Genomic DNA, 240,825 nt, shown 5'->3' with positions numbered 1-240,825 from the left:
GGGTTGCCAGACTGGTCTGCAGTGTAGAGGAGCTAGACTTTAGCTTGGTAGGGCCTAAAAGAACAAACAAGATTTGCAGGGTATGTATAAGCTTTTGAGGGACAGTGCCTCCTAAGTCTCTAAGATGCTACATGACTCAAATCTAGCTATGGGTCCAGCTGGGGGGTCACATGGCACATCAAATGGAGACCTATGATCCAGTCTCCCGATGAAATTTTAAACCTTAAAAAGCACCCCTGGTGAGGGTAATTTGGATTGAGGCTTCTTGTACGAGGCAGATTTCTGGAATCCTTCCCCCCCCCCCCCCATCATCCTGGTAGCAATCAGCCTCCAGCTATTAGCTCTAGTAATGGGAAGAAAGACAGGCAGCCTTGTTGTACATAACCTGGATAGCCCAGGCAAGCCCAATCCTGTCAGATCTCAGAAGCTAAGCAGGGCTGACCCTGGCTAGTATTTGGAGGGGAGAACCCCAAGGATTTGGGGGGTAGTTCCCACAAGGAACACGTGGGGTCATGACGGCAAGGCAGGCAATGCCAATCCACCTCTGAACATCCCCTGCCTGGCCGCCAGACAATCCTCAGATCCCCTGGCTACACAACACACACGCCATACAATAAATAACAATACTCCTATTGCACCTGTTTTCGTCTCCCTTTCCCAATGAAGCTAATAGCATCTTCTAGCAAAATGGAAAGTGTTTTTTAAAGAAATTCTCTCTCTTTTACTCTGATCCACATCAGAAGGCCTTACTACTGCCCTTCTAAACCCTGAGGGTGTTCAGAATGAGAAATTAGATGTAGGCTAACCACTGAAAATCCTGAGAGTTCGTCTTCTACTGAGCACAAAATGAAGAACTGTCTTAGATAATCATTGTGCCTGAGAAATCCGCAGCAGCATCCACCGCCCTCAAGAGCCTGATAGCCACGGGTACAAAAGAAGGAATCCCTTTGCAGAATCAAACCTCCCTAGATTAAATATTGCTTGATTAGTTTACCCCCGATGGTTCGACAAGAGTATTTTAATAGGCCTTATTGTGACAGAAGCTGTCCCTGTGGCCTTGACACATTGTTTCATGTTCTGCTTGGATGCCGCATTTTTGAGGCTTTTGGGGATAATGATATTCACTTCCAAAAGGATGTGGACAGAATTGAGAGGGTGCAGAGGAGAGCGACGAGGACGATCCAGGTCCAGGGGACCAAGCCTATGAGGAAAGGCTGAAGAACATGGGGATGTTCAGGCTGGAAAAAAGGAGGTTGATAGGGGACATGATTCCTCCTCCTCCTCCTCCTCCTCCTCCTCCTCTTACTCCTCCTCCTCTCTCCTTTGGATTTTTATTTTCCGCCACTCCCAAAACCCAACAAAACCCCATTAAAATATCAAACGGGACATAAAAATACAACATTAAATAAGCAAACATGGCGGTATAATTCCCTATCCCCCCCATAACAACATCCGATCTAATAGGGGAAATGGTAAAAGGGGATCCATAATCCTCGCCATAGATGACCCTGGCGTACTGCTGCTTAGCACCAGAGGGAGCCTCAATTAGATCTTCTACTCAGACCCCGGCCTCAGGCCCTACAGAACGCAAAAACCTCCTGCAGGGCCTGCAATTCTTCCGGGAGCTCATTCCACCAGGCCCTGGTTGAGGCCAGACAAGCTTCTTTAGGGCTGGGAACAGCCAACAACTTGATACCCGCAGAGCACAAAGCTCTGCGGGGGGCATAGGGTGACAGACAGTCCCTCAGTTATGTGGGTCCCGAACCGCACAGGGTCTTGAAGATCAGAACCCAAACCTTGGACCAGATCCAGGCTGCAAGTGGCAACCAATGCAGCTGCCTCAGCACAGGCTGGATGTGGGCGCTCCAAGGTGTTCCTGTGAGGACCCTAGCAGCTGCATTCTGCATCAGCTGCAATTTCCGGGTCAAGGACAAGGGCAGGCCCACATAGAGCAAGTATCTGAAAGGTTGTCACTTGGAGGAGGGCAGGGAGCAGTTCCTGTTGACAGCTTAGGATAGGACTTGCTGTAATGGGTTTAAATTATGTGCAGAATGGTACTGCCTAGATATCAGAAAACGTTTCAGAGAGTAGTTCAGCAGTGGAATTCATTGCCTCCGAAGGTGAAGAGTCTCCACTCACTGGTGGTCTTAAATCAGCAGATGGGTAGATACTTATGGATGCTTTAGGCTGATCCTGCATTGAGCTGGGGGTTGGACTAGATGGCCTGTATGGCCCCTTCCAACTCTATGATTAAGCCACCTTTGAATCAGGCATGACCATATACTTTGGTCTCTCTGTTTCATCTGCTTAGAGACAATGATCCTACAGTTACTTTCATGGTAGCAAAATTAGTTTCAATTCTCTTCCCTTATGCCCATTGGAGGAAGTTTCCTGGAGGAAGGCTTCAAATTTTGTTCAGTGGATCTACAGATATGTTAATATAATAAGGAGATTAAAGGGGAGCAGGGTGTGAGGGTGGCAGCTGGCAAGAGAAACAAGGTCAAAGGATAGATTCAAACGAGTAGCCGCGTTGGTCTGAAGTAGCACAATAAAATCAGAGTCCGGTAGCACCTTTATGACCAACAAAGATTTATTCAAGGTGTGAGCTTTCGAGTGCAAGCACTCTTCGTCAGACTATGAACTGACCATCATGACAATGGGAATATATAAGCAAAATTTAATCCTGTTACATTAGTAAACTAGCGCACACCTTGAATAAATCTTTGTTGGTCTTAAGGGTGCTACTGGACTCTGATTTTAATAAGAAGAAGAGTTGGTTCTTATATGCCTCTTTTCTCTACCCGAAGGAGGCTCAAAGCGGCTTACAGTCGCCTTCCCTTTCCTCTCCCCTCAACAGACACCCCGTGAGGGAGGTGGGGCTGAGAGAGCCCTAATTTCACTGCTCGGTCAGAACAGTTTTATCAGCGCCATGGCGAGCTCAAAGTCACCCAGCTGGCTGTATGTGGGGGAGTGCAGAATCGAACCTGGCATGCCAGATTAGAAGTTTGCAATCCTAAACACTACACTAAACTGGCTTATTTAAGGTCAAAAAGGTGTCTTTATAAGGACCGGGATGATGAATGACGGGAAGGATTTGTTGGGGAGCAGATGAAGAGAACATCTACAAATCAGTTCACATGTGGAAAGGCGAGAACAGGAAGCACAGGTAAAGGATGGTCGTTTACGCCAGATACACATTTCCCTTGGAAGAAGACTGTAAAATCTTCGATAAGTGGTGCGGTTCTAATGTACCTGCAAGGAGATCTCTTCCAGACTAAGAAAGCTTCTTCCAACTCCAGCGACTCTTTTTCCAAAGCCTTAGGATGGTTTGAGGAATGTGCCAAAGGCAGGAAATTAAATGCGAGGTTTTATTGGAATCTATAAAGATGCTCTGGGGTGATGGAGAGAACGCCGGCGAGGAAGAAAGATGTGTATCCGTGGCTGTGAGAATGGTTTTCACGATCTCAGAATGAGAATTATCAGGAAGGATGCCTCGTTAGGTTCATCTTTATATCAAAGGCCCTCCTGACACCTGACAAACATAAAGGACTTCCGGCTGGGTCACCTGGTCCATTAGGCGATAACGAGGGGAATGCTGCTGAATCATTGTCCCCATCTCTTGATCCAACACAGCAAGCCAGATCGATAAGCAGCCAACAGACTCCCAGCAATGTTTGTTTTAAAGTTTAAAGCGCCTTATTCTAAATGATGATTTTCCTTGGTTTTTTTTTTCTTTCATTGAGAATAGAAAAAAATTTCAATGGAATATACAGCAGGGGTAGTCAACCTGTGGTCCTCCAGATGTCCATGGACTACAATTCCCATGAGCCCCTGCCAGCAAACGCTGGCAGGGGCTCATGGGAATTGTAGTCCATGGACATCTGGAGGACCACAGGTTGACTATACCTGATATAGAGCATTAATTAATTTATCATTGCATTTCTAACCCACCCTCCCCCAAAGGCTCAGGGTAGGCAACAATATGCCGTGGTTAAGAGTGGTAGCCTCTAATCTGGCCAGCAGGGTTTGATCCCCAACTCCTCCCCCCGCATTCAGCCAGCTGGGTGACATTGGGCCAGTCACAGTTCTCTCAGAGCCTCACCTCTCTCACTGGGTGACTGCTGTGGGGAGAAGAATAGTAAACGGCTTTGAGGCTCCTCCAGTTCACATTTTTACAAATCTAAAAAAGAGCTTTAACTTTAAAGCACTTAAAAACACAATTTTTTAAAAAGGCATTGCTGCTCACCTGGCATATATCTTTTTCTAAAGAGGAGGGAAACAGTATATAAAATATCACTTAAAGGTAAAGGTACCCGCTGTGCAAGCACCGGGTCATGTCTGACCCTCAGGGTGACGCCCTCCAGTGTTTTCATGGCAGACTCAATACGGGGTGGTTTGCCAGTGCCTTCCCCAGTCATTACCGTATTACCTCCCAGCAAGCTGGGTACTCATTTTACCGACCTCAGAAGGATGGAAGGCTGAGTCAATCTTGAGCCGGCTGCTGGGACTGAACCAGCCTCATGGTCAGAGCTTCAGACTGCATGACCGCTGCCTTAACATTCTGCACCACAAGAGGCTCTTGAAAATATTGCTTATCCGATGGAAATTTATTGGATGGGTTTGGGCAAAGAGACCAGCTGGCATTCTGATGCTCTTCCATGGCTTCAACCATAGGCCTGGGTGTTGAAGAGGTACAAATGCAAACATCTATGCAAGGAAAATGAATTTATTAAAAAAGCCACGTGGTTCAAGGCATCCTACAAATCCCATTTTAAAACAAACAAAATACAGTTCCCCAAATAACACCCTTCCTCTGAGAACTCAACAGACATGGGCAACCACCAGCAGTCTTTCATCAATGGCCCATGCAGACTTCCATTTCCAGTCATAAGTTGGTTGTGGACGTACGTTGAAGAACATAATCCCAGGCCTTCTACTAGAGCAGGGGTAGTCAACCTGTGGTCCTCCAGATGCCCATGGACTACAATTCCCATGAGACCCTGCCAGCAAATGCTCATGGGAATTGTAGTCCATGGACATCTGGTGGACCACAGGTTGACTACCCCTGTACTAGAGCACTCTAGTGCTGTATTAGAAGAATTTAGAAGATCTTGACTTTCCTTGACAATGCTCTTAAACCTAGGGCATAAGGTCTGCAAGTAATTCTAGAGAATCTAAGCTGTCAAGTGCAAGACTGGAGATTGGGTTGAGTTTGGGTGCTGAAAACCTGGGTTCAAATTCCTGCTTGCCTGAAGTTCACAAGCTGGCCTCTCTCGACAAAACATACCTCGCAAAATTGCAAGAATCCAATGTCACCCAAAACTCTCTGGAGAGGAGGAAGGACTACAAAGTCTGCCCGGGCCTTTTTATCCACTCCCAGTCCAAATAAATCCTTCCTGTCTAACAGTGAATTTGATTTCCATTTTGAGCGCTTTAAATTTTCCCTCTGCGATGTCCATGATTGATCCGCAGTGACCCTACCTTTGCCCTGTGATATTCAGGATTAATATAAGCCTCGATATTTGAAAAACCACCACCAGTATAACTGTAAAGGTAAAGGTATCCCCTGTGCAAGCACTGGGTCATGTCTGACCCTTGAGGTGACGCCCTCTAGCGTTTTCATGGCAGACTCAATATGGGGTGGTTTGCCAGTGCCTTCCCCAGTCATTACCGTTTACCCCCAAGAAAGCTGGGTACTCATTTTACCGACCTCGAAAGGATGGAAGGGGTGTTCCAACCTTGAGCCTGCTGCTGGGTCATCCTTGAGCCTGCTGCTGGGATCAAACTCCCAGCCTCATGGGCAGAGCTTTCAGACTGCATGTCTGCTGCCTTACCACTCTGCACAACAAGAGGCTCTAGTATAACTGTACATTTCTGCTTTTTGCAAATTGACTTATTGCTCCATGCCTGCAATACTGACGTAGCAAAGCAGCCTTCCCTGATTGGCCAGGGCATCAGTTCAGAGACTTCCTGGTTCCCGGTTGCAAGGCTTCCCTCCCTGTTTTAAAGTGATTGCATTCCATAAGCCCATACTTCTCTTAGCAGAGATTTGCCTCATTCTCTAAGAGGCTGCTGCTGGCTCGGGAGTCAAAAGAGAACTATTAAAGCGCTAGTGTCAGCTGGAGTCACTTGACTCCCCTCCCCGTCAGTTCAGGAAAGGTAGTTCAGCTTCGTGACCACCGCTCCCCTCCCCTCCTCCCTCTGAGCTTCCCCAATCAAGTGCAAAAGGCTTTCGGTTTCAATTTTGGCGGGAGGAAGGAGAAAGACCCGGGTTCAAATCGATCTGAATTCTGCAGGATCGACAGCGGGGAGAAAAAGTGCAGTATCAGCCCTGGTGAAGAGACCTTTTGCCTTCTAATACAGAACTGGTAATTTAAAAGTAACACCAATTCAATGCTCACAAGTTCTATTAAAGCCAGGAATGTGACTGTAAACATTCCAGAGCCCAAACCAAAACTGGTGTGAAGTGTCGTTGAATTAGATGGGCTACAGATTTGGCAGTAGGGCTTCCTAAAGAAGGGGAGCTGTCTGGTTTGTTGTTGCTGCTTTTAAATAAAAAAGCTTGTGCCCAACATTTCTCATGGCTCTTTGAACTGCTAAGGGTGCACTGCAGATTCAACAAAGTCTATTAAAGCACACAAACACCTTTCACACATTTCCACATTCCACTACCCCCGCATCCTTCTACTTGAAGAGGCTAATCTTCCTCGCACTGTCTGACAGCAGCTAAATCACCTTCCTCATACGCTTTAAAATTCCTCCGAGGAGGTCAGGAGGGCATATATAGGGCACCCTCCCTTCTCTTCTCAGGGAATATGGAAAGTAGTGCCCATACCAGAACTGAACAGTGAGCTTAATGGCTAAGCAGGGATTTGAACTCAGATCTTCTTCTGCAGCTTCTCCCTCTCCTCTTCGAAGCCTTAGATGCCCACCCACTGCCAAACCTTCCATCTGCCCCCTGGCACACTGAGGCTGCTTTTCCTTTTCTGGGATAAAAGAGAGCCTTCAAAAGAAATGGAGGAATGTAAACCAAAGATAAGAAGAGTTTGTTTTCACACCTTGCTTTTCACTGTCCAAAGGCGTCTCAAAGCAGCTTATAATCACCTTCCCTTCCTTTCCCCTTTAACCGATACCCTGAGAAGTGAGGATGAGAGAGCTCTGAGAGGAACTGTGACTGACCCAAAGTCATTAAGCATGCCTCATGAGGATCAAAGTGGTTTACAATTGTCTTCCCTTCCTTTCCCTGCAAGAGGCACCTTGTGAGGTAGGTGGGGCTGAGAGAGCTCTGAGAGAACTGTGACTGGCCCAAGGTCACCCCGCTGGTTTCACATGGAGGAGTGGGGAGATTAGAGTCTGCCGCTCTTGACCACTACACCAAACTGGCACCTGACTCTGGCCTGCCTTCAAGAATGGAAGCTCGATGGACTCAGAAAGGTTAAGTCTGGATCCATCCTCAGACATTCCCATCTCCCCCAAGAGGAGCCTTTGAGCAGCTGTGCAAAAGACTTACAGGATTCAACTGGCCTTGGACATTTGCTTATTTATAGTCATATCTTCGGTTGGCATGCAAATAAAGCTGGTCAGGAAGAAATCCAACTGGTCACTATACTGATGATGTCATAAAGGACATGGCAATGAATGGCCTGAAAAGGCGGCCCATTCAATCTCCGTGGAAACTCAGAACTAGAGCCAGTGTGGTATAGTGACTGTTAGAGCAAGCTTTTCCCACCAGGGTTTCATGAAATCCTGGGGTTTCTTGACAGTCCTGGAAAGGTTTCCTGAATGGTTGGGAGTTAATTTTTTACATATTTTTAAAATTGGTCAAACCTTTATCAGGTGATATGACCATATATGGTCATGTCAACTTGCTCTCCCTTCCAAAAATGGCCAGTGATGGTCCTGGAGGGGGTGGGAAGGGGAGGGACCTCAGATGAGCATGTTCACAGCTCTACTTCCCAACCATATTCTGCACAGATCGCGCCACTTCTGAGGTTTCTCAATGCCTGAAGAATGTTTCAGGGGTTTCTCAATGGTAAGAAAAGTTGAAAAAGGGTAGGTTAGAGTGTTAGATTAGGATCTTGGAGACCCAGATTCAATTCCCCACTCTGCCATGGGACCTCACTGGGCAATCTTGGGACAGCGGCTGTTAGGATAAAATGGAGAAGAGAATGAAGTAAGCCACTTCCCTGCTGAGGAGAAAGACGGGATACAAATGATGTAAAAATAAATATTCAAAAGACATAGAATCATAGAGTTGGAAGGAGCCATACAGGCCATCTAGTCCAACCCCCTGCTCAACGCAGGATTAGCCCTAAGCATCCTAAAGCATCCAAGAAAAGTGTGTATCCAACTTTTGCTTGATGACTGCCTGTGAGGTTACACCTTTTCAGGTGGAGCAGTTCATAACGGTTTCTATGTACTACCTTCAACTGAGTCAGGGGAAAGTATCCCTCCCCCAAATACCTCAAGGCAACTGTTCGCTTCATTCACGAATCATATACCAGAAAGCAATAGCGTATTTAACCCCTTTTTGTGCTAAGAGTCAGCCCACCCCTTGCTTGGGATTCTTTTCACTTTGCCAAGCTCAGCTTCTCCAGATTCCTCCATGTCCCCTGTGATGGACAGCACCTGGAAAATGAGGTTCTTAATAGTGGTGTGCACTTTGGCCTAGGTGGCCAGTGCCACAGAGAGGAGGGGCGGTGGTGTGCCAGCCAGTGGCTGCCCCTCCTCTCCGTGCCACTAGCCTCTTATGAGCTGCTTCGGGCTTCGGTGGCCGAACCGTGCCGAAGTCTACAACCCAGTGCTGTAACAATGGTCATGGTTGCTGAGGGGTTAAAAATCCTCGCTACAGGCTGCTCCCAGCCCTATGATTGACCCGCATCAGCTGAATGGGAATGGAGATTCCTGGCTGTTTGCTGAGAGAGAAGAAGGACAGGTGAGCTGAGCCTATGACTGTGTCAGAAAGACCATTTACGCACTGGAGGTTTCATGCTGGGCTGCAGACTGGAGTTTTAGTTGTGGCAGGTTGCCCCACCTCTTCCTGCACTCACATTGGGGAGCATTTTGCCCCGTGTGCCTCATCTGCCCCCGATTTGTGCTCCTGCACGGGAGCTGAAGCAGTGAAATTCCCAGTGCGTAAACGGTCAAAGAGAAGCCTGAGAGTTCCATTGCTGATAAACTCCTTCAAGGAGAAACCCTAGTGAGAAAGTACAATTTTTGACTGAGAGCTAATCCACACAGTGTCTGGTCAACTAGGGCAGTGACTTGGCAGAGAGAATTTGCATAGTCAGGTGTTGATGAGGAAAGGCTGAGGGACTTGGGAATGTTCAGCTTGGAGAAGAGGAGGTCAAGAAGGGAAATGATGGCTCTCTTGAAGTATCTGAAAAGTTGTCACTTGGAGGAGGGCAGGGAGCAGTTCCTATTGGCAGCAGTAATGGCTTTAAACTAAGTGTACCAGCTAGATGCGGGGGGGGGGGGGGAATTCAGCTGCCTAAGAAGGTAGTGAGCATTCCCTCACTGGCTGTCTTCAATCAGTGGCTGGACAGATACTTAGCATGGAACCTTTAGGCTGATCTTGCACTGAGTAGGGAGTTGAACTAGATGGCCTATATGCCCCTTCCAACTCTATGAGTCTAAATTAAGTCAGATTGGTAGGGGAATCCATCTAAGGAAGAGAGGGTGGACCCTGTCTATTTTTAAGGGGAAATCAGGTGTATATTTCCTAAGATCTATGTATGTGAGATAGAACTCTAGTAACCTCAGAAAGTAGTGGACTGCTGGTTCATCCAAGAAGGTTGCAAGTTGTGGCCCAAGCTGAGAGTGTCCATTTTCTAAGAACCATGGGGGAAACTAATCTGTTTTTGGACAAACACAAAAAACAGTGTAGAAGATTTTTTTTTACCAAGTTTTATTTCTGCAGGAGATGGACACTTCAAAAGGTTTTTTTTTTTTTAATGCAACAAAATCTGCTTATAGAGCAAGACAAAGGGTCTCCTCACGCTGGCACAGGGCTCTCAGCTCTCAATCCCAAGGCACTGCTTTATGATACAATTAAATTGTTAAAGTAATATGGTACATATCCCTTTTGTAAAAGCCTACTTTGCACGCAGAAGACTCTTGGCTGAATCTCCAGCACCTCCAGTGAAAAGGATCTCCATAAGACAAGGAAAGAAGGGATCTCCGCTTGTGACCTTGGAGAGGTCAGTCAGCCTGAGGAGAACACCTGACTTACCAGAATCCAACTTTACAAGCCCGCAGGTTGCAAGATCTGGCAAACGTTCTCTTCAGGGATCATTTTGGTGAACTGATGATCTGGTGGAATCCTTGTCCTTGTGTACGATATAAAGCTTCCTTCCTTATTAGAAAACACTGTCAATAGATGTCATGAAAAACCGGGGAAACTATGCTCAGAAATGGACCAGTGTCAAAGCCACATTCATTTGGTTACATTCTGTTTTACGAGAAACTGAAGGATGTCTTCTGAAAGTCCAGGGATTTTTTCCCCTTCCGCCAAATAAGCATTACTTTCTTTAGCAGCTGAAAAGCAGGTATCCTTGGAGTGCTGAGGAAAGACCTTATTACCATCTCGGTTCAAAACCATCTGGGCTACTTTGAGGCTCTGCAGCGCGTATTGCGTTCCTTCTCTGTTGGCCAGATCTGTGATTTTGGCAGATATACGCTGCGAAGCGGACTCCACTTCTGGGTTGCCCCCAAATGGCTTCTTTGGACAGCAGGTACTATAAAAAGTATCCAACGATTTTTTAATGGTGGGTTCTTCTTCGTCCTTTTGCTTAGATGTCCAACATGATGGGTGCTCATGAACTTGGAAAGACTCTGAAATCATACAACCATTGAACTTTGTCTTTTTGCAGGATTTGATGAGTGACTTCCCATTAGCTCCAGTGGGGTGTTCTTCAAAAATTGCACTGTCAGGATCTGCTAGGAACACATAAATTGAAAACTGTGTTACTGATGCAGAAATCAATAAATTCAAATATAGTTGGAGCATTGACTTCTAGCATGGCATCCACTGATGAATTTCCTGGTACCCAACCGCTTTTTTCCTCAATGAAATAAGACATTCCCCTCCCAGGAGAAGACATTCCTTGAAATACCAAACATCACGAAGCATTGCCTTTGTGTCTGGGAACATCCTTTCAGAAACCGGGTGCTTGGCTTGAAACATCCCAACATTTTGGGATTGGTTCTTTTCCCTATGACAGTTGTTTTAAAGTCCTGCCCATTCCGCCCACCCTCAAAATTCCAAAAGTGCCCATAAGCTGAATAAGATTGGGGATTCCGGGTGTAGGACAACAGAGTGACCATGAGAATGTCATTGTTTTCAAGATCCACCTGAACAGCCTTTTTCAACCTTTTAAACATAGAGGAGCTCCTGAATTAATTTTTCAGATTTTGAGAAGCCCTGGAAGTGATGTCAGCTGGCCACATCCCTGGAAGTGACACCACTATATGCACCGTTAGTCCTCCTTTCGCTCCCTCCCGCCTTTATTACTACTATGGTGGCTCTGCCTTATGTAAGCCGAAAAGAATAAGAGCTGAGAAGACAGCTTGGATTCCCCATACACCCCCTTAGAGCTCCCATGGATACCCTTCAAAGTTTCCATGGACCCCTATCTGGGAATACCTGCACCAAAGTATAACTGCAAATTTAACTTGAAATGAATGTTTTTTATCCTACCTTTTTTACTCAAGGCTTGGCATGCACAACATCCCATGTTTGGTCCCTTTCATCTCCACTTCAAAAGGCCCAGGTAGCTGACGTGAAAGACCTCTACCTGAGACCAGGAAAGCCACTGCCAGTCTGAGTAGACAAGATTGACTTTGATAGACCCCCATGGCCTGATTCAGTATAAGGCAGCTTCTTGGACCAATAATCCATACAAGGTTCATCAGTAATTGAATAAGACTTGTGGCACCAATAACTGACCTGGATACTCTCTCTCCCCTTCTCATTACAGTTGCTTGTCAAAGACTTGAAATCCCACAGCGCTACCAACAAAGCAGCTTCAAAACAAGATGTTGACGTGAATCTCCTAGGAGTCTTTGTACGGCCTGAATACTCTTCTTCTGAAAAGATGCCTGCTTCATTGTACAGATGAGACATGAACTCTGCAGTCCTGAGTTGAGTTAACAGCCTTCTAAACCTACTTGCTACAACAGACTCAGAAGGGTTTAAATCTGTTCAGGACCACACCATCCAATGTGTTTCTCTGCCTGTTGTTGTTTGAAACCATCATACAGTCAGTTTGATAAAACTTGATTTGGAGCTTCCTATTTTCGGTACAAAAACCATGCACATGTTTGCACTGCCTGCTGACGTACATCATCACCAAGCTTGCTCAATGGCTCAGTTTGTTCAGTGTGTACATAAAAACAGACTGCGTAAACAGGTATGGTACGCAAGCTACCTGAACCCAAAATGGATTTTCTGCTCCACTGAAGCTTTAACTGTAGACTCAAGGGAAAGGAAGGGCAACTCTAGCCTCTAGCCGGAGGGTCAAGGGCCAGTGGGAGTTGTAACACCCTTCTCCCTGTAAGAAAAACACTACAGCAAAGACTAGAGCATTCTCAACCAGGGGTTTCTTGACAGCCCTAGAAGGGCACCTCCCCTTCCCACCCCCTACAGGCCCATCATTAGCTATTTTGTGCATCCGCATGTGTGCGTGGGTCAACGTGACTACCTAACTTACAGGGTGTCTGTTGTGGAGAGAGGAAAGGAAAGGCAAATGTAAGCCGCTTTGAGACTCCTCTGGGTAGAGAAAAGCAGCATATAAGAACCAACTCTTCTTCTTCTTTAGTAATATCAGGGCTCCCTCAGTCTCACCTCCCTCACAGGGTGTCTGTTGTGGGGAGAGGAAGGGAAGGCGAATGTAAGCCGCTTTGAGACTCCTTTGGGTAGAGAAAAGCAGCATATAAGAACCAACTCCTCTTCTTCTACTTTGGAAGAGAAAATATAATACAGGAATAAAGCTGCATGCATTGTATTTGCATATATTTATATCATGCTTCACCCTTCCTCCAATTTCTCAAAATCCCTCCCCCCCATGCGACATAGATCCGGCTGCCACCCCAAGGTCAACCAGTGAGCATCCATGGTAGGAGTTGAGGTTGAAGCCTGCCTCTCTGATGATCCTAGTCCAACAGTTTACCCACTATCCCATGCCTGTTCTCAGGGTTTAGTTGAGTGCAACTGTTTCCTAACTTATTTTTTAAACATGGAAAGCAATTATAGGAGCCTATAGTCTCAAGCAGTGACCCTGGATACTCTCTGGATGGGAGACCTCCAAGTGTTTGGGTGGTGGTTCCTCCAAGGAAAACTAAGAGTCATAAGATAGACCCAGGAAATGGCAAACCACATCTGAACGGCCCTTGCCTGGCTTCCAGACAACCCTTGGGTCCCCTGGCTAAACCACACATGCTGTATAATTAATAATAATAAGTGTAACAGCAGGATAGAACTCTTTCCAGCCGTGGCTTAAGGATCTGTGGGGCCGTAGCTCCAGAACCAGTTTCAGGTCGACGTCAACCAAATGCCTGGCGGAGGAGCTCCCTTTTGCAGGCCCTGCAGAATTGTTCAGGGCCCTGATCTCCTCTGGAAGCTCATTCCACCAGGTGGGGACCAGGATGGAGAAAGCTCTGGCCCTGGTTGAGGCCAAGCGAGCTTACCTAGGGCCAGGGATCACCAGGAAGTTGGAAGTGCTAGAGCGTAAGGCTCTTTGGGGAGTGTAAGCAGAGAGGCGATCCCTCAGGTACACTGGGCCCAAACCGCGTATGGCCTTGAAGGTGATAACCAAAACCTTAAGTCTGATCTGGGATTCAACCGGAAGCCAGCACAACTGCTGGAGGATGGGCTGAATGTGAGACCTCCGAGGTGTTGCTGTAAGGACCCTGGCGGCTGCGTTCTGGACTAGTTACAGTTTCCGGATCAAAGTCAAGGGCAGGCCTGCATAGAGCGATTTGCAGAAGTCCAGCCTAGAGGTGACCGTCACGTGGATCACTGTGGCTAGGTGTTCCGAAGCCAAGTAGGGCGCTAGTCGTTTGTCTTGGCGAAGGTAGTAGAATGCCAGCCGTGCTACCATCGCAACCTGAGCCTCCATTGCGAGGGAGGCATCAAGAATCACGCCCAGGTTCCTGGCGGAATGGGCCACTGATAGCTGCACTGCATTTTGGAAAGTGTCTTTATTCTCAAGCAAAAGCATCCAATATCGGAAATAGGCAGAACTGGGGTTAGACGCAGGGAATCACATATATAAAACATAAGAACATCCCCTCCCCTCCTTCCCATGGGAAGGTGATGACTCGGGTTTTAGGATGAGACAAAATATTCAGCTAATCAGAGTGCCAGGTACAGAACAAGCAAACTAAGGGACTAAGGCAAAGGGAGTTCAGCCTCCCCACTGCATGTTGAGGGAAGCAGAGGCAATAACGACGTACATGGCCTTGAGGAGAGAGAGGAGCCAGCATAGCATAGACCAGACAAAATGGACAGCTTCATACATCAATCACTGAAACCAATTAGAATCATAGAATAAAATCCTGGGTCATCTGTCCAACCCCCTGCACTATGCAGGACACTCACATCCCAATCGCTCATCCACTGTAACCTGCCACCCCCTTGAACCTTCACAGAATCAGCCTCTCTGTCAGATGGCTATCCAGCTTCTGTTTAAAAATTTCCAAAGATGGAGAACCCAGAATACCTAGCATTCTGACACTTTCCCCTGGGCTTTTCCCTAACAATGGTGCCCTCAGTTGCTTTGGTCCCTGCAGCAGAAAGAGTATCTCATATTCACCACCCTTCCCACAGATGGAATGGCAGCTTTGGGAAGGGAGGGGGGGACTGACTGGTGGGAAGGGTCAGTTCCCTTCCCAATTGCACCCTCCAAGGCTGCTCTTTTGCTGGACGACATGGGCCGTTGACCGAATGCCTAAACTACAGCATGATCCTGCTGCCCGCTCTTTCCTTAAGAGAAGCAGCACCAAGAGCAATCTGCAGTTCCCTGTTACTTAATATAGGCATTCTCAAACAGCAACACTGTCATGAGTTTCTATATGCGTTTGTTAGCAACAAAAGCACACGTAGCGAGTAAGCCGGGTTGCTGGGCTTAGGTGTGACAGCGCTGAATTTTATTTTAAGACCAAGAATAGCCTTGTGTCTGGGTATGGGGGGAGGACAGAATCACAGAGATGTATTCTGTCTGTATTATCACCACCGCTGTTCAAATAAAGGGATTGGCGCTAGCCAGTCTAATCTTTGTGCAAGCCCATGATGTTGAAAGTTAACAGAACCAGAAAAAAAATCTACTGCTATAAATCTGTGGAAGGATCCTCCCTTCAGACATGAAGAAAGTCCTGATTTGCTCAACAATCTCTGGTTAGTCCAGCACAGCAGGGGTAGTCAACCTGTGGTCCTCCAGATGTCCATGGACTACAATTTCCATGAGCCCCTACCAGCGTTTGCTCATGGGAATTGTAGTCCATGGACATCTGGAGGACCACAGGTTGACTACCCCTGCAGCACAGCCATTCTCAAATCTTTTTGGGGCCATTGCTCTTTTAGGAGCTCTTCACAGATTTCAGGGCCCCCTGCAGTAGGCTGGCTACCTGTACAATGACCTAGGCTAAAAAAAAATCTAAGTTAAGAGTGAACTAACTATGACTGACTTACCTTGTCATATATATATATACACAAGTCAGATGTCTAGAACTTTTGAGCAAGAGAAGCATGTGCATTCTTTTCTTGAATGTATTAGTTTCTTGAATGTATTAACACGAATGGATTACGAGATTTTTCTGCCCCTTGATGCAGGTCAAACACCCTAGCAATTAATGGCATCATACATGACAAAAATGGCCTCTTGTGGTGCAGAGTGGTAAGTGGCAGAAATGCAGTCTGAAGCTCTGCCCATGAGGCTGGGAGTTCAATCCCAGCAGCCGGCTCAAGGTTGACTCAGCCTTCCATCCTTCCGAGGTTGGTAAAATGAGTACCCAGCTTGCTGGGGGGTAAAACGGTAATGACTGGGGAAGGCACTGGCAAACCACCCTGTATTGAGTCTGCCATGAAAATGCTGGAGGGCGTCACCCCAAGGGTCAGACAGGACCCGGTGCTTGCATGCTTTATCTTTACATGACAAAAAAGGATATTTCATTGGTTCAGTTAATTGGTTCAGTTACCAGGGCTCACCCATAAACCCTCTGGGCTCCCCGTCTCACATTTTTCAGTCTGTAGCCCCCTTCAAGTGTGCCAGGGGCCCTAGGGCCAGTGAGAATGGCTGATCTATCAGATATACGATTGTCCATTTTAATAGGGGTTTAATGGACTTGTGTAAACCGCCACGAGCCTCTGGGAGTGGCAGCCAATAAATCAAATAAATAAATAAACAAAGTATAAAGGTAAAGGTAAAGGTATCCCCTGTGCAAGCACCGAGTCATGTCTGACCCTTGGGGTGACGCCCTCTAGCGTTTTCATGGCAGACTCAATACGGGGTGGTTTGCCAGTGCCTTCCCCAGTCATGACCGTTTACCCCCCAGCAGCAAGCTGGGTACTCATTTTACCGACCTCGGAAGGATGGAAGGCTGAGTCAACCTTGAGCCGGCTGCTGGGATCGAACTCCCAACCTCATGAGCAAAGCTTTCAGGCGGCTGCCTTACCACTCTGCGCCACAAGAGGCTCTAAACAAAGTATATATAAATAATAAAACTGAATTTGCAGATAAACGCTGGTTTGCCTGGTTCTGGCCCCAATCCCCCCTCCCCAGAAGGGAGGACTGCTCATCGTAGCTAGGCAGCAGTCATGAGGGGAGGTACTACTCAACAGACTGTGACCTGTAAATTCAGACATCACAACAAACCATGATTAGTACAACTCATGGCCAATAAATCCTAATCTGAAACCCCACTGTGCTGTAAACCATTAGCTCTTCCTATGTGTTGGACCAGTTGCACTCAGATGTCACAATTTAGTTGAGCTTCAGCAGGTTTGAGTTTATCAAGATGTCAGAATGAGAACATTAATGAATTAAAATAAACAATTTTAAGCTTGAGCAAAAGCTGTCATGAAGATATGATTCTGACACCCAGCACACATATTTCCTAAGTAAAATGGGAGGTACTTTTCATGCTAGCAGCTGTACGTTTTCATTTTTAAAGAGCAGCAATGACTCCTCCATTGTGTCCCTGTGCGAGACACTATTCTGTGTGCCTTTAACTCTCAAGCAGAGATGCAACAGGAACCGTCCTCTGCATGAAGTACTTCTGTATCAGGAGTGACAGAATGCTCCAAATGCTTCCAATGAGGATAACCAGGTAGAATCATCTACCACCACCCCAGGGCAGTTGATGTGAAGATGACCAGCCCAAAAGGAAGGAATACATATATGCCAAATTTACCCTTATCCTTCTCCCCCCTCCCTCCCCAGTCCATCCCACTCAGTCTTCCAATTAATGCTTCACACACCTTCTCCCAGAGAAAGCCCATTCTTCACAGATAAGGGAGAACGCTGGACCAGAAAAAGAAGTGAAAAGCATTGGATGGATGGTAGAGATGACTGGCTGAGCTGCGACTGACAGACCATGAAAAAGGGAAGGAAAAGGAAAGCTTTGGTTTGTAGGTCCTGTTGCCAGGTGCTCTTGGCCTGCTGTCTATGCTCCTGGCCTTGGCACCAACGAGGTAATAACTGTGATTCATCCAATGGCACATGACTGTGACATCACAGGACTTCCTGACATAAGCTTTGCCATGGTGAGTAAAGTCAACCTGCATACTCTGAGGCAGTGAACCTCTGAATCCCAGGACTATGAGGAAATATCAGGGGAAGACCTGGGCTTTGGTCCTCCAGGTCAACTGGCTTGCCACAGTGTGACAAAGGTTTCTGGACTAGATGGAACACTGCTCTGTTCCAGCAAGGAAGCCTTTATGTTTCTGAATCTTTCTAGGTCCTAAGATGCCATTCGGGGTTTTCAAAGAAGATATGAGTCTAGACAGATTGAAGATCACTCAATTAAACTGCAAGAAGGGACATTTCCCCTTTCCTTCATAAAGGATTCTATAACTAGGGGGTTACAAGGTACTGCAGGTCAGCCATCAGAGGAACCAAAGCTCGGAGTGAACTGCGACTGGCCAGGAAGGTCCACTATAACAAGAAAAGCTTCTTCAGATATGTGAGGAGAAAGTGCAAGGTAAATGAGGCAACAGGCCTGCTGTTTGATGAAGATGGACTCTGACAGATAACAGAGAGAAAGCAGGAAGGCTCAGTACCTATTTTGCCTGTTTTTCCCCAGAAGAATATGGACTCATCTAGAGGTGGCAGTAGGCAAGATATAGCATTTGAGTGGTGGGTTGACATGGACAGAGATTGTCGAGAGGCACCTGGCTGCAATGGATGAGTTTGAACTCCCTGGGCTGGATGGCATGGCGTGTATCCAAGAGTGCTCCAAGAACATTCTGGAGAGCTTGCATAACCTTTGTTCATCATCTTTAGGACCTCTTGGAGTACTGGAGGGGTGCCAGGAGAGCGAATATTATCCCATTCTCCAAGAAAGGGAAGAGAGAAGACCCAGGAAATTACATGCCAGTGAGTTTCACCTCAGTTGCTGGGAAGATAATAGAGAAGATTTTAAAGGGGGCAATCTGTAAGCATCTAAAAGACTTGTTGATCTGAGGAAGTCAGTATGGATTTGTCTCCAACATGTCCTGCCAGACCAACCTGGTTTCCATCTCTGACCATCTGGCAGGCTTACTAGATCATGGAAACTCAGTTGATGATGTTTACCTGGATTTCAGGAAGGCTTTTCACAAGGTTCCCCATGATGTTCTGATGGGTAAACTGGAGGACTGCCGACTGAATTTTCAGATGGTTAGGTTGATAGGGAACTGGTTGGAAAATTGCACCCAAAGACTAGCTTGTCAATGGTATCTCATCACATTGGAGGAAGGTGAGCACTGGGGTGCCATAAGGCTCGATACTTGGTTCAGTAGTTTTCAACATTTTTATCAGTGATCTGGAGGGTGGAGGGACTACGCATTAGATTTGCAGATGATATCAAATTGGGAGAGTTAGCAAACACCTTAGCGAGTTAAATGAAATCTGAACATCTGGGTCACAAAAATGAGAAGCATGAATACTGGATGGGAGATACACTTCTGGGTAGCAGCGTGTATGAACAAAATCTTGGGGTACTTGTGGGCTAAAGATGAATGGGCTAAAGCTAAAGATGAATGGATAGCGTGATGCGGTGGTAAAGAAGGCAAATGCAGTTTTGGGCTGTATCAACAGAGGCATCACATCAAAATTGCAAATTGTCATAGTCCTGTTGCATACTGCATTGGTCAAATTGCACCTGGAATACTGCTTGCAGTTCTGAAGGCCACACTTCAAGGAGGACGTGGACAAAACTGAAAGGGTGCAGAGGAGAGAGGGAAGGATGATTTGAGGCCTGAGGACCAAGCCCTGTGAGGAAAGGCTGAGGGCCTTGGGAATGTTCAGTCTGGAGATGAGGTTGAGAGGGGACATGATAGCTCTCTTTAAGTATCTGAAAGGCTGTCATTTAGTGGAGGGCAGGAAGCAGTTCCTGTTAGCAGCAGAGGATTGGACCCACAGTAATGGCTTTAAACTACGCGTAGAATGGTATCGGCTAGATATCAGAAAGTTTTTCCACATAGTAGCTCAGCAGTGGACGATGCCTAAGGAGATAGTGAGTTCCGCCTCATTGATAGTCTTTAAGCGGTCCAGTCACTGCTTAAAGACTACCAGTGAGGGGGAGCTCACCATCTCCTTAGGCATTGTCCACTGCTGATAATCCTGGATGCTTAGGGCTGATCCTGCATTGAGCAAGGGGTCTGATTAAATGGCCTATTTGGCCCCTTCCAATTCTATGATTCTATGAATGGTCTAGGAGGATGCATGGCCTCAGGTTCACATTCTCAGAACCCAGCTGCATATCCATTAATACCTGGGGCTGAAGAGAAATAAATAGAACAGGCATTTGCTTCCCTTCAACCTACCAGCCATTCTCGGCTGGTTGAGCCCACCGACATACTGCATTTCAATAATTATTTGAGGGCTGCATGAAGTCAGCTTACACACAGCACACACTGTGGCCTGCGGTGATCTGAGAGATTTAAGGAAAGGTCAGGTGAAGAAGGACCTTTCAGAAAGACAATATTTTCCCACATAAGGGAGGCTCTCTGATTTTATGGACCTTCATTTTCCTCCAGCTTTTCTTTGTGCCAACTGTGTCCCAAAGTGAGTGACCCGCAGTATGGTTTTGTGGTTTTCACAAGGGATGCATGTGTGTGTGTGGAGCTGCTTATGACTTCTTTTCTTCAGAAAGTTCTGAGATTCTATGTTTTCCTTTAAGAAAAAAAAGAGAGCCGGGTCTTTTACAATTCACAGGATCATAAAGGCTGGAACAGCAAGCTGCATAAATTTGAAATCCTGTTAAAAGAGAACCACACGAGCCACAAAATGCAAACAAACTAAAGGCTCATCCGGCCTATAATGCGGCTTATTAAAGGGAATTCACAGCGTGAGTAGAGCGACACCATCACCCCCTCGCACACTGTGTTTGTTCTGAGGGGGAGTTTTCGTCTTTTATTTGTCCGCTTTCATCTTCCTTTACTAGGTCTTTTCAGCAGCAACAGTGAGCTTAAATAAATAAATAAAATCCTTTTTCCTGACCTACAAAATGGCATTTATACTGAAGGCATAAAAGAGCCGCCCTCTTAACAGTAAGGAACCAAAGCAAGCGAGGTTTTGTGTTGGAAAAAAAATTCTCTGTCAGGAAGCATTGTATAGAATGCTATTTTTTTATGTTTGTTTTATTATATTTCTATACTGCCCTCCCGTGAGGCTCAGGGCGGTTTACACAAAATGTGGAGGGTACACATTGAATCATGGTTCAGTAATAATAATCATAACAGTGGGTTCCAAGTTAACAGCAGGTTTACACCAGTTTATAACAGTGAAAACTTTCATAACCTCTAACCCAGGGGTAGTCAAACTGCGGCCCTCCAGATATCCATGGACTACAATTCCCAGGAGCCCCTGCCAGCGAACGCTGGCAGGGGATCCTGGGAATTGTAGTCCATGGACATCTGGAGGGCCGCAGTTTGACTACCCCTGCTCTAACCTAAACCCATAGGGTTTGGATTCGTTCTGGGGGTGTCTGGGGGGCTGGCGGGTATTGTTTGGTCAGTCTGCCTCAACCAAATGCCTGGTGGAGGAGCTCCCTTTTACAGGCCCTATGGAATTATGGAAGGGCCCTGATTTCTTCAGAGAGCTCGTTCCACCAGCTGGAAAGCTCTGGCCCTGGCTGAGGTCCAGCATGCTTCTTTGGGGCCAGGGATCCTCACCCAGTTGGTGGTGGCAGAGAGTAGGGCTCCTTTGGGGGTATAGGCAGGGAGAGGATCTCTCAGGTACACTGGGCCCAGACCGCATATGGTCTTGAAGGTGATTACCAAAACCTTAAGCCTGATCTGGAATTCAACTGGGAGCCAGCGGAGTTGTTGGTGTGCTGGCTGGATGTGTGCCCTCCATGATGTATTTGTGAAGATCCTGGCCGCAGCATTCTGGACCAGTTGCAGTTTCCAGATCAAGGTTAAAGGAAGGCCTGCGTAGAGTGGGTTGCAGAAGTCTAGTCCAGTGGTCCCCAACCCCCGGTCCGGGGACCGGTACCGGTCCGTAGATCAGTCAGTACCGGGCCGCGGCTCCTCCTCGTCCTCTTCCCTGGCTGCTGCCTCAGGGGCTGCCCTGCCACTCTGCACTTTGGTGCTCTCGTGCAGCCGCCATGGCTGGTGCTCCCCCTCGACGTGGCAATGTGCAGCAGCTGCTGGCAGTACTCCCTAGTGGGCGGCAGGAAGTCAGGGGCACCCGTGGGAAAGCAAGTGGAGCAGGGGCTCAGGCGGTGATGACATTCCTTGGCAAAAGACTACCCCCCCCCCGGGCCTCAGTAAAATTGTCAAGTGTTGACCGGTCCCTGGTGATAAAAAGGTTGGGGACCACTGGTCTAGTCTACAGGTGACCTTTGCATGGATCAGTGTGGCCAAGTAGGGTGTTAGTAGCTTGGCTTGGCGTAGATGGTAGGAAGTCTGCTGCACTACTCTCATGACCTGTGCCTCCATGGAAAGAAAAGCATCAAGGATCACACCCAGGTTTCTCGTGGAGTGAGCCACTGTTAGCTGCACCCCATCCAGTTGTGTAGGTGCGCTTCCTCATTCGGACCTTTCCTGCCCAGCCACAGGACCTCTGTCTTTGAAGGGTTGAGCTTCAGATGACTCTGCTTGAGCCACCTCATCAAGACTTCCAGGCACTTGGCCAAAGATTCAGGTGATGAATCAGGGCGGCCACCCATCAGGAGGAAGAGCTAGGACCCATCTGCGTATTGATGGCATCCCAGCTCAAACTTCCACATCAGCTGTGCAAGAGTGTGCATGAAGATGTTAAATAGGATAGGAGAGAGGACTGCTCCCTGTGGGTCTCCACATGTGAGCTAGTGGTGGTTACATATTCTCTCTCCTATAGCTACCCTATGTCTGTAATCCTGGAGAAAGAAGATCAGCCATTTGAGGGTTATCCCCTGCATCCTGGCGTTGGTGAGGTGGTGAGCTAAGAGCAATGATAATTGTAACTACATAGGTTAGTCAAGTCAGGATTGCCCTGATGGGCTTAATGGTCATGTCTCTACTGGAGGAGGGCTTCAGGGGGCCCAGTAGATGATATTAATTAAATTGACAAATGCTTGGCTGAAGAGCTCCATTTTGCAGGCCCTGCGGAACGGTGTAAGTTTGGTCACCCCAGGAACCCCCTGTACAACGCAGGCAATTCACAATTACTCACCGCCCACCCCCCAGTGATCCCTGCTTAGAGAAAGGCAAACAAGCAAAAAAAAAACTTTTCCAGGATCTAGCAAATCTGGCCCTGAAGAAAAAATTTCCCTGACCCCTAAGATGCAACTGACATGTCCTTGAAATGAAAACAGCTTGCCTATATTTGGTATTGCTGAGTAAGTAACCTTACAAATGAGTTAAACTGGTGCCATGAAGGCTAAAGAACAGCCTTGTGGGATAAGAACCAACGCCCATCTAGACCAGCTTCCCGCTTCCAGCAGGGACCTGCTAGATGCTTCTTGGAGACCCAACATGCAAACTGTGAAGGGACCAGCTCCCCCTCTCCCCCCAGCAACTTGGAACCAGAGGTTCACTACCTTTCTGAGCTACTCTGTGAAAAGTCTGGATTTTTGGTTTTCTCTCATAGATTTTTGAGCAAGGAATCTATTTGTGCCCCTGGGTACTTTCTGAACTCATACACTGAGGCGCCTGCAGTAGCATAAGGCAAACGCAAGCATTTTGAACACATGAAGCTAATTTCTGCTGCCGGCACCTACTCTGTTCTTTTTTAGGCACTGGCTAAAACATATATTTTTACCCAGACTTTCAATTAAGGTGTCTAATGTGGTTTTGAATGTGATGTTGCTAGCCAAAGAACTATTTTATGAGGCTCATTTTAATACTTCATTGTATTTATTTAATTCATTTACACCCTACCCTTCCCCACCCTCAAAACCGCTTGCATTATTTTCCACCCCTCCATTTTGTTAGGATACGTGACGGGCCCAAACTTCCATGACAGAGTGGAAATTGAAACCTGGCTCTCCCAAATCCTAATCGGACACCCCAACCCTTATATTTGGGTGCCCGAAGTGACACCACGGTGCCCATGAACCTTCCTGGTAGTCAACAAATAGTCTAGAAAGGGGACAAGATTTTTGCCCTGCAAGGCTTTTGATTGGCTGTGCAGATTTTTTAAAATATTCTTTGGGAAGGAACTGCCACCACAATACAAGGTTCTTTACTGCAGGGGTAGTCAACCTGTGGTCCTCTAGATGTTCATCAACTACAATTCCCATGAGCCCCTTCCAGCAAATGCTGGCAGGGGCTCATGGGAATTGTAGTCCATGGCCATCTGGAGGACCACCTGCTTTACTGTACCCCCTGCTTTACTGTATGACTAAAAGTAAGCTGTGGCAGCTCATTTACAGATGAGTCTGCCTCCAGCAGCAGCTATTGTGTGGCAGCCATTTTGTGTCAATTCCAAAGGTGCCTGCAGGCTCAGAAAGGTTAGAGTCCCCGGCACTAATCCATACTTTTATACTCTGACTGATTTTTACAGACTGGCGACTTTACTCATCCGCAGCCAGGCTGTGGTTACCTAGGAAATAGACTTCTGTCTTGCTTCTGAAGGCCCCCAGTGCTGTTATGGCTCATTATACATATATCTTTTACTCAGGTCTGTGAAAGAGAGAAAACCGATTTCGGGGAGCAACTGTGCACAAAATGTGCTTTAATGCGACATCTCAAGCATCAGCCCATAACAATGGAATTTTATGTGCACGACAGCTGCACATACACAAAGAGGGAGTTCCCTCCACTAGCACAGAAAAGTACAAAAAAAGGAGGGAGGGACAGATGGTTCTGTTTAGCATAATCGAAGAGCCTTAGATTTTTTTAAATTGACACACGCTAGAAAATAATTCCAGGGATAGAATCAAATATAATGTATCAAGCCACACAGAATGATTTCATCCTAAACAGAATTATACCCTTCTAAATTCACTTAAATTAATGGGCTTAGAGGGGTACTATTGTGATGGCATAATTAGTCAAGTCTGTTTCTTCAGGGAAGCCAATTGTTTAATATTTTAACATATGGGCATAAGTCTCCAAGGAATTGTTTTTTCCTGCACAAAACTTATTATCGGTTTTGGGAATTCTCCTTTCTTGTTGAAAGATACATGAAGTGGAACTTGAATCATAATGAAACTGCGAAACGGCAACATAGCGTTTTGTGTATTTGAATATTTCAATCACCTGCTCATGCACATGCTCTAGATAAGAAACAAAACGCTAATGTTTTCCTGCTGTATGATGAAAGGCAGTCCATACAAAGGAGATTCAGACTGGCATTCTCGGTGCTGAAAACACAAGGCATTTCTTATGGGTTTTTTTTTTATTTTTATGTCCTCTATTTATTGTTTTAATGGAGTTTTAGTATTGATGGACTACCATTGTAGCTCGCCACGAGCCTCTTCCCGGGAGGGGCAGGAAATAAATATCCAAATAATAATAATAATTTTAAAAAATTCAAGGATCAGTTACCGTATTGGCCGGCTTATAAGACGACTGGGCGTATAAGACGACCCCCCAACATTTCCACTCAAAATATAGAGTTTGTTACATTACATTACAGTACTATGGGCCACTATGGGCAGCTATGTCTATCCCAACTGAAGTGCACCCGGCGTATAGGACGACCCCCCCACTTGGAGGCATGTTTTTCAGGGGGGGAAAGTAGTCTTATACGCCAGCAAATACTGTAATTCCTGGAACAAAACAAAAGACTGATTTTCTGTATCTACACATAATTGTTGTACTGCATAAATATGAGGGTCAGTTTTATAATCTTCACATTAACTGTGCATTTTTCAGAGCTTTCCTGCAGTTGGTGCACTTATGGGTACAACCTGAAAAATCACGAGCACTGTTTTTCTACAGATTACGGGAGTCTGCTGGAGGAACGCAGGGAAGGAGCTGCTTCCACCAAAGGAACGTACACAGCCTCCATCCCAAGCCTACAAAGAAAGTGCAACAGTGATAGAACAGGACAAGGGACCCTTTTATGGTGTAATAACCGTCTACAAAACGGAAAGCAAAAGGTAAGAATACATGGATATCCTTTGCACATTTGAGCCATGTGAGGTAGTGTTTCGAGTATTGGACTAGAACCTGGGAGGCTACGGTTCAAATCCCCACTCATAAATAAAACTCACTGGATGATCCTGAGTTTGTCATTCTCAACCTAAACTACCACACAGAAACTGGAATGGAGGCCAAACGGAGGAAGGGGGAAGCCACATACACCACTCTAGTAGGTTCCTCAGAGGAAGAGTGGGATAAAAATGCGATGGATGAATAAACAAGTAAGCGCCGAGTTCTCCTCTCAGCGTGCATCGGAATTAGGACTACCTGATTTCAGCAAATCATTCCAAGTCAAGGGTATTGCTGATGGCTCTGTCTCATTCAGGACAATAAATGTCAAATGAAGTCTGAAGAGCACCAAAAGGAATGTTCCAAACCAGGTCAATGGGTAAGTGGAACAACAAACCCAATTCAGGGTCAGTAAGTGCACAGCAGTGCAAGCTGGGACAAAGAAAAATGCCAACCATATATCTACTGATGGAGCATATCTTGACTGTAACCAACTAGCTCTTGGGTTCATAAGAAAAAAGCACACTGAAAATGTCAGCACAGTAAGTGAGGGTGAAAAAAGGTAGTCAAATGCTAAGCATCATCAGGAAAGGGAGTGAAAATTTAACAATTAAGTTGACCTTCCACTATGTAAAGGCAATGGAATGTATTTAGGATGTACTTTGAGTTGTTGTTGACCCCTATCATAATCATAAACACAAGAAAGACACTTACTACCAACTCTGACATCTTTGGTGGTGACCAGTTATTACATCACCATCGCCTTTTAGGTGGGCGTACTACCATAGGACAGGGTTATTTTTACCGCCATGTTGCCATTATATTATTGTGCTTTTTAAATTGGGTTTTAATGGGGCTTTTATTGGGGGGCTTTGTATTGGAACCTGTTTTGGTAACCTGCCACGAGCTGGTTCACTGGGAGTGGCAGGCAATTCATTAATTAAACACAGATGAAGTATGTATTGAAAAGGACAGCTAAAACTGTCAGGAGTGAGGTTCTCCCCTTACAAAAGAAAAGCTGAGCAAGTTAGGATGATTAGCTTTGCAAATATGGTGACCTCAGTTTGGTTAAGCCTCTTCCCATCGAAAAGTTCTCAAGGCTGTGTACAAAATTACAATCAGTAACCGTGTACAAATGTGAACAAAACCCCCCAGAGTAACTTAAAGCTCTACACAATACATTTATTTATCATATTTTTATACTGCCCTCCCTTGCGGCTCAGGGTGGTTCATGAAATTCAATATGACAGGTGTACATGAACTCAGCAACTGCATCAATAACAACCACCACAACAGTATCAACAGCACTGAAACATTTAATTATTTACTATTTAACCACTAACTTTCTGACCACAACCCAGTAGAATGGTTCGATTGTAATTGTGACCCATGGACATATCTGAGTAAGAGGGGGTTCTGGAGGTCTCAATAGATGTTTTCAGTTGACTGACCTCAACCAAGTGCTTGGCGGAAGAGCTCCATTTTGCAGGTCCTGCAGAACTGTGCTAGCTCGGGTAAGGCTCCAATTTCCTCTGGGAGCTTATTACACCAGGTGGGGGCTAGGACAGAGAATGAACTGGCCCTGGTTGAGGCCAGTTGTGCGTCCTTGGGGCCAGGGATCACGGTTGGAATTGGCTGAGTGAAGAGCTCTTTGAGGGGCATAGGGAAAGAGGCGGTCCCTCAGTTATGCAGGTACAATACAACATAGGGTAAAAGCATGAAGTAGCAGTCCCTGATCATTTTGAGACCACAAGTCCCTTTGGAATTACTTTCTCTGTTGTAATGTGTCTGCTTGGATGTTGTATGGTGCGAGTAGATGTATGGAGTTTTGTTTTTTATAGATTACACAACTGCACAAGATTCTAACAGGAGTGCAACAGAACACAAAAAAGGCAGTATCATTTGTTCCTACATGAATGAGCAGGAAGGGATGTGTCCTTGGGTTTAACAAGTCTTTCCACCCTTTCTGTGACATCCTTGATTCTCGCACCACGTAGACAGCATACATCTCAAAACAACAAGCCCAGCTAACACACTTTGGCTTCTACTCCTCTCAATAGGAAATCCCCAATTACCAGCATGCTTCTCCAAGTCCTAATACCTTGAGGAGCAAAAGAGCTAGTCCTCTCATCTGTAAACCGATTGGGGAGCGGTATAAATATCGGTAAACCGCTCGGGGAGTGGTATAAATAATTGGCTAAGCCTAAGGGCCGAGTCCAGGATAGCGGAAGGCGCTGATTGGCCCCTTGCCCGGACTGACAAGAATTCCAGCCAGTCGGATGAGGGGCCAATTGGAAGGCACAAAGCGCCTTCCGGTTGGGCCCTTACCCGCCCACCCAGCCCAGCCAGGGGCAATCTGGAGACATCGCTGCCAGGCTGCTCCTGACCACCGCAGGGAGAGGAGGTCAGTACGGCTGCCGAGGGGGATGAGAACAGAGGCTGCGCCAGCCCTTTTCACCCCAAGGCTGACCTAACTGTCATGTCCAACTGCAAATTGCCTCAGAACCCTGACAGAGCTGGCAGAGGCTGGAGAGTGCTCCCCCTCCCCCTCCCTCCCTTCAGGCCTGCTGCGAAGGAGCCTCCGACAGGCCCTGACTGAAGGGAGGGAGGCATTTCCGAGAGTAACGCAGGGGAGCCTCAGGTCATGGGGGTGGGCCTTCCTTTTGAGGGGGGGGATTTCTCCTTCTGCCAAACGGCTGACAGGGAGGCCACAGAAAAGCCCCTTCTCACTTAAAATACTGCTCTGGCCAGGGGTTAGACACAGCCAAGCCATGTGTCTTTCTTCTTTGCAACTCTCTGCAGATTTGAGGCCACTGCACAGCGTTATTCTGCAGATGAAACTGGATGCTGTTGCAGAGGTTATTTTGTCTCCTGTTTCATCTTCACAACAACCCTGTGCAGTAGGCTTCAAGTCTTTCAATTCAGCAACAACCTGTATGGGAGGCCTTAAATTTTTCTTTTCTACCACAACCCTGTCCAAAGTAGCCCTTTCTGCCTGGGAGGCTGATCTTTATACTATGAAAATGAGCTGTAATTCCAGGAGCTCTCCAAGCCCCACCTGGACGTTGGCTACCCCTGGGTTGGAAATATTCCTGGAGCTTTGGAGGTGGGACTTCAAAATCAGAGTCCAGCCTTCGAGGAGGCCGTGGGTGTGCTTCTGGGCCCGGGGGGGGGGGAGCCTTCCTCCCAGCCCCCAAAACACACCTAGCGTCCATTGTATTAAAAGTACAACAGGCTTGGTCCCTAGTAGATATATAAACAGTGACTTAACAAGCCAGTAAACTGTCATGACGATGCGTTTGTTATTAGGTCATTTAGTCTTGTACAATTTGCACTTCCTTGTTCAGAAGATGTTTATGTTTACTGTTGTTTGTTATCCAGACATTAAATCTTGTGCAATCTATATATTCTTGCCTAGAAATTAGTTTACAGGGATTGTCTGCACAGTGTAAAAGATTTTTTTTGTAATCATGGTGATTTAATTTGTGGTTATGATACTGAGCCTTTTGTAAACAACTATGGTTACATTTATTGAGATAAAAATGTGTTTTTATACAATTGTTCTCTTTGGCAATTGTTCTTTTTTGTGTGTCATCTGGTGATTAGTGCCCTTTGTGTACTTAGTGCCCTTTGTGTTTTCTTACAATGGCATCTCTTTTCACTCTTTTGCCACAAAATGGCTGCCATGAGAGGCAAAGCCAGGCACAAAATGGCTGCCCCAGTTTATCTTCAGTCACAGAGTGAATACCCTAGTGGCAGTTGTGGCCAAAGTAACATTTTTAAAGATCTGCACTGCCAATTAAATTTCCTATGGCCAATAAGAAGCCTTCTTGGGTAAAAGCTCCACATGGCCCTGCCCACATTCTAGAAACATTTGATGGACAACAGAAAAAGTGTTGATGAGTGCCATAGCGCCCACTAACATCATATTGGGGACAATTGCCATAAAGCGACTAAGAAGCGACAGGTGCCATATTTATAAATCCATCTTGAAAATGTTGTTAATTCAGAAGGCCTGAAGAGGAGGCACCACTGTAAGAGTTCCCACCATCTGTGAGTGGCAGCCCAATAACCCTTCCCATGACTCCCAGCCAATGGGACCTCAGCCAATATCAGTTCCCACAGAAGAAAACCATGCACGTTGCTATGGATGGAGGTAGTCTTTCATATATTAACTTAAACATTTATTCTCCATATTATACCACATCTCAAAACTCAAAGCAGGTTCCAAAACAAATTCAAAAAATAAGAATTTAAACAATGTGACAAGCAGATTAGCAGAAGCATGTATAGTACGATGCTTCAACATTCCTGGGCTGGACCTGGCTTCATTAGCTTGGCTCACTGAGGGCCACAGTCTGAGACTTATGGGCTAATAGCTAAAAGCTCATTGGCTCTTGCCCTTTAGCTTGCTCCTCTGGCCCTGCTGAGACTGCAACAGATGCACCAGCAAAGCTCAGCTCAGATTGCATTTACCTGGCAAAGAGAAACAGCCAATCCTTTAAGGACGGCCTCAGCTCAGAAAGATAACGTGGAAACTTTTTAAAAATGGTTAATTGAGACTTGGGTTGTCAGCTCCAGGTTGGGGAAACCCTGGAGACTTTGGAGGTGGAGCCTGCAGAGGGCAGAGTTCGGGGAGGGGAGGGTCTTCAATGGGGTATAATGCTATGTAATCCATTTTCTAAACAGCCATTTTAATTAATTAATTAATATACCACCCTCCCCCAGAGGCTCAGGGCAGTTTACATAAAAAAAGAATACAATACACGTAACATATAGATAACCATAACATTGATACTATTAACAATGATATTTGTAACAAAGGTAATTATATCAGTGCAAACAGGTCCAGGGGCAGAACACATTGATGGATTTCTGGGAAGGAGCAGGGGCCCTGCAGATGTTGTTGGTTATACCTGGTCTCAACCAAATGCCTGGAGGAAGAGCTCCCTTTTGCAGGCTCTGCGGAACTGTTTTAGCTCCGTCAGGGCCCTGATCTCCTCTGGGAGCTCATTCCACCAGGTAGGGGACAGGGAATGCTCTGGCCCTGGTCAAGGCCAAGCGGGCTTCTTTAGGGCCTAGTTGTTGGTAGAGTGTAAAGCTCTTTTTGGGGCATAGGCAGGGAGGCAGTCCCTCAGGTACACTGGGCTGACCAAGTATGGCCTTAAAGGTAATTATGAGAACCTTTAGCCTGAACTAGAATTCAACTGGCAACCACTGTAGTTGGTGGAGAATGGGCCGGATTTGGGACCTCCATGGTGTTGTTGTGAGGACCCTGGCTGTTGCGTTTTGGACCAGCTGTAGTTTCTGCGTCAAGGCTAAGGGAAGGCCTGCATACAGGGAGTTACAGAAATCCAGTCTAGAGGTGACTGTCGCATGAATCATTGTGGCTAGGTCTTTCAGCCATGCTACCTTTGTGACTTGGGCTTCCATTGTGACCTGGGCTTCTATTGTGAGGGAAGCATTTAGAATCATGTCCCAGTTCTTGGCGGAGTGAGCCATAGAGAGCTGCATACCATCCAGGGTGGGCAGACACGCTTCCTCACATGGGCCCTTCCTACCCAGCCACAGGACCTCCTTTTTGAAGGATTGAACTTCATATGTGCTTCAGCCACCTCATCAGTGAGATGGGTCTAGGACCAAAGCTTCTTCTATGAATGCCATTAATTGGTTTGCCCCTGTGGATGAGAGAACTACATCTTCTGCTCTGCAATGTGCTAGGGCTAGTTGATGCGAGCTGGTAATTGGGGATTCCCCACTGAGAGGAATAGAAGCCAATGTATGTCGACTGGACTTGTCTCGAGAGGTATGGTGTCTACCTGAAATCAGTCATGTCACAGAAAGGGTGGAAAGACTTGTAAAGCCCAAGGGCACATAACCCTTCCTGCTCATTCAGGTGGGAACAAATGATACTCCCAATTGCAGTGTAGAGCGTATGAAGCAAAACTACATGGCCTTGGGGGGAAAAGTGAAGGACTTGGGAGCACAGGTTGTATTTTCATCAGTCTGTCCTGTTAATGGCTGAGGCAAAGAAAAAATGCAGATAAACGACTTGCTACGTCAATGGTGTCATCAGGAAAGGTTTGGGTTTTTGGACCATGGATCACATTACCGTGATGAGGCTCTTTTATCAGAAGATGGTTTGCACCTCACGAATAAGGGGAATATATCTTTGCAAAGAGTCTTGCAGACCTGGTAAGTAGGGCTTTAAATTAACTCCAATGAGGGATCGAGACATATATTCAAAGCCTAGTTTGATGACAACACTTGCTACAGAATAATCATTGTTTTTCTATACTCTACAGCAGCGGTCCGCAACCTTTTCCAGGCTGCGGACCAGCGGTGATGGGGTGGGGGGAGAGGGCGGCCCGAGGTACCACACATGCACGGCAGCCCCGCGCAAACACGCATACGCAGAGCTGCTGTGCATGCACGTTTGTGCCCCCCAGCGAAGCACAAACACGCACGCATGGCAGTTATGCGCATGTGCACGTGTGCGAAACTGCCACGCGGGCGTGCTGGCAGCCACACCTCCGTCTTCCCCCCCCCTCTTGCAGCGAGAAGCTCGCTGGGCCACTAGCTAATCGAGCTTCTCGCTGCGGGGGGGGGGCAGGGAGAGGGAGGCGCAGCCCTGCGGCCCACTTTGAGGTTTTCGCGGCTTGGCAGCGGGCTGCGGGCCGCGGGCTGGGTGTTGATGACCCCTGCTCTACAGCACTCAGTTCACTGCTTGAAAATATTTCTCAGTCTAATATTTTAAAAGTAAGGAGGTGAAAGGGATATATGCACTCTGCCTCACTGATGCGAAAACAGTTTAATGTTTTTAATAATCTCACTCCCAATGAAAACGAACTGATGTGTTCAAATGTAGACATATGGATGAAAGCCACTTTTAATATTCGGAGCCAATTATCCAGAAAACAATTAAGAGAGACAAATAACACAATTTGGTTCTATCTTTTCTTGTTAAACATTTGCATTACACTTAATTTCTCAGTTATTAATGAGTAAAACTCAAAATGCAGTATTTCGGTCATTTTATAATGCTACAGTCATAACTGGAAAACTTGTAAAATCAGGACCATGAGCAACAAGGGCAAAGTATGATTTTCAGAAGCCTACCCAGGCTAAAGAGAAAACTCACTTTCGGTCCTGACATGCACAAAACTAACTTTTCGGTCAAAACCTGCTTCTTGTGATAACAACCAAAGAAGCACAGATAATTGTGGAGGCATCAAAGGACACAGCTTTTGATTAACCAGTCCTGCCTTAGAGCAGAGGCTTCTGGGTCCTTTACAAATGATAATTTAGAACAGTGGTTCTCAACCTGGGGGTCGGGATTGATTTGGGGGTGGAACGGCCCTCTCACAGGGGTCCTAGCATGTCATACACAATCTGCAACACTCCTGCAACATTCCCACAAAAATCGCTTTGTTGTAATGTAACGCTTTTCCGGGAAACCACAAAATTGGATTCCCCCTAAAAAAACCGCTAGACTCTTGAGAACAACCTGCAACACATCCGAAAAAGACATGTGCGTTCTCAATATAGCGGTAGCAAGCATGTCTCTTCCTAAGCTCTTGCACCCGAGCTTCTGACGTCGCGATCGCCATTTCCCCCCCTTACCCCTCCCATTTTATTTTTGAACCAATATGTGGATGACACCCAGCTCTACCTCCTAATGAACGGTCAGCCGGACTCCCCCTCCCCCCCCGGATACATTTTGCCAGTTGTTTGGAAGCAGAGGCTGAAGGGCTGAGGCAGAGTGGTCTGATACTCAACCCCTCCAAGACGGAGGTCCTGTGGCTGGGTAGAAGGGGGCATGATCAGGAAGCATGCCTCCCATGCCTGGATGGGGTGCAATTAACACTGGCACTGGTCGCCAGGAATTTGGCCATGGACTTTGATGCCTCCCTTTCTATGGAGGCTCAGGTCACAAAAGTAGCCAGAATGGTGTTTTTTCATCTGTGCCAAGCATGGCTACTAGCGCCCTACCTGTCCTCAGAACACCTGGCTACAGTGATTCTCACAACGGTCACTTTCAGATTAGACTTCTATAAATCGCTCTACATGGGCTTGCCCTTGGCTTTGATCCAGAAATTTCAGCTGATGCAAAATGCGGCTGCAAGGTTCCTCACTGGGACATCTTGGAAGGCCCATATTCAGTGGGTGCTGCATCATCTGCACTGGTTACCAGTCTGCTTCTGGGTCAAGTTTAAAGTACTGATTTTAACCTTTTAAGGCTATACGTGGCCTGGGGGACCACTTATTTGCGGGACCACTTATCTGTTTATGCCACCTGCAGGGCTCTCCGCTCTGTGGATATGAATCTACTGGTTGTCCCAGGCACCTAGGACATCCACCTGGCCTCGACCCGGGCCAGGACTTTTTCATCCACCTGGCCCCAACCTGGTGGATTGAGCTCCTGGAAGAGCTAAGGGTTCTGTTGGAGTTGTCAGTTTTCTGTAGCACTTGCAAGACAGAGCTTTTCCGGCAGGTGTGTGGGTGAGGCCAGGTCGGGGTCTTGGTGTCACCATGAGAGGATCTCTTAATGAGACTAGCTTAGGATCCTCACTCCCAGTATTCAAGCTACTGACCCGCATGCTAAACGGGGGTAAAATAGGGGATTGGTATTTTATTGTTCACCATCTTGGTTATGTATTAATGGGTATTTTTAGGGGGTTTTATTATGTTTTTACTGACTTTTGTAAACTGCCATGAGACATTTGAGAGCGGCGTTATATAAATATATATAAATAAAAAATAAATACAGATCTCAGTAATACCAGGTCTACTTCACATTATACACTGAAGTAGCCCTTTTATTTAGGAAAGCCCTTAATTCTGTCAGCTGAAATCTTATAAAGAACTTTTATTTGCACTGTGGTCGTTGTGAGGATAGGATAAGAAAAATGTATACAGATGGACAAAGGAAAACCCACAAAAAAAGAGGCTTACCAGATCTCGCAAAGTTCTATTTACTCCAGCATCCCGTTTTTCACAGCAACCTATCAGAAGACCACTAGCAGCTCATGAAGACAACAGATGTCACTTAACAGTTGGTTCCCCAGCTACAGGTATTCAGAAGTACACTGCCTCAGGACATGGAAGGTATGTTTTGCTCTTATAATGAGGGGCTAAGAGACCAGCCCAAGATCAACCAGCTGGCTGCATGTGGAGAAGTAGATAATCAAAGACCTACACCATATGACCTCCTCCCACCACCTACCTTGTTCTGTTTCTCCACCTGACAGTCTCTGCCCCTCCCCCTTACTCCTTAATCTAGTATTTTCTGTTTCTCTTCCCATCCTTTGGAGCCTGTTTGATGTAGCTGTTGAGAGCAACAAGTTTTAATCTGGAGAACCAGGTTTGATTCCCCACTCCTTCTCCACATGAAGTCAGCTGGGTGACTTGAGCCAGTCCCAGTTTCTCTCAGAGTTCTCTCAGCCTCAGCTACCTCACAGGGTATCTGTTGTGGGGAGAGGAAGGGAAGGAGATAGCAAGCTGTGAGGTATAAAAACAACTCTTCTTCCTTGGTGTATATACATATACACACAAACCAAGTCTTCCTTCAGTCTTGTACAACAATACTCCCATCTTATCTGAGCCAACTATGTGGGTTCTTTTAATATACACTCTTGTGAAGAAGAAGAAGAAGTGTTGGTTCTTATATGCCGCTTTTCCCTACCCGAAGGAGGCTCAAAGCGGCTTACAGTCGCCTTCCCCTTCCTCTCCCCACAACAGACACCCTGTGGGGTGGGTGAGGCTGAGAGATCCCTGAAATCACTGCCCGGTCAGAACAGTTTTATCAGTGCCGTGGCGAGCCCAAGGTCACCCAGCTGGTTGCATGTGGGGAGTGCAGAATCGAACCCGGCATGCCAGATTAGAAGTCCGCACTCCTAACCACTACATCAAACTGGCTCTCAGATATCAGATATATAACATACATAAACACACACATATAATTATGAATTACCATGTATATGTCGTCATTGGCCTAGTGAGAACATACTACACAAATCTGAAGAAAGGGGCTCAAGTCCTCAAAAACTCATGTTAAATTAAAATTGCTAGCTTCTAAGATGCCACATGACTAAATTTCTACATAATAGAAGGGAGGGTCAGTGCTGGAGTATCTGTATTCATGAACCATGGAACAACTTTAGTATTAAAAGAGGCCTCATCTCTTTTCCAGGGCAGAAAACACCAAATGAAGACTCATCCCCCCCCTTCCCCCAACGTTTATCCCAATAATGAGAAAGGGCTTCTGTGTTTTCTAACATAAACAGCCAAGGGGTAGGAAAGAAGGTGATTGAGAGAAATTACATTCTAGAGACAAGTAAATTATATTAGAAAGAGCAAGCTGCCCAGGAAAGAACACTTTAGGGTATGATGAACATCAAGACATGTTAAATTATCCTTTAAAAATCAGGCCATGTATTTTTTTTTAAGTAAGGTTTTTTTTAACTGACTTTACCATGGATGCAAACTAAAACTGGCCTATCGGTGTGTTTATGAAAGGTGATTTGTTATCGGCGCATGTACCAGTGTACACAACACTGTGACATGGCCTGAAATTTAATCTGCCCTAATAAAAACCCATCTGCACAGTGGTATTCTTATCGAAAATTTCAGATCTTGAAACAAGTCCTGCTCAGACAGAATGCTGCATTTAATTAACTTTCCTATCAGTTTGGGGGGGGGGAGGGGATGACGATTGCTGCCACATACCATACAGAGTACATTGCTAGGTTTCTAATAATGCTTCTCTATCTGAAATCAATTTAATTTCCTCTTCCCCACAGTTTGCTTAAAAATATTAAAGAAAACAGATGAACAGATTGCTGCCCAAAATGAAAGAAATCAAATTAAGTTGGCATTTTTATGTTTGAGAAGCTCTCTCTAAGTTTGTGCAACACGTTCGCCATGGCTTCTAAGCTGGGGGAGGATAAATTTCCATGGCCATGTTTTTCATGTGCTTGGCACATTGCATGTAGCTGATCACTGCATGTGCCTTTTAGGAGTGATCAATCACAGAAGGACAAGAGCCAAAGCTTACTCCACAACTTGTTTCCAAAACCAAACGCATGGAGGAAGAAGGGGCAGAAGGAGGAGGAAGACGTATAATTGTGAGGAGCATCAGGAATTGATGAGAACAGCTGGTTTTTTTGTACCCAGCTTTCTACTACCTAGAGCAGCTTACAATCGTCTCCCCTTCCTCTCCCCACAACGGACACCCTGTGAGGCAAGCATGGCTGTGACCGGCCCACCGTCACCAATCTGGCTGCTTGTGGAATAGAGAATCAAACACAGTTCTCCAGATTAGAGGCCATCGCTCTTAATGACTCCAGGGGTGGCCAAACTGTGGCTCTCCAGATGTCCATGGGAATTGTGGTCCACGGACATCTGGAGAGCCACCGTTTGGCCACCCCTGCAAGTTTCCACAAGTACCACAGAACAATTCACGAGCCAGTATGCAATGGTGTGGTGGAAAGTGCTCTCAAATTGTAGCAAATGTATGGCGGCCCATAAGGTTTTCAAGTGAAAAAGTGTTCAGAGGTGGTTTGCCATTGCCTTCCTCTGCCTAGCGACCCTGCTGTTCCTCGATGGTCTCCTGTATGCAATGGTGCCAGGGAAAACCCCACATGGACAAGCTAGAGCTCCCTCCACTGGTGCTGTACGTTGGACTGCCCTTGGTCCTCAGGCCAAGACTCAAAGTTCACTCATGTAGCGGGTTGCACACCCTGTCCCTTCACCCCCACCCCTTTGGGCTGTTTCGTTTTGGTAATAGGAGAAGACTTCCGAGGCATATTGGCTTCAGTGAAGTTTATTCGTTACTCTTATACTTCAGCATACATCAGGAGTAGTCAAATTGCGGCCCTCCAGATGTCCATGGACTACAGTTCCCATGAACCCCTGCCAGCATTGGCAGGGGCTCATGGGAATTGTAGTCCACGGACATCTGGAGGGCCGCAATTTGACTACCCCTGCCGTACACCAACGTTTCTCCCTCCTGCACTTCCTCTCTTGCCTCTAACTGCCCTTTCCCTAAAATTCCGCCCCCTCTCTGGCAGTCGTCCCTCAGCTTCTCTCCAAGGACTCACGCTCTGCTCCTGCAACAGAGTGGGGAGGGGTGTGTATTTCTTCCCTTTCCCTCCCACTCTCCAGAGTGGCCCCCGGCATCTTTCCTAAGTCCGGGAACGTCCCTATTTCTTCTCTCCTATCTTCTATGTCATCTCCAGTCTCTAGTCTTGCATTCGAAGTTGCACCTGCCGTTTTAGAGATTGCTCCTCCGCGGTTTGCGCCAGCGTGGCTCTGTCCCTCGTTCTGTTTTCCCACCCTTTCTCCTGCAGGCACCCACCTCCCCGGACAACTCACAACGATTTCAAGATTCACTAACAACAATTTGCAAATGGAAAGTGGGGCGTCAGGAGCCAGGAGTGGATGTTGAGGTGAAGAAAGCAGACATGGGGGTGAAAGGCAGGAAGAGGTGAATTTACATTATGGGATAAGTTAACAGAAGGATGTCCTGAGCAAAAGTGGGCCATTTTAATGTAAAAATGGGTGTAGGAGAAGCAACCACATGCACTTTTGAGAAATCTGAAACCAGTTGCCACTCTTTTGAAGACACATATACACAGAGAGAAAAGCTGGACATACTGGTTACTGACATCGGGGAGGAAAAGTCCCAGACTCTATAGCCCCTTCCAGATGAGCGGAAGAAATTGGTTTTTATACCCTGCTTTTCACTACCTGAAGGAGTCTCAAAGTGGCTTACCATCACCTTCCCTTCCTCTTCCCAGAACAGGCACCCTGTGAGGTGGGTGAGGTTAAGAGAGCTCTGAGAGAAACTGCTCTGTGAGAACAGCGCTAACAGGACTGTGACTAGCACAAGGTCTCCCAGCTGGCTGCAAGTGGAGAAGGCTGGAATCAAATCCAGCTCTCCAGATACCAAGCTCGCTCTTGAGCAGGAGAAGAAGGTATGCCTGAGTCACTCCGGAACCTAAGCACATTCACAGCTCACGCTGACTGGCTGCCCCGGGGGCTCACCACAGGGGATATGAGCACACAGATCTACAGGTTACTGGTTTTGCCCAAGCAACCCCCAGAATGATCTGCATCAGCAGTCAGCCACTCTGCAGGAAAAGGAGGGAGAGATTGCAAACCACCTTCCAATTGGCCTGTTTTGACACACCTGTATTTTTTCTGTCATGTTTTAAGAAAAAGAAAGGCAGGATATAAAAGTATGAAATCAACCAGGACAAAGAATTCATGATGCTGGAGAGGAGAGGGTGGCATTGTCGTCATACAGTAGACCAGGGATTCCTAATCAGGGGTCTGTGGACCCCCAAGGGTCTGCAGGAGCTCCGGGCGGGGAGGGGGGAATTCATGGCTTTCCCTGTCCCTGTCCTGCCTTAATGCAGTGGTCCTCAACCTTTTTTCGGCTGGGGACCGGCAGGGCAACTGACCCGCACGCACATCGCGCATGTGCGGCACTTTCGCGCATGCGCACCTGGAGCCGCTGGATGGCCTCCTGCAGAGAAGGCCCCTTCCCGGCGCCCTTCCTGCCTGGGCCCGTCGCGAACAGCTTGCCCAGCAGCCCCGACATGGCCGGGCCGGGAGCCGAGCAGCTCTTGACAGCCCTCCCAGGGAGACGACAGACTGGCTGCCCAGGTCCGCGACCGCCCCCTCCCTCAAGGAGCCGCCGCAAAGGTGTCTGAAGGGGCGGGTTTCGGCCTCCTCTCCGCCACCAGCCTGGCCCCCGCGGGCTGCGCGGGAGGTGTCTCTCCCCGCCACCCGCCCCGGCAAGGTCAAGCGAGGGAAGCCCCTCCCGGGAGGGCCCAGCCGAAAAGGGCTCACAGCCCGCCGGGGCGGGGGACGCGGCAGCCCCGGGGCCTTCGGGCTGCGCGAGGGGCCTGCCCGGCGGAGGCAGCGGGAGGGGGCTGCGGGGGCCGCCCTTCCGTCCCTCCCTCTCTCTCGCTTCCCGGGTGTGCGGGCAGGCAGGCACGCCCGGGTGGGCGTGTCCGCGGGCGCTCTCGCTGGCTTGCCCTCGGCGGCGGCCCAGGCATGAGGGCAGCCTCCGCTCCGCCCGGCTCACCTCTCCGCTGCCCACCTCGGCGCCGCAGGCCGCCCGGAACCGGCGCAGGTTGATGCCGATGTCGGCCGAAACCCAGAGCGCCGCGTCGAAGCCCGGCGCCACCCCCGCAGCGGCGCTGGCAGTGGGGGGGCGGCGGCACTGGGAGCCGAGCATGGAGCAGCGGCAGGGGCGCGGCCGAGGCGAGAGGTGGAGGACGAAGGAGCCCGGAGGCAGGCAAGGCAGCGGCCCCCTCGGGCTGGGCTCCCGCCAAAGGCCCCGTTCCTCCGGCAACCCCTCCCGGACACCCCGATTCCCTCTCCCCCCCCCGCAGTAAGAAGCTTCCGGGGCCGCAAGCTTGCGGCCTGGGAGGTTTTTTACTGCGGGGGGGGGGGGCGGGGAGAGGGAACCGCGGCCCGGCGCCAAGGCCTTCGCGGCCCAGCACCGGGCCGCCGACCACAGGTTGGGGACCACTGCCTTAATGGACTCAGCCACAAGCTAGGGAGCTGTTTCCATAGCTTCCCCCACACACTCCGAACATGAGTGAGCTCTCACAGGATTTCTATTCCCGGGAGAGGGCTGGGCCTGCATGCCAAATCCCACCTTAAACCACCTCTTCTCTCCCCGCCCCCCAAGTCCTTCTTGAGCATGCTTATTAACAAAGGTGCAGATGTCACTTCTGGTGACCTATCACTTTTGTGGGCGTGGCAGGGAGACATGGCCAGCTGACATCACTTCTGGGGCTTCTTGAAGCCTGCAAAATTACTTCAAGGGCTCCTCCACAGTCACAAGGTTGAAAAAGGCTGCAGTAGACAGACACTTGCAATCTGCAGATTCACTTTCCAGTTACGTGATCGGGTCTCCAGCCTGCTCACACCACATCACCAGCACAATCATTGTACCCTTTTGTGGGAAATGGCACTGCTTTGCTACTGAGCTGTGAGAAGACAGGATCTCAGCTGTCATTCCTGTCCTTCCGTAACGGAGGCTTCTGCGATACTCTAATGCAGGGCTAGTCAAACTGCGGCCCTCCAGATGTCCATGGACTACAATTCCCAGAAGTCCCTGCCAGCAAATGCTCTAATGGCTTTAGCTGGATTTCCAAACCAGACACAGCCCTATCTTTTTGAATGCAGGTCTGCAATCCTTCCCCAAGGAAGCAAACCATGATCTTTTCTCACCCACAGCTTCTCTAAGGTCAAGTGACATGATACACCCAGCATGAGTGAGCAGAATATGATAGGACCTGCAGGTAGGTGTACATCAGGGGAACTCACCTCAGAAAGCATTTCTTCACTTGGTGCAGCAAAGAGGAAGAAAAGCTGGTTTCTTTATACCAGTGGTCCCCAACCTTTTTATCACCGGGGACCACTCAACGCCGGGGACCACTCACCGGGGACCACTCAACGCCTTTTACTGAGGCCCAGTGGGGGGGTAGTTTACTCCTCTACTCTCAACCACTGCCCTAACGCTCTCTGATCGCTATGGTAATGTTTAAACATCCCTTCAAAATAAGATACAGACACGCCACAACAATGAAGTGTGTTGTAGTGGGCTGGGGGGGATGAAGTAAAGGGCTGGGGGGGGGGGAGAAGGCGTCCTTCGGGGCCCACCACCAATTAGTCGAAGGACCGCATGTGGTCCGCGGCCCACAGGTTGGGGATCGCTGCTTTATACCCTTTTTTACTACCAGAAGGCTTAAAGGGGGTTACAATCGCCTAGCCTTCCTCTCCCCTCAACAGACACCCTGTGAGGTAGGTGGGGCTGAGAGACCTCAGAGAACTATAACTCTGAGAGAACTGTGACTGGAAGGAGTGCGCAGTTTCTCTCCCACCCAGCTTTCACAAGTGGAGGGAGGTTAGCCCCTTTTCTCTGGTTCTCTGTGCTCTATGAAGGACATGTGTGTCTATCAGTCAAGAAGAGGGCATGAGGAGAAACAGATGTTCCACTCAAAGAGATATTCAACAAACTGGCAACTTCAATTTTAATGTATCTGAAGAAGTCTGTGTGCACACAAAAGTTTATACCTTGATTAAAACTTTGTTGGTCTTCAACTTTGTCAGTCTTCACTGGGCGAACTTTGCTGCTTCAGACCAAGCATGGGACTGTTAAAATGTTGATGTTGTTAAACACTGTTCTCTCTGTTACTACTGTTAGTCATTTGACATGGTAACCGAGTTATAGTGTATTGTTCCTTGTTCCCCCATGTTCCATGCAAGCCGCCCTGAGCCACAAAGGAGAGTGGTATATAAATATAATAAATAAATCAATCAAATAAACAATTTTTTTCTTAGCCAGCCCTGTCACACAGAAAACAGATTACCAGATAAGTGAAATAACACTTTCACTATTTCAGGAAACACTATAAGACCAAACTATTCAAGGAAACATTAGGAAATATAGTGCTTGCACTTGAATGCTCACGCCTTAAATAAATCTTTGTTGGTCTTAAAGCTGCCACTGAACTCTGATTTTGTTATCTAACTAGATGTCATCTGTCGTTTGCTTATAGCAGCAAATGGGTTTTGTTCACCATTTTTGTATTTGTAATACTGCTTTTAGCGTTTCAAAAATTGTAAGCCATTTTCATCCTGCATAAAGTAGAAAAGTGGAGTAGAAATATTTTGCATACATATTTTAAAAAGATAGATGTCAGGATTTTCTTATCCAGCTCTCTCTAGCACACAGTAACACTCCGACTTAGCCTTTAAAAAATTGGTCTGCCTTAATTCTGTATGCTCTTTTCTGACAGCTGAATCATCTTTTAATTAAGGCTATAGGAGGGGGCTGGTTATTAATCCTAGGGATTACCCAGCCTAGCACTCTAAAAAACAGTGATTGTCATTTTGTGGGGATTGCAGCTATGAGAATTTAGGCTATAAATTCTCTTGGTCTTGCTCCAATTCAGCATTTCAGCATAAAGTAGCATTCTCATTTCATCAAAAAAATAACCCCCACCCCTCTGGGGGGGGGGAACCCTTTGCTCTGAAATTGCAGGCCAGTGTGCTCCCATTACTTGGAGCTGGCTCTGAATGATGAGAATATTTCTTTGCTTAATAAGAGATGCAGAAAATAAAGCTGCTATATAAGCCGCCAAATATCTGGTGGTGGTTATAGTGCAGCATATTTAAACAGCCACCTGCCCGGTTCATCTTACCTGATTGTATGTTCCTGTGCATGATAATGGTCAAAGGAAAAGCAATTGGACTGGACTGCTCACCTGCTAATGGTGCAAAGGAATCAATTGAGGAATGTTGAACAATACCCAATCCGCATCTCAGAGGATAAGGCAAAAAGAGGCAAAGTTTTCATGAGTAACTATGAAAATTAAATCACTGTACAGATGCACAGACACTCACTTTGGGATGAATGAATAAGAGAAAGGAGATAACAGGAGGCCACAGCAGCCAGACCCACCTCTATTTACTTGAGAGTAGCCTTTGGACAAAACTACCCTCAATCACTTCACATGGATGGGGAAAATGGAGGATCCTGTATTGTACATACAAGAAGCCTGCATGGACATTTGCACATTGATTCTGCATTAACTGTACCCGTGAACATGAGGCTATCAAGGGTGGCACCACGACCCCCATCACCTCCCTCCTAGATATTCACTTGTCCCCAAATGAACACCTGACACAGTTCTGGTCACATCTAAGAAAGATTGTTGGTGGGTGAATAAACTAGGTCCTTCGTAGGGCAGATGCTCTGCTAAGCCCGTTAAAGAAGGGTGGACCTCGTTTGAGTCCAACAAAAGGCTGTCTTCACCCAACACAAAAGGAAACAAAAATCAACATGATAACAGTGTGCCAGGCAGAATTGCTGTAGAAAATAACACTTTAAAAAGCCCAATGTGTTGAACTCATTGACAAGGGAAATCTTAAGCCTTGTTTTTTACAAGATGAAGTCTGCAAACCAGGCAAAAATAGTTTTTAATATAAAGTTGAAAGCTAAAATGTTACTAAATTATCCAGCCCTACGTACTTCCAAGTTTCTACCATACAAGCGAGAGGTAATGGCTCACGCAGTGGTCCCCAACCTTTTTATCACCGGGGACCGGTCGACGCTTGACAATTTTACTGAGGCCCGAGGGGGGGTAGTCTTTTGCCGAGGGATATCGCTCCACTGCCTAAACCCCTGCTCTGGTTGCTTTCCTGCTGGCACCCCTGACTTTCTGCCGCTCACTGGGGGCGCTGCCAGCAGCAGTTGCGCAGTGCCACGCCAAGGGGGAGCCCCAGCCATGGTGGCTGCTGGAGACCACCAAAGGTGAGCTGGCAGCAGAGTGGCAGAGCAGCCCCCAAGGCAGCAGCCGGGGAGGAGGAGGAGGAGGAGGAGCCGCGGCCTGGTACCCCCTGATCTTCGGACCGGTACTGGTCTCCGGACCAGGGGTTGGGGACCACTGGTCTAACAGACTGATGCCCAAAGTATAATGCACTGTAAAAACAGAAGGGGAAGAGGATGTGCTTAAGTACTATATATAAAGCAAAGCAAAAGCATGAACACACAAACACCAAGGAATCCAAGGAGACAGCAGTTCATGGTAGGGAATGGGTGAGAAATGCTAGCTGACTAACACTTGTCAAGGCTTCAACAGCCCCACAGCAATAATTAGAAAGAAAAAATAAAGATGAAGAGTTTGCAGCTCCCTTTTCTTTGCAGCTCATCAAATCTAGGGGTCACTGGAAATGTCCCCTTTTGAGGAAGGTAAACTGGGATGTCAGCAATGTTCTTCTGCGCTTTACCCTGAGAGTTAAATGTAGTGGGGCCGGGCATTACTATTCATTTAAAAGGAATACAGAGGGTAAGGACAGCTCGACAGCTCTGCTACCTGCTCTCATAAGAGCAATAACCTGCACAAAGCTTATGATTGCTTGTCTTAGCCTCCTCTCGCCTACTAGACCTTGGCTGGGTCCTTATGCAAATCAGGATTTTACAAGCACTAATTATGTCTGAACAGGAACATACAGGAGGAAGATGAATCGGGTTCCTGACAAAACTGGTCGTGATAACTGGACTGTGAGTAAGTGCAACGGCTCCCATTCTCACATAGGGTTGCCAACTTGCAGTTGGGGTCTACAGTTTCCCCAAAATTACAACTTTTCTCCAGGCTACAGAAATCAGTTCCCCTGCAGAAAATGGCTGTAGGGAGGGGAGGTTGTGTGACTTTATACCCTGCTGAGGACCTTCCCAAAAGCTGCCCTCTTCTAAAATCCCCAGGCATTTCCCTACCTGGAGTTGGAAGTCATACGTCCCACAACATTCAGCTTCTATGGTTCTCTAGGGCGGTTACTGTTGCAACATTAGCATAGTGTTGTGGAAACCCAGACCTGTGATAACCCATTTAACTACCATGTTGCTATTGGCAACACCACTACGGGCATCTGAAGCTGCACTTTGGGCAGGGCATAGGGATCTGTGTCGGTATCAAAAAAGATGGCCCTAGTCTGTGGTGGAATGGACTTGCCCGAAGTTTGGTTGGCCTGCCTCATACATAAGTAAGTGGCAGTCGACCAGAGGTGGAAATAAATTGGCTGCATGTGATTCAGAAATATAGTTGCCAGGGGCAACCAACATATTTTATTATCAACATTTACCATCACTGCCTGTAGCTACGTATAATGAGTCCAAGGTATGTTTAAGGCTGCATACAGAGATACCTTCCAACAAGACTAGGTGGATGTTTTCTTTCTGTGGGAGGAACATCTGTTTCTCCTCATGCCCTCTTCTCGACTGACACACAACTCCAAAGTAGCCATTTTCTCCAGATTGTGTAGTCTAGAGATCAATTATAATAGCGATCCCCAACCTGTGGGCCACGGACCACATATGGTCCTTCGACTAATTGGAGGTGGGTCCCGAAGGACACCTTCCCCGCCCCCGGCCTTTTACTTCATCCCCCCCAGCCCTTTACAACACACTTCATTGTTGTGGCGTGTCTGTATCTTATTTTGAAGGGATGTTTAAACATGACCATAGCGATCAGAGAGCGCTAGGGCAGTGGTTGAGAGTAGAGGAGTAAACTACCCCCCCCCCCCACTGGGCCTCAGTAAAAGGTGTTGAGTGGTCCCCGGCGTTGAATGGTCCCCGGTGATAAAAAGGTTGGGGACCACTGAATTATAAGACCAAGATACCTCCAGGCCCCACCTGATGGTCGCCAACCCTTATGTAGAGCAGACTTCAAACTACTTGCTGCTCTAGGTTCTGAATAGGATCCAGACTTGTAGATTTTTTGGGTAGTTGTCTCAGGCTTTGGGCATATTCCTCCAATGAAATCTTTGTTCTCTGTCTTTTTCTGGTTAAGCCAGGTTTGTTTTAGCCCAGGGGTGGCTAAACTGGCTCTCCAGATGTCCGTGGATTACAATTCCCATGAATCCTTGCCAGCATGCTGGTAAGGGCTCATGGGAATTGTAGCCCACAGATATCTGGAGAGCCATAGTTTGGCTACTCCTGTTGTAGCCTGTCAGTTGGATATATAGTAAAAGGACGTGATTGTCAGCAATATCGGCTAGGAAAAATATTGGGATATTGGGAACTTACAAGGATAATTTTGACAATTATAGGAGGAAACAACCACTTATGAAAATTCAACATTGAAAATGGCACAAATCTAGTGTCCGTTTTGGTTGCATCATTAATTATTGAAATAGAGATAAGACACATTTTGATGTTTGATACAATATCTTATTGATGTGTACCGTATAAATATACTGTATATGGATTTTGATAGCCTTGGACAGGTTCACTTTTTTTCTGTTGGTACTTAACAGTAGTGCAGCTGGTGTTTTCCCACCTTGGCCAAGCCAAGCTACCACCACCCTACTTGACCTCGGAACACCTAGCCACAGTCCTCCACGAGGCAATCACCTCTAGACTGGACTCCTGTAACATGCTGTATGTGGGCCTGCCAATATCCTTGATCCAGAAACTCCAGAATATGTTGGCCAGGGTTCTTATGAAAACACTGTGGAGAGCACATATTTGACTGGTGCTCCAACAGTTGCATCAGCTCCCAACTGAATTCCATGTAAAATTTTTGGTACTTACACACAAGGCCATACTTAGTCCGGGCCTACTGTATCTGAGAGACCACCTCTGTACCTACATGCACACACAGACACATCCCAAGGAGCACTGTGCTCTCTGCAAACACCAACCAATATGTGGTCCCTGGCCCCAAGGACCTCAACCAAGGCTACAACATTTTCAGTTCTGGCCCCCAGATGGTGGAATGAGCTCTCAGAATACATCCAGGCCTTGTTGGAGTTAACATAGTTTGGCAGGGCCTGTAAGATGGAGCTCTCCCAGCAGGCTTTTGGGTGAGGCTGATAATATCGTGGGCCCCACATCTTGCCCCACCTACTATAACTAGATCATAGTTGCCTTGGGCAGAAGGCAAAATGGTTCTACAAAATGTGCTGCTGAGATTTTAAATTGAATGTTGCCCTGAGCTGGTCCACTGGGAGGGCAGTATAGAAATTAAATAAATACAATACAATACATATAGGAAGAGATCCCACACAGATCATGAACAGGAATACAAGTAGGAACCAAATAAGATTATGAAGGAATTACCACCACGATCACTTCTTCCTCCTCCTCCATCATCATCATCATCCTGACAAAGTGTGGTTGCACACAAAAGCTTATACTTTGTTGACCTTATTTATTGGATTTCTATGCTGCCACTCCTGGACCATCTGGCTCGTAGTGGTTTACAAGTATAATAGTAAAACACTAAAACCCCGTGAGACGGAGAGCCACACCAGCTTGCTGACAAGATACAAAATACAGAAAAGGAAGGATAAAAATTAGCATAGATAGCGACAGTAACTACCTTTGTAGACCCTTACTCTTCACCTCATTTATTCCCAGTTGTGTATTTAAACCAGTGGTTCTCAACCTTCCTAATGCCGCGACCCTTTAATACAGTTCCTCATGTTGTGGTGACTCCCAGCCATAAAATTATTCATTTTATTCATTCATTTATTCAATTTATATGCCGCCTTCCCTGCAAGCTGGCTCAGGGCGGTGTACAATATGAAAACAGAGCAATTGTAGAAGTTAAAAATTAGTTACATTTTTAATTCTGCAAGTGTTCTTTCACAGAAATTAAACCGAAACTGACCAATGGCGTGAAGATCCATTGTTCATGATTGTATATAAATTGTGTTTTTTCCCCCTGGGTTTCTTAGTTCAGTTCTGCCAGTCTTGTCTCGCTCTTTTCCGCTGCTCCAGACAGACAAACGCTCTATCTCGATCTACCCCGCAGGGCTGTTGGGTTGATGGTGCTCGCCCTGGCCAAGCTGCTTACCCTGCCACGACCCCTGTGAAAAGGTCATTCAACCCCTAAAGGGATCCCCATCCCCAGGTTGAGAACTATTGATTTAAACAGATGTAAACCAGCAGGACCATGATTGGCCGAGGGGGTGGTGTCCAAATTTCACAAGGATGGGGGAGGACCTGCTCTTATTAACCAGGTATTCGGCCCAGCCTCAACCAAAAGCCTGACGGAAGAGCTCCATCTTGCAGGCCCTGTGGAAGCCAGAAAGTTCTGACAGGGTCTTCAGCTCACCTGGGAGCCCATTCCACCAGGTGGGGGCCAGGACCGAAAATGCCCTGGCCCTCATCGAGGCCAAGTGCACTTCCCTCAAAGATGCCACTGAACTTGAGCTAAACTACTTATGCAATTCAACTGCAATATCAGATTTAAAATAATACCATCTTAAAGCTGCAGCATAGGACCCTCTCTGTTTGGTTTTTAACAAGCTGAAACGGCTAAGCCATATTAGCACATCTACCTCATTTTTCTCTCCAGACTCTACCAAGGCAATCCATCCGTGTAAGACTACAATGGAAGGCCGCAGGGGGCAGCGTTGTTAGTCAGAAAACAAATCTGACATCTTTGCAGGAGTTGACAACTAAATCTAATACTAATTGAGCCACATCAGCAAAGTGGCAAAACCTCATGAATAACAATGTCGTAGTGTCTGTAGAACAGTGGAAAGAAGGATTTCAGTCATGGTTCAAAGATATTTGAGTGGCAAAAAAACAATGTTTGCTGCTTTTTTCAACAGGGCACCCCTGTTTAAGTTTTATTTAATGGAGAATAAGCCTAAAGAGAATAACCACCAAATCACCCTCTGGTAATAAAAGAGCCTCTTGTGGCGCAGGGTGGTAAGGCAGCAGACATGCTGTCTGAAGCTCTGCCCATGAGGCTGGGAGTTTGATCCCAGCAGCCGACTCAAGGTTGACTCAGCCTTCCATCCTTCCGAGGTCGGTAAAATGAGTACCCAGCTTGCTGGGGGGATAAACGGTAATGACTGGGGAAGGCACTGGGAAACCACCCCGTATTGAGTCTGCCATGAAAACGCTACAGGACGTCACCCAGTGCTTGCACAGGGGATACCTTTACCTTTTTAATAAAGACAAAACAAGCACAGCATAGAACAAACCAGTGCCGTGGGTCAGCCAAATCTTAGAAATGTCAAGGACTCCTCAGAGGAGGAAGGGGCCAGCATTGCCAGACCAGAGGCAGCAGAAGGCAACAAAGAAGAGGAGGTAAAAGCATGCCAAGAGCATGTACAGTCACCTTCACCCCACAACTCTGATCTAGCAGATGAAAGCCAGAAGCCTATTTCCAGCCCTCCAGGATCACCTGCACCACTAGAAAGGTGAAGCACAGGTTTAGAGCAGAGCTGCAAGTTAAAAGAAGTGCTTGCCTTATGGCAAGACATCAGCTATCTCCTGAAAGTGATGATGAGTTTTGCAGGATTAAGTCTGAGCAGCTGGCATTTAACTATAAAGCCTCTTGAGGGTTGCTGAGGATGCAATGTAAGACGTAGGCTGACATCTTACTTGAATCCTGAAAGCCTTGATTTTTTAGATTGGACCATCATGTTTGCCTAACCTCTGGAATCCTGAACCTTGGACTGAAATGACTTTGTATCTTGTCTCCTCCCTCAGCTTTGGTTACAGTGAGGTTGCTGCAATTGGATACTCACAACTGGCAAGACCATTTCACACAGCCTCTGCCACAACCTAGGGTAAATGAAATAGAATAGAATACTAGAATGAATAAGAATTAGAAAAGAGGTGGAAAGAAAGGAGAAAAGATAAGAAAGACATATCTCTACCTCTCAATGACCCATGCTTGGATAAAAAATTAAATAAGCTCAGCGTTTTCCACACAGGACAGAAAACCATGCCACTTAAGGAGTAGTATCTCCTCCCAGCTCAAATTCAAATCCACGCCCAGGAAAGTATTACACAAAAATCCTTGCATCAGATCCTAAAGCAGACTTCCAGACTGGAATGGGCTGGAACTGAACCATACAACCTCAGCAGAACACCTGAAAAACCCCTGCTTTGTGTTGAAGAACAGAGGAAGTACAGAAGCCAGGATCAAAGGATGCTCCTTGGTGGAGGCAATTTCCTGATCTACCACCGCTTCCCAACAATTAAGTGCAGAAAAGCCCAGGGCATAACTCTGATTTTGTAATGCTGCACTTGCTGTGGAAGGAAAGATGCTTTTTAAGAGAGGTCAATCCTCTCAGCCTCTCTGCCATCCCAAGCTTTACTCAACTTGCTTGGGGAATGACCCCAGTAAGTGGCTCCTAAAACAACAATTAAAACGCTTATTAAATCCTATCAATCATTATAAGCACATAGATGAAAAGAAGCACACAAGGAGGAGATGAGGAAGAAAGATAGGTCTTAACTTCAGCTGATGCAACCAATAACTCATGGGAGGTGAAGCACGGCAGTAAAAGGATTGTGTTTTGTTTCAATCATATCTCTGCCTTGAATTTGTCCGATGATTCTAACCCTCAGGATGTTGGATGAAGGACTTGCAGCCTGAACTGTCCTAATTAGAGATGCCACTTGTGCAGCGTTCTAAGACCTGGCAGCCAACAGGTGGCCTTATATAATTTCAGCTTTCAAGACCTGGTCAGACAGTCTACTTTCCACTCTTCCTGCCTCCAGAGCAGGGATCCCCAACCTGAGCCTGTGGAATTTTAAGACAGAGTAGTGCGCACCATCACAAAATGGCTGCTGGATGGGTGAAGCAAGCAACAAAATGGGTGCCAAGGAAGCAGACGCCAAGCACAAATCATTCAGAGGTTCCCTACCAACCTTCCTCCTGCTCCAGTGAGGTGGGGCAAATCCAGGAGGCTGGCTGCTTGCTTTGGAGGAGGAAATAACCACCGGGAAACATGCTGCCATGGAGACTGTGAATGCCATGTCCTGGATCATCATGGAATAAGAACCCAAAAGGAAAGCTATGCTAAGCCACTTTCATGCATCTGAGGACCTAGTAGATTAAAAACTTATTCTACATTAAATCTTTTAACCTTTGAAGTTGTCATAGGACTCTGTTGTGCTGGATGGACCCCGATATTTGCCTTTGCGCGAAGGCGGAAATCACTTCTGCCAAAGAGCTCACACCTAAGAATAAACAAGCTGTCAAGGGCCACAGGATAATGGCTCAGTCTGGGCCCAGATCCTGCTGTCAATTCGGCTACTGACTGCCAGTGAACCAGAGCACACTTCAAGACAGCATCAGGACAGCGTCACAATGCTTTCCTGTTGAGCACTCACTGCCACTACAAGCCCAGAGCAGCTTGGGGACAACACACAGGGATGTGCTCCAAGTTTTCATTGGTTCCCCTCATCCTGGCCCTTCACCACTCCCCCCCCCCCCCCCCCGCTGCCGGAGAGCTTAGTGCCAGCTTTTAAAATTCACTAACGATTATATTGCAATAGTGTTATGACGTTGTATAAGTGACTGATTAAAAAACCCTGTCAAAACACTCGATGGTGGTGGTGATGGGGAGGGGGAGAGAATGGAATGGATGGCTGTGAAGGAAAACTGAGGGGGAAATTGTGCTTATGTGGGTGGAGAAGTACAAAAATCCTCATGTTCTGGCCAAGCCGTTTCAATGACAGACTTTCCAGAAAGATTGTACCAAAATAGGGGAAAGACAACAATGAAGCAGGGGAAAACCCCAAAAGGTGGGTGATGTCATGAACCCCTGTTTCCTGACCCATAGTTTATGTCTCCTTTGATGTTCTCCTTATTTCTTTGTGCTCCCAGATCTCCAGTGGCACCTTCCTGGGCCCGCTCAAAAGTGCCCCTCCCATCCACCTCTTGCATTTCAAAGCATCCTCCCGCGTTCCCTCCCTCATCTTCTCTCGCAAGGATGGCCTTGCTGGGAGCTCAGACTAAATACCAGATGGCCGGATGGGCTGTTTTGGCACCTTGTAGATCAGAGAACACTGTATTGCCCTTTCTGTGTGAATCGGTGTTCCTGCCAAACGCAGCCCCTGGCCCCCTACCCCACGCCAAGGTTTGTTTGTTTGTTTGTTTATTTATTTAGCTTTTATGCCACCCTTCCTTACAGCTCTGGGCGGTTTACATGAAACATTTTGGAACATTTACATAGAACACTATCAATATCTATAATCAATATAACAACATAACAATAACATAATAATAACTAGAACAGTATTTCAACAACAATAACTTTGACACTCCCTTGGTAGGTTCAACCTCTCAGTCGGGGGAGGGGGAACAGAACCTGTAGATGTTATGGGTCATTCGGCCTCAAGCAAAGATAAGCTATGTAACCCCTTTCCCTAGCGTCTTTGTCAAGAATCCTATAAGCTTATGTGAAATGCTGATCTTTGTCCTGATTCTCCAAATAAAACTTCTACTTAAAGCTTCAGCCAGAAGCTTAAGAGTGATGTCTGTTGTGAGAATCTGCTGGGTCTCAACCGCTTGGTTCCTGACAGGTGATGGAATAACCACGTCCTGTGAATGTTCTACAAAGAACCACAATAAAATCAGAGTTCAGTAGCACCTTTAAGAGCAGCAAAGATTTATTCAAGGCGTGAGCTTTCGAGTGCAAGCGCTCTTCCTCAGACTAACCTTCTGCTTAGTCTGAGAAAGAGTGCTTGCACTCGAAAGCTCACGCCTTGAATAAATCTTTGTTGGTCTTAAAGGTGCTACTGGACTCTGATTTTATTGTGCTACTTCAGACCAACATGGCTACTCATTTGAATCTACAAAGAACCAAAAGCCAAAAACCTTCCGCTTGAGAGTTAAGACAGAAAAAAGGGGTCTGTGTGGAATGTTTCACAACCATGGCAGCCAAGACTCTTTGGCCAATTGTGAAGTCACTGTAGAACAGAGACGTAAACATCACTTTGTCAGGCTGGGCCTTATGTGCTGTAAAACGTAATGCCGGGTACCAGAGATGTAAACTTTATAAAGGACACAGTTAAGGATATTTTTTTAAACTGTTAGTACAAACAGACTTAAAACATTAATGCTCTTACGGTATTTTCCTCAACAGTCTTAGATAGCTGATACCTCGTGCTCTGAATTACTACATCAAAATCTGGAGTCAACAGCTGTGCTGCAGCAATCCTGAGCATGTTGTTTAGGTGTGTCTGTAAGCTGACAGTATACTTAAGATCTACTGATACTTATTACAGAGAAGAGCTGTTCACAGAAATATATTGTGCCGAACACAGACAGAAATGTAGAGGAAAGAGCCTTAAGTTCGGGGTAATTCAAACCCCCAAATTGGTAAAATTAATTAATACCAACTTGATCAAGCTTATCCTTTAGTACTGTACCACACTGCTTCCCCACTTACTTGCAATATGAGGCCTACTTTCATTGGTAGGTTGGGGGGTGATCTGAATGTCACATTTTGTTGAACGTCGCATTTTGTTGACTCACAACTTATTTTATTTATTTATTATATTTATATACTACCCTCCCCGGAGGCTCAGGGTGGTTTACATATATAAAACATATAAACCACTGGTCCCCAACCTTTTTATCACTGGGGACCGGTCAACGCTTGACAATTTTACTGAGGCCCGGGGGGGGGGGGTAGTCTTTTGCCAAGGGACGTTGCTGCCGCCTGAGCCCCTGTTCCACTTGCTTTCCCGCCGATGCCCCTGACTTCCTGCCGCCTGCTGGGGGGTGCTGCCAGCAGCAGCTACGCAGTGCCATGCAGAGGGGGAGCCCCAGCCATGGCGGCCGCCGGAGAGCACCAAAAGTGAGCTGGCGGTAGAGTGGCAGGGCAGCCCCCGAGGCAGCAGCCAGGGAGGAGGACGAGGAAGAGCTATAGTCCAGTACCGACTGATTCACGGACCAGTACCGGCCCCAGACCGGGGGTTGGGGACCACTGTCATAAAACACCTTGGCCTCTTCCGCTAGCCACGGTAATAAGTATATTACAGAGCAATAACTTTTTCCCAGGTAATTCACATTGGGGACCACTGATATAAACAATGCATGAAACAATACATAACATATAAATAACCAGAATAATAATACTAATAACTGAGAGTTGTAACAGTGCAAACAGTGTATACAATGCAAACAGTACAACTGTGCAAATAGGCCCAGAGCGCATTGATGGAGTTCTGGGAGGGAGGGAGCAGGGGCCCTGCAGATGCTGTTGGTTATGCCTGGTCTCAACCAAATGCCTGGCAGAAGAGCTCCTTTTTACAGGCCCTGCGGAACTGTTTTAGGTCTGTCAGGGCCCTGATCTCCTCTGGGAGCTCGTTCCACCAGGTGGGGGCCAGGACAGAGAATGCTCTGGCCCTGATCGAGGCCAGGCGGACATCTGTAGGGCCAGGGACCATTAGCTGGTTGGTGGTGGTGGAGGATAGAGCTTTTTGAGGGGCATAGGCAGGGAGGTGGTCCCTCAGGTACACTGGGCCCTGACCATGTATGGCCTTGAAGGTAATTACCAGAACCTTTAGCCTGATCCGGAATTCAACTGGCAACCACTGCAGTTGGAGGAGAATGGGCCGGATGTGGGACCTCCACGGTGTTGCTGTGAGGATCCTGGCCGCTGCATTTTGGACCAGCTGTAGCTTCCAGGTCAAGGCTAAGGGCAGGCCTGCGTAGAGCGAATTCCATAAATAGAGGTGACCATCGCATGGATCACTGTGGCTAGGTGTTCCGGGGCCAGGTAGGGCGCTAGTAGCTTAGCTTGGCAGAGATGGTAAAATGCCAGCCACACTACCTTTGTGATCTGGGCTTCCATTGTGACCTGAGCTTCCATTGTGAAGGAAAGCATCCAGAATCACACCCAGATGGTGCTGGCAGGGGCTCATGGGAACTGCAATTCATGGACATCTGGAGAGTCACAGTTTGGCCACCCCTGGGTGATTAGAGTGTCATGCTCAAGTCTGGGGGACCCATCTTCAAATCCCCACTCTGCCATCAAGGGATGCTGGGTGACCTTGGACCAGTCACATGCTCACAGCCTAACCTATCTTGAAGGGCTGTTGTGAGTCTAATATGGAGGAGAGGAGAATACTGGTAGCAGCCTTGGATACCTACTGGGGGAAACGGTGTGGTATAAATGAGGTTAAGAATTAAATTAATGGAAAAGAAGGAATCTTTTATTTCTCTTAGCCCTCAAGAAAGCCTCAACATGAGCCCAAAAAAGCAGGTGCTAACGGCTTAGAGTTTGCATGCATCCCCCGACATACACATTATCCACAAGACTCTGAACTGATTTTGCCTTGGAAATATTACAATGAACCATAAGGCTTCTTTGTATTTATACAGTATGATTCTCGGCACGGTTGAGCTTTAAGGATTAGAATTTAATTTCCTGTTTTGCTTCTGTTCTCAATATATTTCCACTCTGGCCTCCAGCGACATAGCAAGCTCGGTCTTGACAGAAAGATATCGCTCTTAAAAAAGGAACACACATCAGAATCAATGAGATTTCTGACAACAGCCCCCTGTAAGAACATCCGCTGCTGCAGATTCTAATCTTACAAACTATTTTCAGGACTTTGGGCTAATATTGAATGTAGTAGCTTGATTAATATTTTTTCTTTATATACTTACATTTACTTGGGGGACGGATGTTATAATTCTGTTGTGTTTTTTTAATCAATAGGTTCTGCAGCCAGACCACGGAAGGCCAGAAGCCAGTTCTTCAAATTTCCTTTGCAGTTTGGCTGTTGGGTTTTCTGGGAACTCAGATTTGTGATAACCCAACGAGGCATACTCAGAAAGGGTGGAAGTAATAAACACTGAGAGACCAGAAGGCAGCGGGGAAAGGGTGAAAAGGTTTTCCGACAAGAGATGTACATTTTCCTCTCCAGCCGAAAAGCGTGATATCATAGTCTGTTGCATCAGGACTACAGGAACCATATACTCATTTTACACCAGATGATTAAAGCCCAAAATGCCAAGACATTCCTTTATGTAGACAGAATCTAAAAAATCCCAGGCGATAACGCAGGGCTTTGCTTTCCAGAATCAAATGTACTTTCAAGAAGGTGATGGGAATTAAATGGAGGGATTGAAACCCAACCCTGTGATGCTCAACCACAACTGGAACATCTTCCTGCATAAAGGAATAAGAGCATACTAACCATCTGCAGGGACAGCTTGTAACAGCGTTCCATATCAGTAAGATTTGAACTTCCGGCCTTTTAAACTTTATTCCGTAGTACTGTTCATTTGGCTCTAGGTGAAACTCTGGAAATACAGTTCAGGGGCTATCAAATGACTTCTTTAGAATAGTGTTGGTCGTACGGTTGACCCACAATAAGATTCATAATAAGACTCTTTGTTCTGTGGATATGAATCTGCTGGTTGTCCCGGGCCCGAGACATCCGCCTGGCTTTTTCAGCTCTGGCCCCAGCCTGGTGGAATGAGCTCCCAGCAGAGCTAAGGGCCCTGACAGAACTCTCTGGGTTCTGCAAGGCCTGTAAAATGGAGCTCTTTTGCCAGACATTTGGTTGAGGCCAGGATGGGGAATTGGAGTTGCCACCTCCTGATCCCACCCCACTTTCTAAGACCAGGCTCCTGGCTCCCAGCATTTTTGGATACCAGCATAGGCCCAGGGGCTGACCAACATGGCTGAGTATTAAGGGGTTTTTGAGGAGGCCAGAGACTCAGATCATGGTGCCATCTGTCTGTTTGCTGTATGGGGGCTTTCATGTTGTAATTTTACTGTTTTACCACCACAAGACAGTGCTCCTGTGAGTGGCAGTATATACAATAAAATATAAATAAATAAGTTCCTGTGTTAACAACTCAAGTTTCTAATCCTCACTGTTAGAAAATGACTTCTCCACATAATTGAAATCTGAGATAACAGTTGCTTAAAATCTCTACTGGCAATGTCGCATACAGACGTAACCAAAAGCACATCACCACCTGTGAGAGAAGCTACAAGTGGGGTTGTTAATTAATATTTATAACCCATTTTTCTTCCCTACAGGGACCCAGAGCGGTTTGCAATGCTGTTCTAACCTCCTCTATTTCATCCCCACAACCATCCCGTGAAGTGGGTTAAGCTGAGAGGGGGAAACAGACTGGCCCAAGTCATCCTATGAGCTTCCCCAGCAGAGTGGGGATTTCAACCTGGGTCTCCTAGATCCTAGACTGACGTTCTGGCCACTGCATCCTGCTGGAAAAGGGGCCAAGCAACTACAGCACCAGGGTCTGAACACACAACTTCTCCATTTACTGTTAAGAATCAGACTGACAGAACTCTACACAGAGTAAGCAATACATCCTCTATAATAAACTATACCACACTGCTCTCACAATGCCTGGGTATCTTTCTTTCTTTCTTATTTATTTATTTATTTATTTATTTATTTATTTATTTATTTATTTATTTATTTATTTATTATATTTCTATACCGCCCTCCCCGGAGGCTCAGGGCGGTTTACATTAAACTTATAAACAATACATGGAACAGTCCTTTACAATCCTCAAATTAAAAAAAATACAAAATACAGCGCCCAATACAAGAAAATGTCTGCATGTTAGACCTCTTTTAAAACATTTGCAAATAAAATGACCTTAAAAATATCTTTAAAATGATGCCACTCTCATCCTCAGGGACCTCATTCCACGAGGTAGGAGCTGGAACATGCTCCAATAGTTGCTGTCCGCCTCCTGTGAATGTGACCAGTGAATCTGACATTTGGGAGAACCACCTTCTCCAAGTGGTAATGGAGCAAAGTTTAGAAGGATTAAAGGCCTCACATCCTTCTCAGGGTTCAGAGATGGTACCTGATCAAACCCTAGTGATCTTAGAGCTAAGGGCATGAAATTAATCTGCAACAGGGCCAATACTGGGGAGAAAAAGAAAGGAAAAAACACAGATACATAATCATGTAGGTATGTGGGGAATATAGTAACGGAAGGATTTAGGTAGAGAACAGGTCCACAGTACTGACCATGTCTGGGACAGAAAAGGATGCCTTCATTCAAGAATGTCTTAAACATAAAAATCAAAGTGATATCACAGTTAGAAAGCAGCTGCTTGAAAATCATGTCAGGTTGTTCTAGCATGAACCAAAAAGCATTGCAAGAAGAGGTGCAACTGGGATTTCCTGTACAAGAACTGGAGGAATATGTAATCCTTTCTCCGAGAGCCCTCTAGTGGAAGCAGTCTTTTATAATTGCCCATTTTAAAGCTGGTTGAGCCAGATCCCTATGTGAGAGCAGCTACTCTGATCAGATGAAACAAATAGATCAATGTTCAGGACTTTATTATATTTATTACTTCATTCATCATCTGCCTTCCTCAAGAAGACCCAAGGCAGATGACATCACCAAAACCAATGCAATCCGAGCAGACTACATACGAGATCAACAATGAAACAATGGGATTACAAATCTAGAGTGGTGCATTAAACAGTAGAGTATGAGGAGTAAAACAGTATAATCGATACAACAAACAATGAAACAAAAATAGATTACAAACATCGAGAGGGGTCAAGGAACCCAAAGTCTATTCTTGAGCATGTATGCCTAAGAAGGGAATGCCACTGAGTTGAACAAGGCATGTCCCCAACTAAGTGTATATAAGACTGCAGTCTTAATTTAGTTACACATATCTGGACTCTTAATTTTTGAGGTGAATGCTACCATTGATGTTTGCATAATTCCATGAAAATAACGAGCTATAAACTGAAAAACCAATGGCAGATCAACAGTTCTAAAAAATAGCAATAAGATATACCAACTTAAGTTCTGGAATATCATTTTGGGGGTGGCTGGCTGGTGCAGTCCCTTTGGCGCCCCTAGTGGTAGCCGTACTGTGTGGGGTTGAGTTGATGGTTTTACTGCCATGTTTAATTGTTATAATGGGGTTTGAACGGGATTTTATTGTCATGTGGAGTTTTATTATGCAACCCGCTACAAGACGGCTTGCTGGGAGTGGCAGGAAACAAATCCAATAAATAATAATAATCTGTTCCACTATATATTTCTGGTAAGGGATTGGAGGAGGAGCTGGTCTCATGGCTTAAGTGCCACTCAGTGCTTAACAACCACTCAGGGTGGCTGTCCTGCCCCTGAGTGCCTCCTCCTCCAACCGGCTTGCCTGTCTGTCCAGCAGCCAGCCAATCGTCTTCCGTCCTCCACCCTTGACTACCCCCTCTTCCTTCCACTTCCCTCTGAGGCTCAGAGGCTGCTGCGTGAGAGCTGCCCCTGCTAGTGAGTTCCCTAACAGCTGCCTACAGCCTTTCCAGGTCCTGAGGGGAGGGAGAGGCCATCCACAGAGCTCTTCCACACACACACACACACACCCAGTCTAGTGCCTGTTATATTCCTGAATGCAACAGGCTTTATACCTAGTTAATAATAACAACCCTACAATCCTAAACAGGGTTACATAATCTAAGTCAATGGATTTAGATGGGAGTAACTTTGTCAAGGACTAAACCATAAAACAGTTGCATAGAATAAGTGTTTGAGAAATTGCAACCACAGTGGGACAAAAACAGCTCAAAATAAAGCTGTAGCTGGATTCCTGAGCTGGGCAGTGAAACTAGGCAGGGCAGTGAAAGGCAATGGCAACCCACCTCTGTTTGTCTCTTGCCATCAAAGTCCTGCGGCATTGCTGTCTGGTGGGCGCAACTTGACAGCATTTTCTGCCACCAATGCCTGCCCAGCAAATTGATGGCCACACTGAAATATGAACCAAGGGTTTCAGGTGCCTATTGCATGCTCCCGATCACATGGACGCAGATAGATTATGTTTTTATCTCACCCTTCTTCCGAAAAACAGCAACCACGGCTCTCCCCGCCTCCATTTTATCCTTGCAATGACCCCGTGAGGTAAGCTGTGCTGAGAGAAAGCAACTTCTCCCCGTGATGAGGCAGAGTTCTATACATCTTGGTTACAGAGCGCCCAGCCAGCAACCACAGCTTCCCGCTACGTGTGCGCACTGCAACTGACACATGTGCACAATGATTGTGTAATAAAGCCTTTAGAGCCTCTTGTGGCGCAAAGTGGTAAGGCAGCAGGCATGCGGTCTGAAAGCTTTGCCCATGAGGCTGGGAGTTCAATCCCAGCAGCCGGCTCAAGGTTGACTCAGCCTTCCATCCTTCCGAGGTGGGTAAAATGAGTACCCAGCTTGCTGGGGGATAAACGGTCATGACTGGGGAAGGCACTGGCAAACCACCCCATATTGAGTCTGCCATGAAAACGCTGGAGGGCGTCACCCCAAGGGTCAGACATGACCCGGTGCTTGCACAGGGGATACCTTTACCTTTTAAAGCCTTTAAGCGCGTAGGAGTTTCATATTGTATGTAATAACCTTTAACTGTATGCTATGAGCAGAAAGTCATAAAAGCTGGAATATGAAATAACTACGAAGTCACAAAGCATCATGGTGAGAGGCTGCTGCAAAAGGGGCATTTAGTGTAAGGCCGGGCAATGTGCCCCCCCCACTGAATTCAGATCATATTGCAAGGAGGTGGGGGGAGCGTAACTACTGTAATGTAACAAGAAATCTCAAACCAGGGGAAATGCAAAGAGATTTTCCTTTTGAGAGGCAAGCACATCTCGCCTAGCCTACGATAACGAACGCACAAACAGAGCCTCCATTAGGAAAGACACAATTGCTGGCCATCCTGGTCTTTTATCAGCCCTGGGTCAATATGTTTCTGAGGGGAAAGGCAAAACGCCAGTCACTCTTGTGATCTCAGGCAGCATCACATGAGTCAGTGTTGCGTGATTCTACAAGCCACCCCTTCCAAAGTTCTTCCCCCTCCCCCTTCAAGTCACACCTGACTTATGGGGACCCCAAGGGGTTTGCGAGGCAAGAAACGTTCAGGGGTAGTTTGCCACTAATGCCTCTAAATTTGAAAGAATAATAAAACTGGATCTGAGCACCTTCTTCAGAGCTGAGCAAGAGCCAAGTATGAGGACCAGAACAGGCAGAGGGATAACAGGTTAATTAATCGGATCAGTTCTTCCTGGTTATCTAATTTTCCCCCCACAGCCAGCATGGCGTAGAGCAGTGGTTTTCAACCTTCCTAATGCCGCGACCCTTTAATACAGTTCTTCATGTTGTGGTGACCCCCCAGCCGTAAAATTATGCAAGTGTTCTTTCACAGACATTAAACCGAAACTGACCAATGGTGTGAAGATCCATGGTGCATGATTGTATATAAATTGGTTATTTTCTGGGATTTCTCAGTTCAGTTCTGCCTCTTGTCCCACCAAGATCTCACTCTTTTCCGCTGTATCCTGATCCACCCCGCAAGGCTATAGTGTGGACTGTGGCCCCTCCCCCCGGCCAAGCTTCTTGCCGTGCTGCAATCCCTGTGAAAGGGTCATTCGACCCCCAAAGGGGTCCCCACCCCCAGGTTAACCACTGGCGTAGAGGTTAAAAGAGGCAGCCTTGAATTTGGAGAGCCAGATTCAATTCCCTGCGCCTCCACATAACACCTGCTGAGTGACCTTGGGCTGGTCGCAGTTGTCTTGGGATTATCTCAGCCCCACCTGCCTCACAAGGTGCCCAGTGTGGGGAGAAGACGGGAAGGCAATTGGAAGCTGCTTTGAGAAAAGTGTATAAAAATCAGCTCTTCTTCTTTCCAGGGAGTTTTTAAATGAGGAAACATTAATAATGTTTAAGGGGAGTTTTTACATTGAAGAACATTACAAAAGCAACTCTCCCCACCCGCAGTCTGAAGTGGTAAGGCCCATTGTGCTACCATAGGGTTTTAACACTTTCAGCAAGAGAGTGACCGAGTGGCCATGCAGCTAGGAATAGCTGAAGATTACTTCCAGGGTTCCCAGGTTTATGCAATGTGATACCTGTAGGCATTGTAGTACCTGCAGGTACTTTCCCAGGTGACAGCCATGGACTTTGGGAGAGTAGGTATCACCATTGTGGAACTGTGATTGGCTGCCTTCAAACAAGTAAAGGGGCATTCCACCTGGATCTTCTCCACTGCTCGACAAGGAAGGAGTCCTGCAGATTAGTTGTGAAACAGTGGGGGCCAGGGAGCCCAAGAGAAGTAGAAGAAGAGTTGGTTTTTATACCCCCATTTTCACTATCTGAAGGAGCCACAAAGCAGCCAACAATCGCCTTCCCCTCCTCTCCCCACAATAGACACCCTGTGAAGTTGGTGAGATGGGAACGCTCTGTGACTGGTCCAAGGTCATCCATTTGGCTGCATGTGAAGGAATGGGGAATCAAACCCGGCTCTCCAGATTAGAGGCTGCCACTCTTAGTCACTACACCAAGCTGTCTCTCAGTGGAAGCAGTACCCAGATGAGGTAGGAAGGAAAGAGAGCAGTAGGAAATGGGACAAAACTAGGGTCAACTGTCCAGTGGGATGGGGGGGGGGGAGAGTACAGAGCAAGTGGCTCCATCTCCCAGATCACTATCTGGTGTGAGGGAGAGGAGAGAGCACAAAGCAACGACTGCAGCACCCTGATCAGCCACCTGATCTGAAGGAAGGAACTTCTTCTCAAACTTCTTCTCAAAGCTGGGGCAGGGAGTAAAGTGAAGAATTGCTTGACTTCCAGCTGATCTCTGGTGGTTGCCAAGAGGAGAGGGGGAGAGAGATGTTTTACACCCGGCCTCAGCTTCGTTCACATCCTGTCCTCAGCAGCCCCATCAGAGGCCACAAAACCAAGTCAAGCACTTCTCTCGTTTTCTCTTTCCCTGCCGACTGGAGGACTTTGCCCTCCTCATGCTGTGCCTAGAAAGCAGCCAGGGAAAGAAATACACTTTGATTTAACACTCTTCCTCCAAACTCCATGGGCTGCTTGTGGATGTGTCCTCCCCCCTCCTTGGACTTCTGTGTTTTATCCTTCCCCAGACCAGATTAGTATTGCCACCTTTGGTCTTTCTCTCTGCATCTGTTTTATCTGCCTCTACCCCCACTCCCACAACCTTCTCTCTGTGTAATTATCTATCCCTGGTCTTCTCTATGTGTGCTTTTACCCTCCCTTTCCCTCTCTTGCTCTACTTCTGTGTATATGCGTCTCCCCCATCCCCCTCAGGTCTTCTCCTTTGTTTTATCCCTCTTTTCCCTTCCTTGGACATCTTATGTGTTCACATCCGTGCATGTATGCTTGACCCTGCCTCCTGAGACCCAGAGTGGTATCATGGCTAGGAACAGTGGCCTCTAATCTGGAAAGCTGGGTTTGATTCCCCACTCCTCCCCATGAAGCCTCCTGGGTGACCTTGGGCCAGTCACCATTCCCTTTGAGCTCTGTCAGCCAACCCATACCTCACAAAGTGTCTGTTATGAGAAAAGGACATGAATGTGATTGTAAATCACTGAAGGTAGGGAAAAGCAGGGTATGAAACCCTGCTCTTCTTCTCCTGTGGCAGCCATATTTTGCTTAGTTTTGCATCCTGTGGCAGACCTATTTTTGTGGGGCCTGCCACCCTGCTTCAAAAATTCCAAAGGTGCCCACAGGCTATAAAGGTTTGGGGGACATCTGAGAGAGTCCATCTTCTTCTGGGCAATGACAGTGGTAGGAATGATCCCCACAAAGGTCATTGGTCTCTTTTCCTCACTCTATGCATTACCTCGTCCTACCCCTGATAGAGACAGTAGGGGTAGGCAACAGCTTCCCAAGCAGACAGTACTGGTGCTGCCACCTTACAAGGAAAGGAGTAAATGCATGAGAGGCAGCTACTCCTATTAGCACATCTACTGCATGCCTGTTCAGTCAACTGGTGGCCTCCAAATCTGGGAGGAGAAAAGGAAGAAGACAGAATCTGATCTGCAACACAGGTGAGGTTCCAGGCTGACAGCATCATGTCCACACCCCATCGACTCCCAATATGGCTGACAGCCAAGTTTGATGCTTCCTCCCTCGCATATCAGTCCAGACAATATTTTGGTTCATGGATCATAACCTGACTCAGGATTCACCAAAAGAACTACAGATACAATTAAAGTAATAACAATCATGGTACTTTACCCGTTTCCACCGTGGTAGATGGTGGTGAAACAAACACATTTCCTGAACTGGAAAAATCGCTGTTTCTCTCAGTAGTGAGATTCACTAGAAAATTTTTTTCAGTGATGGTACATGGTATGTCCAGCAAGCTGCTCTCTTCTGGCTGGTAACTCAATGATGTTTCACTTCCTTCCATAATACCTCTGTGGAAAAAGGAAACATCAATAAACGGCAAATATTTTTCAACACAGCTTGTATCTTCCTTGAAAGAAGAAGAAGAAGAAGAAGAAGAAGAAGAAGAGTTGGTTCTTATATGCCGCTTTTCCCTACCCGAAGGAGGCTCAAAGCGGCTTTCAGTCGCCTTCCCTTTCCTCTCCCCACAACAGACACCCTGTGGGGTGGGTGAGGCTGAGAGAGTCCTGATTATCACTGCCCGGTCAGAACAGTTTTATCAGTGCCGTGGGGAGCCCAAGGTCACCCAGCTGGTTGCATGTGGGGGAGCGCAGAATCGAACCTGGCATGCCAGATTAGAAGTCCGCACTCCTAACCACTACACCAAACTGGCTCTCCACCAATATGGCAGGGTGTAACACAACATGGATCAATTCTGTTTGGCCAGAGGGGTGATGGAATCCTGCAAACTTCTGATATTTTTACCCACGGCCTCCCACCCAAGCATGAACTGAAAACAGAACTATGAAGTAGACCAGAAGAGGCCTGATGTGAGCAGAAGATGTGGTTCCATTTGAACTGTACTGGATCTCAATATTCTCCCAACCTTCATTTAAGTATGCTTCACCAGTTTGGCTCATACCTTGTTCACCAGTCGCAAAACAGTGAACCGATTTTTCAGTGGACTATTTGTTCTGTTGGTTAACTGCTTTGTGGGAGTTTGGCAGATTGGTTTAACTATCCCTTCCTAACAGTACTGCAATTGGCTTTTCGACACATGCACATTCCTACACAGAATAACAAAGTTCTACAGTTCGACTCTCCCCCACATCCACGTTTGCCATTGTCATTGTTCTGCTCAGCAAGCAATTGTTGGAATATACAGTCAAATCAGTCTGAAACAGAGACGTGGTAGATAGGAGGTATGTACTTATCTCCCTTCAAGAAGGGCAATGGGAGAACATCAAAGCAGGCCAAGATAAAAGTTCTACAATATCATATACATCATCATCATCTGTTCCAAATAATATATTTCTGGTAAGGCCTTGGAGGAGGAGCATATCTCATGGCTTAAGTGCTGCTCAGCATTTAAACACCCACTCAAGGCGGTTGTCCCATCCCTGAGTGCCTCCTCCTCCAACTAGCTTGCCTGGCTGTCCAGCAGCCAGCCAATCGCTTTCCATCCCCCACCCCTGTCCCCCTCCTCCTTCCACTTCCCTTCGAGGCTCAGAGGCTGCAGATCCCTGCTATGTGAGAACTGCGGGGGGGGGGGAAGGGGGGAGGACCTCTGGCCTGCAGCCTTTCCAGGTTCTTGGGGGAGGGAGAGGCCATCCAAAGAGTTCTTCCACCCCACTCCACCCAATCTAGTGGCGTCAACGGGCTTGGCCCCTAGTTGTCAGTCATAAATAAAAGCGGTGCTTAAAAAAAAATCCTACAGCTGTGTTTGTTTATATACTTGTCAGCAATCAGCGAGGTTAATCATTACCTATCTGTTAGTATCCAGTGCTTTCAAAGCACAAACAAAACATAGTAATGCTACAAAGATATTAAGAAGCTGTAGGCATGCCACTGGAAATTCCAGATCCAAATAAGGTACTGGTAAATCCTGTGTTTCGCTTATGAATGCTTTCACAATGGACCGTAACAATTATAACATAAATTCAGAGCGACAATGAATGCAAAATTAAAACAATCACGTTTGCATAGGTGTTCAATGTTAAATATTAAACATATAAAGATGAAGCTTACCAAACAAAATCTTGTGTAGTGAATTGTTAGGATCCACCAAGGAAGCATTCACAAGCGAAACACAGGATTTACCAGTTCTTCATTGGGATTTGGAATTTCAATGGCATTCCTACAACTTTTAAAATATCCTTGTAGTATATGTTTTGTTTGTGCTTTTAAAGCATTGGATAAAGCTTGTCTCCATATTGTACAAATTCTCATTGTGTTGTCTGTATAACTGTTATACACTGTGCATCCCATTTTTTATTTTTTACCTGTTAGTACCAGCAGTGTTTTTGCACATGGGTGGTTGTGTAAAAACCCCAGTGGAAACCCAAATCAGTAGTGATTTTGTACATAAACTGTTCAGCAAAACTCCCAGTGTGAACCTGTTCAAGCATTCGAGTTATTTGGCACTGAACTGATCAGACCCACAGAATCACAGAGTTGGAAGGGACCTCATGGGACATCTAGTCCAACCCCCTGCACTATGCAGGACACTCACAACCCTATTGTTCATCCATTGTAACCTGCCATCCTCTTGAATCTTCACAGAATCAGCCTCCCCATCAGACGGCTCTCCATCCTCTGTTTAAAAATCTCCAAAGATGGAGAACCCACCACCTCCCGAGGAAGCCTGTTCCACTGAGAAACCGCTCTAACTGTCAGGAACTTCTTCCGGATGTTTAGACAACATTTCTTTTGAATTAATTTCATCCCATTGGTTTTGGTCCGTCCCTCCGGGGCAAGAGACAACAACTCTGCTCCATCCTCTATATCAGTGGTCCCCAACCTTTCTGAGGCTGGGGTCCGGCAGGGCATTGGGCGATGCGCGGCCCGGTCCTGCTTCCCTCTCCCCGCCCTCCCGCAGTAAGAAGCTTCCCGGGCTGCAAGCTTGCGGCCTGGGAAGTTTTTTACTGCGGGGGGGGGGCGGGGAGAGGGAGCCGCGGCCCGGCGCCATGGCCTTCGCGGCCCGGCACCAGGCCGCGGGCCGCAGGTTGGGGACCACTGCTCTATATGGCACCCTTTTAAATATTTGAAGATGGCTATCAGATCCCCTCTCAGTCATGATCAACTCATCTCTGTTCAAATACAGTCAAATGCAACAAGTTTAACTCTTGAACATCTTCACCGTAAAACCTGCATAACCTCTGCCTTCATAATCAGCTTTCTTGGGTGGAGCAGAGGACTTTAGAAAAGAGAGAGATGCGGGAATTACTCACTTTGCAAACAAACCTTTTGCTCACAGCTCTTCTTAATTCAACCACATGCTCATAGCTTTGCTTTGTAACTAACAACACAGCAAGAATATGCAAATCTAGACTTCAGAATGTGAGGCTTATTGGTCTACTGCGAGGTCACACTGCCCACTATAATATATGGGGGGATGCCCCACTATTGATGCTATCAGTCTTTTTTCCTGCTTCCTTCTACACCAGAGGTGGCCAAACTGTGGCTCTCCAGAAGTCCATTGACTACAATTACCATGAGCCTCTGCCAGCACTTGGCACGGGCTCATGGTAATTGTAGTCCATGGAATTCTGAAGAGCCACAGTTTGGCTACCCCTGCACCATCATGGTACTTCCGTACTCGTACATTTCCCTGTCTTTCTTTTGGTCTTTCCCAAACTTGATTTTTTTTTGCTACGTTTTGGGATAAAGGTAAAGGTAAAGGTATCCCCTGTGCAAGCACCGAGTCATGTCTGACCCTTGGGGTGACGCCCTCTAGCGTTTTCATGGCAGACTCAATGCAGGGTGGTTTGCCATTCCCTTCCCCAGTCATTACCGTTTACCCCCCAGCAAGCTGGGTACTCATTTTACCGACCTCGGAAGGATGGAAGGCTGAGTCAACCTTGAGCCGGCTGCTGGGATTGAACTCCCAGCCTCATGGGCAGAGCTTTCAGACTGAAGAAGAAGAAGAAGAAGAAGAAGAAGAAGAAGAGTTGGTTCTTATATGCCGCTTTTCCCTACCCAAAGGAGGCTCAAAGCAGCTTACATTTGCGTTCCCATTCCTCTCCCCACAACAGACACCCTGTGGGGTGGGTGAGGCTAAGAGAGCCCTGATATTACTGCTCGGTCAGAACAGCTTTATCAGTGCCGTGGCGAGCCCAAGGTCACCCAGCTGATTGCATGTGGGGGAGCGCAGAATTGAACCTGGCATGCCAGATTAGAAGTCCGCACTCCTAACCACTACACCAAACTGCATGTCTGCTGCCTTACCACTCTGCGCCACAAGAGGCTCTACATTTTGGGATAGATTGCAGCAAAACTGGGGTGAGAATCGTGTGGATGAGAAAATCCAGATCTTCCCAGGCCCGCTCACATTGGTGAAACCTGCTGCAGGGGTGTCTGGAAGCTACATTCCAAAGTGCACAGTTTACTAATGTAACAGGATTAACTTTTGCTTATATATTTCTACTGTTATGATGGTCAGTTCATAGTCTGAGGAAGAGTGCTTGCACTCGAAAGCTCACGCCTTGAATAAATCTTTGTTGGTCTTAAAGGTGCTACTGGACTCTGATTTTATTGTGCTGCTTCAGACCAACACAGCTACTCATTTGAATCTTAGCTTCCACCTGTAATTCAGTCAGTCCTGACGCCCTCTGTTCATATTTGGACTACAAGAACTCCCACCAGTACAATCTCCACGAACTCTGAGTGCTATTCCAGTGCAAAAGTTGTGCACGCATGCACACGCACACGCACACACACGGACAGAGAGAGAGAGAGAGAGAGAGAGAGAGAGAGAGAGAAAATGGCCAGACAATTAAGTACCGTTAAAGTTTTTTCATTGTCCCTGGATCATGTATCAGGGCTGACAAGAGAAGCCTCCTCAATAGACCCATTCATGCTAGGCAAAACAGAGAAGAACAAAAGACAAGCAGTCACTCAGGGAGGTGAAGTAATCAATTTCCATAGATCACCTCTTGGCATAATAACTACACATAAAGGGAAATTTCCTGTTCCCAGGAGTAAGTGATTGATTACCGTCTTGGGGAGACCTTTTCCCCCAAGGTATGGTGGTGGAGGAGGAAGAAGAGGAAAAAGAAGAGCTGTTTTTTTCTACCCTGCATTTTAATACCCAATCACTTATTCTTCCTTTCCCCACAATAGACAACTGGTTCGGAAGGTGGATCTGAGAGAGCGCTGAGAGGACTGTGACTGCCTCCAGGTCGCCCAGCTGGCTGCAATAAAGGAGTGGGGAATCAAACCCAATACTCCAGATTAGAGGTCGCCACTCCAGATTAGAGGTGGGCCACTATACCAAGCCAGTATAAAGGGTGCAAATCTTGTAAAATATAAAATGTCATGTGAGCATATTCTTCCGTGCAAGAAACAAATGTCAATACATATGTGCAATGTGCGGTTCAGTGGTAGAACACCTGCTTTGCATGCAAAAGGTCCCAGGTTCAATGAAAAGGGTCAGGCTAACTAATTAAACAACTTCTGAGTAATGAAATATATTCTGAGCCACTTAACTTTGCCCTGGAACATTACTAAGCTTTGTTCTGTCCTAGACATGTAGATCAGGACAAAGGCACCAGACAGGGTGTGACAGCACAGAGAAAAATCCTACAAAATAAAAAGCTTTTAAACAAAGAAAAGCTAGAGTAGATGTTCTTGTGTTCCTTTGCTGGCTTGTCAAAGGGCTGCAAAAATTACTCCGCAGCAGCCAACAAGCAAACCAGTCCCTCTGAAGCTGCTTGCTGGAAATCCCTGGTTTAGAGACTTGACATTTGCACACCTTTGTTGACACAGGAAGTAGGCTTGCACGCTCCGGTGTGGTTCAGCTGCTTCGGTGATCTCCAAAGTCTGAGGCGACCAGTGCCACGGTGTGGTCAGGAGGGGCAGCGTGCCACCTGGTGCCAGCAGTGCGCCACCCGGCGCTGGCACACAAGCACAGAGCTCTGCACCTGCGTGCGGGTGCCAAGTGGCATGCTGCTGCCAGCGCCGCCCCTTCCCTCCACAGCGCTGGTTGCCTCGGGCTTTGGTGTTCGCTGAAGCGGCCAAACCAAGCCGGAGCGCACAGTTCTAAGAAGTGACCTGAAACAGTGCACTACTGTGAGAAGTATTGGCATGCGCAAGATCTGCATTGAGCATGATTCAACAGCATAAAAAGAATATCCTGGCTAGTTAGAGAGCAGGAACTTCCTGAGAAACTTCAAATCATCTCCTCCAGTGTCCTGATTGGCTCATTTGGAGACTTCCTGATCCTTTGAGCACACTTCCTCCTTGCTTGCCTCCAGAGCAAAAGAGACCATAATGTGGAGACAGGCAATGGCAAACCACCTCCGAACGTCTCTTGCCTGGCTGGCCAGACAATCCTTGGAACTCCTGACTACATGACACACACCATACAATAAATACCCAACAGGATTGCCCTAAATCAGCTATGATTTGTCGGCACTTTACACAAACACACATGCACAGGAGGGCCCTGGCAGGTCCTATTTACACTGAGTGGTATAGAGGTTAAGAGTGGCGGACTCTAATCTGGAGAATCAGGTTTTATTTCCCATTCTTCCACATGCAGCCAGCTGGGTGACCTTGGGCTAGTCACAATTCTCTTAGAGCTGTTCTCACAGAGCAATTCTGTCAGCTCTCTCAACCTCACCTACCACCCAGTATCTGTTGTGGGGAGAGGAAGGGAAAACCATTGTAAGCCACGTTGAGACTCCGCTGAGTAGTGATAAGTGGACTATAAAAGCCTTGCTTGCTGGGGAGTAAACGGTAATGACTGGGGAAGGCACTGGCAAACCACCCCGTATTGAGTCTGCCATGAAAACGCTAGAGGGCGTCACCCCAAGGGTCAGACATGACTCGGTGCTCGCACAGGGGATACCTTTACCTTTACCTTTAAAAGCCAATTCTTTTTCTTCTATTGATAAGGGATTTGGTATCAAGGTTTGCCATGAACTGGCTGGGTTTGCAAATGATACCATAGTGTATGGTGTATGGTGAACTAAGGGGACATCCTGTGGAGCTGATGGGCAGTAGATTCAGGAGGGCAGAAAAACGGATATTCTTCAGATAATAGTTAATTTGTCAGACACAGGATGTAAACAATAGTCTACCTACAGCGAAATTAGAGGTGGTATATGTCTCAACGACAATTGCTGGGGTGGGATGGGGGGACCAGCAATGAGGGTGGAGCCTCAATGGCTATGTTCTGAAATTATCTGGATAGCCACCAAAAACCAGAGCTGGCCTAGGTGACGCTGCACTGTGACTTTTATGCTACTGTGTTTTACTTCCTAACTATTTCCGCAGTTGGCTTTTCTCCCCAGGTTTCCTTCGTATTGGTCTCTGTAATTTGACCTCGAGTCTGCGCCTCGCTATCCTCATATATTGTCTCCAAACAGCAATACTGTGGGCCTTTTCGCACAGGGATCTTTGTTGCAAATTGTTTGCGGAATGAAAAATCGCCATTTAAAATAGTGGAATTCGTCGTTATGCATACCTGCCTTTGTAGTGGAATCAGTTGCGTTTTTTAGCATTTCCCACAGGCTTCCGGTCTCGGCAGAAATCGCTAGAAAGGAAGCGCTATTGCCAAGCTCGTCCCGCCCCTGGCCGTCAAGCAGCCAATGGGCAGCCGTTAGCATGCTCCCAAACAGCCCCTTTCCCTTTAAGAAAGGTTTTTTTAAAAAAAAAAACGACCCATAGCAATGAATCTAGGTAGATTCGTTGCTACAGAGAGACCCATCCAGCTGCCTAATGTGAGCTGTCGTTTGATTGCATGATCATTTGCACGCTGCCTCGAGTGATAAAAAAAAAAATCCCCCCCCCTCTCACGGGCACGATTTTCGGCTGAATTTATTTGTAAAAAATAAAGGGACTTTATTTCAGCAAACGGGCTTTTCAGTTGTTTGTGCTTAGTGACTAAAGGTGAAGGACTGAAGCCAGGGAAGCCTCTAAACAGAAAGAGGCTCGCCGGTGCGTTTATCCCCGCTCGCTCGGAGAAAAAAAAATGGCGATCGCTTCGCCGGAAGTTTGGAGGAGAGAGCCAGGGGGAGGGACTTTGAAGAACCAGCAACAATGGTAACGCACAGATCTTTAGCGCTACTGTTGCAGATTGGTTGCAGGAGTGTATCGCTATCCGGAGGGTGAATCCACTTTTCTGGATTCCCCTGAAAGCGCCACAACGAAGCGCTTTTTGCTGATTGGTTTCAGGATTGTTGCAGATTGTCTACGACGTCGTGGGTTATGTCAAATTAGTAGCGTTTCCAAATAGCAACCATTCTGCTACTTTGAAGCCGTGCGAAATGGCCCTGAGGATTGATTTTCCATCATGCCTTTCACATTTCTTGTTGCAATGGGTTTCCTCTGGCTGCATTCTGTACTGTTCCACTGCCTTATGCTGCTGATGGATTTTGATAGATAGATATATATTTAGATCTTGCTGCAGGCAGTCTTCAGTGCCATCTCAGTGGCAGAAAGGCAAATCACAAATCGCCAAAATAACCAGTTCACCCAGCCCAACCGGAAGAGATCAGTTCTGTCTACTTTAACCCTGCTTCACCCCTTAAAAAGCTTTGCAGGAGCCGTATTCCTGTGTCCAATTAAATGAAATGGCGCTGTCTTTGCCGTATTTAAAGCACGCTTTTATGTTTAAATTCAGCAAACAAACCACTTCTAGCCAGCACAACAAAGTAGGAATGAGCAAAAGCAAGCCCGGACAGAAAGGGCTTAAAAACTGTTCACTGAGATTAGCAAAACTGCTAATTCAGGGGGGAAACTAACCAGGGACTGTTGTTTTGGAACGGCACATTTCGTCTGCCGAGAACATGCAAACAGAGTATGGGCATTTCAGCCATCTTTCTGGGCGGCTGCCAAAGGCAAACTTGCTCTGACGACACCTGTCATGCAACTGCCCCTTCTAAGAAATCCAGTTAAGCCCTCTGGAATGAAGTAAACAGATTGAGTCAACCTTATCCGTTATGACGCTAGAAACAGCGTGGCCTTTCCGAAGGGTGACAGGCTTCGGGACAATGGCAAGCCTTTTCCCTTTACCAAGTGGGAAGATCGTGATTTTCTGGGATATATGAGAACTGCAACACCCCAAAGCACTGGTGAGGAGCCACCAAAGTGGGCTTTCACAGTGCCGATCCGCAGCTGGAGCCGAGCTTGTCAAGTACAGGAAAAGCCAGGCCACCTGTTTATACTTCACTCTTGACACAGGCAGATTTTGACAGGAGAAGGCCAAGGCATCTGACAAATAACCCCGCAAAAAGAGATAACAGATAAATGGAGATATTATTATTATTATTATTATTATTATTATTATTATTATTATTATTATTATTATTATTATTAGATTTATAGCCCGCAATCTCTTGCGGCTCGTGGCGGGTAACAATATCACAAATCCCCATTAAAACCCCATAAAAACAATAATAACATTGCCAATATTGCCGGCATGGCAAGAACGGCAACTCCACTTCCCCCCCCCTCCCTCCCACTACTAGCGGGTGGAGAGGAGGTCCTGATGATGTTTTGCTTCGGGTCCAGAACCCGAGTCCCCGGGGGAGGCATAGATCTATTATCAGCCCCGGCCTCAACCATAAACCTAGCGGAAGAGCTCCGTCACCGGCTCTGTAAAATATTGTGATGAATGTCAGTCAAAAAACAACTGGAATTAGGACAGTGGAATAATTTCCTGCAATCTGCAGGGGGTTGGACTAGATGACCCTGAAGGTGCCTTGCAACTCAACAGAATATTTAAAGTGAGCATTCCTAGCACACAAAGATTGTAGCACTAGTCCCAGATAGCTTAGTCTACTGACCACTTCTATTTTATAGTTGTCTGGCTCCCAGATTTTTTATTTTGGCCGCTTACCAAAAACCATAACCTTCATCTTTTGCTAGTTCACTTGGAGTTGTTCTTCATTACAGTAACTGCTAAGCCTCTTTAACATTCTCTTGAGCCCTACTACAGTTCTGGAAAGCAAAACTACGTCATCAGCGTAGAGGGATGGGACGATAGGCTAAACTAGGAGGATGAAATCCCTTGTCCTGGAATGATTTAATTATACCATTTATATAAATACTAGTATCAAAGCCCGTTTTAAAAATGGGCTTTGAAAGGGGGGCAGGCAGGAGGGCATGAGAGGGTGGCCGTGGCTCCCTTTGGCCCGCAAAGTGGTCTAAAGGGAGCGGAAAGCCCCCCCCCCACTGGTGGCGACAGAGCTTTGCGGCCCTCAGGAAGGCTCCAAACTCCCCCCCACACTCCCTCCCAGAAGGAGGGTACCTGCGGGCCGCAAAGCCCTGTCGCTGCATCTCCTCGTGGGTGACAATAGAGGCAGCAGCCACAAGGCTTCTAGCAGGCAAGGAGGGAAGGTGGAAGCTGGAAGGGGAGGGCCAATCAGGGTGGACCTGGATGGACAGGGCTCTGGACAGTCTCCTCCCAGAAGGCTGTTTCCCAAATATATAAGGAAGGGAAATAGTGTTAAGGATTAAACAGGGTAGTAGCTAAAATGCAGCCTTGTCTAACTCCCTTAGCAGCAATAATAGGATTGGTAACACGGCCTTGGTTACTACATCTGACCCTTATTGTTGTGCCCTGATAAAATAATTTAATAAGGGCAAGAAGCCATCAATCAATAGAAGAGTTCGCTATTTTTTTCCAGAGGCGGTATCTAGAAATGGAATTGAAGGCTGCTTTAAAGTCAACAAATACAGTGTATAGAGCAGAAGATTTTGCAGAGGTGTATCTTTCCGCTAGATGTTGAATGGTCAAGCAATGATCAATGGTGAAGGCACCTTCTGTGAACCCAGCTTGTTCAGTCCCTATTAGCCCTTCCTGTTCCAGCCAACTCGAGAGCTTCTCTACTAGATGTTAACATATAATATGCTGGGGATACTCAGTAGGCTGATATGGCGATAGTTTGCTGGCTCATTTCGATTGCCAGATTTGTAAAAAGGTACAACCACCGTTGACTGTCAACCGCTGGGGATAAGGGATACAGCCACAAAATGTGCCCCAAAAATGGCTGCCAAAGAAGGCAGAACCAACCACAAAATGGCTGCCACAACTTACATTTCATTGTTGACTTTCTAAAAACGCTTGGCAGGCTACCAGGAAAGGTGTTGGCAGGTGCCATAAGGATCCCTGGCATAGCTAGTCTTCCAGTTTCCCAAAATAACTCATTACTCACTCCCCTATACTTACCCACCAAGGAATAATTCCTCATTTCAAAAAATGCCATCTTTAATGTTTTCCATCCGACAAGAGGGAAAAATCAGGGGGAAATAGCATTTCTAAATGTTCTAGGCTACATCACTATGTATCTATTTATGGTTTATACCGTGCTACAAAACAAAACAAAACAAAACAAAAAACAAGAGGCTCATAGCACGGTTTATACTGTGCTATGAGCCTCTTGTGGCACAGAGTGGTAAGGCAGCCGACTGAAAGCTTTGCCCATGAGGTTGGGAGTTCAATTCCAGCAGCCGGCTCAAGGTTGACTCAGCCTTCCATCCTTCTGAGGTCGGTAAAATGAGGACCCAGCTTGCTTGCTGGGGGGTAAACGGTAATGACTGGGGAAGGCACAGGCAAACCACCCCGTATTGAGTCTGCCATGAAAATGCTAGAGGGCGTCACCCCAAGGGTCAGACATGACTCGGTGCTTGCACAGGGGATACCTTACCGTCCTACAGCAATAATGTACACCTTGATTGTCCTGAGAGGAGAAGATAATCCATTTGCAAATGATATTTAGAAATGATTTCAAATGGTACTTATATTGTGTTGTTGCAATACGGTGCAACATGATTTCCTTGTGAGGACATGATCATCCATTTGCAGGCAATTGCACAAACGGTATTTATATTGCATGATGATCGCAATAACGTATGTGATTCTCCTCTCTGGAAAAAATAATCCATTTGTAAATGATATTTTTAAAACTCAGTAAAAGATATTAATATTGCACTAATGTGCAACTTGATTTTCCTGCACAGACAAGATGATCCATGTTTAAAGGATTACTCTAATATAGTGTCAAAAAACACCTCACAACCATAATCATGCATAGATTAAATCTTTCTGAAAGCCTAGAAGGAAAGCTACACTCATGAGATTCTTCTATTATTGATCAGGCAAGCTATGCCCCCAAATTGCTATTCTTGCTCTCTCTCTGAGAGAGAGAGAGAGAGAGAGAGAGAGAGAGAGAGAGAGAGAGAGAGAGAGAGAGAGAGAGAGAGAGAGATGTTGGACATGCTGATCTGTTTCTGTTAAGGTGAAAATTCATAGGGTTTTGATAGGAAGAGCAAATAGTAGAGTTGCCAAATCTAAGAGAGGAAAATTCTTGGAGATTTTGGGGGTAGAGATTGGGGAGGGACCTCATTGGAGTTTACTGCCATAGAGACCACACTCCAAAGCAGCCATCTTCTCCAGAGGAAATGATCTCTGTAGACTGGAGATGTTGTAATTCCAGGAGCTTTCTGGGGCCCACCTGGAGGATGGCAGCCCTATATGGAGATCTTGGGTGCTCTGCATGGGAAGATCTACTCGAAACTCAGCAATGCCGTACCCTCTTTCCCAACCCAAGTTCTTTCCTGTGTGTTGTAACTCTGGATGTGTTGCTGAAAATCCTCACTTTTTTTCCTGGGACATGCAGATTAAGCTGTGGTGATGGGCACTGCAAGCTTGGGACCCCCACCCCAGAGGCAGGAGCACGTGCTTGAGAGAAGTCCCCTCCTTGTTGTCTCAAATGGCCAAGAGATGATAACAATGCATATAAAGAATCCTTAGGACAGGTGGTTAGATTGTCAATTTCTTGACACTTTGTTCCCCGCCTGCCTGAGAGCGATCACTCCAATGGAGAGAACTTTGCTGAACTCTGAGTGCAGATTCCACCTGAAACCCTTGAGAACGAGGGGGGCAGGGGAGTTTATATCCCACTTTTCTCTACCTGAAGGAGTCTCAAAGGGGCTGACCATCGCCTTCCCTTCCTCTGAAGTATGTGGGGCTGAAAGAGCTCTGAGAAGACTGTAACTAGCCCAAGGTCACCCAGCAGGCCTCATGAGTCTCACAGCACCTTACAATCACCCACCCTTCCTCTCCCCACGACAGACACCCTGTGAGGTATATGAAGCTGAGCGAGCTTTGAGACAACTTGACTGGCCCAAGGTCACCCAGCAAGCCTCCTGGGTCTCAAAGCGGCTTACAATCGCCTTCCCTTCCTCTCCCCACAACCGACATCAAGTAGGCGGGGCTAAGAGAGTTCTGAGAGAACTGAGAGTGGCCCAGCTGGCTGCATGTGGAGGAGGACTGGGGAATCAAACCCAGTTTTCCAGATTAGAGGCTGCCACTCTGAACCGCTAAATCACACTGGCTCTAAGAGAAGGTTTGCTTAAGTCTGGGAAAGACCTGCAGTAGGTGTGAGCCACTTATGTCTCTGCCTTACTTATGCACTCTCAGTTATTTTTCTAGGACATCCCTAGGACTGTAGGGGGATCTAGCTTATCTCTACAACTTTCCTGGTACTCGGCTTCTCTTTGTCCAGTCTTCACATGCACGGAGTCAATGCAGGATACACTGCTTCAAAACCAAACGACCCAATAAACAAGGAATCAACATATAACATACGTAACTCCTCCACTTTACCTAAGTGATCCGACTGTCATTCCGTGCCTCTACTGGCCTGGAAGCAGTAGCCGAGGTTTGCTAGAATATACAAAGGTGTCCTTTGCTTGCAGATCGGATTTCCTGCTAATGTCTGATGCTTTGACATGGGGGGGGGGGGTTTGGGTAGTGAGTGCTGCTAGCAGGAAAGAACATAAAAATTGTTACAATGATCTGCCAGCATTATATCAAAGGAAAAAAGTCCCTGGGTTTCTTTTCAAAATCTGTGTGGGTGTGCACCGGTCCGAGGAAGATAGGAATGCTTTGCATTTTTTAAAAATTAGTTTTGCAAATGTGTCCTGTATGATGGGGGGGGGGGACCTCCCTCCCTGTCTCGTTGTCCTCTTAACCTCCCTCCCTCCTGCAGCCTCCGTTCTTGCTAGCTCAATTAACCTAGATGAAGCAAAGGAAATTATCACAGCCATTTTGGTTAAGGGCAAACCAAGAAGGCGAAGGAGGGAAAGAGACTGAAATAAAAATGGGTCTTGACAAATTTTATTTCACACTAAGTGTGATTTTAGCAAAACCTGGGATTCCCCACGCCTGGGTGTTAGCAGTATCCCCCAACTCCCGTTCTGCGAACCGGTACCGGTCCATGGTGGGAGGGAGGGAGGCATGGCCGTCGGCACGCTGGCGGGCGCAAATGTGCAGGTGCGACAGCCCCGCGGCTCCCTCTCCCCCCTTGGTCCCCGGCCCGAAAAAGGTTGGGGACCACTGAGCTAGTGTACAGTAGTTAATTTCTTGTGATTTGAATTTTATATCACTGCATGATCGACTGTGTTCTCCCCAAATTTCCCACCATACTCCTTCAGAAAATGACTGTCCTGGTGAAACAGCTGTTTTTTAGTATATGTATGAGTTTATCCATCTGTCATGTATGCAATACTATCTACCACTTCTCCCCCCCCCCCTTTAAGCAGCTGCAGTAAAGTCCCCGCTGGTTATCTGAGATGCCACATTTTCATTGCAGGCACTTAGAGTCATAGAACTATACAGCTGGAAGAGGCCACACAGGCTATCTTGTCCAACCATCTGCTCAATGCAGGATCAGCCTAAAGCATCCTTGACAAGTATTTGTTCAGCCGCTGCTTGAAGATTGCCAGTGAGAAGGAGCTCACCCCCTCCCTAGGCAGCCAATGGCACTGCTGAACTACTCTTCCAATAAATTTTTCCTAATATCCAGCCAGTATCTTTCCATCGTAGTGTAAATGAGTCATATCCTCTGCTGCCAACAGGAACAGCTTGCTCCTCTCTTCTAAAGGACAGCCTTTGAAATATTTAAAAGAAAGCAACCATGTTCCCCCTCAGCCTCTGATCTGGACTGAACATTCCCAAGTCCCTCATCTTTTCCTTATGGGACTTGGTTTCCAGGCCCCTGATTATCTTTGTTGCTTTAAGAAGAGCCCTGCTGGTTCAGACCAGTAGTACATCTCACACACTGGCCAGCCAATGTCTCTAAATGGCCAACAACAGGGCATGGATAGAGGCCGAGGGCCTTGCCCTGACGTGACCTCTTGGTTCTGGGATTCAGAGGATTAGTAGCTCTGAATGTTGAGGTTCCCTCCATCACCATGGTTACTTATCCTCCATTAATCTATCTAATCCCCCTTTAAAGCTGTTTATTCCTGTGGCCACCACTCCATCCTCCAACAGCAAATTCCACATTTCTTCTGCATTCGTTCCATTCTTTCGGAAGTGAGGCCTCCAGAACAACATGTAGTACTCCAGGCATGGCCTGATCATTGCAGGAGATAGGAGGATTATGCTACTGTGTGACTTGGGTGTTGATACACACCTCTGTCGATACACCCCAAGGCTACATTAGCCTTTTTTTGCCCCTATATCACACTAACTGCTCATATTTTTCACAGTCAGAGTAGTTCAGCAGTGGAATAGGCTACCTAAGGAGGTGGTGAGCTCCCCCTCACTGGCAGTCTTCAAGCAAAGGTTGGATACACACTTTTCTTGGGTGCTTTAGGATGCTTTGGGCTGATCCTGCGTTGAGCAGGGGGTTGGACTAGATGGCCTGTATGGCCCCTTCCAACTCTATGATTCTATGATTCTATGATTCTATTTAGCTTACAGTCCACGTGTCTCAAGACTGTTACCCAGAAGTGTGTCTCCCATCCAGCAAACGCATGTCTCGTTGTTTTCCAGTGGTAGAACTATGCACTGATCCTTGCTGAATTGCTTCTTATTCACTTTTCCAATGTGTTATTGAATCCTATATCTTCTGGGATGCTTGCTTTTCCTCCCAATTTGGAGTCATCTGCAAAGTTAATGAGTAGCCCCCTCCACCCATTCATCCAGATAATTTATAAAAACATTGAAAAATACCAGGCGCAGAACTATGTCTTGTGGCACCCCGGCCCCTTGACTGCTTCTCATTGCCGTGTCCTTCTTGCAGCTGTTGCTAAAGAATGAAAACCTTCCTGTGAAAGGAAGAATCTCTCCAAAGACCCAGGTGGCAAAGTGGTTAGTATACTAGGCTGGGATCTGGGAGACACCCCCCCCCCCTGGCAGTCTTCAAGCAGTGGCTGGACAGATACGTATTCTGGATGCTTTAGGCCAGTGATTCTCAACCTGGGGGGGCGGGACACCTTTGGGGATCAAACAACCCTTTCACAGGGGTCACGGCAGGGTGAGCAGCTTGGCTGGTGGGGGGCGCCATCTACACAACAGCCTTGCAGGGTAGATCGAGATAGAGCATTCATCTGTCTGGAGCAGTGAAAACTTGTGAGATCTCCATGGTGGGACAAGAGGCAGAATTGAATTGAGAAATCCCGGGGGGAAAAACCCAATTTATATACAATCATGAACAATGGATCTTCACGCCATTGGTCAGCTTCGGTTCAATTTCTGTGAAAGAACCTTTGCATAGTTTTATGGTTGGGGGTCAACACAACATGAGGAACTGTATTAAAGGGTCACGGCATTAGGAAGGTTGAGAACCACTGCTTTAGGTTGACCCTGTATTGAGCAGGGAGTTGGACTAGATGGCCTGTATGGAGGAGGAGGAGAAGAGTAATTCTGTGAGGGAGATGAGGCTGAGAGAACAGTTTATCAGTACTGCCCGGAGCCCAAGGTCTCCCAAGGCCGACTCTGCTTACCTTCTGAGATCTGATGAGATGAGGATTTCATTGGATATCCAGTTTTATATATTTATTTAAGCATTCTTAGACAGCTTTTCACACCCAGAGGGGCCCAAAATTGTGCCTCAGTTTCCCTTGAACACCCTTTTACACACTGAACCCTCATTAACTTGAAAGGACTAGGGATAGATGAATGTGGCAAAACTGACTGTTTGTTCTTAGCAGCAATTAGAACATTGTAATAGAAAAGGTGGCCTTTTTAATGTTTCCACAGCTGCGTATGTACGGGACAAATATTATCCTATGCACGACCGTGTTTATGATTACTCAATCCTTTATTTTACATTGTAGGTTTCACTTTTAAACTGAACACATAAGTCTGGTACATTTGGAAGAATGTCACTCCCAAGAGCAAAAGCTAGGGATGTTACGACTCAAACCAGACAGCAAAGCTGACAATAATCTTATTTGGACTTTTGATCCATGTTCTACAGACACTGATACGATAAAGTAAAAGCTGTTGACCTAAGAGAACCTCTTGATAACAGTTTTATCCATATACTCAGCTATATTTGAAGGTCTGTGTAATTCTGTATCTTGCAGACAGATAGGCGTTTATTCTAGAATTCCTCATGTCTATTAAAATAACGGAAACTATTTACAAGGCAGTCCTATACAGACTTATGCCCTTCTGAGTTCACTGATTCCAAAGGATTTAGAAGGTTGTCACTCTGCTTAGGACTGCACTGTGCTCACCAAGGACTGAAGCTGGGGCCTAGTCTGCACACAATAGATAATGCACTTTCAATGCACTTTAGAAGTAGATTTTCCTGTTCCGCACAGGAAAATCCAGCTGCCGAAGCACATTGAAAGTGCATTATCCTCTGTGTGTGGAATGGGCCCCAGGTAAAACGAGTCATTCGAACAGAAGCTCTTTGAATGCTCTTGGGTCGACAGTCAGCGCAGTGATCCTCCTCTTTGGGAATGCATGAGAAAGTGGTGGAGGACGAGAACCCAAAATCGCCAAGGCCAGCAATCAATGTATTCCAATGTTTCCAGCTGCAAACATGCACTGGGAATTGGAGTCATATCTCAAACTGCAAGATTTACCTTATTTCCTTGAAGCAGAACATACACTGCCCTGCAATGATTACAAGAAGCAGATTCGGGGAACACTTATTGTTCAAAGAAATGGCAAACCCACAGAAACTTAATGAAAAGAAGGACAGAATTTCCACCCCACCTCCTTACTTTCCAGTTCCATGCCCTGACCTGCATAGTTCAGGCTGGATTGACCTCGTCAGATCTCAGAGACCAACAAGGAATCTCAGAGACCACCAAGGGTTGTGATACAGCTATGGCAAACTGCCTCTGAACCGCTCTTGCCTTGAAAACCCTACAGCAGGGGTAGACAACCTGTGGCCCTCCAGATGTTCATGGACCACAATTCCCATGAGCCCCTGCCAGGGGCTCATGGGAATTGTAGTCCATGAACATCTGGAGGGCCACAGGTTGACTACCCCTGCCCTACAGGACCACTATGAATCAGCCGTGACTTGACAGCAAAGATAAAGTAAAAATCCAATCCCACAGTCATTCGTGCTTCCTGGCACCAGCTCTAGAGACAGCTAGTGCAGTCCCTCTACTCAAGTTCCACCCACCCAGAGCAGAGGACCTATAGCTAAGGACGGCAGCCCATGGCTAGAGCCCAACAAGGTTCAGTACAGAGCCAGAGGCAGGCAAGTGCCAACCACTTCTAAACATCTCTTGCTTTGAAAATCCTATGCGATCCTCTGCAACTTGATGGCATTTTCCACCCCCAATTATTGGGAAGAGCATTTGGTGTTAGCATTGAAGTGCTTTCTGCTCACTCAAGGACACCTTTGGACTCAACCTTTTAATGTTTTCAATGGGAATTTAGGGTGAAACAGAGCCGGAAGGATGACTGCGTATTATCTTATTTGAGGTCACCATTTAAATAGTGTTGGTAGAATGATACCCATTATTTTTAACTATGGGGGGCTTGAACTGATGGAAGGCACAAATGGGAGAAAAAAATTATCTCCACCGGCTGTACTTTACACTCGCTGTAATGGTGCTGAACATACCGTAAGCCAGATTGGTATAGCACAGCGTTCCCCAGCCTCTTTGGAATTCTGATAAAAGTGCGGTGGGCAGAGATACGGAATGGCTGCCACTAAAGGACTCCTACAGGAAATGAAACTAGCCTCAGAACAGTTCCCACTGCTTACGTTCAATCACATGATAAGGATCCCTGCACCGCATTGGCTGCTACTACCAAAGCATTGTTTTTAAAAACCTGCCAATCAAATCTACAACGGCCAATCAGAAGCCTTGCTGGGCAAAAGTCACACCTGGCCCCCACCTACTTTCTTAAAACTCTTGATGGGCACCAGGAAAGATGTCAGCAGCCAGTCACCATGATGCCCACAGGTACCATGCTAGAGAAATCTAGTAGTCAGCATTTCAAACCAGGCTCTGTGAGACCCAGGCTCAAATCCACACTCTGCCTCACAGGGGGCTTGACAGGATAAAATGTAGGAGGAACTGTCAATGTTGTAAACTGCTTTGGGTCCTGGGGTGGGGAGGATATAAATACCCAAATTTTAAAAAATCAGACCATCACCTGATCATTCTCTTGGTGTAGCATCCGTGATTCAGGCCAGAGCCAATTTTATTTAGCTAGATTAAGTGGGCAAGGAGGCATAACAGAACTCAAACTGTGTATTCATTAACATCTTTAGATTAAAATGATGGCTCAAATGGATTCTACGAGCAGCTGCAGCCGCATGCTGGGAAATTATTTCTTTTGCCAAGGAACACCAGATGGGAAAGTGAACATGCTGAAGTTGTCAGTGTTGGATTACAGATAGGCTCCCACCGTGGCATCTTTATTCCTGGAAGAAAAATGGTGCGTGTACATTTGTGTGTGAGTGTAAATTCTAGGCCAAAATTGAACATAAAGGAAAAGAAAAGGCTAAATGTTGAGTGATCTCTCAAATATATAATTCCAAATAATTTTTTTATTATTATGGTCACTTTGAGCAATCAAATTATTAAGGTCACTTAAGCAATCAAGTAACCTAAGTGGGGTCCCAGGTATTCAATTAACCCGTTTTTCTGAATCTTCTTCAGTGATTGCTTGCTATTCTATGGAGATTCTTTTTATCAGTTATAGTTATCACCTTGGCAATTGCTCCTGAATGATGGGGTTGTTCTTAAGAATAGCAATGGAATTATATGCTTGAGAGATCCCTCAACATTTAGCCCTTTCTTTTCCTTTATGTTCAGTTTTGGCTATCTATAAGGAAACGATGATTCTATTATCATAGCTTGTAAATTCTAGGCTACTTCTGGGCTTATGTAAACAGGGGGAGCTGTCCAGGATCCAGGGTTGTGTGTTCTGTGAAACACAAAATGCAGTGTAAGAAGAAATTGGCTTCTCAAGAAAGAGATCTGTCATGCAAAAAGGTTTCAAAATGCAGGAACAGTGCCTACTAAGAAAACCAAAACCCTGAAGCTGGAGAGAAGCTAAGTGTTTTGCTTGGTTTGGAACTGCAGGTTCTTTGTCAAGGTTATGGAAGCCTGCCTATCTTTTCCTGCTGCTTCCTTTCACTGTTAGTCTTCCAATACCAACAAAACCCCAGCTTCTGTCCATATCGCAACCATTCAAAGAGCTATGTATGGGAGCCCCCCCCCCACCCGCAAAGGTGAACAAAGGATGCAGTCTACTTTCCATTAGACTCCATGGCAAAACTCCCATTTATTAAGTAATTCAAAAAGGTTTTGTTTGAAGAATGATTACCTAAAGCCCCTTCCTATTCAGATATTTGTTATTTTATTTATATCCCGACACTCCCATATCATGGCTCGTGATGGGTTACATCCATAAATATACATTAGGTAAAGGTAAAGGTATCCCCTGTGCAAGCACCGAGTCATGTCTGACCCTTGGGGTGACGCCCTCTAGCGTTTTCATGGCAGACTCAATACAGGGTGGTTTTGCCATTTCCTTCCCCAGTCATTACCATTTTACCCCCCAGCAAGCTGGGTACTCATTTTACAGACCTCGGAAGGATGGAAGGCTGAGTCAACCTTGAGCCGAGTGCTGGGGTCGAACTCCCAGCCTCATGGTCAGAGCTTCAGATAGCATGTCGGCTGCTTTACCACCCTGCGCCACAAGAGGCTCACTAAATATACATTAAAAAACCCTAAATCAATAGAATCCCAATAAAAATCCACCCCACAGGCAGCGAACATTCCTACCCACCCCCGAAATAACAGACCCTGTGATGGCTCAGTGCCCTGAGGGCAATTCCAGGGGTGCTTGATGACCTGGCTAGCCAACGAGGGGCCCAAATCTAACCTGCCCTGGCCTCAACCAAAGACCTGGTGGAAGAGCTCCGTCTTGAAGGCTCTATGGAACTGAGAAAGCTCCATCAGGGCCCTCAGCTCTTCCAGGAGCTCATTCCACCAGGTAGGAGACAGGACTGAAAAGGCCCTGGCCCTGGTTGAGGCCAGGTGAACCTCCTTTGGGCCAGGGACCCCCAACTAGTTCATACACACAGAGCGAAGAGCCCTATGGGGGACATAAGGAGATAGGTGGTCCCACAGATATGAGGGGCCCAGACCGTAGATGGACAAAGGTTAACACCAAAAACTTGAACCTGATCCAGGCCACAACTGGCAATCATTGCAATATGCTCATTCAATGGGGTTGCTGTAATGTTACTGTAAACCAATCTATTGTTACCTATGTTATGTTATAATTATCGTTAGTGATGCTGCATTATTGGTGACAAAGCTTATACACCAGCTTGGTGTAGTGGTGAGGAATGTGGACTTCTAATCTTTTGAGCCGGATTTGATTCCTTGCTCCCCCACATGCAGCCAGCTGGGTGACCTTGGGCTCGCCACAGCACTGATAGAGCTGTTCTGACTGAGCAGTAATATCTAAATAAATAAATAAAAATAATAGTGTATTACTTAGCCTGATTAGCCCAGGCTGTAAAAGGCCATTTTAACAATTTTCTGCCTACAACAACAAAACCATGTCCTCTCATCTCTCCCTATGCCTGTGTTACCATATTGTATGAGTTTAACACATTTCTGCACTGAATAGCTGAAAAGGACACTTGCACTGCAAGTGTCTACAATAAACCATTTAATGTTGAAAGGAATATGAACTTCTGCATCATATTATTTGTGCAATCTGGGACCTATGAAGAGGAGATGGGGTATGATGTGTGTGTGTGGGGGGGGGGATGAGGCACAATTTCCCATCTCTTCAAATCAGCTCAGTCTGCTAGTGAAGTGGCAAGCCCTTCACCACTGAAAGGATCTTTTGGGCGGGTGCAATTAGCCTATGGGGACCCGTGTCATCCCAGTGCCCCCTCTCCTCATGCTATCCTTTCAACAGCAATGGGTGAAATAGAGGGGTCTAAAAGCTGGTTAAACTGAAATAGCTTATGCCAAAATAGCCCTGGTATTTTTCCTTTTTAAAATAGCCTTAGATCTTTACTACCTCCCATCCATACTTCTCGTGTGTGCAGGGAGATAGAGGAATAGGGAAAACTCTTGTGCTCTCCAGTTAGAGACCCAACTATTTCCTCATCATGTAGCAGGGGTCACTTTTACATCCTCTCTCCTCCCCATAGAGCAGAAGTCCCCCAACCTTTTTGAACCTGTGGGAAGCTTTGGAATGCTAACACAGGGAGGTGGGATCAGTTCCCCAGGAGAAAAAGGCTGCTTGGGAGGGTGGGCACTCCATCATTATACTTTACTGAGGTCTCTCCTCTCCCCAAGCCCTGCTCTCCCCAGGCTCCACCGCCAAATCTTCCGGATTTTCATAAGCTAGAGCCTCTTGTGACGCAGAGTGGTAAGGCATCAGACATGCTGTCTGAAAGCTCTGCCCATGAGGCTGGGAGTTCGATCCCAGCAGCCAGCTCAAGGTTGACTCAGCCTTCCATCCTTCCGAGGTTGGTAAAATGAGTACCCAGCTTGCTGGGGGGTAAATGGTAATGACTGGGGAAAGGGAATGGCAAACCACCCCGTATTGAGTCTGCCATGAAAACGCTAGAGGGTGTCACCCCAAGGGTCAGACATGACCCAGTGCTTGCACAGGGGATACCTTTACCTTTACATTTAGAGCTGGCAACCCTATCATTGTCTTATGTCTGAGCAACTTGGAAGAAGGATGTTTCTCAATAAGCTCTTAGATGCTCATATGGCAATAGATTCTGATGAAGAATTAATCTGAAAGCAGTTTTATACCAGACACAGGTCAATTTTATTGTGAAGATTTACTGTTCAGTATGAAGGCTTCAATTCTCTAATTTACATTCTGGAACAGGAATGATACTCCTGACTCCTGCTATGTTTGTTATTTATTTTTGACTCTGCTGTTCATTTTTCCGGGAAAACAGAGCATTGAATATTTTTCACTAATTTGCCTCTCAGTTTTTCATATTTTTCACCCATGTGGAATCTGGCAGCTGACACATTAGATCTGCCTCTTCTTCTATCATTACTGATTACTTATCTACTCCCCATCCTTGTGGAGCTCAAGGCAATGTACATAGGATCCCTAGGGATCTCCAATCCAGTTATTGGCTGCTCAGCTTCAGCAAGGATGAGGCATCAGATGCCCCTCAACTATGGATTCTCTTTTATTTAATTCATTTATACCCCACCTTTGTCCTCAAGGGGTGCTCAAAGCAATTTACATCATTCTCTCTTGCATTTTATCCTTACAACAACCCTGTGGTCAGGTAGGTAGAGAGCTTTTTTGGCACCGATGGGGAGACTGGAAGAAGAAGGCAAATTCTTGTGCTCCCTGGATAGGAATATAGAAGCCTGCCACTTAGGAAGAAAACATTCAGTACTGTCAAGTCCTGATTGCTAAATATGTGGGGAGTGGAGAAGAGGCTGAGGGCTGAGGGCATCATGAAAGAACAACAACTGTAGAGAGAGGACATTTTACACTATCCTCCATTCAATATCTGTTGATCACCACTGCCATAATAATTTAAGATGCATTGTCTTAATGTGGGGTGGTGCCATGATCGAGACCTATTGTCAGGCAAAAAGGTGGGACATCAATCTTTTCAGACCAAGGCATTCCCCCTCTTAATATGCAATAAGACACAGTTCAAGAATCCAGGACTTCTGAGTTAGTGCAGTCAAATTCCAAATTCCAAGGGTTTTCTCACGTTCTAGAGAAGGAAGGACTCCCTGGAGAAGAGTCTAATGCTGGGAGCAATTGAGGGCAAAAGAAGAAGGGGATGACAGAGAATGAGCTGGCTGGATGGAGTCACTGAAGCAGTTGGTGTGAACTTAAATGGACTCCAGGGAATGGTAGGGACAGGAAGACCTGGAGGTTCATTGTCCATGGGGTCGCGGTGGGTTGGACATGATTTCACACCTAACAACAACAACCAGGTAGGTTTCTAACTGCGATGGGACAAGATCCCAAGCAACAAAGTATGTGCCTGTGCACAAGGAACATCTACCTGTTTGGTGTAGTCATGCAATCCCCTGCCATTGTGTAGTTCCAAAATTACCTTAAAAGAATAGGTCCCGCCTTCAACAGATAGTGCTCTCCTCCAGCAAAGACACAACAGAAGACTTGTCATCTCAATCCCGCCTTCTGCTTTCCCTCCATTTAAGCTGTGCAAGCGGGACAAGCTAAGAAGCTCCTGTAGCCAAATTGGACCTGATTGGAGATAGGAACTCCAAAAGGCTTTATGTAACTAAGCATGGTTGTGTCTGAAAAGGAAACCTGAATCAGCAATGACAAATGTGGACCTTGTTGTTTTTCCTCTGCTCCGTTTCAGAAAGAGATTATAATTGAAGCAACAGGCATTACCCAGAATGTGTTACGCAACCCTTTCTCAGCAAGAAGTAGAAAAACAGCCCATTTACTCTTTAGTGCTCTGCCTGCAGGGATGAAGTCATCCAGTGACCACAAACATAAGGAAAGGTTATCCCATAATATGTTTACGTTGCAGTCTGTCTTGGAAGGCTCCCTTGACTAGGGTCTAAGAGCAGTCTAACAATTCCTTCATGATTATCATTGATAAGATGATCTCAATAGTGCGTTGAATGCTGATTTCCCACCAGTACATGATCACTGAGGTTTTTTGGCACCCATGCCCAGGCTAGCCTGATATTGCAAAATCTCAGAAGCTGAACAATATTGGATCTCCTAAACAAGCCTTTCTCAACTTTTCCTCCACTGAGAAACCCCTGAATCATTCTTGAGGCTTCAAGAAAACCCAGAAGTGGCGTGATCATGCAGAATATGGTTGGGTAGCATAGCTGTGTACATATCCACCTGGGGACTCTTCTCTTCCCACCCCCTCCAGATCTATCATTGGCAATTTAAGGGAGACTGTTACAACCACTGTTATTAATATTATTGTATGGTTATTAATGCAGATTGTTTCATGTATGGTTCATAAATTCAATGTAAACCGCCCTGAGCCTCCGGGGAGGGCGGTATATAAATATAATAAATAAATAAATATAATAAATGAATGAATGAATATGGTCATATTGCCCGATAAATATTTACAAATGACCTAGAACAAGGCAATACAATCAATACAATCAACAGGATGGGACGTCCAATGAACAATGCAATAGGATTTGGATTATAGCAATCTGGAACCAACCAGAAATTTGAAAACAGAACAAAAGTAGAAGAGAAGCTCTAGAAAATGGTCAGCTGTCATCTATCCATGACTAAGATCTGGGAGAGTCGGGTCTGATTCCCCATCCTGACGTGGAAGTTCTCTGCCTCACAGGAGAGATGGCTGTGAGGATAAAATGCAGGAGAGGCTGAACTGGGGCCTCCCTGGGGAGAACTGCAGGGTATAAACGCATAAATAAAAACATTGAATGACATTATCATATGATGAACACTCAGCTGTTTTGCAAGGTGGTTTTATAAGTCATTCTCTGCCCTGACCTTACTATGTCACTCTGTACTTCAGTGGAATTCAGAGTGGAGCTACCACAGCTAGAACAAACAGGGTGATAATTCATCATAGCAGAAAGCGGCTCTGATGAATATTTCAACACTTAGACAACGATGAATTATTCACCTGGATTGATTTCAATTTCAAATCTTAACTAACAGATTAACTAACATCCACATACCACGTCCGCAGAAAGGGGACGTATAATTGCCCAAGAGTGGAAACGTAGCCAGAAATAACTAATGCGGCTTGCTCTCTATCCCTTTTGTCATCTTTGCAAATAATAATATTGCTTCAGAGCAAGGGTTCACTAATGGCTGCTTTTCTTTGTTCTTAACAGAACCAACAAGCCAAATTAAAAATTCTCACCTTGGGGATGGAGAGGATAAAGCCTCTTTCTTCTCGCTGACAGCTCCAGCAACACAGGAAGAAAAATAATAATTGCATCATCAAGCCACAACTGACTCATGGCAACCCCAGACCGTGAGGCTTTCACAGCAAGAGCTGAGCAGAGATGGATTTTGCCATTGCCGTCCTCTGCATAGTAACACCCTTCTTCTTGGATGCCTCCCATCCAAGTACTAACAGTAAGCAACACTGCTTTGTTTCCACACTCTCATGATATCAGGCCAGTAGGGAACCAAGTAAAAACCTATTAGTGAGATGCTTCTGCAAACGATTAGCCACAGGCCAGGCTCATCTTTCTCTTTCTTCGAGAGCAGAACTCAGCCATCTGCTCAGGAGGTTTGAACTGAGCAAAACCTTCACTTTGCGTTTTCAAAAGTTTCTCTCTGGGCCGAGAACAGGTAGGAAGGGGAAAGACAATTCAATTGCTTTCTGTCTTATCTCAGCCACCTTCTTAGAAATGCTAGAAGGTCTAGCAAGAGACAATGGAATGGTCAAGCTCTCCACCCCCCCCCCAGCCAAGCAGGGGACAGAGATTTGGAGGTATTAAGCACTAGGACTTTAGGGAAAGCTTCTTTGACGGAGCCTGACCTGGTCAGTAGGTGGGAAAAAGAGAGATCATAAAAGCCCTGGGAGCAAGAAGGAAGGTCCGTTTTGTGTTGGTTCCATCAAAGCAGACAGAACTCTTAACTGAGGTCTGGAGTAGCCAGCCATTTTCACGCGCTGGCCTAAACACCCGAATCAGGCTTGAAAATAATGGAACACCTGCCTAGATCTGTAGCTTTCTAAACTAAGGAGCCTAACATATAGTTAACATCTGATAGGGCATGTATGGAGGGAGGGATAAAGGAATTTGCACTTTACTCTTTGGTTTTGAATCCCTTCCCCAATCTGAGGCTATGATAGATTTATTGTAATACGGCTCCAAGCCAGCTACAAAATCCACATAACTTACACTCTGGTACTGTGTTAAAAGCATGCTTGTGAACATCTTTTTAAAAAATGCTTTATAACTTGATTCTGTTAGTGATTCCCTGTGCCACATAGACTTCCGCCATCTTGGATACACTATGTTAAAGGGAGCACTGGGGGAAGGCAATCATTGGCAAGTGGCTACTCCCTCAGTGATAAACAAGGCAGTAAATTGTCCCTGTAGTAACCAAGTGCTGGGTAGTGGGAGACCCAGAAGCAAGAACACAGAAAGGGAAGCTGGGAGCCATGACCACTCCCCACTGGATAATCCCTATGAAGATCATGTGATGGAGGTGGTTAAACAGAGAAAGAGAAAAGCCCTCCATGTGTTGGGAAAACCCAGGAGGGCTGGCTGGAACAAGGCCTGCAGGTCAGAGTAGGCCTATTGTGCCACACACTCAATGAGGCTTACTCAGGAAAAGGCTGCATCCAAAGCACATCTTTCCTGTCTTTTGTCATTTCCAAGCAATACTAGATATACCTCCCTCAGTATTTTCAACATACTGAACAAGACACCATACTTTCATGGTACTGCCAGTATTTCGTTTGCCATTCTTGATTTTCAATAGTCTGATGTACACTCAAAGCCACAAATGTGTTAAGTGCCACCAAGTTGCTTCCAACCTATAGCAACTGTATAAATTAATGACCTCCCAAATTTCCCATTGTAACAGCCTTGCAAAATCTTACAAACTGAGCACTGTGGCTTCCTTGATTGAGTCAATCCATCTCTTTCCCTGCTACCTTCTAACTTTTCCTAGCATTGTTGTATTTCCAGCGTGTCTTTGCAAAGTGTGACCCAAGTACAATAGGCTACGTTCGGTCACTGCTTGCAGTTATGTGTCAATAATTTATTTTTATTTATAATTATTATATCTATTTTCCGCCCCATATCCTGAGACTTAGATTTAAGTTGTCTTTGTAGTGGCAGTAGTGCTCTTTTAATCAAAAAGGAAGAGAGTTGAAGCATTTTTGTTAAAAAATGGCATGGAACATTCTTGTTCAGCTGTGCATTAATCTCCTCCCCTAACAACAGCAGCAGCAGTTGGGTATAGTAGTGGGCTTTGAGCCCACCACCCACCACCCTAAGCCCACCACCACCCTAAGGGCCATTCCTAACAACCACCACCCAGCTTTAACTGTAGAATCCAGATCCTCATGCAATTGTAGCAATGCCTGCCGTTTGGGTCAGATTACTTAACTGAAGGCTAACTAAGGTCAGTTGCTGGTACAAGGCAGTTCATAATATGCAAGCAGTGCAAAGAATGCTATCCAGGCAGATGAAAATGTGGAAAGGGAGCCAAACATTGCTGACGCTTATATCGCATCAGATTAGCTGAGAGGAAGCTTCCCGGCCAGCAACGGCTCTTCATGCACCTTGTAAATAAAGATGTTCCAACTAATTTTGGCTTACTTATTCGATTAGGTCATCAGTAGTTTACCTTTCCCACTGAGATTTAAGGTGGATCGTGCATTGCGAGACAATGCACGTCAACAGGAAAGGGACATCCAACAACCAGCACAAAGAGGGTTAGACTGCAGAATCACAATCATCACTGAACGCCTCTGGGCTGGTGGACAATCATTTGAGTTACGCCCATGCAGAAACTGCCAGCTGCCCAGGACCACAGTGGCATCATTCAACTGTGCAGCTATGCCAGCCCAGCACATGGAGTGCAAACACATACACAAAATGGGAGGATGACTAGCCAGCTTAGCAAGTACTGTAGCCCAGAGGTCCCCAACCTTTTTATCACCAAGAACGGGTCAACACTTGACAGAGGCCCGGGGGGGGGTAGTTGCCGAGGGTTGCTGCTGCCTGAGCCCCTGCTCCACTTGCTTTCCCGCCGCCCACTGGGGGGCGCTGCCAGCAGCAGCTGCGCAGTGCCAGGCCGAGGGGGAGCCCCAGCCATGGCAGCCGCTGGAGAGCACCACAGGTGAGCCGGCGGCAGAGCAGCCCCCGAGGCAGCAGCCGGGGAGGAGGATGAGGAGGAGCAGCAGCCCGGTACCGACTGATCCATGGACCGGTCCCGGTCTCCGCACCAGGGGTTGGGGACCACTGCTGTAGCTGACATCTGAGAGTTAGGAATGGCCCTTAGGGTGGTGGAGAAAAACACAAGTGTAGCTCAAAGCCCACCACTATACCCCAATGCACAGCCCCAGAGGATACATGCATCTGCAACTTGGCAGCTTGAAGGGTAGTACTAGGGCTGATTAGCTGCTTGGTGTAGTAGTTAAGGGCAGTGGCCTCTAAGCTGGAGAACCAGATTTGATTCATCACTCCTCAACATGCAGCCAGCTGGGTGATCTTGGGCCAGTGTCAGTTCTCCCAGAGCTCTCTCAACTCCACCTACCTCACAGGGAGTCTATTTTGGGGAGAGGAAGGGTAGGCGATTGTAAGTTGCTTTGAGACTCCTTCAGGTAGTAAAAAGTGGGGTAAAAAAACAGCTCTTTTTGGGAGGTGGATATTGTTTTTAATTTTAAAGAGGGGGCCTAACCTCTCTTGTGCAAGGTGACCAGATTTTAACATTGGTAAAGCAGGACACCAAAGCGGGAGGGGGGGGGTGTTCTTGATTAAAATTTGGTCTATATGGAGCAACAAAAATTTTAATAGAATGCATAGAACACAAATATTGTAATATATATATTTGTAATATATATATTTATATATATTGTAATATATATATTTTAAATTTCAACTTAAGTACAATTTGCAAGGTGCCCCCAGATGTCCCTCCCAAAGTGGGACAATCTGGTCACCTTACTCTTATGGAGCATCCATACTTTAAAACGGTGGTCCCCAACCACCAGGCAACGGCCCAGTGCCAGGCCGCTATGGCCCTGGCACCGGGCCGCAGCTCCCTCTCCCCGCCCCCCCCCCCCGTAAGAAACTTCCCAGGCCACAAGCAAATTGGCCGCAAAAGCAGCCGGTTAGCTTGCGGCCCGGCAAGTTTCTTTTTGTGGGAGGGGGGGAGAGGGAAGCAGGGCCGCACATGCGCGGCCGGGCCGCACATGCACGTTTGCACCATGCGCAGCCGGTCCGCGCATGCGCAGCCAGGTGATCGCCCTCCCTGCTACTGCCGGTCTGCAGCCTCGAGAAGGTTGCGGACCACTGCTTTAAAACATACACACAACTTTGCTCTTGAAATCTAAGGCAGTGTCCCTGCATAAGTGAAGGCAAAAAAGACAGTCCTGAGAAGTCATAAGAAAGCTCAGGCTTTCTAAGAATACCCTGAGCAGAGATTCCTTTGGGGTTTGCATGCCCTCCCCCTAGTCTTATCTCCATCCCATCCTGCTCTTATGTCAGCTCTGGAGAAGAACTGGAACCTTGTTACAGGTTGCCTTGCTTCCCCTGAAGGTGAAGTGAAGGACCCACCAACTTGATCTCTGCCACTAGAGACAGGGGACAATGCTGGGCAGAGGAATGAGGCGAGAGATTAATTTGTTTATATCCCTGTTTTTCTGCCCAGTGAGGACCCAATGTAGATTAACCTATTATGCTCCCTTCCTACTTTTTGACCTCCTAACAACCCTGAGAGGTAGGACAGGCTGCAAGTGAGTGGCTCATAGATCACCCAATGAACTTAAACGGCAGAGTGGACATTTAAACCTGGGCCTCCCAGAACTTAGTCTGAAACTCCAAATACTATGCCACGCTGCAGTGCCAGCACCCTCACAATTCATTGCTAGGCAACAGCCTGGATACTTGTCAGCATGTTATTGGCCTGCTAGGCTTTCTGCTTTCTTTTGATTCCTCACTTCTCTTCTAGATGCAGCCAGCTGGTGACCTTGGGCCAGTCACAGTTCTCTGGCTCTTTCAGACCCATCTTCACAGGGTTTATGTTGCAGGGAGAGGAAGGGGCAGGGGACTGGAAGTCACTTTGAGACTCATGAGGCCTGGTCAGTCACAGTTCTCAGAGCTCTCTCAGCCTCACCTACCTCATAGGGTGTCTGTTGCAGAGAGATAAAGGGGGTAAAGTGGTTGAAAGGAACTTAGAGATTCCTTCCGGTAGTAAAAACCAGAGTAGAAGAAAAAGATCTTCATTCTGCAGGACCTGAACAAGGCTGTCAATGGTGAGATATCAGAGGTTGTTAGTGATGGGGTCATCATAAGCTAGAAGCTTTTATGACACGTAATACACACACAGAAAAGGCCTCAAAGAATGCTTGCAAGAATTGGTTTTCAACCACTGAACCCATTCGCTGAAGGCATTACCTTGCCCCTTCTGATCGGCTTCCTTCTGCTAGCACACTGCAGCGCACAGGAAGGATTTGAATTTGGGGTTAACTTCAGCGGGCATCTGACTCGTTTCCCAAGGAGCAATGCTATCATCCATCAATCCAGATTAAATATCCCTTTTAAAGCGGAGCAACCTTAAATTAATTTTCCATAGCACTCATAATTATAGGCTGTCATGCACTGGGTTTAATTAAAATCAGGGCTGAAATGACCTGTGGATTAGATTCCAGGGCCAGACAAAAGCTTCTAAGACTTAGGGGAGGGGAGGATAAATACAAAGCAGCCAGAACCTAAATGTTGCTACCTATTTATTTGATTTAGTTCTGTTCCTACGACAAAATACTTGTTTATTTCCCTAGATGAACGCCAACCATCCAAAAAGGAGCCGGGAATTTCTTGCAGGAGTCCAGAGCTGCCCCCTCCCCCAGGTAGCTATGACTCTGTCTAGATCAGTAGTTCTCAACCTTCCTAATGCCACGACCCTTTAATACAGTTCCTCATGTTGGGGTGACCCCCAACCATAAAATGACGCAAGAATTTCACAGAAATTAAACCGAAACTGACCAATGGCGTGAAGATCCGTTGTTCATGATTGTATATAAATTGTTCTTTTTCCAGGGTTTCTCAGTTCAGTTCTGCCTCTTGTCCCACCATGCCGATCTCACTATATTCCGCTGCTCCAGACAGACGAACGCTCTCTCAATCTACCCCACAAGGCTGTTGAGTAGATGGCCCCCCTGCCCAAACTGCTTGACCTGCCGCGACCCCTGTGAAAGGGTCATTCGACCCCCAAAGGGGTCCCGAACCCCAGGTTGAGAGTCACTGGTCTAGATTGATTAGAAGCAATTAAGAGGCAGGCAAAACAATTGACATTAAGACACTACAATCCTAAACAGAGTTACAGCCTTCTAAATCCATTTAAGCCAACATGTTTAAAAGGCATGACTCTTTCTAGGACTACACTATCAAACAGCTGATTCCAAAGCTTTGAGACTTTTCATACCTGAACTTCTGATCACTGTTTGTCAGCTATCATTTACTATCTGCTGGATGCCCCATAAAAAACTATGCAAATTACTCTTGGCACATGTGACTAATAGGTGAGCTTCTATGAGCTTCACTGTTAGTACAAGAGGGAGGAGGTGTTAGCTTGAAATCCAGCTGGGTGTAGTGGTTAAGAGCGGCGGCCTCTAATCTGGAGAATCGGGTTTGATTCTCCACTTCTCCATGTCTAGCCAGCTGGGTGATCTTGGGCCAGCCACAGTTCTCTCAGAGTTCTCTCCCTCTCATCTGTTTCACAGAATATTTGTTGTGGGGGAAGGAACAGAAGGCAACCAAAAGCCGCTTTGGGACTCCTTCAGGTAGTGAAAAGCAGGGTACGAAAAACTAGCTCGTCTTTTATTCTCTCTCTCCCCACCCCAGCATTTCAGAACCGAGGGGGAGGGAACATGACCAAAACTATGGCATGGACTGACACAGGTTCCTGTAGCTGGCTCATCCAGAACTACTGGTACAGCCAAAGGTAAGGTTGCCAGCTCTGAGTTGGGAAATACCAGGAGATTTGGGGGGGGGGGGTGAAGTCTGGGGAGGATGGAGTTTGAGGAGGGACATCAGCAGGGTATAATGTTATAGAATCTGCCCTCCAAAGCAGCCATTTCATCCAGGGGAGCTGACCTTGTTCTTCTGGAGATCAACTGGGATAGCAAGATGTCTCCAGGTACCGCCTGGAGGCTGGCAGGTTGAGCAAACAACCATTGGTCTTCTGTAGACTGCTCAGCCTTTATAGCATCCATGTTTTAAAAAACAATTGGAAACGTCATATACAGGGAGAAAAGAGAGCCTAGCGTCTAGAAGAACTAGATGCGGGAGATCTTCCTTCAAATCTTGCCTTGGCTATAAAGTCACTGGACAGTGCAGGACAAACTTTTCTCTCTCAGCCTCTTTCCCTTGCTCTATGGTGTGAGGATAATGACAATGGCCTACCTTACAAACCCATTGTAAAGATTACAAGACCATGAGCACAAAATACATTGGATACCATAAGTGTTAGCCAGATGGTTAGCATCACCAACAGGGTAGTTTTAGCAATGAAGCACATCCTATGGGCCCCGCAAGGTGCCTTCCCCACCATGGATTGGGGCTGTAGCCTCTCTCCTCCCCACTTTTCCCTCTGTGAGGATACTGGGAGGGACACCCTTTTCCACTGTGGAGAGCACTGCTGCCCCCAGTCTGGCTCTTCCTGTGACAAATGTATTCTTCTAGGGCCACGCAAATTCTTAAACTGGCTCTAGTGCAGGGGTAGTCAAACTGCGGCCCTCCAGATGTCCATGGACTACAATTCCCATGAGCCCCTGCCAGCATTCGCTGGCAGGGGCTCATGGGAATTGTAGTCCATGGACATCTGGAGGGCCGCAGTTTAACTACCCCTGCTCTAGTGCTTCGAGCCTCACAAAACCTTAAACTGCTCCTGATCACCAACTCCAGTTCGGGAAATCCCTGGAGATTTGAGAGGGACCTCAGCATAGCACTTCAGTCCATCTTCCAAATCAGCCATTCTCAATCATCTCTGTGTTATGAATTCTGGAGATAAGCTGTAATTCTAGGAGATCTCCAGGTTCTACCTGGAGGCTGGCAATACTAATAATTCTAATAATCCCTAATTCTAATAATCCTGGACCAAAAGGTGGTACAGTAAAGCAAACCCTTGTGCCTCAATTGTGACTGAGTTCTGGCAGTTAAAAACTGGAAAATTAAAGAGGAAAGAACAAGCGTTATGCAGAAATGTTTGCTAGGAAACATGCTGGTACAGCAGAGAACAAAGTTTGAATCCAGTGACACGTATAGCAACTACAACAAAAACAAGTGTTAATATTTAACCAAGAAAACGGGGAGATAAGTTGTCATAAAATCAGTTACCAAAATGAAGCTTCAGCAGTCTGATGTTTTCTGCTTATAAAGAACGTAGGAAGTGGGTGTCACAAATCAGGCCAACCAAGCTCTAAGAGAACAGTTTAAAGGTGGGCTTTTTTTTTTGTCTGCTGTTTACTGGCTAGCGATAGCAATGATCATAACAATGTATAAGCTGTATCAAGTGCCTGGCTTTTAAAAACATATTGCTATGCCTCTGTGCTAAAATAATTCAGCGTGAACACCAGATTTCTGGTACATACCCCAAGCTAGCCTGATCTCATCAGATCTCGAAAGCCCTGTAAAGATACATACTGGAATGAGGAAGAATATCAGGATTGCTACACAGAGGCAGGCAATTACAGCGCACCTCTGAAGGTCTCTTCCCTTGAGAACCTTATGGGGAGGGGTTGCCATAAGTCAGCCAGCTGTGACTTGAGAGCACTTTCCACACTTATAACCTATGGACAGAAGCAATGGGGCCATTACATCTCTATATCCTATCCCTTCTACTGTTACTATGAGCACTATTCTTCGTAGCAATTATGACTTATGGTGGTCATATTGACAGGTGGCTAGTGAATTCACTGAGACTGCATACGCTAAACACTTATGAACACTTGAAATGGGCCACATAAATGCTATGCCATTGACAATGAAGAGAAGAACTGATTATAAAGTTGTGCTGCAAATGCCAGCACAGAAACTGAGTGTTTCCCCCACCCAGCAATATTTGTTCCATATAATATATTTCTGGTAAGGCCTTGGAAGAGGAGCGTGTCTCATGGCCTAAGACACCCACTCAGGGTGGCTGTTCCGCCCCTGAGTACCTCCTCCTCCAACCGGCTTGCCTGTTTGTCCAGCAGCCAGCCAATCACCTTCCATTCCCCACCCCTGACCACCTCCTCCTCCTTCCATTACCCTCCAAGGCTCACAGATCCCTGATGCGTGAGAGCTGACCCTGCTGGTGAGTTTCCTGCTCAAGGGCCTCCAGCCTGCAGCCTTTCCAGGTCCTGGGGAGAGCCCATCCACAGAGTTCTTCTACCCCCACCTCTAATCTAGCTCCTGTGTACCCCTGAACAGGCTTGGCCCCTAGTGCAAACATAAATCCCATGTTTTGTTTGCATATAAATCACAAAGAATGAGTAGGCAGCTACTCTATAGAGATCGACAGGATAAACCACAGCATCTTTGGCAAATGTCAGCAAGATTGTTAGGGCGCAATCAACACTTCAGATCCTTTAGGTGTGGTACATTAATGGCTTAATAGTCTTGGCTCCATAGCCAGAATTTCACGTCAGGGCAGTGCCTCCTTTCAAGAAAGCCAACAGCCTGCCTCTTCCAGCAGGCCACGCCGGATACTGATGTAAAAAGTCTGGCAGGGGGAACCCCAGGACAGTTGTTCAAACAAGTCACACCCATTAATCTTCTTGTCTAACATCTTTTCAGAGGCCAGGTTCTCACTTCCCAAGCTAGTCAAGGCTGCACTCTTTTAAACCACTTCCCTTCACAGAGCACGGGCCATTCAGATCTGTAACTCTGTAGCCTAGGAACACAATCATCATCACAACAGCACACAGTTCTCAACCCTGCTCACATTACAGCGAATGCAGGTATGTGCATCACAGTTGCCAACCTCCAGATGAAGCCTGGGGAACTCCCAGGGCCATTCCGCACGAGTTCAAAGTAGCAGAAGGCTTACAACACTCCTGCCAACAACCTGCAACACTTGCGAAAAAGACCTGTGCGTTCTCAATGTAGCGGCTGCAACAAAGTCCCTCCCCCTGGCTCTCTCCTCCGAACTTCCGGTGAAGCGATTGCCATTTTTTCCCCAGCAGAGCGAGCGGGGAAAGCAACGAACCAGTGAGGCTTCTCTGGCTACAGTCCCTCCACAGAAGTGCTTTAAAGCTCCCCTAAGTCCCCAAGCACAACACAGCCACCTGTTTGCAAGTTCCCTTTATTTTCGGCCGAAAATCGTGTCCATGCGGGGGGGGGGGATTTTCTTTTCACTCGGGGAGCATGGTAACGATGACTCGCCAGCTAGATGGGTCTCTACGTTAGGAAGAATCAAGGCATATTCGTTGCAACGTGTTTTTTTTTTTAACCTGTGCTTAAAGGGAAAGGGGCTTTTCCGGAGCATGATAACAACCGCCCATTGGCTGTTCGTTTGATTGACGGCCAGGGGCGGGAACAAGCACAGAAAAAATTGCTTCCTTTCTGGCGATTTTCGCGAGACCGGAAACCTGTGGGGAACGATTGAAACGCGACTGGATTCCACTACAAATGCAGGTATGCGGAACGCCGAGACTCCACTATTTAAAATAGCGTCTCCGCTTTGTGAAAGCAATTGGCAACATTGGTCCTTGTGCGGAAAGGCCCCCAGTGTTACAACTGATCTCTAGACTACAGAGACCAGATCTAGAGGAAATGGCCATTCTGGAGGGTAGACTCTGTTTCGCATCCTTGTTGAGCTGCCTCCCTTATCCAAACTTCACCTTCCCAAGGCTCTGCCTTCAATCCTTTAGGAATTTCCTGAGCTAAAGCAGGCAAACTTTATGTGCATATGCCTGCTCATAAGGAGTCAATGTGTATTATAAAGGAAGACGGGGGTCAGTACCTGGGTCAATGTGGGGTTTAAATCACACACTGATCTGTACATGCATTGGAATTAACATGAGAATCACTCAAGACATGTATGAAGAAAAATTGAGCATACGCTTAACTACGTTTGAGTCCAGTGTCACCCTTGTCCAACAAAGGCTTATTCAAGGTGTAAGCTTTTGCACAGCACACTTTATTGGACAATAAAACAGGAGTTACAAGACCACATACGTTAGTAAAGCATGGGTCATGGATTAGTACACAGCGTAATGCACAGGACTTATTTCAAGTGACACTGAAAGTTAAAAACCCCTTCAGCTGTTAGTGTTTCTAAATTAATGTTTGTCCTGAGCAAGCCTGACAATTAATGGTTGTTCTCATTCATAATGATTGCTATACTGCAGTCCCTTGGACTGCAAGGTGAACAAACTGGTCAGTCCTGGAGGAGATCAGCCCGGACTGTTCCTTAGAAGGCCAGATCCTGAAGATGAAACTCAAATACTTTGGCCACCTCATGAGAAGGAAGGACTCCCTGGAGAAGAGCCTAATGCTGGGAGTGATTGAGGGCAAAAGAAGATGGGGACGACAGAGAATGAGGTGGCTGGATGGAGTCACTGAAGCAATAGGTACAAACTTAAATGGACTCCGGGGAATGGTAGAGGACAGGAAGGCCTGGAGGATCATTGTCCATGGGGTCGCGATGGGTCGGACACAACTTTGCACCTAACAACAACATACTGGTATGGCTGATCCAGACGGAGAGAGACCATGACATGGAGAACCTAATTAAACTTTTTGCACTGGTAAACAGAGCTTGTATGTAATGAAATAGAAAATCGCATTGATAAAGAGAAAGGGGCTATAACCTACACCATTGTCCTGCTGCATACTACTATAAGTATGCTCCAGACTATGTAGCTTCTGTATCTCTCAATGTATCATGTTTAAAAATGCATGCTTCTGATTCAGCTTTGTTTGCGATTTCTGCTTGTTTTTGGATTTCTGTAGTCCAAATCCCATTGAATTGATTATACTTGATTTACACAATGTAATCTGCTTGGAGTCTCAGAGAGAAAAGGCAGCCTATAAATAACCTACAACTACTACTAGCAGTTTTTTTAAAGTCTGCCTTTCTCTCTGAGACTCCAAGCAGATTACGTAGTAGTAGTAGTAGTAGTAGTAATGCCACTCTTATACCTATTGGAGGACTTTGTATATAGCTATGTTAAGAAATGTTGTGGGAAATGATATGATATGCAGAAAGCAACTCAACTATAATAAAGTGGTTTTCTTAGAGATAATCAGGATGATGTTCCTACCCTCCACAAAGACGCTGGCTGCAGTCAACAGCAATCACTCTATTTACCTTAAAAGATTATATCCACTGTTAGTTTAACTACTTTCAAGCAAGGTCAATAAATACTACTGTTCTGATCCTGACTCAATTTGGTTTTCCTCTAGCCCAAAGTTCCCTTGACTGTCACAAGGGCATCTTCTACCAATGGAACAGCGCCCTGTATCAGAGAAACCAGAGGTGACGGCACATTTTGTGAGTGAGGGTGAGAATGAACCTTCTCTCACAAACATAGTCTGCCCTCCCCTAACTTATAGCTATCAAGCAGTGAATTAAGACACTAAATCCGGCCTGAGGTCAAGCAAACCAATCAGGCCACAAGTCCATGGGAGGCAAGCAAGGATTACATCAAAGCAAAGTCAAAATAAAGGGAGGAACCAGAATCAGCAAGGCAGCCTAATTTTGGAAGTGACGGACTTCTCAGACTTCAGAAAGGGGACTATAGTCAGAGAGCTAGATAGGCCAAGACCCTGAACATCCTTCCTTTCTACTGCTCTGATGTGCAGTGCTGACAAAGACACCCAAAGGAGTCTCAACGTGGCTTGCCTTCACCTTCCCTTTCCTCTCCCCCAACAGACATCCTGTGAGGGAGGGGAGGCTGAGAGCACCCTAATATTACTGAAGAAGAAGGTTGCTATATGCTGCTTTTCTCTACCTGAAGGAGTCTCAACGTGGCTTACATTCGCCTTCCCTTTCCTCTCCCCACAACAGACACCCTGTGAGGGAGGGGAGGCTGAGAGAGCCCTGATATTACTGCTCAGTCAGAACAGCTTTATCAGTGCTGTGGCAAGCCCAAGGTCACCCAGCTGGCTGCATGTGGGGGAGCAGGGAATCAAAACCAGCTACCCATATTAGAAGTTGGCACTCCTAACCCTTATACTAATCTGACTCTAATTCTAAAATTCACTTAAGGGAATCTTCCTTCCAGCTTGACACCTTCTCTCCCCACTGTACTCTCTCTTGGCACCAAGATAGCAGGACATGCCTACAGCATCTCTATTGCATCCTAACTAGTTTTTAGAATCCTATCTCTACTCTATCCCAAGAATGGAGTTCTTTACAATAAGGGACTCAAGAGTAGTTTGCAAAGATAAAGGAGGCCTCTTTCTTTCTTATCAGCACACACAAACCAGATAGGCTCTGCTGCCTTATGTGCCCTGAGCACTCTGCTTACCCACAATGTATCTTCACTAATAATAAGCCAACAAAATATGAGGTTAACCACAAGACAGATTTTGCTACTGCATCTTCCACATTACCATCAAGTTGTTCAAACTGAAGAATGTAACCCCAAGGCAGTAGGTTTATGACCCCGGAATATAATTAATTGGGCCCTTAAGTCAGCTGACCTCAGAGGACAATGCTATTGGATACTTCTACAGAAAGTGTGGCTCCCCTGATTTCCATTTTGAGCTTAGTGTTGCTGCTGTGATATGGAAGCTTTTGTGAGCTTTTGTATGCAGGCACACTTCCTTAGACATTCCTGCTAGTTCCTCTCAAATGTGCCTCGCTGAGTTGCACCCAAAACAAAACCCCAGCGATCCTTTTTCCTCATTCCCAGCTTAACGCAAACACAACAAGGTGCCAGTTGCATCCAAAATTGGTCCTGCTGCTTCACGCCAACACGGCGACCCACTGTAATCTGCAAACACAGGATGCAATTTTTGTTTGCTGAACACATTTAGAGTCCAGTGGCACCTTTAAGACTATCAGAGTTTTATTCGAGCTACAAGCTTCCATGTGCATGCACACTTCCTCAGATACAATATCATGGAATGAAAGTAATCAGTTCAAACTTATAGGTGGAGTGTGAGAGTTAATTAGCATACAGCATAATGAAAATGGCTCAGGTTCCAGGGGTCAAATTTAGAACCCAGTGGAACCTTTAAGACCAACAAAGGTATTCAAGGTATATGAGCTTCTGTGTGCATTAACACTTCCTCAGAAACAATGTCATGGAATTTAAGTAATCAGTTCAAACTTATAGGTAGAGTAACAAAACCAGAGTCCAATGGCACCTTTAAGACCAACAAAGATTTATTCAAGTCATGAGCTTTTGAGTGCGTGCACCCTTCCTCAGAAAAAATACAATAAAATCAGAGTCCAGTAGCATCTTTTAGACCAACAAAATGTCATCCAGCACTCTGCTTGCACTCAAAAGCTCACACCTTGAATAAATCTTTCTTGGTCTTAAAGGTGCTACTGGACTCTATTTTTCTTGTGCCACTTCAGACCAAAACAGCTACCCCCTTGAATTTATAGGTGGAGAGTGAGAGTTAATTAACATACAGCATAATGAAAATGGCTCACAGATTCCAGTGCTCACATTCAGAGTCCAGGGGCACCCTTAAGACCATCGAAGTTTTATTCAAGGCATATGAGCTTGTATCTGAGGAAATGTGCATGCACCCAAAAGCTCATATACCTTGAATAAAACTTGGTTGGCCTTAAAGGTACCCCTGGGCTCTAATTCTGCTGCGCTACTTCAGACTAATGCCGCTACCCACTTGAATGGAGCCTATTTTGTTTGCGGAGTTCTCCATAAACCCTTCGTCCTCCTTTTGGGTGATCCAAAAAAGGCGGGGGGAGGGGAAGGGAGAAGTTCCTCTTCCCGCTTTTTTTTGTTGTTTTTAACCCAACATTTCGCCTCATAAGAGGTCGCGGCGACGCATTTCACAACCTTGCCGTCCTCCTTCCCTAAAAATTATGACGAAATGATTCACCTCCCCCCCCACGGCCCCCCCCCGCCCATACAGCTCGGCCCCGCCCCCCGCTCCTCAGGCCCCGCCTCCTCACCTCCCGCGCCAAAGCGCCGCTTTCGAGGAAAGCCGCCGCGCTGCTCGGCCGTCCGCTTGGCCCGCCGCCCTCGTCGCCTCCCTTCCCCTCCGCCCTGCGACGCCCTCGCCCCCTCCGCCCGACGCCGCCCTCCCATTGGCCGCGCCGGTCACGTGGGGCTTGGTACCCACTGAGCGGCTTTCCCTCCGCCCGGCGGCGGCGGCCGCCGCCTCAGCCTGGGCGGCTGTAACCGGTTTGGGGCAGGAAGCGGCTCAGTCAGTCCTCGCAGGCTCCGGCGCGAGCTGCGTGAGGGGGCAGGAGGGGGCCGCCGAGAGCCGCTGCAAAAAGCCGACCCCCCCCCCTCCTCCCACCTGCTCCGCTTCCAGGTTCGTCACAGAAACCCTCCAGCTGGCAAAGCCGGATCCCCCCCCCCTCCCCACCCCGCGTCCTTTGTGCGCCTCTTCAGCCGCTCTTGGGCTGCGGCGGGGAGGGATGCTCCGGGGAGACCCCCGCCGGGCCAGGGGCTTCGACGCCTCCCCCCTTGGCTGGGTCTAGGCGGGAGGTCGGGAACCCCTTGGCACGACCCCCCTTCCCAGCACCTGACGGGCTGCAGCCTGAAGGGGGGGGGAGGAAAGAGCAGCTTCCTGGGAGGAGTGAGTCAGGGTTTGAAACGTGGCCTTTTCTGCGCGGGCGCCTCCGGTTGGATGGGGGTACTGTGGAGATATATTTAGAACTGTTACTAGTGTTCAGTCATTTTTCTCCAGGGGTTCTGGCTGGGTGAATCAGTGTGGGAAAGTGAGCCTTTATGCGTTGGTCCTCACGTTGTATTGTGGTTCTGTATGTATATATGTATGTGTATGTCTGTATATATATATTTAAAAGTATTGCAAGTGTCCAGTCTTTTGACCCAGTCTGGCTAGTTGAATCAGTGTTGAAAAAGAGAGCTTTTGTGCATGATATTGTGGTTCTGTATATTTGTGTGTGTATATAAATATAGATAGACATATATATGTATATATATATATTAAAAGTATTGCTAGTTATTTAACTACTCCGACCTTGGGGGGGGAGAGAAAGTGAAATGTCATGCTGTCTTGTGGTATATTGTGCAAAGTATTGATTTGTTGTTGTTTCTGCTGTGATGCTGGTTGTCATGCAAGGCGTTCTAGCTGACGCATGAGCCTGCTGCTGGCTTTTCTTCATTTCCCCCTTCACCTGCACAATAGCCCTGTGAAGTGGATTCCAGTGAGAGATGGTAACTGACCTGGGGGTCCATGGTTGAACTGTGGGTTTGACCTGGGTTTTTTTTTCTCTCTGCTCAAACTTTCTCAGCATTATTTATTTATGTGCAGCATTTATTATAGTCTGCCTGTGGCTGTGTTTGTGTGTACCCATCTTTAATCCTACTCAGGGTATAACCTAGTTTAAATGATTTATGGTTGGTCTTTCTTACCACCTGGTGCAAATAAAGGCAGTAGGGCTTCTGCAGTTCTCATCAGCTGTGTAGAAGGAAGTTGGGCAGGTGCATGCGGAGGATGCTGACATCATCTGTGTTGGGAAGCAATGAAATGCACAAAGCCTGGAGGGGTAGCCATGTTAGTCTGCTGCAGCAAAAATAGGCGGGATTCTAGAGGCACTGCATAGAATAGCAAAGTTATGTTCCATACTAATAAGCTTTCATGAACTAGGCTTCTTCAAATGCTATGAGCGGTTCTTCTCTGTGCTTTCACTTTACGTAGGAAGTTTGGGGGAGTGGAATCAAGATGCAGGACCTGTGTCTTTCCGTCTAGCAATTATTCCACATACCTCTCCTTTTATTTGGGAAAACGCTAAGCTGGTTTAAAGAACAGTGGCAGTGATTCTAGTATGGCCTATTAGCATGCGGACCACTCAATTTCTGACTTCCCCGTGGGCTGCTGGTGTACTGCATCATGCTCCTTATCAGTTCAGGAGAGTGCAATCTTATCTCTGAGGTCAGAGCTGAAGGAGAAAAGTAGACTTTTGTATGGAAAGGGTCAGCCCTTCACTCCAGTCTTAACTGCTTCACACGTTGACATGAAACAGGATTTCCTTTTGAGTTATAGTCATAACACAGCTATGTTTTCTGGAATAATCACTTATTCTCTGTCACGCCGTCCCCCTCTTCTTATGGGAATGGAGTCTGAATCCTGTTGCTTCAGACCTCATGACCAGGGGGCTTTGGTGAACGTTCCTTTAACGGAAAACACATTCCTTGCATTCGGAGACAAGGCTAGGCTCTAGGACCCTTCTTCCTGATATCTCATGTTTCGATTTATGGAGGAAAATTCAGCATTGTGTACTTCTCTTATGTCTGAATTGGTTCAGCCCTGTCATGTCCTATCTCCCCTCCCTGCAGAATCCTGTAGGATCATTGCATTGATTCGTCTTGTTCCTGGTTACTCAATTTGGTGGCTTAATGTATTGTGGTAGGAGGGCAAATTAGAAAGAAGTCTTCAAATCAGTACCTTGTCCCCGTTTACCCCTGTGTTGCACAGTATCTAATGCAGGGTGCCAAATGCTTTCAGAAGCTGTCACGGAGCTGGGGGGAAGCCAACAAAAAAAGCAGAGGGCTCCAGTGAAGGAGTTTTATTTACTTCTGCTTGCTATGGTCACCGATATGAGTGCAGAAGAAATGTGTTAAAGGTCTTTCCACGTGATGTAATGTTGTATGTTGTGATAAAAAGTTCTGTGTTACTGTACCCAGCTGATAGTGGGACATCTATGCAGCTAGGGTAGAATATGACCACGTCAAAAGCTTCTTAAGTGGGAGGTTGTGCATCAGCCCTCTCCTGTCCTTGTCTTTTCATCATATATTGGGTTTTAATTTGGACAGAGGTGAACGCTTCTGAAGTCTGGAGCCAGAACAACAACATCAAAGAGCCAGTTTGGTGTAGTGGTTAGGAGTGCGGACTTCTAATCTGGCATGCCGGGTTCAATTCTGCATTCGCCCACATGCAGCCAGCTGGGTGACCTTGGCCTCGCCACAGCACTGATAAAGCTGTTCTGACCGAGCGGTAATATCAGGGCTCTCTCAGCCTCACCCACCTCACAGGGTGTCTGTTGTGGGGAGAAGAAAGAGAAGAGGACTGTAAGCCGCTTTGAAACTCCTTCAGGTAGAGAAAAGCAGCAAATAAGAACCAGCTCTTCTTCTTCTTCTTTACCAAAGACATAAAAGTGACGCGTTTTGTATGCATCCTCTGCTCTTTATAAAAAGCATATTACCTTCCATTCCCAAATTATCTTCTGAATCCCGTAATGCTGATGTAGACTGTCTAGGTGTGAACCTGTATTGATTATTTGAATGGCCTTGTAAGCAGGCACTGCTGCAAACCTGAGCTAGAAAATCTGTGGCCTCTGTTTTCTTAATTGTGTTCTTCAGTCATTCCATTGATTTTGTGGTGTTATATCATGTTGGCTTGTGGTGCTGGAGTTTGTGTTTAAACGAAATCTCCAGAATAGTTGGCGGGCACTCTTTTTGTATTAAGTTTTTTTCCTTCCCCTTGACATAAAATAGTCAAGTTGTAAACAAACAACCTTTAAGTTTTGCTGCTGGCACTGCAAGCTGACTGTCCATTTGGTAATGCTTTTGAGTGGATACTGCACTGCTGTTTTCTAGTAGCTGTTGGGACTCCTTTAATCTTGGAAGCATTTGAAACTGCTTTTTGAATGTTTAAGCTTAAAAGATGGATCTGAGGTCCATGTCTGTTAACCTCACTCTGAGAAAAGTCAACTAGGATTTTTATATATTAATAATATATTGACTGATATCACTTCAGGCTTGCTCATCTTTTCCCTACCTCTAAAGGAAGTGGAACGCTTGGTGTGCAATAGTGTTCTTAATAAATTGTAAACCATCGGCAGCTTTGAAGCAATTTGTAATGCAAATGAACAGCAGCTACCGATTACAGTAACAAACAGGGCCAGCCAACCGGATGTGAGTGACACTGGGACCTCTGGGAACTTCCCACTTGGCTCCCGGCAGCATTGCTGATCCTTGGGACTTTTTCACCGTGCATCTCAGCCACTCTTCCAAGTCGAGGCATGGACAAAGGGCAGTTTGATCATCTCTCCTGTGAACAGAAGGAAAGGCCCTTTCCCAAGCCCTTCCCTGATTAGGCATCTCGTCAGCTCACTCATGTGAACAAGCTGAGAATTTTGTGGACGGCTGCAGTGCCTAGAGGAAAGCGTCTGCCAAGGCCTCTGGTGCTACGCACGCCACAAAGGAAAGAAATGAAGAGGCCTTTGCTCCTGCCTTCTACTGTGAGACCAAAAGAGAGGGGCGTGCCTCTGGAGCCTTGTTGAAAATGGGTGACCTGGATAGTTAAATAATCACAGGAGAACTTTAAGCTTTCTTGTTCCCTCCCAAGCAAGAAGTTGAACCTGTGAGATTCTGGTATGCCCTCTTCTAGTGGATAACTGTGTTGGTCTGAAGAAGCATGACAAAATTGTGAGTCCAATGGCACCTTTAAGACCAACAAAGATTATTTTCAAGGCACGAGCTTTCGTATGCATCATACCCTTCCTCAGACAATGGAACAGGGAGCATAAGAGTACAGTTATAAGGAGAAAGTAAATTAGTAGCAAATTAGTAAAAACGACATATATTTAGGATGTTGTGATGCTGTTTACTAATTTGCTACTAATTTACCCTGTTCCATTGTCTGAGGAAGTGTGCATGCACACGCAAGCTCACGAATAAATCTTCGTTGGTCTTAAAGGTGCCATTGGACTTAGAATCTCATAGTAGGCATTCCTTAAAGCATCTTAAAAAAACCCCCACAAAATGTTTGGTGCAATCCAGAACTTTTAATAAATAATAATAAATCTTCAGTATCCTGTTCCTCCTGGTAGCTATTGGCAGGTAACAACACAGATTAAACTCAGAATTATATTTTAAAAGTGTGATCATTGAAACATTTATATATGTCATCAGTCCCATTCAGTAGAACTAGAGGGGGGAGGGGCTTTCAGAACTTTCTCGGGGAGACAGATTTTCCTTCTACCCCAGCCACGAAGCCGGCACTTTTTGTTCTGTTTGGTTTCAACCGTAGACCTGGTGGAACAGGTATGTCGTGCAGACATTGAAGAGCTGGTTGAAGTCTCATAGGGCCCTGATCACTTTCCAAGGAGCGTTCTAGCCTGGGGCCAAGGCTGAGAAGACCCTGGCCTTTGCCGAAGCCAATCTCACCTTTTGGGCCAGGGCTCCTAAGCTGGTTTTGCTTTAATGGCCTCAATGCGCGTTGAGGGACGTAGTGGACAAGATGGTCCCACAGATATGCTGCTTAGGTCTTTGAGGATTAGCTCCAAAATCTTGAACCTGACCTGATCTCTAATCTGGAACCCTGCTGGAGGTGGTGGTGGCAGCCTGGATCCTACAGTCCCCCAGAGTATTCGTTCTGGGGAACTTTAATGTCCATGCCAAGCTGTCTTCTAGAAATGGGTTGGACCTGGTATCAGCCATGGTGACGTTAGGGCAGTTGTTAGCCCTACCCACCAGGCAGGCCACACCCTGGATCTCATTTTTGGTGTGGGTTTAATCATGGCTCTGGTCACGGCAAATGCCGTGGCGTGGTCAAAGCCACTGCTCCCTGAAGGCTTGGCTAAGACTACCATTCCCTCAGTTGGGCGCCAAGTGGATTTTAGATTACCCGTGGAGACTTATGGATCCAACTGGATTCCCAAATGCTCTGTGGGACCCATTGCCTTGTGGCACTTCTCTAAATGATCTCATCAGCGACTGGAATGACAGAATGCTGGCTGCCATTGAGGAGATAGCTCCCCAACGTTCTCTCCCGTCTCAAGCGAGCCCCAAGGTATGTTGAGGAGCTTCACAGAAAGAAATGGGAACTCAGATGCCTAGAGCAAGTTTGGAGGAAGACTCGCAACGAAGCTTCGAGAACATCATATAGAATGCAGCTGAAAGCCTATGAGATGGTGGTGAAGTCAGTGAAATGCAATTTTTACTCTACTACCATCGAGTCTGCAAACTCATGCCCAGTATAGTTGCTTAGGATAGTTCAGTCTCTCACTGCCCTGGAAGAAAGGCGCCAAAATAACCTGCTGAGATCCATTTTTTTCCAAAGGTTATCTGTCAGGGCACCAGAGCCATCTCCATCCTGTGGCCAGGCTAGAAGTCAGGTTGGAATGGGTCAAGTGCTGTTGTTTCTTCCAGGTAACCCTGCAGCTGTCCTAATCGTTGTCTTTTAGAGGGGAGGAATCTTAAACAGGCTTTCAGTTTCTGTAATATCGGTGTCCTCGCCTGAGCATGAGTTGTTACGTTTCAGTGAGTTACCTCATGGTGATTTTTCTGCCAAAGTAAACTTCTACTGTTTTCCCTCCTGACTACGTTTGGGGGTGGAGAGGAATTTGATATCACAAATCCCACATTATGGATTGTTTGACATGAGATACTTGCCTGACTCCTATAAGAACAGCTCCTGGAAATTATGCAATTTCACTGACGTACGCCACTTGCTGTTTAGACATGGTTTTAATCAAAACAATTTCTGCTTATCACCTTTTAGGAGGCTTTGCATCCTCTCTCCCATACCATCCAGCCTCAGATCTTCAGTGTTAAATTTCTGTAAATAAATTTTCACAGCTTTTTTGCCTCAAGGAGCATTTATGGCATCCAAACCCGTGACACTAAACTTCTGTGGTACAGTGTAGTCACCAAAGCCTAAGGCAAAGGCTGGGGGACCCGTCCCCCCTTTCAATGTGGGCAGTAATGGTCCTAGAGAGGATGGGAAGGAGAGAAAACATAGCCATTCAAACCTTTACCGGTTGAAGCTCCTACCACTTTGTTGACCTTTTGTGTTGGTGTTTGCTGGAGTTGAGTGAGGTGAATTCTTCCTTGGGGTTGGAGGTATCTCTTTTGTTTTAACTTGGGGGGGGGATAGGGGTCTTCCATAAGCCCTGGGCCTTGGGTGGCAGGGAGAGTGGCCCTTTACATCTTTTCTACCAAATTTCCTTATTTTCCTTTGGAAATATTGTTGACAAGGACTTGGGGAAAATGGAAAAGAATTTCCTAAGGTCTCCAGTTGCCTGATTCTCTTTTTTTCATAATATCCAGTAAGGGCCATTGCTCCCTACCTGATGCCTGTCACAGAAAACCCCTGCTTCTTCTTTCATCCTCTGTCCAAGAGCCCTTGTAACTAACTCTCTTCTCCTTCAGGAGAAAGGTTGTTCTTCACTTTGTTCTTTCAATCTTTAATCTCTGGTGACCTTTGCATATGCAAATCTAGTATATACTTGCCTCAACTCTGTATTTAGCCATTCGTTTGATGAGGGACTGTTTGTGGTTCATGAGCCAAAAACTGGTCTGTCGTAAGCCCTTATGCTCCTTATTATGCAATGTTTATGTGAGTAGTTTGTGTGAGTAGTTTATCATATGTTCCCACAGAGGGATACGACTTTGTGCTCCGAAGGTAAGCTGAAAAGTGTGCAGCTTCCTTTTTTCACCTTCTAGTTTGGGAGAAGGATGGGAGCTTGTTTCCGACCGACATGGTTTTATGCTGCCTTTGAAATTCAAAATTCAACCTGTCATAGACAAGGTTCCTTGTCATATGTCATAGACAAGGTTCCTTTCCTCCTGCACCATTTGGGAGAAAGTCAACTCAGGTTTTGATTAACACCAGCCTAAAACTGGTGAGCCTTAGTCGCATAGAGAGAAAACAGGCAACTTACAAAACAGTTGTAAGTCATATGTTGAGTTTTTGTCTTAGATGCTGCCATGAGAGTGGAGTGATGACTTTTGTCGCCCCCAAGCCCTTTTCCTGGAGGAGCCATTTCCTTGTTTTTGCTGTTACACTTGGGAGTGCTCTGTGCATGTGGAATAACAAAAAGAGGGAAATTGCTCTCCCTAGTACTGTTTCTGCACAGAAAAATCACTTGGGGTAGGGTGATTTTCCTGTGCAGAAATAGCACTAGGGAGAGCAATTTCCCTCTTTTTGTTACTACATACTTGGCAGAGTTTGAATGTTCCTATTTTTTTTAATGAACTTTCTCACAGATGCTATGTGACTTCAGGGAACCTGATTGTGTCTGAATATCCTGGACCTAACTCATTAAAACCCAAGTATGTAGTTTGGTCCTGGGCCTACCACTTTTGTTTATTACTTGAGAAGGCAGTGTTCCCCTCAAAGTCCATTTGCATAACTATTTGAAATGCCTGCATTAACTAATGTTAAAAGGTTTACACAAGAAAGCTTGTGTTACTGAAATATAATCCTTTTTTCCCCTTTCTCAGTAGACTTGATACAGCAGCCATTAAGCATCGTTCACAAGGATGGCTCGTTGTCAGGTTACCTTTGAAGTAAGAGGAGAATCTCCACCAGGTAAAAAAGAAAAAGCACCTGTTCTGCATTTCTGTCTTGTAACAAAACTGGATAAAAATCTTCTGCTTTGCATGTACCATCAGCTGGAAAGTGGATGTACGGAGAACTAGATTCCCATTGCTTTTCACAGACCCATTCTTGTGTTGAGAAGATTTCCATAAATGTGGTCTGGTGCTGTTGATTGTAAGGATTTGTTTTGAATGAGCGAGACAGGTTTTCTGAGTTCCGTTACGCTCCCAAACATTTGCTGACCTGGTAAAGGTATCCCCTGTGCAAGCACCGAGTCATGTCTGACCCTTAGGGTGACGCCTTTTAGTTGAGGTGAAGCTGCTTGGCTTAATTTTGATTGCAAACAGACTACAAAACAGCAAACGACGTATCAAAGGACTGAGGCAGGGACCTGTTGCTCCAGCTGTTCACTCAGAGCCATCCCAGTCCTCCCAGCTGTAGATCTAGAATGTTTGGTACAGAACTGCAGCCACACAACAGGAGTGTAGCTTGTCTCTGTATTTGCTATGTAAAAAGATAGGCCAACTTGCCCCACCATATGGTGAAATGGGCAGAAATTGTTCTTAGTCAAGGCAAGAGTTAATTTAAAAATTCCTCTTTGTTCCCTTTGTATTGTGGCTCAAGAGAGTGAGGCTAAGTAGTACCTATAGCTCTTGGCCTCTTAGTTTCCCGGTTTCAAGCTTTTCTTGATAGGTTGACTGACCTTAAATAGTAAGTAAGTTCCTGCAGCATTCTTCCAGTGATCTTGCCCCCTCGGATGGTGGTTTCTTCTGCTGCATTGCATCATGGTCAGTCAGCAGTATGCAAGGTAGTGCCATGTCAGATAATGGAGAATCTGTTCTTCTTAGCGTCATACTAGCAACCCATATCGGTGAATGTAGGGTTACGGATGTCGAAATTTGTTGCACATGTCTCTCGAAGGCACCACTTCAGCACCACTTTGGGATACCTGTGATGCATCTTTTGCTCCCCCGTCTGGGTTGTTGCAGTGCTGTATGCATATCAAGCGGTTCATGTTTACAGCCAGCGTTTTTTCCCTAATGTCACTCATAGGGGCCATAACAGATCTACTATTTAGGCAGAGACTAGACACAGATTTTCTTCGCTTCAGCAAAGTGATCACACAGCATGTCTCCCAACGAGTTCCTGAGATGTTTCACTTAATAAATCAGGTGCTTTTGATGCCGAGTACAAATAACCAGTGTCCGTTGAATGTGTTGTGGGGGATTAGGAAGTGTTACCAAATTCACTGTCCCCTTTAATTGATGTGAGAGAACTGTGCTAATAGAAAGTTACACAATCCATACCTGCTTATACATTTAGGTGCCTCTGTTAAAGAGAGAAGAGCCTGAGATGTAAGCGGGGAAGGAGGCAAGACGGGGAAATTTGCCTTACCTTAGAACAGGCTTTCTCAGCTAGGGTTTCATGAAACCCTGGGGTTTTTTGATTGCTCTGGAAGGGTTTCCAAACTGGGTGGGAATATTACTTTTTAATATATTTAAGTTCGTTAAACATTTATCAGATAATTTGAACATAAATGGTCATGTCGACCTCCCCCCCCCCGCCCCCAACGATGGGCCTGAAGCGGGTGGAAAGGGGAGGGGCCCCGGGTGGGCGTGTCCACATCTCTGCTTCCCAACCATATTCTGCACAATTGCACCACTGTTGGAGTTCCTCAAAGCCTGAAGAATGTTTCAGGGGTTTCTCAATGGTAAAAATCTTGAGAAAGGCTTAAAATGTATGGGAATGGGCAGGGCACATATACCTCATTGGTCTGCCATATGCATAATTGTGTCTAATATTTTGTCCACTACTTGGATTGTTTTAATAGTACTTTAATAGCAGAGTGTAAGTTTACAAATTTAGGTTCTGCAGTTAGCATTAATGCGGGCTTATAAGGTTGGAAAACTTTTTTGTGTCTTTTAAAACCTGTGTTATTCTTCCTAGGAGTGGTTATTGCCGTATGTGGAAGCTGCAAAGCTCTGGGGAACTGGGATCCCCAATGTGCAGTAATCCTTCAAACTGAGGATGAGGCTGGTGATATGTAAGTTTCTTTCAGCAGTAAATAGGAAAAGTATTTCCTGGTCTTCAAGAATGGCTGTAGTCATTACTTATTCTTTGCTTGCCTCTTCTGGCTGGTTGTTTCTTGCTGGTTTGGTCCCTATGCTTGTAATGATGGGTTTTTGTTTGTTTGGTTGGTTTTTTTGGCTTTGTGTTTCTGTGAAAGAAAAAAGAAAAATCTGCCTGTTTAACAAAGATGTGCAGTGTGTGGATGATATCAAATTGTCACAGGCTCTGCCCTAATCTTTACATCCTCTGTAGTCCCCTATAAAGAATTCTTTGCAAGGATAAAGTGTGTGCCTGCAGATTGCTCCCACTATATTTGCAAGAATTTCTATGGATGGAGATTGATGTAGAAATACTCCCCTCTGGCTGTTCATGTTGTTTTATGCAGCTCTGGCTTTGATTCAGTTACTTGAATGAAGCAATTAAACATCTATTGCTGCATATTCGTTTTTTCCCTGCCACCCTGATTTTTTTTGTGTTCTCAGGTTGGAGTGGGAGAGGAAGTAGAAGTTAATGAGTACTACTGTGCTCCCGGGTCTTCTGATAGAGCCAGTAACAATGTCCAATTTTTGTTAAAGCCAGAACAAAAGGGTATCAACAGAGGTGTTTATGTTTTTTGCATCATTGAGCTGCCAGCTGATAAGATAGTAACATGATTTGGTGTGAGCTCAGTACGTTCTGTAGGAACGTAGGCTGCCTAAGGAGGTGGTGAGCTCCCCCTCACTGGTAGTCTTCAAGCAAAGGTTGGATACACACTTTTCTTGGATGCTTTAGGATGCTTTGGGCTGATCCTGCGTTGAGCAGGGGGTTGGACTAGATGGCCTGTGTGGCCCCTTCCAACTCTGTGATTCTATGACTTTTGCTTACCTTCTCCCCCATCCTTCTCATGCTAGTTCACAAGCTGTTTTGGAGCCAGAGCTGATAAGCTTTCAGACTTGAAGGATAACCTTTGAAAGAAAAAAAAAAGCAATCATGTACATGGTTGTTCCTGAAAGAGTAAAATGGGAACTACAGACTTTGCCTAGATATATTTGTGAATGAGAACCTGTGCTAGAAAATCCCATGTTATCGATCTTATGTTTGCCTGCAGAGGCACTTGCATGATGGTTTTCCCGTTGTGTCCCAGCAATAGTCTTCTGAAGCCTCATGTAGAGGTGAATGTCCTCCTGTGCTGGCTTTTGCACATCTAAAAATGAACTTCAGGACTGCAGCAGGGCCTCTTTAAATGTCACTGTTGGACTGTAACAGTTTATGTTACTAACCCCTTTTCCAAAATACTTGTTCTGCAGCCCCCTCTGGAAAGCTACAGTTGACCTTCCTAAAGGGGATGACATTGAGTATCGGTACTTTCAGGGGACCTTTTTACAACCTCAGGTATGTCTCCAGAAACACTAATACAATTCATTGACTAACTCTAGGATGAGTTCTCAGTGGAACACAACTTGAAAATAGTTTATACCAAAGCTGTCCTAGTTGCTAGTTTTCCTACTTGCTTCCGAAACAAGTGGACATCTTAGAGCTTGTGCCTGTAATGGGGAACTGTAATTGGTCACTTCCTCCTAGCGTATGCACATGTATCAGAATGCACAGTGATCTACACACACTTTGCCTGTGAAAGTTCTTTCTTATGTGTGACCTTGAAGGCCCTTTGACTACTCAGCTTAAGAAAGGCTGGATCTGAAACAGGTCACTGGGCGCAATCTCCTTTCCCATCAGCTGTAATCTTTGTGCTCACCTGCTTTCTGGGAACTGGAGGAGATGATCCTCCTACCTCCTAATTTCCTCAGACCTCTTTAAAAGCAGCAGCACACCCAGCCGTACATATCACTTCCCAAACTCTTAAAATTCATTCTTACGGGAGTCCAGCCCCTATTTCTTGCTTGCCATGAAAATTAAAGCTCTCAGGCAGGTGGTTGTGCTGTTTTTGTTTTAAAAGGGAGCAAGAGAACCAAAGAGGTAAGACACTTCTGGGAGGTGATGGCGTCAGGGTGAGGATGGTGGGGGCAACAGGAAAGCATGAATACCAGAGTGTAGGTGGTGACAGTTCCTGCCATGGCCGCAGGTGCCAAAACACACCGAACCACCACTAGCTTAAATATTCTGTTATTTTGTTGCTCTTAATAGTAAAATGGGGTACAGTTATCTAATGCAGTGGTCCCCAACGTTTTTATCACCAGGGACCGGTCAACGCTTGACAATTTTACTGAGGCCCGGGGGGGGGGGGGGCTAGTCTTTTGCCAAGGGACGTCAACACCGCCTGAGCCCCTGCTCCACTTGCTTTCACACTGGTGCCCCTTCCTGCTCCCCTCTGGGGGGTGCTGCCAGCAGCAGCCGCGCAGTGCTACACCGAGGGGAAGCCCCAGCCATGGCGGAGAGCACCAAATGTGAGCCAGTGGCAGAGTGGCAGGGCAGCCCCCAAGGCAGCAGGCTGGGATGAGGATGAGGAGGAGCCGCGGCCCGGTACCGACTGATCCATGGACCGGTACTGGTCCCCGGACCGGGAGTTGGGGACCACTGATCTAATGGGCTGGTGGAGTAAATCCTCAGCAGCAGAAAAGAGCTAGAGGCATGGACATTCATCTGGATGATTTTGCTTATCGTCTGGCCTCAATGTGCTAAATACCTGTACTAAATAATTTAGACGGAAAGGAGGGTATCTGGATTGGAAAGACAAGAACCCATGAGGTCAGACTCCTTCCAGAGTTAGTCTGCTTTTAGTGAGCGCTCTTTTAATTTTGCTAAAAGACCTAAAGCAGTGGTTCTCAACCTTCCTAATGCCGCGACCCTTTAATACAGTTCCTCTTGTTGTGGTGACCCCCAACCATAAAAATAAGCAAATGTTCTTTCAAAGAAATTAAACCGAAACTGACGAATGGCATGATGATCCAATTTTCATGATCGTGTATAAATTGCTTTTTTCCCGGGGTTTCTTAGTTCAGTTCTGCCTCTTGTCCCACCATGCCGATCTCACTCTTTTCCGCTGTTGAAGACAGCTCTATCTTGATGTACCCCACAAGGCTGTTGTGTGGATGGCGCCCCCCCCCCGGCCAAGCTGCTTGCCCGGCCACGACCCCTGCTCAACCCCCAAAGGGGTCCCGACCCCCAAGTTGAGAACCCCCTGACCTAAAGGATACATGAGAGAGAGGGATAGGCATAAAGTAATCTGCTGTAGTAAGACAAGTTCCTTTAATACATGCAAACTTTACAGTCTGTATTAGTGAGTGTATTTCTTTGAGTAGGTGCTCTGTATCGTGTACACTGTAGGTACCATGTGATGCAGAGACTTCAGTGGTAAGTATGAATTTTATGGACTGGTAGAGTAATGACATGTATAAAAATCTCATGTGAGCCTGTTTACCTGAAGAAGTTTAAATTTGTCTAGGGAAGGGATTGTATGAGTTAATGGAGGTCAACGCTCTCAGCAGACTGTAGTTACATCTTTGTGGTGTCTATGCATTACACTGATGGGCTTTGTACCTGCACAGGACAAATTGTGGTGTAAAAATAGTGGATGTTTGAATAGGACATGTCTAGAGGGCAGAGTTATTCCTTTACTGTTTAGTTCTTTTGTTTTTTTGTCTGCTGCAGTGGGGACGATTATTTATTTATCTATCTATTTATTTTTGAATTTGTTCCCCACCACTCTTGGCAAGACAGCTCGTGGTGGGTTGCAGAATAAAAAAACCCATAATACAATAAAATTCCCATTAAAAAACCCCAGTTAAAATTACAAGCTACATCAATGCAATCACAAGCATGACGGCAAAAGAACAAGCCCTCCCCCCTCCCCCTCCGGGGCAGCAGGGTAGCATCTGCTGGCTACCACTGATGGAACAAGAAATGTGGTGGCACATCTTCCTTTGGGGGAAACCCATGAGGTTTTTATCTCAGTTCCCACAAAGCCCATCAGTGTGAATGCACAAATGGTCACTCCGAAGAACAGCAGTCACAGGTAAGCAATCTCCCCCCCCCCATTGTGTATTTCCAGCAGGTTTGCTTAATGTGTTTGCTTATCCTGATGGGAATGCTTGTGGATCTGAAACATGGTTCCATAGTACAGTAGCCTACTGTTTGTCTTCAGGTGTGCTTTAAGGCAGAAGGTAAACGGAGGCGTTTCAGTGGTCATAAGTAATGCGGAAATATATAGACTTGTACATCAAAACGAAACGATGAAGCAGCTGATTTTTGTAACTCCTCTTGCAGCATATGGTCCTATGTGGAAGTAAATTAATGTGGAAGCATTAATGTAGTAGTGCTTAGAGCATATCGTCATGTTTGCTTTTTTTGAAACTTCAGATCAGGAGCATTAACAGTTGCCTGGGTTTTCCGTGGTTCTTTTAAATGTATCTTCGCATGGTCAAAAAAGGGCTGTTGATAGGAGTTAACTTAGAAGAACACCGAAGAAACACCACAAATTTCCTAACTTGGTTATTCGAAATACCCGTAGAATTGTAATGTGTAAGTCCAGTAGTAGACTTGATTCATAATTTACTTGATTGGTGTGAGTGCTATTGCTGTATTAGCTTCTGCCCAAAGCTTTGGTAGGTACTGAGATTGTTGATAAACATTTTGAAGAGAGCCATCTGTCTTGTGTTTGTGCAGCTAACTTGTGTCCTGAGCGAAGCAGAGTGGCACAAAGTATTGGTTTATGTCACCGTGGATGACTACTATATTTCACCAGCTCCCACACAACAAAAATAGTTCATATTGTTTGAGTTCTGGTGGAAGCTTGTTAAGGGAGAAATCATTAGGGTGGGCGTACAGAACCATGACTAAAGGAGGCAGTGGTTTAACATCTGCCCTTGCCTCATTGTGTTAAATATAAAACAGCATTAAGAGGTTACACAGGTTCAGTTTGAATAACTAGCAGGATACAGACAAGTCAGAAATCTTTGCCTTATGGTTAAAAACAAGCCCAATTTTTTTCCCTTTTAGAAATATGAAGCCAGCCTTTTCCCACACTATGCCCCAAAGTACTACTGTAGAACATCATCTTTCTATGATTTGGAGCATTTCTGTATTATGCTTCTATATTATGGTCTTGCTAGCTTAAAAGCAAAAATAAAAAAGTTAATTTCTGTCTTCCATTTCAAGAAACGGCTTACTTACAAGTCCCTTTCTGAAAAGCTGGAGGCACATACCTCCCTGTTGGTGGCCAAGGTGAGAATTAGGAAGTACATTGGACTTAGTTCAAAAATTCCCTTCTGCTAGATGAGCAGCCATTCTCTGACACAGAGAAAGCCTCTGTAATAGGAAGAAGGGAATTCTTAGTCTAAATTCATGGATTTGTGTTTCCAGTTGGAAAACCTTATGTGCATCTGTTCCAACTGAGTTGCAGGTGAGAAATGTATCCATCTAAAATAGCACTATATGCACCAAATTAAACATTACTTATTTAGAATGAATAGTGTGATTATAAATGCACAATATTGCATATATGGAATGTTCAAGGGCTCAGGGATACATACCTGCATGTCTTGAGCTTTTAAAAAATTGAGGCATTACACAGTACAAAATCATCACCTATTCTGAATGATTGGAATGAGTTATAAATGCCCATCAATCTTCAGGATTTCTCTAGAATATTTATGCGCTCTGTTTTTTAAAAATATTCTGCATTGATTTCCAATATTAAAAATGCAGATGTTACTTTGTGGTGAACTAAGGCAGTAACAACCGACCAAGTTCCACAAGATTTTTTCTAATATAGATTCTTGAAGGGCTTTTCAGCTTCTCTCTCTCTCCCTCTCTCAAACTGGGCATCTGCATAGATGGCTTGCAACCCATCCATCAATCTCCTCAGTTCCCATTTTAAAATTAAAAGATTCAGGGTGCATCTTGGGTCGCTCCTCTAGAAATGAACACAGTGTGATTGGCTTTTGATGCTGTTCCATCCTTGAAGTTTTTTGTGATTTTAGAGGTCTCTGAGGAAACAAATAGAGCTAAGGAAGAACGATCTATATGGGATGCAGGACGTTGAGTTTGAAAATCCTAACCATGAGTGGAGAACTTTCAAAAGGGCAGATCTCTATATTCCCATCCATTAGGAGCTCAAGCCCTGTATAGAAGCTGTGGCAGAGACTTCATGGTCATTGTTTACACAAAATGTTGCTGGCCAGCTGCTTTCCACCTTTTTCAGTGTTTTCCTATGAATTCTCTGTCCCTTCAACCAAGAACTGAATGTGCAAACCATCTAATTGTATTCCGTATCAGTGTTACTTTCAGTGTTCTTTGGGCCCTCTTTATTTCTGCTGTGCCTTTAAAGCAGTGGGTTGTGTCCAAAGGATCACAAGTGGAAAGAAAATAGCAGCCAGCATGATTCTGCCGACATTGGCATAGGAGTCCTCCACACAGTCTTACAGATAAGCTATGTAGTGGTATATTATTATACACTTCTTATTCTTGTATGTAACTCTGCCATATGAAAAATAAATAAATCTGTAAAGGTAAAGGTATCCCCTGTGCAAGCACTGGGTCATGTCTGACCCTTGGGGTGACGCCCTCTAGCGTTTTCATGGCAGACTCAATACGGGGTGGTTTGCCAGGGCCTTCCCCAGTCATTACCGTTTACCCCCTAGCAAGCTGGGTACTCATTTTACCGACCTCGGAAGGATGGAAGGCTGAGTCAACCTTTACCCGGCTGCTGGGATTGAACTCCCAACCTCATGGGCAGAGCTTTCAGACTGCATGTCTACTGCCTTACCACTCTGTGCCACAAGAGGTTCTTAATAAATCTGTAGTGCAATCTTTCAAAATTTTGTCCGTGGAGGAACCCCTGAAATAGTAGTCAGGCTTCGAGGAACTCTAGAAGAGATGTCAGTCAGCCACGCCTACCTGTCATACCCACCCCTTCCCCAGAAGTGACATCACCCATATACTCCCATTGGATGTGACCAGTGTTAGGAAGGGCCAGTGGGCTAAACAAATGTGAATGCTTTAGGTCTGCTTAGTGTAGGGTATGCAGAGCAACAGGGGAAGTGGACTCCAATGACATCAGCGACCATACAGATTTCTGGGAAAACCTGCAGGAACCCCTAGGGAACTTTTAGGAGCCCCCAGGGTACCAGGGAATCCCTGCTGCAGTAGTACAATTGCATCTTTATACCAGTGTTCTGGTATTAAGGAAGCTCTTCCATGAACAGAAAGTTTCCTCTGCATATGGAACGGTTCCTTTGAATCCATGCCTATGTTTTCAGTTTGGGAGGGGTGTGTGACTAGTAACTCCAGAAGATTGTCATGCATTACATTACCAATCAGTTAGAACTGATATTCCTTTTTGCAGGAATTTTGATGGCTGATTTGCTTTAAAAAAATAACACCTATTCTATGATCAATGCTTATAAATGTTGTAGATCACTTAACTTGAATTTTGGGTTAGTTTCTCAAGAGTTAGTTTTAGGAGGGGCAAAAGCACTCAGGGGCATTCACAGTTAATGGTCCAGATGGTACGGTTCCAACCCAGTCTGTGGCTTTCAAAAGGTGTACAAGGAAAGCATTGAAATGGCATCACGGGTTTAAGAAGAAGAAAAAAATCTGAAAGTAAAATTACTGCAGACATTTAACTTTTAAATTACAGAGTACCGATGGTCCTTGCCAAGTCATAATTCACAAGTGGGAGACTCATCTACAACCACGATCAATAACCCCTTTAGGTATGGGAACCAACGGCTTCTGTTTGAGACATACGCATAAGACTACTAATATGTAACCCAATGATTTAGTGGGGGCTGATGATATTTTGTAGCATTAAAGGATATGCAACCGGACCACTAATGTACCTGTCTTTTGGCATAATGTGGGCATTAGACTCAAAATTGTCTAGACCAGGGGTAGTCAACCTGTGGTCCTCCAGATGTTCATGGACTACAATTCCCATAAGCCCCTGCCAGCAAATGCTGGCAGGAGCTCATGGAAATTATAGTCCATGAACATCTGGAGGACTACAAGTTGACTACCCCTGGTCTAGACCGTTTAGCTAAAATAGTGAAAAACTTTCTAAACCTTATGTATTGAATGGTTACGGCTTTTGCGGCTTCATCATACTGTACTTGATGAACAGGGTTTTCTAGTTTTAATTAGCTCCCAGTGATCGAGTGGCATTTGCAGTGTTAACAGCAGTCATTGTCCTTTGGAGACTTAATCCAAGATTAATTTTGTAGACCGTTCTTCTGTTCTGGTAACTATAATTGCACATGAGCAGTTGTTAATTTAAAGTGCCACCTTTTTTCTGGAAGGGAAAATATTTTAACTTGACGACTTGATACTTTATTTCCCCTGAAACTTATGCTAAACGTGTAAATATTAAAGGTTTAGAAATGTACATTATCTGCTGGTTTCTGAGAAGTGCATGCTGAAACACTGGAATGTATAAATTAATGTTCTTCCTCTCCCCCTGGTTATGGAGTGATTGAAATTTCTGTTTTCTACGAAACAGCTGAGCTAAAAAGATAGTTAATGGCCATTCTACTACAGCTAAATGCCCTTTTTATTATGCATTATTTATTTCTGTCTGAGCATGCTGTTTGGAAATTAATTTCACCTACTTGGTAAAATGGACTTCAAGTGCAGACCTTTAGGGTGGAGGCCTAAAGTTTGCTCTCAAATATTTACATGGGAAAAATTATGCATGTCTTGCTAGTTATCTTTTAATAGGAATGTTCTGTCCCTCAGTATTCAGGCTCAGTAATCCAACACGTTCTCCTTGACCAGGCGCCATAACTTTTAAATGTATCTGATGCTAATGCAGTTTAAATTCCGGTAGAGGCTCACTATGAAGTAATATATTAAATCAGCGGTCCCCAACCTTTTTATGGTTGAGGACCGCCTCTGGGGGTGGGGAAGAGCCGGCGGCCCGGGGCACTGCGAATGTGCGCTAGCGCCCCCTGGTGGTGAAAATGCACATGCGCGGAGCTGCTTTGGTGGCCCGTTACCAAGGCCTTCAGGCCGCAGAACGGGTGTTGACGACCCCCGTATTAAATGACTCTTTATTGCCTTTATATAGATATAAAATCTGGTAATGTCACTATCAGAAATGTTTCTGGTTCCCGTGAATTTAGGGACCACTGACTTTGAAGAGGGCATGTGCCCTGCCTTGTCTAGAATTAATAAACTAAATAAATGGAAATGTACATTGCCTTGGAAGCATTTTCCTAGTCATTGTACTGCAAGCATTTTGCTTCGTTTTGTTTTTAAACTAGTTTTATAATCTGGCTCTTTCCAGTAGTTCCTCTGATCTTGGAAAGATCAGTGATACCAATGTTGACAGGATTGAGGTCCTCAAGATTACTCCCAGCTGAACTTTTACACAGTTCTAGACCCAATTCTACATGTTGGGGGTCAGACCTAATAATCGAAAAATAACTCTTGAAATTAACCGACCAACTAAAATTTTAGTATTAGATATTGAAATGCTTTGTTTCAAATATACATTGTTCTCTTTATTGAGTATGCTTCATGCTTAAAGCTTATGATTCTTTTTTATACTTTTATAGCATGAGATAGTGAGTTTCTTTCCAAGAAAGAGGAGATAAGTATGTTTAATTGTCAATAACCCCAGATCTTTGTCTAAACTTGGAACTGTGTATGAAAACAGATTTCTTGTTAACGGGCAGACTAAAATACATTGGTCACCTAGCATTATTCTTGTAGCGCAACTTCTGAGCATAATAGACTGTCAAAATGTCATATGTTTCCAGTTTACTTAGTTCAACTTGAAGAAGCATATTATATCCTGCTAAGCATTTCTTAGAATAATACTTAGAGAACAAAGCTTAGGTTCATACATTGTAATAAACATGCTTATCTTTTCGTTCTCATGTAGTTAGCCACTAGCGTAAAGATGCCGCTGTTAAACCATTATTCGACTGTGTAATGCATTAGTATGAACTACTCTCACAGTTTGTCTGTTCAATTTTAGAGGACAGATCTCTGGATGATGGATACTTTGGCATCTATGGTAAGTAGCATTTGTCCATGTGTATGTGTGTGTTAATATCTTGTGCATTGTAGCAAGAGATAATTCTGAAGAATTTAGAATGCCTGTATAGGATTGTATTGCAGCTATCCAGAGCAAAGACTGATAGGCTAAAAGTGGTGTCTCATGACATTATCGTAATGGCCTGATCAAAATTATTGGGATTGTACCTAAACCAAAATGTGTACAGTGCTTAACTGATGTAGGACTTGAATCAATCCCAGTGCTGGCAATGCTGCCAAGAAAAGAAAAGTTAAAGATTTGTTAAGTATGCTCGTATGCTCATTTTGGTTTCCCTTTCAATGTGACTAAGGATAAAGATGAAATACAGCTTGTGATTTACTTACCAAGAAGCCCTAACAAGCCAAGAAACAAACTAGTAGATGGGATGCATGGAACACATCACAGGGCAGAGTTACTTTGTTTAACTTCTCGGGGTTAATTTTACTTCATTGAGACGCGCCATCTAACAACAGCACAACGGTGATTTTGGAAGGGAGTGGGCTCGGGTTTTTTTTTTTTGTTGTTTCTTTGTTTTGCATTTCTGTCTTACAGGCTGAGCACACGCTATAACTTGCTGCAACTGAGAGCTTGCCACATGGTGCTGGCCTCCTCCACGCCGCCTCAGAGTTTACCGAGGTGGGGCAGAGGAGGCCAGCGTCACAGGAGCGGCGGAGGAGGCTGAAGTGGCAGTGGTGGCAGCATGGCGCTAGCCTCCATACCAGCTTACTGAGGCAGCACAGAGCATGCCAGTGTCACGAGCGGCAGCAGCCAGATTGGCGGCGGCAGCATGGCGCCAGCCTCCTCTGCCCCACCTTGGTGAGCTCCAAGGTGGCATGGAGGAGGCCTGCACCATGCCGCCGCCACGATCCCCCTGAAAGGCCGAACAACCCCTCGAGGTTGAGAACCACTGACCCCTCGAGGTTGAGAACCACTGGACTACACAGTTCAAGGTGGCACTATAAACAGCCATGTTCTCTCCAAACATTCCCATATGCATGAAACAGCCACTCTATCCCCCATCCTGCAGAGAACATAAGAATACAATCAGTAAAAAACATGGCAGGATGCTGATGCCAACCCCAATTCTGACTGGCTGTTTCTCTTTCCTTTGCCAGATGATGTGGAAAATGTTGATTCTGGGTGGCTGACATGTCAGACCGAAATCCGACTGCGCCTGCATTTTTCTGAAAAACAGCCTGTATCTATAACTAAGAAAAAATTTAAGAAGTCTAGGTTTAGGTATGGTCTTTCCATTTGTTATTTAGACTCCTTTTTTTCTGCATGTATTTGATTGTGATATTGATTTAATTTTGGAAAAATCAAGGTTTTCTGAATATTCAGGATCTGATTCAAGGTTCAAGGATCTTTGCGATTTGGGTTACCTCAATGAATGCCATTTTAAACAGAAGTTGGCAAAATAGGTAATGTGCATCATATTTGCGGCTGGGGCTATGGCTCAGAGGTAGTGTTTCCTTTGCATGAAGAAGGTCCCAGGTTCAATCCCGGGCATCTCTAGTTTAAAAGGATTGAGTAGTAGATCATGTGAAAGATTTCTACCAGAAACCCTGGAGAGATGAAGAAAGGGTAACCAAAAAGTCTCTTTATTGTGTCTCCTTTAAACAGTGATGAGAGTTGATGCTGAAAGCTGAACAGATATATTTCTTCAGCAGCAAAGCTAAAAAATGGGAAATAAGATAAGCCATACAAAATAGGTGATGTGCATCGTATTTGTGGGAGGGGCTTTGGCTCAGAGGTAGTGTTTCCTTTGCATGAAGAAGGTCTCAGGTTCAATCCCCGACATCTCCAGTTAAAAGGATTGAGTAGCAGTAAATCTGCGAGACCCACGTATCTGCGAGACCGTCTGTCACCCTATGCCCCCCGCAGGGCCTTGTGCTCTGCTAGTTCCATTTTACTAGTCAGGAGACTTGCCTGGCTTCAACTAGGGCCAGGGCCTTTTCAGTCCTGGCACCTACCTGGTGGAATGAGCTCCCAGAGGAGCTGCAGGCCCTGCGGGAGCTTCCGGCTTTTCACAGAGCCTGCAAAACAGAGCTCTTCTACCAGGTCTGTGGTTGAGGCCAGGGCAAAGAGAAGATCTATGACTTCACCACGTTCTATCTGTGGTGGTCCGCTGGTCCCCGGTCCCCAGCGGGGTAGGTGTGGGGTTGGTTGCTGCCATGTCTTTTTGGTGGATTGTATTTTCAACTACTGATTTTAGGGGATTTTTAGGGGATTCTGTTTACCTTTTTTATCTGTAACCCGCCACGAGCTGGCTCAGATGATGATGATGATGATGATGATGATGATGATGATGATGATGGGACAATGAATAAATGAGACGTACCCTATAAAGCCTAGAAAACAGCTCTAAGAAGGCTGTTTTAGCTTTTCTTGTTCTAATCAAAAAACGGAGGAAAATAGTATGAGTGGAGATTGATGAAAATGGCATAATTGTATAGGTTGCCAATACTTATTAAGCAATCAGTTTGAGGTATTGCAGCCTGTAGTGCATCTATCCTTTGGGTTGTTAGCGCTTCATCAGAGAGACGAAACTAAATAGCGTATAATGATCATGATACCCCATTTAAAGACATTTAGATTTGCTGTTTGATAGACTGATTTGTTTTATGGATTTTATTTTAAACTGCCCCAAGCCAGCAGGATCCGGGAGTGGTGGTTAATAAATACAAGTATAAATAAAATTCTTACGTCAAATCATTCCCAACTCAACTGGTAATCATATGAATCCTCAGAGCCAAGAAATAAATTTATATAAAGGCATTCCATTCCCATAAATAGTTAAGGCCACGCGGATATAGAGTACAAGATCTAAAAGTGGAACTACTCCTTTCCTGGAGGAGCAAACACTGAAAGCCCCAATGGTCATTGCGCTCCAAAGACACCTATTCGGCCACACGGACCTCCTATAGAGCATCTGTTATTTAAGGCAGAGTCACGTGTGATCTGAAGATCTGGAAGGCGTAGGAGAGCACTATATTTGTTACTCTGTCATCCAAAGCCTGGCACCCCAGTTGACCTCTGATGCCACAGTTTCTGTTCTGCAGCCATTATTGCTGTCACTGAATCCATCTGGCTTTGCCCCCCTGTGATATAGGGTGAAACTCACTCTGGAAGGTTTGGAGGAAGAGGGGGAAGATGACGACGACGGTGACGATGATGATGTCGATGACCGGCTGTCTCCTACAATTCAGCAGAAAATGGCCAACACGCTAGAGATCTCCGTAATCAGTGACACTGAATTCCAGTCGCGGCATTCTCAGCCGGAATGCGGCTACGCTTTACGGCCTGAACGGTGGACTGAATACAGCATCCTTACCATGGAGCCAGACAATCTGGAATTGATCTTTGATTTTTTTGAGGTGAGGGCTTGACCTGTTCTCTTTTTTGGCTCTTTGCGTGCTAGCTGGGTCCTCTTATATCATTCTTTTTTTTAAGTAAAATTTTATATAGAGAAAAAGTACAAAAAAATAATATTAGTAGTTACAATATCACCCCTCCCTCTACCCCCCAGAGTACCCATTTGCTTGAAGTTTCATTTTGCCAAATGCTCCAGAGAAGAATTCCACTATTCTTCAAATTATTCAGTTGATTTTCTGTTGATCTCAATTTTACCTTTTTAATAGCTCCGCAATTTTAATTAATACTTCACCACATATGAAAAGCAAAACAAGAAAGCAGTTTAAACTTTAGCCCAGTATCTATAAAAAGAAAGGAAAAAAGGAAACACTTACTTTGACACATTTCCAATACTTACAATCAAATCACTTTGAAATCTTTGCAGTTACTTTGGGTATTATATACCATCTATGAAAAAGAATAGAAGAAAATTCAAACACTGTAATTCCCCCTTCCGCCCCTCCTTACCTCTCCCCTGAGTATATCATTCTTGGCCACATTAAACATTCCTATCAGGGTCCCAGCTGTGCTAAAAACTGAACAGAAAACATAGTCAAAGTGAGAGAAGAAAGGGAAGGGGAAGAAAACGTCATCAAAATAAGCTTTACTCTCTGTGATGAGAGATGGAAAATTTACCGGAAGACCTGGGAGTAGATAGCACCAATACTGGGAAATAGATTCCTTTGAGGCACTTCTGTTATCCTGGTTATGGAACGCTAGTTCTTTCGTGCATTTGCTGGCAGGGGCTCATGGGAATTGTAGTCCATGAACATCTTGAGGACCACAGGTTGACTACCCCTGCTCTAGTGATCCTGCGTTCTGACTGCTGACATCCATACCGCGATCACACCTTGTTTCTATAGCCATTTCCTTTTAAAAACTTCCTTTTGACGGAACTATTCTTGCAAACGTATAAAAGCTGAGACTTAGAATTCAGATAGGTAAAGTGCCAGAACCAGGGAACTAATTCACTCCCATAATATTATAACCAGTCTCTAGTCTTCTTCTCCTCTCCTTGTATGCTTCTATGCAAGATTGAGGGGAGGGGGGGCAAAAGGAAGAGATTTAATGTTGTATTTCAGTGTCACTTTTCCCTACCCGAAGGAGGCTCAAAGCAGCTTACAGTCGCCTTCCTATTCCTCTCCCCACAACAGACACCCTGTGAGGTGGGTGAGGCTGAGAGAGCGCTGATATCACTGCCCGGTCAGAACAGCTTTATCAGTGCCGTGGCGAGCCCAAGGTCACCCAGCTGGTTGCATGTGGGGGAGTGCAGAATTGAACCTGGCATGCCAGATTAGAAGTCCGCATTCCTAACCACTACACCAAACTGGCTCTAGAGGATAAAATCTTTAACTTGAAAATGGACCTAGGGTTTTTACAGTTCTGCATAGTTCTGCCATTTTTCTGCTAATGAAAGAGCCGGGCTGAGGTACAGAGAGGCGCTGGGTTCACTTGCTGCGAATGGACCACTCATCCCAATATCTTGGCACTGCATTTTTCAGGAAGATCTTAGTGAAGCAGTGATACAAGGAGATGTACTTCCGGGCCATGTGGGCTCTGCGTGTTTGTTGTCCTCCACAATTGCAGAACTGGGAAAGAGCGGTGGCGTCCTCACGATTCCTATCATGAACAGAATTTCCCGAAAAACCATCGGAAAAGTTAGAGGTATGCTCAACGCAGAAACTATTAATGTCATGGGGAACGATACGCCGGACAGAGAACTGCATGGGGAAATGGTATATTCAGTTAGAATTAATGCTTTATGAAAGGTACCTTCAGTGCAACGCTGTGCAATAGGTACTTGGAAGTTCCAATGAATTCAGTGGCTTGCTCCCAAGTAAGTGACTATGATTGTAACCTGTGGGACCACAAATGGCACGAACTTAGGCAGATTGTGAGTGGGAGGGCAGGATGGGGTGTGTCAGTGTTTGTCTCTTGTGGCCTTCGTTGCATACCTGGGGAATTGCTGACCACTTCTGTGGGATGGTAGGTGAATTTCCTCCAGGCCAGGCTGGATTCTGGAGATTTTTGGTGGGGAGAGGATTACTTGGGCATGGAATTGGGGTCACTGTGGGTGAGCAGGTAGTTGTGAGCTCCCGCGTTGTGTAGGGGTCTGGACTAGATAATCCTGGAGATCCCTTCCAACTCTATGATTCTGTTTCAAAACATGCCTGGTTTTTTCTTTGCTTCTTGTGTAGCATTTCAGTAGATGGTGTTGCTCTGAATCGAGTGAAAAGCTAAAGTACTGTTTAAAAAAAACCAGAAGAACTTGATGACCAGGTCGCATTTGCTTTTCTTTGTAGTTGACTATATAATTATTAGGCCAATTCAGGGCTACTCATGTGATATGCAAGCCTCGTTTTGCAAGTACTGGAACCCAAGAGGAGGGCTAGATGTTGGACATCGAGGTGCAGGAAACTCTACAACGACTGCCAAGTAAGTCTGAATGCTTAAACCTTAAATCGTTTTTTAAAGAGAGAAATTCAGTAGCTACCTTGCGTATACCACAGCAGCTCAAGCGTAACTATTCTATACCCAGTCAACTCTCTAAATGTTACAGGAGTAGCTGTGCACAGACGCATGTATGAGTGTGTCTGCATGCATGAACATCTGCACATAGGCTGCCTTGGAATAGGCTGGATCATTGATCCGTCTCAACCTATATTGTCTACCTTGCCTCGCAGCAGTCCTTCAGAGAATCATGCATAGTTCTTTCCCAGCACTTGATACCTGAAGTCCTTTAAGTCAGGAGTAGTCAACCTGTGGTCCTCCAGATGTTCATGGACTACAATTCCCATGAGCCCCTGCCAGCATTTGCTGGCAGGGGCTCATGGGAATTGTGGTCCATGAACATCTGGAGGACCACAGGTTGACTACCCCTGCTTTAAGTGGAGATTCTGGTTATGGAGCTGGGAACATCTTTGCATGCAAAACATGGGTTTGAGTCGCTATGATCCTATTTGCCTCTTGAACATGGGACTGCTGCATCCCATGTTCACCTGCACTTCTTTGTCAGTTTTCCATCTGCAGTATTTCAACTTCGCCTTGATTTGTGACTGTTGCTTGATGACTTTGATACAGTAGGTTAGGGCAACCCCCTTCCCCCCCCCGGATCTTTAATGATGAAGGTGGCTTCTAAACTGCTGTAGCAGCCCAAATGGTAAAAGCAGACTTTTGGTAGACTTGATTCAGTGTCAGTTGAACGAACACAGAACCTTTTGGGGATTAATGCCATGAAAGATCAACTCCCGAATACCTGTGCTGCTTTACAGCAACAAGCTATTACTAGTAGGAATTGAAAGTGCTGTCAAATAATACTTGCTGGTTTTTTGGAATTTGTGGTTATAGAATTATTCACGGGGGAGATCTTCAACTGATGTCGAGTCAGGTACGCAAAGGACAGGTAACTTGCAGGTTCCTGGTATGTGGCAGTTGTCCAGATGCCTTGGAAATAAGCAATCTTGGATGTGAAAATTCTCCTGCATTATTAAGGTGCAGTCATGAATCCTGTCCGCTGTAGATATTTAAACTCCGTTAGTTATAAGAGTCACCTTCCACTAGGCATATGAAGGTTTCAGATTGGTTTAAGGGTTTGTTAACATTTGAGTTAGAGCCTCTTGTGGCCCAGAGTGGTAAGGCAGCCGTCTGAAAGCTTTGCCCATGAGGCTGGGAGTTCGATCCCAGCAGCCGGCTCAAGGTTGACTCAGCCTTCCATCCTTCCGAGGTCGGTAAAATGAGTACCCAGCTTGCTGGGGGGTAAAACGGTAATGACTGGGGAAGGCACTGGCAAACCACCCCGTATTGAGTCTGCCATGAAAACGCTGGAGGGCGTCACCCCAAGGGTCAGACATGACTCGGTGCTTGCACAGGGGATACCTTTACCTTTTAACATTTGAGCTGCAAGGATGGTTCATGTCTGGTTGTCCCAATTGTTAGCTGTTTCAGTGATAAATGAACTTGTGGCTTTATGACTTTAAAAAAAAAATCTCTCTTTTGTTCCCAGGCTTGCTAAACTCCGAGAGAATACGGTTGCTTCTTTAAAGAATGCAGCTAGACACGTATGTGTGTGATTTGTAGCTTGGTTTGCTTTTCCATGTTAATACCTTTGAGTATCTTATGGAGAAAACCATGTAGAAAAGGTATTCTCCGTTCATATTGTAGAACTGAGGATTTTTATCATCAGAAAGATTAATGTTAGTTTTACATTTATTATACTTGCATTGAAATTGGTGTGTCCCCCCCATTTGCCTTTTTTATAATTGTAAAAAACTGTTCTACATTTCAAGGTTTACAGGTATGAATAAATTCAGTGGAGAAATTTTTACTTTAATCCTGTACGCCTCTGGGCACAGAGCAGGGGTCACGGAGAGAGCGTGGGTGGGGGGAGTAGCTGTAAATTTCCTGCATTGTGCAGGGGTTTGGACTAGATGACTCTTCCAGCTCTATGTTTCTGTGTTTATTTGTATATTATTTGAACAGGACATGCCAGCAGACCAGAGCCAGTTTGGTGTAGTGGTTAGTAGTGTGGACTTCTAATCTGGTGAGCTGGGTTTGATTCCATGCTCCTCCACATGCAGCCAGCTGGGTGACCTTGGGCTCCCCACAGCACCGATAAAGCTGTTCTGACTTAGCAGGAAGAGCAGGGTTCTCTCAGCCTCACCTGTTGTGGGGAGAGGAAGGGGAAGGTGACTGTAAGCCACTTTGAGACTCCTTCGGGTTGAGAAAAGCGGCATATAAGAACCAACTCTTCCTCCTCCTCTTCTTCCTCTTCATTGAAATCATTCAGTAATATCTCGCCCGATGAGTGGGTGACCATCCAACAATACCCCCCGTGGGGGTAGGCTGGGGTCCCAGATGGATTGTTGTGGTGCTGCCTGACCTCAACCAAATACCTGGTGGAAGAGCGCCATTTTGCTAGCCCTTCAGTAGCTCCGTAAGGGCCCGCATTTCTATCGGCAGCTTATTCCACCAGGCTGGAGTCAGGGTCAGGCACACCTCTTTAGGGCCGCCAAGCAAATTGGAATTTGCTGATTTCAGAGCTCTTTAGGGGGCATATACAGAGAGGCAGTTCCTCAAATACGCATCTGTTTCTTCAAAGTACAAACCCCAGGTTGCATATTAACCCAGAAATTCTGTTGTGGCAGCATGCAAAGTCCTTTTTTGCAGCTTGATCCTACCTGGGAATATGCAAGAGTACTTAGGTGTGCGGATTTAAGGAGAAAGGCCTGCCTTTTTCTCGGAATACTCTTATCTAAGACAGGTAACAACAGCGAAAAGAGTACAAGAAACATAATTCTCAAAGCAAAATTAAAATAGAAAAAAGGGTTAAAATTCCATATATGAATCCCAAAACAATCCTCTGAAGCAGACAGAGAAAGTCTTCTAAACTAAGATTTCTGTTTTACAAACCTTCCAGAACTCTTGAGAAGAAACCTTCTAATTTGAAACAGCCACTGAAAAAGCCCCCACATGGGAGCAGTGGAATGTACCCTTTCAGCCTTCAGAATGATCTGCAGGCACGTGCTGAGCAAAGATGATAATGTGTTCCAGTAGACCTCACACACAAACCATGGTTAGTGCGATGGTCTGAACATGTGCCACTCTGCCAGCTGTACTTCAAGCTCGGTTTTGAAACCATGGTTGAGGCTGATTGATTAACCACAGTTAGTTTCAACTGTATCTTTTTTTTGGTGTCCTGTGAATGCTTACATCCCAGCCTGTGCATGGCATTGCCCCGCTTGCTTATGGAACAAAAGGCAATGAAAAACTTAACAAGGCAGTATTTCAGTAATTGTCAACACACTGAACCCTGGTTTCGCAAACTAATCATAATTATGAATGAACAATTTTTCTGTCTACATGCTCTTTCATTTGTGGAATCATAGAATCATGGAGTTGGAAGGGGACCTCCAGGGTCATCTAGTCCAACATCCCCTGCAGAACGCAGGAAATTCTCAACTGCCTGCCCACACACAGTGACCTGAATTCCATGCACGATGCCTCCCCCCCCCCACCCCAAACCAGAATCCCTGGCCAGTGTGGCCTGGAAGGAATTTGCCTTCTGATCCCAAAGTATCAATTGGCAATTACCTGTGCCTGCAAGAAAGGGCCATAGGAGCCAAGCACCTGCATGATCCCTTCTGCCTCCCCCCACTTACAATCTACTTAAATTCCTAAAAAATCCTATTTCATGTAGGTGGGAAAAGAGTGATTTGAGGGTAGGGGACTTTTGACTTTGACATATAGGGTTAAACTACAGAACCAATAGCAAGGTTATTTTAAAAGTTGGAAATAAGTGGTCTATAAGTAGTCAGCATGTGGGTCTGAAACCAAAATAGCCTAGAGTTCCCTTGTTCGTGCACTTAAAGACAGAGTAATAAGTTCAGGAAGTACTAATGTAGGTTTGGCTGGGGGCGAAACAAAGTTATTCATAAGCTTTGGAATTGGTCATTAGGTTAGGAAAGCTATTTGGCATTGAATGCTTAAATATGTTCCAAGAAATATAGAATCATAGAGTTGGAAGGGACCTCCTGGGTCATGTAGTCCAATCCCCTGCACTATGCAGGACACTCTCAACCCTATCGCTCATCCACTGTAACCTGCCACCCCCTTGAAACTTTTTGCAGAGTATAAATACAAATTGAGTGTAAAGTAGGCATATTTTCACGTAACATTTTAAAAAATGTCTTCATGCAATCTTCTTAGGGAGCAGCCTTTGTGGAGTTCGATGTACATCTTTCTAAGGATCAAGTTCCCATAATATATCATGATCTTACTTGCTGTATTGCCATGAAAAAGGTATGTGATTTGTAACTTCTCTGTGCAAACATCCATGCAGCTTCCTTGCCTAAATGTTCTTCGGGTGGCCCGTAAAATTGTTTGGTGGCGTTAATGTCATGAAAATAAATGCAGTTATTTCTACTACAGTAAAGCCACCAATGCCAAGAGAGAGATAAATGTATCACATTGGCTTCCTTGGTGTAAATTCTCAACGGAATGCTGCAAAAACATCTTCCCCTCCATGCAAAAACTTGGCATCCTGTTTGTGTATTACTACTGTGTAGGACTGAATTTTGATAGAAGTATAGAATTTCATTTGGGACAGCTTTTTCCTCTTATCGGTGGGACAAGAAAAGAAATTTTCCTTGATATTTTTTTAGGGACGGTGGCTTTCAAATAGTGAGCCTTCAGGAAATCAGACAGATAGAGCAGAGGTAGGCAACCTGTTTGATCCAGTGCCCAACCCCATCCCCCCATTATAGTACCTGTCAAGATATTGGTGAGTTGGCAAACTAAAGAGAGCAATGGGGAAGACCCAGAAAGAGGTTGTACCTGGACAGAAACCACACCAAGCTGTGACCCAGTACATGGGGGGTGGGGGAGCTTGCCTTAGTCCCTTGGGTGGAAAATCAGCCCTTCTTGGTAAGCAAAATGGTCTGGCATGCCACTGGTCGGCATCCGTGCTACACCTGTAAACACTTGGGGAAACAAAGATGCTTCCAATTTGGAATGGGAAGTCAGGAAATTTGTGTGACTGACTAGTTAGAAGAATTTTGTCACCTACAACAGGGGTAGTACACCTGTGGTCCTCCAGATGTCCATGGACTACAATTCCCATGAGCTCATGGGAATTGTAGTCCATGGACATCTGGAGGACCACAGGTTGACTACTCTTGACCTACAAGATTGCAGGCCTTATTGTATATGGTCAAGGCAGCCTTTCTCAACTTGTTTGCTGTTGAGAGACACCTCAAACATTCTTCGGTCTTTGAGAAACCCCAGAAGTGGTGCAATTGTGTAGAATATGATTGGGAAGCATAGCTGTGTATACACACCCACCCAGGGTCTCTCCCTTCCCACCCCCTCCAGGCTCAACATTGCTCATTTTGGGCGGCGGGGTGGGTCGACATGACTATATACGGCCATTTCACTAAATAAATGTTCTAAACAATGAAAGACTATACAAAAAACATTGACTCCCACCCATTCAGGAAACCCTTCCAGGGCTGTCAAGAAACCTGGTATAAGATACACTTAGGGTCCTTCTCTGCAAGTTTGCTTAATCTTAAAAACAGATGCTTCCCTTCAGATGGATGGGTTGTATCAGTGATACCTAACTGCTTTCACAAGAAACGGAAGTACAGCCAGCGATTGCTTACCTAGTGCTATGGTCAGTGCAAGGGGGAGGAGGAACCTTTCACAGGCAGAGGGACAGCAGAGTGAGTCAGCTTTGCCCTGCACATGAACTGTGTACTGGTACCGTCAAAGGCTTGGTCACTCAACTCCTCTCAGCCAACAAGGGTTGAGCTAAGGGAAAGGAATATATACTGCAAGCTCCTAGGTGGTTGTGCTGGCCAAAGGGGGTGGAAGCAGAATTTGAGGTCCTGTTGTACGCCCCTGTGGCAGATTCCTGCACAGAGACCTGGGGTTTTTAAGGAATGGGGAATAGGTGAGCTTGGATTTGCCTTCAGGCGCTGCTTCTAACCTAACCTTTCTCTCCACTTGTTCAAAAGAAAGATGAATTGGAGCCACTGGAGCTGTTTGAGATTGCGGTGAAGGAGCTGACATTTGCCCAGCTGCAGTTATTACAGGTAGTGTACTAGACTGATCTGAGATGTACTTCGACGAAGCTTAATCCTACATGTGTGTGTGCTCAAAAAGTCTCTCCTGCCCCTTTGGTCCTCACACAGGTTCTCAAGGCAGCTGGTGATAGAAGCATGAAACATCAAGGTTAAACTTCCTAAAACTAGATCAATAGAAGCAATTAGTAGACTTGGATTGAAGTCCAGAAGCGACTTAGAAACTAAGGAGCTTTTTGGGGTCGAAGCTTTTGAAAGTCAATGCTCCCTGGAACTTTTCAGCTGTGCCCATGTAAAACATTACCAGGCTCGGAAATTACCACGGCACATATGCTGATTAACTTACCTGGAGCAGGGGTAGTCAACCTGTGGTCCTCCAGATGTTCATGGACTACAATCCCCATGAGCCCCTGCCAGCGTTTGCTGGCAGGGGCTCATGGGAATTGTAGTCCATGAACATCTGGAGGACCACAGGTTGACTACCCCTGACCTGGGGTATTGAGGAGGATGCAGCTGGTAGAACACTCAGGGAAATCACCGTGACATTCACAACAGTCAGAATTGCTTTCTGCAAAGTCTGACCCGGTTCGGTTCAGCTAGCTCAGTGTGCACAGTTCTTGCACTAGCTTGCTTGCTTAATTTTTACTCTACCGTCCTCTCCGGTGGGGACAGGAAGTGTTTTTCATTGTTCTCATCACTTCACAGTAGCAGTACTGAGGGGTGTGTGCCTTGCCTAAGATCTCCTAGGAAGCTTCCATGGCGGAGTAGGGGGTTCAGACTGTCTCCCAGATTCTTAGTCCAGCACTTAATTACAGCACCATGCCGGTGCTCAGTGTCTTGGGTACGTTTCATTTCCATCCCTGGTCCTTTGAATCCATTCAGGGGTGGCCAAACTGTGTCTCTCCAGAGGTCCACAGGCTATAGTTCTCATTATGCTTGCAAGGGCTTATGGGAATTGTAGTCCATGGACATCTGGAGAGCCACAGTTTGGCCACCCTGGAAGTGAACCTCATATGGAAGGCAAACATTGCTTTGGAGGGGAAGAATTCTCAGCATACTTGACATTTCCTTATTTCACCTGTTTCCAAGCTTGAACAAACCCACACTGGATGTAAATTCTGTTTGCAGCCTCTTTGTTGTAATCTAGATGACAGTAATTGTTGCTGATATTTCCTTCTGTTAGTTCTTTTTTTTAATAAAAAAACATCTAGTTTCTCCATATCGCCAGTCACAAACCAGGATTGACAGTTAGTTGTTCGAAGCTGGGAGAATGAGGAAAAGACTTTTCATTTGGTAGATAAAAGCTACTCCAGAAGAGTAGAAGGATAACATAAAGTTCTAGCAACAGAGTTCCATTTGTACTCAGATCGTATGCCTTGCATTTCTCTCTTTATCTGAAATACATGGGTAACAATGAAGTTAATCTGGCATGGGACAGGCAGCTATCTGCAGTAGTATATTACTTCGGTCTGCAGTATTAGTAATGGAACGGTAGCTTTCTTGCTGCAACCTGTATGTTGTCCATTTGACTGCTGACAGGGTAAAACGTGAAAGTACTAAGAACTGAAAATACTTACTGAGACGTTGAGAAATCACACAGAACCGCTTGATGCTTCTTGACAAGTTACGCTCAAACATCCCTTTGGTGAAGACACAAACGCTGAGGTTCACTGGCACTGTGGGAACTCTTGAAACAAATACATCTTGACGTTTGCAGTACCAAAAGAGTTGGGACGATTAAGAACAGCAAGCGGGTGAGGAGCAGCTGCAGTTCCGGCACAGCTGCATTTTGCTCAGCTGTCCCCTTCTCTGCCAGCTGCGAAGCAGAACAAGCTTTTTGCTTCCCGCAGTAGAAGTGAGGCTGGCAAGATTCCCAACTTCCCTTTTCTTCACCCGTTACTGTGGAGCTTCTGCTTTCATGGAACACTACAGTGGCTCTCCCAGCAAAAATTCAGTATCTTGCTGCATTAACCTTTTCAAAAATTATTTACTTATTTATTTTTGCCCACTGCCCTAGATTTCTCTCGTGGCTGGAGGCAAAAAGATAATTTTGAATCGGCATTGGTAGAGACCTAGCAGCTTGCCTTTTTTATGTTCCCTGAGCTGTGGATTTCTGCCTGTGTCTGTGTTCTAGGCAGGATACTACTTTTATTTATTTATTTATTTAGATTTATATACCGCCCTCCCCCGAAGGCTCAGGGCGGTTTACATTAAAACTAGTCAACGATACATGAAACTTGTCAGAATAGCGACTGCCCCTGACACAGGCAGGACTTGTTAGTTTGTTTTTCGAACAGAGCCTTGTGACTAGGGGCAAGCCTTCTTTCACCACCAGTAAAAGCGCCCCATGGCTTCGTTTAGAGTCCCGCGTGTGACCTCTGTTCATACAACATCTGGGCCGCTCTTTAAAGAACTTACCACTTGCTGGCATGCACACTTTAAAAAGCTGATCTGCCTTTTATTTGTAGCTGGCGCATGTGACTGCCTTGAAATCTCAAGACAGCCAAGGTATGTAAAAGTCAGGAAAATCTTTCCTAACCACTGTGCATTTGGTTCTGAGCAACCCAAGGGAAGCTTCTAGTTAGTGTTTCAAGAGGGGTGAGGTTGGGAGTGTCTTATTTGCCACTGCAGAGATCCTGAGAGAGCCAGCTTGGTGTAGTTGTTAAGAGTGTGGACTTCTAATCTGACGAGCCGGGTTTGATTCCGCGCTCCCCCACATGCAACCAGCTGGGTGACCTTGGGCTCGCCATGGCACTGACAAAACTGCTTTTCTTCACCAAGCAGTGATATCAGGGCTCTCTCAGCCTCACCCACCTCACAGGGTGTCTGTTGTGGGAAGAGGAAAGGGAAGGTGAATATAAGCCGCTTTGATACTCCTTCGGGTAGAGAAATGCGGTATATAAGAACCAACTCTTATTTTTCTTCTCTTCTTTGGAATTTGGAAGAGGTGGCACAAAGAAAAATGTTGATTTCAGAACAGGCTACAATGCACTTTAGTCTGTGACGCTATATGTCCTGTTGTACTGGTAGATATGCTGTGGAGTAAATGCTTGCAGATCTTTGTAAGCAGACACCACATGACAGCTTCCACATGATCACGATCTCCAGTAACAAGTCGGTAATTAAACTCCTGGAGCAGCTGGGTAGCTCTCTCTACAGTTTTCATTGTACATCTCCTAGGTCAGCAAATCCGAAGTCATTTGGAATGCAGCTGGGGAGGGGAACTGGGCCTCAGCACAGGGACCCTGGGGCTTGGTGGCGAAAATAACCGCTCACATTATTAATGGTTCCTTCTCCTCTCCATGTTTCCCCCCTCCCCTTGGGACATACTTTATTATTGTAATGGCCAAATTGTGCATTGTGACGGTTTGTGGGAGGTGGAGCACTGTCAGAATTCTATTGTGTTTTATTATGCTTTTATTACAGTGTTCCACTGTGTTTTAATATTATCTGTTTTAGCTACCGATCTAAACTTCCCTGAGCCCCCACTCTGTTGGAATGGGCAACATATAAATTAAGTTATAAATAAATGAAAAGGCCTCTTGGAGAACAGAAACAGATCAATAAGATCCTAGTGAAGTGAATGTGTCTCTTGCGTAAGTTAGTAGCATGCAGATCTCTCTTGCAGTCTTTTCCCCAACCTATTGAGGGGGAAGCATCAGCCACAACTTGCCAGCAGACCCCAAAGCTATTTAGTGCTAGGGCAGGGGCATGCTTTGGGGTGCAGCAGGGTCAGAACTATGCATGCGCACAAAAATGCATACCATTTTGGATTAGACTGAACTGATTTGAGCTGAATCTCAGTTGCATGGAAGATGCTTCACTTCTTCAGATTCCGCCAAATCTGAAGAGATTCGTGTTTTTTTCTGTGTACATGCTCCCCCACCCCCCAGCAACAGAAAGAGCTTCCATTGTCTGAGAAGAGAGGAAGAGCCTCCTAAACAACTGATAAAGAAAGACAGGCATGCTGAGGCCTTTAAATGCCTCCCCAAGCCTCTCGGACACCTGTTATTATCAGCTGTTTCGCAGCTTCCCCCTCCAGGCACGGAGGTCTGGGGGAAAGCAGTGAGGGAGGCATTTAAACTGACCGAGTCACTGATTCAGCCTGTTTAAATGTTGTGATCAACAATTTGGCTTGGATAGGTCCGAAAAGTACCCGAATTGATCCGGGTACTTTTCGACGCATCCAAAGCGAATTGCCCGTCCCTAGTCAGAACTCTGTTTAGAAATCCAATAACTTTGACTTCAGCATGTAGGTGTTTTTTTTCACTCAAGGTTTTTGCTTCAAGGCAACTTTTACATTTCTTTCTAGAGTCATTTAAAGAAGATGAAAATGCTCCTTCTGATATGCAACCATTCCCCTCTCTCCAAACGGTAAGTATCTTCTGCATGAGGTATAATGTAACCTGACAGAGTTACTCTGGATATGAGCGTCCTGTTAAACCAGTGGTTCCCAAATTTATCTGGCCTACCGCCCCCTTTCCAGAAAAAATATTACTCAGCGCCCCCTGGAAATTAATTTTTTTTAGTTTTAATAATTATTCATCCCCCAAATGCACCTGTGGCCCATCACCGCCCCCTGGATCGCTGCAGCCCCCACCAGGGGGCGGTAGCGCCAACTTTGGGAATCACTGTATTAAACTATCAGGTATCTGATACCACCGTGTTCCAAAGATCAAAATTATGTGTATTCAGCGCAGTGTTTTTTCCCCTTGACCAGTAGTGATTAATAATACTTTGGTGATGGTTCTCCATTCAGGTGCTAGAAGCTATTCCTGAAGATGTTGGGTTTAATATAGAAATAAAATGGATATGTCAGCAAAGGGTAAGTAACAATATCCTGAATATACTTCTTAGCTGAGTGCCTATGTCTCCTTCCTTTATTCCAGTATCTAAATAAACCTTTTTCAACCTGCTGACCATGGATGAGCGCCTGAAATAATTGTTCAGGCTTTGAGAAATCCTGGAAGTGATGTTAGCTGGCCACGCCTCCCTGCATTAACAGGCAGGCTCGAGGACTGAGGCGGGGAGAGACAGGACGCGGTTTAAGGCAGGAGTAGACGTGCCGTCTCCACACCCTCCCAGGCACAGAAACCACGAGAGAACTCCCTCACACTTGGGAGGGGGAGCAATGGAAGCAGCCAGCTTCCTACCTTGTGACCGAGCCCCATTAAGGCAGGAGGGGAAAGGGCATGCACCCCGAGGGGGGGGGTCTGCAGACCCCGGGTTGAGGATGCCACATCTAAATTATAGATTCTGACTGACTAGACCAACTACTTTGCTTCTGTCCCTTGTCTTTCATTTATCTTATCGTCAGTACAGGTAAACTAAATTTAACATTCCTTTCCCAATGAGTTTTGCCTTACATTATGCAGTTTGCATATCTAATGCTAAGGTACTAGTCCTGAAAACATGGGCATGCTGACCGTTTCATAGAATGGAGTTTGAAGGGATTGAAAGGCAGCCAGACCAGGTGTTAACAATAGATTAATTTATCTTTTACACTTCTAAATCCATTTTTTCCCCTGCTGAAACGGGTAGCTTACCACCAAAGGTTGCATGCTGTGGCATGACGGTGAGACCGTAAAGCATCAATAACCCAACTTGCGAGGGACACCGCAGCAGCTTTTCAGCTTTCCCAGTTTATTCTCCTCCAAACAATTCTGTTTGCAAAGCTTTCTGAAAATCATGAGGTTGGGGGCATTGTTGACAGGCCTCTTAAATGGCTCTGTAGAACCAGGGCAGCAATAGAATCATAGAATCATAGAGTTGGAAGGGGCCATACAGGCCATCTAGTCCAACCCCCTGCTCAACGCAGGATCAGCCCTAAGCATCCTAAAGTAGCGATCCCCAACCTGTGGGCTGCGGACCACATGTGGTCCTTCGACTAATTGGAGGTGGGCCACGAAGGACGCCTTCTCCCCCCCCCCGGCCCTTTACTTCATCCCCCCCGGCCCTTTACAACACACTTCGGGTGTCATTGTCTCCCATCACTCCCAGATGGGACTATCCCGTTGTAGAGAAACGAGCTCAGGGTTCCCATTGATTTGTCATTGTCATGAGTTAAAATTTCCATGAAAATAAAATGTTCCTTATGTTCATTGTTGTGGCATGTCTGTATCTTATTTTGAAGGGGTGTTTAAACATTACCATAGCGATCAGAGAGCGTTAGGGCAGTGGTTGAGAGTAGAGGAGTAAACTACTCCCCCCCCCCCACCGGGCCTCAGTAAAAGGCGTTGAGTGGTCCCTGGTGATAAAAAGGTTGGGGACCACTGTCCTAAAGCATCCAAGAAAAGTGTGTCTCCAACCTTTGCTTGAAGACTGCCAGTGAGGGGGAGTTCACCACCTCCTTAGGCAGCCTATTCCACTGCTGAACTACTCTGACTGTGAACAATTTTTTCCGGATATCTAGCCTATATCGTTGTACTTGTAGTTTAAACCCATTACTGCCAATAGGGAAAGCCCAAGAGCAGGATGTGGTAGTTCTCACACCTGCAGGCATGATGAGATGAATAGAGGATGACTAGAAATGCCACACAAGTTCCTGTCAGGAGGGCAGCTCACCTGTCCCTTCAGACTGCTGTAGTCAAATCTGTTCTACTTAGTATTTCTGTTAAGGCCAAGGAGGAGGAGCTGGTCTCATGGCTTAAGTGCCACTCAGCACAACACCTACTCAGGGCAGCTGTCCCGCCCCTGAGTGTCTCTTCCTCTAACCAGCTTGCCTGTCTGTCCAGGGGCCAGCCAATCGCCTTCTGTCCCCCATCCCTGATAACCACCTCCTCCTTCCACTTCCCTCTGAGGCTCAGAGGCTGCAGATCTCTGCCACGTGAAAGCTGCCCCTGCCAGTGAGTTCCCTGCCTGGGGGCCTCCAACCTGTGGCCATTCCAGGTCTCGGGGGGAGGGAGAGGCCATCTGCAGAGTTCTCTTACCCTGATCTAGTGCCTGTTGTATTCCTGAATGCAACGGGCTTTGTCCCTAGTAAGGCCATAAAGCACTGCCAGCAGAGAAAGATGAGTTTTAGACAAGTGGCTGCAGAGCAAATGGATCTGGATGACTCCAGCAAAAGAGCCAAGCCACTTGCTGCTGGGGAGGGTAATTAAAAGGGAAAATAATCTGTAAACAAGTTGACCTGGGGAAATATTCCTGTATAATCAGAAATATTACAGTCCACGTTTGTGTGTTTACCTTAAGCTTACTTTGGATGTTTTATTTGCTGCACCTTCTAACATCCTAGTGCCCCAGAGTAAGAGGGAGAAATCCTTCAGGCATCACCTCTGGTGAACAAAGTATCTATAATGATCCTGTGAAATAGCATAACAGTGGCCTGCGTGAGTCTGCTTGTGCCAAAGTTGCTGGGTGGCAGGGTTTTAGGCTATATTGGAAGCAGAGACAATAGAGACCTTGGGTATAAGGAACTGTGAGTAACTTTGGCATATAAAACATACAGTTTAAACTTGAAGTGCCCTTGATTAGCCACTGATTTACACTAAGTAACTAAAATTTTGTTTTTCAGGATGGGGTATGGGATGGCAATCTTTCGAGCTACTTTGACATGAACGTCTTTCTAGATATAATTTTGAAAACTGTTCTAATAAAGGCCGGAAGCAGGAGGGTTATATTTTCTTCATTTGATGCAGACATATGTACCATGTGAGTTAAAAACCCTTCTAGAATGGGTCACAGATATATTTTTGATGTGGAGCATTATGCTTGGTGTTTTGAATGTTTGGAATAATCTGATTCCTCACTAGGAATGGGCACGAACTGGAAAAGTCCAGTTCAGGGTGTTCTCAAAGCAAACCCCCCAAATCCAAATGACTCAGAAGCCCTGAAACAAACCAGCTGGGTTTGGGACAATCTGTTTCACTTTTCTCCATTTAGAAACTAGGGGAAAGAAAAAGGAGCGCTTAAATGGCTGCCATTTGGAAGGGGGTGGGGAGCAAAACAGGCTTTAAATGGCCTTTGGCAAAGTTTGTCGTTTTTCATCTACACAGCCATTAGCTATAAGAAAGGTGTCAGAAACACTAAGAAGTTTCTTTACAAAGTAGAAGGGATGCAGATTCCCCAAGGGGGTTCCTTTAGCTACGCTAGATGTGGAGACACTTCTTGTTGGATCTACTTGATCATCATTTTTGAAAAGATGCATTGCAAGCATCTAGGATTGAAATCTCTACCTGCATCTATTGCATTAGGCCAGCCTTTCTCAATTTTTTTACAGTCGAGAAACCCCTAAAACATTCTCCAGGCTTCGAGAATCCACAGAAGTGGCCTAATGTGGTTTGGAAACATAGTTTTGTACATGCTCACCTAGGGCCATTCCCACCCCCTCCAGACCCATTATTGGCCTTTTGAGGAGGGGTGGGGTGGGTTGACATGACCATATGTGGTCATATCACCTAATAAATGTTTAACAAATTTAAAAAATATATTTAAAAATAATTAACTCCCACCTATTCAGGAACTCCTTCCAGGGTTGTCAAGAAACCCCAGGGTTTTAGAAAACCCTGGTTGAGAAAGCCTGCAGTACTCGGTCTGTCATCAGATGGTAGTACAAGCAAAACAGTACTGTGCAACAATCAGTTGGGTGTCTCTGGTAAAGTTCAAATGATCATTTTTGCATGCATGAGACTTGCTGCTGTCTTTAGGATGCTGCAAACTCATAGACTTGGATCCTACTGAAAATCTCAACTTCTCACTATGCCCCAAAATGCTCCCCATAAATGTTACTTTGGTGGGGCAGGAACACTGTACGGGGGTGAGTTAGCAAAAATTATCTTTTGTCATTGGAAATAGTTGGTGCTAGAAGTGCCATGCTTCTGCCATAAATTTTAGCAATTGTTAGAAATGTAGATGTTAGGAATTCTTGCCTTGGTTTATTGCTTGCTCTGGTTTTCCTCTCCCCTCACACCAGCCCCTCACCCTGTTCCGTAGTAGAGAGAAGTGGCTATCCCTTTGATGACTGATATTTTTTGGTTTTGAAGATCTCCCACTGTTTTTTTTTCCCCACGGGAGGGGTTCGAATGTGGGGATAAATGCTGAACCTGTATTGCTTTGAACCAGTTCTGACAAGGAATTGTTTTGGTCAACTTGCATGCTTTCAATAAGCTCGATAATTTGCACCAAGTCAAAGGTGCAAAAGATCAAGTTTATTGAAAGCAAGCAAGTTGACCAAAACAATTCCTTGGGCAATCGGCAGAATCCTCACAAGTGGCAGGCTTCCATCTCACTGGATATGAATTTTATGAAAGGAGGAAAGGTTAAAGATTAAAGTTCATAATTCTTTCCCCCCCCCCCCCAAAAAAAGCTATATAAGTGTAATATGTGTCCATGTTAAGGATTATATTTTAGACACTTAGGTGTCTGAGGTTATAACTTAGTTCAAATGTTCCTACAGGGTCAGGCAGAAGCAAAACAAATACCCCATATTGTTTCTAACTCAAGGAAAATGTGACACTTATCCAGAATTGATGGATCTTAGATGTCGTACAACGTCTATCGCTATGAGCTTTGCACAATTTGAAAATATCCTGGTAAGTAATAAAGCATTTTGACCTGTGAATTGATTCTAAAATAAGATGGGGCTTAACCTAATCTATTTTCTTTGCTACAACAAAAAATGCCTAGGAATTCATTGCTGTCTTTCAGTCAATAAGAGTATGTTTAAGTGTTGATGTACTGTTAAAACTCATTTAACAGCGGGTGTGGCTAAAGATGTCGTCCTGAGAGGGTGGCAGGGCATCTGCTCTGCTATCTCTGAAGCCTGACAGGGGTCAATTGTGCAAGCAATTGGCAGAAAAGAGGAGGGGTACGCAAACCCCACCTCACCTTTCTACCCAGGAAGTTCTTGGGGCCGTCTCCAATCCTTTAGGGAGTGTATCTCCCCGGATTATAGGCTGTCAGCGTTCCAGGTCCAGAGGACGACTGCCATTTTCTACCTCGGACTTTCTTTTCTTTCTTTAATCTTAAAGTATCTGCTTCAACCCTACATGATGATTTACTACAAATGAACGCTTTGAACTGAGGGGAGGACATCGGCTGAGTTCCAAAACATCATTTACTGCAAGTATCTCTCGTTTTTTTTTTCTTCGTCTTTCTTCCTGCATCAAAGCCCTTTGTTTCCCCCCTCCTCTTACTCTGCTCTGCCTGAAGCCACCTCGTTAAGAGGCAGGCTAATTCTCCTAACTAAGCAGAAGAAGGACTCAAATCAACTCGAATTAATTGGCAAAAGCTCTTATTGTAATTGTTTTGGTTTTCGAAGATAAGAAGATAAGAGCTGTGAATGGGAAAATCTCACGAGAACTCTGTGCCTTAACTGACTTTAATACGTCACATGCCTGTGCCGGAACATTAGAGGATAAAACAGAGGACCTCTACTGGCCACTTGTAAAATTGTTTGAGGCCGGGTTTTTTAAAAGTCAAAATCATGTCTATGTTAAAAAGATTGGCTCATCTAATAGAGATACAAACCCAAGATTACAAAGTATTCTTAGATGGATTGATCAAAAATATCTCCAAGGAGATTCAAGATGGCAAGGAAGAAGTCTTCAATAGGAATGATGGATTAATAACAGTGACTGATGACAGCTTTAAACAAGGTGGAAAACCAACAGCAGAAGAGAAATCTGAAATTCATATCTTCAAGGAGATCCAAGATGCCAAGGAAGACGTCTTTAACAGGAATAATGGATCAATAACAGTGGCTGATGACAGCTCTAAACAAGGTGGAAAACCAACAGTAGAAGAGAAATCTGAAATTCTGGAGACGGAAAATGGGATGCCGGAGTTCTGCAGCCCAGATAAGGACACCCTTTTTAAAAAGACATACAGCCATCTCAAAGCAACAGTGTACAAAAATCAATCAAAAGAAATATGGATCTGCAGTGAAAGAAACCGATTTAAAGGATCTCTCTGGGGAAAAAATTGTATTGATACTGGAGTCCAGGAGGTGCAACGGCCTCAAGATTTATCGATGCATACTCTGCGGGAAAGAGTACAACTGCACTTTCTACGCCAAAGGCCTATGGGACAGAATATAATTTTACGGGAACGACAAGATGTAGCAAGCCTCGAGATGAGACCCCCTTAAGAAGACCGAAAGCTCATATTGTTTTATGTTTAATGTTATACTGTATTCTATATTTCCATTTTTATGAAAAAGGGGAAGCAGTGTCTCTTTCTCTCTTGTTTTTCTTGTCTCTTTTCTTTTGTAGGCATATAGGTAATATAATCATTAGTGCTGAAAATGTAAAATGGGGTTCTCCCCCCTTATTTTTTCTTTCTTCTATTAGTGTATTGTCCTAGGACTAAAGCCTACACTGACTTGTAGAAAATGTTTAATGTTAAGCTTTCAACTTAAATCTGAAAATATATCTGTTAGGATGGTTCTTAGAATGGGTCAAGCATAAATTGTTTTGTAGATGTATCAGAACCAAGGATAAGGAGAAGCTATAGAAGACTGAAAGCTTATATTGTTTTATGTTTAATGTTAAGCATTTAATCTAAACCTGGAAATCTTATTATTCTCTGTATTAACAACATATACTGTATTCTACATTGCTACTTTTATGAAAAAGGGGAAGCAGTGCAAAAAAAAAAAAAAAAAAAAAAAAAAAAAAAAAAAAAAAAAAAAAAAACTCATTTAACAGCTAGAACGATTGAACTTTGTGCAGCTAGTATCTTAAGCAGATGTTTTAAGAGTTTTATATTTTCATTTTCAGGGAATCAATGCACATACAGAAGAGTTGCTACAGAATCCATCAATGATCGATGAGGCGATTTCTAAAGGCTTGGTTGTCTTCTGCTGGGGGGACGAGGCAAATGACCCAGAGAACAGGAAAAAGCTGAGGGAATATGGTGTTCATGGCCTGGTATATGACAGGTATTGCATTTTTTTTTACTATTGTACTCTGTCTTCAGTGGACACTTAGCTGCCATCTAAGGTCCAGGGTGGCTTGGAATAGGACAGTAGTGAAACACTGGGTTTTGTTGGGTCTGGTGTGTTTTTTTGTTGGGTTTTTCCACCCTCTGCCAAACTCTTGGCTTTATCTGCCTGTTCAGTGTACACTGGCCCTTTACTAAATGAATCAGCGAGCAAAGAATTGCACTTGCATATGATGATGTTCCTCATGATGGTTTCAGAGGGTTGAAGACACTTCTGGAGTGTTTTTAGCACTGCTCCCTTTTTCCATAGATACGCTGTTCCTGTAGGTCCCCTGAACACATGGCAGTGTTTCAGGAAATGTAGGGGTGTGTGGGGGGCGGTCAGGGATGTTGCATTCTATAAGTATGTCCTCTCACAGTACCTTGGCTGAAACCCATAAACTTTGTTTTAAGAATTTTGGGGGTGGGGAGGGTATTGTGACTCGCAAAACTTGTTTCACTTTTTTCTTTAGTTTTCAGTCCATTTAATTGGCTAACCTAAATTGGTATTTCTTCATGATTAGTTATGTCTCTTATGAATTTCTTCTCGAGTCAGATTCTGCCTCTTTAGGTTGGTGTTCTGCAGTCAACAACGTCAGGTACATAGATGAATTTTCCCATAGATGAATTTGAGGATACTGTCGAAATTAAAATTTAGTCCACTTGCTGAGGCACTAAACATTGCTAATCGTGGTCAAGCGTGGTCTTACGCATGAGCATCCCCCTTAATGTTTTTTTCATTAAAACCCCCCAATAGTTAGCATTAACAGCCTCTTGTGGCGCAGTGGTAAGGCAGCAGACATGCAGTCTGAAGCTCTGCCCATGAGGCTGGGAGTTCGATCCCAGCAGCCAGCTCAAGGGTGATTCAGCCTTCCATCCTTCCGAGGTTGGTAAAATGAGTACCCAGCTTGCTGCTGGGGGGTAAACGGTAATGACTGGGGAAGGCACTGGCAAACCACCCCGTATTAGTCTGCCATGAAAACGCTAGAGGGCATCACCCCAAGTGTCAGACATGACCCGATGCTTGCACAGGGGGATACCTTTAATAGTTAGCATTACACTAGAACCAATCTGCTTCCAACCACACATGAATTGTCATTTGGTGTTGCTGATAATAAGTGCTCACTGTATTGCCACCTTAATACTAATCATGGTTTCAAAAGTGCAGGGCAACAGGGAAGAGAAGGGAAAGAACACAGCCTTGGTCTGAATTATCACCAAGCATGCAGGTTTCCTCTCGGTCAGGTCAATTTCCTTTAAAGCAGTGGTTAACCACCATAACATCACAACCCCAGTGGGGATGGTGCGTGCAGTCGCTCAACAATCTGGAGGCAGCGTGAAGGCAGCCAGTGCCAGGGCACTGCCACTGCCAACCTGTCCTGGCGACCCTGCGGAAGGGGCCAGGCGACCTCACTTGGGGTTGGGACCCCAAGGTTGAGAACCACTGCTTTAAAGGAACAGTTGTGGTGTCTTGTACTGACAGATAGTTGGGCTGTTTCTCACTGGTCCTCTTGGGGTGAGAAATCTCAGTCTAGGCATTAGTATTTTCTTGTTTCCTTTGAACTAATGTATTTTGCTTGCTGTCCGATTTTTCTTTTGTGGTTTAGGTGAGGTGATGCCAATTGTTTCTCCGAATAATTGATCTGTTGTTGCTTACAGAAGATGCCTGGGATTTGTCCGGTGTCTGTTCAGTTGGGAGTAGAGTAGCTTCACCATACACTTCACCATACACTTCACCATATGCCCTTTGAGAGCCAGCGTGCTGGAGTGGTTAAAGAGCGGTGGTCTCTAATCTGGAGAAATGGGTTTGACTTCCTGCTCCTCCACATGTGGTCAGCTGAGTGACGGTGGGCTAGTTGCAGTTCTCTTAGAGTTGATCTCACAGCAGTTCTCTTAAGGCACTCTCAGCCCCACCTACCTCACAGGGTGTCTGTTGTGGGCTAAAGAAAGGAAAGGTGTTTGTAAGCCACTTTGGGATTCCTTCAAGTAGTGAAAAGTGGGGCATAAAGAAACGCAGCTCTTATTATTATTCAAGGTTGCTCATGGAAGCTAAAATTTGTGGAAAGAAGAACCATTGCAATTGGGCTAACAGCAGACTTTGGCTACTGAGTAAACTAGGTAACACTGAATAGTGTAGTATCATTTGCATTATAGCATTAATTGTGGAACAAAATTAGTTGTATTTCAGTGAACACCTTTGAAAATAAACTGTATGTGTCTAGTTATACACAGAAGTTATTATTCTCTTAACAGTTTAGATTGCCTTGTGTAAAAATCTATTCTGATCGCACACACAAGATGATCATCATCACTATTATTATTATTATTATTATTATTATTATTATTATTATATTTCTAATGTGCCGCTCCCCTGAGGCTCGCGCCGGTTAACAACATGTAAAAACCCATTAAACCCCTAATACATAAAACACCTAAAAACAATCCCCAACCCACTCCACCTATTGGCGGTGGAACTATCCGGGAAACCAGGGGTCACTGCCGATGTAGGGGGGGGCATCTAAAAAGGGGAGGCGCCGGCCTCAACCATAAGCAGGATAAACTATGATATTCATTAGCAGGATAAACTATCAGGTATTCCAGGATCGGCGCTCCTTTCACCTTCTGTAGCTGCTAGATGCCTGTTTTGACAAGGAGGATATAGGATGGGAACTAGCTGTGAAATTAGCCTTCCGTCCCAGACCCAGAATTGAAACTCTTAATAGACATGTGCTACAAAATGTAGATTGGGTAGGCAGAAACCTGTCTTAAGTCAGCACAATTACCTCTAGGATGGAGACAGGCCATGCATACTGAGACAGTTAACCCCCAGAACAGTTTCCTTAAATGACACTTGGCAGTGACACCCCAGCTGTTGTCAAGAAACACATAAAAATCAGCCTTAGCCAATCATCTCTGCATCTCTAGTCCTTCCCTCCGCCTGTTTTCAGCACCCTCCATTGATGATGCTGTGACTGCCACTGCAGTGATGGGAGTAGGCGTCCAGGTGTCACTGTTTCAGTAATCAAGGCTAGTTTACTGTTCTGCAGTTATGCCAGACTACCTACAGAGCAGAAACGAAGGTTGGTGGACAGATCACCAGAGTTCTGCATTGGAGAGGACTCCTTGCACCTCCCAAAGGGAATGTGGTGTGGCAGATTTCCTCAAGCTGAGCTCTTGGAAGGCTATATTCTGACCCTGACAAACATCTTTCCAACACCTTGGCTGACAGATACAGCCGTGTAAAATATGGGCTGTATTGAGGCTAGTTGGCCAGAAATACCTGTGATTATGTTTTTCGTGACAAAATGGGGCTAAGTTGAGCTTTGTGCATCCCCCTACAACAGTAAATCTAGATGTTCTGTTTGAAAACAACACCATGGAGGTCCCACATTCAGCCCATTCTCCATCAGCTACAGTGGTTGCCAGTTGAATTCCAGATCAGGCTAAAGGTTCTGGCCCAGTGTACCTGAGAGACCGTCTCTCCGCCTATACCCCCAAACGAGCATTACGCTCCGCCACTGCCAACTGGCTGATGATCCCTGGCCCCAAACAAGCACGTCGGTCTTCAACGAGGGCCAGAGCTTTTTCCATCCTGGCCCCCACCTGGTGGAACGAGGTCCGTGAAGAGATCAGGGCCCTGCCCGAACTCCCACAGTTCCGCAGGGCCTGAAAAAGGGAGCTCCTCCACCAGGCATTTGCCTGAGACTGACCACAGGTTCCCCTCTCCTCTGACAATCCCCTCCATGGCCTGAAGCAGCCTGACCTCTCTAAGGGGGTTTAGCTTACGTTGTTATTGTTGGGATCCCTGAAGTCGTTGTTTAGGACCACTGTTGGGTTGTTATTGTTGTATATTGACTATGTTGTATGTTGACTCGTTCCATGTATCCCCCTATGATGTTGTATGTAAACCGCCTTGAGCCATATGGAAGGGCGGTATAGAAATAAAATAAAATAAATACTTACCTTTAAGGCCATACGCGGTCAGAGCCCAGTGTACCCGAGGGACCGCCTCTCTCCCTATGCCACTCAAAGAGATTTATGCTGACGGAGCTAAAACAGTTCCGCAGGGCCTGCACAAGGGAGCTCTTCCACCAGGCATTTTGTTGAGACTGAGCGAAACCAAAAACATCCACAGGGCCCCTGCTCCCTCCCTCTCTCCCAGAAATCCAATCATGTGTTCTGCCCCTGGACCTCTTTGCACTATTACAGTCCGTTACCTCTGTTATAGTTATTAATGTCAATTATTATTATTGGTGTTGTAGTTATTTACATGTTCTAAAGAAACCAAGTCCCATGTATCGACTTTTACGTTCCATGTAACCCGCCCTGAGCCTTAGGGGAGGGCGGTATATAAATATATAATAAATAAATCTGAGAGAGGTTATTCAACAGCAGGACTAACTCCAGTCTTTGACGTTTGCAAGTAGCCTGGTTGATGCAATAGAATGGGAAAGGTCAAGAAAGGATAATAGCACTATGAAGGTCTAATTCAGGGGTAGTCAAGCTATGGCCCACCAGATGTCCATGGACTACAATTCCCATGAGCCCCTGCCAGCATTTGCGTTTGCTGGCAGGGTCTCATGGGAATTGTAGCCCATGGACGTCTGGAGGGCCGCAATTTGACTACCCCTGGACTCTTAATTCACCGACGCTTGTTTGGCAGAGGGATTTTGAAGTCTTACAGCTAGAACAGTATAAAGATTTTGAGTTGCCAGAGTTTTAGAGTTCAAAATATGTTAGGAACAGAAAGGGAATTTGGTGTGAAAAAAAACTTTTTTTGAGCTGCTCCCCGCCCCCCAGCAGACAAAGAAGCTACTCTGTAGTCCACCTGCCAACTCTCTAGTTCTAGTGAGTTGATTTCTGTTTCACCGTCTTTTATTTCTTTAGGGTTCAGGAGGTCCAGGTGCTTGCCGTTAATCAGCTGCCATCTAGTGGTCCCATGGATGGATTGCTTCCAATAACACCTTTGGATATCTTCAGGGCTTCCAATTTATCTTTTTAACATGGTGATCTGAAAACTTGCCAAAAGAGCTTATTAGTTTGTAGTAGATACAGATCTGGGATTGGGATTAATGAAATGATTATCCTTACAGAGACTTCTTTTTCTCTGTATTTGTCTAGTTTTAAATCCCTTGAACATCTTTGCTTAGTATTGTTCATGGCTCTGATAATAGTCAAATAACCGTAGAGGGACTGGATATTCCTTCCTTCCTATTTATTGCGGTGTGGGAAGTGCAACAGAATGTGAAGATAGAGGCCTAAAAGACTCTCTCTGAAATATATACCTGTGCTGGTGGGGGGCATGACAACCCCCCCCACACACACACACACAACTTCCATTTGCTACATCTTAAAACTTTTGTTTAGGCGGGATGAGACTGGCTAGTGCTCCATTCCATATGGCTCAAGCAGAATCATCTGAAGCTCAATCATTCAAAGACTGAGGTCCTGTGGCTGGGTAGGAAGGGGCCATGTGAGGAAGCGTGTCTGCCGGCCCTGGATGGTGTGCAGCTCTCTACGGCTCACTCCACCAGGAATCTGGGTGTGATTCTGGATGCTTCCCTCACAATTGGAAGCCCAATTCGCAAAGGCCTGGCATTTACCATTTCAGCCAAGCCAAGCTACTAGTGCCCTATCTGGCCACAAAACACCTAGCTACACTGATCCACACAATGGTCACCTCTAGACTAGACTTCTGTAACTCGCTCTACACAGGCCTGCCTTAGCCTAGAGCCGGAAACTCCAGCTGGTCCAAAATGCAGCGGCCAGGATCCTCACAGCAACACCGTGGAGGTCCCACATCCAGCCCATTCTCCATCAACTGCAATGGTTGCCAGTTGAATTCCGGATCAGGCTAAAGGTTCTGGTAATTACCTCCATACGCGGTCTGGGCCCAGTGTATCTGAGGGACCACCTCCCTGCCTATGCCCCCAAAAGAGCTCTATGCTCCACCGCTACCAACCGGCTAATGGTCCCTGGCCCTAAAGATGCCCGCCTGGCCTCAACCAGGGCCAGGGCCTTTGCGATCCTGGCCCACACCTGATGGAATGAGCTCCTGGAGATCAGGGCCCTGACGGAGCTAAAACAGTTCCACGAGGCCTGCAAAAAGGAGCTCTTCCTCCAGGCATTTGGTTGAGACCAGGCATAACAAACAGCGTCTGAAGGGCCCCTGCTCCCTCCCTCCCAGAACTCCATCAATGCGCTCTGGGCCAATTTGCACTGTTCATTGTTTGCACTGTGCTTGCACTGTTGCAATTATCAGTTATTGGTAATATTGTTGCAGTTATTTATGTTATGGACTGTTTCATGTATTGTTTGTATGTTTTTATGTAAACCGCCCTGAGCCTCTGGGGAGGGCGGTATATAAATTCAATAAATAAATATTTCAGATTCTTTTGTTTAAAACCTTAAATTCAGGGACTGGTTTGCTAAATCCGGTCTTACACTTAGAAGCGGAATAAAATTTCTCAGGAATTCTGCTATGCATAGTACTGAAGGACTTCCTTGAAAATCCTGATAAAATCTAACCAGGAAGCTCTCAGGCCAGGACGCCCGTTCTTATTTGTTTGCCTGCTTGTTTAATTGTTTTTAAATTTATATACCGCCACTCCCGACAGGTCTTGCAGCGGTTCACATGATAAAACATTAAAATACAATAAAACCCCCATAATTTACTCTATCTTTCTCTATTAATAAATCAGTAAGAGGGGTTGGGGTGGGCCGAGTCCGTGATCAAAACTCATGGATTCGGCCCTTCCCACGGACTGACACGCGGAGAGACCAATTGGGAGGCTTCGCGCCCCCCAGTTGGCTTCCTCGCCCCTCACAGCACTATCACGCTGCCTGACCCCCCTGCACTCGCTGATGGCACGCAGCGGCAACTCCCCCAGCCATCGCCCTGAGTGTATGGACGCCCGTGCGTTCGCCCCATGCCCTGGCTCCCCGTGCAACGACAGGACCCCACCTTCCTTTGGGCCTCGCCCTAGGATCGACGCTGCTGCTGTCTCCGGCCGCGTACACGCCCTCCTGCTCCTGACCTTGCATCGTCACCATGGAGCCCTGACACCCCCAGCCCCAGTGCGGCGCCGCACGCACACCCACCTCCCCGCCCGCAGCGAACAACCCACCTTCGCCCGGGGATTGCCCCAGGATTGCCGTCGCGCCGATTGTGCCTCCCTCTAACTGCGTCCCCGCCCTCCTCGCAACCCCAACATGCGGCCACGCCTAGCCCCGACTTTGCTGCCGCTGCCACGACTCAGTTACGTGCCCGAGCCACCCATCCGTCCCTGCCCTCCCCAACAGCTTCCCTGTCACCTCCGGCCCAGGCCCGCCTCCGTGCCCATGGCCACTCCAGCCCCTCGCCGGAGGAGGGGGGCCTGCCTGCCCCAGCCCCTTTCCACCCTCGCTAGCGCCTATTGCATTACAAAGTGCAATGGGGTATATTTCTAGTTAATAAAACAACAAGACAGCAATGGACACATCCTCTATATTCAACCTAACCCACCTTGTTCAGCCAGGGCTGCACTCTCTTCCAGTGGGAGTGGGAGCTGGTCTGATGGAACTTGGGGGTCCAAGTTGGAATCCCAGAACTCTGCCCTGGCCTCAACCATATGCCTGGCGGAAGAGCTCCGTCTTGCTGGCCCTGCGGAAAGCTGGTAACTCCGGCAAGGCCCTCAGCTCTTCCGAGAGCTCATTCCACCAGGTTGGGGCCTGGACCGAAAAGGCCCTGGCCTGGGTTGAGGCCAAGCGAACATCCTGGGGGCCCGGGACAACCAGTAAATTCATATCCGCAGAGTGAAGAGCTTCTGAGAAGACTAGGTAGCATTTATTTGCTTATGAGAAGACTAGGTAGCATTTAGCACTCCACATAGATTATCTTGTTTGTAATCTTTACAACAAGGCTCCTAAGTAGGTTAGTATTTTCATTCTGCAGTGCTTTGGAGCTATTAGAGTGGCTGCCTGAGGCGACAGTGAATCTGCAGCATGCAGTCCTTCCTGATTTGCGGCTCTAGTCTCTTAGCCACTGGGGCTGTGTGACTCATGCACTTTTCCTTTTGAGTGAGAGCAAAGGAGGATGACTTGTATTAAACACGTGCTTCAGAATTGTGTGAGTCATTGCTGCAGAGAGAGAGAGAGAGAGAGAGAGAGAGAGAGAGAGAGAGAGAGACCGAAGTCCCAGTTCCTCTTTGCTGCTCTCCTTGTTGCCGGTGCTTTCTGCATCTCGCGAAAGAAGAAATATTTAACTCGCGTCATAACTTGGCTAACTGGGACATTCTCAGGAAAAGTAAATCTTGCAGTCGGCAATGTCGATTCTCAGAGTGTTGCCTTGGTTCAAGTTGGGGTCCTTCAGTTCAGCCGAGATACATCTGTCATGTGTGACAGAGTTGAGTTCTTCTTTTGCCGCCCTTTTTAAACATATGTTTATATGGGATGCTATTTATAAAATGGGTGTAAACTTGATTTTTGTTTAACATAAAGTAACATATGGCTAAAACAGTGTACAGTTGCAGAGATTTGGACCAGTTTGTCTTCACTGAACGGAACACACTGAAGGGAATTCTTACGTAACTGAGCACACTTCAGAAATATAAAAAGATTTGTCTGTTAGAATGAACTGGTAGCATATTCCTTCTGTAGAATCTCAAACTACTTTCTTGGAAAGCTAAAAACTGTGTTCTAGGAAGAAACCGGCCCATCCTGTTTTGAATTTTCAGAACCACATGCCCCATTGCTCTGAGATTACCTGTAAATTGTCCAATGACGGCTGGGATTAGCGGAGGAGCTCCCTAATCTGAGACCCCAAAAATATGCAGAACACTCCACAGGATCTTAAGCAGAAAGTTTTTAAAATCCTCTTTTGACAAAGAGTTTTAATTCCATTTCTTTGATCGGGCCAGAAAGCCTACCTCACTGTTTTGCCATGCCCAGGGTGTGCTGTGGCAAAGGTGATCCATTTCCAGTTGGAAGGTATCTTACATGTTTCGTGTTGTGAGCTTTTCACTTTTTTCAGATTCCCTATTAGCTTATTTGTGTATGTGTAGAATAAAAGTTCTTTGCAATTTTTTATTTTGGGTGACATTCTGCATTATTTTCCCATCATGAGCTTGACCGCCTTATTCAGCTAGAGAGATCTTGAGAAAGGGAAGGTGGGAAGCTTTGCTTTGCCCGAAGCATGCCCTCTAAAGTAACCAGCAAACAATACTGGCATTTGTAGGTGCTGGTAGATATTTGGCACATAAGCGTGCACAGTAATTTGGAAAAAAATCGGGAGTCTTGCCATATTGTGATACAGATGAGGGAAGCACATGGCATATGTATGATTGACTGGGCCACCTTGATATATGTACCTAGCTTGGGATCAGTCCCTAAAAGCCAGCATGGGCTCATAGGTATTGTAGTCCATGGACTACATCTGGAGAGCCACAGTTTGGCCTAAAGTTTAAACTTCAGGTTTCTTTCACGTTTCCACAAAGTTGCTAAAATGCGTACATCGTCAATACAGCACCAGTTCTAGCTTAATTGGTTCCTATAGTACAGTGGTCCCCAACCTTTTTATCACCGGGGACCACTCAACGCTTGACAATTTTACTGAGGCCCGGTGTGTGTGTGGGGGGGTAGTTTACTCTCAACCACTGCCCTAACACTCTGATCACTTTGGTAATGTTTAAACATCTCTTCAAACTAAGATACAGACATGCCACAACAATGAACATAAGGAACATTTTATTTTCATGGAAATTTTAACTCATGACAATGACAAATCAATGGGATCCCTGAGCTTGTTTCTCTGCAACGAGATAGTCCCATCTGGGAGTGATGGGAGACAATGACACCCAAAGTGTGTTGTAAAGGGCCGGGGGGGATGAAGTAAAGGGCCGGGGGGGGGGGGGGAGAAGGCGTCCTTCGCGGCCCACCTCCAATTAGTTGACAGACCACATGTGGTCCGGAGCCCACAGGTTGGGGATCACTACCGTAGTATACATGAATGAAAAGTTGCTGTTTTGAAGTGACCGGAAGTTCAGCCTAAAGTTGTGGACAAATCCATCCAAGGCTTACCACATTTGCCACTACAGCAAAAGCTCCCAGTTCAATAGCAGTTGCATACATTCAGAAACCACAGGATACTCTGGGGCCAAATGGGACCTGCCGCTCCATTAAGCTTCCTGCTTTGTGAGGAAAGGGGATGTGATGTCCAGTTATTGTCTACCCAGGCTGCAGCAGCTAGAATAGGCTGTTGCCTGAGGAGCTCTTATCTTTCTGTGGTTGCGGCTGGAAGTATAGAGGTCAGGCTCAGAGCGATGCAGTGCTTTCTGAAACTCTCTCTCTCTACTGATGACTTGGTTTGGGGAAGCAGGAGAAAGCCGTTAATAAAATGTTATATCTCTTTGACAATGACCTTGGAGGGAATAAAGCAGTTGTCAGCTCTGGAATAGGTCCCAGGCAAGCGTAGTCCCTGACGCATGGATTCCTTTTCCTCTAGACATCCGCCAGATCTTCCACTTCCAAATGATGGAACAGGTTTGTACTTGCTCCCCGTAATACCTTTTTAAAGTACTCTAATCCATCTGAAGTGAGGCCCCAGCGTTTCCTTGTCCCTCCTGCTTTGTTTTACCTCTTGCAATGCTTTGATTTAGTTGCCAAGGCTTGGATCCCCCCCCCCAGTAAACTTCAAACTCCCCCTTACCCTAAGCAATCCTGGAGGGGGCAAAGTATAGTACAGCCAAAGTAGAGTTTGCTTTATTTGTGGGATTTTCCTAGACAAAGGGATGGCAATTGCTTTATAGCTTGGCATACACATGATAAATACTAGTATCTTATGTTAATGCATGCATCCTGATGTTTGTAATTTACCAACTTTACTGCCCTGTGGCCCAGGATCTATACAGAACAGTTCCAGTAGTTCATAATACGTTGACACAGCTGCCTCAAGCCCTGACTTGATGTCATGCCGAATGCCACATCTTTAGAAGCGCCATTGGCCAACGTGCTTAAGGATATTCTAATAATGTGGGGGTTTTTCTTCACGTTAATGCTTGTGTATGCCCCTTGCATTCATCTAAGTCAAGATGAGATTGCGTTGGCGTTATTCTTAAGACTTTCATTAAAAGTCACCCTGTACTATACATCAGTGGTCCCCAACCCCCGGTCCGGGGACCGGTACCAATCCGGAAATCAGTTGATACCGGGATGTGGCTCCTCCTCGTCCTTCCCCCCCCAGCTGCTGCCTCGGGGGCTGCCCTGCCACTCTGCCGCCGGCACACCTTTGGTGCTCTCCAGCGGCCGCCATGGCTGGGGCTCCCCTCGGGCAGTGCCCCCCAGTGGGTGGCGGGAAGTCAGGGTCGCTGGCGGGAAAGCAAGCGGAGCAGGGGCACAGGCAGTGGCGGTGACAGCCCTCAGCAAAAGACTACCCCCCCCCCCCGGGCCTCAGTAAAATTGTCAAGCGTTGACCGGTCCCGGTGATAGAAAGGTTGGGGAACATTGCTATACATTACCCCAGGCAGCATTTTGCTGTAGGAGTCTCGGCGTCTAAAGATCTTTTATCTGTGTGTCGTCTGTTTTAGGATTTATGACTGGATGCCTGAACAGCCAAATATATTCCAGACCGAGCAGCTAGAGCGGCTTAAGAAGGAGGTACCGGAGCTGAAAAGCTGCATTTGTCCCACTGTTAGCCACTTCAGTTCTGTAGGCCTGTGTCGATGTCGCACCACCTCTATAAAACCGAGAATGGCAGAAAGCACGGAAAGTTTCTAGCTGTCTCCCTGCCGGAGAAGAGCCCTGCTTGAGGCACGCATTTGCAGTTCTTTCCACAAAACCAAGCTACTAACACCTTGCCTGTCCTTGTCTCCCGATGAAGCAATAATACGCGATCCACAGTAGGACATTAAAAGAATCGTTGCTGGATGGTCGAATCGCGCTAATATGCTTGGCCAGTTGCAATGATGGGGTTTGTCTTCTTGTACAGTCGGAACTGATCAATTCTTACGATGAAGTCTGTGTACTGTAACGCACCAATCTGATTTCTGAGCAATCCAAAGTGCAATAGCTGCATGTTGCTAGGATCTGAGCTGCCATAGGCCCTTGTGTAAATGCATTGACTCCAAGGCAAGTCTGACTTAAATTACCAGTGAAAACTGTACTGTATAAAACTTGGCTTGCAGAAAGACGACCTCCAACGCATGCATTTGCACGGATGCATGCGTCTATGCATATGCGTGCCATCACATTGCACAACTGCAGTTAAGTCTCTCTTTTTTCTATTGCCTTCAGGTTACTGCTATCTGTGTGTGTGTCGGTTGGTTGCTTGTGGGTTTTGTGCTGTTTGTTTTTATTTTCCCCCTCAGTGTACATTGCAATGAATGATGCCATGGCTGTTTTATCAGCCTGCAAGTGAAAAGTTCCTTTTCTCCCCTGTGTTTTTGTATCCAGATTTGCTAAAGCTTTGAAGATTGTAAAATCACTCTATACCAAATTGCCAGCATCAGGGTTATTTAAAAAAAAAAAGGAGGTATCATTGTACTTAATGGAGCAGATGTGCCAGATATGAGCCAGTAAGTACTAAGCATGAAGCGCACTCTGCAGCAGTCCTTGTGCACTTGTGGTGCTAATAAGGTGCAAGGGCAGTAAGGGCTGAATACAAATGCTGAGGCTTTACTGCTGGAAAACCATAAACTTCTGTGCGCAGATGGTCAAAATGAGGCTTCGCCGTCTTCTATGTCGGGCCACTAATAAGTGTGTGTTGAAAACTAGATTTGATTCTTAAATAGGTAATAGGCGCTCGAACTTTAACCACTGGCTCCTGTACACGATGTATAACTTATTCAGAAATTATAGTACAGAATGTTTTGCCACATATGTGTCCGCCTGTCTTTAAAAACCCACATTCCCTCCCTCCCCCTCCAGTAGTAGACAATGGAAGCCTGATAATCTGTAACTTTTTACAAAGTGTTAATTGCGTAACTGTTTATGGCCAATCAGCCAGTTGAAACAATACACCTGTATGATACGAATGTTGTCACTGCAGGACAAAGCTGATTATATGAGAGTTCAATAAATACGAGTCTGTACCTGTGTGCTTTGCCTGTACTGCTGAATTGTTGTTGTTGGGGGGCGGGGGGGTGGAGACGGTAGGAATGTTTCCAATCACTTTATACTGTCCCCCCCCCCTCCCCGTCCCATCCATAAGTGGCACACTCTTAAGGTCTCTGGGAACTATCTTTAATTTAAAAATGAAGTGCATTTTATTCAGTCTTAGCGCGCTGCCTTTTGCTTTCTCTCTAACGGTTTGAAGCCACACTGTTTGCGCATGCTTGTGAGATCTTAAGCCCAAGTGGCTGAGCTTGTGCTTTGCAAGCATCCCGGGATACTTTCACAATTGAGGATCCGATCCTTTTAACATGAATTTGTTTAGCTATTAGTGACGTCTACCTCTCCTTCAAGTGCACGCGCTGTTTCGGACGCAGCGGTCTTCAGGAAGAGCATGGACCACCATGACCCAAAGCTTACCATTGTGCACCTGTAACCACTTGCTGAACTGGTTGAGCCCATCAAGTTGTTAATGTACCCTACTGTGTTGGGTGGGAAAGATGGCATGCAGATGTTTTAAATAAATAATGCTGAAAGTATGGTATCCTGTAATCCTTAAGCAACTTTGTAAGGGGAGTGCCTGGGTTGGATCTCCTGAGCACCTTGTGCTGCAGAAAAAAGAATGTTTCTGTGTGGAATCTGCAAGTCGGGATCTTGCGAAATGCATCCCCTATGAAGTCCACTTCCATCGCATCATTTCCCTTGGACAGCTGTATTAACCAAAGTGGAAGAGAGTTCCATGTTCCATGGGGTTCCATGTTCCATGGGGAGAGGAATGGGAAGGCGACCGTAGGCCGCTTTGAGCCTCCTTTGAGTAGGGAAAAGCGGCATATAAGAACCAACTCTTCTTCTTCTTCAAGTTTCACTTGCAGAAAATAAAGTCTGAGCAAGTTCCTCGGCTGTATTACAACAGGGCGGCTCTTCTTGGGCTTTGTATCAGATGCCTCTTGGAAGAGGTTGCTTGATTTCTGATCTACCAGATGACTATAGGAAGAACTTTAAAAAAAACTGCTTGTTTGAAGGTGTTGGAATTTGCAGAGATGGCAAAAACTTCTTCGTTAAGAGAAAACAAATGTTTTGCTAACTGGAAACCCCTTATTGTCCTTTGCATGTAAGGGGGGGGGGACAAATAGATTTGTGGGTTTGATGATTAAGAAAGTATGTCATAGAGAACAGGAAAAATGGATGAAGATGTTTATTGATTTAGTAATAAATTTAGAGCAAATCTATAACTTGGGTAACTATTTGTTTTGGTTGCTGTGAAACTCGAAAGTCAAACTGATACTTTAATTTTTTTCTGTACCTCCCTCTTTATTTTAGTTATTTTTTATCCTTCTTGGACTTTATCAACTTGTATAAAATTTTTAATAAAAATTTAAAAGAAAAGACCTCAAATAGGGCTACATTTCTGTCTGCTGACTCCCCCGCCCAGCAACTGGGATTCAGCGGTACATTCCCTGAATGTGGAGGTTGCTTTTTCCCTTACTTAGGGGGATGATTTCTAAATGCTTTTTTAAACCCATGTGACCCAATAGCTATTACTTTATCCTCTGTCAGAAAATGCCAAGTCAGTGATGGTGCTGCTTCCTTATATTATTTTGCCTAGTGTAAATCTGCGTTGTCGGTACCACTGGGTAACCTCATTGTGATGAGGGGAGAGAGTTGCAAGGAGCTATAGAGGCCATCTAGTCCAGCCCCCTGCTCAATGCAGGATCAGCCTAAAGCATCCAGGATAAGTATCTGTCCACTGCTGCTTGAGGATGGGCAGTGAAGAGGAGCTCACCACCTCAGGCAGTAAGTTCTACTCCTGGAAAAAAAAAATGTCCCTGATATCTAGCCAATATCATTCCAATGATTATTGCGGGTTCTATCCTCTGCTGCTAACAGGAACCTTTCCTCGCCCACCTCTAAGTGACAGTCTTACAGATACTTAAAGAGAGTAATCATGTCCACCTTCAATCTCCTCCAGGCTGAATATTCCCAAGTCCCTCAGCCTTTCCAATGATTCCCCACTCCTCCACTTGAAGCCAGCTTGGGTGACCTTGGGCCAGTCACGGTTCTTGCCTTCTTCACAAGGTGCTGGTTGTGGGGAGAGGAAGAGTAGGTGATTATAGGCCGTTTTGAGACCCCTTTGGGTAGAAAAATGCAGGATACAAAAAAAAAACAGCCCTTTTATACTCCATAACCTAGAATTTTCCATAACTCCTCTGGTAGAGAAGCGGCATATAAGAACCAACTCTTCTTCCGTAATATCAGGGCTCTCTCATCTTCGCCTCCCTCACAGGGTGTCTCTTGTGGGGAGAGGAAAGGGAAGGTGACTGTAAGCAGCTTTGAGACTCCTTCAGAAAGAGAAAAGCAGCATATAAGAGCCAACTCTTCTTCCTCTTCTTCAATTCATCCAGCCTTTGGTCATAGAGTTGAGCCAGGGCAGAGGACAGTGCGACATAAAGAGCAAGGGAGAAAAGAAAGGGCCATAATTATAGTAATCAGAATTCTTTTTTCCCTATCATGCTATTTTTGAGTATCCATTATGCTTGCATGGCTGTTGCTGTGCCATCACCACTAAGCCATTATCTGCTTTTCTGTTGCACTTTACATTCAGAATTATTCTCCATGCTGGTTTGGTCCTCTTGCTGCACTTGCTTCGCACCCAATAAAAAGTTTCCATTCTCTTCTTGGAGGTACGTCATTGCTATGATAGCAAGGGAGTTGTACTGCACAACTATGCCACCATCTTCTGATAAAAAGCAAGACAGTTTCGATGCTCCACATCTGGAAGTTCCCCATCTCTGACAGCCAGGTCAGCCACCTTTCTCCTGAAAATGCAGAGAAGCTAGGTAGGTCTGCTGCACAGTTTTCTGTCAGCCAAGTTCAACTGCTATTCACAGCGGAGTGGTTTGCAACAGGTTTCTGTAGACCTAACAATGAAGCTGTGTTATACTGAATTAGATCACTGGTCTGTCAAGGCCAATATTTTTTCACTCAGTCTGGCAGTGGATCTCCAGGCCCTCTGGTAGAAGGCTTTCATATCACCTACTACCTGATTCTTTTAACAGGATTTGTCAATTAGAGCCTGACTCAGTGCCACTTATTTTACTTTATTGCCCATCGCATTTTATGCTCAGACAACAACTTATTGTTCCTGTTATGGTGGCCCTTTCTGGCCCTATGGACAGAATCATTAGACATTTGCTAGCTGAAAGGTCCCCAGAAACAACGGTACTGGTGGCTGAATTCTTGGCCACTGTGATACAAAGGGACAACTGGTTAGGCAAGAAATAGTTCTAGGACAGGGGCCTCTACAGTTGGTGGAAATTGCTGATTGCTGGGCACTCTGGAGGAATGTATTATTGGTTGCTGCTTATTTTATTTCACTTATTTGTTTTTAGACTATGTAATTATTATCAATTAATTATGAATTATCCCTGTTTTGACAATGTTTTTATATGCCATTAAAGGTTTTTTGAATTTGAATTTGAACAGGATTTGCCTGGGATTGAACCCGGGACTTTTCGCATATCCAGTGGATGCTCTACCACTGAGCCATGGCTCCCTCCCAGTCCCAACCATATGTCATCCTACTTGCACTAGATCAATTTTTCAGACAATACCTTGAAGTGAAAGGTTGAATCCACACAGCAGTCACACAATCCCATCTTCCACGGAAAAACGGTGTCCATGTTCAAGGAGTCCCAAACCAGCCATGCATAAACCAGCAGCATATTTCTCCCCATATATACATGTCTGCAGAAAGTATTCTGGTTGGCCCCCCTAGAAACAAAAAGACGTATTGAACTTTAGGATTTTGTGGGCCACGATCCACTGCTCAAAAGCGTGGAATGGATCTATACTCAGCAAAATATGTAGACAGGCAGTAGAAAGAATGAGGTGCATGTAGTGCATAGTGTGACAATATCAGGCAAAACACAAAACTACACCTGAGATCATCCACATTGGCTATAACTCGTGATTAAAACTCTCACTTTATCCAAGATGGAGTCAAGAGAGTGCACAACATTAAAAATATATAGATAATAAAAATTCATAATCAAAATGCAGGTATAAAATCGCAGTCCATCCATAAGTCCCCCCACCCCCCAATCTTGAACTAACAGTTCAATCCTAGATTCAAGTGGGTAGCCATGTTGGTCTAAAGTAGCACAACAAAATTTTGAGTCCAATGGCACCTTTAAGACCAAAAAAAGATTTATTCAAGGCGTGAACTTTTGTGTGCATACGCACTTCCTCAGACATTGGAAGAGTGATTATAAGCAAATCATTTTCTAGCAAATAATTACCATACTGCATATTGAAGATGTTGTGATGCTAATTACTAATTTGCTACTAATTTACTTTCTCCTTATATCTGTAATCTTATAATCCCTGTTCCATTGTCTGAGTAAGTATGCGGGCACACAAAAGCCTATGCCTTGAATAAATCTTTGTTAGTCTTAAAGGTGCCACTGGATTCACAATTTTGTAGTGCAGTCCTACTCAAAAGTGAAGTCAACAGACCTACACTCTGCATGAAATTACACTGGTAACCACGTTCACTGGCTAAGGCAGATGTCAACTTGGTTGAACCAACTGTTGATTCGGTCAAATCTATGGATGAATTCCAATTCAGCAACAGAAAAAAATGCTAGTGTATTTTTTAGTGCTTGAATAAGGATGATGAAGAAGAGTTGGTTCTTGTATTCCACTTTTCTCTACCAGAAGGATTCTCAAAGCCGCTTACAATCGCCCGCTCCCCACAACAGACACCCTATGAGGTAAGTGAGGCTGAGAGAGCCCTGACATTGCTCCTTGGTCAGAACAGCTTGATCAATGCTGGGACAATCCCAAGGATGTGAAATGACAGAGCATAGCTCAATCCTGTCAATGCTCAGCTCAACATGACTGGGAGACCATCAAGAGAAGGTAATGGCAAACCACATCTGCTTGATCACTTGCCTTGAGAAACCAATTGCCTTGAGAAACCAGTCAGCTGCAACTTATCAGCATTCCATACCCAGTGCTTGAATTATTCTTTTGTGAATCTTGAGTGTGTGTGTGTGTGTGTGTGTGTGGTTGCCCTACATTCTCTATTCCCCATCATTCATCAAACCATCCTTTCCCTTCAGATTCCAACCATACCTTTTAGGTCTTTCCAAATAGTTGAAACAGTTTCCTCACGTGAGATTCGGCTTTACTATCCAGATGTTTTGTCCTCAGGAGCCTGTTGTAGTGGCCCTCACTTCCTTACAGTTTACTCATAGTATGCAAATACAATGGCTACTAGCCGCCTTTTAATCCTCTACCTTGACTTTGTGACATCATCGCCAAGGCCAGATCAAAGCAGCATGCTGATGGCATTGTGACCTACGAGCTCTCTTGCCCAATCATTTTCATTTCCCAGGCTCCTTCAGTGCCCCAGTAGCAGAACACATACCTTATGTATAAGCTTTCCCAGGAACTTCTGCTAAACAGATCTCTGAGAAAGGTACTGTCAATTATCATTTCCACACAGCAATGATACTCTAGTTTTTTTATCCATAAAAAGTAAAAGAGGTCCTCCATCTTTGATTTATTTCATTTCCCTGTCCTCCCCCCCAGTGCCCCCCCCACCAAGGAATGTTGGGTTCTTTAAACAAAACCAGCAATATCATAATAGTAATACAACGATCTATTAGATCCTCTGAACTCCCGACCTTTTTAAAATGTGGAATTTTCTACATTTTCGAGAGCCAGTTTGGTGTAGTGGTTAGGAGTGCAGACTTTTAATGTGGCATGCCAAGTTTGAGTCTGCAGTCCCCCACATGCAGCCAGCTGGGTGACCTTGGGCTCCCCACGGCACTGATAAAGCTGTTCTGACCAGGCAGTGAGATCAGGGCTCTCTCAGCATCACCCACCTCACAGGGTGTCTGTTGTGGGGAGAGGAAAGGGAAGGCGACTGTAAGCAGCTTTGAGCCTCCCTTGGGTAGAGAAAAGTGGCATGTAAGAACCAACCTTCTTCTTCATTCTTCTTCTTCTTCCTTCTTTTTTTTTTACTGGCCTGTAGTTAATTGCAAAGTGGGCTAGACAATAGGGTAGAGTTAATGGAAAAATAACCTTTCGTTCTTCTTCTTCTGGGGTGACTGTCACTTGTGCTGGCAACTGTCAGTTGTGCTGGCAACTATCCTGTCCTGAGACCAGAGAATTAAATTCAGAATTACATTACATATTACTAACATCACATTACAGTGAGTGAGTGGGTGGGTGAGTGACCGACCCTCTTCTCTGAAGGGGCATGTCACCACTTCTGGGGTTCCTCAAAACCTGAAAAATATTTCAGGGGTTCCTCCACAGTCAAAAGTGGAAAAGGCCAGGCTGAGATCATCTTCTTACTAGGAAACAAAAAATCTCTAGTAATGGAATCAGTTCCCAAGTTTCTACAGCTGGCTATGAGGTCTCGTGACTGAAGATCCATCAATGCTTTATAATGTATTTTTTCTGTTTTTGTATGCCAATAAAGGCCTTCTGAACTGAAGAGTTGGCTGATAGGCACAGGTCTCCCACTGAATTAGAGTTGTCAGTTTGGGGTTGGAAGATTCATGGAGGTTTAGGAGGGGGTGGGAGACTGAGAAAGGCAGGTTTGGGAAGGGTAGTGATCTCCGAGAGGAATAATGTCATAGAACTCACCATCCAGAGCTGCCATTTTCTCCAGAGAAACTCTGTCTCATTCACAGGGTTGTTTCGCCCTAAGGCCATGCCTGAACTATGTCCCTTCAGACCATTTGCATGATAAACCCACCACTGGGTAATCCCCTCATGTGAGGAACATCCCCCTCATGTGAATCTCTTCCTGCACCTAGCAGTAAATCTCTAGCTCTTTTCATTGCAAAAATAATGTATTCCCTTTATACCTCTGTAAAGAAAGCATCTAGAAATTTCCACATTTTTAAATGAAGGCTGGGAGTTCAGAGGATCTAACAGATCATTGTATTGCTATTATGATATTGCTGGTTTTGTTTAAAGAACCCAACATTCCTTGGTAGGGGAGATGGCCACTGTGGGCGTGGGGAGGACAGGGAAATGAAAAAGATATCAAAGATGGAGGACCAATTTTACTTTTTATGGATAAAAAAACTAAAGTATCATTGCTGTGTGGAAATCACACCCTTTCCCAGAGATCTGTTCAGCAGAAGTACCAGAGAGTGAACACAGTAAGCTTATACATAAGGTATGTGTTCTGCTACTGGGGCACTGAAGGAGCCTGGGAAATGAAAATGATTGGGCAAGAGAACTCTTAAGTCACAATGCTGTCAGCATGCTGCTTTGATCAGGCCTTGGCGATGATGTCACAAAGTCAAGGTAGAGGATTAAAAGGTGGCTACTAGCCATTGTAGTTGACTTAACTGTAAGCAAAGTGAGGGTCACTACAACAGGCGTCTGAGGACAAAACATCTGGATAGTAAAGCCGAATCTCACGTGAGGGAACTGTTTCAATTACATGGAAAGACCTAAAAGGTATGTTTGGAATCTGAAGGGAAAGGAGTGTGTAGGGCAATCACACACACATTCAAGATTCACAAAGGGATCATTTAAGCACTGAGTACGAAATGCTGTCAGGTTGCAGCTGACTTATAGTGCTTCAACTGGTTTCTCAAGGTAAGTGATCAAGCAGATATGGCTTGCTATTATCTTCTCTTGATGGTCTCCCAGTCATGCTGAGCTTCTGAACATTGACAAGATTGAGCTATGCTCTGTCATTTCACATCCTTGGCCTCGCCACAGCTTTGATCGAGTAGTTCTGATCAAGCAGTGATGTCAGGGCTCTCTCAGCCTCACCCACCTCACAGGGTGTCTGTTGTGGGGAGAGGAAAGGGAAGGCAAATGTAAGCTGCTTTGAGACTCCTTCGGGTAGATAAAAGCGGCATATAAGAACCAACTCTTCTTCTTCTTCAGTAATATCAGGGCTCTCTCAGCCTCGCCTCCCTCACAGGGTGTCTGTTGTGGGGAGAGGAAAGGGAAGGTGACTGTAAGCCGCTTTGAGCCTCCTTCAGGTAGGGAAAAGCGGCATATAAGAACCAACTCTTCTTCTTCTTCAGTAATATCAGGGCTCTCTCAGCCTCACCTCCCTCACAGGGTGTCTGTTGTGGGGAGAGGAAAGGGAAGGCGAACGTAAGCCGCTTTGAGACTCCTTCTGGTAGAGAAAAGCGGAATACAGGAACCAACTCTTCATCATCCTTATTTAAGTACTACTGCAGTAAAACAAAAAAACTAGCATTTATCTTTCTGTTGCTGAATCGGAATTCATCCACAGATTTGACTGAATCAACAGTGGGTTCAACCAAGCTGACATCTTCCTTAGCCAGTTAACGTGGCTCCCAGTGTCATTCCTTTTAGTGGAGAAAAGCGGAAGAACCAACTCTTCTTCTTCATCATCCTTTATCCAAGCACTACTGCAGTAAAAAAAACTGCGCACACACTTCCTCAGACACAATATCGATGCTCGTCCCCACGAAAGCTCATACCTTGAATAAAACATTCGTGGGGTTTAAAGGTGCCCCTGGGCCCTAAATTTGTCCAGCGTCTTCAGACCATCACCACTTAAGTAATAATAACAATAATGACGATGATGTGCCGCCTGCCACGTGTGTAAAAGGAAATCTGAGGGGCCGAGGAGCAGAGCAGAGCACAACCCCCCCCCCCCCCCCGTGCTGCCAGCCCTTGCCAGGCGGGAGAAGGGGCTGCCCAAAATCCCCTCAGACGGCTCCTCACTGTCCCCCTTAACATCTGCCGCCTCCCCCTCATGACACACGGGCCTAATTTCGCGCCTCGACCATCTTCCCGGGAAGAGGCGGCGGCGGAGGAGGCGGGGCTGTGGCGGGCCGCCTCCCTCCCTCCCTCCCTTCCTCCAGCCTCCTCGCCGCCAGCCGCGCACGGCCCGCCGGTGCCTCCGTCGCGATGGATGCCGCCACTGCGGGCAACAAGGAGCGGGAGGCCGTGCAGCTCCTGGCCGAGGCCGAGAAGAGGGTGAAATCCTCCCATTCGTTCCTCAGAGGGCTCTTCGGGTGAGCGGGCGGGAGACGGACTGCAGAGTAGCCTGACCTTGATGGAGCCAGGCGGGCTGACGGGGATGGGGAGGCTGCAGGCGGCCCCTTGGGGGTCTGAGGGAGGAGGCTGGGGGGGGGAGGGGGGGCAAGGCGGCTCTCCCCGTGGCCTTTGGGGGCTGGCGTGGGCCACCCCACCCGGTCGAGGGGCGAGCTCTGCAGCGCCGCTAGTCTGCTGCAGAACGGATTGAGCAGGACTTCTTTCAAGGCTGGCTGCATTTTATTCCCCATGAGTAAAATTATTCTTTGGAGAGCCCCCAGGGCCTTTCTTTATTTATAGGTTTTTTTTTTAAAGAAAAGGTTAGAGGAGAAAACGAGGTGGGCCGTTCTTGGAGGAAAGGGATTTTTGCTTGACTGGCACATGATGGGCATGCTTTATGTAATGGAGGGACATCCCATTTTAATCCGTGTTCTCGCATCTTCCTGGGCTGTGACTTGAAGGTTGGAGCAGAAGGGAAAGGAGTGAAAAGTGTTTTTTTTTTGGGGGGGGGGGAGACTTCCCTTTGATGGAGAGGTGAAGTGGGGTTGGGCAACGTGGCGTAGTGGTTAAGAGCGGTGGTGTCTGATCCCCCCCACTCCTCCGCATGCCACCTTGGGGTAGTCACAGTCCTGATAGAGCTGTTCTCACGGAGCAGTCCTGTCAGACTTCTGTCAGCTCCACCTACCTCACAGGGATGTATGTTGTGAGGAGAGGAAGGGAAAGGAGTTTGTAAGCTGCTCTGGGACTCCTTCCGGTAGTGAAAAGGGGGTATAAAAAAACAGCTCTTCTTTCTTTTAAGTGTCCACTGACAGACTCCTCAGAGACAGAAGAGGAGGGCTGTACCACTTTAAACGGTATATGGCGGCCCCTGTGATCAAATATTCCTCCCTCTTGAAAAGTGGAATACTGCTATTATTTTAATAAAACCCAAATTTTAAACAAAATCCTGCTCATGGACTGGCAGATGTCTGGGCGATAAGTTATAGCCTAGAATTTTAATATGGAAAACATTCACTTGTAACCACCCATTGTTAGAATAATTTAAATTGACAGTTTACTTATTTCTATTTGTGAAAATTAGTCCAAAACGATGAGAATTTTTTAGCTTTCTATAAAATCTCTCTGGTCTGATTTACACACGCAACAAAATGAAATGGCAGAATTCTGAGGTGTTAGAATGGCTGTTCATTTTAGACTGTAGGTGGAGAGATCACAGTTATGTTTCCCCTTCCTCTGGTAATAATTCCTTGCAAATAAAAGGAGCATTTGGGAGAAAGATTCTATCATTCACCAATTTTCCATTTACAGGGAATTATTGACAGAATATGTTTAACATGTAATCCTTCCTTGTGCAGTTTAAAGTAGTGCATTCAGTTCTGTCATTTCCACAGTCTTCCACCTGGTTAACCCTTCATTGTGATGCGTATCAAACTCAGGATTCTGTCAGTGGAATGTGCAGTGAACATGAGACACTGTGCTTGTTAGTTGGAAATGAACTGAGATGTTAATCTGATTATGAGTTAATGGCCTTTCCTGGATATAATTCCACAAATCTGTTAATTCCAGTGAGTATCTGGTATTGATTATAAAGAGATGAATGCTAGCGCTAAGGTTTTTTTAATGTCATTCCGTTTTTGAGTGCAAACGCATATGGAAGCAGGTGTCAGATGCTAAATTCTCCAGCATTCGTTAAGTTGCGCTTTAAAATTTGCATCCGGAAGATGGGTTTGTGCTTGAATTGTAGTACTTAAAATAGGAGGGTCCCTGTAGAGTCTGTATTAAAACAAATATCTTAAGATCAATGAGGTGTCACAACTAAAATCAATATGAACCACAATATACTTGTGCAGTTGAACCTGAGCATAGTCATTGGAAAAGTCCTAGGAGCCTTTTTGTCCATATTAAATTAAATATATTCCACAGTCTAAGGCACTTCATAGAATCAAATGACTCCTTAAGGTCAATAAAGCCCTCATATAATCACCTCCCCTTAAAAGATTAAAATTTCTCGACCAAATGGTAGAGACCTAGACAATAGTTGAAATAGTTGGGAAATAGTTGAGAAATAGACAATTTCTCGACCTAGACAATAGTTATATGTTGAAGATGTCCATCTAAAGCCTATCTGTTCATGCCCCAGTATGGCTTCTGATTCCATCCAATCCCAAAGTTTCGTGAGTAGACAAGCAGAATATAATTTCCTCAAAGAGGGAAGGAGGCTAACAGGACAATAGGAGGATGGGTTTATTCTAGACCCCTTTTAAAATATGGGAACAGTAATTGAATGCCTCCACGAATCAGGGATTTGCTTACTGGAATGACTAAAAGTTGGGGCCAAGACCGTTGTGGATCAGCCTTAAATAACACTAAGAATTCGATCAAAGCCAGGGATTTTTTTTCTAATTTTAATCCCTTAATAAGGCATATAACTTCCTTGACTGACACCTCAGGTCAAGGGGCTGTTAAATCAAGAGAAATAATAGCTGGAGATGAACTAAGCACATAAGCTATGGATTCCTAACCAGGGGTCCATGGACCCCCGGGGATCTGCAGGAGCTCCAAAGGGAGTCCGCAGCCTTTCCCCTCCTGCCTTAATGGGCCTAGCCACAAGCTAGGGAATTGGCCACTTCCATTGCTCCCTCTCCCAAAGGTCCCTTGAAATGGTTTTCTCACAAGAAGGGAGCAATACAGCAAGGCATTTTAAAATTGGGATTGAAGCAATGTTAAGAATGGACCAGAAGGGCCTTATTATCATTGTTGTTAATAGCTGAAATGAGACATTCCCACTCCTTACTCAAGGCGGTCTGTCTCCTCATTTTAATAATCTCTCTGTACATTTTCTTTAGTTCCAGTAGCTTTCAAAGAACTGAGATTGTACAGGTACTTTTAAACTCACAATGCTTTTGTTGGAGATTCCTTTTTGTTATTCTCCAGTCGCTGTTACGTCAGCTCTTCTGCTTGGCTTCAGAAGGTGTCCTGTCAAGGTTCTTTTTCATAGAGAGAGAACAAATCTCATGCAAGTTGTACAAGCAGCTGGAAACGGAGTCTGACTATGGAACCCTATTAATGCGACAAATGGAACCCATTATAGTTCTAGCCTTATTAATATAGAGCTCCATTGTAATTGGTGAACATTATTTTGATTTGGGGGGAGAGAAAAACTTTGTGTTAGAGCAGAATAGTGTCCCAAAGAAAAATCTGTTGGAAAAAAAGACTGGGAGATTATAACTTCCCATGAAACCTTTGGCTTTTAAGTGTTTAAAGTGAGAAAGATATTCAAGTGGAACCGAAATATAATCTATTACACTGGCTCTTCTGGGGCTGACATAAGTAAAATAAGTTTCTGTCCACCTCTAAATAACCATTCAATTGTATAAAATCTCTCTGGATTTCAAACTGGATGAAATTAAACAAGTCAGACTCCCATGTGTCTTACTCCTCCATGGACCAAAGAATCATCTCTGAGAAAAAGTGAAGTTACCAGGAAAAATTAGGTTTGTCCATTAACCAAGTCTTCTGAAGATGTAAAACATTTTAGGAGGCCATAACCTATTGTATCCTTGCAATAAACTCTCATGAACCAGCTATATTCCAGTTTAAGATATGGAGTCTGCTGCTAGGGGTAGGGAGTCTTATATGGACAATTTGGGGGGATTTCTTGGGTTAATTATAATTCTTGGCTCAAGAGTAATAGGAATTTACTCTCTTGTTGGGCTTGGTTCACGTGGTTTCTTGCTGGCCAAGGGGACGGTGATTCCATCTAAATATCTAGATAAAGACTGATTCTTATTCTTGTGAGGAGACTTGTATGGGACAGCTAAAGATAACTCTTTTTGTCTGATTGGCTGGTTTTGATCCTGATTAATTTGTACCAGTGTATGCTGTAATTTCCAAAATTGGGCAATTATATTGCCTTGTTCCTCAAAGGGTAAAGAACGAAATGATTGAAGGAAGTTCACATCTGCCAAGTCCTGCTGAACGTTCTTTGAGAGGAACGGCAAAGGAGAGGCAGTTATAACTTTATCCGTTAGATTAAAGCTCTCACAAGTCATCTTGTCTAGTAAATCTGGTTAATCGGTTTTGGCTTTCTTAGTTGGCATAAATTTGATCAGAGATCTGTGACTAGTAGAAAATTGTATTCTCTTTGAACATGTAATTTTCCTTAAGGGGACTAGACTTGATGAGTGGTTTAAAAAGAAATAAATACAGCTTGCTCAATTCTCCCTATTTATGTCAATGTAACATCTTTAACAGTGAGTTGCTGTTAAATATAAAAGGCTAAGGCCTAAGTGGGCGGGCAGGATGGTCCAGGACAGTCCAGAAAGCGACGGGGAAGCGGTGCCATGGCATGAGTACAGAAGGAGGCCTCGAAGAGGCCCCAGGTGTGCTTCTAGGCCTGGCGGGAAGGCCGTGCCACTGATGAGGGGGAGGAGAGGGAATGAGGCCTTCCCAACGGGCACAGCAGGAGCGTCTGGGCCCGGGGGGAAGGTCGCGCTGTGGCTGGGGGGAAGAGAAGGGAAGCAGGCCTTCCCCCCGGGCCCAAACGTTTCTTCTCCCCCTCCCCCCTTTCTAGCACCCATTGTATTTAAAAGTACAACGGGCTTTAAATCTAGTAACAAATAACTAGGAAAAGAAATGAACGATTCTCTCTGTTGGAATATGCAAGATCTACTGTGTGTATATCAAAATAATTGACTGTAAAATCCTGCAGAGGCAGTAAAGGGGACAGCTTGCTAAAGCAGCAAGATTAGGGACCTCCCCATATTTCAGATAGTTCCCTTTCTTGCCTCTGATTGGTTCATTCAAGTTTCCCTCTGTAGTTCTGGGAACAGTTAGTTAGTTCTCTCCCTCTCTCCCAGCTAGAGCAGCTATCTGATAAGGCCTCTCTCTCTGTCCTCTTTCCCAAACAGTTTGTACTCTTATCCAATAAATCTATTTTTTTCTTGATCAGCTTGTGCTCAGCTTCTATGTATATTTAGACTCTGCCAACACTCTCACCCACCCAGCCCCCACCAGAATCCAATCATTTTTTCACCTATATATATAGCTACAGGCACTGCCCAAGATAAAGCTTTTGCTCCTACTTATTTAAACTCTCCCACTTCCCCTCAATGTGGAGCAGGGAAGAATTAAAACAGAATACAGATAGAATTATTTAAAACGAAGACTAAAATCAACTAAAATCAAACAGCCTGTAAATGCCTAGTCATGCTCAACTGAAATCAGTTTTAAAAATATAACTTTGGGACAAATGTCGTTGAGACAGCGCCTTCTAAAAATCCTTTCACTTTAGCGCCATGAATCAATATTGCTTGACTTCATAGTTCAGTGGTGGTAACAACATTCAGACCGTCCCAAAAATCATCAGGATCAACAATGTACTCCCATCTTATTACATAAACATAAAAGATTTTCTAAACCATAATGATTCTTGCACTTATTTTAATCAGATATAAATAAATAATTTGTATAGTAAACGTAAAGCCAACCCCAGATCTGCCAAATATGATATGTAGTTTTCTGATCGTCCTTGGCAACTTCAGTACTTAGAAGGAATTGTGTGTCATCAAAGCAAACTCCAGAGCTTAGGGCTGGTTCAAAAAAGAAAGATTGGGTCAAATTGCTTGATCACCTATTGGTTGGCATATCAAAATTAATTAGAACAAAAGAATGGTAATCATCTACAAGTTTGTTTCATATGCTAGTTACAATTGCAGTCCATTTGTTTTTGTGAAATAGTGAAATTGAGTTTAAACTATATGTAGTGAGTTATTATAACGATGTTAAATAAATCTGCAGTTAAATATAAAGGAATCCTAAAACAGTTCTCTCAGGCTGTTATCTTGGGACAGCAGGATCAGCTGATTGTTTTGGTTTAAAAAGTGGAAATAAAGCAAAATAGCAACAACATACATACATCAAGTTTAAACAGGTTTAAACATCAGTTACTAAACAAACAGGATTGCTCAGTCAGGCGTACTTCACAGAGTTTGTAAAACAGGGAAAGAAGAGAACAATGGTCACCAACTTGTGCTCATTAGAGGAACAGTATAATAAAAAAGTACATATAATCATGAACAAGGGACTTGGCTCCCTCTAATCCCCTTTGCTTTCGTTCTGTTTTTCTAGGGGAAATACGAAGTTGGAAGAAGCATGTGAAATGTACACTAGAGCTGCAAATATGTTTAAGATAGCCAAAAACTGGAGTGGTATGTATGCAAATGTCTGTTTTTCTTTGTAGCAGGAGGGGCACAGGTCTTTAGACTGATTCATTTGATTACTTATATCCTGCTTTTCTATCCAGTGGGGTCCCAAAGCAGTTTACAATACCCAAAAATATAAAAATAAAAATCCAGAAACAAACAGCAAGGTTTCTCTGCTTTTTGTTTTCTGCCAGATATTTCCTCTTATACTCTAGTCTTACAACCCTTTGGCTCATGCAGCTGGGTCTGCCCAACTCTTAATTATTTCTGAACAGAAGTGAAACAGCCCGATCTCATTTAGCTGCCACTAGCCAACTAGGATGTTCTACCTTCTCTTCTGCTGCTTGAAATGCCTCTGAGCATACCCGGATCTTAACTACTTATGAGCGGAAGAGAAACAAACTGAGTTGGATCTCACTCAGCCGTTGCTAGTCATCCAGCAGGCTGTTCCCTGCTTCATTCCTTCCCAGTTCCCACAGAGCTTTTCCGACACCATCTTAGATGTCTGAGGTTATTAATTCAAGGCCATTATCTTGAATCAACAGTCCTAAATTGCACGCGCAACAAGATGAACAGTGTGTAGCAGCCACTCTCATTTGTCCCAGAGGCCAAGTCATGATTTGCATTGAATTTTAAAATCCACTCATCTCTGCAGACTCTCGATAATGACTCTGCCAGCAGATGATATAGACTCTTCTCCCAGGAGCAATTACCGGAGAATCGTTTCTGCCATTTCAGCTCTCCCCTTGGATTTCTGGGCAGTGGGGTGACAATTTCAGCACCACCTAAAAACATTTGACCGGACTCTTAGAGGGAGGTAATTTGCTGATGGATAACATTGCACGGCTGAGAGTGAGAGGGGATGGCTCGGAAACTGCAGTGGAGCCCATGACCAGCACAAACACAGGAAGTGTTACTTACCCATCCCCAGCCAGCAAGCACAGTGACAGGATTTAGCAGTCATCATCATCATTCTCATCCTCGCAGTTCCCAGTTATGCCCCTAAGTAGACTTTAGTCATTTGACCATAATGCTCTTGGGGAGATGTAGTAGGAGAGGCCATCCCATAGATGTGATGGTCCCAGACCATTTAAGGCCGAGGTAGTCAACCTATGGTCCTCCAGATGTTCATGGACTACAATTCCCATGAGCCCCTGCCAGCATTTGCTGGAGGTCAATGGGCCAGTGATCTGACTTGCTTTAAATCAGCTCCACACACTTATGGGTATTCATAACTCTGGATTTTTTAATGCAAGCATGAAAACCATGCAGCAAAACATTTTTATTGCGAGAACATGCAGCACTTTTGTCATTCTGTTTGCTTCTTTTAATATTGCACTGACAATAATGAAATGTTGGGTGTTTTTCTCCCCCAGCTGCAGGAAATGCATTTTGCCAGGCAGCCAAGCTCCACATGCAGTTGCAGAGTAAACACGATTCAGCGACCTGCTTTGTGGATGCAGGAAATGCTTACAAAAAGGCAGATCCGCAAGGTGAGAGGCATTGCTGATTATTCTTGTTAGGCAAGGCACTTGGGTGAGTATCTTTCCGCATGGCTTAAGTTTTGTATAAGAGCGGAAGGCTCCTGTAATTCTACTAGCACACTACCTGCCTCTGGACTGTTTGGCCACAGTGATCCACACAATGGTTACCTCTAGATTGGACTTCTGTAACTCGCTCTACACTGGCCTTCCCTTGTCCTTGACCCAGAAACTCCAGCTGGTGCAGAATACAGCCGCTAGGGTCCTCAATGGTTCATCTTGGAGGACCCACATCCAGCCTGTGCTGAGGTAGCTGCATTGGTTACCAGTTATGACTCGGATCAAGTTCATGGTATTGGTTCTGACCTTTAAGGTCATCTGCGGCTTGGGCCCTGCCTATGTGAGGGGCTGCTTGTCTGCTTATGCTCCCTGCAGGGCTCTTCACTCTGTGGGGACTAATCTGTTAATAGTTCCTGGCCTCAGAGAGACATGCCTGGCCCCGACCTGGTGGAATGAGCTCCCGGGAGAGCTGAGGGCCCTGATGGAGCTGACAAAGTTCCACAGGGCCTGTAAAACAGAACTCTTCCGCCAGATCTTCAGTTAAGGTCAGGTCTGTTAAGGTCAATGGGCCCCTTCAGGCTATGCTATTCCAACTGGCAAACCCTTTCCTGGAAAGTTGTGAGGAGGCTGGAGGATTTTTCTTTCTTCCATCTTATGATTGTGGTTTTTTGTTAGAGCATGATTTGGATCGATTAAACCCAGCTTGAATTTGCAGGATATACATTACCGCACCTTTTTGGAGCCAGCTTGTTGCTCGCATGTGATTTCTACTGGCTTGTCATATTTTTATCCTGCTGTTTCTTCAATGAATTCAAGATGGTATATCTGTTTCTCTCCCCACCCCCCATTTTTACCCTAGCGACAACGACAACCTTGCAAGGGAGGTTAGGCTGAGAGAAAGTGACTGGCGACAGCCACCTGATCAGTTCCATCATTAGATCTTGGGTAATTCCATTTCTGGTTTGATACTAAACCAGGCTGGTTCTGCCAGCATGTGTTGAAGCGGATGATGGTACAGGAGTAGGATCTGCTCACAGGAGGGCCGGTTTATCCATGTAGCACATGTAGTACATGTCACGGGCCCCACACTTCCAGGGGCCCCACACGGTGCCTTCTCCCCATGGATCAAGGCCATAGCCTCTCTCCTTCCCCCTTTATCCTCTTTGAGGACACAGAGTGACATCCCTTTCCACTGTCGGAGCCCCCTCTGCCTCCAGTCTGGCTGCTCTTGCCACAGCTGTACTCTGCTGGGGCTCTGTGAATCCTCCTGCACAGGACCGGTCTGTCCCTTATTCTCAACGGATGGATCATGTGATCAGGGCCTACTTGTGGATGTGTCCGTGTGCTGATATGCGAAATGTTCCGTGTGTGACGGAAGAGGATGCATGAACCTGAGACTTTTTCCACACTGTGTCTAATGTACACCTTCCACATCAGGGTTGTGTGTCCCCAAGCCCTATGCCTCTACAATGCATGCGCTGCAGATGGGCAACCGCTGCATGTGTCCCCGTTCCCTTTGGTTGAAATGGCAGCTCTGTGTGCACATGGCTTTGTGTGTACCAAGCACTCCCCTCCAGTAAAGTATGCTGAGAAACGTCTTTCAAGTAGGGGGCCCCATTCACTCATTTGTTTGCTGTGTTTGTAAAGGACTGTCACTCGGCCGCCTTAGCTCACAGGGCCGTTTACACTCACATCAGTTTTCATTTAAAACAATACTGTATTTCATTTTGTGTGTCTATTGGAGCGTTTGTTGGATAAGGCAAATGGTATTTTGTGTGCATTTGTGTTGAGGGGCTAAAAGGTTTCGTCTCGAATTAAGAGTTCAATAGCCAAGAAGGCTGGCTGTTTAATCTGGAATCATTAGAAACTCCGTCCTTTTTGCTAGAGAGAAAGAATTCAAACGGGGAAAAATAACCATGTTTGCATGACCGAGCTGATTTTATTCATTATTTCCTCTCCCAAATGCATACGATACAGAGGCTATCAACTGCTTAAATGCTGCCATCGATATTTACACAGACATGGTAAGAAACCCTTGGTGCAAGGGTCGGGATCCTGGCGTGTGGCCTTGCTGGTGGGTGTGTCAGCTGTTTGATGACATTGCCTTTGGACTCAAATATCTGGACTGCATTGTCGGGAAAAGAGTACTCAAGTCTAGTTCTTCTCTTCCCAGGGCCGATTCACTATTGCCGCCAAGCATCATATCACCATTGCAGAGGTCTATGAGTCTGAACTGGTAGATATTGAAAAGGTAAGCTGATTTAGTGACTGGAGACTTTTCATCCTTCTTGTATGAGAGCCAGTTTGGTGTAGTGGTTAGGAGTGCGGACTTCTAATCTGGCATGCCAGGTTCGATTCTGCGCTCCCCCACATGCAGCCAGCTGGGTGACCTTGGCCTCGCCACGGCACTGATAAAGCTGTTCTGACCGAGCAGTGATATCAGGGCTCTCTCAGCCTCACCCACCCCACAGGGTGTCTGTTGTGGGGAGAGGAATGGGAAGGCGACTGTAAGCCGCTTTGAGCCTCCTTCGGGTAGAGAAAAGCGGCATATAAGAACCAACTCTTCTTCTTCTTCTTCTTCTTCTTCTTCTTCTAGACATAGGTGTTAATATTAGGGTTATGCACACACACACACACATACAAATCGCCTTAATTCAGGTTTAGGTCTCTGAGCTGGATTGGCTTGGTGGTGGTGGTAGTGGTGGTGGTGGTTCAAACCTCTGTGAGGTGGTGTGAGGGCTTCCCGGCCCAAGGGGGAAGGGGAACCCTCCCCCCTTCCCATAGGCTCCCGCAGGTTTGTATCATCATAGCTAGAATCAACTGTCCATAGAGTTTTCATGGCAAAGATACTGGAGTGGTTTGCCATTTCCTTCTCCAGTGGATCACCTTTTGTCAGAGCTCTCAGCTATGACCTGTCCGTCTTGGGTGGCCCTGCACGGTATAGCTCATAGCTTCACTGAACTACGCAAGCCCCCTTGCCACAACAAGGCAGCGATCCTTGAAGGGGGCTTTTGAACTCTGGTGCTGGAGAAGACTCTTGCGAGTCCCTTGGACTGCAAGGCGAACAAACCGGTCAGTCCTAGAGGAGATCAGCCCTGACTGCTCTTTAGAAGGCCAGATCCTGAAGATGAAACTCAAATACTTTGGCCACCTCATGAGAAGGAAGGACTCCCTGGAGAAGAGCCTAATGCTGGGAGCGATCGAGGGCAAAAGAAGAAGGGGACGACAGAGAATGAGGTGGCTGGATGGAGTCCCTGAAGCAGTAGGTGCAAACTTAAATGGACTCCGGGGAATGGTAGAGGACAGGAAGGCCTGGAGGATCATTGTCCATGGGGTCGCGATGGGTCAGACACGACTTCGCACATAACAACAACAAGCTAGAATCAACGGTTCAACTTCATAATATAAAGACAGAAAGCAGTCTATTTTTGGACCAAGTGTGAGGTTCTTGTTTTACTGAGTATGGAATCAAACTCCTAAAATGTTCAGTCTCAATGGGTTTGTTGTTTGACTGTGAATTTATGGGAACCAAGCTATTTCTTCATCTTTTTACGGTGCCATCATCAGCAAAATTACACCCTTCTAAGCCCACGAATTTCTATGGCCTTAGAAGGATGTAGCTCTCTTCTTACAGGGCCGCTGTTAGACAATCTGTAGTTCTTGCTATACTTTCAGCATAACTCTTGAACACAGAGGAAAAATAGGTTCCTTGGATTTTAAGAATGTTTGTCTTCACTATGGTAAATGGATCATAAAGCTCAGACATGCCACTGGTAGCCCATTAATTTTGAAAATATCAAATTGCAACGGCAGAACAGATGTTGTGTTACTTGAGATGTCACCTGCTTTGTTAGCCAGCGTGGTGTAATAATCTGGTGAGCCGGGTTTGATTCCCCGCTCCTCCACATATAGCCAAGCTGAGTGACCTTAGGCTCATCACGGTCCTGATAGTGCTGCTTTCACAGAGGAGACCTGTCAGAGCTCTCAGCCCCACCTCCCTCACAGGGTGTCTGTGGTGGGGAGAGGAAGGGAAGGCAACCGTAAACCGCTTTAAGGCTCCTTCAGGTAGTGAAAAGCAGGATATAAAAAACAACTTCTTCTTCTTGTATAGTGACTCTGTCAGTAAATTTGTTGGACAGGTTTTTCCTCCTCAGACTGCTGGTATATCTTTATTTATTTTCGTATTTATATACCACTGCTCTCCAATAGAAATTGCAGCAGTTTACAATAAAACAATAAAACCCAGTATAACTCCATAAAAGCCTATTAAAACATTAAACTTTAAACAGTAAACATTAAAACATGGTGATGCAGAGTTCTATCCCCCCTACTCTCTCCCTCTGTCCAACTAGGGGCCAAGAGCTCTATAACTCATGGTTTCTCTCCCCCTCCATGATTCCTTGTTTTTCCTTTTTGGCCCGGCAAATAACACTGGGCCAGAACTCAAAGTTAAGCATGAACCGAATATGGAAGAGTAAGGATATCAGCCTTAATACAAAGTGCTGGCTCGTCAACGCCGTTGTCTTCCCCATAACAAGCTATGGGTGCGAAAGCTCGACCCTGAAGAAGGAAGACAGGAGGAGAATAGATGCTTTTGAATTATGGTGTTGGAGACAAATGCTGCGAATACCATGGACAGCCAAAGTTACCAACAAGATAGTTTTAGAGAGGAGCAAACTAACCATGTTATCAGAAGGCAAGATATTGCGGCTGAAGCTCGCTTACTTTGGACACATCATGCGGTCAAACTGGTTAGAAAAATCACTGATGCTCGGCATAGTCAGTGGCAAAAGGAAACGTGGTCGCCAAAGGATCCGCTGGCTTGACATGATCAAAGCTGATACAGGGATGACCATGAACCAAGGAAAGAAGCAGTCATTGACAGAAACGTATGGCGAAAGCTTTCCTATAGAATGGACGAGGGTCAGACACGACTGAACAGATAACATCTCTGTTGCTCCAGTCTCCACTTCCCTTTGGCTTATGACTTTGCAAACAAACAAACACAACTCAGGCAGCCCTGGTATTGTGTGAGCTGGTTGACTCATAGTGCCTTCCTTTTTGATGCATGATCCATAAAGTATCATAATTGCAAACGGCAAGTAGTGCTTGGGGGACAGCTTTGATTTGACAGGCATTCTTTAATTGCTTGCTAAAAGCACTGGAGGGCTGGAGCCATTTTTTGTCGATATCCCATCCTTGCCGCTCAAGTCAGACTGCATCTTCATTATAACGTTCTCCGTGAGATGCCCTCACTGTGTGGCCTTAAGAATTGGGTGGTTTCTGTTTGTTTGTTTTGGTCATAGTTGAATTAGGTACTTTGTTCCTGAAAATTACATCTTCATCCGTGGGGAAGTTTGAGAGAACCTTTTGCTCAGCCTGCCACTTTTGAGGTGGGGGTTGCCTTCATTGTTTCTTTACTGGTAGGGGCTCATGGGAATTGTAGTCCATGGACATCTGGAGGGCCGCAGTTTGACTACCCCTGACTTACAAGATTTACTTGCCTCTTTTCTGCACACAAAGGCCACCAGGACGATCAACAATTTAAAACAGATGTGATAAGACCACATTTTAAAGCCATTAAAATCACCTCTTCGTTATATACCCTGTAGTTGTGTGTTCCACATATCCTTATCCATGGTTCCGGGGGTGGAACGTGTCTGGCTGTCCAAGTTGGAATAGGGCCAATCAGGGTGCAGCCAGGCTGCATCCTGATTGGCCCTGCCCCTACATCTTCCGCCCTCCCTTCTGGATGCCAGCCACGTTCCTCTCAGATGCACCAGAGACAGAGAGAGACACAGTGCCCTGCCGGACTGAACACGAGCCTTCATTCCCTCCTATCGCTCCTGCTGCGAGGGAGGCAGAGAGAGACACAGAGAGAGCTGCCCCAAGCTGCTGACAGAGACACAGAGAGAGCCGGAGGGAGAGAGAGACAGAGAGAGCTCTATTTACCTGCTATGCCTCCTGCTGTGAAGTACACAAGAGACATGCAGCAAGAGGGAGAGACAGACAGACATAGAGAGAGACCTGCACCTCCCAGTGTCCCCTGGTTCTTAGCGCCCATTTCATTCCTGCTTGCAATGGGTTTTCTTGCTAGTTATATATATTTTTAATGAGGATCCTCTTTTCTCCCTGTTGTTTCTATACATCATTATCAGAAGAGAAAAGCTGATTTTTTAAATACCCTGCTGTTTAACTACCTGAAGGAGCCCAAAGCATCTTACAAACACCTTCCCCTTCCTTTCCCTACAACTGACACCCTGTGAGGTAGGTGGGGCTGAGAGAACTCTCTGTGAGAACTGCTCTGTGAGAACAGCTGTGAGAGATCTGTGACTGGCCCAAAGTCACCCAGCTGGCTGCATGTGGAAGAGTGGGCAGTTTTCCGGATTACAAGCTCTTAACCACTACACTGTGCTAGCTCTCCGTTTTGCAGTACTGTACTGTGCTACTTTCTTGTCCCAGATCTGTCGTAAAACCTAATCAAGCATTTTGCATGATGTCATGAACTCATCTTCCCTTTGGAAGAGATGGGGGGAGGCTAAGTTTTGTGTGTGGCTCTTAGCTGAACCAAATTTCCATGTTCGAAGATGTAAAAGTCACAGTGTAACGGCTCTGTCTAGGAATTTTCTATTCTTAGTCCCATTTCTTCTTGTTATCCCATAGAAATTAAATGCATTCATTCGGATTGTCTTTTCAAAAACTGCTTTTTATACCTCTGGACCGTTTGTTGATATGTCAGCATTCCTTTTCTTTTACTGTTTTCAGTGGGTGTAGTTGTGCTGCGATTGTATGTGCTTCCAAGTTTTTAACTGGTTATAGGCTGCTTCTTGTGGCATGGAAGTATTCTTAGATAAAATATTTGTCAGTTGTTTCTCACTGGCATGAGTTTTATTATCTGTTTGTTTATTGATTTAATAAATATGCTGTCCTCCCTAGCGGCTCAGGCCGTGATCAACAGGAGTTCATTAACAGCAATAAAACAAAACATTAATAAAACATATAAAATTAAAACTACAAACATCTCAGTGCAGCCATGCAATTTCTTTCCGGCGTAGATTGTCAGAAGTAGTTCTCCTTGGGGGAATTATCCAGGGGAGGCCCAGTTGATGTTACAGGATCACTGGCCCCATCTGAAGCTTGGCGGAAGAGGTTGCAGGCCCTGTGGAACTGAGTCAGCTCCGACAGGGCCCTGATCTCCTCCGGGAGCTCCTTCCACCAAGTGGGGGCCAGGATTGAGAACATCCTGGCCCTGGTTGAGGCCAGATGTACTTCCTTGGGGACAGGGACTACCAACCGGTTGGAATTCTCAAGGCCCAATGCTCTTCAGAGAACATAGGCAGTTTTGGTGTCTTCAGCATTGTTTAGTCCAGTGTTGGAGGGCTGTGACATCCCCTACCGCTTCTAAAAAGGCAATTTAGGGCCAAACTAGATGTTGGATTTTTTTAAAGAGCTGGTTCCAGGCAAGCAATAAAAACAGTGACCATTTGGGCTTGGGAAGGCCTTTCACAAGCATGACACGACAAAAGCATATCATGATTTTGACCCAAAGCATTTTTGGGTGAATCATATCCGTGCCCAGTACAATGAAATTTATGAAAATGGTTGTTAACGTGTGTCAGACGGTTTTGGTGCCTGCCATAATTTGCGGAAGTGAGCCTGTTGTCTTTCACCTCATTTTTAATGGAGGGCGTTTCTAAACCGTGATCTTAATCTGCATCGTCTTTCCCCCGGAATGTCAAATCTGAAAATATCATGTTGAAAACAAAACGTATTTAATTCTTTTCTTAGGCTATTGCACATTACGAACAAGCGGCAGATTATTATAAAGGCGAAGAATCCAACAGGCAAGTATTTTAGCGTTGAGAGTATAAATCTGCACGTTATGCTGGTTTTCACTTTTCCCTTCATCAATATAGAATGAAATTCTTTCACTTCTCTCCCTTCTTGTAGAACCATCCAAATCCCAAATTAGTTTTCTTGGATCAGCATTCCCCTGGCCTAGGTGTCCATTTTAGCATCACTGATTCAATAATTCTGGGTCTGCTTTCTGGCTGCCAATTCTGATTTTGAGAGTGGAGTGGGGGTGGGGTTTGGGGTGGGGAGGAGAGGGCCCTTTAGCAGCGTATAATACCACTAGGGGCCAAGCCCATTGCACGCAGGAATACAACAGGCGCTAGATTAGGGAGGTGTACTGGAAGAACTTTGTGGACGGCCTCCCGCTCCCCCCAGGACCTGGAAAGGCTGCAGGCAGCTGTTGGGGAACTCACCGGCAGGGGCAGCTCTCATGCAGCAGGGATCTGCAGCCTCCGAGCCTCAGAGGGAAGTGGATGGAGGAGGGGTGTTCAGGGGTGGGGGACGGAAGTCGGTTGGAGGAGAAGCTGGTTGGAGGAGGAGGCACTCAGGGGCGGGACAGCCACTCTGAGTGGGTATTAAGCGCTGAGTGGCACTTAAGCCATGAGACCAGCTCCTCCTCCAAGCCCTTACCAGAAATATTAAGTGGAACAGATTGTGTCCATCCTTCAAAGTGGCCATTTTCTCCAGGGAAAGTCATATCTGTCATCTGGGGATCAGTTGTGGTTGGCAATTGTAGCCTTTACTAGAAAGGAGACGAATGCCAATCCTTTTCAGTCCCAATGGGGCACAAAATTCACTGCCTGACATTGGAACAAATGTTTTCTCCATCAAACCTATCATGTTCACATAGTTTGTAGCATGTCTTTTTACCAGGGGCTGCATCTGGGCATGCAAACGTTTTTGTATTTATTTTTCTTTCTGTACCCTTCACAAAAATGCAAAATTATGCTTTTTTCCTCCTAGTTCTGCAAACAAATGTCTGCTGAAAGTAGCTGGATATGCGGCTCAGCTAGAGCAATATCAGAAGGCTATTGAAATTTTTGAACAGGTTGGTACCCAACCTTCTGTTTTTTTTTTTTTAATTTTAGCAGAAATTACAGGGGGGAAATAAAGAAGACATAGCACTTGGGGGTGCATCAGACTGTAATCTTTCCTGCAAGCCTGACTGTGGTGCCACACATCCTTTGAGGATAGGGACCTTTGTCCCTTTTTCAGGAATTAGCCATTCAAACCAAGGTTATTCCCTTTTAGATGCATGTTGTGAAGATAGAACCTGGCTGTTACTTCCCAGTTATCTCATCAGATTAAAGTGCAGCCAATGAAGTGCGACCAGTTCAGGTTATCTATTTCATGAAACTCCAAGTCTGCCTTTCAGATCTCCTGATACAGACATCTGTTATAAATGTTTTACCATCTGGTTTCCAAGCAATCAGTGCCTGCAGTATGGCTGTGATTTCCTGTTTTCTCTCTGTAACCATCAAGAGAGAGAGAGTATGCCGTTCTGTGCTAGAGCACCTGCTTCTTCTGCATTTCTAGTTAAAGGGTCACAGGAAGCAGGAAAGAGCTGGCAGGTAGAGGACAGAATGCAGAGAATCATAGTCATAGAATCATAGAGTTGGGACCTCCTGGGTCATCCAGTCCAACCCCCTGCACTATGCAGGACACTCACATCCCTATCGCTCATCCACTGTAACCTGGCACCCCATTGAGCCTTCGTAGAATCAGCCTCTCCGTCAGATGGCTATCCAGCCTCTGTTTAAAAATTTACAAAGATGGAGAAGCCACCACCTCCCGAGGAAGCCTGCTCCACTTTGAAACCGCTCTAACTGTCAAGAACTTATTCCGGATGTTTCGACGGAATTTTTTTTGAATTAATTTACCGTATTTGCCGGCGTATAAGACGACTAGGCGTATAAGACAACCCCCCAATATTTCCACTCAAAATATAGAGTTTGTGACATTACATTATGGGCCACTATGGGCAGCTATGTCTATCCCAACTGAAGTGTACCCAGTGTATAGGACGACCCCCCCACTTGGAGGCATGTTTTTCAGGGGGGAAAGTAGTCTTATACACCAGCAAATACTGTAATTCTATTGGTTCTGGTCTGTCCCTCTGGGGCAAGAGTGAACAACTCTGCTCCATCCTCCACATTGCAGCCTTTTAAATACTTGAAGATGGTTATTAGATCCCCTCTCAGTCGTCTCCTCTCCAGGCTAAAAAGACCAAGCTCCCCCAACCTTTCTTCATACGTCTTGGTCTCCAAACCCTTGAGATGGCAGTTTTTTGTGTTAGGTTATGTTTTGTTACAAATCTGAAAGCTGACACTGTTACAGCTTTTATCAAGAACTGGCCAATGACAAGTATGTCTGAACCAAACTTGAGTGATGGCCAATTCAAATAAAGAAATTCTTGTGCTCTCCAGGTGCCTGGTGAGAGGCACTGAGAGCGAATTCTAACCTTTCTTCTTGGCTTAGAAAGCTGGCTTCGTTGGATGCCTGTAGAGGCAGCACTCTGGGCCCCATAACCTGTTGGAAATAGTGTGTTCATTTCCTGCAATTAGCCAACTGCACAGGGGTGTAAAGCAGCAGGAGAAGCGTCTCAACCTCTGGGGGAGAGAGTAGGCAGTCAGATAGTAAATTAGTAATTCATTGCCTAGTAGAGAGGGATATTATAGTGATATGAAATTTTTAATGAATGTATATGAAATAAATGAAGTATGTATGTATTCTAATAGGTTTTAAACCACCTCAAGCCTCAATTGGGGAGAGGCAGTTAAAATATAATAATAATAATAATAATAATAATAATAATAATAATAATAATAATAATAATAATGGTCTGTGGGTGGGAAGATGACAGAGACTCCTTTTTCTTTTCAAATTAATTACAATTCTGTTGTAAGTTATCCATTTCTAGATAGGATAGTGGAGAGATAGAGCACTAATCTATTCTAGCTAACTAGGGCGGAGAGAGATGTAGGAATCATGTCATGTGTACAGGAGAGAGGGAGGGAGAGGGAGAGGTATTGAAGCCAGAAGGAAGGAAGTTGCTTCCTAAGAATAGTGTTCTCTACACATCAAAGAGATAGTGATAAAGACAGGAAGGATCTTCTGTGTCCTAGCCTATCTTTCTCTGATAGCCCCCCTCTGGAGTCTGAGGCTAAAGAGACATTGCAAAAGTCCTTCACTTCCAATGCATTCTGCCTGAAAGACATTGTATTTTTGATTAAAGGAGAGGAAATCTCAAGGAACCAGATGAAAAAACAGTGACATGAGAATGCAAAAAAAAAAAAATCTAGCTTTGACTTTAACTTGTTTTTGTCCCTTTAGGTTGGAACAAGTACTATGGATAATCCTTTGCTCAAGCATAGTGCAAAAGATTATTTCTTTAAAGCTGCCCTGTGTCACTTTTTGGTTGATGAACTGAATGCTAAGGTGAGCGCACCTTAATGTTTCATGTATTGTATATTGGATGGCATTAAAAATTGGGCAGCATCTATTGATCAAGACAGCAGTGATCTACTCTTTGCAGTTCTTTCTGCGCAGGACATGCTAATTATATCAAACCTCCTATTCAGGCTTGATTTTCACTTCCTTGCAGTTGGAAGGGGAACTGTGTTTTAACCCTGTCTTTGTCCATGGAGTTTAGGGTGCAATCCACAGTTCTCCTAGGGTTGCCAACTCCAACTTGGGAAATGCCTGGAGGTTTGGAGGGCAGTGCCTCAGGAGGGCAGAGTTTGGGGGAAGGGAGGGAGCTCAGAGGACATGTGAGGCCATAGAGTCCACCTCTGAGGAAGCTGTTTTTTATACCCTGCTTTTCACTCCCTGAAGGCGTCCCAAAGTGGCTTATGAACACCCTTTCCCTCCTCTCCCCACAACACACACCCTGTGAGGAAGGTGGGGCTGAGAGAGCTCCGACAGAACGGTTCTGCGAGAATAACTCTAAGAGAACTAGGACTAGCTCAAGGTCACCAGCTTGCTGCACGTGGAGCCAGTGGGGGATCCAACCCAGATTAGAGTCTGCTGCTGTGTAACCTATACAACTACACCGAAGCTACCATTTCCTTCCGCAAAGCAGATCTCTTCAATTCTGGAGGTCATTTGCAATTCTGTGAAAACTCCAGACCCCATGGTCACTATATACCTTCCCCCCTTTCATTTTCATGACATTTCTGCATGCTAAGTTGAGAGAGTAACCCCTGGGTGATGAACCCTCCCACGGCACAATTTGGTCTGAAAACCCTTTAATACTCTCTTCCTATTTGATCAGTTCTATACCCTGGAAATACTGAGTTTTGTTTTCAGTTTGGCTATAAAAACAGCCTTGGGTTTGGAGCACTGAAAAATCACATCGGCACATTGCACAGCTCTCCTGCCTGTTTCAATCAATCCGACACCAAATCTTATAATTTTACATTTTGTGTCTCCAAACGAGCTGTGCATCTCTGATTTTGTGACTTGGATCGTGGTTCTGTTTTTGAGGAAAAAAGCTTGTGATAGGCCGAGGGATGAACGAGAGATTATGTGGGAGAAGTGTGAACAGTTTCCTGCAGATGGTTTGTTTTTACTTGGAGGCTATAATAAGGGATAGAAGGATGTTAAGGGGGAGCGGTTGCTTACAGTTTTTCAGCCAGAATTCACTTTGCCCCTTTCATAGACTGCTTCCTTTCTTGTGAGTGGGGCAAAAGATACAGGGCTCCTTTGTCTTCTCCTCTGCGGTGAAAAACGCAGCTACAACTGTTGCAATGATGAAATGAATAAGTGGTGGGAACAGCAACTCCTGTTCTCCAAACCATTATTCTGCTGCTGGAACTAGTAGACACCAGTAGCTGTTTTTCAGAGGAAAACAAAACCAACCTTAAATTCCTATTGCTAAGTAGGCATGCCAGCCTCCAGGTGGAACCTGGAGATCCCTTGGAGGTCCCAGGGTCCTTTTGTTCCTGGCTCCAACCTAGTTGAATGAGCTCCTGGCTGAGTTGCGGGCCCTATGGGAGCTTTCAGCATTCTGCAGGGCCTGTATAACTATGGTTGAGGCTGGGGGTAGCGAGGAAGAACTGTGGGGCCCCCTGGTGTACCCAGCAGTCAATTGTCACCGTGACCCTCTTTATTTCCCCCTAGAGTTTTTTTTTTTTTTTGTGGGGGGAGGGAGGTTGGGGAAGTTTTACTGTCAAGTTCTGTTTTTATTGTAATTTTTGCTGTCCGTTTTAATAGGGTTTTATTGGGGTTTTACTAGCCACAAGCCAATAATAATAATAATAATAATAATATAATCTCCAGACTGAAGAGATCAGTTCCCCTGGAGAAAATGGCTGCTTTGGAGGGTGGACTTCCTAGCATTCTGCTCCACTGAGGTCCCTTCCTGCCCCAAACCCCACCCACTCCTGGCGCCATCCCCAAAGTCTCCAGGTCTTTCCCAACCCAGAGCTGGCCAGCCCTACTGCTAACTCATCTTTTGTATACTGTCTAGTTTGGCTCTGTGGAGTGGGACGTCCCAATTTGCAATACAGCCCACCCCAGCCGCCAGTTATGCAGCTGTTTTAAAGAATAGTCAGTTAAGAATTTAAATAATTGCTTTTCAGGCTTTAGTAACGGGAAGGCAGCAGTTCATGCTACAGATTTGTTGTCCCGCCATGTCCTTTGTCCAGAAGATTTCCCCTCAAAAATTAAGTTTTAAGAAACTCTTCTCTAGCATTTCCTTGTTATCACCTCCGTCTGAGATGACAAAATGTTCCCATGATTACGTGACGGTTTATAGCCAGTGGGAAGTCTGAAATTTCCAGATACAAACCTATTCACAAAGGGGAGTCACTGAAGAATGCAGAGAACTAATGTAAGGAGTTCTGCTAGGCATAGTATGATCTCCCAACTGGAGGTCCCCCAAATTGAAACAGAAAGCGTTCTGCACTTGATTGGGGAAGCTCAGAGCGGGGAGGGGAGCAGTGGACGTGAAGCTGCTTGCTTATTTTTCTTTTCCTGAACAGGTGGGGTGGGAAGAGACAACAGCAGAATCACAGAGAAAAATAAATCTCTGCTGAGAGAAGTGCAGGCTTCTGGAGCGTAGTCATTTTAAAACAGAGCCCAAAATGAGGGCAAAAAAAAAAAGTCTTGGGAGGGAAGTCTTGCAACTGGGAACCAGGAAGTCTTTGAATTGATGCCCTGACTAATCAGGGACAGACTGCTTTGCAACATCAGTGTTGGAGGCATGGGCAGGAAGTTAATCTGGCAACATGCAGAACATCTGCACTTATACTGGGGACTTTGAAAGCCAGTTCTTCAAATATAGCAACTTATATCCACTCCTGGATATCACAGGAGAAAGGTAGGGTCACCGCAGATCGATCATGGATGTTGCAGAGGGAAAATCTAAAGTGCCCAAAATCAAAATGGAAATCGAAATACAGTGCAGACGGAAGGGGTTTATTCAGGCTGGGAGAGGATAAAAAGCCAACTGCAGACTCGACCCTTGTTACCATGGTGAGAGTGTCCCAGTGAAACGTTCATAATGACATCAAATATACTCCATGGGATTGAATGGTGAACTTCAGAAGCGGCTTCTCTCTTCCAGCTTGCTCTTGAGAAGTACGAGGAGATGTTCCCGGCATTCTCGGATTCAAGGGAGTGTAAACTATTGAAAGTAAGTGACTTTGCCTGCCGGCCAAAGAGCTAGGATTAGAAATAGCACACGAAGTTTCATGTGCAGACTGAGAAATACAGGAGGTTCGAGATTGAAGATGGTAATCCCAGAGTACATTTTAAAACTATAATCTTTATTATCTGGATTTGAGGAATTACAGGACAACTGAATAAGATTTTAGGAAACGCCTTGTCTCGGGCGAGTGTGGGAGACCCTCGTGATCACTGATTATGAGACACCTCTATGCCTAAGATGAGATGAGCGTTGGAATACAGGCCTGCAGAGTGTGTTCTCCCTTTTACCTAGCAGGCTGCGCAAGCCCCACCACTCCACAGACGAACCCTTTTTGGGGACGGAGTGACACCCGTGATCAATCTCACCCCAACCGCTAGGCCTGCTGGGCTCCATGGGAGGGTGGTATCAGTGGGAGCCCCACGGATGTTAGCCTCTATTAGGGATGCCAACATCACCCGCACAGCGGGGCAGCTCCTCCCCCTTTGAGGAGCCGCTGCTCAGCGGGCACCCAGCCTCTTAAGGAGGCCCTTCGATACCGTCCGAGCCCGGCATGCAGGCGTGGTCTCTCCCATAACTAGGATCCGCCCCTTACCGACACCGCCAGCTCTGACAAAGAACATGAGTAATAACAAAACGCTGTCCAACAAAATAATTGCATCATTCCCAGTAGGTCAGAGGGAGGGAGGGTGGGAAACAGTCATGCGCTGGGAGCTGCGGGACAAAGCGGGTCTCCCGCGATGGCTCCCAGCTAAATAGTCTGGCTTCGCCCCTCTCCCACCACGGCCAGGTGAGCCCACACCTTCCTGCTTGTGCCATGGGTGGGTGCGGGGAGGGGGGAGAGACTGCCATATTCTGAATCTTATCCAGCCTCCCTAGATTGCTTGACAGTTCTTAAGTATAGAAGTGTCTTTATGTCGGCTTGCTGAATCTCTGCTTCAACAGCAGAACTTCAGGGACATTATGGAAGGGTCCTGTTGGCTGAAAGACTTTGTAGCTGTGATTCAAAGTGACTAGACTCCTTGCTCCATTGTTTATTGGACTGCCTGAAATGCTTACAAAATCATTTCTCCCTCCCCTGTTAAAGGATATGTTTTGTCTCCCATTTCACCAAAAGTTGTAAATTCTTCTGGAAAGAAGGGATTGTAAAATTACGGTGGCCACTGCAATTTTTTTCTTGCATATAATTAGACTCCCCTCCAAAACTAACCAGGGTTGGCCCTACTTAGCTTCCATGTTCTGATGAGATCAGACTTGTCCGGGATATCCAGGTCAGGTTGCTAGACTGCTGGTTATAATAATAATAAACCTTTATTGGCCTAAAACAATAAGAGGCAAATACAGCCAAGCAGGGTAATAGGGTAAAACAGGCTAATATTATAAACTAAAACAAAATAAAATAGGCTGATTTAAAACATCTTAGTTCTGGCACGATAAATAACTGCTGGTTTTATTGGTACAGTATATATGCAATCTTGCATCAATAATGTCTCTAGAGCAGTGGTCCCCAACCTTTTTATCACCAGGGACCGATCAATGCTTGACAATTTTATTGAGGCCTGGGGGGGGGGGTAGTCTTTTGCTAAGGGACGTCGCTGCCGCCTGAGCCCCTGCTCCGCTTGCTTTCCTGCCGGCGCCCCTGACTTCCCGCCGCTTGCTGGGGGGCACTGCCAGCAGCAGCTGTGCAGTGCCATGCCGAGGAGAAGCCCCAGCCATGGCGGCCACTGGAGAGAACCAAAGGTGAGCCGGTGGCAGAGTGGCAGGGCAGCCCCCGAGGCAGCAGCCGGGGAGGAGGACAAGGAGGAGCCACAGCCCGGTACCAAATGATCCACAGACCGGTCCCAGTCCCCGGCCTGGGGGCTGGGGACAGCTGCTCTAGAGCATTATATATTACTGAAAAGTAAATCTATTCTAAATTAATGGAGAATTTTGAACAAAAAAAGTCTGTCTAAATATTGAAAGCCCCGGTTCAGCTACAACAGTCCACCTTCCATGAGAGCCGGGGTCAAATGTTAAATTCTGCAATCTAATCTCTAAACGTTTTTCTGAAGAAGCGTTCGTATACATGAAAGCTCATACCATGAATAAGACTTCATTGGCCATAAGGGTGCCACTGGACTCAAACTTTGTTCTGTTTTTCTGCCAGAAATTGCTGGAAGCTCACGAAGAACAAAACTGTGAGGCGTACACTGAAGCAGTAAGTAGACCTCTTACTTATTACACAGGTCAGGTCTTAATAGATACATATAGTCTTCTGGCAATGGCTGTGAACTAGGATTGCAAATCTGCTGGATTGTGTCTGTGGAGTTCTCCCAGAACTACGCATGATCGCCAGACTACTGGAGCTCGGCTTTAGCTTCCTGCCCTCCATCTTCCTTGGTCTGCTGACAACTGTCCTGCTTTAAAACCTGTGTAGTCATAACTCTCTTTCTGGACATGCCAGTGCCTCACACTTGCCATTCACTGCACACTATCAGGAATTAAACCTCATGTCCTTCGTCCAAGATGCTCGTACATCTCCTACAGGGTGGATGGGGTCAGGGTGGGGGGGGAGGGGAAATGGAACAGTACTTTTATTTTAGAGGATGCAGGGACTGCATGGACTGAAGGTGCATGATGCAGGTATGCTTCCTGTTCCCCTGATTCCGGGAATATACATAGACACTCAAGGCTGCCTTCTTGGTCCACCAAAATCAGTATTGTCTGCATAGACTGGCAGGGCCTCTCCAAGGTCTCAGGATCTTGCTTAAGTGGAGATCCTGAGGACTGAACCTGGGACCTTCTGCGTGCCAAGCAGATGCTCTACTGCTTAACCACTGCCCCAGCCTTTTCCAAAGCCACTTGGGCCGGAAGAAGAAGAGCCGTTTTTTTATACTCCACTTTTTCACAACCTGAAGGAATCATAAAGCGGCTTACAAACACACAGCAGACACCCCGTGGGGCTGAGAGAGCTCTGAGAGAAGTACTCTGCAAGAACTGGCTCTAGGTCACCCAACTGGCTGCCTGTGGAGTAGGGACCAAACCTGGCTCTCCAGATTAGAGTCCGCCCCTTTTAATCATTACGCCACATTGGAAGAAGAAGAAGCTGAGAAATGTCTGTTTTTCTATAGCGTATTAGAAAGAGTTGGTTCCTCCAGCTTCATGCCCTGCCCGCTTACGTTTTCACTGCTCTTTAAGTTTGATAGTCATGTCAGTTCGAATAAAATAAGCAATATGCCGAATATGAAGTGTAAGAATTAAGCTTGCCCTTTGTTTTCTAACACTCGGTGCTTATCCCTCTGCCTAGGTCAAAGAATTTGATTCAATATCCCGCTTGGATCAGTGGCTCACCACCATGTTGCTGCGCATTAAAAAATCGATTCAAGGAGAGAGCGAGGGGGATTTAAAGTGACCCGTCCCGTGTGCCTTGTGCCGTGTCTGTTGAAGTTACTCTGTGTTGTGGCCCGGGACCGTTATGGGATACTCGATAAATGCTTCTCGCTTCACTGACTGGTGTCTTGTTCAGTGCTCTGTAGTGGCTCGTGCTGTGGCATCTAAGAACATGAATTCTGCATTTGTAAGTCAGATTCTTTTTTAAACATCTAACTATAAAGATGCAGAGCCTGATCTTTCTTGCCGGTTTACCTGGAAGCGAATCCCACCGATTCCAGTGGAACTCGCTTTTATGTAATCGCGTGTAAGATTGTAAACTCACCGGAGGTGAAACGCTGACCATCTTGAAATGATGCTCTCGTAATATGAGTGGCCATGTCTCCCCACTCTCCCTGCCTCTGCCAGATGTGTTGTGGTTTTGAATAAATGTTGATCTGTAACAAGGGGGGCCTAACAGTGGCTCTCCAGATGTCCACGGACTACAATTCCAATGAGCCTCTGCCAGCATGCTGGCAGTCCATGGACACCTGGAGAGCCACAGTTCGGCCACCCCTGATCTATTGTTCATTTGGATCCTTTGGGATAATAACAACAACCTATAGGGGAGCTTTGTTTTCTTTGTGTTGTTGAAATGTGTGTCCTTTTTTTGTGCGGGTTCGCATTTGTGCAACTTGATATGGTTGAGTCACAGCACCACACTGAATTGAGTCACATAAAACACGCAATCCCCTTTCAGGTAAACAGTGAGCTTCCTCAGGCACAAGCATAACACGATTTCTGAGTGCATCTGGTCCCGTGGCATCTGTCCCAATGTAATAGAACTTAGGGATGGAATGACTTGTTGGTTCTGATCAAGTGGACAATTGAAAAATGTTAAATGTGGAAGTCAGAAATGTTAATTTCGAGACTCCTGTTATGAAAAGGGACCATATATCTGAAGCATTCTCTCTATGACGACATTCATTCCAGGTCAAAATCTACAGGGCAAGAGGCAGGATTTCCAAAGTTCTCCAGCTAGGGCTGCCAGCTCTGGGTTGGGAAATATCTGGAGACTTTTGGGGGTGGAGCTGGGAGTGGGTGGGATTTGGGGTGAGGAGGGACCTCAGTGGGGTATAATGCTATGGAGTCCAGCCTCCGAAGCAGGTGATTTCTCCAGGGGAACTGATCTCTGTCGCCTGGAGGTAAGCTTTAATCCTGGGGGGTCTCCAGTTTCCACCTGGAAGCTGGCACTCCAGTCTCCACCTGTTTTAGTAGCAGGTTCAGAAATGTGAACAATGCCCGTTTCTTTCAAAGAAACAAAACATGTTCTCATTTGGGTAGATTTCCCGGTTCTGCCATCAAGGGATGTCAGTGAGCGCAGCTGGAACTGAAGAAGCTGCTGATTTTTTTATACTCCGCTTTTCACTGCCCGAAGCGGCTTACAAACACCTTTCCCATCCACCATCCTCTCCCCACAACAGACTCCCTGTGAGGTAGGTGGGGCTGAGAGAACTGTGACTAGCCCAAGGTCACCCAGCTGGATACAGAAGGAGGGGTAATTAAATTCGGTTCTTCAGATTGGAATTCACTGCTGTTTAACCACATACTAAGTTGACTCTCAATTGAGGGGTTTAAGAGTTGGCAGGTAGTGAGAGAAACACCGATGATCACGAAAATGGTTTTTAAGGGTCTCTCTTTATGAAGTTTCTACTTGGTGTTAGGAGTGGTGGTCTCTAATCTGGAAAACTGGATTTGATTCCCTGCTCTTCCACATGCAGCCAGCTGGGTGACCTTGAGCCAGTGACGGATCTCTCAGAGCTCTCAGCCCCACCTCCCTCACAAGGTGTCTGTTGTGGGGAGAGGAAGGGAAGTCAATTGGAAGCAACTTTGAGACTCCTTCAAGCAGGGTATAAACCAACTCTTCTTAGTTTTCTTTTTATTTGTTTAGAAGATAATTATGCCTCGCTCAAAGTGGCTTGCATTACTTTTCCTTCTGCTGTGCTCTAACTACTCCACCAGGCTGGCTCTCTTATTCATCCTTTAGTCTGTGGCCCAGCCTTTTCTTTAGGTCCCTGAAACATTTCATGGTATTGTTTCTTTCTGACCATTCTCCTCTGCTGGGGGCCTTTTATGCACATCCCATGTCCAGTCTTTTGACTGGTCCTCGCTGTGATGCTTGGTAGAGCCCTTCCACTCATTGATGTTCTTTAATAAGATTGCTTCCTTTAGCCCCCTTGCAAAAAATTCCTTTTGATATGGGTGGGTTTTCTTTTGAGCACGGGGTTCTCGTTGAATGAGAGATGTGCATGACTGCAGAGATAGGCTCTTCTTGGGGCAGGCTGAAGTGGTAAGACTCCTGAGGGTGTATCCACTTAAATACACCATTCATTCATTCACTCACTCACTCACTCACTCACTCACTCACTCACTCACTCACTCACCGCTGCTCTTTGCCAGCCAATTTGCTGTGGCTAACAACAAATGTAAAATACAGGATTAAAATGATTAACCTAAGCACAATATATTAAAACGTAAGAAATTCCCCCACCCCTTGTACATTCCTCCCCTCCAGTCCCCCCTCCAGCTGCCATTCCTAGGTAGATGATGTCTATCAATACTTCCCTGCATTAAAATTTCATCCCAGTGCAAAACGAGCACAGCATGGGAAAGACTGTCCGAGGCCCTTTCAGATAGCTTGTCCCAGTTCTTTACTCACAAGAAGTCCTGACCTGGATAGCCCAGGCCAGTCTAAAGGATTCTGTCATATCTCAGAAGCAAAACAAGGTCAGCCCTGACTAGTATTTGAATGGGGGGCCTCCGAGGGACATCATGGGTCACGAGATGGAGGCAGGCAACGGGAAACCACCTCCAAATGTCTCTTGTCCGGATGCCAGAGAATCCTACGATCTCCAGGCTAAGGTATGCACGATGTACGATAAATAATAATTGCAAGGAGTTTGTTTTTAATATGGGGAAGAAGGAGGACTTGAAATCGGCATGCCCGGCTGTACTGCAAAATAGGTAGCCGTGTTAGTCTGTCTTAGCAAAAGAAAACCAAAGTTCTACAGCACCACAATGATATACATGTATGCCGATAGGAACTTTTGTGAGTCCCAGCTTACTTCTGCAGATAGGTGAAAGGGAGGTTGTTCTGGGAAATTCGTCTTACGGGAAAGTCCTCTGGACGAGCACAGCCCATTCCACCCTTGTGAGAACCCGCCACCTTATTCTCTTGCACAAGTAGACCAGGCCCTGCTCTTTGGAGTGGATCCAGTGCGAGCGAAAGGAAGCCGAGTGTGGTGTGCAATGCCCCCACCAAACACCTGCAGCCTTCCCCGTCCTACCTGCAGAGTGAAATCTGATTCCAGTGGCACCTTTAAGACTCACAAAGTTTCATTCTGGACACCTGCTGCTTCTATCTGCCGTGCCCCATGCTTCGCCCCAACAGTGCATTTGGTGACCAAACAGATCCTTGGGAAAGTGAGATACACACTATCCCAGTCACTTGTTTGTGGGTAAGAAGAGTGCAGAAACCGCCCCTTCCTTCCCCATCGGTGGCTGCCCTCATTAAAACTCCCTACACCAGGGCCCATTCTGCACGCGTTGGATAATGCACTTTCAGTGTGCTTTTGCAGCTGGACTTACCTATGCAGAACAGGAAAATCTACTTCTAAAGTACTTTGAAAGTGCATTATACAACATGTGCATAATTGACCCAGTTATCTGTTGAAAGGCACACGGGGACAGCCTGCTTCTGCTCACGCGGGTCTTGCAGATCAAATTCGGTGTCGAGAATCCCAGCTTTGGGCAGGCATTTTGCAGATGCACTCTATTCCTGAATCGCTTACAACACACCTGCCTGTGGAAGTGTCCCGTATCTGTAACCTCGGCGCACCTGCAACCCTTGTCTAATAAACTGTGCTGGTATTGTGGCTCAGGAGTCTGTGAAATGATAGCGACCATGAAGTACGGACTCAGTCCTCGCTGGCATTACATCCGAGGGCAACACAGGGACGGTGGTTTCGAAACGTTCTGCGGAGGGAGGCAGCAAACCTCTTGTCGGCTCTCCCGGGTCTGTAGGACAATTCGGTGCTAGGCATGAAGGATACGGCCACCAGCGCTGCTCTGGGTACGATCCTTCAACAGAGCCGTGCTGTGGCTGGAGGTGGGAAAGGGCTTTTATAGAATTCCTTGTGTTCTGCGCGTTGCCGGTTTGTCATGAGATTTGCCATTAAAGACTGCGCTGCCCATTATGGAGGTAACTTTGTTTCAGTTAACCCCGCAGAATGTGTTGGCTTTTGCCGACCATTGTCGTGGCAATACCAGAACGAGAAAAGGATAAATATATCGGCTCACCTTCTGCCTGCATAGGAGGCATGCAGTGAAAGCACTGGCGTGTCACAAATATTTGGCAGGTAGCTTTTTTTTTTTTGCAGTATTTATTTATTTATTGTATTTATATACCGCCCTCCCCTGAGACTCAGGGCGGTTAAAGACAGTGGGTTAGATCCCACAGGTGGAATGAAATTTTCTTACCTTCCCCTGCCTCACTGCTGCCCACCGAGTCTCCCAAAATGCTGCTCTTTGGGGACAGGGGACCCTCACAAACGGCAATGATGGGTGAGTTGGGGGTCTGGGGTGAGAAGGATGAATTGCAAAAAGCATTGCCCTTACTTGGGGGTGGGAAGGGGGTAGACCTTTGGATCCAATCCTGTGCTTTGCAACTGTCTTCTATGTTAAGTTGTGCTAGAAATGGACCTTGGCACTTAAGACATTTTAGTGTGTTTTTTTCCAAATTCATCCTGCATAAGGGCCCTTTGAAATGGAATCAGGGTCAAGGAAGCCCACATTCCCATCTCTATTAGATACACAGTTTGGGGAGAAAATTTCCCCTTTTTGCATCCTGTAGCGCTCCTGTGTGCCTCTGTTTACTATTAAGTAGACAAAAAAAATTTCAAGCTGGCGATGGCAAAAACTTTATTCGAACAATAGAGCGAGTTCCTAGGTATAAAATCTCGTTTTCATTTTTACTTCATCAGTGAACTGTAACAAAATGTTCCTTAATAATTTGCTTTTTTGATGTAAGTTTTAATATAAAATGTATATATTTGTTTCCATATTTAGGTGGTGTGTTGAAGACTTTGTTAGTATCCTTGAAAAAATCAATTAAGAAATAAGGTAGAAAACTATTTTAGTTATATAACATCCTTATCCATTGTTGTTCCTCTGTATATTTATGAAACAGCCTAGGTCCAGCTGTCCAAGTTAGAATAGGGCCAATCAGGGTGCAGCCACCTTTGTCCTGATTGGTCCTGCCCCTGCAGCTCCCGCCCTCCGTCCCTGGACTCTTAACCTCTTTGCTCTCAGACGCCTCAGTGCCTGGAGCCAGCAGCAGGTAAGGGGAGAGGGCTCTGGGCAAAGGGTTGTGGTGGAGGCCTTGTTAATGAGGGCCTCTTGGCCTGCTAGGCTGGCCTTGCTAACAAGGGCCTTCCGGCCTGCTAGGCTGGGCCTGCTGACTGCCTGCTAAGGAGCTCTGTTCCGGCCCTGCTAACAAGCTGCCCAGCCCCCACCCACCCCACTTGATCTGGCTGCGAGCTGCGGCCCAAAGCCACCTTAAGCTGCCTGGCCGGGGGCCGGGACCTTTTAAAGGCCTGTTATTTGGAACGGGCTTTGAAGCTAGTTCATATATATAATGTTATATAAGGTCTGCACGAGGACACGATTTACTTTGATTTTGTTCTATTGTTTGAATAAAGGTTTTGCCATTGCCAGATTGAAAAAAAAATTTTTTTTTTGTCTACTCATCTTCTGACCGGTTGTCTGCTTCTGTTTGCTATTAAAGCTGTGTGTTGGCAGGAATCATTCACTGGGGTTGCGATTATAACTTTGCAAGTAAGATTTGGTAGAAAAATATAGTTTCTATTGTCATGGGAATATAAACGGCTGGTTTTTTATACCCCATTTTTTACTACCCAAAGGAGTCTCAGAGTGCCTTACAATCGCCTATCCTTCCTCTTCCCACAACAGACAATTATAAGTGAGGTAGAGAGAGTTCTGTGACTAGCCCAAGGTCACCCAGCTGGCTGCATGAGAAGGAGTGGGGAATCAAATCTTGTTGTCCGGATTAGAGGCCACCATTCTTAAGCACCATACTGTGCAGGCTGGACCCTGCCAAGATGGAGGCATCTACCATCAGCACTTCAGGGAAAAATGACAAACAAATCTAGCCTTCATCAACCATTTCCGACTATCATGGAAATGAATAGAACTAGTGTGTTGTAGTGGCCTGGGCTTCAAATCTCCACTCTGCCACAAGAACAGAAGTACCCCAAAATTTTTTGAGTGCTTCCAGGACAAAGATTGCCCTTTCAGGAAGGCAGCTGCTTTATAAAGTTTAATAAAAATAAATAATAAATAAATGGATTTTCCAAACGCGATGGGTTTTAGGGTCATCTAAAACAGGGGTAGTCCAGATGTCCATGGACTACAATTCTCATGAGCCCCTGCCAGCAAATGCTGGCAGGGGCTCATGGGAATTGTGGCCCATGAACATCTGGAGGACCACAGGTTGACTACCCCTGGTCTATAAGAATTCCTGCCCCACTTCTCAGAGGGAAAAACAGGACTGGCCTTTCATGGAAGAAACACATGAGCACCAGGAAATGCACTGAGACTGGGGGGATCACCGTGCTAAGAATATCTTCACAGAAAGCCATTTTCACGTACCAACAACGTCTCCAAGCAAGTCCCCTGACGACAAGAATGACACCGTTTAAATTCTTTTAATAGGGTTCATCAGTTCATACAAGTCAACGCACTTCCACGCCTTCATGGATTACAAAAAAAAATGTCCCTATCTCAAAGAACTAGCAATAATAGATTTAAATATTCACTACAAATCCTTTACAATTAGTCATTAAAACTCCATCATCAAAAAAGGAGCACTTGGCTTAAAAAATAAATATTTTAAATATACCCTCTTGGATGTCCACCCCCCCCTTAAAAGGTCCCTTTTAATCAATTGAACAAAAAACCCTACAAGGAATAAAGGGGCTTACCAAAAGCCAAACGAAAACCCTCCTCCTGTCGATCTTTTATTGCTTTGCCTTTCAGAAAATAAAGAGCAGCATCCTCAATTATTGTGCTCCTTGGGGCTAGCCAGGGGTTTAGAGGGGATCCCAGATCCAAGAGGTAGAGGCAACAAACTAGGGAAAACTAAGCCAGGTTCAAGGAATCCGAAACATAACTTTGCCAAAAGAGAAAACATGGAATCAAGGCCCGGATCTCTTGAGGGCTAACTGAACTGGGAATTAACTGATCCCAAGCATGCCGTACTGAACAAAAGAGAACCCTCGGCAGCCTTGAGAAATGATTTGCTCTTCTATACTTGGGCCGCCCCCTGAAAAGAACGCCTCCAGAAACAGCATTACCGTATCAATAGTAAAACTCAAGATTAACCGTTCAAATCACCCCGGACGAGGGAACCCAAGGCCCCATGGTGACTTTCACAGGGACACTGTTTAATTCAGCGTGAGATTATCAGTAAAAACATGTCTAAAACACAATGCTGCACCAAAAGAGACAGCACCCTTTAAAAAAAATGAAAAACAAAGGGAAATTGCAGCATTACAAGAAAAATCAAAGACAGCCTAGGTCTTCGGTGTCGTAGCAAAGGCAGAAACAATGCTTCGAAGGGGCTACTTGACATTCTCTTTGTTTTGATGTTTCTCTCTTCCGTTATAACACTGTCCCAGCCAAAATACGGAGCTCTGATCACATGGTCTATGAGCAAATATTATGGGTAACTAGTGGAAAGGCAGACCCCATGAGCTCTCACGAGAAATACTTATGCGGTGTATACATATCATAAGGAAGGGATTGCTCTTAATTATATTAGCAAGTTGAAGTCCAGTTGGAATTCACTGGGAAGTCAAAATTTACCATGTTTCTGATTTGGCACCTCAACTTTTTTTCTTCTGAATTTAAAAAGGCACAGGATTGTTACGTTGGTAGCAAATACAAATTAAAGCTTCCCTCTCGTAATTGCTATGATGAAGGAAAACAGTCTTTCACAAGAGACCGTGAGATTGGCTTACATTGTGGAGGCTGGTTTGCCCTAGTTATATTACATGGCCTTGTTTTTCCCAGCTCAGCTACAGGGCAACAAACTTTTTAATTGCCATGTTGTGAAATTCAGCTGGAGGCAACGGTCGCTCTACATTCTGGATAACGGTCATCAACCCGTAGTCCTCCAGATGTTCATGGACTACAATCCCCATGAGCCCCTGCCAGCGTTTGCTGGCAGGGGCTCATGGGAATTGTAGTCCATGAACATCTGGAGGACTACAGGTTGACTACCCCTCATTTGGAACGCTGCTGCAAATGTGAATTCTCCAACAGGTTTTGTAGCCTTTGGCACGAACATTAGCAAAGGTAAAAGAGCACCCAGGAAAATTTAAGTCACTGTGAGAAATCTGAATCTAGAATATTTGTCCCAATTTTAGAAAATAGCATTGACATCTTTTTGTTGGACGTGGAAACTGACGTTGCCAAACTGTGGCCCTCCAGATGTCTCTGGACTACAATCCCCATACGGGCAGGGGCTCATGGGAATTGTAGTCCACGGACATCTGGAGAGCCACAGGTTGCCCATCCCTGTTCTAAGATGTGCTGGTCTCTCAACTGAGTCCGATTAGTTTGGTCCAAACTCTACAAATAGCCTCTCAACAAAATCACACCGAATGGTCTATCTCAGGGGTAGTCAACCTGTGGTCCATGGACTACAATTCCCATGAGCCCCTGCCAGAATTTTCTGGCAGGGGCTCATGGGAATTGTAGTCCATGAGCATCTAGAGGACCACAGGTTGTCTACCCCTGGTCTATCTCATGGTCATGCGCCTGAGCCACAGGAGTGGAGGTTCAGAATGACACACATGGAACAAAGAACAGTTCACAAGCACACTGGGTTGGATGAGCAATTCCCATCTACTCCCCATCCCATCCCTTCAGCAGAATCTTACCCTCACTCCCCATCCCAACAGCATTTTGTGTCAATCAGTGGGCTGCAGTGGGACGGGAGGCAGGAAAGGTCTGCTCTGCTGATGGAAAATTTAACATGGTTCCAAACTATTGCCTGCAAATGTCCTTTTTGTTCAGGCACATCACCTGACAGCATTACCTGGACAAAGATGAGAAAGACAGGGCTGCTAACAGATCACGATGGTGCCCGAAGAACGCACAGGAGAGAAGCAATGTTTGCAGTGAGCCAGGTACTTTGGAGGAATGCTCAATGAAGCAATGAGATGCTCGGAGAATTCCCCCAGTGGCACTGAACGGAACTAAAGCAACATGACTCTGAAATCCTCACTGAACTATTGGAATAATCAAACCTGACAGCAGAGTGTCCGTATGAACCTGGCTGCAGTGATACAGTGCCATCTCCTTGGCAAAAAACCCGCTCCAACTGTTCTTCAGAACATTTCCCAGAAGCAGCCCAGTTCAGAAAAACAACTTTAAACATTCCACCCACCCTATAATCGAGTGGGCCAGTTTCTTCCTTAATGCAAAAATGCCCATTCAAATTGCACTGGATTCTGGGGGGCAGAGAAAGACCAATATAGCATTTCACGTTTTATTTGCACTCAAAGGCAGAACCAAACTTAACCAGACAAGCAGAATTATTTTCCTTTCAGGGGATCGCTGGGGGGGGGGGGGGGAACCACATACCCTTTTTTATATCCATGTCCGAGTAACCACTGTGCCAAGGATAAGACATGAAGAACTATGAATTGGCACAATGGATAACCTCCTTTTCTCACAGCTTTGAGGGTGCCTGATTTTGAGACCTCCTTTAACTTATACAGACAAGACAGACAGAATAATTGTCTCCCGAAGCACTAGAAGGAGTAGAACTCTTCAGTTAAGAGACAATTCCAGAAGTTTGGTTTGATTCCAGAATTTTTAGAGCACCCATTGTTAGCCTTTGGCAGACCGCGGGTGGTAAGCAGAGTCTACAAGGTCAGACAGGCTTGTCCTTGGATGGGATTTTCTGCTGAGAAGACGGTGCTATTCCATGTTCACCAAAGTGTGAAGAGGAGGCTGAAGAGAGTCCGTCTGGGTGTGCAATACTGTGAGATCATGCAAAGTGGTGCCTAGCGGGGCTTCTTGGGGCCCTGCTGATTTGCAGTCTGTGACTGCGGGGGATCCGTTCTCGTGCAGAGCTGTCACGTTCCCTTGCATCGCGGCCAGGGTCTGATAGTGGCCGTTTTCGGGAAAAGGCAGCACCTCCGATATTTTCGAACGAGCCCCGTTGTATTCTTCATCGGGAAGCTCCGTCTTCTGATCCTCGTCATTCTTGGAGGCGCCGACCACGACGAGGAAAGACTTCCAGGGTGTGTTTTTATCGTGAATCTGAACAACAGAACCGATCGAGAGAAGACATTGCTGGCACGGGTCGTTTTCAACAACACTTTCAAACTGCTGAGAAACTTTTGATCCCGAACAGTTGCCTAAGGCAGGGGAAGTCAACCTGTGGTCCTCTAGATGTCCATGGACTACAATTGTAGTCCATGGACATCTGGAGGACCACAGGTTGACTACCCCTGGCCTAAGGCACTGGGTACAATGAGCTAAATGCTGCCCATCTTCGCTATAGGTTTAGTTGTTCTCAATGCAGCTGCCCCCCTCCCCTAAGGTGAGACGACAAGGGGGTGTATCCTAGAGTGGTTACAGCCCTTCTAAATTTGTTTGTTTAAAACGCAGTCATTGTATTTTTATTGGCTCCAACAAACTAGGCTCTCTTGGGCCGATTCCAGCTCACAAATAAGAATTTCCCGCAACTGTAGCCTGCCTCGCCCATGTGCGGCCAAATGGCCCACTTGGAGATTGCTGCCAAAAAAAAGAAAAGGCAGCCAAAAAGATGGTGGGGAAAGGAAGGATCTGGCCCAAATTACAGGCAAAGGTGAAAGCCTACAGACTCAAAAATCCAAGAAAGCCAAAGGATGCTAATACTGGATAATTGCCTGATTTGAAGCCATTCATTTGAACTTAAATGTTTTAGGGCATCCTGGAAAACAAAACTTATCGCACACAATTGTGTCCTCGTGGGATAATGATGATCGAAAACTACCTTACCGAAGTGTGTCGCCGGAGAGTAGATTTGTCCGTAAATGTCCGACCGCAAGCGTTGCACATGAACGGCTTTTCCCCCGTGTGAATCCGATGATGGCGCTGCAGGGCGTTGAGCTGGGTGAACTGTTTGCCACACTGATCGCAACAGTAAGGGCGCTCACCTGCAAGCCAGAGAGCATGGTTACTTTGGGCTGTTCTTGCCGAAGCCTCCACTTACAATTACGGTTATGGCGGCAACTGAGTACAGGAAAGCACCACTGCAAGGTCCTTCCCTCTGCAATCACAACAAGCTCGTCTTATGGTCAAGCAATAAAACTGCATTGTGTATCATCTGACACATTCTTAACACAGCTGCTGTTGCATTCGAGATGGTGCTAACTCATATGGGCCTCCCTCTGTCCATCTCAGGCCTTTCTTTCCATGCCAATGATGGAGGTTATCTGCCTTGTATAATGGAGGATCAGTAGGCACCAGAAAAATACTTCCCGCAATTGCTCAGTTTAAAGGTAAGACACAAGCCCATTGTGAGCCAGGTGCCATTGAAAGCTTATGTCCTGACATCTGGTTCATGCTGCTGAAGAAAGTAATGAAACAGGATTTATATACCGGATTCCTGTTCAGCATGCATTATAGAGCATTTCTCCATTGTCTTCCAAGGACTGGACAATAAACAGAGAATTTTTGATGTATTGTGTATAAACACACAAACTATTTTTTTGCTGTTCTAGACAATGGGCAGGCATGTTGTACACTGCCTTGAGTCCATTATGAAAGAGAGGCAGTATAACAATCCAATAATAAACAAACAAACAAACCAACTGTCGAAGAACGTCCAAGATGAACTGGCTGCTGCAGGAGACTATTCTCTTGGAAGACAGGAGCCAACTGGAAGCTGGTCCCAGGATGGCCACAGGAGATGTATAGCTCAGGGATTCCCAAGGAAGGGTCTGTGGACCTCTGGGGATCTGTGGGAATTCTGAAGTGGTGTGGTGTGTGTGTGTGACTGAGATCTGGGCTGTCTTCTTAGCTCCTACTATTCTTTCTGGCCATCATGAGGCAGAAGCACCATAGTAGTAGTATAGGTGGAGGGAGGGAACAAAAGGAGAGCTAAGGGTGTGGATAGTGATGTCACTTCCAGGGGCGTGACAGGGGAACGTGGCCAGCTGACATCACTTCCAGGGCTCCTCAAAATCTGAAAAATTATTTCGCGGGCTCCTCCATGGTCAAAAAGTTGAAAAAGGCTGTTATAACTTGACAAATATAATCTTAGTCGATCAGAGGGTCGCCATTACAATAAAGCCAGATCTATTCAGCACAAGACAGAAGGGCTGACAAGGAGCTCCAATGCAGTCATGCTTACCTCTGCATTCTTACAAAAAATTATCTCCATGACCACTCACAGTCTTTTTTCCCCAACACCAGCTACACTAAACAGATAATTTGCACTTTTATTCTGCAGAACTGTACACAGAAGCCTCGCTGTTTATCAAGGTGGCACTAAAAGGTTTTAAAAGTTTATTAATAAGATAAGATTGAGCCACCTTAAAAAAAAAAAGCAAGGTCATGTACAAGACACAGAGAATGGGTTTTGCCTATTGAGATTACAATCTAACTGAAACATAAGATACTAAAAAACTGAACGTGAAAGCCAACACATTTTGGCAGCATCCTGACATCGCGTGAAGCTGCCATTATGCCTGAATGCCCAGAAATGAGTCTTGCTATGCTTATTTTTCTTCTCCTACCTTGTAAAAAAAAAAAATCTGCATTAAAATTAATTCCAGCTACCCTTGGATGTATGAAAGCAGGCATCTGGGCTAACTAATTCACAGCCAATCCTGGACACCGATACTTCTCTCTCACAGATCTCAACTGGAAGCCCTTTCTTTGCTTGCACACAGGAGCCAAAGCTAGAAATAGCCCCTTACTAACAATAATCAGCCACCCAACAGAGAGAGCAAAGCCGAGGGCCAGATCCTGCAAGGAACGCCCATTTTGTCCTGATACTCAGGCCACACTGCTACCAGACCTAATTACAACAGCTGTATCATCTCCGGTTCACCCATCAAGGTAATATATGTTATGTGCCAACAATGCCCTCCTACTCTTTGTTTGGGACAAACCAGACAGCCCTCTCGTGAATCAATAAATGGAGACAAATGTGACATGAAAAATCACAGTACTCAGAAACCAGTGGGAGAATATTTCAATCTCCCGGGACACTGTTTCAGAGCGGAAAGTCATAACATGAATAAAACGACGAGAATTCAGTCTGAACCTGCTCAGTTGGACTCCCCTCCCCACTTCAACAGAGATTCAAGATGTTTTGCTAATTTGAAGGCTTATCTGGTTCAATGAACTTTATGTGTTTCACCCTGCAGTTTATGAACCCTCAGTTCCGCCATTCATTTTTATAGCTCTACAGAGAATGACTGATTAGCGAAGATACTCTCCTTGTATGCGAAGAAGCGAGCACAAGAAGAAAACTGGTGGAATTAAATTTATTAGCCTTTCATTTGTTTTGACCATTTGAAAATTGAGGTTTACCAGCAGCGCTCACTGACAGCCCCCATCATCCGACAGCTTTAAAGCCATCGCTCTTTCAGTCTTTGCGCGTGTGCCTTCCTCTTACCTGTATGAACTTTAATGTGCTGATAGAGCGAATTCCTCTGTGCAAATGTTCGGAAACAAACTTCACATTTAAAAGGCTTGGACCCGGTGTGGATGCGATTATGGTGCTTCAAATACTCCTTCGAGGCAAAACTCTTCCCGCACGTTTCACACATGAAAGGCCGCTCCCCTACAACATGCAGGAACAGGGGGTTAGAAAAGGAGGTATTAGCCGCCGATGATTATGAGCAACAGGTAGAAATTGAAGCAAGCCTCTGGATCTAGGGTCTCATCAATTAAATTTCTTGTTTGACTATGTTTTACTGCTGAATGTACAAGCATGCGGTTGGGCAGCTGGTGTAGATGATACGGGGTAGGCAAACTATGCTGGCAGGGGCTCATGATCACTGTAGTCCAGGGACATCTCGAGAGCCAGTTTTGGCCACCCCTGAAAGATGCTTTTTCTTAAAATAAAGAAAGCCAAGTTTTCAATCACACGTTGTGGACCACAGAGATATTCATTCACAGTGCGGGTGTGTGTGTGTTAGTGCAATCCTAAGAAGAGTTATATCCTTCTGTCCAAGAGCCTCTTGTGGTGCAGAGTGGTAAGGCAGCAGACATGCAGTCTGAAAGCTCTGCCCATGAGGCTGGGAGTTCAATCCCAGCAGCCGGCTCAAGGTTGACTCAGCCTTCTGAGGTTGTAAAATGAGTACCCAGCTTGCTAGGGGGTAAACGGTAATGACTGGGGAAGGGAATGGCAAACCACCCCGTATTGAGTCTGCCAAGAAAACACTGGAGGGCGTCACACCCCAAGGGTCAGACATGTCTCGGTGCTTGGACAGGGGATACCTTTACCTTTATCCTTCTGTCCACTGAACTGGGTTTAAAAGGGTGTGTTCCACTAAGCACTGGACTTTCAGTAACCTGAACTGGACACATGAAACTGCCTTAGACTGAATCAGACCATCTGTCCATCAAGGCCAGTACTGTCCCTGCCGGTTGCGTGGATCAAAATGGCCACAAAAGCTCGGCTTCGCAGAAACAAACGCTACATCCGGACAGCCTACAAAGATGATGCGCTCACCTACCTGTATGGCATCTTTTATGATAGATAAGCATGTGATTCTGTGTGAACCTTGCTTCACAATAAGTACAAGCAAAAGGCTTTTCACCGGTATGGATTCTGAAAGGAGACAGATAATCCTATCAAAACAGCACAATGCATGCCCTTCTTCCCAAAGCAACATCAAACAACAAGTATAGTTAAGGATCACATCCACTGAGGTGGTTCTAATTGCTGTTGATCTGTGAAGGGACCCTTGCTCAGCTCCAAGTCCAGCTGATGAGCATGGCAGCAGGATCTGGATATGACTTAATTGAGATCAAGACGACATTTAGATAACACGAGTGTTTTCGGGCACTAGGGTGAAAATTCAGAATACTCCGGACTCTCAACTGATACAGGTCGTTGATCTAATAAAAGACCTCACCTCAACTACTTTCACCCCCCACCCCCCGAGTTTTAATTCTGTCTGGTCAAAGTATCATTACTGGGCGGGGCTAAGCTACAAAAACAGAACTGACAAATGAGCTGCTTTATGAGAATCACAAATAAAAACGTATTCTACTTAATTCACAGCTTACTATTGTCAGGCCAGAGGTGTGTTTGGTCCTCCTTTAGATTAACAAAAGGAGACACGTGATTTCAGTGAAATGCGCATTTTTAAAGGAGAAAAAAATACACGGCTTTATGGATAACCAGTCTTTTCCCTCTCCAAAATGAAAAGCAAGGGTGGCTGACATTTCACATTTGCAAGCCATGAAACAGTTTTGTCTTGCTCTCTCATATTAAAATAATCAAAGACCAAATAATCAAAGAACGAGAGTCCCCTGAAATAACATTTGTACACTAATGTGCAGGATACAAACACCAAAACACATCCCTCCCTCAGCCAAACAAAGTCTAAACAAAGTATCCAGTGAGGGACACAAAACCTACTTCAGAATTTTCAATACCCATACATGGAAAGCAAGGCAACAGAGCTATTCTGCCAGACCTATAGTGGAGGCTAGGAACAGAACACCAATAACATTTAATTGGCTGGCCTCCCCCAGGGAAACATCTACTGGAACATCAGGAGTAATTTCCACCTATTCTGAAAACCGACACCCTCCCAATGCTCAACCAACTGGTGGACCAGCCGCAGCGACTGACCCTGTGTTCCGTTTAGTACAGATTAGAAATTCTAGGTTGGTTCTGAAGTGTTCGTATACTATGTTATATATGACAGTATACATAAAATCTTATATATAACATCTTAATAATAGCTCCTTCGGTCTCAGCGGGATGGCTGCTGCACTTGCTCCATCTCCAGGTGAGTTGCATTTAATTTTTGGAGATAAAGCCAGCCACAGTTCATTTGACACTCTTTTCTCCCCGATTCCCGTTTGAGCGGTCACAAGATCAGCGTTCTGGAGTCCTTCTCAGCCTAGCATCTGAGCACATTGTGATTTCTGATTTCACATAACAGATCAATGAAGCTTGGCTCATCCCCAAGAGGTTTGTGGTCTCAACTACAGCATTATATTGTTACCGTTTTGAAGCAGGTTGGGAGAGCTGCTTGGATTCGGGGAGGGCCGTCTCTTGGTGGGCTCTCGCCAAGAATATTCTAGGGCTGTCAAGACCACCCATTCTCAACGGAGGCCATATGGGAGTGAAGAACACAAGAATGTTCCACGAATGTTAAGGGGCAGGGGATGGATAATGCAGGCAGTCCATCAAAACAGCGGTCCCCAACCTTCTAGTAGTCGGGGACCGCCTCTGAGGGTTGGAGAGAGCCAGCGGCCTGGCAGCCGCCGGTGCTCGCAAACGTGCATGCGCAGTTGCCGCACACACGCGTTTTCGCCACTAGGTGGCGCTAACGCGCATACGCAGAGCTGCCGCGTGTGCGCATTTTCGCCAACAGGGGGCGCAAACACACATGCGCGGCAGCTCCATGTGTGCGTGTTTGCGTTGCTGGCGTGCCAGTGGCCGTGCCTGTTTCTTCCCCCCTCTCGCTGCCGGGGGGGGGAGGGAGGAAGGCGCGGCTGCTGCGGCCCAGTACCATGGCCTTTGTGGCCCGGTACCGGGCCGTAGACCGGGGGTTGAGGACCCCTGCATCAAAACATACCAACAGCACAAAATTGGGGGGGGGGAGATATCAGGGTTGGCTTGTGAGCATGCGAAGACCTTGCAAGAACGCTTTGCAGCAGTGCATTGCCACAAGAATTTCCAACCCCAAAACATGCCCCCTCCCACTTTGGTTTGTGTATAACAAAAGAAGAATGCTGGTTGAACTCCTGAGGGCTCCTGTCTTCACCCGCAGTAAAGCCAGGTTCGGCCCTTTCAGGCCAGCTGCGGTTTTACCTACATCTCCAGAACTCTTTGAAACCGAAGTGTCGAGATCAGGACTCTAGTAAGTCATGGGACTGAACGCAGGAAGCTGCTTCACACCAAGACAGACCGCTGGTCCATCTAAGCCAGGTCCTATCTTCTCCAAAGTTCTACCTAATGTTCGTTGCTCCATATCTTCAAAAAAGATTCTTGTCAGGGATCGAACTCAGAACCTTCTGCCTGCTAACTGCCTACCATACAGCATGGCTGGCCAAACTGTGTTGCTCCAGATGTCCATGAACTACAATTACCATTGGTACCTAGTCCGTAGGCATCCTGTGGAGCCACAGTTTGGCCACCCTTGCCACAGAACATGGCCCTTGCCCTAACAGACAGCATTCCTGTGATTGAACACCAATGTGTGACTGTGCCTCTCACCAAGGCCTTGCTCTGCTATCACCCTTCCCACAATGGAGGACCTGCAAGCTGGAGAGGAGAGGAGGATGTCCCGCCTGCTTCCCCTTCCTTTCAGTACACTCTGCTCTCACATACTGCCTGAGCAGGGAGGCTCTGTCCTCCTTTACCTGCTCTCCACCCTTCTTCAAAGGGCCATCCTTCCGATCCCTGCCCAGGGTTGGCTCCTGCCACCGTCCATCCAGCCAATCTTGGAGCCCTGGTCCCAGCTGCAGCCACCCCCTGGACTATTCTCCCCCCCCCCCCCTTGCTGGGACGTGACAATGTGAACGTCTCTTTTTGGCTGCCAAACTGCAGCCTCACCCTGCTTGGCAAGGCCAAAGCAGCTGAACACAGCCCAGGTGAGTTGCACTTAGAAGCCCCAAATGTACAATTCAGCCATGATCTGATGACAGCCACTCTCCTCCACCCCCAAACCCCACTCAGTGTGAACTGAATGGGAATTTTGGAGAAGTTCCACGACTTGTCTCCAGCCCTTGAAGGCCGGCAAGCTGCCTGGGGGGGGGGGGGGACTTTGCCTTCCCCGCCGTTTTATTTTGCCCAGAGATATTTTTTTTAAGCTACCAAGGCCCCCGGGTGAAGTCCGTCCGTACCTCATGTGTGTTTTAAGTGCCGAGGGCTGAGAAAACTTAGCCTCGCACTCTGTGCACCCAAAAGGCTTGTCGCCAGTGTGCGTCCTTTCATGGAGCCTGAGGGCCGTTCGGGAGCTCAGCCCCTTTCCACACTGGAGGCAGTGATGACGCGCCCCACCACCCTCATGAACCTGCAGCATGTGCCTCTTGACGTCCTTCTTCCTCTTGAACTTCTTACCACAGAGCTCGCAAGGGAAGTGGCGCTCGCTGCTGTGGACGTGGCGCTGGTGGCTTCGCAGGTTGCAGCGGTTGGCAAAAGTCTGGCCGCAGGTCTCGCAGCAGTAAATGATTTCGGCCGTGATGCCGTGGCTCTGCCGGATGTGCTTCAGGAAGCTCTTCTCGTACAGGAACTCCCGCTCGCAGGTGCTGCAGGTGAAGTTGCCACCGCGGTTCTTTTTGTCCTCCTCGGATTTGCTCGAGCGGGACTCCGGTTCGACGGGGCCGTCGCAGCCTCGGTTTCCGGGCTCCCCGCTGCCGGCCGCTCTCTCTTCCTCCTCCTCTTCCTCCTCCCCTCCTCCCGCTTCCTTGAGCATGTCTTTGCGCTGCTGGCTTGCTTCCGCCGCAGCTGCTTCATACTTCTGCTGCTCTCGCAGGCGCCGGGTGTATTTCTTCTTAGGGATTTCCACAAACACTTTCCTGCCGGCCAGCCTCCCGCTGGCCCTCCGGATTTTGGCACAGGGAGTCTTCAGGGCTTCTTTCTTCTGCTCTAATTTCTCCTTGAGTTTCGAAGCGGTCTCCTCGGGGCCTTCCCCGTCCCTGGGTGGTTCAAGGGGCGAGCTCACCGGACGATCGCTTTGTGCTCCAGGGGCCGCTTTGGACTCGAGTAAACCGCTCAGCTGGGCTCCGCTGTCCTCTTCGGCGTCCTGCGACTCGGAAAAGTTCTGCAGCTCCAGCAACACTGATTCGAGCATCTGCTTCTTGAGCTGGAAGCACGTCTCGGACAAGTCCAAGCACTTGAGCTTCTCGGCGATGTCCAGCATGCGCTGCACCCGGTCTTCTTCCACTTCCACCCGGGCGGTATAGACGAACTCGAGGAAGGACGCAAAGTCGGCCACCTGGACCTCGTCCAAGAAGACGCTGGTCCTCGGGCCGTCCACGCTCTTTTCGTTCAGAAACACGTCTTTGAAAAACTTGCTGGTGGCAGCCAGCACCGCCTTGTGGGCCACAAACTCGGCCCGGACGCCTTGATACTCGACGCTCACGGTCACATCGCAGAGGTGGCCCAGGAGGCGCAGCTGGTGCATTTCGTTCAGGAGGTTGACAGGCGAGGACTTCGACTCCAAAAGAACGGCATTGCTTTCCATTTTCCTCCTTCCCTCAAAGAACGCCTGTGAACAACAACGTGTGTTAGTTCTGCAGCTCAGGAAATAAATACCAAAGTTTGAGCAATTATGGTCCCATCTGAATAAGACAACTGTTACCCGCCACGAGCCTACCCAGGGAGTGACGGGAAATAAATCAAATCATCATCATCACCATCATAATGGATCAATCCTGTTCTGGGAACTGTAAAGCACGGGTAGTCAACCTGTGGTCCTCCAGATGTCCATGGACTACAATTCCCATGGGTTCATGGGAATTGCAGTCCATGGACATCTGGATGACCACAGGTTGACTACCCCTGCCCTATATGACCAAGAGACTGATGTGTTTTGGCCCTTATAGATCTAATTGTAATATACACCAATTCATAACAAAAATGAAATATGTATAGCAGCCAATAAAAGCTCCAAAGAGGTGTAAAGTATCATTAATGAACGAATGAAGGTGTCTATTTATCAGCTATTAGCTTTCTCCCAAATGCTGCCAAATATGTGGATGGTGGTTCTCTTATTAGTGCATGTACTGCAATGAGTGAAGTCTTACCTTACATGCTTGACACAGAGGATTCTGAGGCGTGTGTGTTTGGGGGAATCTTTGGGTGCAGGGGAGCCATTGGTGGGGTGGCAGGATTTGTTAACTCGGCATGACAGCTTTTGTGTATTTAAAATCAGAGCAATAAGCTCGCTCTTGTCTTTGAAAACATACCAGCCTTGTAGAATAAACCAAGCCCACTCCCATGGTGCAAACAGCAGGAGTACTTTTCAATGAAGATGATTAACAGACGCCCAGACAAACTACTGCTAGAGGAAGAGCCAAACACAACTGCCAAGCGGTGATCTGGCTCTCTGCAGCCACAACCAGGCAGGTCTATTGTCATGGTGGACGGAGACATGGTACTTTGGTGCATTGGCTTTTGCTAACCTACAATTCAATTAGAACTGCCTCAAACCGGCTGTCTGGAGTGGCAGTATATAAGTCTAATAATAAAATAAATGTTTGAATGCTGGCCCACCATTAACCTGTTTGGTGTAATGGTTAGGAGTGCGGAGAGCCAGTTTGGTGTAGCGGTTAGAAATGCGGACTTTAATCTGGCATACCAGGTTCAATTCTGCATTCCCCCACAAGCAGCCAGCTGGGTGACCCTGGCCTCACCATGGCACTGATAAAGTTGTTCTGACTGAGCAGTAATATCAGGGCTCTTTCATCTTCACCTCCCTCACAGGGTGTCTGTTGTGGGGAGAGGAAAGGGAAGGCGAATGTAAGCCCCTTTGAGCCTCCTTCGGGTAGAGAAAAGCGGCATATAAGAACCAACTCTTCTTCTTCTTCAACCTCAACTTGATAACCAGACTGCCTAATACGTTTTTTACTATAAATGTCTGGTAGAGTGGGGGTCATCAACTCCCGGTCCACCGGCAGCCACGCCTGCCTCTCCCCAGCAAGAAGCTCACCAAGCTGCTTTGTTCACGGCCTGGCTAGCTTCTTGCTGCTAGAGGGGGGAAGAGGTAGGTGCGGCCGCCGGCGGACACAAATGTGCATGCGCGGAGCTGCTGCGCATGCACGTTAGCGCCCCAGCTCCGTGCATGCACATTTTCACCACTAGGGGCACTAACGCATATGCGCGGCACCCAGGCCGCCGGCTCTTCCTCACCCCTGGAGGCGGTCCTCAACCTTCAAAAGGTATAGGACAGGAAGGCCTGGAGGATCATTGTCCATGGGGTCACAGTGGGTCGGACACGACTTTGCAACCAACAACAACAAATAAATGTCTGCTTGCTTTGTTCCCACCCGTTACTTTCTACGGGAAGGGATGGTTGTACATTCTACTTGAGCTTGACCTACACCCCAGCTTAGATATAAATTCATCTGCTTTAAGACACCATTCCAGCTCTTTCTAGCTGTCCCTGTAGTCTATTATTTGGGGGGAGAAAAAACTGTTGATGGGGCAGAGCAGCTTTTCCATGACAAAAGCAGGAATTAAAGCCACTCTCAGCCCCATTTTAAAGAAACCTGACACCTGGGCTTTTGGACTCTTCAAGCTTTTATGATTTTTGAGGTTGGTGGTAGCTCACATGCTGCGGACATCTTGCTGCTTTCCTCGCACTTTGCAGCTCCTTCATTTCCCTCCTTTTCAGACCGTTTACATGGGAGCTGCACACTCAGCAGTTCTTTCTTCTTCAATGATGTCAGTTGGTTCAGCTCAACCTCTGTGCCTTCCTACTCGACCGGCTTATCTGGCATTTGAGTTTGCATTTGTCTTACTTTGCCTATCCGTCCACAGAGGCCTTCATCTGCTCTGAGTGAACTGCTCACTCTATTCATGAAATCTTGTTGCAAAGCAGCTTTGGCTAACATTTCCTTCCCCTCTTCAGAGTAGGAATATCACAGTGCTGAGCAAAAGGATGCGCAAATCAGTGAACCTGAAGAAGTGGGCTCTAGGTCGCAAAAGCTGATGTTGAGCTGCATTTTCGTTAATGTGACACAACTGCTCTTGTTTTATGTTGTTGCTAGAGGCCTACACATTGATCCGCCTGGAACTGCCCATCCATTTAAAAAGAACAGAGCAAGTGTGATTTCTGAACAGTTTAAGGAAGAAGCAGATGGCACTGTTACTCATATGGAAAAATGCCTTGCTGGATCAGACTAATGGTCACCTTTGCCAGAACCTCTAGCCAGCCAGTGATGGCAGTGGGCTACTGCCTGCAGTGCCCAGCACTAAGGACAAAGAAACAGTATTAACACCCTGAAAGGGGAAAAAATGGCTCACCAGGTAGACTAGATGCTGCACGGTTTAGGCCTTGGAGAAATGATTACTTTTTTGAAATAAAAGAAATACAAATGAAAAAGAGGAAATGCATAACTTCAGGTTTTGAGCACAGCCTTTGGAAACCAGTTTTTGGATAATATGCGCACGCGCACACACGCATTAATGGAATTAAAATTAGTCTAGAGTCATCAAACTCTAACATTTGCATTACGAGAGCAAGATATAAGTATTTCAAGGCGTATTTTCGATTCTGCGCCCAAACTGAACGGGCAGCCTCTCTCCCACCAACTAGCTATTATTCCTTGCTGCCCTCTTTTTGACTTCTTGGTTTATCGTTTGCACTGCCCTCCTCTATGTGAAGGGGAGACTGGCCGACTGCACACTCCGCGGGGCAGGGGCCTGTCTTTATGAAGCGCCTGAAGACCTCGTGGCCAGGACACTGAGGGGGCGAGGAGGGAGTCGCCCGGAGGGCACCGATCAAGGGTGGGAATCACCGCCCCCCCCCGCCGCCCCAAACGCACCCCCACTTCCTCCCTCCTCTCCCCCCGGGCCGGTCAGGGGGAGTCATGTGCAGCCCTGCCCCATTTCTACTCACCGGGCAACCCCACGTCCGGCCAGCCGCACAGCCTCAGGGCGGAAGTCCCTCTGGAGACGGTCACATCCGGCAACGGTCGCACGGGTCCCGCCTCCCCCCTTCCGGCGAAAATGTCTGTGGATGACGTCACGACGCGCAACGGCCGTGCTTAATGCTAGCGTAGCGCATGCGCTCCACCTGTCCGTTGTTTCCCCTGTGCTATGTATAGACGCGCTTCGGATTACAGAGTTGCCGCGCAACCCAGGGAAAAAAGATTTTTCACCGGAGACCGGAAGTTTGGACTGGGAGGGGAGGGAGAGAGCCAGATGACGTCTAAACATGGCGCCGCTTTCTCTCACGCGCACCTTTCAGCCCACGACGGCTGTTGCCTAGCAACGTTCGCCCCAGCTAGCGTGGCCCAGGCCCGCCTTTTAAACCCGCCCAGTCAGGCCGGGTAGAGTGGCTTCCCCGTCTCGAAACACCACCGTCACATCACGCTCCTTTCTTGGAGAAAGCTAGCGCGTCCAGGCGACGGACTCTGGCGACGTCTTCTCCGGGCCTCGGCCCTTGTAGCTAGATGTGCTGGGGGGGGGGGTCAGATCGCTCTGCTGTCTCCTGGAGATGTCTGGCCCTTAAAAAACATAATTGGGCCACACGGCGTTCTCCAAATGTCGGAAGCTAGCCAGATCTCGGAGGCTAAGCAGGGTCGGCCCTGGGAAGAGCTGGGGGAGGCCAGCGAGGAAGTCCAGGGTCGCTACGCTGCCCAGAGGCAGGCCAAGGTAGACCAACTCTGAACGTCTTGAAAGCTCCTTGGGGGACTCTCCCTAAGTCAGTATAAGGGAACTTCGCAGCACGTGTGTGTGAGCCCCCCCCCCCCCCGAAATTAGCGAAATAATGTTGGAAGTATATAATTTTCTTAAATAGTAAAATCATTCAGGGTTTTTTTAAAAATAGAGATCCTCAAAGATTATTTAAAGACTTTTAATGTCACCTGGCAGTGGCTACTAATATTAATCTTTTCTGTTCAATCCCAATGTACAGAAACAAAACAAACCCTTTTGCAGATCTGTGCTTTGACTTCTAGATAAAAGCCATGAATGTTTGGAACTTGGCAATACAATGTATAACTTGATGGACCTTTCAAGTGGATGGCCATGTTGGCCCTTCAACACCTTGCCATCCCTACAATGTATGAGAACCATAGCTTAAAATGTTTTTAAATATCTAGATCCTTCAGAGTCTACAACTAAATTAAATTCATGTGTTCAGGATTTTTCAGATTCAGTGTACACATTAACCCAAATGGCTAATGTCAAGGGTCCCCAACTCAGGATCCCTTGGAAGGGGGCAGGTCAAACCAGACAGCACCAAAAAGGCAGAAATATTGGGTCCTGACACCCTAAGGCAGTCTTTTCAACCTTTTGATTGTGGAGGAACCCATGAAATAAATGTTCAGGCTTCAAGGACCCCTGGAAGTCCTTGCCTCCCTGCCACACCTCTGGAAGTGGCCCCAAGAACTACATGTACCTTTTGCCTTCTTTTTGCTCCTTTCCCACATCTTTACTGCTACTACTACAGTAGTTCTGCCTCACATATTCCAGAAAGAAGGGCAGAAGCCAAAAAGATGGCCTGAACCCTATAGTATGCCACAATAAACTCCTCCTTTGACCCATTGAGTACTCTGGGTGGAGGTGGCAAGTTCCCTAGCATGTGGCCAAGTCCATTAAGGCAGAAAGGGAACGCCTGTGGACCCCTCTGGAACTCCTGCAGACCCCTGGTTGGAAATCCCTGCCCTAAGGTATCACTTTTCACTAGGCAGACAACTAGAGATCAAGGAGCAAAATCTCAGGCCCTCCTGGAGCTAAAAATCAAGAAAGCCGTCCTTATAAAGTAGATCTTACAAAGCGAATTTCAAGAACAATCTGATAGCCTTAGCCCATGAGGACTGGACTATTGGATTCAGCTTGAAGCAGCCTGAACTCAAGAATTCCACAAATATAAATAAAGTTATGTTCTTTAAATTTCTGCTGAAATAAAATAGTGAGGATAACCTAAGAAAGTTTTATTCAAGGTGTGAACTTTCATGTGCATGCTCACTTCAGTGCACAAAGCTGACACCTAGAATAAAACACTGTTGGTCTTAAAGGTGCCATTGGACACAAACTTTGTTCTTCTACAAATGGATAATACTGTCCTAGCTTCCAGAATAAGTGTAAGAATTTGACACTCTGTGAAATTCATTGAGCACACAACCACTGAAGAAATATTAAAGAGAATCTAAATTTAAAATATTAAATAATGTTCATTTTTAAAAATCAAGATCCCCTTAAATCTTCCCAATTCTAAAATGCAATCAAAAGTAATACTTATGCTACTCTGATGCCCTGGTATGTTAGAAGAACAAAAATTAAACAAAAACTCAGATCTGGCAGGCAGGAATATATCTGCATCTGCCATCTAAACTACTCGTAAATGTAGGTTATTATAAGAGCCAGCTTGGTGTAGTGGTTAAGAGTGACAGCCTCTAATCTGGAGAACTGGGTTTGATTCCCCACTCCTCCACATGCAGCCAGAAGGGTGACCTTGGGCCAGTTAGAGTTCTCTCTGAGCCTCACCTACTTCACAGGGTGTCTGTTGTGGACAGAGAAAGAGAAAGTGATTTTAAGCTGCTTTGAAACTCCTTTGGGTAGAAAAAGCAGGATACAATAAACCAGTTCTTTTTTTCTTTGTTGAAGACTGCCTAGAACTTCAGCTAGTTTGACCATGTGTTTTTTGACAGGAATTGGCAGAAAGGGACACCATACTGGTTGACTTGGGCTCAAAGGCAGCCCAGCAAATTGCTACTTTAAACCTTTAAATGCAAAGCAATTGGAATCCACTATATCACCAAGGGCTTCATTCTGCACCCAGCTGTCCTGTGCTTTAAGATTAGCCTGGAGGTGAATCAGGTGTAGCTGGGTACAGGCTTGATAGAGAGGGCCAGCTACTTTCTGTTCTTCTGATAGTTCTGTGTATTGAAGGAAGTCTGAAGACAAGGGCTCTCTGCTAAATCTGGATCCAGGCACAGGCTCTGAATTTAGGCCATTCAAGACTTCAGTCAGATGTTCAGGACTGTATAAACTCTTTAAAAGTCTATGACATGGCCTACCTACTTGAGAGATTCTCTTTGTATGGAGAAGCCGCCACAGAGGGAATCCTACACTTGTGGCCCCAAAAGCGCAACACTTTTGGGGAGGTGGTGCAAGTCCTACAGAGATCCGAAGGCTAACAAATGAAAAGAGAATATGTTTACAAGCAGTTCTGATAACTGAAGAACTCAGAGGTAAGGTTTACATAATATAATCCAAATAGAAGTGATTTATGAGCCCTTAGGGTTTCACAGGCTGTAGCAAACCAGTTTTTAAGACAGGCTGTAGCAAACCAGTTTTTTTTTCTTGCAGGGTAGAATAGGGAGAAAACCAGTGTTCTATTGAGCTCTGCTGTCCTTTGCATAATTCATGAAATCAGCTTACAGAGGATTTTAATTGTATGGAAGGCTGATAACAGGGATAGCTGAAGGACTGTCCTGAACTCTTTGAAGACTCAGCTTAGAGCAGGGGTAGTCAAACTGCGGCCCTCCAGATGTCCATGGACTACAATTCCCAGGAGCCCCTGCCAGCATTCCCACTGGCCCCTGCCAGTGGGAATTGTAGTCCATGGTCATCTGGAGGGCCGCAGTTTGACTACCTCTGGCTAAGAGAATGGTTTTCATTTGGGGAGCAGCAGAGATATCTGCGGATTGTCTATCCAGTTTGACTTCCGGTGTGGCTTCTACAAAGGTATATATTCATTCTCTTCTTTTTAATAATTTCATGTTATCAACTAATAGAAATGTAAATTCATCCAAAATTAATGATGTCATTAGGCTAATCCAAAAATGGAGACCGTGAGAACAACTGGTTATGGGGCTGGCAGAAGGAAAGGCTGTTTGAGAAGCAAAGCTTTAATATATAACAGTACTCTGTTTTTAGCAGAAATGTATAAAATTTATTAAATGCTATATACACTAGATATTTTCACCCTCAGGACAGTTTTTTTAAGAATGCGTACACAAAGTATATACAGATATTTCTGAGATGCTGAGGAGCGTCCACAGTGATATGCTTAAAAGAGTCCTAACACAAAAATGGTCCCGATCCAGAGGGTCATACAGTGACTGCAGAACGGGGCTTAGGTTTCCTTGTTCCCAGTGCTGCACCACAAGCTGCTTCTGTGTCCCAAAGGGTGCTTGATAGAGATGCCAAAGATGGCTACTCCAGGAAAAACAGCAGACAGGAGTCTGGCTATGTGTGCTTTCAGGTCTTTCCCTCTCGCCGTTCTAAGGGACAGGGCAATTACCTTTGCAGTTCAAACACACACTTATACGTGTGCGTTAATATAAAACATTCATATGCTGCTTTTATTCTGAAAAAAATGTATGACTCTTATGATCTGCAAGCAGGAGGCATAAATAGAATCCTAAGAAGAGTTGCACCCTAAGTCCTTTGAAGTCAAGGGACTTAGAAGGGCGTAACTAGGCTTAGGATTGCACTGAAAGGACATCAAGTCTGCAGTCTTAACAGTCATGTAGCCGTTACAGCACATAAAAGGTGCTTGAAAAATGGCACACTTAGCAGTGCAAAGATTTCAAGTGCATTTGTCTCAGTTCCTGTATTTTGAAATATGGAGGTGATCAGGAAATCTTTGCAAGGGTCCTGGTTTTGTTTAAACTGCCCTGAGCCTCAGGGGAGGGCGATAAATACAATAAATAAACAAACAAACAAATAAATAAAGACTGGGGCTTAAGGAGGCAACACTGTATACTTCCCAGTGTTTCAGACCCCAAGGAAGTCCACCCTTTCTTCATGTATGCTTCATGCCAGATACAAAACAAAGTTACATTGGGCCCCCTTCCTGAGCACTCCAAGGTTGCATTCCCAAGGACAACTTCCTTGAAGTAAGTCCCATTGAATAAATGGGACTTACTTCTCAATAGACTGGCTTAGGATTGCTCCTCAAGGTAATCGCCCTATTTTGGGGGGGCGCCCAAGGTGCTATGATGTCCCCTGCTAAGTGTTTTTGGAAGTCGGTGGGGCCAAGTAGGGCTTTTGGCCAGCAAGACCTCTGATTGGCCATGCAGATTGTTTTGTGATTGTTTTATTGAATTTTATTGTATGGATTTTCTTTTGTCACCCGCCGCGAGCCAATCTTCAAGAGCGGCGGGTTATAAATCCAATAAATAAATAAAAATAAAATAAATAAGAAGAATGTTGCTTTGGCAACAGCGGCCAACACAGCACAAGGATTTCCACTGTGTTGCTGAAGCGAAGCTGTGGCCTTCTGCAGCAGCGATTTTGTTTCAGCCATTCTGTCGCATTGCCCACCAGGCAGTGTCAGAATCCCAAATGTGCTTGCAGGCTCAAAACAGCTGGGGACCCCCTTCCCTATTTCATATTGGGCCTATCCACTGACTTTAACGGGAATCATATAAACAGACACACGCTCCCTGCCAAAGCTACTGCTGATTTTGCCCTGTCCCAAAGCCAGTGATAAGCTCATTTAGCACCCTCCTTCCTATGTCTGCTCCTGTGCTTTCTTCAAAGAAACAGATAATAAAAATCATTGTACATCCGTATCCATTGTTATTCCTCTCTATATTTATGAAACAGCCTAGGGGGTGGGATGTGTTTGGCTGTCCAAGTTGGAATAGGGTCAATTAGCTTTGCCCTGATTGGCCCTGCCCCTGCAGCTCCCGCCCTCCGTCCCTGGACTCTAGCCTCTTTGCTCTCAGACGCCACAGTGCCTGGAGCCAGTAGCAGGTAAGGGGAGAGGCCCTGGGCAAAGGATTGTGGTGGAGGGCCTCCTAATGAGGGCCTCTTGGCCTGCTAGGCTGGCCTTGCTAACGAGGGCCTCCTGGCCTGCTAGGCTGGGCCTGCTGATGAGGGCCTCCCAGCCTGCTGACTGCTAGTTAAGGACTGCTAAGGAGCTTACTAGCTGACTGCTAAGGAGCCCTGCTAACGAGCTGCCCAGTCCCTACCCGCCCCACTTGATCTGGCTGCGAGCTGCTGCCCAAGGCCACCTTAAGCTGCCTGGCCAGGGGAGGGGACCCTTTCAAGTCCGGTTCTTAGGAACAGGCTTTGAAGCTAGTTAATAAATAAAACTGCCCTTCCCACACACAATTCATTACTTCCCTCTAGTGCGCTATGGCAGTGTTTACATATAGTGGACAAAGGAGAAGGAAACCCCTCAAAATGTACCCCCACACACACACACACACACAACAGATATATAACCTTGCAAGCCCTTGGGGGGAAAGTTATATGCTCCCATTTTCCGAGGAGTTTGCCAGTATATTTGCATAGCATTCTGAAACAAAAGGACGGTCGTCCCTAATGAAGAGAATGTCTGCAAAACCAGCATTGGTAGATATTTATTTATATTTCTATTCCGCCCTTCCCCAAAGGCTCAGGGTAGGTATGCTTATACATTTGTTCAGGTAATATTTGGAAGCTTTCCTCCGCCCCCCCCCTTTTTTTGTTTGTTTCCTTCTGTTTCCTCCTGCCCCAGGTTCCCGGAGGTCCAAGTGTGAACACCTCTTTGATCTGAATTAAATACTCCCCCCCCCCCCGATCTCAACACTGCTCCCAGAAGACAGTCCACACACATTTTACAATACCTAAACGCACAGCCTAAATGCACAATGCCCTTGCCAAAGCCAATCATGCCAATGCTCCTTGCCCCACCGTCCCTTTTTGGTTGTGCTACCTCGACATCCGCTCTCCCCGGAACTGGCCCCGGAGAACTTACCCCCAAGCTCAAAAACAACGGTTCATATCCACAAGCGCTGAGTCGTCCAGGGGCCGTGCCTCACTTCTAGGGGTCTGAACTGCAGCCGTGGCTGATTCGTACCGTGTGTGGGCAGCGGTAGACTGTTCTCGTGGGAGGGATGCACGAGAAATGCTTTTCCCCGTGTTGTAGCCTCGCCCTTTGGGAGTTATAAATACGTGAGGGAACGGTCACAATCGCTGATGTCACTGTCACGCAACAGGCGTTCTCCTTTTTTGACACTCACCGCTTCGGGTTTGTAAACTTGACTCTGCGTACCTGACCAAACTGGGTTAGAGTCTTCTCCCACACCGATATTAGACAAGGTCTCTATTTTGGACCAGTTATGATCCTTTTTGATAGTAAGGTCTATTAAGAAAGTTCTCCAGTGAGCGTTCCGATCATGGACCTACGGCAGACGGGGGGGAAAAAAGTCTTTTATTAGACAAGTTCTGAATGAGAGGAAAACCCAAAACAATTCTGAAAGGGAATGTACATTGCTGCTTTAGATTGCCTAAAGCTTTACAAAGATCAGACTGGTGCTAGCTGACTGTCTGAGGAAGCAGCAGCTAATTCAGGGAGTCGGATCCTGCATTCTGTGCTTGGCTACCGGGAGACAAGGGTCTTAATGCTTCCCAGAAAGTTTATTTGACACAAGGGCTTTGGAAAAGTCACAGTGGCCTCTGGACAGCCACACAGCAAGAATGTGGGTGGTCCTCTTCCTTCTGCTGGTGCAGTTTTAATTCTCCTGGTCCACCAGCAGCCGTGTGTGCCCCCCCCCCCCCTTTTCACCTTAAAGCACCTGCAGGGAGAGATGGCTGGAGTGTGCTTGTGCAGGCAGGAGGGGAAACAGAAGAGCAATTCACCACTTGGTAAACCGCTCTAAACTTTTGAACTTCACAAGATTTGAAAGGGCTTGTCGGGAGGTGAAATCCCACAACTCCTGCTTCTCCTCCTCTCACTTCTGTTCCTCATCAGGTCTTGCCCATCACTGACTTCCCCGAGCTGATCCCTGCTTCCCTCTCCCCGTCCTACTGCTTGGCATCTTGGGCTGCTTAGGTTTTTTTCCTACTGAGTTGGTTGTATTTTCCTCTTACCTTGTGCAGACATCACTGGCTTGTTTGTTTGTTTTTTAAACTCCCCCACCCTAGTTTTTTCCTCCAACTTTTGATAATTTTATGCAAATCTGGAATAGAAAGATATACCGTAGCCTTGAGTGGCTCTCCCACTGGATTTTCTGATCTGCACAGTGAGCCCTCCCGGTTGCTATTCAGTGACCAGACCATCTAGTCCAGCATCTTGGACTACCAGATGCCTCAGGAAGTCTACATCCACCCTTGGAACACCAGGTGCTGAAAAACAACCACAGAGGAAGGGCAATGGCTTGTCCTGCTGTTGTCCTTCAGTGACTGGTTCTCCAAGGGTGGGCATTGCATTTAGCCATCATGGGTCTCAACTCTTCATAAAACTTCTAGACAGTGATCTAAATACAACTATGTTGGTTGCTGAATTCCTATTTTTGAGCATTGTTCAAGACCTATTGATCAACGGCGCTCTGAAAAGGAAAAGAAAGTTAGAACTTCTCCTCTTCCATGGCTTTGTCAAATCCCTTTTTAAAGTTACCTAAATCCCAGTGCCCTAACCTCGATGGACTCAGACTACCCCAAGTCATGTCAGGCTTCAAACGCTAAGCAAGTTTGAACCTGCCTAGTTTGGACCTGCCTAACAACGCTGCCCCACCTCATTAGTCTCTTTCCTTGAAAACTCTTCAGAGTCAACATAAGTCATCTGTGTTTTGATGGCACTTCCTCCCGCAACCCCCCAAAGCCCTGACCTGGATAGTCCAGGCAAACCTGATCTTCTCAGATCTCGGAAACTAAGCAGGGCTGACCCTGGCTAATATTTGGATGGGATACCTCCAAAGATTTGGATGGAGTCCCTCCACGCAACACAAGAAGTCATGGTGCAGAGGCAGCCAATGGTGAACCGCCTCCAAAAATCCCTTGCCTGGCAGATGGATGGATTGACCCTGACTATTTTTTGGATGGGAGACCTCCAAGGAACACTGGTGGTCCTGACCCAGAGGCAGGCAATGGCAAACCATCCTCGGACTTCCTGGCTACACAACGCATGCCATCTGATAAATAAATAACCACCACTAAACCCCAGTGGCTATCGCAGCATAATATGATTGTGAAGTTCCTCTGGGGTGAAGGATCTTTGGTCTGCCCTGAATCTGTTGCACAGCAGTTGGTATTACTAGCATCCCGATATTGAAGAGCCAAAGGCCGATAAATATACTATACTAGTAACCAAGCCCGCTGCAGGAAAATGCAGCGGGCGCTAGGCACTCACTGTTGTCGGCGGTGGTCTGTTCGGCGGCTTGGTCGTCCTCGGCGGCAGCGGTGGCAGGCTTCTTTCGGCGGCGTCAGGCCGCCAGGCAGGGAACCCCTGGCAGCCGCGCTTCGCGCGACTGCCGGGGGCTCCCTGGGGCAGCGGCCTGACGTGGTGAGAGGCGCAAAGCGCCTCTCGCCGTGTCAGGCCGGGAGCAACTGCGAGCCGCGCTGCGCGCAGCTCACAGATGCTGGGGCTGGGAATCGGAGGGACCAATCGATTGGTCCCTCCGATTGTCTGTCGTGAGGAAGGGTCCAATCCGGACCCTTCCTCATCACGGACAAAGCCCACCTCAAGACCCCTTAACGAATTATTTAGTCCGTGGCGCCCGCGGCGCCACGGGCGGTTTAAAGATTATTCAATAGAGGTTGAATTTCACAATTTGGATATTCATGATATTTACATTCAAAGGACAACCATTGAGGAAAATTTCCATTTGAAAACGGGACATATCTAGAAACTGTTCTGGTTGGATCCTATATGAGAGTAAACAAACAAGAACGAAGAACCCTTTACTTCATTTATTCTGTATAATTTTAGTAACATCTATAGTAGCCTTGGGATAGGTTTTTTCTTTCTCTTACTGAATCTATTGCACAGCAACTTCACTGAGTATCCCCAAGGGCTTGTGTTACGACAGACACACCAGGGCATCTTTTACCCTATGCTTTGCAGAGGTCAGGGTTTTTTAAAAACGAAAAATACATTCAACAATGAGGGGATTCCGGGGAAACAATGGGAACGAAAACAGCTGGGGGAGAAAACTTGTTTGCCTCCTATTCAAACGTCTAGCGCAAACCTCACACACATACCAGCACATGCCTCCTCAAGGTGGACATGTCAGTGAAGGTTCTCTCGCACGCCCTGCACTTGTACGGCTTTTCTCCAGTGTGAATTCGCTGGTGACGCCTCAGGGCGCCTTGCTGAGTAAAGGTCTTCCCGCACTGCTCACAGAAATAAGGCGGGGTCTCTGAGCATGGAAGAAACAAAAAAAACCCCAGTGAATGACAGGGTGTATTCTGGCCTGTGAGACAGTACCATTTGTGCTACACGCATGGGAATTTTTATCCTAAGTACGTTAAACTGAGCTGATATATCTTGAACATCTACAACAGCTTCCCTTGCATGCTCCCACATGCTTTTGTGTGCTTCTGTCGCTACAGTCTTTGGCTTCTCCCACGCACCAAGATCACCGCAAGCTGAAAGGGCGTTTAGAAGTCATCTACTGTGGCTTGTCCTAAGCGTTCCCAGGAAATTCAATTCACGGAGGGCTCTGAAGATGTGGTGCAGGCCTACTGTGTGTGTGTGTATTGCTTACTGTACTGCTGAACAAGCTGTTGTCGCAAGGCAACTAGACACATCAGAGAACAATCGAGCTTGTATGCAGATGCTTACATGCTAGGATCTTCTGTTCTGTAGTACAGGCCCGAAGGCTCAAAATGACACATGCTATGTGCGAATGCTAATAAAATATGCTGAGCTTGGGGGGGCTCAGCAGAGTCGGCCAGCCGAAGTCGGCAGACTTTCCTTACCCTCAGGTATCTGCGTGTGCGTCTGAATCTCTCTCATCCCAACAGAAGAAGCACCGCTGACACCACTCTGGACAGGCGTTTCCATCTCGACTTTCTCAGTGCTCGCCCATCCTCTCCTCATAGAATCATAGAGTTGGAAGGGGCCATACAGGCCATCTAGTCCAACCCTCTGCTCAACGCAGGATCAGCCCAAAGCATCCAAGAAAAGTGTGTATCCAACCTTTGCTTGAAGACTGCCAGTGAGGGGGAGCTCACCACCTCCTTAGGCAGCCTATTCCACTGCTGAACTACTCTGACTGTGAACATTTTTTTCCTGATATCTAGCCTATATCGTTGTACTTGAAGTTTAAACCCATTACTGCGTGTCCTCTCCTCTGCAGCCAGCAGAAACAGCATCCTGCCCTCCTCCAAGTGACAACCCTTTCCTCCACCCCTGAAGAACATCTCTTACCAGCGTGAACATTGCTGTGTTGGCCTAACGAGGCGCGCAGTCCAAATGTTTTCCCACAGATGTCGCACTTATACGGCTTGGCCCCCATGTGGCAGCGCTTGTGGCATTTTAAGTATTCGTTGGTGGCAAAATGTTTTCCACACACGTCGCATTTAAAGAGACGTTCTCCTGCAATGGAAATGCAGAAACGGTTTCTATGACCCACGGAAAGTTTCTCAAGAGGATCTAGGGAGCTGTTTCTCCATTTCTAGCCCCCAGACTCTCTTGAAAGTATCTTAATTGTGTTCTCCTTTTGAAGTATACATTCCTTCATTCACGATTTTTAGAATTACACATCTTTCTCAGTGCTAATGTGATGTCAGAGCCCCGTGCAGAAATTAGGTTAGAGTGGGGGAGATGATTCCCATTTAAATTCCTGCAGATTTGCAATCCCACCTGCACGGGAACTTACACGTGTGCAGACATACATGTATCAGCTCCCCGTGCTTGATCTATGGCTACTGCCACCCCAATTTCTGCAGGGCACACATACTGTGTTCAAACTCTATCCATAATTCAGTAGAGCTGCAACCCGCTAAAACTGTATAAAAGCCCCCAAAGTAGTCTAAAAAACTGAATATGGGTCAATCTATTCTTAAAAAGCAATAGTACATAACTTTAATAAGTAGCCATGTTATGAAGTGCATAAAATAAATATTTAGAACATTCATTGTGATAGACTAAAACAATGGCACAACCAGTTTTTGAGAGCATGCATCAACCCGTTTAACAGGAATCCGTGCTACTTGAATCCTTTTTGTCTTATTTTGTGAGCCACCTTTAGTCTCAATGAGAACAAAGTGTAAACAATGGACAAATTGACATCTTTGGCTGTGGCCCATTATCTCAAAATAATTGTACAACATATTTTCAAATGATGCTTTAATGCAAACACACATGCAGGAGAGCTTGTAGATTCAATGAATCCAGAAAAGCATTACCCCAAAATTTCAAAACTGCTGGTGCACTACAGCTATGCCCTGATCTGGAGAGCCCAGGTAACCCTGATCTTGTCAGGTCTTGGGAGCTAAGCAGGACCAATCCTGGTTAGTATTTGGATGGGACATCTCCAAGGAACACTAGGAGTCATGGCACAGAGGCAAGCAATGGTGAGCCACCTACGAACATCCCTTGCCTGGCTGATAGACCATCTTAAGGATCTCCTGGCTACGTGACCCATGCCCTACAAGTAATAAGACCTATAGCTGTTCCTTTAAACCAAATGCACTCACTATTCCTTTTATAGATCTGTTTCCAATTACTATACCATGTTTAAGAAAGTCACAGCTTCAAGCGTCAAAGCGACGACTTCCTGGCACCTGACAGAGCGGACACGTATGCCTGCTGTGATCTTTTGCAACCACATCTCTACGTAACTGGGCAACAGTATGGCTTTCCCTCTACCACTTCAAGGAGTGGCATTAAAACTCCTACCTGTGTGCGTTCTCTTGTGACCATTTAGTTTGCCTTTGTCCACAAAACTTGCTCCACAGTCCTCACAAATATATGGCTTCTCCCCTGTATGGGACCTATGTTTGGAGGAACAGGAAACTATTGACCAAAAGCAACTGGATGTTGATTCATCCTGAAATTTCCTACTCCATTAACGTTATGGATCGATTAGTGCCACCCACCCGGCGAGAGACCACAGTTTGCAAGAAAATGAGACTTAACGTTCACAACAAGGCGCCTGCCTCCGTCTGGAGACTGGGAAGAGATGACCATTTAGTTCTGCAGTTCACTTTGTCGCCAAAGGGGAGAAGGGTCATGGGCTGAACTGGAACTTGAATGACGCCACAAGTTCAAGCTTGTTCACCAAAGTCACCTGTGATTATGCATGTCCTCAGGCCTTTGTTTTCCCCACTAAGAATGTGGGATTTACACCACTGGCATAAGTCTTAAGCTTTTACTCTTAACGTTGTCCCAGAAAGTGCAACTGGTACAAAATGCAGCAGTACAGGTCCTAACCTAGCCCATATGCAACCTTTCTTCCAGCAGCTGCATTGGTTATCAGTGGAATTCTGGATCAAGTTCAAGGTCGTGGGCTTTCTCAACCAGGATTTTGTGTTTCTTGATGGCTCTGCAAGTGTTTTCTAAATGGGTGGGAGTTAATTAATTTTTATATTTTTAAAAAATTTGTTGAGCATGGCCATGTTGACCAGCCCCCCCCCCCCAATGGCCAATGATGGACCTGGACAGAGTGGGATGGGCCCCAGGTGAGCGTGTTCCCAATGATGCTTCTCAACTGTATTCTGCATGATTGTGCCACTTCTGGGATTTCTTGAAGGCTGAAGAAAGTATCAGTGGGCTCTCAATGGTAAAAAGGTTGAGAAAGGCTGCCTTGGGTGGTCTGGACCTGGTGTATCTGCAGAACTGCCTTCCCTAGTACGCCTCCAGAAGAGCTTTATGATCATCAAATACTAACAGTTGGTGGTCCCTGGCCTCAGTCTCGACCTGATGGAATCGGTTGTCAGCCGAAACCCTATGCAAGTTCCTCAGGGCCTGCAAAACGGCACTAATCCACCCAACGTGGCTGAGGCCAGGATGCGAGGGACGGCCGTCCAGTGGCAGATCTCCTTTCTCTAAGGTCACAGGCAGAGGGTAGCAGATGGAGAGAGTCAAGCTCATCCCTGGCAACTTTCGTCTAGGGTGCCACAAGGAGCACTTCTCTCTCCAATCCTATTTAATATCTTCATGCACCCTCTTGCCCAGCTGTTTAGGAGGTTCGGACTGGGATGTCACCAATACGCAGATGACACCCAGCTTTTCCTCATGATGGATGGCCCTGACTCACTCCCAGGCTCATTAGCCAGATGTCTGTAAGCAGTGACGGGCTGGCTCAAGCAGAGCTGTCTGAAATTTAATCCTTCAGAGATAGAGGTCCTGTGGTTTGGTAGGAAAGATCTAGGCGAGGAAGCGCACTTGCCCACCTGGACAGGATACCACTATCAGTTGCACACTCATTCAGGAACTTGGGTGTGATCTTCAACACCTCCCTCTCAATGGAGGAGCAGGTCACAAGAGTAGCAAGGCTAGCATTCTTCCACCTACCCCAAGCTAAGATACTAGCGCCCTACCTGGAACCAGAACACCTAGCCACAGTGATCCAGGTGACGGTCACTTCTAGGCTGGATATCTGCAATTTGCTCTTCATGGGCCTACCCTTATCCCTTATTTACAGTGGATGAGCGATAGGGTTGTGAGCGTCCTGCATAGTGCAGGGGGTTGGACTAGGTGACCCATGAGGTCGGCTTACAATCACCTTCCCTTCCTCTCTGCATAACGGACATGCTGAGAGCTCAGACAGGACTGCTCTGTGAGAGCAGCTCTAGCAGGGCAGTGATGAGCCCAGTGTCACCCAGCTGGCTGCATGTAGAGGAGCTGAGAACTAAGCTCAGTTCGCCAGATTAGAAGCTGTCACTCTGTACCACTACACCACAGCAAAAAGAAGCAACGCTGGTGCTGACCTGGTATGAATCTTCAGCTGTGACGGCTGAGCAAATCTTGAGCAGCAAACGCCGCACTGGTATGGCTTCTCCCCGGTGTGGGTTCTCATGTGGAACACCAGCGCTGTCCTCGAACTCAAGATCTTCCCACAGATGGAGCACAGGGGCCGCTTCACCCGCCCTTCGTGCTTCCGCATGTAGTGGGTCCTCACGTCCCTCTTCCTCTTAAAGGTGGCGTCGCAGAGGGTGCAGGCAAACTGGCGGTCTTCCGTGTGGACGCAGGCGCAGTGCTCCTTCCAGCTGTTGTAGCTGGCAAAGGACTTTCCGCAGACGTCACACTGGTAGGCTTTCCCCGGCAAAGCGCGGTGGACGTCTCTGCAATGGTCGGCGTATTTTTTCCGTGATTCGAATGTCTCGGCGCATTCGCGGCACGTGATGACGTAGGCCGATCTCTTGGCGACCTTGTTCTTGCCGCCTGTCCTCCCTTTGCGCTTGCCGTCCAGGTAATTTTCTTCTCCCGCGTGGGAGCCCTCGGAGCAGTCCTCGTTGTCCACAAAGAGAACCTCGTCATCTCCATCGTCCAGCGGTCCTGCTTCGCACGGCTTTCCCTTTTCTCCGTCGACGGCCATGGTGGCTGTTCCCCTTTCAATGCCAGCTTCAACCTGTTGCTCCCTCCCATCATCTTGCTCACCAGTTTTTGCTTCCACAGCAGAACTCCTTGATTCTTTTTCAAGCCCTCGTGTTTTTTCACCTGTGCATTCTCTTTGCTGATCGGCGTTTGGTACTTTGACGCATGATCTGTTGGCATCATCAGATTGACCATCTGCTGCATCTGATCTATCTGTTGGTGGCATCGTCATCCAGCAACCTGGCAGGAGTTTACGACCTTGTCCAGATTCATGTATTTTTCTGTTGGGGGCGGGGGGGGGGGGAAGTAATCAATGCAAATACTTTTGTTAGAAGAAGAAGAGTTGGTTTTTATACCCTGCATTTCACTGCCTGAAGGAGTCTCCAAGCAGCTTACAGCCTCCTTCCCTTCCTTTCCCCACAACAGACCCTGTGAGGTAGGTGAGGCTGAGAGAGCTCTGACAGGACTGCTTGGTCAGAACAGCACTATCATGACTGTGACTGGCCCAAGGTCACCCAGCTGGCTGCATGTGTGGAGGAGCGGGGAATCAAACCCGGCTTGCCAGATTAGAAGCCGCTGCTCTTAACCACTACACCATGGTGGCTCAGTTAGGTTCCAGCTTTCCGCATTGCCCAGATCCCACATGCAATCTGCGTATCCACACGGGTTAACTTCGGATGCCATTTCACGGCAAGAGAATTTCGCAGGAAGAAAACACAGCCTGAGGACTGTTCAGCTGTTCAGCAAGCTTTAATACAGTATTAATAGTCTATAATGTTCTGCTAGACCAGGGGTAGTCAAACTGCGGCGAATGCTGGCAGGGGGCTCCTGGGAATTGTAGTTCATGGACATCTGGAGGGCCGCAGTTTGACTACCCCTGTGCTAGACACTACGACCAGATTAAGAGAGAGAGAAAAAAATGCCCCTCTGATGTCAGAAAGCTATCAATTTTGAAAACCTGTCTCCCAAGACCCCGAAACAACCAAAGGGAAGCCCGTACCTGACATGAGTATTAAATGCAGACCTCTGCGCAAAGCTTGCCGGGCAGCAACCGCATTTATAAGGCTTCTCTCCCGTGTGCGTCCGAATGTGCACCGTCAGGCCGCATTTGGAGCTGATAACTTTGTCGCAGTAGGGGCACCTCTGGGGATTGCGCTTCTTTCCGTGCACTCTCCGGACGTGGCCACTGATGTCCTTCTGGCGCTGGAACTTTTTGCCGCACAGCAAGCAGGGGAAGTGTCGCTCGCCACCACCGTGAAGGGCAAGCCTGTGCTGCGTCAGGTTTTGGCAGCTGGCAAAGAGCTGGCCACACAAGTGGCAGCTGTGCTTAGTGGCTAGATTCAGGCTGTGCTCCAGTTCCATGTGCGCCTGGTGTTGCTTGGCGCAGCGGAAGGAGCGGTTGCATGTCTCGCACATGTACAACTGCGGCAAGAGCTTGGAAATGCCTCGTGGTGATTTTCTACGCTTGGTTCCACTAAGAATCACACTGTTTTCATCCTCCATTTGGCCAGGAAGCATCTTGCTCATTATGTCAGTTGAGTTCCCCTGATTTAGTTCAGCTTCTTCTTGGGCGGCGCTGTCTGCGTCGAGAATACTGGGTTTCTCTCTGTAATGTCTGGGGGATGCTGCTTTTTCTTCTTTAGGCTCTCCAAGAGCTCCCCCATCTCTGTTCAGCTGTCCCAGTTTACTTTCAGGGAAGTCATAGCTAGGGGGCACTTTTATACAGTTCTTTCTGTCCCAGAGGTTCTTCTTCATAGGTGTGGCCAGAATTTGGGATGAATTGCTCTGTTCCCCGTTTCCATTTTGCTCAGCCTGGCTCCACAGAGGCCGTTCAGGTCTCCTCAAATGAACACTCAAGCCTGACTCCTTTTGGCCCCCGGCCTTCATTTCTCCTAAGGCATCAAGCAGATCCTTGCATCCCAGTCTTTCAGCCACTGCCTTCAATTGGTGAAGCTTGTCCACTTCAATTTCGACTTCTGTCGTGTAGACAAACTTCAGGAAAGCGACAAATTCTTCGGTGCGAACATCCTGGAGCGTGATGCTACCACTCTTGGCATTTGGCATCTTGTCTCCAAGGAACAAGTTTTTAAAGTAGCTGCTGGAAGCTGCCAGGACAGCTTTGTGAACGAAAAAGTCTTCTTGGCTTCCAGGGCCGTCTGTGCGCACGGTCACATCACAGAAGTGACCCAACTGGCGGAGAGAATGGAGCGCTCTCAGGAGGTTGGCAGCAGCAACACTGGACTTCATTATGACTTTTTCCTTTGCCATCCTTAATCCTGACAAGGGTTACAAAAGACAGTACATCAGATAACCTTTCACCGAGTAAGAAAGCCTGTTCTACACCATGCTGGCTCTTGAGTGCACGCCTATGCAAGACTTACTCCAATTTAAACCCATTCGTTTCAGTCACTTTAGATTAGAATAGCTCATTATCAATTGCAGCGTAAAACTCTGCAAAACTGGAAGACACCTGCCTAGAAACTATAACAAACTTGGAAATATGTATTGGCCCTATTCCAGCTTGGAAAGCCTGACACGTTCGACTTCTCCGGCTGTTTCACAAATCATAGACTCATAGAGTTGGAAGGGGCCATACAGGCCATCTAGTCCAATATACAGAGGAACCATGGATAAGGATTTGTGCATATTTAATACAGGTGATCACAAGCAGTTTAACAAGAGACATTGTTTCTTATATCATCTCCCCTCCCCCCCAAATCCCATGACAAGAATTTTATGGGCAATGTTGGAGTTTATATTAGAAATTGTAATTTAAATCTGATTTTATATTCTATTTTAGAACAATGCAGGTTTTGATCCACCCTGAGCCTGCCAAGAAAGGGCGGAATAAAATACCCCAGCTCACACCTTGAATAACACCCCCTTAGGCTTAAAGGTGCCCCTGCACTCCAACTTTCCCCTGCTGCTTCAGACCAACCTGGCCACCCATCCGAATCCACCCGGTGGGATCTTGTCGGAATCTGCAGCTACCGGCAGTGGTTCCGGCCAGCGGCTTAAAGGGGGTGTGTCGCGTGCGAGACCAGACAGACTCTGGCGAGGTCTAGCCATGTCTATTAGCCTCAACGGCTAATAGAACCTCCACGCTCAGAGGCAGTCTACCCCTGGACTCTGGTTCCTGGGGAAAGGGCAAACTAAAGAGGAAGACTGCGGGCTTGCTAAAGGCACCTGGCTAGTCGCCGATGCTGGAACGAGGATGGTGCGCTAAACGGCACCTCTTCCTTTCGACCTGCTCCCGCAGGTAAGAGTGCCTCTTACCTTTGAAGTCCCCGGGGGTTTCCTTGGCAACGAGGAACCCGCGAGGTTCTGTCGCCGGCAGACGTCACGCCTCCGGCGAGCTCACCTGCTCTCCGTTCCCCCTCCTCTTCAGCGACGTCATGGAGGTGCCCCGGCCATCCTATCCGCTGACCAGAATTATTTAAATGACCCTCGGCGGCCACCGTGACAGCGAGAGGAATCTGATAGTAGGTTGGCGCCATCTTTCTCGAGGGAAACGGGGGCCTCGGCCGCTGTTGGGCAAGGCGGCAGGAGCCATCTTTATGAATGGCAGAGAGGCGAACTCAGTGTTATGTTTCAGAGCGCTGACGCCACCTAGTGGGCGAGGCGGGGCAGATTCCTATTCCGTTTATGAGTTAAACCATAGCCTAGACTGGCGCTTTAATAAGCTAACGTTTTGTTGCGTTTGTCTTGGGATCTAGTTAGGGTTGCCAGCTCTGGATTGGGAAATACTTGTTTGAGGATGGAGCTGGGAGTGGGCGGGATTTGGGACAAGGAGGGACCTCAGTGGACTATAATACTATGGAATCCATCCTCTAAAGCAGCTGTTTTCTCCTCGGGAACTAATCTCTGTCTCCTGGGTGACCTGTAATTCCAGGGAATCTCCAGATCTCACCTGGGGGGACTGGCATCCCTAGCTCTTGTCCACCAAAACCTATGCTGGAATAAAATGTGATTAGTTCTTAAGTGCCACAGGACTCAGGTTTGTGTGTTTTTTTTTCTGCAAACACAGCTGCTCCTGCTTTCTCATCCTGTATTAGAGGCCTATGAATTTATTGTGACTCAAGCTTTCTTGTCAGGGTTGCCATGGACTGCTTGGGAAAAACCTGTCCTGAAGCTCTGGTGGGTGGAAGCAGGAGAGGGTGTGGCTTGGAGAGTGGAGAGACCACAGTGGGGGGCAATTCCATAGGATCCACCCTATAAAGCAGCCATTTGGGGATTGATCTCTGTGATCTGGAACTCAGGGGTAATCTTGGGATATCTCCAGCTGCCACCTGGAGGTTGGCGACTAGAGTTGTATATATTTCTGTATTGTGGTTTCAAGGGCTGGGGATGATCTTTGTTCTTTGCATATCCTGGAGCCTAAAAGTATCTGGTTGTTTCTTTAAAAACATAAGATATACACAGGCTGGCTTTACATTTGTGGATAAAAGACAAGGAAACATCAATTAAAACAATGAATTAGTCACATGGATTTCTTTTTTTTTGCAACTGCTGTTTTACGGCCTATTTACAATGCATGCTTGCTGATTTTATGATTTGCTTTATGTCGATCATAAAAACGGTAAACGTGTATTGAAACAGACCGTAAAAGGGCAATAGGTAAAATCATGATGCTAAACTAGGGTGGCTGGCTCTGGTATGGAAAATACCTTGAGATCTAGGGAGGGGGGAATCCTGGAGAGAGTGGGATTTGGGGAGGAAGGAACCTCAGCATGGTACAGTGCCATAGAGCTATTGTTAATAGAAGGGTGCTCCTTGCCCTCCACCCAGTTAGAGGAATAATGTGAGACCATCTGAGTACCAAAGATCTGTTCTCTGTCAGCAGGAGGCCAGCTACCCTGTGCCAAACCATTGCCAGGCCTGGCAGAAAGTGTATGATCCAGCTGGTAAGAGGCACTTTTAAAGTCTCCCAGCGCAGCAGTCCAAACCTTTCCGTTGCCACAGGGTAGGGAGGAGAGGGCGACCCAGCCCCCATGCATGTGCGGCAGCCCTGCCACAAACGTGCATGCGCACTTGCGGCCCCACCGGACTGCCGCGCATGCGCATTTGCGGCCCCACCGGACTGCCACACATGCACGTTTGTGGCCCCACCGGACGAAAATGTGCATACGCGGCAAGTCCGTGCATGCGTGTTTGTGCCGCCGGCATGCCGGCAGCCACGGCTCCCTCTCCCTGCCCCCCCCCCGCAGCAAGAAGCTCGCCAGGCCGCGAGCAAATCAGCCGACGAACTGCTCCGTCGGCCGATTTGCTCGCGGCCTGGCGAGCTTCTCGCTGCGGGTGTGGGGTGGGAAGAGGGAGCCGCGGCACGGTGTAAGGCCTTCGTGGCCTGGCACCGGGCTGCGGCCCGGGGGTTGGGGACCACTACCCTAGAGCAGTGGTCCACAACCTTCCAGTTGCCGCAGACCGCTGCTCCGGAGTGGCGGGAGAGGGCGGCCCGGGGCCCCGCGCACGCGCGGCAGCCCCAGCGCAAACGCACGTGCGCAGACTGCCGCGCACGTGCATTTGTGCTGCCGCCATTACGGCGGCCACGGCTCCCTCTCCCGGCGCCTCCGGGCCGCCAGCAAATCGGCCGCCAAA

At 46.1% G+C, this 240,825-nt stretch overlaps 5 protein-coding genes and 2 long non-coding RNA genes across 20 annotated transcripts; 3 read left to right on the top strand and 4 right to left on the bottom strand.

Annotated features, from left to right (window-relative positions):
* Positions 1 to 9,904: 9,904 nt before the first annotated feature.
* On the bottom strand, positions 9,905 to 105,125 carry SHLD1 (shieldin complex subunit 1). Of its 6 annotated transcripts, none has more exons than XM_077313147.1 (3): positions 104,983 to 105,125; positions 64,110 to 64,291; positions 9,905 to 10,935 (listed from the first exon to the last, which is right to left on the bottom strand). In XM_077313147.1, exons 2-3 carry the CDS (start codon positions 64,282 to 64,284, stop codon positions 10,436 to 10,438), a joined length of 675 nt encoding a protein of 224 aa, XP_077169262.1. In that variant the 5' UTR covers positions 64,285 to 64,291; positions 104,983 to 105,125; the 3' UTR covers positions 9,905 to 10,435. The 6 variants fall into 6 exon arrangements, with proteins under 6 accessions (XP_077169262.1, XP_077169220.1, XP_077169229.1 ...); XM_077313105.1 differs by having other exon boundaries at positions 9,905 to 10,938; positions 104,983 to 105,110; XM_077313114.1 differs by lacking the exon at positions 104,983 to 105,125 and adding an exon at positions 103,446 to 103,493 and having other exon boundaries at positions 9,905 to 10,938.
* On the top strand, positions 31,613 to 41,186 carry LOC143821137 (uncharacterized). The gene is made up of 3 exons (XR_013225711.1): positions 31,613 to 31,978; positions 34,785 to 34,891; positions 41,042 to 41,186. It is a non-coding gene; the product is annotated as an uncharacterized LOC143821137 (long non-coding RNA).
* A 30-nt stretch (positions 105,126 to 105,155) lies between the features above and the next one.
* On the top strand, positions 105,156 to 162,904 carry GPCPD1 (glycerophosphocholine phosphodiesterase 1). Of its 6 annotated transcripts, XM_077313079.1 has the most exons (23): positions 105,156 to 105,347; positions 113,231 to 113,318; positions 115,275 to 115,371; positions 116,684 to 116,768; positions 118,659 to 118,685; positions 122,971 to 123,046; positions 125,311 to 125,349; positions 126,486 to 126,609; positions 128,483 to 128,747; positions 130,287 to 130,449; positions 131,088 to 131,220; positions 132,788 to 132,842; positions 135,490 to 135,582; positions 135,945 to 135,998; positions 137,298 to 137,375; positions 139,832 to 139,871; positions 141,676 to 141,737; positions 142,123 to 142,188; positions 144,877 to 145,013; positions 146,758 to 146,893; positions 149,081 to 149,241; positions 159,763 to 159,800; positions 160,844 to 162,904. In XM_077313079.1, the coding sequence occupies exons 2-23, from the start codon at positions 113,270 to 113,272 to the stop codon at positions 160,894 to 160,896; spliced, it is 2,031 nt and encodes a 676-aa protein (XP_077169194.1). In that variant the 5' UTR covers positions 105,156 to 105,347; positions 113,231 to 113,269; the 3' UTR covers positions 160,897 to 162,904. The 6 variants fall into 6 exon arrangements, with proteins under 6 accessions (XP_077169194.1, XP_077169160.1, XP_077169151.1 ...); XM_077313045.1 differs by lacking the exon at positions 159,763 to 159,800 and having other exon boundaries at positions 113,234 to 113,318; XM_077313036.1 differs by lacking the exon at positions 159,763 to 159,800.
* On the bottom strand, positions 115,365 to 167,659 carry LOC143825129 (uncharacterized). Of its 2 annotated transcripts, XR_013226953.1 has the most exons (5): positions 167,502 to 167,659; positions 165,977 to 166,136; positions 129,120 to 129,192; positions 116,262 to 116,341; positions 115,365 to 115,545 (listed from the first exon to the last, which is right to left on the bottom strand). It is a non-coding gene; the product is annotated as an uncharacterized LOC143825129 (long non-coding RNA). The 2 variants fall into 2 exon arrangements; XR_013226952.1 differs by lacking the exons at positions 115,365 to 115,545; positions 116,262 to 116,341; positions 129,120 to 129,192 and adding an exon at positions 164,266 to 165,181.
* Positions 167,660 to 171,164: 3,505 nt separating this feature from the next.
* Positions 171,165 to 200,949, top strand: LOC143825054 (beta-soluble NSF attachment protein-like). Of its 2 annotated transcripts, XM_077313015.1 has the most exons (11): positions 171,165 to 171,400; positions 177,549 to 177,628; positions 178,999 to 179,115; positions 181,141 to 181,187; positions 181,337 to 181,414; positions 186,952 to 187,007; positions 187,981 to 188,065; positions 190,351 to 190,455; positions 193,586 to 193,654; positions 195,813 to 195,863; positions 196,953 to 200,949. In XM_077313015.1, exons 1-11 carry the CDS (start codon positions 171,294 to 171,296, stop codon positions 197,055 to 197,057), a joined length of 900 nt encoding a protein of 299 aa, XP_077169130.1. In that variant the 5' UTR covers positions 171,165 to 171,293; the 3' UTR covers positions 197,058 to 200,949. The 2 variants fall into 2 exon arrangements, with proteins under 2 accessions (XP_077169130.1, XP_077169138.1); XM_077313023.1 differs by lacking the exon at positions 181,141 to 181,187 and having other exon boundaries at positions 171,275 to 171,400.
* Positions 200,950 to 203,783: 2,834 nt separating this feature from the next.
* GZF1 (GDNF inducible zinc finger protein 1) lies at positions 203,784 to 220,149 on the bottom strand. The gene is made up of 6 exons (XM_077313003.1): positions 219,919 to 220,149; positions 215,198 to 216,564; positions 211,846 to 211,940; positions 210,780 to 210,947; positions 208,151 to 208,308; positions 203,784 to 207,427 (listed from the first exon to the last, which is right to left on the bottom strand). The coding sequence occupies exons 2-6, from the start codon at positions 216,538 to 216,540 to the stop codon at positions 207,083 to 207,085; spliced, it is 2,109 nt and encodes a 702-aa protein (XP_077169118.1). The 5' UTR covers positions 216,541 to 216,564; positions 219,919 to 220,149; the 3' UTR covers positions 203,784 to 207,082.
* Positions 220,150 to 223,900: 3,751 nt separating this feature from the next.
* LOC143825034 (uncharacterized) lies at positions 223,901 to 238,738 on the bottom strand. Of its 2 annotated transcripts, none has more exons than XM_077312983.1 (7): positions 238,592 to 238,738; positions 236,231 to 237,506; positions 234,624 to 235,511; positions 232,591 to 232,685; positions 231,118 to 231,285; positions 229,947 to 230,104; positions 223,901 to 227,149 (listed from the first exon to the last, which is right to left on the bottom strand). In XM_077312983.1, exons 1-7 carry the CDS (start codon positions 238,725 to 238,727, stop codon positions 226,910 to 226,912), a joined length of 2,961 nt encoding a protein of 986 aa, XP_077169098.1. In that variant the 5' UTR covers positions 238,728 to 238,738; the 3' UTR covers positions 223,901 to 226,909. The 2 variants fall into 2 exon arrangements, with proteins under 2 accessions (XP_077169098.1, XP_077169107.1); XM_077312992.1 differs by having other exon boundaries at positions 238,507 to 238,642.
* Between the last annotated feature and the right edge of the window lie 2,087 nt (positions 238,739 to 240,825).

This window comes from Paroedura picta, chromosome 1 (assembly GCF_049243985.1).
Source record: "Paroedura picta isolate Pp20150507F chromosome 1, Ppicta_v3.0, whole genome shotgun sequence".
Taxonomy (NCBI): domain Eukaryota; kingdom Metazoa; phylum Chordata; class Lepidosauria; order Squamata; family Gekkonidae; genus Paroedura; species Paroedura picta.
Note: the sequence above shows the minus strand (reverse complement) of the source record. Positions and strands in the feature narration are given on the sequence as shown.

Coding starts and splice junctions, on each gene's coding strand:
- SHLD1 (XM_077313105.1), bottom strand. CDS start 64,284: ATGGAAGGAAGTGAAACATCATTGAGTTACCAGCCAGAAGAGAGCAGC. Junction 10,939..64,109: donor ATCTACCACGGTGGAAACGG/GTAAAGTACCAT, acceptor ATGTGTTCCTAG/CAGATCCTGACAGTGCAATT.
- GPCPD1 (XM_077313045.1), top strand. CDS start 113,270: ATGGCTCGTTGTCAGGTTACCTTTGAAGTAAGAGGAGAATCTCCACCA. Junction 113,319..115,274: donor AAGAGGAGAATCTCCACCAG/GTAAAAAAGAAA, acceptor TATTCTTCCTAG/GAGTGGTTATTGCCGTATGT. Junction 126,610..128,482: donor TTTAAGAAGTCTAGGTTTAG/GTATGGTCTTTC, acceptor CCTGTGATATAG/GGTGAAACTCACTCTGGAAG.
- LOC143825054 (XM_077313015.1), top strand. CDS start 171,294: ATGGATGCCGCCACTGCGGGCAACAAGGAGCGGGAGGCCGTGCAGCTC. Junction 171,401..177,548: donor TTCCTCAGAGGGCTCTTCGG/GTGAGCGGGCGG, acceptor CTGTTTTTCTAG/GGGAAATACGAAGTTGGAAG. Junction 187,008..187,980: donor AAAGGCGAAGAATCCAACAG/GCAAGTATTTTA, acceptor TTTTCCTCCTAG/TTCTGCAAACAAATGTCTGC.
- GZF1 (XM_077313003.1), bottom strand. CDS start 216,540: ATGGAAAGCAATGCCGTTCTTTTGGAGTCGAAGTCCTCGCCTGTCAAC. Junction 211,941..215,197: donor GCACTTAAAACACACATGAG/GTACGGACGGAC, acceptor GTCTCCTTTCAG/AATCCATACCGGTGAAAAGC. Junction 210,948..211,845: donor TCATAAAAGATGCCATACAG/GTAGGTGAGCGC, acceptor TGCATGTTGTAG/GGGAGCGGCCTTTCATGTGT.
- LOC143825034 (XM_077312983.1), bottom strand. CDS start 238,727: ATGGCGCCAACCTACTATCAGATTCCTCTCGCTGTCACGGTGGCCGCC. Junction 232,686..234,623: donor CAGCTGAAGATTCATACCAG/GTCAGCACCAGC, acceptor CTCCAAACATAG/GTCCCATACAGGGGAGAAGC. Junction 231,286..232,590: donor TCACAAGAGAACGCACACAG/GTAGGAGTTTTA, acceptor TTTCCATTGCAG/GAGAACGTCTCTTTAAATGC.